Raw genomic sequence first — 288,358 nt, forward strand, 5'->3', positions numbered from 1 at the left:
CATTATGAACAAAACACAAACATCATATTCAGAAGTGGGAAGTCGGGGTCAGAATTTCGGCGAGAATCGATTCTCGGAAATTGCATGGATTAAATAAGTAAATTCTCACAAACTTTTGTAGTTTACACAGAAGTTGATTTACAAGAATCAAATGATCCTGCAAATTTATTCTGCAAGAATCAAGATTGATTCTCGCACTGTGAAACAAAATTCTGACCCTGGATGTGAAAGATTACAAAGGTTTAAAGTGACTTGTGCAATGTGAAAGTTTTGTTTTCCTTCTTAAGTAGTAATGTGTTGGGTCTACCTTCATTCTCAACAAATTCATTGCAACGATTCTGCATTCTGTTGACCAGGTTTCGAAAGCATTGCTGGTCCAGGTGACTCCATGCACGTTGCAGTATTCTCATCAACCATTTCAGTGTTGTGTTGTCATTGACTTTCTTGTTTCCAGCTTGCTTCAGATGGTCTTAGAGATTTCCAATGGGGTTACAGTCTGGGGCTGGTCTTAGAGATGTCCAATGGGGTTACAGTCTGGGGCTTGGCAGTGCACTCCAGTCGTTCAATTCCTTCATGGACTCACCTGGACCAGCAGTGGATTCGAAACCTGGTCAATCACATTCAATTGACAATAATCACTCAGATTAATCATGATCAAAAATTTTGTTGGATAATTTTAAACCATTATGATAGCAATTTCATCAAATTTGTTTTTAACATTTCTTGTCATTAAAGTTGTTTAATAGAAATGCATAGATGTGTGTAGGCCTACTTGATATCCCTACATGTATGTTAAAATGCAGCTTCTTTTTGGCCTCAAATTTCATAAATGGCTGTATTTTCTGATGAAGGACAAAATATTGGACAAAAATGTAATGTGTAACTAATCAGGCTACATTTCACACTTTAAATCAACTTAAGGGGCCTAACAGTTTTGTAGTTATGCCCAAATATGCTTGTGCATATTGCTAAACCAGATATCCATTATGGGCGCCCAGTTTTTTTTGGTTCGTCCACCAGTTGTGCCTGCAGTGTGACATTTACATGGCAGACACTCACCTTACTTGAGAACTCCAGCTTCGAAATTGCACACAATAATTGAGACTAGAGTCCAAAGCTATCGTTTTTCAGCAGATCAGCATTGAGATTGTTTGTAACGCATTCAACATGTTAAATATCCTGTTCATGTTTAAAATTGGATTTTAATGATTTTGTTATCTTGGGCCTTAGCCTCGAATGTGAAGCTATCTGTAAGCAAATTTGAAGCTAGGCTTATCAAGCAACTCACCATTAGCCTGATGATGTGCGACTTCATATCCACATCTCTCTACATGCTTCGTTCTTTTCACAGGTTCTCATAAATCGATGGCAGTTATGACAAAACCGTGGTGGGTGAATGTTGTTATGTGTAATGTCAACATTGCAGTATTGCAACAGTTTTGTATTCCAAGTGATGTTTGGAAACTTATCCACACCCTTACTGTCAAAACTTGTTCCAGGCAACTTTGATCCAGGCCTACGAAAATCTCTGCCACATATCCTACACACCTTTTACAATTTTGCTGATGCTGAAGGAGCCCAGACGTATTTTAGCCTGTAAATGAAGGAAAATAAAATAAAATTACAAATTAAACCCGATTGTTCCAAACACTCACATAAATAATCTGCTTATGCGTCCCGTTTCTTAACACGCAAACAAGCACATATAATCACATTCACCACGTATACATGTATTCACATACTAAGTTTTTTAAGAGCCAATCTTCCTTATTATGTACGGATCTGTGATACAAAAAAAAAATAGAATTTTCTCTAAAAATGATTTTACCAAAAAAATAGAATTTTCTCTAAAAAATGATTTTGGTAAATATTAACAAAAACTCACATACATTCCGTCGTTTTATCTTTTCAGTTTCTGTTTCCGTATCCGTAATAGTTTTTGTAAGTCATTGTTATTCTGAAGTGGTAGTCTCCCAGGTATGACCAATCTTTTATTCTAGCCTTTTGTTAGTTACTGAAAATTTGAAGCTCGTGAATTTCAGTTTTCGTTTTGGTAAGTTATATTGATTTTTTACATAAAACCTTGAGATGTGCGGTTGGGTGCCAATCTAGACAAAAGAAGAGTCTAAATTTTACGGTCCTAAATTCGCGGTAAATTGTACGGCTTCAATTGACTTGTGTTTGGTGTATATGTACTTACGCCTAGTCGTAAAAAAAAAAAAAAAAAAGTCTTGCATTGAAATATATACTAACCATGTTGCCAAGTTATAAGCAATGAGTCTTTCATATTGGCGATGAAACGAAAGCGTCTAAAATAGTCAAATATCTCCCAATGAGGCGCGTACAAGTGGTGATTTGGTAATCATGTTTTATATTGAAATGCAATACAAAAGAATTTGCATTGGAGCAAAGATAATGTATTCTATTCATGGCAAGCTAATCTGATAATTGGTTGGGCCTATATGCAAGACTCGGGTTTATTTTAAATGTTTATTTTTGCAGAGCTTATTTTCAGTCATGGATCATACTGATAAATTTGAGCGAGGGAGGGAGGAGGAGATACTTAAGTTGAGACTGAACAAGCGAGAGTGGGAGGGGGTGAGGAAGAAAGAGAGGTGAGGGAGAGACGGAAAGACTAGAAAGAGAAGAACTGGAGAGGAGAGAGTAGGGACCGGGGGACGGGGAGGGAGTGGGGAGACTGATCACGGGGGAGGAGGAAGCAAAATAGGGAGATAGACATTGATACGAGGGAAGGCGACACTGTGGCCCTGCACAAGTGCAATGGGGCGCGACAGGCTCATAAGCGGACCTTTTGTTATTGAAGGGCTTATTTCCAACGTTTTTACAGAAAAAAGTGGACCTTTTCATTCGGATTGGCATTTTGTCATAATAATGTGAATCAATTTATCACTGTCAAACACGAGAGGGCGCTAGACCATTAAAACAGCGGTCGGACACCGGTGTTCAATACTATTTTATCTCCAGCCTTTATGGGCTTTATTGACACAGGCAATTACCTCTATTGAAATAAGCTGATTGGTACTTCAGAGTTAACAATGAAGTCAGATTACAGTAAACTTACTGAATCCCTTGCGTTTTCGTATCTGAACAATAGAGTTACGGAAACTGAAAAGATAAAAAGACCCATTATACAGTATGAGCGTGCACAGCGCCCTCGTTCAGCTTAAAAAATTCTTGAAATTTCAGCCTCTCTGAGCCGTACTTACAAAGGATAAACTTTGGAGGTGCATAACGCATAACATTGTGAGTCATCCCAACCTGCATTTTGCATTTCTTTGAAGTACCAACTGATTACATCACAAAAACCAAGGGAAAAAAATTGGATCTTTGATTAGTGCAAAAAACCCAGCAAATCCAATGTTTTGATAAAAAGCGCCCTCAAGCAAACTTCTAAGCATCATAACCACGGAGGTCTTTAATTTCAAACTTGTTCAGACTTGGGATAAGTTTAATTTTCCAGCAAAAAGTTTTTGGGATTTTGATGGCGCACATAGATACTGTTAACTGAGGTCAAAGGTCAAAATTTCATATTTTCGCAACTTTTTACTTGCCTAAAGGAAGTTCTCGAACCACGAGTATTGCCTGTTTTCGCGAGCGCCTGCTTTCACGATTACTTTCAGTAGAAATGAACCTGCAACAACCCATGAAGACCCTGAAATGACATTCCAAAAATTTGGCTCTAAATGTTGACTGAATCCACACACTTTCATGCCCATACAATAGTTTTTAGTAATTTGACCTCACCTGACCCCTGGATGACCTTGGGTGACCCCAAAATGACCTTCCAAAGATTTGGCTCTAAATGTTGAATGACAGTCATTTCTTTACATTTTTTCTTTGTCATATTGCGTCCGTCTATTGGGCGCCCCACTTTTATACGCCTTGCTATGCGTCTGTTGAATGTACCCACTTAGTTTCATGCCCATGACAGTTTTTAGTAATTTGACCTCAAATGACCCCTGGGTGACCTTGGATAACCCAAAAATGACCTTTCAAAAATTTGACTATTTAAATGTTGACTGTACCCACCAAGTTTCATGCCCATACAACAGTTATTAGTAATTTGACCTCAGATGACCCCTGGGTGACCCAGGAATCACACAGGATGACCTGAATATCTAATCAGGTAGAAGGCATGTACATTCCAAATTTTTTGTGCGCTCCTCATGCATGATTGTTAAGTATTCATTCAATTATATGTACTCTCAAGCTTCAAATCAACAAAATGTGTGCACACTTACAATTTTGGTGTAACACTGTATGACTCAATGAGTAATAACTTCAAACGGTAATTTTAGCTAATGAGTTAATGACCATAGGTGTAGATCCTGGGGTGGGGGATAAATTCCCACCTAATATTTTGAAATTTGGGGGTGGGGCATACAATCATCCCCCAATGTTGACGCCTGTAGGCCTATATGGGTTTGTGACCAAATTAACCCCATATTTGGGCAATTTGGTCATTTTAACTTAAAAAGTGCCAATTTTTTTTTTTTTTGTACTTCACACTAATTCATTCCAGTTTTGTACCATAGGCCTATACATGTATCGCCAATCTAGCTTTAATATGGCAAAATTTTTCATGCGCTTCGCGCATTTGTACCATGAACTTATTTTGGAAATTGCAACCAAAAGGTGCAATTACAAATGTAGACTTCAAGAAATTTTCTCCAACTCTATCCCCCATGTCAAAAAGAAATCTACGCCACTGTTAATGACATATATTTTTGGTTTCTTTTTTAGGACATGTAGAGGGGATAAAAAAAAATTTAGACCATACATTATGTAAAAAGAGGGGGAAAAAAGGGGCGGAATGAAAAATGTTATACTGCAACAACCCCTTGTCCTATTGAGCTAGATGAGGTCTCATTTTAAAGCTGAAGGATGGGGTAAAAATTTTGGAAAATGTCAATGAAACAGAAGTTTAAACAAAAAAATGGCAGCAGTTTACATAAATTTGAAATTGCAGGGGTGGAGGAGCAGGTGGGTCAGGAGCAGGTGGGTCAGGAGGAGGTTGAGTGTACTGAGTGAATGGGAATATTGTTTTTTGTCATACCCAGACATGTTTTACAAATATATTTTAAACAATATATATTATAAGGAGCTGTTTTAAGTATTTAATTGTGAGTAACACATCAGAGTATTGTTCTGAAACATTTAAACATTTTCAGTATCAGTACTTGTAAAGTGGTATGTTCATTTGCATGGAATGCACTTGTAATTCCTTATGTATTCTATTGTTTTCTAATATCGAATTTGAAGAAACAGCATTTTGCCATAGCACGCTTATTAGTCACCCTACTATGCTAAAAGTATACATTTTCTGGGGTGAAATTTGCTGACAAATTCAAAATTTGCATTCAAAATTGAGTAGGTTGAAGTGTTAGCAACTTGTCCTTAAAAATTCAAAAAATAATTAATTTCATGTACTTTTTACACACCCTGTATCTACGCCTTTTATTGAAAGAGTCATTTATTGACTCCAAGATGTTCTAATCATGTTTGGAACATATTCTGTTACAAAATATTCCAAACACTCTATTTCAATGATGTGCAATGTAAATTGCTCTGATAATAGTCGAAAAGGAGAAAAATGCATTTAAAGTTTCAAATTTACATTGAATCCTGTACATTAATTAGGCGGAAACTGTCTGTTTTCGCAAAAAAGGAACATATTTTTTTCTTCAAAAGTCATGTTGATTAATAAAAAGGGTCATAACCTCCAAAATATCCAAAAATCATTTTTTGGTAAGTTTTTGGCCTGTAATGCAAAATGGACCACCTTCTGACATGCGACCACATACACAATGTACATGTACGTATGACATGTGTGCAAACTCATGTGATATCCCAAATACAGTCATTCCGACATTCGTTTACTATCCTGTATCCAGCTGCATGTCCAGCTAGTACAGGATCTATACAGTGATTTTTTTTATTTTGGGTGGATCACCGTACTCACTGTATAGGCATTTAATTTTTACATTGAAAATACATGTCACCCATGCACCACGCAATTGAATAGCAGAGCGATACTGCACAGGTTCGCTGCACTGCTGGTTACCAGCTGAGTTGCTCTCGTCTATGTCGTCCTCGTCAATCGGGGCCGGAGCCTAAAAAACGTGGCGCACATATCATGACATCGAGAATTGATGCAAATTTTTACGGTAAAAGCAGTCATACCTAGAAAGGATCAAATTCAAATTGAGAAAATATTCTAGGTATGACTTGTTGTACTAATCATGTCCAGCTATCAAAATTACTTCACTTCAATATAAAAAGGTTCTAGATGCATTGCATGCATTAATAACACAGTTAAAGCCATATTACATGTATAACATTTTCATACAAAATAGATCAGCATTTCTTTGCCATAAAATGTTAATTGGAATTTACTACCACTGTACCAGTGCATAGTCGGTATGCTAGGTGAATTCAAATTTGCCATCAAACGGTATCATTTTATATAATTAAAGCCCTTGAGTAAACAAAGCCAAAATCGAAAACCTTTTTTCATAGCACTTTCCGTAGCAAAGTTACATCTTGTCAAAGATTGACTTTCATCAAAAAGATTCAGCTAGCAAAATTCCCCAAAACGGCATTTTGGGGGTGTTTCTAGATCTTAGTCTCATTATGATACCGGTAGCAGCTTTTTTTAATGGAACTGCTATCAAAATCCCTCTAAAATTCCATGTGCAATTGTCTGATCACCATAAAAATCATATATTTGGGTCAAGTGAAGTATAGAAAACATATTTATGTAGGTTTCCTTCTTCGCCAGTTGTTTTAAATTTCAATGTAAATATGCATTGACATTGTCTGCGAATTTGGCTGACTAGCAAATGTGTTAACTAAGGTTTGCCTGGGATACCTACATGTATATGTCGCCAATTGATACGTACCACTCCTTCGGTCATGTTATGGTACGACCCTTTGTTGTGTAGATCACCGTCCGGCGTCCCGCACGCCGTGTACATACTGTGTGTTATGAACATTGTGTACATGTATGGTATGCGCTCGACTAATAATTCCATCGTAATAATAAAACGACGGTTCCATCGTTTTATTCAAAATCTCGGATTTTGACAAAACTACAGCACCTAGAGTCTTGATTTAAGCAGGGTATATTGGTTTAATAAAGTACAATATAATCGTGTAAAAAACGAATTTTAAAAAATCAGTGAGGCGTCCTCCTCAGCAAATGTTATAATATCATGGCTTTAATCGCACTTTGGTCCAAACATGCCAATAACACAATCCCCGGGACCAGTGATCGAATTTAGGAAAAATAAATGGTTGTCCCACGGACAACCAGAATACAATTTCTGGTTGTCCGTCTAAGTTTTTGGTTGTCCGTAGGCCTACAAATATGACTTTTTGCTAGATTTATGGTTGTCCAGCGGACAACCGAATGAGTATTTTGGTTGTCCGGCGACTTAATTAGTTGTCCGGGCAACCGAAAACCAAAATTTCGAACCCTGCCCGGGACACAATCGCAATCTGGACAGATAGTATCAGTTTGTGAATTGAGGACATCGAATAAGTTCCTTGTACTAAGGGGCCGTCCATAATTTTGGCCATTTTTACTTACGTACAAAGCGTACGTAAGAGGGAGGCAGGGGGTAAAAATCCTGGGCATGTGTACGTAAGAAAAATGGCGATTTGTTTGAGCAATAAAAAAATTAAAGTGAAAATTATTATGGTATTTTCCAATATTTTATATAACCAATTGACCTAAAATTGTTCAATTCGTTTTAACAATTTCTTTAACATATGCAAAAAATGATTTTCGCTTTACATGTAATGTTGAGTCTAATATGCAGAAGCAGTGGTCCTATTTTACATTATGCTCAATTTATTTCATACCAAAATACCAAATACCATACACCAAACATGTCAAAGGGATGTCCCCCTGGTTCCCTCTATATATGATTTGATCCCGGAGTTCTATTAAAGTGGAAAAGAGAGTATAGGATGTTCAGCAGATTTTGGAGTGCATTAGTCATTTAGTTAGATTCAGGTTGCATTTTTTAAAGCTATGTTTTAATTTATTGATGGCTTTCGTTTTCATGAATATAAGGTTTAAAAGGAATTCTTTTAGCATTTCTCAACTTATCTGTAAAAATATTAATCATGTTAATCCAGAACTAACTGTCCTCCTGGATCACCGTAACGCGTAATATAACCCTAACCTAAACTCTAACCACAACCCCAAGCCAACCTCTCAATTTTGCTATTAGTAGTCATGGAAATCCTTCGCCATTTTATTTGTACGTAACTCGAGGGAGGGAGGGGGTAAAAAGTTACGTACGCTTTGTACGTAAGTGAAAATGGCGAAAATTATGGACGGCCCCTAAATCTGGTCCCAAAACAAACCTTGGCCATTATGGCCATATATGCACAATTGCACATGTATGCATATACCCCGGTATGTGAATTGTCATGATTGATTGTTGCGTGATCATGCCACTCATGGTGATTCGATTCACAATCACATGCTAACTTTTTTACGCGTCTAAACCTCTACAATTAGCAATCGGTTCTCAATATTATACATGATATGACCTTAGAATATTATTAGTCAACACTCACCGCCAGGCTTGGGTCCTTTAACATGTTTAATACCTTCCAAAAGTGCCCATTTCTGTGGACATGTCGATCGCGATACCGATACTGAGTGTAGGCTGCCATTGTAACAGTATCATGTGCTAGAAGGAGTCAAGGAGAGCCCGTTTTCAAGAGGAGCACCCCTGTCGCAGGTGAAATGGCGTTAGGCCTACATGTCACTCATCTATCATCATTTTATACCAGAAGTGACTCCTAAATTACCTTTGACCCTAAATAAAAAAATACCACATAATACATTGGGTATAACAATTCATGTGTGAACATACCATATCACTCTCCTATGTTTTTCTTACCTAAGAAAATTGTTTGAAGGAATTTCGTTTTATACCGGAAATGACCCCTTAAGGTTAGCTGAGAGTTTTTCATGCGCTTGATTTCAGAGGGCGTAAGTTCATAACAGAAACAGCCATGCAGAAAATGAACAAGCGTACTGGGACGTAGGCCTACTTTACAATAGAATATTGATCCACGGTCAAGACATGAAACTTGGCTTAGCTGTGCCCGGAGCTCGTGAGTCGGGGGCGGGCGGGGGTGTCATGAGGGGCGGCATGCCGGGTCGGATGCCGAGGGAGGGGCACAAGCCGTTTTCGGCAATTTTCATAAGGATTTTATAAATTTTAAATAAATTATAAAATCAACAACAGTATCAAAAAGCAATTATTTGCAAATCGAATTTGGGAAGAATATTCAAAAAGACAGACTTAGCAGGCCTACACATTTCTGATTTATTTAAAGTGAAAAACAATCAATCACGATTCACTGCAGTCAGCGAATCAATCAAATAAAACTAAAAAGAAAGGAGCAAGAAAGAATAAAGAAATAGTGAAAAAGAGAAAGAAAGAGAGAGAGAGAAAGAAAAAGAACGACAAAGAAAGGAAGAAAGAGAGAAAGAAATAAAAAAAAAAGAAAAAAGAAAAAGAGAAAGAAAAGAGGAAAGAAAGAAAGTAAAAATGAGAAAAGAAAAAAGGAAAGAAAATTCAGCCACACGGGGACTCGAACCCACAAAATTGTTCATAACAGATTCCCAGTCCAACGCCCTATCCACTCGACCATACATCAGCTTACGAAATTTCTTGTTCTCGAAGCGGATATGTAACTATTGATGCAATTACTTAATGATTACAATCGCGTCCGCACAATGGCTCTTAGAATAAACACGCATGTCGGCGCTGAAATTTTGAACGAAGTGATGGAGGAAAAACCTCGTTTTTGCAATACTAGCTTCAATTTGGAGTGAAAATCAAATGGGATAGCAATTGGCAGAATGTTGAGAAATAATGTAGGTATTCAGATGTCTAAATTAACGCCCCGTTATCAAGATATCGATAATTTCACAAAACAGTTTTTTCTCAGACAAGATTCTCGAAAATGTTCCCCAAAAACGGGCTTTTTAAATTTAATTGGTACTGTATTTGGTTCTTCCCCATGGCAACATTATTTCTTTAATCGATTTGTAGTACAATACAAAAAAGGAGAAAACAATCACTCGGCGTGGTTTTATACGGAGCGAACATTTGAAAAAAACTGCATGGAACGTGTTTTTGATCTTGTGAACATGGTGCGTAAAAATGATTTAAACGAAGGATTTTCAAACGGATTCTAAATTTTTTTATAAACACACAAAAAAATTGTAAAGATACATCCATGCACCAACATTTGACTCACTGCGATATTTGATTGCTGAGAAAACGCGGTTTTAGAGAACAACTTTATACGTCTTTTATACGTTTTTATACGTTTCTTCGTGTAACCTTAATGAACTTTGATCCCAAATTAAAAAATACCATATAGACATTGAGTAAACACAATTAATGTGTGAACATACCATCACTCTCCTATGTTTTTATTAGGTAATAAATTTTTTTGAAGATATTTCGATTTATAACGGAAGTGACACCTTAATGGCCTTTGACCCCAAATCTGTGTACACCCCATAGACATTGGGTAATAACAATGCATGTGTGTAAGTGGCATCACTGTCCTAAGTAATTTGTGGGAGAAGATGTATTTTAAAGGTATTTCGTTTTATACCGGAAATGACCCCTTAATGACCTTTGACCCCAAATAAAAAAATACCATATATACATTGGGTAAACATAATTCATGTGTGAACATACCAGCACTCTCCTGTGGTTTTCTTAGCAAATGAAGTGTTTTGAAGATATTTCGATTTATACCGGAAGTGACCCCTTAATGACCTTTGACCCAAAACATGTGTACACCACATTGACACTGGGTAATAACAATGCATATGTGCAAGTGGTGTCACTGTCCTACGTAATTTGTGGGAGAAGATGCATTTTAAAGGTATTTCGTTTTATACCGGAAGTGACCCTTAATGACCTTTTGACCCCAAATAAAAAAAATACCACATATACATTGGGTAACTGCAACTCATATGTGAACATACCGTTACTGTCCTATGTTTTCCTTAGCTAATAAAAAAAATTGAAGGTATTCCGTTTTATGCCGGAAGAGACCCCTTAATGACCTTTGACCCCAAATCTGTGCACACCTTACAGACACTGGGTAATTACAATGCATGTGTGTAAGTGGCGTCACTGTCCTACGTAATTTGTAGGAGAATATGCATTTTGAGTTAAATTCACGTTTTTGACCCCTATGACCCCTGCGTGACCTTTGACCCCACGAGTTTCATGTGACATGTAGGGGCATGGTCAATGATCATTGTGACCAAGTTAAGTCAAAATCGATGTAAGCATGTGAGTGCTAGAGCAAATGTAATGGTTGACAGAAAGAAAGAAGAAAGAAGAAGAACTAGACTTAGCTGTGGTCCAAGACCACGAACACAGCCGTGTTGTTACCCCTTAATGACCTTTGACCCCAAAATATATGAAAACCCCATAGACATTGGCTAATGTCAATGTATGTGTGCACGTGGCATCACTTTGCCATGTTATTTGTGGCAGAAGGGGCATTTTGAAGGTTTTCGTCTCAGACCGGAAGTGACCCCTTAATGACATTTGACCCCAAATAAAAAAAATACCACATATGAATTGGGTAACCACAATTCATGTGTGAACATACCGTTACTGTCCTATGTTTTTCTTAGCAAATAAAAATTTTTGAAGGTTTTTCGTTTTATACAAGAAGTAACCCCTAAATGAATTTTGACCCCAAATATGTGTACACCCCATAGACACTGGGTAATAGCAATGCATGTGTGCAAGTGGCGTCACTGTCCTACATAATCTGTGGAAGAAGATGCATTTTAAAGGTATTTCATTTTATACCGGAAGTGACCCCTTAATGAGATTTGACCCAAAACAAAAAAATACCACACATACATTGGGTGACTGCAGATCATGTGTCAACATACCGTTACTGTCCCATGTTTTACTTAGCTAATAAAATTTTTGAAGGTATTTCGTTTTATACCGGAAGTGACCCCTTAATGACCTTTGACCCCAAATCTGTGTACACCCCATATACTCTGGGTGACAACAATGCATGTGTGCAAGTGGTGTCTCTGTCCCACATAATTTGTGGAAGAAGATGCATTTTAAAGGTATTTCTTTTTATACCGGAAGTGACCCCTTAATGAGCTTTGACCCCAAATAAAAAAAATACCACATATACATTGGGTGACTGCAGATCATATGTGAACATACCGTTACTGTGCTATGTTTTACTTAGCTAATAAAAATGTGTGAAGGTTTTTCGTTTTATACCGGAAGTGACCCCTTAATGACCTTTGACCCCAAATCTGTGTACACCACATAGACACTGGGTAATAACAATGCATGTGTGCAAGTGGGGTCACTGTCCAACGTAAGTTGTGGGAGAAGATGCATTTTAGTTGAAATCACGTTTTTGACCCTGTGACCCCTGCATGACCTTTGACCCCACAAGTTTCATGTGACATGTAGGGGCACGGTCAATGATCATTGTGACCAAGTTAGGTCAAAATCGATGTAAGCGTTTGAGTGCTAGAGCAAATGTAATGGTTGACAGAAAGAAAGAAGAAAGAAGAAGAAGAACCTGTAAGAAAAAAGACACAGCCGTGACTAACGTCACGGCTGTGTAACTAGACTTAGCTGTGGTCCAAGACCACGAACACAGCCGTGTTGTTACCCCTTAATGACCTTTGACCCCAAAATATATGAAAACCCCATAGACATTGGCTAATGTCAATGTATGTGTGCACGTGGCATCACTTTGCCATGTTATTTGTGGCAGAAGGGGCATTTTGAAGGTTTTCGTCTCAGACCGGAAGTGACCCCTTAATGACATTTGACCCCAAATAAAAAAAATACCACATATGAATTGGGTAACCACAATTCATGTGTGAACATACCGTTACTGTCCTATGTTTTTCTTAGCAAATAAAAATTTTTGAAGGTTTTTCGTTTTATACCGGAAGTAACCCCTAAATGAACTTTGACCCCAAATATGTGTACACCCCATAGACACTGGGTAATAGCAATGCATGTGTGCAAGTGGCGTCACTGTCCTACATAATCTGTGGAAGAAGATGCATTTTAAAGGTATTTCATTTTATACCGGAAGTGACCCCTTAATGAGATTTGACCCAAAATAAAAAATACCACACATACATTGGGTGACTGCAGATCATGTGTCAACATACCGTTACTGTCCCATGTTTTACTTAGCTAATAAAAATTTTTGAATGTATTTCGTTTTATACCGGAAGTGACCCCTTAATGACCTTTGACCCCAAATCTGTGTACACCCCATATACTCTGGGTGACAACAATGCATGTGTGCAAGTGGTGTCTCTGTCCCACATAATTTGTGGAAGAAGATGCATTTTAAAGGTATTTCTTTTTATACCGGAAGTGACCCCTTAATGAGCTTTGACCCCAAATAAAAAAAATACCACATATACATTGGGTGACTGCAGATCATATGTGAACATACCGTTACTGTGCTATGTTTTACTTAGCTAATAAAAATGTGTGAAGGTTTTTCGTTTTATACCGGAAGTGACCCCTTAATGACCTTTGACCCCAAATCTGTGTACACCACATAGACACTGGGTAATAACAATGCATGTGTGCAAGTGGGGTCACTGTCCAACGTAAGTTGTGGGAGAAGATGCATTTTTAGTTGAAATCACGTTTTTGACCCCTGTGACCCCTGCATGACCTTTGACCCCACAAGTTTCATGTGACATGTAGGGGCACGGTCAATGATCATTGTGACCAAGTTAGGTCAAAATCGATGTAAGCGTTTGAGTGCTAGAGCAAATGTAATGGTTGACAGAAAGAAAGAAGAAAGAAGAAGAACTAGACTTAGCTGTGGTCTAAGACCACGAACACAGCCGTGTGGTGACCCCTTAATCACCTTTGACCCCAACATATATGAAAACCCCATAGACATTGGCTAATGTCAATGCACGTGTCCACGTGGCATCACTTTGCTATGCTTTTGTGGCAGAAGGGGCATTTTGAAGGTATATCGTTTTATACCGGAAGTGACCCCTTACTGACCATTGACCCCAAATGTGTGTACACCATATAGACACTGTGTTATAACAATGCATGTGTGCAAGTGGCGTCACTGTGCTACGTAATTTGTGGAAGAAGAAGCATTTTAAAGGTATTTCGTTTTATACCGGAAGTGACCCCTTAATGACCTTTGACCCCAAATAAAATAATACCACATATAAACTGGGTAACCACAATTCATGTGTGAACATACCGTTACTGTTCTATGTTTTTCTTAGCAAATAAAAATTTTTGAAGGTTTTTCGTTTAATACCGGAAATGACCCTTAATGACCTTTGACCCCAAATCCGTGTACACCCTATAGACACTGGGTAAAAACAATGCATGTGTGCAAGTGGCGTCTCTGTCCTATAGAATCTGTGGAAGAAGATGCATTTTAAAGGTATTTCGTTTTATACCGGAAGTGACCCCTTAATGAGATTTGACCCCAAATAAAAAAATACCACATATACATTGGGTGACAGGAGATCATGTGTGAACATACCGTTACTGTCCCATGTTTTACTTAGCTAATAAAATTTTTGAAGGTATTTCGTTTTATACCGGAAGTGACCCTAAATGACCTTTGACCCCAAATCTGTGTACACCCCATAGACACTGGGTAATAACAATGCATGTGTGCAAGTGGCGTCTCTGTCCCACATAATTTGTGGAAGAAGATGCATTTTAAAGGTATTTCTTTTTATACCGGAAGTGACCCCTTAATGAGCTTTGACCCCAAATAAAAAAAATACCACATATACATTGGGTGACTGCAGATCATATGTGAACATACCATTACTGTGCTATGTTTTACTTAGCTAATAAAATTTTTTGAAGGTTTTTCGTTTTATACCGGAAGTGACCCCTTAATGACCTTTGACCCCAAATCTGTGTACACCACATAGACATTGGGTAATAGCAATACATGTGTGCAATTGGGGTTGCTGTCCTACGTAAGTTGTGGGAGAAGATGCATTTTTAGTTTAAATCACGTTTTTGACCCCTGTGACCCCTGCGTGACTTTTGACCCCGCGAGTTTCATGTGACATGTAGGGGCATGGTCAATGATCATTGTGACCAAGTTAGGTTAAAATCAATGAAAGCATGTGAGTGTTAGAGCAAATGTAATGGTTGACAGAAAGAAGAAGAAGAAAGAACCTGTAAGAAAAAAGACACAGCCGTGACTAACGTCACGGCTGTGTAAGAACCTAAGAAAAAAGACAAGCCTGTAAGTCACGGCTGTGTAAGAACCTGTAAGAAAAAAGACACAGCCGTGACTAACGTCACGGCTGTGTAAAGAACCTGTAAGGGGTCAAAGGGCATTATTTGGGGTCAAAGGGCATTAAGGGGTCACTTCCGGTCTGAGACAAAAAACATTCAAAATGCCGCTCGGCCACAAATAACATGGCAAAGCAATGCCACGTGCACACATGCATTGACATTAGTCAATGTCTATGGCGTTTTCATATATTTTGGGGTCAAAGGTCATTAAGGGGTCACAACACGGCTGTGTTCGTGGTCTTAGCCAATGTCTATGGGGTTTTCATATATTTTGGGGTCAAAGGTCATTAAGGGGTAACAACACGGCTGTGTTCGTGGTCTTGGACCACAGCTAAGTCTAGTTCTTCTTTCTTCTTTCTGTCAACCATTACATTTGCTCTAGCACTCACATGCTTACATCGATTTTGACCTAACTTGGTCACAATGATCATTGACCGTGCCCCTACATGTCACATGAAACTTGTGGGGTCAAAGGTCACGCAGGGGTCATAGGGGTCAAAAACGTGATTTCGACTCAAAATGCATCTTCTCCTACAAATTACGTAGAACAGTGACGCCACTTGCACACATGCATTGTAATTATCCAGTGTCTATAAGGTGTACACAGATTTGGGGTCAAAGGTCATTAAAGGGTCACTTCCGGTATAAAACGGAATACCTTCAAAAAATTTTATTATCTAAGGAAAACATAGGATAATAACGGTATGTTCACATATGAGTGACATTTATCCAATGTATATGTGGTATTTTTTTATTTGGGGTCAAAGGTCATTAAGGGGTCACTTCCGGTATAAAACGAAATACCTTTAAAATGCATCTTCTCCCACAAATTACGTAGGACAGTGACACCACTTGCACATATGCATTGTTATTACCCAGTGTCTATGGGGTGTACACAGATTTGGGGTCAAAGGTCATTAAGGGTCACTTCCGGTATAAAACGAAATACCTTCAAAACATTTTTATTAGCTAAGTAAAACATTGGACAGTAACGGTATGTTCACACATAATCTACAGTCACCCAATGTATATGTGGTATTTTTTTTATTTCGCGTCAAAGGTCATTAAGGGGTCATTTCCGGCATAAAACGAAATACCTTTAAAATGCATCTTCTCCCACAAATTACGTAGGACAGTGATGCCACTCACACACATGCATTGTTATTACCCAGTGTCAATATGGTGTACACAGATTTGGGGTCAAAGGTCATTAAGGGGTCGCTTCCGGTATAAATCGAAATATTTTCAAAATTTTTTATTAGCTAAGAAAAACATAGGAGAGTGATGGCATGTTCACACATGAATTGTGTTTTCCCAATGTATATATGGTATTTTTTTATTTGGGGTCATAGGTCATTAAGGGGTCATATCCGGTTTGACACAAAAAACTTTCAAAATGCCCCTTCTGCCACAAATAACATGGCAAAGTGATGCCACGTACACACATACATTGATATTAGCCAATGTCTATGGGGTTTTCTTATATTTTGTGGTCAAAGGTCATTAAGGGGTAACAACACGGCTGTGTTCGTGGTCTTAGACCACAGCTAAGTCTAGTTACACAGCCGTGACGCTAGAGCAAATGTAATGGTTGACAGAAAGAAGAAAGAAAGAAGAAAGAAGAAGAACCTGTAAGAAAAAAGACACAGCCGTGACTAACGTCACGGCTGTGTAACTAGACTTAGCTGTGGTCTAAGACCACGAACACAGCCGTGTTGTGACCTCTTAATCACCTTTGACCCCAAAATATATGAAAACCCCCATAGACATCGGTTAATGTCAATGCACATGTCCACGTGGCATCACTTTGCTATGCTTTTTGTGGCAGAAGGGTTATTTTGAAGGTATATCGTTTTATACCAGAAGTAACCCCTTACTGACCTTTGACCCCAAATGTATGTACACCATATAGACACTGTGTTATAACAATGCATGTGTGCAAGTGGCGTCACTGTCCAACGTAATTAGTAGAAGAAGAAGAAGCATTTTCAAGATTTTCGTTTTATACCGAAAGTGACCCTTTAATGACCTTTGACCCCAAATCTGTGTACACCCCGTAGACACTGGGTAATGACAATGCATGTGTGCAAGTCGCGTCACTGTCCTACATAATTTGTCGGAGAAGATGCATTTTAAAGGTATTTCGTTTTATACCGGAAGTGACCCTTTAATGACCTTTGACCCAAAATAAAAAGATACCACATATACATTGGGTTACCACAATTCATGTGTGAACATACCGTTACTGTCCTATGTTTTGTTTAGCTAATAAAATTTTTTGAAGGTATTTCGTTTTATACCGGAAGTGACCCCTTAATGACCTTTGACCCCAAATCTGTGTACACCACATAGACACTGGGTAATAACAATGCATGTGTACTAGTGGCGTCGCTGTCCTACGTAAGTTGTGGGAGAAGATGCATTTTAGTTGAAATCACGGTTATGACCCCTGCGTGACCTTTGACCCCACGAGTTTCATGTGACATGTAGGGGCACGATCAATGATCATTATGAATAAGTTAGGTCAAAATCGATGTAAGCATGTGAGTGCTAGAGCAAATGTAAAGGTTGACAGAAAGAAAGAAGAACCTGTAAGAAAAAGGACACAGCCGTGACTAACGTCACGGCTGTGTAAGAAGAAGAAGAAGAAAGAACCTGTAAGAAAAAATACACAGCCGTGACTAACGTCACGGCTGTGTAAGAAGAAAGAAAGAAAGAACCTGTAAGAAAAAAGACACAGCCGTGACTAACGTCACGGCTGTGTAATTGAAATTGAACATAACAAATGTTTTACTTGAGCAAACGGGCCGAATAAATCAAATGCGCGCGGGGAACATGGGGCCAAACTATTATTTTCTTTGACCTTTTGCTCAGCTTCAGTGATTTATACATGAAAAATATAATCAGTTCACATCTTAGGCTACAATCAAATGTACAACTTAACAAAACATAAAAAACTTATCTATTGCACCTTTGATCAGAGATTACATTAATGAAATAAGACCGAAAATCGGCTGTAAAATGAATGTTAAATTTCAATTTTGTTTCTGTTTGCTTCGCAACTCCGAAATTGTAACGCTAGTAGATGCGGGAGTAGATGTAGCCTTATTTCAGCTAAACATAACCATTATATAGAATTGTATTTACTTTGATTTGATGAAATACCCAAAATTGGCGTTTTTCAATTTATAAAAATAAAATTAAAAAAACCACATAACGCATTATATTTCCAACTCCCATGGGACATGAGACAAAACTGTTATTTTGTTTGACCTAACAAAAAAATGTTTCCGCCTGGGCTCGAACCAGGGACCTTGCGCGTGTGAGGCGCACGTGATAACCACTACACTACGGAAACAACTGTACCACATATACTATTTGTTAACATTATATCAACTACAAAATTTATCCCAAAATGCAGTTCTTATTGATTGATTGTGTCCAATACTTAATCCGATAAGTGATCGATGAAGATATGATCGTGGAATTAAACCATTGTGATTTATATGGGTGACTTCATTTTGTTCTTTATGATTACGATTTAAAAGAAAACAATAATAATAAAATACTGATAAGACTACAGCGTATTATGATTTTTTATTAAAGAAAAATATTTTTTCTGTTATAGCTCTAATTAAATGTAAGTTTCTAACATTATTATTATCAATAAATTACAGAATTGCTCTTTCATAAGCTTTCGTAAAATATTAGATTATGGCTATAAAGGTTTTTAACACGACTAACATAAAGTTGAAAATTGTATGATTTATTTTATTATAATCATTGTGATTTATTTTATTGTCAAATCAAATTGCAATATATCTTCATATTTTCTTTTTAAGGAATTTTGTTTTTCTTAACTTGCTTTTGTATTGCACCTCGAACATCTTGTTTTAATGGTATGTGTACGCGTTATAAATCCATTAAGTTAATAACTTAAAAATATATAATATAAACACCAATGTTATTATTATTTTTTAAACATCATAATACAGCATACTTTAGAAAAGCAGAGAGTTATATCAGCTCTGGAGATTATCTGAAAATTTTCAAAAAAATAGAAATAGATCAACAATACAAGAGAAATGCAAATAGATCTCTGATCATAGGTACAATAGATAAGTTTTTTATTTTTTAGTTAAGTTGTACATTTTATTGTAGCCTAAGATGTGAACTGATTATATTTTTCATGCATAAGTCATGGAAGCTGAGAAAAAAGCCAAAGAAAATAATAGTTTTGTTTCATGTTCCCTGCACGCATTTGATTTATGTTGCGCCTTTGCTCAAGCAAAATTGCAGACGTTGAATTTTATTTTGTATTATTTTTTTGACATTTTAACGAAATTTGAACGAAAATCGGCTGTAAATTCAATGTTCAACTTACCATTTTATTTCTATTCGCTTCGCAATTCTGAAATTATAGGGCTAGTAGATTTAGCCTTATTTCAGTTAAACATAACCATTATATAGAATTGTATTTACCTATATTTTGATATTATGAAATTCCAAAATTGGCGTTTTTTCAAACTATCATTTTGTTTGGCCCAAAAAGAAAAAAAAAGTGTTTCCGCCTGGGCTCGAACCAGGGACCTTGCGCGTGTTAGGCGCACGTGATAACCACTACACTACGGAAACCACTGTAACAAGTTTGCTATTTGTTTACATTTCATCAACTACACAACTTTTTATATCCCAAACTGCAGTACATATATTGATTGATTTATAAAGTTTATCTGTATGACATGTAATTATTTAAGTTTTTATCTGCGTTTTAATTGTTTTGCTTCTCACTCTCTTATCTCTCTCCTCCCTCTCTCCCTCTACCCCCTTTTCCCCTCTCCCTCTCCCCCTGCAGCTCTCCTCCCTCTCACCAACCATCATCCCTCTCTCTCTCGCACTTAATTTCTTTCTCACTTAAAAGTTACCAACTTTTCACAAGGTTGCTTCTCAAAATTGCCTAAAGTTGCTGAAAACACGCTCAAAAGTTTGGAAATTGCTGAATATTGCGTTCAGATCACACTACCGAGCGAAATGAATCGGATATCGTCAAAACGCATTTAGTTATTGATAAAAAGAGGTGACACGTTTTTATGTATTTCTATTTTTTGGGGGTCTGTTCATTTTTCTTTCTTCTTTACTTTTTTTTTTCGAACCAGGGAACTTGCGCGTCTTGTACGCGTTATAAATCCATTCAGTTAAGTTAATTAATAACTTGAAAATACATAATATAAACACCAATGTTATTATTATTATTTTAAGATCACAATACGGTACACTTTAGAAAAGCAGAGAGCTGTATCAGCTCTGGAGATCATGTGAAAATTTACACTCAAAAAATATCATAGAAATAGATCAACAATACAAGAGAAATGAAAAAAAATCTCTGATGAAAGGTACAATAGATAAGTTTTTTATTTTTAGTTAAGTTGTACATTTTATTGTAGCCTAACTGATTATATTTTTTATGTGTAAGTCATGGAATTGGAAGCTGAGAAATAGGCCAAAGAAAATAATAGCTTTGTCTCATGTTCCCCGCGCGCATTTGATCAAGCAAAATTGCAGAAGTTGAATTTTATTTTGTATTTCTTTTTAAATTTTAACGATATTTCAATTTTGTTTCTGTTCGCTTCTCAACTCCAAAATTGTAATTGTAGCCTTATTTCAGCTAAACATAGCCATTAGAATTGTATATTTTGATATCATATAAAATGCCCAAAATTGGCGTTTTTCAATTTATAAAAATAAAATAAAAAAACGCATATATACAGCATCAGATTTCAAACTCCCATGGGACATGAGACAAAACTATTATTGTTTGGCATAACAAAAAAAATAATTGTTTCCGCCTGGGCTCGAACCAGGGACCTTGCGCGTGTTAGGCGCACGTGATAACCACTACACTACGGAAACCACTGTATCATTTTTTCTATTTTATTACTTTTTATCAACTACACAACTTTATATTAAGTACTTTCATTGATTGATTGATTTATAAAGTTCATGCAAGCGTACTATTTATACAAGTTTATCTGTATGACGTGTTAGGCCTACTGATTTTAAGTTTTTATCTGCTTCTTAATTGTTTTGCTTCTCCACTCTCTCATCTCTTTCCCTTTATTTTCTTTTACTTTTTTCTCAGCTTTCATGAATTTTTGATGATAAAAAGAGGTGACACGTTTTTATATATTATTTCTGGTGTTTGTTTGTTTGTTTTGCGGGGGGTCTGTTCTTTTTTCCCTTTTTTTCTCTTTTCTTTTTATTATATAAACGACAATATTTTTGGTTTTTATGTATATTGGTGTTCATCATTGTATATCATATGTGACGTGTCATGTCAAAAGGAGACGCTTTTAAGCAGGTTATCAATTATGAGATCTTTACATATCTTAAATATAGAGATATTTTGTTCCACAATGCCGTTTTCCCCAATGAAATCGGACATTCCTAAGCGAAGATATTCGTAAGTTATGGTATCATAAAATTGCCTTATTATTGACAATGTTGAGAGTAGAAATTACCTTGAAAATGTCTCAAAAAATACAAGATGCCGGTTATATTCCGGTCTAAAACTATCAGACAATATTTTAAACATTAATAACATCACAAATTCGCAACAAACCCAAATTGTGAATAAATCACCCGGACAGATTTTTCATTGGCTATTTTTCCATATATGATCCTGCCCAAAAGTGTCTCCTTTGGACATGACACGTCACATATTTTCTTTAAGTTTGTTTTTCTTAACTTGCTTTTGTATTGCGCCTTGAACATCTTGTTTTGATGGTATGTGTACGCGCTATAAACCTTAAAGACCCATTCAGTGATCCCAGCGCAAGTGTAAGAAAATTAAAATTGTTTATAAATTGCTTAAAAGTGAAGGATAAGTCATTCAAATTGTCATTTGATATTTTTGACATGACAAATTGGCACAAAACAAAGAAAACAGCAGTATTGACAAAGTTGAAGCCCCATTCAAATACATGTAGTTAATTTTGATACTGTCAGTATCTAAATTACAGATTCATGTAAAATGTCTTATTTTGTCTTAAATACATGGCTTTCGGCTGAACTTCTCGCAGGCTATGTTAGCACATCTATGACAATGACAAAGGTACCAAAATCTGAATTTTGATGATTTTTACGATCGTCCGGATGAGCAAATCACTGAATGGGCCTTTAAGTTAATTAATAACTTGAAAATACATAATATAAGCACCAATGTTATTATTATTATTTTAAGATCTCAATACAGCTTTCTTTAGAAAAGCAGAGAGCTGTATCAGCTATGGAGATTATGTGAAAATTTACAAAAAAAATAGAAATAGATCAACAATACAAGATGCAAATAGATCTCTGAATAACGGTACAATAGATAAGGTCATGGCGAATAGAAACTAAGTTTTTCAGACCATCTACCAGAAAAGCCCAAAAGATGATTATATAAATAATATAAGAAACGCATCTTAATAATGCTACGCCCTTTGTCACTACATCACCTTGTTTTACCCCGCCCTTGTAAGAAGGTTTTGATTCAGTAATTGCCACAATAGCATGAATAGCGAATGTTTAGTCATCATCAAATGCATTTTAACTTTCAAAGATGCGAAATACTTTGGGCGGGCCGAGAAAAGTACACCTGATGAATCAAGACCGTTTAAAATAATGTTATGTTTATGGTGCACCTGATGTTACACATGATATGAAAACATTTGTATTTTTGTTTTCTTCATCATCCTGCTCAAAAAAATTACAGCTAAGGTGAAAGAGTCTTGTGACGATCGGATAAGTTTGTCCTGTTTAATAGCTTTTAATTTTACAAACTGTTTACAGTTTAGTTGCTACACTTGAGACGATGTGGTCCGGAAACGGAACATTATATTTCGACAGAAAGTGCATTTGCGTGCTACTCATAAGCTGAATATTTTATGCACAGGCCCTGCTCATGTTCCACTAGATGAGTTTCGATTCGATTATCATTATTTTCATCACGATAAGTGCTACACAGTTTTGTAAAGGTCAATACTTTCACTGATTATTATATTTCCGTAACAACTTCCCTAAGTGGACAATACTTCCATTAACTCCACTAACCAACCAATCGCAACAAGCGATAGTAAACTCAATATATTGGTTATTGATTAGTTTACACGCATGCGTGAAACTTTAATAAATGCGGTAGCGGGGTATCCTGACGATGAATTGATGATGATTATGCTTTAGAGATGTTATGGCCCTTACCAACCGTAGCTAAGGGTAAATTGTTTACACCAATGGTAGTAAAAGCATGACCTGGTCTGGACACACCATTGTTATTTCATTGAGTCATACACACACATCGCAGGCCACAACTTCTCTTGTATTATACACATCTTGGGCCAAAAACTTGGAAATATTTCGTTAATTTTATACAATTTTGATGATGATGAAAGTTGATTATGTCTTCCAAAGCTGCTAACATTGCTGAGGTGATTTTATTATCGTAAAATTGTACCAGTGATTTTCTATCTACTCAGGATATTATTTGCGACTCCATTTTAGATTTGTGCAACAACAACTTAGGTAAGTATTAACATTTTCTTGTACAAATTCGTTATTTTTCTTACCGATTTGTACAATAAAATAGATGTGATTGTAAGATTCATTTCCTCGGGTTTCGATGCTAAAATGACGGTAAATTTAACAATTTATCGCGTGTGCCATCAACATGTTTTGGGTATTCCATGGTATCAAATCCTTCCACGAGTCGAACATGTTGTGTCAACTTTTAGTATTATGGTGATATAGGTTTACTGGAGTTTGGTGTTTTTATTCGTTAGTGGTCACTTTTAATATAAGTTTTACTTTCATCCTATATTTTAAACACTTTATTGGCCAAATATACACTTAATTCTACTACTTTTTATACCACATTGTTTCCAAATTCGGTTCCATTTTGGTTGTTATCAAGGTTGGTATCAAACAAGTTTCCAAACAACAGTTACACATAACCAAAAACTACTGAAAACAAACAATATTCAATTTTATATACATGCATTTAAATGTAAAACACATTAAGGGATGTTAAACCTACATACAATGTAGTTATCAAAATTTGCATGGTACCAAAGATCTTTGATGGTACCATGCCCTTCCAAACAAGTTCAAACAACAACCTTAACAACTGAAAACAACAGTATACTATTGCTAAGTAATTGTTTTTTACTGATATTCTTTAAGCAACATCTAACAGATTTCTGAATATTAAAAATAATAAGTCATATGTCATAGCTAATACATGTATACCATATCTACTCGTGAATTGAACTCATCACTTTGTTTATGTGTGTTGTTGACGTATCACTGACATTGAAACCAACTCAACAGACATGGTCACTTCAACATTGGTATCAATACAAATCGATATCAACAATTAACACCATTTGTTGTTATTTTATCAATAAACAAGTTTCTTTGAAGAAATAATTCAAGTGTTAAACTTTCTATTCAAAAGCATAGATTTTACCCAATCATTGACGTTAATTTGAGATACACATGAATTGTATTACGTATGTTACTAGGAATGCCTAATGCCACACCTGGGAAAAATTGATACGGCTTTACTTAGAAGTTGGATCAAGAAAATACAAAATGTGATTTTGAAAGTGATTCTGTCAAAATCTTTCCCAATTACATGAAGTTTTTACTCATATATATTTAACTTGTTTTTTCAATGTGGGATGGTTAACAAATAGGCCCTACATCAGTTTAATGTAACCTTAAAGTTTGAGTGTCTACTCAAAACATATTTCATAAACAGAAATAAATGTTAGGAAGATACTATTAATAACAATAAATAATTTCTCTCTTACTTTTAGTTTTTAAATTTTAAGTTTAACATCTCTCTTAATTTTTATCATATGTTTGTCGCACATATTTCACTTTTTAGCCACGTGTTATCCAGTCTATACAATAACATTGATGTAAATATCCGTAGCTAAGGACTTGTGTATGATTATGTGCTTAAAAGCTTAATGCAAATCTAAGTGCTTGTCGCAGCGGGGAATCCACAAATGTATTGTGTTCCTGCTTTAACAATGCAAAAGTGGAATTCCTATGGTGAATTGTTATTTTATTATTATAGTAGCAAATAAGATCATCTTCTCTGATAGTAGTCATAACAGATTTTCATATTTTTGAGACTATTTGATTAGAACTTTGACTCGTCTCAGATTGACGATGTGCTTTTGTTATTATTTGATTTGGGGTTTATCATGAATGCGCATTTTCTCATATATGTTGAAATATTTTACTTAAATGTTTGTGTTTACCATTTAAATCAAGAAAATAAAAAACAAAGAGCCTACCATATGTCAAAACAAACAGACATACACACCATTTTGGGCGCTTTTGTTTAGGAATTATTAAACAGGCGATCCATCCGAGTTAGTCATAATTTTAATCGATGTAGATAGGCGTATATAAATCACAATTATATAATGTTGTTTCTTAGTGCAATCGTCTTTAATTAACAATGTTGCTACTGAGAATTAGTGTAATATTTGTTCTTAAATTAGGAGTATAATACATGACTCAATTATGCTGCATTGATTAGTTAATTGGGAATATGTACTTATAATGCTCTATTGTTTAACTGTCGGTTTTGTTGTTACGACATGTATACTATAGCATAGTATACTATAGCATAGTATAATATATACTATAGTATAGTATAATCAAATGATTTTAAAACTAAAGCAACATTAAAAGGACAAAATTAGCAAAACCAGTAATTGTAAGGAAAGATCCAAATTTAATTTAACAAAAAAAAAATTAAAAAGTGCAAAATTGAAAATCAGATGGAACAAATACCGGTATATTATAAAAGAAAGCTAATTTAAATAATGACGCACCAGGCATACATGCTGTTTTAACTTCATCGGACATTTTAACCCAAAAAACAAAATTGATCTCGTGTCTCCCACTAAGTTCAAACTATTGTATCATTTACCATGTTGTATACATGTTTGTATAATCACAACGTCAATGTTTAAACCTAAATGATTCAATTTCAATGCCTTTAACGATCGCATTTCAAGCTCAACAATGGAAGGATGCTTCAGGAGCCCCGATCGTGGCTATGTTTTTGAACAAAATAATCAATGCTCATTTTACAAAAGAAGTTAAAATCCGTGACACTTTCCACGTACCGAACCAACATTATTTCTTCATTTTGTATTTTAAAAGCGCATTGAAAACAACAAATTACATTAATTTTTTTTCATCTTATTGCAGATTTTGTCCGACTATTCCCGCAGGAATGGCCTGCAGATTCTTCTATGCCGCTTTCGCGGTTCTTCTTCTTCAAATTATATCAACAACAGGTAAGAATATATTAGAAAGTGTGCTTTTGTTTTTGTGAAAGATCTTGCTAATTTTATTCAATACAAATTATTAGGGCATATTCTTGCAAAAGTGTACTATCTTGGTACATTCAAAAAGTAAATAATTGGATTTTCGTGTTTTTAAGTTTGCCCACGATCATGGCTTTATATGAAACAATTCTGACGAAGAATTGTCCGTCTACTTCTCCTTCCGAATAAGCAAATACGTATTTGACGATTAAGGAAATCTAAAACATGTTTAATCATATCTTTTGTTCTTTGTTTTTCACACAGTTGATGCACAACAACAAGCATTCTCACTCGAACCCTCAGATACCACCGCCACCGAAGGATCCGCCCTAACCCTGTTTTGTACAGTCTCAGACCGCGCCGGTATTGTAACCTGGATTAAAGGTGCCAGTACCCCCATTAGTGTCAATGACCGAATTATTGACACTTCCAATACCCGGTTTAGTATTACTGGTGACCTCACAAGCGAGTTTAATCTTCGTATAACCAATGCTAATTTGACTGATGCTGGAGCGTATACTTGCCAAGTTTCTGCTGCTGGTTCTAGTTCGGAGATTGTATCACAACCTGCAACAGTCACTATATTGAGTAAGTAAAACTAAAGACAACAAACAAACATATATGTTGACCAATTTGAGTCTCTGCTTTCTAGCTCTGGCCCTTCCAAGTCAATAAAAAACATATAAATAAAATGTTAAAAAATCGGACACTCTGCATGCGTTTTAGAATATGAACTACTTAATTCTCGTGACAAATAAGTTAGCAACGCTTGCATAACAGCATTTATCATTTGTTTATTCGTCATCTATAACCACAATATTATTTTATTCCGCTTCCCTCCAGATGTACAGAAGTTCACCAATGAACCCGCAGATACCACAGGCGCAGGTGACAGCACGGTTACTCTCATGTGTCAAGTCAGCAACAAAGAAGGCTTCCTCTCCTGGCGTCGTGACGGCACGGTCATTAGCAACGAGACCAGGATTACCAACAGCAATCCAAGATTCTCCATTGTTGGAGACAGGGCTGCTGGTGAATACAATCTTCAGATCATCGCAGCACAAGAGTCAGATGAAGGGATCTATGAGTGCTTCGTGACGGCCCATGGGTCTAGTAGATACATTGAATCCAGATCTGCATTTCTCAGTGTTATTAGTAAGTATCATTTACATCGATTTGGGAAATTAATGAAGTCTTGGAAGTTTACAATATTGTACCGTAACTTGTAATGAATACTTCTCCAGGAGAGGAACATCGGCTTGAAAAAACTTGAACCACCAACTATAACATAACATACAGCTTTGTATTGATCTTTCAATCTCATAACCATCTTATTTCACCTCTGTCCACTCCAGGTTCAGGAAGCCAACGTCTTACCATTGTGCCATCAGACACGATTGCAACAGAAGGAACAACGACGCAAATGAGATGCAAAGTAGCAGATAAAGCTGGTGTCTTGTCGTGGTTACAGAATGGTCAAGCAATCAGCTTTGATAATGCCGTGTCTCTTGCAGATGAAAGGTAAGTTTGGTATTCTTTGGAGATCTTAATATGTCAAAGGCTTTAACGCTGTCACACGTAATTGTAGCAAGAGGTGTGGAAGAGAAGCTCTTGTGAAGGCTAATGTGTGACCATCTGATAAGAGAGAAGAGGACGAAATGTTCAACTTTGTACGTAGATTGGGGTACTCCAGTTGAAAACCATACTATGGAACAGAGCAGATGATTTCTTCTCATCTTCTTTGCATGGAGTGAAAGAAGGAGGTTTATGGATTTTTATACTTTTGTTATCACATAAAGAAGATATAACAAATGAATAATCACAAATCTCTATGCTGTTTTTTTTCATTACAGATATTCTATCGTAGGCAACAATACAGAAGGGGAATTCTATCTCCAAATTTCCGATTTGGGTGAAGACGATCAGGGCACGTATCATTGCATCGTGAATGCTGAAGGCAATAATGATGCTATTTCTTCCAGTGGAGCCAATCTCATTATAAGACGTAAGTATTAATACATTTATTTTTTTCTTGTGTGTAACAAGTTTTCCAAAACTAGTATAAATGTTAAGCAAAATTTACTGGTCTTGCATATTGGTCTCAGCACATATTATATGATTATATTCTTTTTTTAATGCGTCACCATAAACAAACACAAATTTAAATAACAATAACATCAAAGTGTAAATGATTTAATAAAATCAAAATGAATGCAAAGACAATAACATCTTTATTTATCTTCCTTCTACAGCGGCCGAATCCCCAGATGCCATCTACCCGCAATGCTTCATGACGCCATCAGGAGATCTCCAAGAAGGTGATAACGTCACACTCTCATGTCTCTCCCGTGGCGGGGCACCCCAGCCAGAACTCTTTTGGTTAAAAGACGGTCAAGACTTCACCAGTAACATGGTGCAGTTCTCCTCGTACACCAGGAATGACGTCAACATAGTACTTAACAATGATCTTATTGGTACAGTTTTTGAATGTCAGGCTACGCATCCAGCTTACAGCTCAACTAAAGTGTGCACTTTGGATCCATTAATCTTTGAATGTAAGTGTCCGGAATTTACTTTAAGTGCTAATGATTGTTTTTAGGCGGTTGTTCGGCCAAGAAAACTTTTCTGAAATCACCATAATACAAAAACAGAGAAGAACACTAGATTCATGTGATTACTTTCAATAATTCTTCAATAATAAACAGAATTGACTTGCTGACTTAATTTCGAAGGTAAGAAAATGACCACTATTGTTTGTAAGAAAGTGTTATTTAAAACATATTTGTAAGTAACTTTCTTGTGTTTTCCCTGTTTCAGTGGTTCCAACAATAAATGTGGAATTAGACACAGAAATCCTGAAGATTTTAGAGAAGGAGGCTGGTAGTGTTATTTGTTCTGCTACTGGAGATCCCACCATTCTTGGATATGCTTGGTACTACAATGGTGTCGAGATCATTGACTCTGATCAAAGGTAATTTATCATCATTTATGCATAATAATTATTCGTGTCATCAATGTATAGAGGTTAACTTGCTTTCAAGTTTTCTTTTAAACATGTTTATGTTTGTTGATAAACTTGGTTGTAGAAGTTCAGTCATACCATTTGCTGGGTTTAATCAACTATTAACCCGTTTATATTTATCATTCAACAGGTTTGTGATCGAGACATCAGGTTCATCCCAGTCCACGCTTACCATAACATCAGCATCTCTTAGTATGGACGAGTCCGTCATCTCATGTGAGGCAAGAAACCGTATCGATGCAGCATCTGTGTATACCGTCGTGAGAATAGAAGGTAAGGAATGTTTCCTTCAAACATGTATAATTCGATTTAAAATATTCACTCTGTTTCCATTTTTATTTCAATGTTTCTGAAGTTCAAAATGTAAATAAAGGGCCATTTTGTGAGGTTCAAAAGTAAATCTTCATGCAAGTTTCTCTATGCTCCTTTCTTTTCTCTCTCTCTCTCTCTCTCTTTCTCCCCCACCCCTCCACTCCTCTTTTTTCTCTTTCTCCTTTCTCAGTCCTCTCCCTCTTTCATTTCCATCTCAATTTTCTCTCCCTCACTTAGCATGTGCGTATTTGGTGTTAGTGCTTAAAACGGTTTTGGAAGAATAACAATATTATTTATAGAATGGAGAATATGATATTAATGCTGTTTTTATGTGTTCATTTGATGTTTTACAGAGGATAACCTTTTCACCTATATTCTCGCTGTTCTGGCACTCGTCGGTTTCTTCGTGTTATGTGTGATCATCATCCCGTGTATATTCTACTACTGCTGGAAGAAACAGAACAAGTTAAACAAAAGTAAGTTTACTACTAAAACCACTTATTTAATTAATTAATTAACCTTAATTGGTTAATTATGAGTTTGAATAATTGAAATGGATCTTGATAGCTTTATTTCTATTAAAATAATGAATGGAAAGAAAATCCGTAATGACAAAAGAAGTATGCATTAAGTAAATATCCTTAATAAAAGAGAGATGGACACTCCGATCACTGTTTATACAGGATCGTCTCCTTTACCTTTACCTTAATAAATATTTCGTATTTAAATGACATCCAGCCTAATTTATTATTTGTCTCTCCATTTTCTTTCTACAGTTCGACCGCATGATGATTCCGAATCTGTTTCCAGCGTCAGCAAGCTTGTACAACAAAACTACTTTACCGAGGAAGAGACGCGAGCCATGCCCAACGGCAGCGCTAAGAAGAAGCCCAAAAAAGGATCCACGGTCATCTCTCACGAATCAGAAGGCAAGATGGGTGTTCCCCCAACAGTGGTGCTCCGTGGTGGAAAACGCGGTAGTATACGCAGCTCAAAACCTGGCAGCGCAAGACGGGTGTCTGCTTTCCAGGATCTGTATCCTCCAGAACCGGCTATGTCACCTGTGATGATGAATGGTAAAAAAGCAAGTTATGATGTCACCACTGGAAAGTTAATGCGAAATGGAAGTATTTTGAGCAGTAAAAGTTTGGCGTATGCCAATAACTCTTATGGAAGTAGAAGAACTTCATTTGCGCCCTCAATGGCAAATGGTGCGCCCCCAGGAAAACAAATTGATGAGAGGAAAGCAAGAGAACTTGAAAATATGAGAAGTCTCGCTAATATTAATGCAGGATTTGATATTAATAAGGAAAGAAGGACTAAGAAACATAGATCAAAAGATGAGAAGAAACACAAGCACAAGCATAGAGAGCATAAGCATGATAAGGTGAGTTTCTAAACCATTTCAGTAATGGCTTGTTACAGTTGAAATCCATACATGGAAGACACTGCCTTAACTTCCAACGAGAGAGTGTGAATTTCAAATGGATGTTACCTGAATATGTGACTCCATTTGAAATTTACACCACCTGTGTGGAAGATTAAGGTCATGTCTTCTATGTCAACTGAAATAGCTTTGTAAATAATTATTGTATTGAATCTCTTTTTCACATCTTAGTTCGAAGGCCTTAGCATTCATATCACAACAAATAATTTCTTTGGAGTGAACAGTAGGAAAAGAGGCTCATCTAAAATATATACTAAAATATATACACTTAATTCAACAATGGATGGGACACTTTTATATTTTGGAAGATATTACATGTATTTGGACTGTTTCTAAATCGTCTATAAACATGACAGAACTTTGAAGTAGAAACATGGCAAAAGTTCATTTGCTCAATGACTAAAGTTTAAAACTTTTTAACCAAACACAAGAAACATTTCAGTCTGATGAAAGATGGTAGCCATCAGAAAATTCCGAGGTATATAATAATTTCTTGCGTTTGGATAAAAGTGTTAATAACATCCAAGTGTAGTTTTAACATGACAATAGTAGGTTTTGGCAATTAAATTGCTTCACATTTTTTAATATTCAAAATATGAGATGTCTTTCCATTATACTTAATATTTTCTACTTTTCTATCTTTTATTTTACAGAAATCAAGAGACCACAAAGACAAGAAGAGCAAGCATAGGAAAGACAAGCACTAAATGAGCAACTTGTGGGGATTTTATAAAAGACAATTAGACAAATATTGGATGATGATAAACTTATCTCAAACTCCAAAAGTTGCTGGCGACTTCTGGCTGGAGAGTAGCAAAGGATGGATACTATAGGCTTGGAGCCATTATTCAAATTTGTTGTTAAATTTAAAATAATAATTATACTGTTCACTTTTAAAACAAATAATTTTGTTACAAATTATTGATTGTGGTAACAAATTGTTGTTTAAATATTAAAATAAATTTAACTTTTAAAGCATTTTTAGTCATTGATGCAGTTCCACTTTTAGTGTTTCTGGAACTAAACATGGAAATTTAGGGTGTTTAGAACCATTTTGGCTTGCGAAGAGTTTCCATTCAATTGCACTATAGTTCTGAGAAAGTTTTTCATATCCAAATTTGTCTTTAAATCGCAGTTATTTTGTTTTTTGTGCTCACTCGATTTTATACAACTCTTGTACATCTAAAAAGTTGAATTTTACAGTAAAATACTCGACTGTAATGTGAAACTCATTATGCATATTATTGTTTGTTGCCATGGTAACAAAGGAGTCTTCCTGTGTGAAATGTGTGATAAAATTTAGGTTCCATCATTTCATCTATTTTCATTTCATTGACAATTTTGGGCTAGTATACATACACATGAATACCATTTAGAAGGTCACGTGAGCGAAATATCGTTTAGTGATTGGTTGATAGTTTAGGATTGTTGCATAAAAGTAATTAACAGTAATGAATATTCATTAATGAAAGCACAACACGCATACAGCTAGATTTCATACCAAAGATTTGATCATTTATACATTTTTAAAAGAATTGTTCAGGTAGATTCAAAATGAGTTTATAAGTAGTGCTTCAGTTCTGATATTTAAGACTACAATGTGCTCTTCCAGTTTAAATCCATACACCCCTATGGAAGACATGACCTTATTCTCCCACACAAGGGGTGTAGATTTCAAATGGAGTCACTCATTCTGATAACCCATTTGAAATTCACACTCCCTGTGTGGAAGATTAAGGTCATGTCTTTTATAGGGAGTGCATGGATGTCAACTGGAATAGCATTTTAGTCGTTTATAAAATTACGTTATACGTTCATTCATTTGTACATTATCAGTTCATGAGAAAGTTAAGTAGTTTTTTTTAGATGTTTGGGTTTAAGGTATTTGGTGTTAAATTTCAAGCGTCTTCCAAATTTACAAAAGTTGTTTTGGTTTTATTCAAGCGATAAACATTTTTGTGACTGTTATTTTGGCAATCAGGGGTTATATTTCACACATTTTGGGGGGATGTTTTAAGCAATGTACAATCAAATCTTAAAAGATGAGTTTCGATATATAAAGTTTTACAAATGTTGCCCAAATACCAAGTATTATAGTGGTATAACATTGTCACGCAGTAAAAAGTGTATCTGCAAGTATATGATATTGTAGATACATCTCTTTTACTTCACAATTCACATGCAACTGGCTATTGCATTTAAAATTCACACTACCTCTGTGGAAGATTTTGGAAATATCTTTCACAGGGGGAGTATGAATTTCAAATAGAATGAACTTATTAGGCAGCTTTATTTGAATTTCATACACCCTCTGAGAAAGATTCAACATGATTCTTTCATACAGAGGGCGGGGGAGTTTCAAATGGAACTGACTAATGTGTCCATTCCATTTGAAGTTCATACGCCCTCTGTGGAAGATATTAATACCAAAATCTTCCAAAGGGGTAGTCTGAATTTTAAATGGAATAGCCCAATGTTGATGATCTGACATTTTTGCTTAAGCAATGTTATCAATATGTTTGTATGTTTACTTGGTTTTGTTTAAGGGGGTACACCCCTCGATAAATTTGTGTCTATTTTTGCGTTTTTCTCAAAAACTAATAACACAGTGGTAAAAAAAGTTATGTATAATTATTATAGGGGCAAGGAATCCAATTACTACACTGTAATTTCAGTGACCCAAGACAAGCAGTTCGCTATTTATGATACGAAATAAGGTACCGATAGGATGTACCTCATTTCTTATCATATATACTGAGCCGCTTGTCTTGAATCACTGAAATTACAGTGAAGTAATTGGATTCCTTGCGCCAATAATATACAAAACTTTTGTTACCAGTGTGTTATTATTTGTTGAGAAAAATGCAAAAATAGTCACAAATTTACCACAGGGGTGTAGTACCCCTTAACAAACTTGATTCTAAGTTATGGAAACTCAGTCGTGTACGCAATGTTTTTGTATTAATTGCATGAATTATTATTTATCTTTATTATTTTGTATTATGTATATTTTGTACACACAAAAGAACACTCTTGAAGATGAATTAAAATGATAATTATGACTACAGAATATTGTCGTATAATTGATTAAGTTTTTATTCAAAGTTTTACTATATAAGGTTGTATTTTTGACCCAGAGCCTTAAGGGAAGGGGTATGAACGTTTTTACAGTATTTATTGTGGGACATTAGAGCACGTCAGACATCGAATTGCATTCTGAATACGAAGAATTGCCTTCTGATATCAAATAATTTTGATTTTTTGAAATTCGCAATGTAATACACATTTTATGGCAAATCATTAAAATTTATATTTTTGATATTTAACAGTACTCGAAGTAAACTTTATAAATCTGATGATTTCTACCTAAAGTGTATGTAGGTGGGATGAAAAGCCGACGATTAATTGAAAATTTTGACCTTTCGTATTGAAGATATGGATTTTTTCCCCAAACACCAAAAAAAATTAGGTCTTTTGGGGAAAAATCCATATCTTCAATATGAAAGGTCAAAATGTTCAATTGATCGTCGGCTTTTGGGCTTTTCCTCCCAGCTACATACACTTTAAGACTATATCATTAAATTTATAAAAATTTACTTCGAGGACTGTTATATCTCCAAAATGTGAAAAATATCAAATTTTAATAATTGGTCATAAAATTTGTATTATATCGTGAATTTCAAACAATGAGATTTATTTGATAGCAGAATGACATTCTTCGTATTCAGGATGCGAGTCGATATGTCTGATGTGCTCTCATGTCCCACAAAAAATGCTGTCGAAACGCTCAAAACGCTCATTCCAGTTCCCTTAAAATGTTATCCCCTTTTGCTATGTCCCAATCCCGGACATATATCCCCGTACCACCATTGTCAAAAAATACCCTGTTCCCAGAGACTATTTTTACGAGCCCACTTTTCTATATCCATGTCCCCAGAATTGTGTTCCCTATAGCTTATTCAGTGACTTGTTCATCCGGAGGATTGTTAAATTCATCAAAATTCAGATTTTGACACCTTTATTAGCGTCATAGATGCGCTAACATAGCATTCTAGTGGTTAAGCCAAAAGCAGTGTCTTAAAGACAAAATAAGACATTTTACGTGATATAAGACAATCTTCACTCTAATAGGCAATTTATAAACAATTTCAATTTTTTACACCTTCGCTGGGAGGCTGATTTATGCCTTTAATCTGCAAAAATGTCCGTGGCCTTTTTAGCTGCACATAGCTGTAGATGTAGTAATTTTGAAAAGATAGCGGTAGGCCTATCTTGACCCTTTCGCCGGAATGGAAAGCTCTCATTCTCATCAATGATCTTCAGTTCTCTTAGAAAATAAATTACTTTTTAGTTTCAACGTTGCAACCTTGCCCGATTTGAATAGTTAGGCTATTATATGAAAGCCGATTATAAATGAGACATTATGATTGATTTATTTAGGTATAGACATAAATACAATTAAACACATACCAGTTTCTTATTATTCATAATCAATCAATAAATCTATTTTTGCCATTAGACCGGCATTAGACAGCAGTCAAAATGCATACCTTCTTTGTTTAAACACATGAAAAATGAACAACATAAAACACAATGTTATGAGAGTCCGCCCTCACATTATTTAATGAATCGATTACCAAAGCATGAGGCCTGCAACTCCTAACAACGGCGAAAGTTGGTAACTAAGGAAAATAAGGCTGGTGGCGCAGTACAATACTATTTATCGATAACTCAGAACTGTCACATTATGAGAAGGGACATTTATGTTGACAGGGGAAACAAATAATAATAGTGGACAAACATTTTAAATTGATATAAATAAATAAGATTTTTACGAGTTACGTAAATATCATTTATTTGATTGATAGATATTAAATGAAGTATTTAATAGCGAAATCAAAATAACATGCGAAATGATTTTTAAGGCAGGAATATGGAATTAAGAGACTGCACTATTTCTAAAGTGTGTAATTGTATGTGCATGTAGTAAAAGTGTCATAACTTATTCACGCATGACACAGAAAAATTACATTTTTGGAAAGGCAAAGAGTCAAGGATTCTAAATACAAGCACATAATTATAGTTTTTGTCACTGACAACAATATTTGGATAAAATCACGAAAAACGCATTTGTACCTTTGTTGTTGTTGTTTTGTGACAGCATTAAAATAAATTACTGGTTCAAAAGTGGGATTTCATTGGCACTCCATCATGAGCATGCACACACAATTTATTTTTAAAGAAATCGTAATTTTATCAAATCTTTGCAATATATGCCTATCTTTAACCTAGGACCACTAAAGTGATGTATACACGTGCGCGTGACCAAAAACTTGTAGGGGTCAGTGTTTTAGTTGGGCGCGTGAAGCGGCAAGGGGCTAAAAAGTTGCAATATGTACGCCCATATGTGAGTGATACCAGGATCTATAACAGACACAAAATTAAACCAAGGTCTAATCTTGAAAATGTACTCAGAAGAGTAAAAAGAAGTAATCATAATTATTGGTGAGACGATACATTTTTTACTCGAAGTTTAGTGACCTTTGGGCTCGTGTGAGACAGTTAAACATGTGAAATGCCCAAGCACGACAGGATCCCGAACCATGAATTAACTTGCTATTACTATAGTGTCATTGCTCCCTTTTGCTCCCTAAAAGTGGTAGTTCATTTGACAAACATATATGCAAATGTGTCTTTTTGTCTTGCAAATTAACATGAAACATGACGCCTCAGTATTTTAATAGCTAAAAGAACTCGTGTAGCAAAATGGACATAAGTTGCAACTCTTCAAGAGACTTTATTCTTTTCGTCGCACGCGACACGCACGAGCCTGAAACAATTAGTTGAAACCGACGCTTTTTAAAGTGGTCAGCAATTGTTGGAGCAATTCAGATTTAAACTGCAGTAAACTATTCTGAACTTGAATATTTGTACACCCCTGTTTGTAAATACGTTCAAACGAGGACCTCGACTTTAGAAGGATCTAACCGAGGACTTACACACCCGTTTTTAATCGACACACCGTGGACCTCACGCAAACACACCAGGCAACTTACTATCCAACTGAGACCCGTCCTATACCCGCTATGGGGGACCTATCTTATATGCTATCTTATATGCATACTTGCATCATTTACGTCATCCTGGGCATAGTTTCAAAACGAGGACGTCCTCGTTTGGAGGTGTGTCCTCGTTTGGAGGTGTGTCCTCGTTTTACGGTGTGTATCCATATGTAGGTCCTCGTTAGACGGCATTTACAAACGCTTGAAAACTTGATGTGGCTACACACAACCCCACACCCCACACACACACCCCACACACCCCCCACCCCCGCGGTACCCCCACCCCACTCTAGAAAAAGTAGAACAACATCAATGATTGTTAATATATGGTAACTGTTACAGTCCTACCGTTCCTATCTTTACATATTTCAGATACAGGACAATATTGTTATAATCTCTGTGCATCACACACACCCCTATTGGTAGTATACAAAATAATTCTTACAGCACACACGCACCCCACCATATACTTACACCCCTACACACCCCACGCACCCCCCGGCACACACCCAATAATGCATGCACCCAACTATCAACTGATGTCTAACCCGTATAGGCCTACACTGTTTGTTAACAATGCACAAAGAATTATACGCTTGTTACATACATTGAACAATCTCCATCAAAGTTAATGCAATTCCAGGAAAGACAACATTACTATAGACTTTGCCCAGTGTTCCATACACCGGGTACAGACATAATGGTTTATCGCAGTGCAAATTCACAGTATAGGGGTCATGCAATTTTCGCGTCGTTGGGCAGATGTTTCAAGTAGACAAATCATCAAATGTTCAGAAGAGTCATGAGAATCTTAATTTTCTGCCATGTTGGCAAACTTGTTCCATTCTGTTTCCATGGCAACGGTTACGCTCTTTAAGTATTTTTTGTAATTTTTTACCCAAAATGTCACATTTTAACTAGCTTCTTTCAAACTAAAGGGGGTAGAAACTTCATATTTGGTGTTCAGAACACATGACTATGTTTTTAAATATTAAAATATCTATGAACAAAATCATCACTTAATTCAATACATTTGATTGATGGGTAAAAATGTCAAAAGTAATTTTACGTGGGAAATTATTTGAAAAAATTACTTATGCGTCGTATATCAATAAAAAATTCAGTCACAATCAAACCTATGGCTTTGAACCCAGTGACCTCTTGAAAGTCATAAGTAGGCATAAAGTGCCTGTCTTTAGTGATTTTGGTAGTTTGAATTAACTTCCCGTGATATTTTAAGCCGAAAACATGAAATGATCTCCCACCAAGTTCAAACTATTGTCACCATTTCCATATTGTATGTTTGTATATAATCACAACCATGACAACGTTAGTGTTTAAACCTAAATGATTCAATGCCTTAAGGTGCTAGGTGGTTCTACAGCCCTTGATAAATAATATTGTGACTATTTTTGCATTTTTCTCAAAAAAATAATAATAGACTGGTAACAAAAGTTATGTATATCATCATAATTATAGGGGCAAGGAATCCAGTTACTACACTGGAATTTCAGTGACTCAAGACAAGCGGTGCATTATTTATGATAAGAAAAGAGGTACCGCTACAATGTACCTCATTTCTTATATAAATGAATCACTTGTCTTGAATCACTGAAATTTCAGTGAAGTAATTGGATTCCTCGCTTCTATAATATACTTAACTTTTGTTACCAGTGTGTAATTATTTTTGAGAAAAATGTAAAATTAGTCACAACATTTATCAGGGGGTATAGTACCACCTTAACGACCACATTCAAAGTTAAACAATGCAAGAGGACATTTCATGAGCCCGATAGTGGTTGTGAACCAATAATCAATACTCATTTTGCAATAGAAGTTCAATTCCGTGACTCTTTCCTTCTATCAATCCGACATTACTTTTGCATTTTGTATTTCAAAAGCGTATTGTAAACAAGACTGTTTCCGCGGGAATGGCCTGTCGTTTCTTCTACGCCGCTTTCGCGGTTCTTCTCCTTCAGTTTATTTTAACAGGTAAGACTTTAGAATATAACTGAGATCGTGTCAATTTTATTTCAATGAAAATTCAAATTAAGAGAGCCTGTTCAAAAGATTACTATTTTGATACATCAAAAAATGAATTGACTTTCCATGTTGTTTAATTCAAATTGATAGGGCCTGTTCAAAGATTACTATTTTGATACATCAAAAAATTAATTGACTTTCCATGTTGTTTTAATTTTGCCATTGATCATGACTTTATATGAAATACGGTAGCTATGAAGAATTTTGCGTCAACTTCTTCTTACAAATATATACCGTATGGATGTTACGACATAGATATAATAACATGCAGAGGATGATTTAAGGAAGCCCCATCATGCACTGTAAAGTGTTATCACTAGAGTTTCAACTGCCACTTTACTTTTCAAATCCCATTGAATTTTGTGCAAAAGATGTTGTTTTAGAATTGTGTGTGTGTGTCATTACTTTTCAGATCTAAAGTGATGTATGCATGAAGGATAATTCACACCTTCTGTACACTCAGAGAAATATTTACAAAACATTATGTAAGTATAGAACCTCATAATAATTAAGTAAAATTTACCTCAGAACTATGTAATATTTCCCGAATTATGTAAAATTTTAATTAATTTGGGTAAAATTAATTAAAATTTTACATAATTTTGGTAATTATTACATAGTTCTGAGGTAAATTTTACTTAATTATTATGAGGTTCTATACTTACATAATGTTTTGTAAATATTTCTCTGAGTGTAGATAACATAAAATGTGAAATCGACCAGCTTTTTGAAGGTGTTTTTATTGTAAATATATCTGTCCAAATTCAAATTTAACCATGCACGTCTATGCAGTGGGCGGGCAGTGGTGTCATGTTCACTCACAGCTGTGCTAACCGCAAGACTTGCTGGGTAGTGCTTAAATCATCCTCTGAATAACATGTTTAATCATCTTTCTTTCTTTTCCCCTACAGTCGATGCGCAACAACAAGCATTCTCCCTCGAACCCGCAGATACCACAGGCGCAGGTGACAGCACGGTCACTCTCATGTGTCAAGTCAGCAACAAAGAAGGTTTCCTCTCCTGGCGTCGTGACGGCACGGTCATTAGCAACGAGACCAGGATTACCAACAGCAATCCAAGATTCTCCATTGTTGGAGACAGAGCTGCAGGAGAATACAATCTTCAGATCATCGCGGCGCAAGAGTCAGATGAAGGGATCTACGAGTGCTTCGTGACGGCCCATGGGTCTAGTAGATACATTGAATCCAGATCTGCTTTTCTTAGTGTTATTAGTAAGTAGGCTATCATTTACAACGATTTGGGAAATGATAAAAGTCTTGAAAATTTACAATAGTAACTTGCAATGAACATGATGAATAGGTTTACTATGAATGGAATCATCAATATATCAATTACAACATAACGTCATACAGCTTTGTATTGACCTTCCAATTATTAACATCTTGTTTGACCTCTCTGACATCTCCAGGTTCAGGAAGCCAACGTCTTATCATTGTGCCATCAGATACAATAATTGCAACAGAAGGAACAACGACGCAAATGAGATGCAAAGTAGCAGATAAAGCTGGTGTCTTATCGTGGTTACAGAATGGTCGAGCAATCAGCTTTGATAGTGCAGTGTCTCTTGCAGATGAAAGGTAAGTTTGGTATTCGTTGGATATCTCAATATGTCAAATGCTTCAATGCTACCACAAATAATAATGGTAAGAGGTTATTGTGGAAGAGAGGCTCTTGTGAAAGCTATGTCAGTGAATGTGTGGCTATATCTGACAAGAGATAGCGTGGAAAATATTTAAGTGTGTACTTTAATTGGCCTAATCCAGTTGAAATCCATACCGGTACATATCCCCGTGGAAGACATGGCCTTAATCTCCCACACAGGGATTGTGAATTTCAAATGGAGTTACCTATTCAGGCAACCCCATTTGAAATTCACACTCCCTGTGTGGGAGATTAAGGCAGTGTCTTCCATATGAGGTTTATGGTTTCAATTGCAAGCTAATTGCAGGATACACTTTCTTATAACTTATGCTTTATTATCACATAAAGAAGATACGTGCATACAAATGTGATTAAATTATCCAAAATCTCTACTTAATTTTCATCACAAACATGACAGATATTCAATTGTAGGCGACAATACAGAAGGGGAATTCTATCTCCAAATTTCCGATCTGGGTGAAAATGACCAAGGCACGTACCATTGCATAGTGAATGCTGAAGGCAATAATGATGCTATTTCTTCCAGTGGAGCCAAGCTCATTATAAGACGTAAGTATTAATGTATTTTTTCTTATGTGTTACAAGGTTTAAAATGGTTCTTTCCAAAACTTGTAGAAATGTTAAGCACAATTTACTGGTCTTACATACTGGTCTCAGCACATATGATTACATTCTTTTTATGCGTCACCAAAAACAAGACCAAAATTAAATAACAATTTGATCAAAGTGTGAAATGATTATATAAAATCATAATGAATGCAAACACGATAAATATCTTTATTTTTCTTCCTCCTACAGCGGCCGAATCCCCAGGAGCCATCTACCCCCACTGCTTCATGACGCCATCAGGAGATCTTCAAGTAGGTGATAACGTCACCCTCTCATGTCTCTCCCGTGGCGGGGAACCCCAGCCAGAACTCTTTTGGTTGAAAGACGGGCATGACTTCATCATAGACCCTGGAAATATTTCCAGGGTCTATGACTTCACCAATAACATGGAACAGTTCTCCTCATACACCAGGATCAACATAGTACTTAACAATGATCTTATTGGGACAGTTTTTGAATGTCATGCTACGCATCCAGCTTACAGCTCAACTAAAGTGTGCACTTTGGATCCATTAATCTTTGAATGTAAGTTTTATTATTGGCCTTTAAGGGGTCGGTCACCCATCTTTGCAAAAGTATTTCTGTGGGACATGAGAGCACATCCGACATATCGAATTGTATTCTGAATACGAAGAATATCCTTCTGATTATTTGAAATTCGCGATATAATTTTATGGCAAAATATTAAAAATTGATATTTTTGATATTTAACAGTCCTCGAAGAAAAATTTATAAATCTAATGATATTTATTTAAAGTGAATGTAGCTAGGAGGAAAAGCCGACGATCATTTTAAAATTTTGACTTTCGTATTAAAGATAATGCATTTTTTTTCCAAAAAGACCGTAATAATTTAGGTCTTTGGGGGATTAGGTCTTTTTGGGAAAGTATATCTTCAATATGAAACGTCAAAATTCTCAAATGATCGTCGGCTTTTCCTCCCAACTGCATACACTTTAAGTCCATATCAGTATATTTTATAAATCTTACTTCGAGGACTGTAAAATAAAATAAAACATCAATTTTTATTGATAGAGAGAGAGAGCGAGGGGGGGGCAAGAAGTGTGGGAGACGAGCAAGGCATAGGGACATACATGTATTATCACAATAATATCATAGGCCTTAACAACCCCCACACAAATTATCTCACCCCTATACCCGGGATTGACCGGCAACATACGTAAATGTGTTAATTGTTGACACATGTCAACCCCCACCCAACCCCCAATCATCACACCCCACACCCCTACCCCAGCAACGTACTTAAAACTTCAACCGCATATCCTGCATCTTTTCACCGCATTGCGCCATGTTATCAGCTGAAAATCGTTTGCAAATTTTTGTCTGTCAAAACATGCATGGTGCAAGTACGCAAGCTCATATTATAATGTACTTCAGATGATTTTTACTTTGTAATCTAAATCTAATCGCTTTTCAAAAGAATATGTTAAAATAAAGCATATTTAGACAATATTTTGCATTGAAATAGTGCAAAAATTATGCACCAAATGGCTTCAATTTGACCTTCATTTGACAAAAATTCCGAGGAGGGAAAACTTGTTCACGAAAGGCTTCATAGACCGTCATTTCACAAGTTTTCGGCTTTTCGAAACTAAAATTTTACACACTAATACTGCCAAAATGGTCCACCAAGTCGCTTCAATTAGGTCTTCATTTTGCAAAAGTTTCTTGCTTCTGAGGGGGGCACATCCACCCTCAGACACCCCCTGCATAGTGGATAAACAAGTGGCCATTTTTGCTTATGCTTTCGACATTTACCAATTTGTGTTAAACACAATTTATAGGTCTACAATTAAAGGGAAAACTTGTTCACGAAAGGCATCATGGACGGTCATTTCACAAATTTTCGGCTTTTTCAGTCTAAAATTTTGCACATTAATAGTGCCAAAATGGTCCACCAAATCACTTCAATTATTTCATTTTTACAAAAGTTTCTTACTTACTTACTTTTTTATCATCACACCCTTGAAAAATTCCTGCGTACTCTACTGTATGAATAATACAAACAAAAGATTTGAGTGGTGCTGCCAAGTGAATATAATATTTTTACCCTTCAACATGTTTAATGATAAAAATAATTAATTTTAAAAGATACAAAGTGCTCTATATCGTTTCGTTTGTAATTTTTTATCATAAGTGTAAGTAACTTTCTTTTCGTTGTTTCAGTGGTCTCAACAATAAATGTGGAATTAGACACAGAAATCCTGAAGATTATAGAGAAGGAGGCTGGTAGTGTCAACTGTTCTGCTACTGGAGACCCTACCATTCTTGGATATACCTGGTACTACAATGGTGTCGAGATCGTTGAATCTGATCCAAGGTAAGCTTATGCATAATAATTATTCATGTCATTAAAGTATTAATAGAGGTTAACTTGCTTTCATTGTTACTTTTAAACATGTTTGTATAGTCTATAAACTTGGTTTAGGAAGTTTATTCATACCATTTGCTATGTTTAATCAACTATTAACCCGTTTATATTTATCGCTCAACAGGTTTGTGATCGACACATGTTCATCCCATCACTCTGTGCTTACCATAACCTTAGCATCTCTTGGTATGGACGACTCCGTCATCTCATGTGAGGCAAGAAACCGTATCGATGCGGCATCTGTGTATACCGTTGTGAGAATAGAAGGTAAGAAATGTTTTCTAAATATTCGCCCTGTTCAATATTTCTGAAGTTCAAAATGTAAATAAATGGTCATATGGAAAGGTCACTTCCTTCAAGTGTTTTTTTCTCTGATCCTTTCTGTTTTTGCACTCTCTTTTCCCTTTCACCATTCTTAGTCCTCTAGCTCTTGTACTTGTCTATCTTATTTCCCCCTCTTTCTCTCCTCTATTTGGCATACGTAAGTATTTGAAGTGAATCTAATTTCATCGTTCCTATAGGTTAAAAGGTATTGCTTCGATCAAGCATTAGCGCCAATCCGGCTTAAAATATGGGGTGGGGGCATCCGGTCAAAATTGTTAAAAGTGGCTGAAAAGAACAAAAAATGGGTCAATTTGCCAAAAGGTGGTCCCCCTGCACCCCCCACCCCGATTGACGCCCATGGCTTCAAGCACATACTAAAATGCCATTTTGGACTGTTTATTTTTGATGACCCAAGGCATGTCAGGGAGCTCAAATATGAAAAAAATGTTTATCCTGAGTATTAGCAATCAGGACAACATCTTAAAAACATTTAATGCAGATTATCCAAAGCTACAGTACGATGCTAACTAAACTGCTAGCTTCAGTTTTTAACCGTTTCCGACGTACCAAATCTGTATTTACGTTAACCAACATATTTTTAAACAACCAAAAATCACATTTTCATCAAGTAACTTTTATTTTGTAGCTTATATATAAGATTATAAGCATGGGTAATGATGATGATGGAGGTAGAACTTTTTGATTGACACTCGTATGTGTTCCTTTTATGTGCTAGCAGATGATAACATAACCACCTATATACTGCTCGCTATCTTGGGACAGCTCGTTTTCTTAATGTTAAGTGTGAACATCGTACAATGTATTCGAAGAAGCAGAACAGGTTAAATAAAAGTAAGTTGAATAATTAACCACTAATTAACCTTAATTAGTTAATTAGTTAGTTACGAGTACTAAGAATTGTATTACTGAGTATTGAGAATTGATGCAGATCTTTACAGACGTTTCCATAATGATAATATAAAAAGTATGCAGAATGGATCACATTACCAGGCTTGGATTTAATGTCATATTTTAATTGACTATTGGCTTAAGGGGGTACACCCTACCCCTGGCCAATTTTGTGCCTATTTTTGCATTTTTCTCAAAAATTATAGCGCATTGGTGACAAGTAAGATATGTATATTATAGGGGCAAGGGCTACAACTACTGCACTGAATATTCAGCAACTCAAGCCAAGTAGTTATTGATTTATTGATCAAATAGGCGTATTGGTTTTCCCTCATTTTTGATTGTAACTCCACAACTGTTGTCTGTGCTGAAATAAAATTCCCAGTGCAGTAGTTGTAGTCATTACCCCTATAATATACATATCTTACTTGTCACCAATGCGCTATAATTTTTGAGAAAATGCAAAAATAGGCACAAATTGGGCAGGGGTGTAGTACCTCCTTAAATCCTAAGTAAATATGAATGTTTTTTTGGTACAAAACAATAGCAAAATCAAGAAAAAATATCACGCGATGTTACTCTTGGCAACATTCCCATCTGCAATTGTAAATGACATCCAGCCTAATTTATGTGTTTATCCCATTTTCTTCTACAGTTAAACCACACGATGATTCCGAATCTGTTTCCAGCGTTAGCAAGCTTGTACCACAAAACTTCTTTACCGCGTTCAGTTTTTGTTTTCTCAACTAATGGAATACGCACAAAATTGACCAAACGCCGCGGCTCGATCGCTGTATTCGTTGTAGATGTGGCGTAATAATCAGATTAACTACCATAGTAATAGATGAATACAATTTTTGACTAAATCGCCCTGCACTACAACGTTCACGCGGTACCTATCCATTGATGAACCACATCATGCTGATCACTCGCACCTGTAATATCTATATATAATACTATAGAACTACCAGCTAGTCCGACCATGTTTTCATATCAGGACAAAATTAGGATGTATGCTATTATGTAACATGAAAGTACTGAACTTTTTTGTCGTGGCTTCACGTGGATTTTAAAATAATCGAAGAAATAACGCATTATTCTGATTTGCTTTTTGAGATAAGAGCTAATATTTGTGCAGCTTTGGCTGAAAACCGTTTGAGTGCTGGAATTGCTTGTAAATTGCCACTTTTACCGAAGTTTGTTGTGATTTTTCTTTTCCATGAAAGTTGTATCAGAAAATGGTGAAAATATTACATTTTGGGCTAGTTAAATTTAATAATGTAATTCAGGCTATATTGTAGCTTCGACTTTAAAGTAAAGATATACATGTATGATGGTTGATGGGACATGTCATATTTTTGAGCGGATCTCTAGGCAGATCATCACAACAAATTCACATAAAAATATCCACTTGTTGTGAGAGTCCGCCCTCAACATGTTTAATGGATCGATTGCTATTAGCATGGGTCTCCTACACATCATACACATGTATAACGGCGAAAGTTGATAACCACGGAAAATACGGCACGTATAGACAATGACAATTATCTATAAGTGTCTCGGTATCAGAGAAGGGAAATTAACGTTGACAGGGGGTAACAACTTATAATAAAGAATAACGAACAAACAATTCAATTTAAATTTATATAAAAAAAAGATTTTGCACGATTAGCGTATACGCTTCAGGTGGATTTCCGATAGAAAGATGGAATAGAAGTGCATGGGTAGTCAAATATTGATCTCATTCATTTGATTAGTAGTCTATGGGCAATTCCATTAAAAATCCACACTACCCCTGCACAGATTTGCGAAAGTATGACTTTTAAATGGAATGAACACATTGGGCAGCTCCATTTTAATTTCATACACCCTCTGAGAGAGATTCAACCTGAATCTTCCATAGTGGGAAGGTGAAATTCAAATGGAGCTGCAAATAATGTGTTTATTCCATTTGAAATTCATACTCCCTCTGTGAAAGATATTTGCTAAATCTTCCACTAGGGGTAGTGTGGGTTTTAAATGGAATAGCCCAATGATATATTAGCGAAATCAAAATAACATGCCCAAGAATTTGTAAATAATAATTTGTTTTTACTTTTAAGGGCTCGGATAGCGACGTCTTCACGTATTTTTTACAAATGTTAAGGAGAGTTTGATATTTTTAACATTTAACAGTCCTCGAAGTAAACTTTAAAAATCTAATGACATGTACTTTATTTATATGAGAAGTTGTGAATTTGAGTTTTGAAATTTCTTAGTGAGCGCTGATATTTTAGTGCACACAATAAAACAAGTTAAGTTCAAGATTTTCAAATGCCTCATATAATATCATTGACGATATTTAAAAAAAAGAAAGAAAATGTTTCAAATTAAAATCTACTCTTTTGATATTGAAGAGTATGCTTGACGTTAAACATGATTAAGGGGTATTGACTTGTCTTAGAATTAGTTGTCAAATTTATCGCTCTATACAAACGCTCTCGTCACTGTCAGCTACGCTCAATTTACTCTGTCAAAGACGAGCCACGATCCGAAACTATTGACTCCGACCGCAAGCTGCATAAACTACCAAATTAGGAGACCATTAATAATTTATATTTTTGTGTAAAAAAGGTAAAGCTAGTTCTTCAACTGTTGGCTTCTTGTTTACCTCGTCAATTGTCGTCATATCATACCCAATTAAATTCCCATTCATCTTTTGCTGACCGAGGTTGCTTAATTAAGCATATTTGAAGAGTGTGAGTTTTTAATTGTTGGCGATACGCAGGGCGCGCGACTGCGGCGTGCAACAGGCATGTCTTTGTTCAATACCGCATGTCGTTACTTTTTCAGGGAAAAATAGGGGGAGAGTCAGGCCTCTTCCACAATGAGACAAAAATAAAGCACACATCAAATTTAAAAACGAAATATGATTTATTTACAATCATTCTTGAAAATACATTCAGAAGAACACGAATAAACAGAAGATTGTATTGGTTGTTCTGAAGACATTTTGCGGATTTTTCCCATTTTTGTTGCTAAATATTATATACTTTGGGCAATTTTTAAGGAGCAATTAACACACATCGCGTGCACGTCATGTGGCACCAGAACATTACAGAAGGCTTATACAGTGGCGTAGCTGCCGGTGGGGGGGGGGGGGCATGCCAGGGCGCTAAAATTGAACGTTATTATATCAAAATGAAGTTGTTATCCCTTGTATTCCTTGAAATTTCATTAATTAAGTTAAAACAATCTAAATTTGGTGCAATGGTAAGAAATAAAGCTATATCTTTTAACGGAAAGTAAGAAAAAAAACCCAGAATATTTTTGTGAGGCGATAAGTTTTTTACTCGAACTTTTGTGACCTTTGGGCGCGTGCGAGACAGTTAAATGCCCGAGCACGACAGGATCACAAATCACCCATGAATTACCTTGTTATTACAGCTAGTATCATTCACCTTTGTTCCTCCTTAATGGTGGTTCATTTGACAAACATGCATGCAAATGTGTCTTTTTGTTTTGCAAATTAACATGAAACATGACGCCTCATTGTGTTTTAATAGCTAAAAGAACTCGTGTAGGTAAATGGGCATAATTTGCAACTCTTCAGGAGACTTTGTAATTTTGGTTTTATTATTTCCGCCGCACACGAGGGACCACGCGACACGCACGAGCCTGCAACAATTAGTTGAAACCGACACCTTTTTTTTTTAATTGGTCGGCAATTGTTGGAGGAATTCAGAATTAAACTGCAGTAAATTATTCTGAATTTATATATCTGTATTATAGGCCTACTTGGTACCCGATGTGGCTACACACATACACCCCTCACATAAACCCACACACCCCTGTTTGTAAATACCTTCAAACGAGGACCTCGACTTTAGGAGGATCTAACCGAGGACACCCCCACACACCCTACATCCGACATCCCCACCCATAGAACAGCATCCACTGTTGTTAATTTCTGGCACATTTCTACACCGTTCCTTTGCAAGCATATATATTTCAGATGCAGGACAATATTATAACCTAATGTCCTCATCAGTGCCCCCCCACCCCATCTCACGGCACGCACCCCAACTTGTACACCCCACACACACCCCACACACCCACCCCACACCCCCATACCCACAAACACACCCCCACAGTTTGCACAAAGAATATTGACAAATCTTCGTCAAAGTTAATGCAAAAACAGGAAAGATAACATTGCTATTGACTTTGCCCAGTGTACCATACACCAGGTACTGACATAATGGTTTATCGCAATGTACCCTATAAACATTTGGGAGATAAAGTAGAACGAACGCATCTGTGTGGTATATAACATCATCCGAATGTGCAACTTTCTGGCAACAATAATATACCTTTCCTGATTATATTTATCCAAACAAATATATTAGCCACACACCACGTAAATAATATAATAATTTTTACACATCATTCTGTTCGATGTAACAAATTAGTCACACTTCGACTTCGACACACTTTTGCAAACTAAAGATTTCAGCTTCAGATTTGTCCAGCCAATCAACTGAATAAAATAAACACTCTTGCAAACTAAAGATTTGACTGCAGTTTTGTTTTCTGTAAAACACCTTTCGAATACCATCTGCTCTTGCACAGCGGCGAGTCAAAAACTTTGACAATAAAATGTATTACAGTAAAATAACCAGGTGAAACTGTATTCGATCAAAGGTAGATACAATCTTTGTTAGTTGGTGATGAACCTTATAAATGGTTCCTACAAAATGTACTGACAAAGATATAGACGTGATAGTTGCACAATCTCACACATTTCTTTTTGTCAAATTAATTGTTGTCTTTTTTTAGATACGAGTGACTGATGATGTTTCTTTTGGCAAACACACATACTGGGTTTGAAATGGACCGTGTTATTTGTCGAAGTTGAGCTGCGTTTATTTGTTTAATGCCTGACGTACATCTATAAGTTCAGCAACATTACATTGTTTTTATAACCATCCATATAAGCAATTATTTAAGTATAAGACAACTTGGAGAAGTCTCAAGAAATTGAGATATGTTGAGATATGTGAATTTATCTTTTTAAAGACTCGTTCAACCTACGTTCTTTTTTCATGCATGACACATTTTACTCAGTGGAATATCTTTTCCAGAAATGCTATCTCTTCACAAAAAATTTCACTCTCAAAATGCGTTGTTTCGTAAAATCATACACTCTAAAATTTCAAGGATTTAAAATAAATCCCTAGGAATTGTGATTACCAATCAAGTATTCGATTTAAAATTAAATTTTACATATTTAAAATTAGATCTTAAAGATTTAAAATTCAAATCTGTAAGATTAATTTTAAATCTAAAATTGATTGGTCCCTAATTACAACCTTAAGAATTTATTTTTAAATCTTTGTAATATTTAGAGTGTACGCGGTACTTACTGCATTGTATTACTAGTATTTCGTCATGTATAATATACGTTCACTTTGAATATTTCTGAGCAGAATAAAACTTGTCACCCTATAGGCCGAAATGAAGTAATTATACAGCATTGAACGGGCTAACGAAATCTGGGAACGAAATGCGATACCGTGAGTTATCTCGGTGACAAAATGCACCCTATAATTTTGGTTTCGGGTTATGCACGCGTGTGCTTGCGCGAAATAGACACACGTCAATAATAAATTACATAAGGATGTATGGGCCCTTAGGTGTTTGTTTGAAAAATGCAATGTAAACAAACCAGAGACAGGCAATTTCCTTGTCCAAAGACAATATCACTTATATTTTGTGACAACGCCAAAAAGATCGACGTAGATTTAACTTGTTATGTAGGAAATATATAGTATAAGTTTAGATAAAAAGAACATTTTTATAAAAGATGGTACAATAAATGTCCTTCGATGTTATTTGACTCATTTTTTTCTATCTATATCTGTGTAGTTTGTTTTATATCACTCTATAGCATGTATAGTAAAGGTCACAAAACGCTTTCACAAAAAAGGTTTCAGAAAACGTTATTCAAAATGTTATTTGAAAGTTGGCAAAACATTTTTTACGATTAAATGTTTGGTAGAAAAATATAATATTTATAACAACATTGTTGTTTGATCAAAGTTATTTTAAAATGTTTTTCTAATCTTTCCTAAACTCAATATTTTATATCAGTAAAACGTTATAAAACTTTTTGGGGAAATTTTTCATCATGTTTTACTCACGTTTGTGTAGGAACTCCATGTATTCAGATTAAAATCTCTGCTTGTATTTGAATGGAATTTCGTTCCTTATATATAGAGGTTTTCTTCTTAATTCTGGGCTTGATTTCTTGGTTACCTGTGTTTGGGGTTGGTTTCCAACTTGTTGTTTGACTCCCCGTGTCTATAGTCTACAATATTTTCAAGTTTTCGTGTTTTCATCAATCATTCAGCACGTCCCACTTCAACCTGAAGATGTGACTTGTAAACGACCATAGCTTTTGATCACAGGGTTTGTCACATAAAACAGAATGCAAATGCATGGGTGTTGAAAAATAGCTCATTTACTACTGCATTGTGGGATACCATAAAATCGACCTGATGGCAACGACCAGTCATGGATCAGTATGATCTACGAGGCATGTCGTTCACACATGAACGAACGCAAAGCCAAGTTCATTTTAACACTGTTCGAAGTTAAGGAGAGCGCCCGCATATCGCCGTTCCTGAATAACGTTCATATATCGCCAAATGCTCATATGGCACTGAAGGTTCGGACTAAGCAGTTCGTGATAACATTGCTCTCTGTACATAGCAATGTATATTATCTTTACTGAACTTGGATTATTCATAAATGCGTATAGCTAGCCTTTACTAATGGATTAAAAACAAAGTCATATATTTCTAACTTGGAGTAAGTTCATTTTGCATTCAATTAAAATTGGATGGAATGCATGGATGGAAATGTACGCAACTAGTGATCTATACAACACATTGGATGATACGCAGGTTTATATTATTGGAGAATGATTCTTCGCTTGCGGGAATATTATCTCACTTCATCGCGAAATAGCTGTTAAACCTCTTGGATGAAAACGATACGAAACCTGTATTTTGTATCGCATCAATTTGGCATCTTAAAAGCCTTATCTAAATGGAGTATGTCACTTCATTAAGTTAACACAAGGCTTTCATAGGATCGCTGTAAGGTCTAGTATGAGACTGAAGTTTATGGTCAGTGGATTTAAGATTTGACATTTTACATCTGGAACAGTACTGGAAATGTTTGTACTTATGTGAATACATTTGTGATGATAAAGAATGATTTGCTGATACAAAATGCTAATTCGGCAATTTGCGAAACAACCTTAATTACATTTTAATCGTCTGAACAGAATCTGCACTACATTCCCGGAATATTTCAAAAAGGCTGTTTTAAGACCAAGACTACTTATGTTTGTACTCGTCGTTGCATCTGTTGATGCTGAAGAAGCAAATTTTTCCGATAAAAATGTCAACTTGTGAAATATTTTGAAAACTTTTATAAAAATTTGAACCTAGAGTTGTCGTCTGCAGCTTATCGACACCCTTAGAGTTAAGAGGGTATAAAGCGTTTTACCCTTCTTATCTAAGAAGGTCAGACTGTCGTGTGCCTAAAGGGAAGCTAATTTAACTCCTTCAAGACGCAGATGATAGGGTCATAATGGAGGTGCTCTTACCAGAGAAACAACTAATATTACTGGCACTTTACCTGCAAGGTAAGCACGTCTAACTGTTTATTAAAGAGAACTTGATGTCTCAAAATCCTCAGGAGTAGAAGTTGTATAACAATAATTGTGCATTCCAAGGAGGAGTATTTTTTTACCAATGGGGTGACACCACAATTTTTCTGGGGAAAGAGGAGGGGGCGAAATCTGTAAATGTGCCTATAATTTGCCACTTTTTGGCCAAAAGTGGAAATTTCCTTATAAGCAAAATTTAACGATAAAAATGTCAAATTCTGCAATTGTATGAAAATTTTATAAAAATTTGAACCCTGAGGTGTCGTCTGCAAAATATCGACACCCTTAGAGTTAAGAGGGTATAAAGCGTTTTACCCTTCTTATCTAAGAAGGTCTAACTGTTTATTAAAGAGAACTTGATGTCTCATAAACCCTCAGGTATAGAAAGATGTATAGTATATGGAAATTCCCGAGAGGAGGAAAGTCAAATTTAAGAGGGGAAGAAGGCTATGTTTTAAAGTTGGATTCTTACAGGTATCGGTACCAGAATGTTTGCTTTATGGGGGAGAGGAGGACAAGGGGGAAGTGAATGGGGTGGGGGGGCCGGGCGCAAAAACCCAAAAAAATTAAAAATGTGAAATTTCCCAATTTCTTATATTGACTGGATGGGAGCCCAAGATTGAAGGATGTCCATGCCTCTTGGTAGCTTCACTGGAATATTTAATGAATATACGTAAGAAGGAATACACTTTGTAGGAGCAGGGATAGGTATTTGCTCAAATACCTAGGATAGGAGCATGTTGTTTGCCAATTTGATATCCTTAAATAAAAGGAGTCTACTGATCTGTTCCCTTGAGGGAAGGGGCATTTAAGGGGGAGTGAGTTTATAAGAGGAGGGAGGTTGCTATCACCAGTGAACGTGAGAGATGGTGCGATGTTGGCTATTCCACTTGAAATACATACACCCCCTGTGGAAGACATGACCTTAATCTCCCACACAGTGGGTGTAGATTTTAAATGTAATCACCCATTCAGGTAACCCCATTTGATATTCACACTCCCTGTGTGGAAGATAAAAGGCATGTCTTCCATAGGGGTGTATGGATTTCAACTGGAATAGTCCATTGGTGGCCAACTCCTGCATGATTAGCACGTCTCCACATACCTTTACAGGAAATAATAACTAGTTTTTACTTTCAATTACAATAATATTCAGTGTCGTCATTCCTGTTCCCTGGGCGGTATAAGGGGGAGGAATAAGGGGCTGCGAATTATTCTCAACGTGGAGAGGGGTTCCAACACTGGTATAAAAATAATTGCTGGCTCTGTATATTCCCTAAAGGCGTAATTTGGCTGTGCATTTTGTCATGCATATTCGTATTATAATACGTCATACATATTGTTTAAACGTCGTCTTGAAATAATAGATTCTTGGGTTTTTGATACTATTTGTTAGACACCGTGATTTTAACAGTGTAATGGTTACAAGTCCTGAAAGAGTTTAAATTGAACATGCTGAAAGGAAGGGGGAGCATTAATGCCCTATAATGGAAATACTTGGGTTTATATATTGCCATCTCCACTTCAGACAATCTATTACATTTTTAGCCTCCAAGGCAACCCAAATATTTCTGAACAATTTCTAGACATGATACAGAGCTAGAGGTTTATGTGTGCATTATACAGAAATCAGTGTTCCATGTTCCAACAAATGATGCAGCTTTCACATATACATGCCATGTATTTATACGTGGAGAAAATTATTTACTGATCCTATGTAAAAGACATAACGCCCCTTTAAGGGATCTGGAATGAGCGTTTTGAGCGTTTCGACAGCATTTTTGTGGGACATGAGAGCACATCAGACCTATCGAATTGCATTCTGAATACGAAGAATGTCTTTCTGATATCAAATAATTTTCATTTTATGAAATTCACGATATAATACAAATTTTATGACAAATTATTAAAATTTTATATTTTTCACATTTTTGGAGTAAATTTTATAAATTTAATGATAATAGTCTTAAAGTGTATGTAGCTGGGAGGAAAAGCCGACGATCAATTGAAAATTTTGACCTTTCATATTGAAGATATGGATTTTTTCCCAAAAAGACCTATTTTTTTTGTGTTTTGGGAAAAAAATCCATATCTTCAATACGAAAGGTCAACATTTTCAATTGATCGTCGGCTTTTCATCCCACCTACATACACTTTAAGTATAAATCATCAGATTTATAAAGTTTACTTCAAGTACTGTTAAATATCAAAAATATCAATTTTTAATGATTTGCCATAAAATGTGTATTACATTGCGAATTTCAAAAATCTAAATTATTTGATATCAGAAGGACATTCTTCGTATTCAGAATGCAATTCGATATGTCTGATGTGCTCTAATGTCCCACAATAAATACTGTCCAAACGTTCATACCCCATCCCTTAATAAACATGCGAAATTTACACACGTCATTGTGCAGAATAAGAAATCATTTATTTTACACAAATCTGTAGTAACATTTTTATGTAACGATTATATGGAGATACTTCACAATTTGACATAATTATAAAGACATTGATTCAAAGGTACTTAGTATGCCTAGATCCCAAGTAAATAAACAGTATATGCTTTGGTATTTGATTGTAGATACTACAATTTGACGTAATTCGGAACATATTGATTAAATAAATAAATAAATAAATAAATAAATAAATAAATAAATAAATAAATAAATAAATGAATGAATGAATGAATGAATGAATGAATGAATGAATGAATGAATGAATGAATGAATGAATGAATGAATGAATGAATAAATAAATAAATAAATAAATAAATAAATAAATAGTAAGAAATTATAGTGAAACCATCACTAGATACAGTGCTCAACTATAAAATATAGGAGCGAAATATATTTCGCTCCTATATATATAAATAAATAAATAAATAAATAAATAAATAAATAAATAAATAAATAAATAAATAAATAAATAAATAAATAAATAAATAAATAAATAAATAAATAAATAAAAGTATTTACTTGTATTCAACAATTTTACATATAAATTAGGAGCACACTGATTCAAACATATCCGCGTGCCAAGTAACGACACAACATCTGCTTTGGAAGTTTATCACATTGAGTCAAAAGTATCTACCTCTCACTTTAAATACATTAGCTTACATTATCTGCCTTGGTATTTAATTGTAGATAATTTGACGTATAATTAGGAGCACATTGATTCTGTAACATATCTGCGTGCCAAGTAATGACACGGTATCTACTTGGAATTGACTTGCAGACACTAAAGCTTACATTATTTAGAAGCACATTGATTTAAAACTATCTGCAGCATATGTTTCGGTATTTACTTGTAGATATTCTACAATTTGGCGTAATGGGCTATTCCATTTGAAATTCACACTACCCCTGTAAATATCTTTCACAGAGGGAGTATCAATTTCAAATGGAATAAACACATTAGCAGCTCCATTTGTAACTCATCCTCCCTCAGTGGAAGATTCAAGTTGAATCTTTCTCAGAGGATGTATGAAATTGAAAAGGAGCTACCTAATGTCACAATGTGTTCATTCTATTTGAAATTCTTACTCCCCCTGTGGAAGATATTTCCAAAATCTTCCACAGGGGTAGTGTGTATTTTAAACGGAATAGCCCAATAGGACTGCAAATAGATTAAAAGGTATCTGCCTGTCTCCCATGTAAAAGACAGTATCAGTTTCAGTATCTCATTGCAGATTCTGCATTTTTACTTGGGATGGTATTAGTAAATATATTTCACGGGCAATTAGTGATTACTGTATCTATTTCACTCTGCATATATATATCGACTGCCCAGTACCAGAAGTGGGTAAGTGCAATAGCTGCCATATGAACATTTGCCAATTTACACACAGTATATTGTACTCATCTACACATGGCAGCTACACATGGCAGCTATTTCACTTACCCACTTCTGGCACTGAGCAGTCGATATGTTTTAGAGCTTCTTAGAGCAAGAATCTATTTCCACTCTGTTTGCTTTTTAGAGGAAGAACTTATTTCCACTGTGTTTACAACATAATCTTTTACGATTTAAAACAGATCACATTTCACCATTAAAAATACGATTTTGTGTAATTTCTTGTGTTCTCGCAATCAAGAAATTAGGCTATTCCGGTTGAAATCCATACACCCCTGTGGAAGATACGACATTGATCGCCCACACAGGGGTGTAGATTTCAAATTGAGTCACCCATTCTGGTATAAACCCCATTTGAAATTAAACTCCCTGTGTGGAAGATTAAGGTTATGTCCTCCATAGGGGGTGTATGGATTTCAACTGGAATAGCCCATTGCAATTTGACAAATTAATTTTTTTTTCTACAATTTTTGTTGCAATTTTTTAGGGTCAAACCGTATATTCCCCCGTCTATAAATGACGGTAATTGTAAGAATGGCTTTGTGCACAGTCCATGTATCCAATACTCGTCCTACTATATATACAACACAAAATAGTATTTTTGAGACAATCACGTATATCTCCTTTTGAATATTAAAAGAATACTATCTAATTATTAAATGTCATTATTTGTTTAAGAATTCTTCTTTCAAGTACACGTATAATATCTTGTGATAAATTCTGAACTTTGCGCAGCTTAGTTTGCTTAAGTAGAAATTGCATTCGCTTGCATGTGTATCTATAACCTAAGCAATTTTACGAAAAAGATATTTTAATATCTTTATGTTACTCCTGACAATGCAATAGCCGTTTTATTTTGGGATTCCGCTGCAAAAGTTTTTAACCCTTAACACACACACTCAGTATTTAGCAACATATTTTCTATGCAAGTATAGAATCTAAAGTTATGTGTCGTGTTTAGCGATTGAATATAGCTTATATTGAGGAATGATTGAAAGATGTGACACATTGTTTCAAAGATGTTGCAATTTTTGATTGCTAAATTTTTTGTTTCAGTCTGGTTCTGTTGATTTAATTATGTTTGGTACTTTCTTATTCAAATGAGCGGTCGCAATATAAATATCGAGGTTAAGAACCAGAAAGCCTTAACTCATAAGAAAAACATTGTGAGTTAAGGCTTTCTGGGTATCAATCCTCAAATTATTATACTAGTCCTCAGACATCTCTGTAAGATAAATAAAGAAGTGACTAAATTTGTTAAGCAGAAATCGTACACATGCTACAAATGCTCACGTGACTTTCCATGAAGTATACCTGAACATAAAAGTTGTCACAGACAACATTATATATTCGGTTCATAATTGTATTTTTCAATTTAATCAAAAACATTGTTTACGTTACAGAATCGTCAATAAAGCCACTCCAAATATGCATCACCATGATCAGGATAGACAATTTCATAAGATGAAATAAGATCGTATAAGCTGTATAGCAAATGGCTACGACAAAGTTCCCTCGCATAATGTCAGCGTTCATGATCACTTTGAATTGCATTAATGGGCTCTTCCAATTGAAATCCCCTGTGGAAGATTTTGGAAATATCTTCCACAGGGGGAGTATGTTTTTCAAATGTAATTAGTCAGAGGTAATCATTTTGAAACCCATACTCCCCCTGTATTAAGTCTTTACCTATATCTTCCACAACTGGAGTGCGTTTTTCAAATGGAAGTTACCATATTGTCTATTGCGTTAAAAACTCATACTCCCTCTGTGGAAGATTTTAACTAAATCTTCCACTGGGGTAGTGTGGATTTTAAATGGAATAGCCCAATGTGATGAACATCAAGTGGGAGGTTAATTTAAATCCGCTTCAAGATTCCCACGATGACAAATACTAGTAATTATAACCTATGATTGAAACAGCATATATCAGATGCTCCAAGTACAATCCATAAATCCTTGTTGCTCCTTATACATACTTCACAGTCCCCATCCACACATGATATCAACGTCACTCGTATCCAATCCTTCAAATGTCATGCATGTTGCCAGCGCACGCTTCATCTTATATCTTGACTATCATCCCGTATTCCACTTTATGATTTGATCTATGCCAAATAAAATCATCATCAATGCTTCACATCCGCCTTCCGTCACTATAAATATAGGTTGAAAGTAAAGCTTTGCCATAGGATTCAAAATAAAAATCCGCCATATTTGTCGATCTTTCTCAAGATTTTAAGCTGATCTTAAGAATTGCTTAACTAATACTGAACTAATACTAGGCTTGTTTGTACTCATTTGAACGCATTTTTCACGGAGATTTTGAATATGACCATGAAAATTAAAAATATTGAAATTTTTTTAAAAGTTTGTAATTTTTTGCATGTCTATAGATTCAATATCAGCATAGAGATGTTTAAAGTACCTTAGCAGGGCGAGAACTCCTTGAAATGTTCCTACTGATGACGCCTCTGTAGAGACATTTGAGGCACATTGTATCAGTCATATTGACTTTTTATGTGTCTTGGGGTATAGACAAGTATTGCTACTGGCAAAAATGTTTGTTTGATTGTTTGTGTGCCTGGGTTTTGTCTCCCGTGTGTGTGTTGTGAGTGTGTCTTTGCCCTGTATTTTATGCCGGGGTTTATCTTTGATTTGTTAACTTTGTGCCCTGTTAGCGTGAACTACATCATAATGTTGTCCTATCCGTTCTGGAGATAGCTTTAATGAAGATTGCTTGTATTACGTTTTGTGTGTAGACGAGTAGAGTTAGATGTTGGTGAAGGGGTGTGTGGGGTGGGGTGTATTTGTAAATTCAATGGACTTGTGTCATGCATGGCCTGTAAAGTCATGTGGTGCAATTTTGCAAGGTGAGCCAAAGTATGGAAAGTCGACATTAGTATCATACTTGTATAGGCCTAAGCATGTCAAATGTTGGTATGTGTCGGTGGGAATATGCCGGGCGGGTGTGGTGGATGTGGGGTGTGGGTAATGTGTTGTCATCGTGTTTTGTATCTTTGTACATGTAGTGTATTACTATATCTGTAAGGTGAACCAATCTATGGAAAGTCTACATTGGTATCATATTTATAAGCATGTGCAATTTTGCAAAGTGACCCAAAGTATAGAAAGTCGACATTACTACCATACTTGTATAAGCTGACTTGTCATGTTATTAAGTGTCGCCGGTGGGTGTGTGAGTGGTGGTGTGGTGGGTGTGGGATGTGGGCATGTCATCATGTTTTGTTACATGTAGTGTATTTCTGCGAGGCGCGCGAGGTGAGCCGAAATATGGAAAGTCTACATTTAGTATCATATTTAGCATTTGGTGGAATTTTGCAAGGTGATCCAACGTATGGAAAGTCGACATTAATTAGTGTCATACTTGTATAAGTATGTCATGTTGATATGTGGGGGGTTGGTGTGGGGGTCATCAAAGTTCACCGTATGAAATATTTAGATCAATCTTGTCTTTATATGTTGTATGGGTTTTCAGACGGGTAAAGGCTAAGCAAACAATATATTCAATGTTGTAAGAAAAATGAAAAAAAAAACCAACTTTTGTTCTTTTTATGGGAAAATATCTTACAATCACATTCATGTAACACGAACATGACGAAGTGCTCTATGTTATCTTTCCTCTGATTTTAAGTTCAAGTAATTTGTTCATTAGCAGAAGAAATATACCACGACAATGCTCATCATTTCCACACATAGACACTTCAAATCGGCTGACAGGCAATAGCAGTTGGATCGTGTTATCATGGTTATGACATTTGTACAATACTCAAGGCACAGATACAGTGTAATTCGCTCCAGTTATGATTGACACAATGCTTACAATTGCTAACCAGTTTATGCATAAAATCTGAAAATGTTTTTAGATGAATGTCATCAAATATTATGACGATCTCAAAAACCACTGAACCAATACTAGGGATCTTTGTACTAATTTGAATGTATTTTTCATGCTGATTTCAAAAATGAACACGAACATATCAAATTTTGTCAAAATTATTCGCTTTTTAAAGCAGACAAAATCGGCACATAGTTAAAAAGTGTTAAGCATGCAGTTTACGGAACATAAAACCAGCCGTGCTCATATAAAGAAACCTACGAATATCTATACTACTCGCTCGGGGTTTCTATAACTGTTGTAAAGGTATTTTCTTATAACTGACTTTATTTTCAAATCTGAGTGAGATTTTGCCGACAGGAAATAAAAATGTTTTGTCTTTATTTGATATCGCTTTTTATATTACGTCATAGCTTACAGGTAAAAATTTGAGGATAACGTCGTTATCATTATCGCAATGGGCTATTCCATTTAAAATCCACACTACCCCTGTGAAAGATTTAGATAAAGTCTTCAACAGAGGGATTATGAGTTTTAAGTAGACTAGACAATTGGGTAACTTCCATTTGAAATACATATTCCAGTTGTGGAAGATATAGGTTAAGCCATAATACAGGGGGAGTATGAGTTTTTGAAAAACATACCCCATGTGGAAGATATTTCCAAAATCTTCCACAGTGGTAGTGTGGATTTTAAATGGAATAGCCCTAATATAGACTGTCACAATACTCGGCAACCACCAGGAGTATTTATACTACCAGTTAAGGATTTTCTGTGTCTTGTATTTTCAACCGAAACCGGTATTATAATGTTCTACTTGATTTCAAATTACGAGATATTTTACTCGATTAAATATTGCTGATACAAGATGCCTTACTTCTTTCAAAAGGTATACTTTAAGGTTTCTTTAGCAATTATTCAACATGTTCAAGATTATTATTGTAGGCATAAATTACAAAGATGAAATTGCCTGGTATGACGAAGTAATTGATTTAGTCTTTTGATTTAATTTTGCGCCTTAAAATCGTAATTAATACACTAGGGAAGGACTGAGGGAATGAAAATATATGTTATAAACTGTAAGACAATTAGCCTATAAGGTACCAATTAGCATCTGCCATTAAGAGAAACAAAAGATGCAGAAATTGAGAGGTGAACATGGTTACAAGTGCAGAATATATACGTTATCAACACAATTATTATTAAATAATTATAACGACTTGTTACCCCATTTATAAACGCTGCGAGTTATGCTTGACATTTTAGGGATCTCTACCGATTTAAATTTTTTGACTTTATGAACTGAGGCTCAGGCAAATTGACTTATAATAAATTGAGATAGTGAAAAAAGACGGGAATTCGAAGCCCGGGCATTACGATTTATACCGGTCGAAATTTTACCACGCACTTCTGTCTGACAACAAGGGGGGGGGGTCCGAAATTATGCGGACGCGCGCGAGGGGAAACGCGAAATTTTGTGTCGATTGTTTTATAGCATAGATATTAACCGGTCACTTTGCGTGAATACATTGGTGTGTGATGAGAGTCATCGCACAATTCAGGTGCCTCAAATTTTCAACAACAACAAATCCTACATTTCGATATATTATTATCATGTTCAGCACGCTTTCGTGATAACCATTATGTACATCCTGTCACAATGTGCAACTCGCTTTGACATCTTTATCACAAGATATAAGTTAAATGCAAAAAAACTTTTTCACCTTTTCGGCATACTTTTCAAATGCATGTAATAGGCATTTCTTGTGTTTGTTCTTATGTCTAGGCATATACTTAGCGATGTTTAAATGATCATGTTAAGTAGAATATCCACAAGTCAACATATAGACCTTATAACCCATCAACTCCATGCAGAGTGAAGTCCAATACTACCATCAGCACGAAAATATACAAGCATTGCAATACTGCAAACCATCTAACACTAGACCACAATGGCCTCATCCCAATGGCATAGTTCAATAACCCCAATTAAACAATCAAGTGCAAAATTTGACCTCAAGTTGCAGAGTATGAGTTTTAGTACCCAAATATTCAAAGGTCATTCAATGAATGTACAAATGTGTTGGGGTTAAGGAACTGTGCCCCTGATAGATGAGCATGTTGTGGATGTAAGTTGTCAAGACGTCTATTATTGGCTATGGCCTTTAAGCTGTCCTCCGCGGCTATGTAGATCACTAAAACCCAGCTTAATATATATTGCTACACTATACTTTCAATATACTAAAGTATATTTTAAAAGCTATGAAACAATACTAGGCATGTTTATACTCGTTTTAATGCATTTTTGATGTAGATTCCATATTATGTTCATAAATCTATAAAATTAACCCCAAAGCAATGCATTGTTTAAATTTTGATCAGTTATTTAGCGATGTTAAATATGAAGTAGAGAAAGGGTTAAAACGATATTCTCCGCGTGACTTAAAGAGCTTTTCACCATTTACCTCAGTTTATCTAAATACATCTCTTCTCGATTGCGTGGATCTCGAGATCTAGGTCGCTTCCTATACATAAGCTATGTGTTTAAACAATAAGCCAGAATATAGAACATTTGTCGGCTTTTAGAATATCGAAAAATTATCTATATAACTGCATGTGGACTAGTATACAAAGCTTGTGTTCTTTCAATTTTTACATTTTACATTTAATATGTTAATTTCGTAATTTCACAATAGCTAACTACTTTGATTTGTCTATATACAAAACAATTTTTAAAAAGGAGGCAATTTTGTCGATTTTTAGCATGCATTTGGTACATTGTCATCACAATAGAGGCATACATGCTGCTCCTTCAACATCATGTTCAGGAGCATAATACGATCTATTGCAGGGTTAGTAGATGTGTTATTAGGGGCGTGACATGAATTTGAAACGATGAAGTTTAAAAATAGTAAAAAGGGCAAATCTGCAGTATCAAACTGTTTACAACAATAAGAAAACCATTGTGAGTTAAGGCTTTCTGGTTCTCAATCAATTGTTATGTAAATGTTAGTCCTCATACATCTCAGTAAGATTAATAAGCGACTAAATTTGTTAAGCAGAAATTGTATACATGCAAACATACTGCTACAAATAAACAGTTTCTTGAAATATACCTGAATATAAAAGTTGTCACAGACAACGTTATATTCGGTACATAATTGTATTTTTCAATTTAATCAAAAACATTGTTTACGTTACAGAATCGTCAATAAAGCCACTCCAAATATGCATCACCATGATCAGAATAGACAATTTCATAAGATGAAATAAGATCGTATAAAGCTACATAGCAAATGGCTACGACAAAGTTCCCTCGCATAATGTCAGCGTTCATGATAACTTTGAATCGCATTAATGGGCTATTCCAATTAAAATCCACACTACCTCTGTGGAAGATTTTGGAAATATCTCCCACAGAGGGAGTATGTTTTTTAAATATAATTAGTCAGAGGTAATCATTTTGAAACCCATACTCCCCCTGTATTAAGTCTTTACCTATATCTTCCACAACTGGAGTGCGTTTTTCAAATGGAAGTTACCCTATTGTCTATTGCGTTAAAAACTCATACTCCCTCTGTGGAAGACTTTAACTAAATCTTCCACAGGGGTAATGTGGATTTTAAATGGAATAACCCACTGTAATGAACATCAAGTGGGAGGTTAATTCAAAGCCGCTTCAAGATTCCCACGATGACAAATACTAGTAATTATAACCTATGATTGAAACAGCATATATCAGAAGCTCCAAGTACAATCCATAAATCCTTGTTGCTCCTTATACATACTTCACAGTCCCCATACACACATGATATCAACGTCACTCGTATCCAATCCTTCAAATGTCATGCATGTTGCCAGTACACGCTTCATCTTATATCTTGACTATCATCCCGTATTCCACTTTATGATTTGATCTATGCCAAATAAAATCATCATCATGGCTTCACATCCGCCTTCCGTCACTATAAATATAGGTTGAAAGTAGGCTTTGCCATAGGATTCAAAATAAAAATCCGCCATCTTTCTCAAGATTTTAAAAGCTGATCTCAAATAATTATTTAACTGATACTGAACCAATACTAGGCTTGTTTGTACTCATTTAAATGCATTTTTCATGGAGATTTTGAATATGAAAGTGAAAATTAAAAATAGTGAAATTTTTGAAAAAGTTTGTAATTTTTTGCATGTCTATAGATTCAATATCCGCATAGAGATGTTTAAAGTGCCTTAGCAGGGCAAGAACTCCTTGAAATGTTCCTACTGATGACGCCTCTGTAGAGACATTTGAGGCACATTGTATCAGTCATATTGACTTTTTATGTGTCTTGGGGTATAGACAAGTATTGCTACTGGCAAAAATGTTTGTTTGATTGTTTGTGTGCCTGGGTTTTGTCTCCCGTGTGTTTGTTGTGAGTGCGTCTTTGCCCTGTATTTTATGCCGGGGTTTATCTTTGATTTGTTAACTTGGTGCCTGTTAGTGTGAACTACATTGTAATGTTGTCCTATATCCGTTCTGGAGATGACTTTGATGAAGATTTGTTGTAGTTCGTTTTGTGTGTAGACGAGTGGAGTTTAGATGTTGGTGTGGGGTGCGTGGGGTTGGGTGTATTTGTAAATTCAATGGACTTGTGTCATGATGGATTGTAAAGTCATGTGGTGCAATTGTGCAAGGTGACCCAAAGTATGGAAAGTCGACATTAATATCATACTTGTATAAGTATGTCAAATGTTGGTATGTGTCGACTGGAAATGCCGGGCGTGGTGTGGTAGATGTGGTGTGGGTAGTAATGTATTGTCACCATGTTTTGTATCTTTGTACATGTATGTAGTGTATTTTTGCGAGGTGAGCCAAAATATGGAAAGTCTACATTAGAATCATATTTAGCATGTGGTACAATTTTGCAAGGTGATCCAATGTATGGAAAGTCGACATTAGTGTCATACTTGTATAAGTATGTCATGTTGATATGTGTCGGTGTGGGGGGGGGGGTATGGTTTGTGGGTCATTCACCGTATGAAATTATTTAGATCAATCTTGTCTTTATATTTTGTATGGGTTTTCAGACGGGTGAAGACTAAGCAAACAATATATTGTTGTAAGAAAAATGAAATAAGGAACTTCTGTTCTTTTCACGGGAAAATATCTCTTATACGATCACATTCATGTAGCACGAACATGACGAAGAAATCTTGAAAACGCTATGTTATCTTTCCTCTGACTTTAAGTTCAAGTATTTTGTTCATTAGCAGAAGAAAGATACCACGACAAGGCTTATCTTTTCCACACATAGACACTTCAAATCGGCTGACAGGCAATAGCAGTTGGATCGTGTTATCATGGTTATGACATTTGTACGACACTCAAGGCACAGATACAATGCAATTCACTCCAGTTATGATTGACACAATACATACAATTGCTAACCAGTTTACCATACAAAATCTGAAACTATTTTTAGTTGTATGTCATCAAATATTATAACGATCTCAAGAACCACTGAACCAATACTAGGGATCTTTTTACTCATTTGAAAGCACTTTTCATGCTGATTTCAAAAATGAACACGAACATATCACATTTTGTCAAAATTATTCGCTTTAAGCAGACAAAATCGGCACATAGTTATAAAGTGTTAAGCATGCAGTTTACGGAACATAAAACCAGCCGTGCTCATATAAAGAAACCTACGAATATCTATACTACTCGCTCGGGGTTTCCATAACTGTTGTAAAGGTATTTTCTTATAACTGACTTTATTTTCAAATCTGAGTGAGATTTTGCCGACAGGAAATAAAAATGTTTTGTCTTTATTTGATATCGCTTTTTATATTACGTCATAGCTTACAGGTAAAAATTCGAGGATAACATCGTTATCATTAAGGGATGGGGTATGAACGTTTGGACAGTATTTATTGTGGGACATTAGAGCACATCAGACATATCGAATTGCATTCTGAATACGAAGAATGTCCTTCTGATATCAAATAATTTAGATTTTTGAAATTCGCAATGTAATATGTAATACACATTTTATGGCAAATGAATAAAAATTGATATTTTTGATATTTAACAGTACTCGAAGTAAACTTTATAAATCTGATGATTTATACTTAAAGTGTATGTAGGTGGGATGAAAAGCCGACGATCAATTAAAAATTTTGACCTTTCGTATTGAAGATATGGATTGTTTTTCCCAAAACACCCAAAAAATAGGTCTTTTGGGGAAAAAATCCATATCTTCAATACGAAAGGTCAAAATTTTCAATTGATCGTCGGCTTTTCCTCCCAGCTACATACACTTTAAGAATATATCATTAGATTTATAAAATTTACTTCGAGGACTGTTAGGCTATAATTATATCAAAAATGTGAAAAATATCAAATTTTAATAATTTGTCATAAAATTTGTATTATATCGTGAATTTCAAAAAATGAAAAATTTTTGATATCAGAAAGACATTCTTCGTATTCAGAATGCAATTCGATATGTCTGATGTGCTCTCATGTCCCACAAAAAAGACTGTCGAAACGCTCAAAACCTCATTCCAGATCCCTTAACGCAATGTAGACTGTCACATATTCGGCAACCACAAGTATTTGTACTACCAGTTAAGGATTTTCTGCGTCTTGTAATTTCAACCGAAACCGGTATTATAATGTTCTACTTGATTTCAAATTACAAGATATTTTACTCGATTAAATATTGCTGATACAAGATGCCTTACTTCTTTCAAAAAGTATACTTTAAGGTTTCTTTAACATGCATGTTCAAGATTATTATTTTAGGCATAAATTACAAAGATGAAATTGCCTGGTAGGAAAGTATGACGAAGTAATTGATTTAGTCTTTTGATTTGATTTTGCGCCTTAAAATCGTAATTAATACACTAGGGAAGGACTGAGGGAATGAAAATATATGTTATAAACTGTAAGACAATTAGCCTATAAGGTGCCAATTATCATCTGGCATTAAGAGAAACAAAAGACGCAGAAATTGAGAGGTGAACATGGTTACACATGCAGAATGTGTTATCAACACAATTATTATTAATCCTGTAATAATTATAACGACTTGTTACCCTATTTATAAACGCTACGAGTTATGCTTGACATTTTAGGGATCTCTTCCGATTTCTATGATATAAATTTTTGACTTGCTCGGGCAAACTGATATGAATTTGAGAGAGTGAACAAATCATGAATATAGGCGGAGATTGAAACTCGGGCATCACGAATACCGGTCTAGAGTTTTACAATGGTCTTTTTGTCCGGTGCATTAATATTTTAACATTAACAAATTCTACGTTTCCATATGTTATTATCACATTAAGCACACATTTCATGATAACCGTTATGTACAAAAGTCCTGCCACAATGTGCATGATCTTTATCCCAATAAATAAGTTAAAATGCAAGAAACTTTTTCACCTTTTCGGCATACTTTTCAAATGCATGTAATAGGTATTTCACGTGTTTGTTCTTATGTCTAGGCATATACTTAGCGATGTTTAAATGATCATGTTAAGTAGAATATCCACAAGTCAACATATAGACCCTATAACCCATCAACTCCATGCCGGGTGAACTCCCAATACTACCATCAGCACGAAAACATACAAGCATTGCAATACTGCAAACCATCTAACACTAGACCACAATGGCCTCATCCCAATGGCATAGTTCAATAACCCCAATTAAACAATCAAGTGCAAAATTTGACCTCAAGTTGCAGAGTATGAGTTTTAGTACCCAAATATTCAAAGGTCATTCAATGAATGTACAAATGTATTGGGGTTAAAGAACTGTGCCCCTGATAGATGAGCATGCTGTGGATCCTAGTGATAAGTTGTCAAGAAGATGTCTATTATTGGCTATGGCCTTTAAGCTGTCCTCCGCGGCTATGTAGATCACTAAAAACCCAACTCATATGTTGATACACTGATACTTTCAATATACTAAAGTATATCTTAAAAGCTATGAAACAATAACTATAGGCATGTTTGTACTCGTTTTAAAGCATTTTTCATGTAGATTCCATATATGTTCATAAATCTATAAAATCAAACCACAAAAACAATGCATTGTTTAAATTTTGATTATGCATTTAGCGATGTTAAATATGAAGTAGAGAAAGGGTTAAAACTATATTCTCCGCGTGACTTAAAGAGCTTTTCACCATTTACCTCAGTTTATCTAAATACATCTCTTCTCGATTGCGTGGATCTCGAGATCTAGGTCGCTTCCTATACATAAGCTATGTGTTTAAACAATAAGCCAGAATATAGAACATTTGTCGGCTTTAAAACAAATAGAATATCGAAAATTATCTATATAACTGTGGACCACTAATCAAAGTCTGTGTTCTTTCAAATTTTACACTTTATATTTAATTTTGTAATTTCACAATAGCTAACTGCTTTGATTTGTATATATACAAAACAATTTTAAAAAAAGGGGCAATTTTGTCGATTTTTAGCATGCATTTGGTACACTGCCATCACAATAGAGGCATACGCGCTGCTCCTTCAACATCATGTTCAGGAGCATAATACGATCTATTGCAGGGTTAGTAGGTGTGTTATTAGGGGCGTGACATGAATTTGAAACGATGAAGTTTAAAAATAATAAAATGGGCAAATCTGCAGTATCGGACTGTTCAAAACAATAAGAAAACCATTGTGAGTTAATGCTTTCTGGTTCTCAATCAATTGTTATGCTATTTGTTAAGCAGAAATTGTACACATGCAAACCATATTGCTACAAAAAACAGTTTCATGAAGTATACCTGAACATAAAAGTTGTCACAGACAACATATATATTCGGTACATAATTGTATTTTTCAATTTAATCAAAAATATTGTTTACGTTATAAGAATCGTCAATAAAGCCACTCTAAATATGCATCGCCATGATCAGAATAGACAATTTCAGAAGATGAAATAAGATCGTATAAAGCTGTATAGCAAATGGCTACGACAAAGTTCCCTCGCATATTATATGTCAGCCTTCATGATAACTTTGAATTGCAATAATTGGCTATTCAGTTGAAATCCACACTACCCCTGTGGAAGATTTTGGAAATAGCTCCCACAGAGGGAGTATGTTTTTCAAATGTAATTAGTCAGAGGTAATCATTTGAAACCCATACTCCCCCTGTATTAAGTCTTTACCTATATCTTCCACAACTGGAGTGCGTTTTTCAAATGGAAGTCTATTGCGTTAAAAACTCATACTCCCTCTGTGGAAGACTTTAACTAAATCTTCCACAGGGGTAGTGTGGATTTTAAATGGGACAGCCCAATGTAATGAACATCAAGTGGGAGGTTAATTCAAAGCCGCTTCAAGATTCCCACGATGACAAATACTGGTAATTATAACCTATGATTGAGACAGCATATATCAGAAGCTCCAAGTACAATCCATAAATCCTTGTTGCTCCTTATGCATACTTCACAGTCCCCATACACGCATGATATCAACGTCACTCGTATCCAATCCTTCAAATGTCATGCATGTTGCCAGCACACGCTCCATCTTATATCTTAACTTTCATCCTGTATTCCACTTTATGATTTGATCTATGCCAAATAAAATCATCATCATGGCTTCACATCCGCCTTCCGTCACTATAAATATAGGTTGAAAGTAAAGCTTTGCCATTGGATTCAAAATAAAAATCCGCCATATTTGTCGATCTTTCTCAAGATTTTAAGCTGATCTCAAGAATTACTTAACTAATATTGAACCAATACTAGGCTTGTTTGTACTCATTTAAATGCATTTTTCATGGAGATTTTGAATATGTCCATGAAAAAACCAATTTTTTTGCATGTCTATTGATTCAATATCCGCATAGAGATGTTTAAAGTTCCTTAGCTTAGCAGTGCGAGAACTCCTTGAAATGTTCCTACTGATGACGCCTCTGTAGAGACATTTGAGGCACATTGTATCAGTCATATTGACTTTTTATGTGTCTTGGGGTATAGACAAGTATTGCTACTGGCAAAAATGTTTGTTTGAATGTTTGTGTGCCTGGGTTTTGTCTCCCGTGTGTTTGTTGTGAGTGCGTCTTTGCCCTGATATTTTATGCCGGGGTTTATCTTTGATTTGTTAACTTCGTGCCTATTAGCGTGAACTACATCATAATGTTGTCCTATCCGTTTTGGAGACGACTTTGATGAAGATTGCTTGTAGACGAGTGGAGTTAGATGTTGGGGTGGGGGTTTGTGTGGGAGTTGGGTGTTTAAATTCAATGGACTTGTGTCATGTATGGCTTGTACGGGGCTTGTAAAGTCATGTGGTGCAATTTTGCAAGGTGAGCCAAAGGATGGAAAGTCGACATTAATATCATACTTGTATAAGCATGTCAAATGTTGGTATGTGTCGGTTGGAATATGCCGGGCGAGGTGTGGTGGATGTGTGGTGTGGGTAATGTGTTGTCATCATGTTTTTGAACATGTAGTGTATTTCTGCGAGGTGAACCAAAATATGAAAAGTCTACATTGGTATCATATTTATAAGCACGTGGTGCAATTTTGCAAGGTTATCCAAAGTATGGAAAGTCGACATCAATAGCATACTTGTCAAATATTGGTATGTGTCAGTTGGAATATTCCGGGCGGGGTGTGGTGGATGTGGGGTGTGGGTAATGTATTGCCATCATGTTTTGTATCTTTGAACATGTTGTGTATTTCTGTGAGGTGAATCAAAATATGAAAAGTCTACACTGATATCATATTTATAAGCATGTGGTGCAATTTTGCAAGGTGAGCCAAAGTATGGAAAGTCGACATTACTACCATACTTGAATAAATATGTCATGTTATTATGTGACGGTGGGAATGTGTGTGGGGTGGTGTGGTGTGGTGGGTGTGGGGCGTGGGTATTGTCATCATATTTTGTACATCCATGCAGGAATTTTTGAACCAAACTTTGGAAAATCTACATTGGTATCATATTTTAAAGCATGCATGTGGTGCCATTTTGCAAGGTTATCCAAAGGAATGAAAGTCGACATTAGTATCATACTTGCATAAGCATGTCATGTTGATAAGTGTCGGCGGGAAGAGGTGAGTGTGGGGTGTGTGTATGATGGGTGGGTGTGGGGTGTGGGTATTGTTGTGTACTGTGTATAGTATATTTTGTGATGATGATAGTGTATTTTTGCATGGTGAACCAAATATGGAAAGTCTAAGATATTGATAAATGCTGATTGTGGGGTATGGGATGTGTGGGGGTGAGCACGGGTAAATATTTAAACGTGCGTAAGTAATAGGGCACAATACCAATGTCCTTTTTCCTGTTTCTGGTTAACTTTTCGAAAACAATCCAGAAATTTCATTCGCCGTATAAAATCAATCTTTTCTTCATATTTTGTAGGGATTTTCAGGCGGATAAAGGCTAAGCATTAACAATATATTGTTGTATGTGCTGTACAATAAAATGAAATAAAAAACACGTGTTCTTTTTACGAGAAAATATATCTTACGATCACATTCATGTAGCACGAAGAGTTCTTGAAAACTCTCCTCTGACTTTAAGTTCAAGTAATTTGTTCATTAGCAAAAGAAAGATACCACGACAAGGCTCATCTTTTCACACATATAGACACTTCAAATCGGCTGACAGGCAATAGCAGTTGGATCGTGTTATCATTCATGGTTATGACATTTGTACGACACTCAAGGCACAGATACAATGCAATTCGCTCCAGTTTATATGATTGACACAGTGCTTACCATTGCTAACCAGTTTACCATACAAAATCTGAAAATATTTTTAGTTGTATGTCACCAAATATTATGACGATCTCAAGAACCACTGAACCAATACTAGGGATCTTTGTACTCATTTAAATGCATTTTTCATGCTGATTTCAAAAATGAACACGAACGTATCAAATTTTGTCAAAATTATTCGCTTTAAGCAGACAAAATCGGCACATAGTTATAAAGTGTTAAGCATGCAGTTTACGGAACATAAAACCAGCCGTGCTCATATAAAGAAACCTACGAATATCTATACTGCTCGCTCGGGGTTTCCATAACTGTTGTAAAAGTATTTTCTTATAACTGACTTTATTTTCAAATCTGAGTGAGATTTTGCCGACAGGAAATAAAAATGTTTTGTCTTTATTTGATATCGCTTTTTATATTACGTCATAGCTTACAGGTAAAAATTCGAGGATAACGTCGTTATCATTATCGCAATGGGCTATTCCATTTAAGATCCACACTACCCCTGTGGAAGATTTAGCTAAAGTCTTCAACAGAGGGATTATGAGTTTTAAGTAGAATAGACAATTGGGTAACTTCCATTTGAAATCATATTCCAGTTGTGGAAGATATAGGTTAAGTCATAATACAGGGGGAGTATGGGTTTCAAAATAATTACCCCTGACCAGTTACATTTGAAAAACATATCCCCCTGTGGAAGATATTTCCAAAATCTTCAACAGGGGTAGTGTGGATTTTAAATGGAATAGCCTAGCCTATCACAATACTCGGCAACCACCAGGAGTATTTGTAATACCAGTTAAGGATTTTCTGCGTCTTGTATTTTCAACCGAACTGGTATTATAATGTTCTACTTGATTTCAAATTACAAGATATTTTACTCGATTAAATGTTGCTGATACAAGATGCCTTACTTCTTTCAAAAGGTATACTTTAAGGTTTCTTTAACATTACATGTTCAAGATTATTATTTTAGGCATAAATTATAGAGATTAAATTGCCTAGTAGAAAAGTATGACGAAGTAATTGATTTTAGTCTTTTGATTTGATTTTGCGCCTTAAAATCGTAATTAATACACTAGGGAAGGACTGAGGGAATGAAAATATATGTTATAAACTGTAAGACAATTAGCCTATAAGGTACCAATTAGCATCTGCCATTAAGAGAAACAAAAGACGCAGAAATTGAGAGGTGAACATGGTTTACACGTGTAGAATACGTTATCAACACAATTATTATTAAATAATTATAACGACTTGTTACCCCATTTATAAACGCTGCTTGACATTTTAGGGATCTCTACCGATTTAAATTTTTTGACTTTAAGAACTGAGGCTCGGGCAAATTGCCTTATAATGAATTGAGATAGTGAAAAAAGGCGGGAATTCGAAGCCCGGGCTTTACGAGTTATACCGGTCGAAATTTTACCACGCACTTCTGTCTGACAACAAGGGGGGGGGAGGGTCCGAAATTATGCGGACGCGCGCGAGGGGAAACACGAAATTTGGTGTCGATTGTTTTATAGCATAGAAATTAATCGGTCACTTCGCGTGGATACATTGGTGTGTGATGAGAGCTAGTCATCGCACAATTCAGGTGCCTCAAATTTTCAACAACAACAAATCCTATATTATTATCATGTTAAGCACGCTTTCATGATAACCATTATGTACATCCTGTCACAATGTGCAACTCGCTTTGACATCTTTATCACAAGATATAAGTTAAAATGCAAAAAACTTTTTCACCTTTTCGGCATACTTTTCAAATGCATGTAATAGGCATTTCATGTGTTTGTTCTTATGTCTAGGCATATACTTAGCGATGTTTAAATGATCATGTTAAGTAGAATATCCACAACATATAGACCTTATAACCCATCAACTCCATGCCGAGTGAACTCCAATACTACCATCAGCACGAAAATATACAAGCATTGCAATACTGCAAACCATCTTACACATGAACCACAATGGCCTCATCCCAATGGCATAGTTCAATAACCTCAATTAAACAATCATAGTGCAAAATTTGACCTCAAGTTGCAGAGTATGAGCTTTAGTACCCAACTATTCAAAGGTCATTCAATGAATGTACAAATGTATTGGGGTTAAAGAACTGTGCCCCTGATAGATGAGCATGTTGTGGATGTAAGTTGTCAAGAAGATGTCTATAATTGGCTATGGCCTTTAAGCTGTCCTCCGCGGCTATATGTAGATCACTAAAACCCAGTTTATTATGTTGATACACTAATACTTTCAATATACTAGAGTATATCTTAAAAGCTATGAAACAATACTAGGCATGTTTGTACTCGTTTTAATGCATTTTTCATGTAGATTCCATATATGTTCATAAATCTATAAAATTAACCCCAAAACAATGTTTTGTTTAAATTTTGATTATGCACTTAACGATGTTAAATATGAAGCAGAGAAAGGGTTAAAACTATATTCTCCGCGTGACTTAAAGAGCTTTTCACCATTTACCTCAGTTTATCTAAATACATCTCTTCTCGATTGCGTGGATCTCGAGATCTAGGTCGCTTCCTATACATAAGCTATGTGTTTAAACAATAAGCCAGAATATAGAACATTTGTCGGCTTTAAAACAAATAGAATATCGAAAAATCATCTATAACTGTGGACCAGTATACAAAGCTTGTGTTCTTTCAAATTTTACATTTTACATCTAATAAGTTAATTTCGTAATCTCATAACAGCTAATTGCTTTGATTTGTATACAAAACAATTTTTTTAAAAGGGGCAATTTTGTCAATATTTAGCATGCATTTGGTGCATTGTCATCACAATAGAGAGAGGCATACATGCTGCTCCTTCAACATCATGTTCAGAAATATAATACGATCTATTGCAGGGTTAGTAGGTGTGTTATTAGGGGCGTGACATGAATTTGAAACAATTAAGTTTAAAAATAGTAAAAAGGGTAAATCTGCAGTATCTTGCTTTGTTACCGATGTTCCTCATGATAACGACTTTGTTTTCAATGTCTTTCCGTGCGGAGATCGGCTATTAACTATACTTTTTTTTTCTATCTTCATGTTTTTATTTGCAAAATTTTACAATCACAAAACAATTGGAATCACATATCAATGTTAATTGGAATCACAAACAAAATAATATAGAAAAAGCAGCATAATATATACAAAGTCATGCAGTTGTACAAAGTAGAATTATATTCAGCACAAGAAATACACACATCAGTACATATGTCTAAACATAATAATTAAAAGACATCAATATCAATCAAAATCAAATCTGAATTTCTTATAATGATAATTGAGTTTACCTTTGGCCTTAGCAATATAAAATTCTGGTTATCTTTGTAGCTTTAAAAAAGCTCTAAGGCTACCATAATCAGGATTTATTTTCTGAAACTTACAACGATAGATATAAAATTTTGTGCAAAGGACAGTGTCAGCCAGAAAGGTGTTATTTTGATAGTCAAATGTTTACAAAAATTAGTTACGGATAATGATTCATCAACTTTTCTTTGAAACAGGATTTCAATTTCATCCCAAGTTGGGGCTAAACTATATACTTGTATTACTAGCCATATTGAAATATAGATAAATATAGATATACTATATATCAAAATGCAGCTAGTATTCGTGGCATTTGCCTTTCCATGATTAATGAAAGTTTAAATAATGGGGAGATTTGGCCAGGTGTCAGGGCCTGTATGAGGATAAAAATTGATTGACCAAAAAATAAACGAACTAGAAGATTCTTTATTATAACAACAATAGTATAATAACAATGCCACTCTGCTCACAATGGGATGGGAAAGACATAAATTAAATGCATGTCAAAATGATGGATTAGATAACTATAAAACAAAGCAGATATAAAACATGATTTATCTGTTATTTTAGTACCTATATTATGGTAATGATTACAATTAAACAAATTCACGAGACAAAACAATGTATACGTAGTCATGCATAATATGAAATATTCCATGCTTTCGCTTTGTATGTATCTGCCCGTCTACATCTATATAAAATCTAACGATTGATATTAAGTATAGACTAAGCAACCAAAAAAAAATCGATTTTCATTATCTAAATCAATATATAATTGAAAAATAACACTTTGATGTTTTTACAAAAGTTCATTCTACAAATCATATACTTTGAAAACTTGCTTGATTTATTGTTGTTAATGTGTTATGTATATATACGTTTTACGAAAGTGTTGTTGTTTTAGCACTCTGTATAACATAATTCAAGAACCACGGGACCTACAAAAGTATATCTGTAAAAGTTGAATTTTTCTACACACTCACTATGAAATGATCAATGCAATTTTTGCCAAAGCTCACTACCATTCGCAAGATACTGTGAACTACCAAATCGCAACAGTTTAAAATAGTTGCAACCTTAACGCAGTCAAATGTCTCTTTCTCTGTTTTTTTGTATAGCAGGCTCATGCCCATGTAAAAAAAAGTTAAAAAGCAACTAACATTAAGGAAACAAAGGAAGAAACAACAAATCATTAAAAAAACCTGATTATTACGCATTCCTCTCTTCCCTACTGTAAAAACCACATAATATGTAACCATGTTATATAATTTTCTCAGTAGGCTACATACAACAAACGTATTTCTCATTTTCAAAAATCTATATAAGAACCTAGCCTTCGATGTCCACAAGAAACATGAGAGTTGTTGTGTCGATATATATTATTATTTTCTTGGTTAGCTATTGTCAATGTCTCTTTGCTATCATGTTACAACATATCATGCTCGCTACAGACATCTGTGACCCGATCAAGCCAAATAAGAACAAAGTCGCCAAAGTTGCTTTTGTGTTATAAAGCTGATATACTATTCAAAACTGTATGTTCTATGCGTGCTAGCCATAGGCTTCAACATAAAAAGTCCAAGTTTGAGATATTTCCTCAAAATATCAAGAGCTATCTTAAGAACCACCGAACCAATTCTAGGCTTGTTTGTACTCATTTTAATGCATTTTTCATGCTGATTCCAAATATGGCCATGAAAATGTGCAACTCTGAAAATTTTGAATTTTTAGAATTTTTTTGAACTTGTCGTCTACAATCGACATCCGCGCGAAGAGAATTAAATGCCAAATGTTTTCAACTATATATAACTTCGTCTTCTTTCCTCAAAATATCAAGAGCTATCTTAAGAACCACCGAACCAATTCTAGGCTTGTTTGTACTCATTTTAATGCATTTTTCATGCTGATTCCAAATATGGCCATGAAAATGTGCAACTCTGAAAATTTTGAATTTTTAGAATTTTTTTGAACTTGTCGTCTACAATCGACATCCGCGCGAAGAGAATTAAATGCCAAATGTTTTCAACTATATATAACTTCGTCTTCTTACGACATATTTGGATAGAATTTACATCAAATAAAATCTGATAATACATTCGTCATCTTGGTTGCAAAACGACAAATTCACGACATGTTCCTCAATTGACTTCATCGGGTCACATTTTTTTTCGTTTGGGGATATCATTGTGTAAGACCTTTGAAGCTATCACATCACAATCTTCAGTGGACTCAGTTCTTTAACCCTAACATGGTTTTACATTCACAAAATGACCTTTGAATGAATTGGGGACAAAAAATCATACACGACATTGTATAAGGTCATTTTTCAACTACTCGTGTCGCATGGAGGTTTACGAACTATACCATCGGTATGCGAACATTTTTTGCTAATGGCAATTTGCTCTACGAATTTCATTTTCCCCAGAATTACACATTTTTTTGCAATCTGCACGAAAACTTCACTTTGAGCACAATTACAAACATACCTAGTTTGGTCCAGTTTTTTGTTTTTATTTGACTTGTTTGATTTAGTATCTACGAATTTTGTAATTATTATCTAGAGAGGAAGCTATATAGTCGTGTGTGAGGAAAGGAAGCACTTTACTATATTACATGACATTGACCGTGTTGAATACATGAATTCGTTACTCGCAGTTCAGTGTCCAGAGGAATTTTATAGTCACGTCACTAAATGATAATATGGACAAAAAATAACTGGAGTTGAAATGAAATGCTATTGAATTAGAAGTAAAATCCTCATTATCAGAATACCAATAGTAATAATAATAATGATGATAATGATGACGATAATGATAATGATGATGATATGACGATCATGATGATATTTGATATTAATTGTAACAAAGATGTATTAATAAACTCTCAGGTAAAAAATAAATTTGAATTGTTTTATCATTGTTTATTGGAATATTAAATTTCTTGACTGTCTTTCTTATTCAAATATTTAATTCAAATGTAGAGTTGAATGCAGAGATTTGTCACGTTATCAATTAAAAAATAACAACGTTGAATTATTTAAACAATATACTAAATCGATGACACTCTTAATGTTACCTTTTGCAGCTACAAAGGCATGAAAATAATGCTTAAAGCACTTTAGCTTTGAAATTTTAAAATAAATTATCGTTAATTCTCAATAATCAATGTTACTTTACATACACATTTATAGAAACGTTTTCAGAAGCATCCAAATTTATGATACGAAAACCTCCGATTCAATCAGTTAAATTCTACTCCATGCATGAGTAATTCGTAAAATTCCAACTTCAAATTGGACACTTCTTTTAAGTGGAAATTTCAACAACCGCTTGCCTTTGATACATGAACCAAAGCGTTCAGCAAATCGAGAATTCACACAAGTTGAAATTGAATCGTGTTTGATTGTAATGAGAGTTGTCCTTTGATCATGTAAATAATAGCAGGCTCTATTTACCTACACTATAACCCTATTGTATTATTGTTTACTGGTAGAATAGGAACAATAGTGTATCTTTTCAAAGTTTGCATTCTTTGGTTTCTGGTAGGACAAAAGTGGTTTAACCTCCAAATATGGTGTGTTATTTCAAGGTATGTCACTATAGGATCCACAACATACTCATCTATCAGGACACAGTTCTTTAACCCCAATACAGTTGCATATTCATTGAATGACCTTTGAAAAGTTGGGTACAAAAACTCATACTCTGCAACTTGAGGTCAATTTTTTTTCTATGATTGTTTAATTGAGGTTATTGAACTATGGCATTGGGATGAGGCCATTGTGGTCCATAGTGTGTGGTATACGTAAGGACTTTTGTTGTGATTATATTATGAATCAATATCATTCATATATTTGACTTCATATAAATAATGACAAATATTGTTACAATCAAAATTGACTTTTGATAAAATCTGAAATGTCAAATGTAATTTACCAAGCCAAAAGTTTTGACAAATATTACATTGTTTTATAAAATAACTTACTGCTGACAAATATTACATGGATCCAATAATGACAAATATAGGTTTGGCTGATTTGATCTTGAGTGCAATATTTTGAATCAATTTTACCTTAATTACAATAGTGACAAATTTTATTCAAACTACAAAAGCAAAGGTATGAAAAATATTTGGTAAGAAAATTCACGTTTGATATATCAAACTTTATCAAACTTCAAAAGTGTATTTGATAATCACTTAATTTTGTTTATTACATCATGGAGTTTTTGAATTTTGAAATAATTCTATTCTGGACGATCTAACTTCCATAATATTTTACTGATTAGAGATTGTTATTAATTTAGAAAGAACATGCAATGTAACTATTGTAATATACTTCCTTCCCAACCAAACTTGATCATAAGAAGAAAATAATTATTTGTTTTCCCGGGTTGTTTTCATGTGCACGTCTAGCTAGCATGAGTAATCCTTAGTTTTGACCTCACGACTTAAAAGTACATACAAATTAGTAACATTTTAAATCTTGAAATAGTTCTAAAACTCCTAGTTCGTAACTCCGCATGAATTTACCATGTACTGTGTCAAGTAATTTCACGACAATTTCCTATTTGAAAGCGTCTTACCGTCGTCAACCACGTATGTGCATTGTTCCCTTTTGACACCTCAGCACCACCTATAACAGTATCCATACCTTGCAGCTCGATATCTGATAACCCTCAAAACTCACCCTTAAGACAAAAATGTTAAAGATTATCATGCTTGTGTTTGTTTGCGGCGCGTGCCAGAGGAATATGAGGATTAAAAATTGATATTAATCGCAGGCAATACCAGGTGCGACCGATTAAAGATGATAGCAACTTATAAAGTAGGTATGACGCGTATGCCAACATAGGTTTCGTTCAATCATATCAAAGCATACCAAACCTTAAGACAATATATCAAGAACCACTTCACCAATACTAGGCTTGTTTGTACTCATTTTAATACATTTTTCATTCTGATTTTAAATATGGTCATGAATTTTCACAATTTTACAAAAAAAGAACAAAATATCAAATTTTGGGCAAAGCTGTGCTTCCATCATATCAGCAATTGTTGGCTTAATTGATGCATATGTATACCGTACTTTAAAAGAGAGGTACTCTGGCTAGTCAAGCCATTTTTCTTTACTGTCGGGGTTTTATGATAGTTTAATTAAGCGTTTCATAAATACACCTACAATGGAGATTAGATTTGTTTGATATGATTTTATTTCAGATTTGACGCTAGTTTAAGTGTAAAATACAAGTATTTAACAAATTAAGCTGCATAGAAAAGGGTCATTTGTTAATACTTTGTTTTAATGCTACCTTTGTTGTATGCTTGAATGAATGCCCTTTTGTTAATATTTTGTTTTACCTTTGTATAAAAATTACTAGTAATATAATATTTAGTGTTCAAAGAGTTAAAAATATACACAAAATGTTCTTTTGTTAATCCATGAATATATACTTCCGTACAGCCAAAATGACATCATTTCTAGTGGCATTCGATAAACCCTTTTTAACCATTGCTCAAAATTCGACCTCAAGTTGGAGAGTATACGAGTTTTTGTACACCAAGAAATGCATAGGTCATTTTGTGATTATGTACAAACATATGGGATTAAATAACTATGTCCTTTCAGATGAGCATATTTGCGATATTAGTGAATGTTTAACAAGTATTGTCTTTAAAAAAGACAACGCCACAGAACGCCAATGAAAACGACCGGAATTACAGTTGCCAATATTACTAGAAAAAGCTTGGAAATTCAATAAAATGTATTAAAATATCACGCAATTGTCCGAAATGAGCTTCTGAAATTTAAGAATTTCGATTGTGAACTATTTTTTGCTGGATTTGTTTCGTATTTAGACACTTTGACAGTCTGGATTTCCAACAATTGTAAGTGGTCAAAAAGTCTGGAAATCGGGTGTACATTTATTTTCTGTATTTTCAATGCTTCTGTTGCAATTATGGTGTTAAGTCAGTGTTTTACATAACTTGACTACTGTACATCTAGTATAGACTGCATCTATATTCATCTATTATAGAAAAATTGAAGTTGTGTACCAGAATCTTGCATATATATCCCTCTTATTAAAGATGTGATATCACATTTCAATCAAATTTACATATTGTTAATATTCCAACATCACTCCTCATATTTACTCTGAAAATAAATGCTATTAAGATAATCAAAGAAAGTTCTGTGCATCAGCTTTTGCAATCGTTGATATATCTTACAGCCATTATTTTGAAGAAGTTATCAAAACAGTATTCCTTTGCTTGATACTCTTGATCAAGATACAAAATACACGTAAGTTTGGGCAGGTGCGTAGTCCCACGTGCCCTGAAACAGAAACGCCTCAGAGGTATTATACGATCCGATCAGGCGAAATGAGGTTAAAGGCGCAAAAAGTACATTTTCAGATTTTTACATCACAGTAAAGAACTTTTAATCAGTTTTGATTTGATGTAAATTTCATCAAAATGTGACGTAAGTAGACTAAGTTATAAGTGAAGACATTGTGTATTTAAACAATAAAGAACATAAAGTTTTGAATAGTAATCGACTCATAACTTAAAAACAACTTCGGCGACTTTGTACTCATTTTGATTGATTGGGTCACATATGCGATCTTGAGCATCACAACGAGGCATTTCACAGCTGAACTTACATTGACGTATTATTTGTGTCTTAATTTAGCGACATTTTAATTAAAATTGATACCTAATTGTCAAATTTCTTGTGCAAATGTTCTAAAAACAGAATTATAAAACAAGAATTAGTCTACTTTTCTTCGTTTTTCAATTAAAAAACAAAATCTAAGTCAGATAAACTATTATCTTATTATTTCAGACGTGTATTCTTAATTCTTCTGTATAGTTACTTGGTTGTTGCAGCTTTCATTGTTTTTATTCAATTTTAAAAGCTTTATCAGGAAAAGCAACATATTGAAATTTAAAGAGACATTGTATTTTAATGAAAACAACATAATCTGATAATTCGGCAATGGTGTGATCTTGGAGTTTCTTCTTACAACGATTTATCCATTAAAGTTCTCAAATAGCTTTACAATATAAAGTCGCATAGTTGAATCGTGGATCATTTTAAGTATGCGCATCTATACATTAATTAAAGCATATTCTTCTGACGATAAAACCGTCTAATGACATGGAAATAAATGATGAAGTAAGCTTCAGCCTGAATCTATTTGCATGTCGATAATCAGTGATAATGCACTATTTTAAAGTAGGCTACTCCGCTGCTGTTAGTCAGTTTCTGCATATAGTACTTCATTAACTAAAGCTCCTAATTGAACTTTGACTTTTAAAAATGCAAATTATACATAAGTTTGTCTCTTTCATCAGATTTTTTGAAACCTCATAAAGGAAATATACTGCTTGTAACACGAACTGAGTGCGAGAAACATAAACGGACTTCACTGTCGCCGCTTCATTAATGGCGTGCGACAAAACGGTCTTAATGTTTCAACGGTAATAATAATTAACTTGATTAATGAAGAAACAGTCGCAAAGAACTGCTGACCGAAATGTAGGCTCGCTTGTACGCAATTTGATTGGCCAGAAAACAAATTTATATAGCTCATTTTATGTACGGCTACTAAAATGTAAAAATATGGAAAAATTAGAATATTTCTTAAACTTTATTCAGTCAAATTCCGCATGGTTGCTGAGTAAATGGGACGCAGCGGGCATATCAAAACCCAAAGCTTTTAGTGTGGTCTGACGTGAGGACAATGTACCGACTGTAATTTGAGATAGGATGACAAAATGAAACTGTATCGTACATTTAATAGAAGTGATGTTAATACAGGCTAATTGCTTTGACAATAGCTCTGTTGTTTTTACTTTCATGGACAATGGTGTGGCCATATAACTTAAAGGGTGTTTCATTGACTCATGTAAGAGTCATATCTCAGCTATTTTATGCGGTATGGCTTAAAATATTGTATTAATTAATATGTAATATTTCAGACAATGTTAAGCTTGTGTCCCTTATCATTACCCTCTGGATTTTATACACTGAAATACACGATAAGCAAGCAAAAATTGTGAACCTCCAAAAAGAACCGATTGCCACCGGTGGCCGGGATTGGTGGCAAGAATTTTTGCATAGTACGTTATACGTTCACTTTTAAAGGCGAACTGTAGTTATGATGACATAAACGACTGGTAAGAAAGTCTACCGTACCAAATGACTTCAAATGAAAAGTCGTCTGTGAAAATATAAAAAAATCGTTAAATGGCTAAAGAATGGTCACCCTTTCGAGCCAAAATACAGCTTTTAGCAATGTCAACATGGGCATGATGCAGAGCTAGGCATGATGGGGTCTTCAGGTAAAATATTTTCATAACATATTGGACTAACACCACAGCTATGACACTTCATAACAGTAATAATTTATAAAGAAGAGTGCAAATGTTCGTCAATTTTCGGCACAATGAATAATTTTGACAAAAATGACGTCATACACGGATGTAAACATCAATCTCCAAGTTTGCACATGCCAGTCCAAATCCCTGGTTCGTGATTGGTCTACGTCTAGGTCATGTATACCGTATGTGATATGTCTATGTCATAAAGGTAAGCTTGGGCGTATGCCGATTAGCTCCGGCTGGTGTGGATTGGTGTTGAGTGTTTCCTGCAAGTATTTATAGCACTTCCGGAAGAGTAACATTAAAGTAAGACGGTTGTCTTCAACTTATCTGCAAGTGAAATGCATGTATCTGAAAAGATAAATCCCGGAACAATAAACCTAACTAGAATACACCATAATTATACGATTTATATTATTTTGTTTAAAAACCATAGTCGTTGGTAATGCTCGACTTTCACAAGTTTCCACGTTTGCGCGCGTATGCCAAATATTAACAAATGTATAGAAGTATGATATAAAATTAAAGTGATGGATGTGAATGTTCAGATCTCAGATCTGTAGGCTTTTATGCATAAGGTGGTATTCATACACACATGCATTCAATATTTGTAATAAAGATGACATTTTTATCTGCACGAAAATCAGGAAAACTAAACTTGAACGAGGAGAAGATATTTAATTCAATATTAAACCTCTGCCACAACTAATTCCACACAAATAAAATAACCTCTGTAGCCCCATATGTACCTATATTATATTCTCTATATTTCCCTTATCTTGCTTACCTCCTTACTTAACATTTTTCGCTCTCTCCAAACTGAATGAAATTATCCCCAAAGTCACTACGGGTCAACACCATTGGCATAGTTATTGATTAACTTCCATTTCATGTCCTGATCACATGTATCAATTTACAACAGTAACTATTTGTTGCTATTCATTCAAATTCAATGTCAACCCTCTAACTTTGCCGTAAGCCTTCCTTTTTCCAATTTTAGCTAACAAAGTACGAGTGATGGTGTTATTTTATTTTACAATGGACTAACACAAGTCATAGCATTGTAATACACGTAGTGTGAGCTGTACATTGTGTGGAATTAAAAAGAATGTCTAGCTATGGAGTTGTAGCGTAAATTAACTTCACGATTGAATCACCGGTTTCTGTGAATACATTCCGTTGACTAATTCCTTGTGTGTCGCAAATACACTGCGCACGAAAAGTATCCGAACACTTAAGCAAAAGCAGTATATTGAAGACACAAAACCTAAATTACCAAAGAAAGTAATCAATCCCCGGGGGCACTTCCATGACAGATATGCCTCATGTGCCTCGGGATACACCCCCTTTTTCAAACCGGCTTGTACCCAACGACCCCCTTTTTTGTGTTATGGTCCTACCTATTACCCAATGACCCCCTTTAAAAAAATTCATGTACTCAATGACCCCTTTTTCTATTTCCCGCTATACCCAATGACTCCCCTTTTAATTCCCAAATTTAGGTGGTATTTATGTTCTCCTCCAGAAATAATGAGATTTTTCACATTTCCAAGGTGGCCAAGTTGTTTTTACGCATTTATGTGTACTTAATGATACTCTTTTGGCAATCCTGTACTCAATGACTCCCATTTTACTTTTTGTTACCCCAATGACCATCCTTTTTTCAAAGTTTCATACCGAATGACCCCATTTTTATTCAGTTGTGTACTGAATGACCCCATATTTTTGTAATTGTACATTTGACCTGAATGCCCCCTACTTTTAACATGGCCGAGGCACATCCCTGCCATTTCAGATAGGGAGTGCCCCCCCCCCGGAATCAATCGATGGATAATTTTCTTATTTTGATACCTCATTCGGCACGATGCGACTTTGTTTACCCAAGTCATATCAATTTGAATGCATGAATACAAAACCCACCCAAGTCCATGAAAAGTGATTTTGAGAAAACTATAAAAAAAAGTATCATTTTAATTCCTTCAGTTATATTTACCTGGTGAGTAGGGCAAGTTTTACATGCAAATGAGTGTGATGGGTTAAACTGTATTAAGTATGCCGATTAGCATTTCGGGGGCTTTGTGGGTGGAGGTCATTCTGTATGCCGGACTTTTTGTATAAGCGTTTTTGAATCACATAGTTAGTGTATCCTTACCCTTTGCTCTCAGTCCTTTTTTTTGTAGTTTGTGTCAAGAAACAATATACCACTACTGGGTGTGTTTGTACTCACTTGATTGCAATCATCATGTAGATTTCAAATACAAAGTAGAATAGTCATTATATTTGCCAATTTTGTAATTTTTGTAAAAGTTCGTTATTATAAAGATTATACACGGAGTATCTGCTATGCCAATGCCAATGAAATGGAACAGACGCTTCCTTTTGTGCAAATAAAACAACAATATTCTTCAGTATTCTTTTCGCCTTTTGAGCATCATATTTAATCATTTCTATTATTTACCGGTTCATCTTTTTTCCACCTAGACATTAGTCAAAATTTCAAAGTAGAAAAGATTGATACAATACGAATAATGGTGAATAAGTTAATGCATGTCTGTACGTGTGACACACGAACTAGGACAATGTTTAACTTTTTTTGTATGGAAGAAAAATGCGTGATTGATTAACATTTTATATGGTTGTCATTTTTATGTTTTGTGGTGTCATAAGCATGACATATTTCAATTCAAAGAATAATATTGCGACTATGTATAACTTTTCAATTGTTACATTTCAAGCAAAGGCAACAGTCAATTGGCACTGTTTCATGCATTGTCTCTTGTATTCCGGTCGTTTGCGGATTGCGAACAAAAGATAAAGTATGTATGTATCTGCAACCAAAAAGACCCCAACTATTAGGATTGCAGTATAATATTCATTATACGTTTTAAAACTGAATTTCGGATATTCCCTATCTATAGTTGTCAAGTAAGTCCAAGCATCAAAATGCCATGTCTTTGGTATAGATGCCAAATAACATCTCTCTTGAAGACGTGAATTTTATAGCTTAAATTTTTGTTGTTGAAATTGTTGACATTTTTATAGCTTAAATTTTAAATATTGTCGACAATGGACCTATAATTACATCAGATTGGGTCACATATTATGCCTTTCAAGCCCAATTCCCTTTCTTTTCTTTGATTATGCACAATATCTGCCCTGCAACTTGCCCTTGTTTAAAGTGTAATCAATCTATCTTTAAGGTTATTAATTATTTTCAACTGTTGTGATTTGGTAGTTCACAGCATCTTACGAATGGTAGTGAGCTTTGGCAAAAACTGCATTGCTCAATTCATAGCGAGCGTGTAGAAGAATTAAAATATCACAAATATACTTTTATAGGTGCTGCGGTTCTTGAGTTACGTTGTAAAGAGGGCTGAAACAACAACACTTTTGTAAAACGTACGTAACTCATTAACAGCGATAAATTAAGCAAGTTTGCAAAGTATACGATTTGTAGAATGAACTTTTGCAAAACATCAAGGTGTTAATTTTCAATAATATATTAATCTATATAATGAAAATGGATTTTTAGGTTGCTTCGACCAACAATACCTCGTCTACCCTTAAGACTGTAAATAGTGCTAATAGATTCATTTATGCGTGTTGGGGTGTCAGTGCGTGAAACAGGTATAGCAGAATAAACCTGAACCGTACCATTTTGATGGAAAGCTGGTGAAATTGTTTCGAATAAGTGTTTTAAACATATCTTTGTTTAATGATAAATTACTTAATCTTTATTGTTTTATTTACAGAACAAAGTGCAATTACATATAAATAATGCGCATTTCAAATATACGTTAGGTAATTAATATCATTCTAAGTTAATGAGCCTTTCAATCTTACTATATGCATAGGCTACTATAGGGTAACTACGCGTCTTTTGCCCTGAAGATGAGGTCAAGTTTTTGGTTTTCTTGATGGAATTAATGACTGGAAATATAAGCCCAAATAAACACTTGATCAGATCCACTTATAGAATTCAAGTGACAAAGTCATGGTCACTAACACATAGAACACGGCGTGGTTCAAGTTGGAGTTACCGTTGTTGTAGCTATACAGTATTTTGTGACTTTAAAGTCCCATTCAGTGATTCCAGCGCAAGTGTCAAAAAATTAAAATTGTTTATAAATTGCTTAAAATTATTGAAGGATAAGTCATTCAAATTATCATTTGGTATTTTTGAAGTGAAAAATTTGGCATAAAACGAAGAAAACAGCATAATGACGAAATTGAAGCACCGGTAGATAACTTATATACTGTCAGTATATAAATTAGAGATTCATCTAAATACCTTTATTTTTTCTTAAATACACGGCTTTCGGCTGAATCACTAGCAGGCTATGTTCGCACATCAATGACAATGACAAAGGTACTAAAATCTGAATTTTGATGATTTTTGCGATCGTCCGGATGAGCAAATCACTAAATGGACCTTTATAATTATATAGATAATTAGGTGTTGTTCTTTTTAGTTTGAGTTGAGCATTTTGCTTGAGTCAGGTCCCATCAGGACCAAGTTTGTCTCGACACGCAGCGACCGTTTTAACAAACTAAATTGAACTGAAATAAAAATAAATTTATATAACTCTATAAATGCTATATTTACCCGCACCTTTTCACATGTAGGTGTCTGGGTTTTCATCACTTTTTATGTAATCTAATTACAGCTGTAAATGTCAGCGAGGCTGTGCTATTTGAGTAGTAGGCCTAATCAATAATAATGTTGTTTTTCCTATTTCTGCAATTACTTTCATGAAGACTGTCAAACTAGTTTTTCTTACAGCGAGTCCTCCAGTTTTGTTTGTTTATTTATATGTTTATTCGTGTGTTTCAGGACGTTATGTGTATTTTATGCGGGGTATGCGGCACGCGGGTGGTGTTGGTGCGTGCTACCAAGGGGTGGGGGTGTGTGTGTAATGGGGTGGGTGGATAGGGTGTATGCATATGCCCGGGGTGTGTGGGTGCGCAGTTGGTGGGGTGGGGGTGTATAGTTCAGGGTGGGGATGTGGTGGATGTGGGCGTTTGTAAATGCCGTCAAACGAGGACCTACATATGGATACACACCTCCAAACGAGGACGTCCTCGGTTTGAAACTATGCCCAGGATGACGTAAATGATGCAAATATGCATATAAGATAGCATATAAGATAGGTCCCCCATAGCGGGTATAGGACGGGTCTCAGTTGGATAGTAAGTTGTCTGGTGTGTTTGCGTAAGGTCCACGGTGTGTCGATTAAAAACGGGTGTGTAAGTCCTCGGTTAGATCCTCCTAAAGTCGAGGTCCTCGTTTGAACGTATTTACAAACAGGCGTGCGTGTGTGATGTGTTGGGTGGATAGGGTGTATGCATATGGCCGGGGTGTGTGGGTGCGCAGTTGGTGGGGTGGGGGTGTATAGTTCAGGGTGGGGATGTGGTGGATGTGGGCGTGTGTGATGTGTAGGATGGGTAGGGGTGTGCATATGGGGTGTGTGGGTGCAAGAGTTGGCGGGTGTATGGTGTGTGCCTGGTTGTGAGAAGGCCTATTATGTATGGGTGCGGGTTGTGTTGGTGTGGGTTTGGGGGTTCATGCCATTTATTCGAATCAGTACAGTTTTCTTTAAAATTCAACGGGATCCAAGACGTTTATTTATATTCGATCAATCTGTGGCTGCCCTCTTTTCATGCTCTAGTTTCCCCACCCATCAAATAAATAATTTTATAAATATCAGCGGAGAAATTGAATATATTTCTATTCTGAATCCCGCAGACAGTCTGTCAATATGTTTGTAATAGACAGAGTTGAGAGGATGCACTATGGCCTCATCCAAATGGCATAGTTCAATAACCTCAATAAACACTTATTGTGCAAAATTTGACCTCAAGTTGCAGAGTATGAGTTTTTGTACCCAAATGTTATAAGGTCATCCAATGAATGTACAAATGTATTGGGGTTAAAGAACTGTGCCCTGATAGATGAACATCTTGTGGATCCTAGTGATGAGCTTCTCCAAGACATCCCTCCATCTACAAACACACCGTGCTAAAAACAGCTCGACCTTTCGTGAAGATAGCTGAGATATAAGATCTATGGAGCACGAAGGAGGAGGAGGAGGCCCGTACTCTTGACATAGCCGATGATGATTGTATACCAATCAATTCCTTTTTCTATTTATGATATTCATGAAAGCTAGAAAATTTCCGGAATAATTCGGGAGTGGGAAACCATCATATGATCGATATTGATGCGTAGATGTGGGTCGCTGGGGTCAACAGGAATTCGATGCAGAGAAGTAATATGTTTCTTGCTTTTGCTGTTTATACATGGTATAAGAAACAAGTCAAGATCATTGGCAGAAAATGAAATACAAAATAATTTTAAAAGTCACTATACCAATGTCAGTCTTGTTTGTATTTATGTGCATTTTCATAGTATAGGTCTATTTAGATGCCAGATTAAAATATTGTTGAAGATTAAAAAGAAATCGACTGCTCAGTGCCAGATGTGGGTAAGTACAATAGCTGTCATGTGTTGCTGCCATGTGTAGGGGTGAGTGTGTGTAAATTGCCAAATGTTCACAGGGCATCTATTGCACTTACCCACTTCTGGTACTGAGCAGTCGAAATGTGTAGAATTATGCTCACTCTCAGAACATTGGTTAAAAATTTTAACCAACTTGGTTAAAATTTTAACCAACCATGTATTTACAGGTGAACAGCCCAACAGTTGGTTATATTGTTAACCAACCTGGGTTGGTTAACAATATAACCACAGGTTGGTTAAAAACATTGACCAACTACTGGTTAACATTACGGTAACCAACCAGTTGGGTAAAGCATGTTGGGCAAAATGGGCAAAATATAACCAATAGTTGGTTAAACACTATGAATGGGAAGTTCATTTCATTGTTCATATTTTAACCAATTGGAGACATTTGAAGGTAGGAAATTATATTATAAACATTTTATCGGGTATAACACTTAGTTTAAGTGTGTGCGAGGCCAGACTGTGAGCAAGACTTACGATGCTTTATCGACGACAGCTATACCACCACAACTGGTAAGCTTAAGCTTACTTAAGCTTACCGGTTGTGGTGGTAGTTGTCGTCGATAAAGCATCGTAAGTCTTGCTCACAGTCTCGGCCTCGCACATACTTAAACTAAGTGTTATACCCGATAAAATGATATACTTTATAATATAATTTCCTACCTTCAAATGTCTCCAACAGATCTTGAAGACCCGATCCACAGCTTTGCAGCAAGCCACTCATATCGGCCATCTTGTTTTCTGAAATGCATTTTTGCCCAACACAATGACCAATCACAGTTCGCAAAGGAACACCATGTGACCATGGTTGGGCAAAACCATACTTTGCCCAACTTTATTGGCGGGAAAAGGATGTTTTTTTACCCGAGGTTGGTTAACTTTTAACCAACATTGTGTAAATACCATATTGACAGGTTTGACCAACCATGTATTAAACTGTATTTTGCCCAACTTCAAGAATCTTAACCATTGTTGGGCATTTTTTAACCAACTGTTTTCTGCCCATTCATTTTTTATCCAATGTTCTGAGAGTGTAATGCTTTGTACTATGATAATAGGTTCAGAGCAATACACCTTGATCCATGTTGATGCATATTTTACCTATCCAAATGAGATATTGAGAACTATTTACATATTTTATGACAATTCAAAGAAGCATTGCATTTTTATTCCAGTTGAAATCCATACATTCCCTTAATCCTCCACACAGGGAATGTTAATTTTAAATGAGGTTTATACCTGAATGGGTGACTCCATTTGAAATACACACCCCTGTGTGGGAGATTCAGGTGATGTCTTCCACAGGGTGTATGGATTTCAACTGGAATAGCCCAATACCGAACACCTTCTACTATTTTTTAAATATCGAAGCTATCAACTTTGACTTTCGAAAAAAGAATACTCATAATTTTTTATAGTTGATGAAATGTGAAAAGAAAAACGGAATTTTCATTCACTTTGTTAATGATAAATAGAATTATTTCATTATAATTCGCAGGTCACAGCATTGTGTATCTTAATTCCCCACCTTTGTCTCCTCATGCGTGATAAGATCAATTTCTGATTGAATTCAAAGTCGTAGCAAGTTAGTTCAAGGCGAATAGACAACTATGTCAAAACGTCTAAGTTTCAAATTATTTAATCCAAAAGTTGACACAAATCTCAAGTCAACATTTTTATACAGTAATATGCTTTAATAATATAAGGATTTAAGATACCTTTCATATATTGCGTTATAGTTGCCATTAAATATTGGTCTTTATTTTAAGTAATGAAAGTATTGAACAAATGTGATATTTTGACGTTCAATGTAGGTTTGTCTTAATGAGGTAAGATGGTCAAACTAAATTATGCTGCAACTTTCATTGTTATTCTACTGAAACTACTTATACCATTTTCTCAGATTAAACTCTAAAACTGACTACCATTTCTCAGATTAAAAAAGATCAAATCGGCAACATCAAAACAATAATGACACTTTTATTTCAAATAAAATTATTTCTGACAAAACAAAATATGACTTTACGACAATTCATAATAATAATCTTGATCTGCGCAATTTTCATAATATAGGTATATGCCTAATGATTGTCGGTAGTTTTGTTTCATTATTCCATGTCCTTGCAATAGTATGGTTACAATAGACCATAATGTATAGGCTACATATCAAAATTATCAACGTTCTGGCTGTGTTTTTTTTTATCATCGCGACACACTCGCAAGTTGCATTAAACTATTATATAGCAGTGTCTGATTATTGTTACAGTACGGTAACGCAGTGACGGAATCTTTAAGTAAATCTATAATCTTATGTGAAAGTTAGTTTACATTTTTTTCAAATGAGGTAAGAGGGTCAAATCAAAACCGGTGAGTTTCCTATATATTTTACATTAGTAAGAGCACAAAGATACATATACTGTTTGGCTTTCTTATCATTCTTAATTCACCGCAATCTATATAATGAATTTTTAAGTAATATCCAATTTCAACTTTCAACTCTTTTTATGCTAGATCCTTTTTTAAAGATATATAAACCTAACAATAAGTAAAAAGTCGTTAGTTAAGGTCTATCAACAGGAACATGCAGAAAGCTTATCACATCTATTAGATTTACGGTGCGTCAAATTGTCTACAATCAATACAATAACGAATTGTAATAGGAAAGTGATAAAATACATGAAGCAAAAACGTAAATAATTGTAGCCCTAAAGCTATATATATATAACTATAGTCAAAGCTAAACAATGACGGTTCATGCGCAAAAGTTGTGATGCTTATGCTAACTTACTTTTGCTATACGTTTTGTATCACTTAAAGTATGTGAAACCTTCATGTTCATAGTAACAATTTTTAAGTTGTACAACTTTGGACAAAATTCCCGATGAAAAGCAAGAGAAGATCTATATTGTGGAAGTGGAGGAGCTTCATTGCATTCAACTGATATCGAGATTTGGCTTCTATAATGCCTTACGCCTTTAGGCCGTGTAAAATTAATATTTTGGTTCTCGTCCCCTCCCTCCTCAATTTCTGGGATTTGTCAGGTTTTTTTTTTTTTTTTAGATTTTTCAATTTTTTTAGACTTTGGAATGATTTATGAAATCTTCATACATATAAATAAGTTTATTAGAGAACAAGCATCACTTCCAAGTCTTTTGTGGTACTCTAGGGGTTTATCCTCAGAATCTCACATTTGAAAAAAAAAAAAAAAAAAAAAGGGCCTCATCGTTTCCTCGAGCACTGTTGGAGAAGACCGAAAACTACTGACAATGCTAATTTTACATTGGGAAAAAAAAAAAAAACCACCTCCCTCCCTCATCAATTCATGAAAATCCTCTGGACGAGAACCAAAACATTAATTTTATACGGCCTTAAGTTGATTTGGGGGACGGACGTTTTTGGCACCTCTCAATTAACCGCTGTTAAATGGGGTTTTACCAGTTCAAGTGGGGTCATTCGGTAGTTTGCCGCTTCTTTTACGAAAAAAAGTCATGTATATCGTCACCATACGGAGATGCGCAACGATTTGGGGGATTACATTTTCAACGATTTCGGTATATATCGAATGGGTTTTCACCCGGGGTTTTCAGTGGTGACCAGCGCGTCAAATATTGGGCGCATTTAATTTTGAGCAAAAATGCCCCCGAATGGGCAAAGGTGGGTGCTGTTGTGAATAATTGGTATACTGAAGGGTTGCAAAAACAGCCGAAATGAAACGCATGGCTGATTGTAAAACGCCAATTTTCTGGTAATTGGTGGATTTAAAAGACAGAAATAAAACGTTGTGTGTAGTCTAAATCTGCAAAATTATATTCTACATCAGTTTGAAATTTCCAAATCCCGTGTCTCTCAGCTCACCTTTCTCTCCTCTGACTCTCTCTCCTCCTCCCCGTCTGACGGCCTCTCTCTTTCCCTTTTCCGTCGTTTAGATAGGGCTATTCTAGTTGCAATCCATACACCCTGTGGAAAACATGACCTTAATCTCCCACATAGGGAGTGTGAATTTCAAATGTGGTTACCTGAATAGGTAATCCCATATGAAATCTACACCCAGATTGTGTGCCAGATTTTAAAAGATCATCGTGTCTTTCATAAGGGGTAATGAATTTCTACTGGAATGGCCCATTCTTCTCTATAGTTTCCTATAGTTGAAAATCAATTAGATATCAAAATCGTCACAGCAATCAGTTGAATTGTAGCGTATCTATAATTGTGTATTTGACACGACTGTTTGACAGCTTCCAATTCCGACTTCTTGATTAGTATTTGATTATTGCAAACACCGAAGTCAACAGTAACAATAAATGATTTTGTAAAGTTAGTGTGTACCACAAACAATACAAAGAAATCTGACATGTTTTGAAATGAATTACAAGTTCAAATTAAACATGTCAAATGCGATTCCACCATAGCTGTCAAAATTGCCCGATAGTCATTGACATACCAAAAGGATGAACTTTCATCCAAAATTACAAACATGCATGGTAATTATGCAACATTACATTGCGTTTAATACAATTGTAGAAATGTACAAAATGAAATGAATATGGTCGCTATTTGCTTGATGGCATAACATATTCTTAGGGAAACTTTGACAAACTAAGAAATATACCTATATAATAGTGTACACTATTATGTTCATGTGTCTTTGTCTGCTGAGAAAACAAATCCCTTGTCATAAGTGCTATACCCTCAAGAATTATTTTAATGCTTAAAAGCATCAAATACATGCAACTTTCTTGAAGAAAATGAATAAGTCATTTTAATATAGATAAGCCATCAACGTTAAGCAACCACCTGACTTTCAGTACCTGAAAATGTGTGTTTTTCTTTCTTCTGTCAAATGTTTCCATAAAACATCTGCGGTGTATTATAGTACAAAGGTGTAATATGTAAAATATATAAATGGCACTAATGCAAAAGCTTTTCGTCTCTACGTGCTAGCCATAGGCTTCAACATAAAAAGTCAAAGTTTTCAGATATTTCTAAAAATATCAAGAGCTATTTTAAGAACCACTGAACCAATACAAGGCTTGTTTGTACTCATTGTAATCCATTTTTCATGCTGATTCCAAATATGGTCATGAAAATTTACAATTCTGAAATTTTTAAATTTTCAAAATTTGTTTGAAACTTGTCGTCTGCAGTCGACACCCGTGCGGATAGTGTTAAGAAGCCTCAAGGACCGACAGAATACTTATGTAAATGGAGACAAGACATATCCCACGAGTCGTGAGACTTTCTTAAATCGTACCCATTAACGCAAAATACTTTTGGAATAGGAAATAATCGGTTGTTCACCGTTTACAAGTTTATAAACTTTGTCGCTTTCCTCGATTGAATACATGTAACACTAGTTGATAAAAATGACCCATTTCGTTCTGTACTTTGACAATTATTTATTCTCTCCTCGGGTTCTATTTTGTGGCACTGAGTGACTGTATCTCTATTAACTTGGAATAGTACATTGTATAAGTTTAGTGTGGACCTTATGCCCTGAAGTAACCTCTATATCATTGCCAAAAGCATAAAGGTAACCGTGGCTTTGTTGAACAAAATAGTGCGTTTTGATTTGGACAACCCTGGTATTTTGCTTCTTTCTGCAATTTTTAACAGCATATAAACTTGAGTGTAAAAACCAATTGGTTATACACTCAAATAGTACATTTAACTTTACTTTATATTCGCTTAAATGATCGCGGCATATGCCCAAGCTTATTCTATGTATTATTGTGAAAAATGTCTTTTTTTACATTAAAGGAATATCTAATTATTTTATATTGCAATGGTATTATATGTGTAATTAATAATTAAAATATGACAATGTAATAAACTTTACGAAAAGAAAATATAATTATAATTATATTGCATAATTTGCTTATTATAGGCAATTACGAAAACAAACAAAAAACTGTTCTACGGGTTCGACCAATCCAGATTTAAGAAATTGGGAACAAAGTTTTTCCTGTACAAAATGACTGCTGGCCCAAATTTCGAAAATTTCAGATTTATTAAAAATTGTCTTTATTTCAAAATATTGCGAAATATTTACAGATTTCGGTCATTTGCAAAGAAAGGTCTTTCCACCAGTAGAACAACACACATTTTTCCTTATAAACTAGGAAAATCTACACTCTTTTTTAACTGAATCTGGAAGTCAATTTTTACAAATTTACACTCGAGTAATGTAATTTTGTTTGATCGTATATGGCATATCCTTGCAATAGTGGAAATATATTTTGACAAGTGAAAAAACAGAATATAAAAGATACAATAATTTCACCTGCAACAATGAAAATTGGCTTATATATATTTTGTTTATGCAGAGTAATTATTGTAATGCTTGTGTATAATTGTTGCTGAAACTATAAATACTTTGACTTTGTTTGACTGTAAAAGAATGACCTTGGTAATAAAACATTAACAGCAAAATAGTAAAAAAAGTTACAATCATTACAATGTTTATTTCAACAATGCAAAATATTCATTCTTCTGAAAGTAATCTGTAAATGCACTTGGTTCAGTATGGAATGTAATATTGCCTATTCATGTTTTCATCTTTCAAATCCAATCTATATTTCACTCAGAGCGTTGCCATGGTAACGATGCAACAAATAAACTTTTTGCCGACATAACGTATACCTTTCTAGATTAAAAGTGTAAAAGACAAATTTCATGGCACCAAATAGGAAAAGGATCGCGTTATTATGAATGAAAGGAAACGAAAACACACAATAGTTCTATTGTCAAAATTTTATTAGGCGCAATCATTTACCTTTTGATTGGAAAGTGACCTCTGTTTCTTTTTAGGATATTTCATATATAGAAAACTAATATACAAGAGAGATTTACCAAAAATTGTATTGCCTTAAGGGGGTACTACACCCCTGCCAAATTTTGTGCCTATTTTTGCATTTTTCTCAAAAATTATAGCGCATTGGTGACAAGTAAGATATGTATATTATAGGGGCAAGGACTACAACTACTGCACTGGAAATTGTATTTCAACACAGACAACAGTTGTGGAGTTACAGTCAAAAAAGAGGGAAAACCAATATTTGATCAATAAATCAATAACTACTTGCCGTGAGTTGCTGAATTTTCAGTGCAGTAGTTGTAGTCCTTGCCCCTATAATATACATATCTTACTTGTAACCATGCGCTATAATTGTTGAGAAAAAATCAAAAATAGGCACAAAATTGGCCAGGGGTGTAGTACCACCTTAAACGCAAGCGATGGGTGATTTCCTCCAAACAAGTAAAACTCCTAGTCGATTTGATTAGATTTCTGGTGAAATAAGAGTCAGGCTATTCCATTTAAAATCCACACTACCCCTGCGGAAGATTTTACCAAAGTCTTCCACAGAGGGAGTATGAGTTTAAAATAGCATAGACAGTTGGGTAACTTCCATTTGAAAATACTCACTCCAGTTGTGGAAGATATAGGTAAAGCCATGAACACAGAGGGAGTATGGGTTTCAAAATTATTAACCTAACCAATTACATTTGAAAACCATACTCCACCTGTGGAAGATATTTCCAAAATCTTCCACAGGGGTAGTGTGGGTTTTAAATGGAATAGCCCAATAAGATCTCATTTTTGGGTAAAATATGTCCCGATTCTAGAAATGATTGGGGTTAAATTTGACTTTGAAAATCTAGCGAAATCTTATTTCACTATAGAAATTTAGTCATATCTAATCGTTTTAATAGTGAAGACCTATTAGTTTTCAATTTTGTACATTCGGTGATAGAATTCCATAAAAAAAGCCTCGTCTTTCAATGGTAGCCAGTATTGTTGAACTATAAGTTCAAATTGACTTTGGCCCTGTCCAGAGCGCTGGGCCCTGTCGTTCACTTCAAATTTTGACACTCTTTCACCAATAAAGACCATTATAGGCTTAGGTAATCTATTCATAACGCCCTTACGATATACATAATATTCCATAGAGAATGGAAATACCTAACACCTCTTGAGCCAGGTAATTCATCATCCTAGATCTAGTATCTGACAGAAGAAGCTTTATACCTGAAGAGCAACGGTTTCAGGTTTTACACTGTCGTTCCCAAACTGTTAAAGACATGTATACAACACTGACCAGTGGTCGCCATTATGATCGCCATGAGACGTTTGATATTGTACCATGAACTCTAACGTTTAATGTAAATTAGAAAGAAAGAAAAAAAAAACAGAAAAAACAGTAAGAGAAAAGTAACTGCTATAAGTATAAAGCCATTTTTCCTGCATACAAGTTCAGTTGAAAATAATGCTTATAACAAATAGCAAAATAAATTGATGCTTTATATAAACTTTGCCTTTGAAGTCGAGTCTGTGGCTCTTAAAGGAGTGTTTCGTGATCCTAGCATCCTCTTTTTATGACATTTTTCAGTAGATATCCACGAAAAAAGCCTATTCCCAAAATTGCAGTTGATTCCGATTTTGCGTTTGCGAGTTATGCATGATTAGGCCTATGTGTACACTGCTCCATAGACAATGTGTTGTAATTTCGTTCTGGTGCACCAGAACGAAATTCAAATTTCACGATATCTTTGCAAAACGAATTAATCTGCAAGAAATATTTTGTACATAAACATTATGTAGCCAGAGATTTCCAGTGATATAAAAATCTCAACTTTTTTTGAGAAAAATGGGGGGATGAGGCTGTGGATCACGAAATGCCCCTTTAATGTTGCCATTGTTTCTTCCATTGTCCTTCCAAGACAACACTTGTCGCTGATTCTTACGTTATGAAACAAATGCAAGTGTGACATAACATTCAATTTAGCAAAAACCACATAAGGTAGGCCTAATCCACAACCTGACGATACTCTTGATGCCTCATATACTTGGATATTGTGTTACATTAAGGGATGGGGTATGAACGTTTGGACAGTATTTATTGTGGGACATTAGAGCACACCAGACATATCGAATTGCATTCTGAATACGAAGAATGTCCTTCTGATATCCAATTATTTTGATTTTTTGAAATTCGCAATGTAATACACATTTTATGGCAAATGATTAAAAATTGATATTTTTGATATTTAACAGTACTCGAAGTAAACTGTATAAATCTGATGATTTATACTTAAAGTGTATGTAGGTTGGATGAAAAGCCGACGATCAATTGAAAATTTTGACCTTTCGTATTGCAGATATGGATTTTTTCCCAAAACACCAAAAAAAAAAAAAAAATAGGTCTTTTTGGGAAAAAATCCATATCTTCGATATGAAAGGTAAAAATTTTCAATTGATCGTCGGCTTTTCTTCCCAGCTACATACACTTTAAGAATATGTCATTAGATTTATAAAATTTACTTCGAGAACTGTTATATATCAAAAATGTGAAAAATATCAAATTTTAATAATTTGTCATATCGTGAATTTCAAAAAATGAAAATTATTTGATATCAGAAAGACATTCTTCGTATTCAGAATGCAATTCGATATGTCTGATGTGCTCTCATGTCCCACCAAAAATACTGTCGAAACGCTCAAAACGCTCATTCCAGATCCTTAATGTTTTACAACTGCTTTGTCCCTATTTTTATTATTATTATAGCGTGACACGTATTCTCCTTTTGAATCCGTCACTTGGTTCCCTTCGTTCCAATTGGAACACATTTTTATATAACCAACTCTTAAAAATGGACATTTAAGGTCAAGAGAATATAATTTGCTGATATATCTCAGAACTTTGCATTTGATATTTGTATGAAGTAAACGTTTTAAATGTGTATTGTTATTGAAATAGGAAACTAGGAATACAATTTTTTACAATAAACATGATAAGGCGAATGGTGAATTAGGTATTCAAATATGTAAACTATAGTCAGACGTAGTGGTTCGTCTTTCTGTTAACGACGGAACACTTTCATTTGTATTATTCCATTTTGATATGAAATTGTAGTTTTCACACTTTTTAACATTTTGAATAAATACAAGATGTGTAGCAAGAGAGTATACAAGAGACACAAAAATTGATAATAATTTATTTTGAAAGCGAGTTATCAACATGGATGGGTAGCCGATGTGAGTACATGATAGCACACGTGGTAAAATCATGAAAATGCTGAAACATGTTTCTACCACCTTATAATAAAATGTTCCATTAAATTTGATAAATCGTTGCTGTCATTTACCATTACAGATGCTTATGGAATGTCATTTATTCGTTTGCAGAGATTGGAAACCTTCGATATCATGGATATGCATGTGTAAACGCAAGATGCACTAATGCATGCACTCTGTCCATGCATGTTGAATGTCATAGGTTGTACTGAAATCGGGTCTGATAGTTTAGCCGTTCTGGTAAAAAATAATATCACCCTAACTTGCTGGCTTAATTAGTGAAGGACAAATGCAATTAACTAATTGATGAAGTACTTTGCTTTAGAAATATGTATGAGTTCTGAAGTGCACTATATTAGTACCCACCAGATTACTTGAAGAAACACGTAAAGAGAGACTCGGATCTTTTACATCTTCAATTATTCTCTTCGGATGACGTTTGCATTATCTTATGACAATGAAAATAAGATGATGAAATTAGACATAAAACCTTTTACCATAATTATGTATGTAATGATGACACAGAAATTTTAAACATCCATTAATTAGGAAGAGCAGATTATGTAATAATAATGGTCTAGTTTATAGAACAGCTGATCATGTGCTGATTTCAGTTGCCCTATCATGATTATTGCCCAACTGTTTTCCCGTCTCCGAGTATCGCCATGTCTGTCCTATTCTTTATTTTAAGACAATTTGCACACTTTTGCCCTTTCCAACGTATTGATTTTGAAGGTAAACGTTCTCAAAGGACCTTCCCATTCAGTTAAGAAGATGAGCTAAGTCAAAGTAAGACGATGAAGTCACGCGTCCAACAAATATTGAATCTAGTGAGCATTTGTTTTCAGACTCAAAATACACATAGATGATGTCCCAATATGTAAAATACTATAAAGGACCAACATATTGGTGGCCTGTCTTTTAATACATTCTGTGTAAAACCCTGTTTTTATTAACTTCTATATTCAAAGTTGCAACTAACGCGGAATAGATTACCAAAACGGCTTGTAGATAAAAAAAAATGCGATTTTGTTTCTTTCACCATCTTAAGAGGAAAGTTATTTACGTTCATTATGTTTATACCGAATCAACAGTTTATAGAAAAACATCAATTTGAGGTTCAAAAGGTTACCCTTTCAGCAGACTTAAGCTTTCTATGGGAAATTTTACAGTAACACACAAGAAAGAAAACCAACTTGGTTTTTCTTGACCTTCCACCTTATAATACATCGCTGCTCAAAATGTTGTTCTTTAAATCTGATTTGCGATAACTTGTTGTTAAACTGCATTCCATTCTTCACGAAGCAGACATGTTTTTACCGTGAGCAATAATGCTTTTCAAAGGAACAATAAATACCCCACATAAGGGGACATTTTAACAAGACATAGGTATGCGCCCATACATAGAAATATACCGGGGCATGGGATCTCTTGGCCCAATTGCTAAGAGCAAAAATTGTTTATTGATTGTTAGGAGCCTTTTCTTTCCTCTATTTTAAGCTATTATTTTTTAAAACTAAATAATAGGCCATCAGATTTTGTTTGTAGGCTTTTCTAGCCAGGTTTTTGTATTTTACTTGAGTCTGTGTGGTTTTTGGATATTCCATGGACAATTAACCGCGTGTCCTTATTATATGATATACGGACCGACTGATAACGAAACAAACAAGTCAATATTATTTATCTTTTTTAGTATGTTTGAGCGGGTTCGCCGTCGGATATAGAATTGTCAAGCTTTCGCCAGGAGTAGCTCAGACTTCTTCAGGACACAGTACCTAAGAATGAGACATATAGGCCGCCCCTTGCAGTGATGGCTCTGAAAAGAGCCGTTCACTGAAGACTGTCCCTTGTCAACAGAGAACAAGCAGACCTCTCCTATCAGGTTAATGTACATATGTAAAAACTAAAAGGTTTGGTGGTTCTGAAAAGAGCCATTCACTGAAGACTGTCTATTCAGAGCCACCAAACTTTTTACATATAGGCGAGGTCTGTTTGTTCTCTGTTGACAAGGGGCAGTCTTCAGTGAACGGTTCTTTTCAGAGCCATCTTTCCTTCATTTGGCCATATCTCAAAATCAATATTCCTGACAACCAGCTCATTTTGCTTAATCACATCACCATTGTGGCTGTTGCACAGCCTGGAATTGAGCAGTATAGTTTAGTGATGGGGGTCTCGTGCAGGTAATAAGGTAACAGACACATTAATCGCAATTATGCCACAAATTTGTTCATTTCACCAAGTTGCGATAAATGACGCTAAAATACACTGTAAACAGCAATACCAGCATATACTTATATATATTCCACTTCATTTGTGATAAATAACAACAAAACATACATTGAAACCATTGTGTCATGTACGCAGGTGCTAACTGACTCTTGTTGAATCTTTCACTATGATAAGTTAGTTTAGTGAAATAAAGTGTAAAATTCATTGTCAAATTATGCCATTAACACTCATGTATACAGTGTCAACCTTGTCAGCAAGGTGTCCCGATACGGCAGGTGACGTATTCTGTTGTTAAACGACTGGGCCACAACGTTTGTGTAAATAATTATACACCTTTCTGATTTCTGTCTTTGGACTTCTGTTAGTTTTGTGCCGACCAATTTCAAGATCACTCTGCATTGTGTATTCCTTTGTCATGTTTTGACAATGTATGCACCCTTTGTACGTGAGGTATTTTTTTTGTATAAAGAGCAGCAAGTTGCGTTCCTTTCTCAAGTTGTTAATTTGTAATATGTGTGTTTGCAGTCATAAACACATTGCTTACTTGCTTAAGATGAGCGGTGTCCTCGAACTACAACAGCACGCCAAGTCCTTCTGTCCTGCATGGCCGTTCCCAAATCCATAACATCCAGTCCAGTGTCCTGTTTCAATACATCCATGCACCCAGATACTTGAAGTCGCTCACCTCTTCTAGTTTGGATAAACACTGGATAAATTAGGCTATTCCATTTAAAATCACACTACCCCTGTGGAAGATTTAGCTAAAGTCTTCCACAGAGGGAGTATGAGTTTTGATTAGAATAGACAATTGGGTAACTTCCATTTGGAATATTCCTCCAGATAAAGCCATAAGACAGGGGAGTATGGGTTTCAAAATGATTAACCCTGCCCAATTACATTTGAAAAACATACTCCCGCTGTGGAAGATATTTCCAAAATCTTCCACAGGGGTAGTGTGGATTTTAAATGGAATATATAGCCCATTCCTTATCTGGTATATGTTGAGGTTTGTAGGCAATATACGACGTCGGAATTCTCCTTGACAATGTAACAAAGGCCGTCACATTGACATTATGTTTTATGCTTACCTAATGCACCATATCCTAAGGGAAGAAGAGGCTGAATAAAAGTATACTAATCAACAAAATCAAAGGATCTGAAATTCTAAATCTGATAATCCTAATTTCTTTTCCATTCTCATGGTACTCTCCAAAGTGTTTTTGAGTATCATGGGACTTCAGTACTCGGCAGTACAAGTGTTGAATGAAATTATCTGATTTGCAATGTTATGGGATCGGATAGCAACGTTTGAACAGTATTTTCTGTGGGACCTGAGAGCACAAGGACCTACAATTTTTAGGGCTTTTGGGAAAAAATGTATATCGTTAATACAAAAAATTTCAAATGATGGTCGCCTTTCCTCCCTTTACATACACTTTAAGTATACATATCATTCGATTTATAAAGTTTACTTTGAGGACTGCAAAAATTTGTAATAATTTGCCATACAATTTGTATTATAGGGTACCTGCAGGTAATATGGGACCATTAAGGACGTTTAGCTTATTTGCATAAAAACTAAAGAAGATATGCCCACAAGAGATTGTTATGATGAACAACCTGTCCTTTAAGATTAATAAAACAGGCAATGTTACCTTGTTTTTATGTTTGTTTGACGCTATGACGTCAAAATGACGTCATCGTCAAGTGTCCCATATTACCTGCATGTGCAGGTAATATGGGACACTGTGTTATCTCTATGGTGAAAATCAAAAAGTTCAGAAAATCACTCTTTTGTTCTAAAAACATTTTTGTTACATGATTTTGAATGTTAAATGCAAATTTCTACAAGAAAATTCAATTTTCTAAATAGTTTTGCTCTATCGCATTGACAATGCACACAATTTCCTATGTGTCCCATATTACCTGCACCCATTCAGTTGAAAATCAGAGAAAATAATCATTTATAAAAGGAAAGTGCCACTTGTCAGTGGAATTTTACCTGCTGATAAGCTTAACCCATCACCTAAAGATCATAAAAAATGACAAATGCCCCCTCAGTACCAGAGTTTTTGGATACACAATCATAAAATGTGACGTCATTGATTTTATATCAGGCCAAAAAAACGACATAATTGTTTGGGCAATTTCACTCTTTTTGACATTGATTTCCAAGAGTTTGATACACAGACTCCAAAACTGCATTTCTAGAAGCACAATTGATGTCTCTAAACACTTAACAAATCAACTTAAAGTGTTTACCTTCTCTAAGCTACTTTTTGTTAAAATGAAAACAGGTGTCCCATATTACCTGCTGTCCCATATTACCTGCACCTACCCTATCATGACTTTAAAAAGAAAATATTATTTGATATCAGGACATTCCTCGCATTTAGAATGGCAATTTGGTGTGTCTGATGTGCACTAAGATCCCACAAAAAATTATGCGCAAACGTTGCTATCCGATCCCTTAATGCTGTTTTTGAAAAATGCTAATAATTGTATGATCTTTCAATTTGTTTTTGAGTAGTATAAGCTTTATCAGTCAGGTTGACTAAATTGACTTAACTTAACAGTCAGCATCTGCTAAACTATTGCAAAAATTTGTTTCAGTCTGGTCTGTCTGCAGTCTGTCAGCAGTTGGTAACTGTAGCAGCTGTAGAACCTTTTAGGTTCCAGAACTACAACTCATTCAGATTGTATGGTTCTACTTGGAACTTTTTAGGTTCTAGTTGGAACCTTTTTAGGTTCTACTTGGAACTTTTTAGGTTCTAGTTGGAACCTTTTTAGGTTCTAGTTGGAACCTTTTAGGTTTTACTTGGAACCTTTTAGGTTCTACTTGGAACCTTTTAGGTTCTACTTGGAACTTTTTAGGTTCTAGTTGGAACCTTTTTAGGTTCTAGTTGGAACCTTTTAGGTTTTACTTGGAACCTTTTTAGGTTCTACTTGGAACCTTTTTAGGTTCTACTTGGAACTTTTTAGGTTCTAGTTGGAACCTTTTTAGGTTCTAGTTGGAACCTTTTTAGGTTTTACTTGGAACCTTTTTAGGTTCTACTTGGAACCTTTTAAGGTTCTACTTGGAACTTTTTAGGTTCTAGTTGGAACCTTTTTAGGTTCTAGTTGGAACCTTTTTAGGTTCTAGTTGGAACCTTTTTAGGTTCTAGTTGGAACCTTTTTAGGTTCTAGTTGGAACCTTTTTAGGTTCTAGTTGGAACCTTTTTAGGTTCTAGTTGGAACCTTTGGCATTGTCCTCTAAAAAGCCCGTATAAAATAAAGACCCCCTAGCTTACTGAAAATATACGCGTATTGTACGGCGCACTCAAAGCAAAGGTCGCGCTACGACGCGCCCTGCACAGCACACCGCGCAGCGTGAATAAAAATGATTTAATAAATGATTAAATAAATAATTAAATAAATAAATAAATAAATAAATAAATAAATAAATAAATAAATAAATAATTAAATAAATAAATAATAGGCCTAAATAAATAATAGGCCTAAATAAATAAAATAATTTAATAAATAATTAAAAATAATAAAATAAAATAGCTAAATAAATGATTTAATTGTTTTAAATTCATTTAATATAATAATAAATTGCTTAATAAATTAATTAATAATTTAAAACAAGATTTGATAAATATTTTGATAAATACATCTAATAAATAAATAAATAATGAAATAAATATATAAATAATTTTAATAAATTCATAAATAAATAAATAAATATTTTAATAAATAAATAAACGATTTAATAAATATTTTAATCAATACATTTCATAAATTTTATTTATTTAATTAATATTTTAAATAAATAAAAAATAAACTAAGTAAATATGTTTTTAAATAATTTAATAAATAAATATATGAACATGGCATTTATTCCGTTGACATATGAAACAATAATGACCATTTTCAATAACTAGCGCTTTCCAATTTAAACGGAATAAATAGCATGATTATATAAAAATTATAATTTGTCCTATAAGTATAGCATTTATTCCGTAGAATTAATAAGGACATAATTATCATAATTAGGCCTACTTCTAAGCTCAGACCTTTCCAATTCAAACGGAATAAATAGCATGATTATATAAAAATTATAATTTGTCCTATAAGTATAGCATTTATTCCGTAGAATTAATAAGGACATAATTATCATAATTAGGCCTACTTCTAAGCTCAGACCTTTCAATTCAAACGGAATAAATAGCATTATTATATAAAAATTATAATTTGTCCTATAAGTATAGCATTTATTCCGTAGAATTAATAAGGACATAATTCTCATAATTAGGCCTACTTCTAAGCTCAGACCTTTCAATTTCAAACGGAATAAATAGCATTATTATATAAAAATTATAATTTGTCCTATAAGTATAGCATTTATTCCGTAGAATTAATAAGGACATAATTATCATAATTAGGCCTACTTCTAAGCTCAGACCTTTCAATTTCAAACGGAATAAATAGCATTATTATATAAAAATTATAATTTGTCCTATAAGTATAGCATTTATTCCGTAGAATTAATAAGGACATAATTATCATAATTAGGCCTACTTCTAAGCTCAGACCTTTCAATTTCAAACGGAATAAATAGCACGATTACACATTTTTTTATCCTATGAACATAGCATTTATTCCGTAGGCCTATTCCATAGGACCGTAATAATTAATTATGAAATAACATTTGATTTATTGTAGGCTTGTCCACTTCCAATTTAAATAAGTCCGTCAGAACAAATAAGTCCCCCTGGAACAAATAGGCCCGTCTGAAACAAATAGATCCGTAACCACTTCTTGCTTAACCTTCTTCCCCCAAAACTATCCTAGCCCCTCTTTGCTGGAAAATATATCCCCAAAAGAAATCCTTTTCTCGTCCCTCCGGGACCCGGTATTAATATAAACTTGTTTGCTATTGTATTATTTTTATTATGGTCAGACGCTATATATTAGTCCCTTAATAAGCCCGTATTGGTACTTTTTACGTGTTGAAACTCCATAGGACGGGCCTATTAAGGGACTAATATAAAGCTTGACGATATCCAACACACTTATATTAGTCCCTTAATAAGCCCGTATTGGTGATTTTAACGTGTTGAAGCTCCATAGGACGGGCCTATTAATGGACTAATATAAAGCTTGACGATATCCAACACACTTATATTAGTCCCTTAATAAGCCCGTATTGGTGATTTTAACGTGTTGAAGCTCCATAGGACGGGCCTATTAAGGGACTAATATAAAGCTTGACGATATCCAACACACTTATATTAGTCCCTTAATAAGCCCGTATTGGTGATTTTTACGTGTTGAAGCTCCATAGGACGGGCCTATTAAGGGGCTAATATATAGCGTCCGACCAAAATAAAAATAGCAAACAAGCTTAAATTAACACCCGCCCCGGAGGGGTGAGAAAAGGGGATTTCTTTTTGGGGATTTTATGACCAGCAAAAAGAGGGGCTAGGATAGTTTTGGGGGGAAGAAGGTTAAGAAAGAAGTGGTTACGGATCTATTTGTTTTAGACGGACCTATTTGTTCCAGGGGGGCTTGTTTATACAGACGAGAAAATCGCAAACTTTTGTGTAGCGAACGTAGGCTCGGGTATGCTTGAACAGCTCTGCACTCACTCGCACTGCTTGTCATGCCTATGCAAAATACGTACACAACATACACGACCGTAGACCGTACATGTTATTAGAGCTCAATTCACAGCATTGCACTCTTGAACGTTGGCTCGGGTATGCTTGAAGTTGTACTACACAGCCATGACAGCTCTGCACTCAACAGCATGTGTGTACGTGCACTCATTGCTTGAGCAGTGCAGAAACATATTTTCACCGTAACACGTATATTAGACATGCATGCATGGTAGAGTTGCTGAATGTTCTTGTACTCAACAACAAGCTGCGTGTTTGTAGGCCCTACCATACATGTAATACCCCTTCGTGTTGATGCAGTGGCCCCGATGCATGAATGTATTGTATATTACCCGGATATTATATTGAAGTCCATGAGTCCACAAGCATCATATGCCTAGGCATATAACAGTAAGTGACCTATTTAATGTGATCTTCATATTTGTGTTTGTTTCAACGGAATAAATAGCATTTATTATCATTAGGGCATAAATTAGACAATAGAGGGTAAGGCCTAGTGGCCTAGTATAATGATCATTTAGGCTACCGAGTACCGTATACAAATGCAATTTATTCCGTGTAAATTAAGATTTAGGCCTTTCGATCATTATTATTTGTGTTTTCTAACGGAATAAATAGAATGTTATGAACATTTAATGACAAATAGGGCCTACTATTTATTCCGTCTATATTTTATAAGCCCAATAAAAGTTTAAGAACCAATTGTGACAAATATTTAAAAAATTAGGCCTAGGGTACCTGCAGGTAATATGGGACCATTAAGGACGTTTAGCTTATGTGCATAAAAACTATAGAAGATATGCCCAAAATAGATTGTTATGATGAACAACCTGTCCTTTAAGATTAATAAAACAGGCAATGTTATCTTGTTTTTATGTTTGTTTGGACGCTATGACGTCAAAATGACGTCATCGTCAAGTGTCCCATATTACCTGCATGTGCAGGTAATATGGGACACTGTGTTATCTCTATGGTGAAAATCAAAATGTTCAGAAAATCACTCTTTTGTTCTAAAAACATTTTTGTTACATGATTTTGAATGTTAAATGCAAATTTCAACAAGAAAATTCAATTTTCTAAATAGTTTTGCTTTTCGCATTGACAATGCACACAGTTTCCTATGTGTCCCATATTACCTGCACCCATTCAGTTGAAAATCAGAGAAAATAATCATTTATAAAAGGAAAGTGCCACTTGTCAGTGGAATTTTACCTGCTGATAAGCTTAACCCATCACCTAAAGATCATAAAAAGTGACAAATGCACCCTCAGTACCAGAGTATTTGGATACACAATCATAAAATGTGGCGTCATTGATTTTATATCAGGCCAAAAAAACGACGTAAATTTTTGGGCAATTTCACTCTTTTTGGCATTGATTTGCAAGAGTTTGATACACATACTCCAAAACTGCATTTCTAGAAGCACAATTGATGTCTCTAAACACTTAATAAATCAACTTAAAGTGTGTACCTTCTCTAAGCTACTTTTTGTTAAAATGAAAACAGGTGTCCCATATTACCTTCTGTCCCATATTACCTGCACCTACCCTATATATAATAATTCTCATTTGCTTAGTCCTTTCCAATTTAGACGGAATAAATAGCATGATTTAATACATGTTAGGAAATTATGTTTGTCCTAAAAATATGGCATTTATTCCGTAGACTGTATTAGAAATTAATTAACTAAGCGTCTTAGCCTAGGCCCATTCATTATTTTTGTTTAACGGAATTTAGGCATATAGGTCTAGACCTAGGCCTACGGTTTCATAATTTGATTTTACTTATATTTTATAACTAGGCCTGCTTTTATTTATAGGTCAAGACCAATTTCTTTTTTTACTTTTGTTTATTGTCAAATAAAATAAAAATAAATTTAGGCCTAAATAAATTTAAATAAAATAAAAATAAAATTTCATAGGCCTATTCATATACGGCGCTCGCCCGCCCGGCATTCAACCGTTCAAATTTTAACGTCATCACGTCCAGCACCCTCTGCATGAACTCGCGTACTTTTTTTCAGTAAGCTAGGGAGTGCCGCCATTTTACGGGCCTATTAAGGGACAATGCCGAACCTTTTTAGGTTTTACTTGGAACCTTTTTAGGTTCTACTTGGAACCTTTTTAGGTTCTACTTGGAACTTTTTAGGTTCTAGTTGGAACCTTTTAGGTTCTAGTTGGAACCTTTTAGGTTTTACTTGGAACCTTTTTAGGTTCTACTTGGAACCTTTTTAGGTTCTACTTGGAACTTTTTAGGTTCTAGTTGGAACCTTTTTAGGTTTTACTTGGAACCTTTTTAGGTTCTAGTTGGAACCCTTTTTAGGTTCTAGTTGGAACCTTTTTAGGTTTTACTTGGAACCTTTTTAGGTTCTACTTGGAACCTTTTTAGGTTCTACTTGGAACTTTTTAGGTTCTAGTTGGAACCTTTTTAGGTTCTAGTTGGAACCTTTTTAGGTTTTACTTGGAACCTTTTTAGGTTCTACTTGGAACCTTTTTAGGTTCTACTTGGAACTTTTTAGGTTCTAGTTGGAACCTTTTTAGGTTTTACTTGGAACCTTTTTAGGTTCTACTTGGAACCTTTTTAGGTTCTACTTGGAACCATTTTAGGTTCTATTTGGAACTTTTTTAAGCTTTTAGACTCGGGAGAACAGCCATGAATTGCTTATTTAATCTCACTAATGTTGTACACCCTTGCTAACACATATGACGTCAAAATAATTTGATTTACTCTGTTCGTATAGCATGATCTTGCAAACGCGGGAAACCTCTACATGTACAGCATACACACGTCACTTCAATCTGAATGAGTTGTAGTTCTGGAATTCTGTTGGGAATAAGAAACACATAAGTAAATCGATTTATAAAACGTCACAACAATACTATGCCACAGGTATACGAGAAAACAGATTTGCAAGCCAATGTACTTTACATTTCTACTTCGAGGCATTTTGTTTAATAGTAAATTAATTGTGATTATCTAGTGATTTTCGAAATAGGGTATGAACAAAATGTGAGAAATATACGGCTGCATCAGTGGCGTACCGTGGCCGCTCCTACCCCGGGGGCTGAAGGAAATTCAATTTTACCGCCTTTAAAAAAAGGATTATATAGCGCCCTAAAAGCAACACATTTTCATGAATAGTACAATTTTTTCAAAATTTTTTATACTTATCAAAAATTTTCCGCCCTTTTTTCTTTACTAATTCTTTTTGCCGCCCCTTCGTTTGCCGCCCCTTCTTCTTCCGCCGCCCCTTCGTTTTGGCCACCCCCTGCGTTTACCCCGGGGGGCTGGTGCCCCCAAAGCCACCCCTCCCCAAATACGCGCATGTGCATGGGCTTATTTTGGACCCCAAACAGGCAAGAAGTTCTACAAAACCTACTGATTAAAGGTTGAGAATTTACCACTGTTGTTTCAGTCAAATGAATGTGCCTTCATTTGTGTACACTACATTTTTGGAAAAATGAATGAGAAAAAATTAAAAGAAGTGACTCTATATCAGTTCGAGGCGCCTTGCATTCACAGACTCCTCTGAATTCAGTGGACCCGGTCTGTGAAATCACATACCCGGGTCTGTGCTTTCACATACTTTTCACTTGTTTCAATTTTGGCAGCAATAGAACACTTATGCAGTCTGTTGGGTACATTAGAGAGTTAATGAGTTTATTCGCTTCAAATTCATCTGTGAAAATTAAAATTCTATCTGTGCAATTTATTTTAAGCCGAGCAAATTGACGCAATAAAGCCGAAATATCCGAAAAACTTGCAGCATAACTTTGTTCACTGTTTTTTAAAGATGTTATGTTGTTGTAGCACATAGAAAATGTTTAAATCATAACAACATAAACAACAGCATAATTATAAGCTCCTTGAAACAAAACTAGCTAAAATACATGCAGTAATAAGTTAACACAGACGGTCTGTGAATTCAGAGGAGTCTTTGATTTCACAGCGCCCCGAACTGATATATCAGTTTTGCGCCACCTTAAACCAGTCTCATCACCTACCGTCACCCCGTCACACATATAGGTGTCACAACGTTAGTCTTAATTATTCACCAATTGGTTCTAATATCCTGTGACATGCCAGACGGGCTTCTCCCATCCCTTAACCTGGTTGCTTAATTGCTCCCTTAGTATTAATGTATTTTGCAGAAACCAATTATTGCCCTTAACTCAGACTAGATTATTTTTGTCTAAAAAATGACCGCTATTTAAAAAAAAGTCTAACTTTAGTATTTTTATTTAAACCAGTGGTAAAAATGCCGATCAAAATTGGGTTATGAATATTGTTCTTTCTTATAGTTAATACGAAATTTTTATGGGTATTGATGAAGTATATGTCTGCTACTGATATGAATATTGATGAAGTAGCTATCTACTACTGATATGGACATTGATGAAGTAGCTATCTATACTACTGATATGAATATTGATGAAGTAGCTATCTACTACTGATATGGACATTGATGAAGTAGCTATCTACTACTGATATGGACATTGATGAAGTAGCTATCTACTACTGATATGGACATTGATGAAGTAGCTATCTACTACTGATATGGATATTGATGAAGTAGCTATCAACTTCTAATGATAGGGGTATTTAAGAAGTAGCTATCTACTACTGATATGGGCATTAATACGAGTAAAATATCTACTGCACTGCTGATATGGGCATTGATGAAGTAGCCGTCTACTATATTGATATGGGCATTGATGAAGTATCTACCGTTGTTGTGACGTTACTATATATACGAGCCCCATTCCCTCAAATTGTCTAGATTTCAAGCAAATTAAAGAACACAAGATAATGTTATTCTACTATATTGTAACAAAGTCATGTATGATATTATCACGTGTGCCTCTCTTTAAGACGCATTCTTTAAACTTCATTATGGCTTGATCAGCCTTCTATCCTCAAGTCGTCGTATACATTTCAAACGTATCAACTCACTGGTGTTATTTCTGTCGCAAAGAAGGTATCGATAAAAGCCATCATTACACCTCTTCATTTTGTTTGTTTATATACTCCTATAAATGCCAGGTTAAACCACCATCTAAAGTAGCCATAGTAGCCATGTTGAAGAAAATTGAAACGAAATCTTGTTCATATTGATACAAGGATCAATGATCCCTTTAAATTAGCTCCCTTTATTTCCGTAATTAAAGGGATGATTTATTTGTTGCAATTAATGCCCTGCTTGTTAGCTGATAGTTATGCTTCAACATAAAAAGTCTAAATTTTGAGATATTTTCTCAAAATATCAAGAGCTATCTTAAGAGCCACTGAACCAATACTATAAGCTTCTTTGTACTCATTTTAATACATTTTTCATGCTGATTCCAAATATGGTCATGACAATATACAATACTGAAATATTTTAAACAAAAAATTTAAACTTGTCGTCTGCAGTAGATTATACACCTGCGCGGAGAGGATTAAAGGAACACTATATACATTGCACTAAATCATCTCAAACCTCGCTATCCGTCACGGCACATTTCCATAACCCCAATATGCTTCCACATTAATAGAATGATCTTTGGATGAGTTGGCTACCAAAACTCATAGTCCATAACTTGAGGTCAAATCCTGAGCTAAACTTGTCACATGGTGCTATTGAACTATGCCACCGGACATTAGACTATTTAGACTTATAGTTTTAACTGGACTTGTTTTGAACGATGCCAAGCAAATCAAATTTGTTTTCCAGACGCAAAAATAAGAAACAAACCTGCAGGCGTATGATCCTATAGGTTGATGTTTAGCTATTGTAGACAACATTTCTAAGCGGTCCATGTTGTTTCCGTCCGATAGCAAGCGACAGATTTAAAGATATACACTGCATAATGTTTTTCTCCGTATCTTATTTTGAAATAACTTCCCTTGGTCATATTCCCCATTTGGAATCAGAAGAAAACGGTGACTTTTGTTCGTGCTATCTACTGAAGATAGCAATGCAGTGACCCTCTTTGATTTTAAGATAGTATTGTCACATTGTATTGTGTGTGGCTTATTTGTTGTTTAAAAATAGGTATTTCGTGATCCACAGCCTCATCCCCCCACTTTTCTCAAAAAAAGTTGAGATTTTTATACACTGGAAACCTCTGGCTACATAATGTTTATGTACAAAATATTTCTTGCAGATTAATGCGTTTAGCAATAATATCGTCAAATTTGAATTACGTTCTGGTATACCAGAACGAAATTACATCAGTGGCCTATGGAGCAGTATAACACACATCATTCATAACTTGCAAACGCAAAATCGGAATCAACTGAAATTTTGGGAATATGCTTTTTTCGCAGATATCTACTGAAAAAATGTCACAAGAAGAGGATGCTATGATCACAAAATACTCATTTAATGCCTTTGTGTATGCATGTGCATATATATATATGTAGGGATGCATATTTCGGGGTTGGGTCGAGGGTGCGCATAATGGGCTATGTGTGCATGTGAGGGTTAGGGTGCGGGTGCTATTTATGTGAATGTTTGTTTGTTTGTTTGTTTGTTTCTATAGGGTGTTTTTGTTGGTAGTCGGACATGGAATTATAGAGTGTGTCTAGATGCTTATAAATGGTCGAAATAACCTGACTGCATGCAATGTTTAATGATTCAACCTTTAAAGTTGAACACTGCGTTTAACATTCATCATCCATAGTGAAATCAAACTTACATTGACTCCTATAACCACACATATTTGACTTTATACCATACACGTATAGATACGATCGGCAGATATATATACCTTTTAACCAAATCCTTTAAGAATGAGACTAAAACCTTCTTCCATTACTGTGAAAAGAACCCTGTGTTATTCTATTTACAGTGAGTTCCGCACGTAGAATACCCAAGCACCTATACGACTCACCCTAGAGTAAAGGCGTATAAGCTTTTGCGCGCTAAAGTTACCAGACGACAAGAATTCAAATTTGCAATAAAACAATGAAAATGTGTAAATTTTTAAAACCATTTCTAAAAACAACATATATAATTCGTTTAAAGGCGTACAAACATTCCTAGTGATGGATATTTAGTCCTAGAAATATTTCCAAAAGGTTATTTTTAAAACGTTTGCGATAATTCTTATAATTAAGTGGCAGGGTTAGTCCACAGCGGAGTGCTTATGACTAACCCCAAATCCTCTTAGCGCACGAATGCCGATGTTAAGAGACAGGTCCAATTTTTGAACAAAATTGTCAAACTTTGTCAAAATTTTTTGATTTTTACAATTTCATCTTCATATTTGAAATATATGTGAACAATGCATTCAAATTAGTACAAACATGCCTAGTATTGGTTCAGTGGTTCTTTAATTTGTCCTTGAACTTGGTGAACAAAACTTTCATATAGGTGTTTTTCATACCACGAACGGCCGCTTGAAGCATTATTCTCAAACTGTTACTACCCATCTGCGTTAAAACCCGGCGGTATTGCACATTGAAATAGTAACCAGGTGTTTCCGACAAGAACGGCATACTAATTATACCCTTACATACATGTAGTTTAAATGTTGCTGCCTTTTCCTGAGTTCTTTGTGTGTGAAGGTTGAAGAGGTAGTTAGCTTTTTGAAATGCTTGTAGTCTAACTCTCTGCAAGCGGTACTACAGACGGCAAGTTTCAATTAAAAAAAAAAAAAATTCAAATATTTTAGAATTGTACATTTTCATGATCATATTTGGAATCAGCATAAAAATGCATAGAGTACAAACAAGCCTAGTATTGGTTCAGTGGTTTTTGAGATAGCTCTTGATAATTTTGAGAAAATATCTCAAAACTATAGGCTTTTTATGTTGAAGCCTGTGGGTAGCAGGCAAAGCATTATTGTACAATATGAATCGTTCAGTTTTATGTATGGAGCTGATCTTACTATCTACCGTAGAAAGCAATTTTATATAACATGGAAAACAGTGACATGAGTTGTTTATAAGCAATTTTATACTTCCAAATAGCGTATGCATCTGTTCTCTTTCTTTAGTAATCTACAATCATTTATTTCTTAAGAAATAAGAGGTAAAATGAACACATTCTTAATGTTTCCGCTACTTTGGTATCTTTGAAGAACAACAACATACGCTATCTACCGTAGATAGCAACTTCTTCAATCAAGGCCGTTACTATATTCGAGGTAGCATTACCGCAGCTGTTGCTACGCATCATGGCCTAGGATTAAACAATAATATATGATTTCAATCAAATTTTAAGTTTGTTAATTTTTGCACAAATTATGAAATAACATTTGTACGTAACAACTGTCAATAAGGTTTTCGGGTTTTATATACTAAGCATGGTATAGGTATCACAAGATCTTATCAATGTGATAGCTTATTTTGCATGTGTGATATCATTATTGGTAAAATGGGATAAACTGTCACACAGGTCAAATGTTCAATTTCAAACAATTTTCCATTATCTAGAGTCAGTCAAATTTGGATTTACTAATTCGATATACATGGGAAAGAAGAACACGAACACAATTTGACATGAAAATGGAAACATAACATGCATATATAGACAGATAAACTAGTTTGGTTATGTCAGCTGCTATATGTATATGTTTCAAAACGTCAAAGCGTCATTCAAGTTAAATATCCAATAAGAACGTTCTGTATTTGCTATCTACTGTAGATAGCAATATTTAGTTGCACAATACAACATATTATTTTTGGATATAGAAATTTCAGTAAATAATGTTTGGAGCTTTTGGACCTATAGCTGGGCTGTTATGGCCTAAGTATCAAATTTTAGGCATGTCTCGTGCTGTCTTTCTTGCCTATATAATCACATAGTCCGGAATTATGGCATTTATGAAATCAATTTGCTGACAGCTAGCATGGCTAGGTAGGCAGTCAATGATCGCAATATTTATGAACCATGTCCTTGTGCTAAATATATTATTCGAACCACCAGCCAACGTCATAGGGCAACGCCCTTGGCCATAGAGTGGAATAGATATGCTCAATGATGGTTTTGTCATAACAAAAATTATATCACTTCATAAGATCAGATGTGTTTCGTATTCAAAAACATAATCCACTAATATATACTATTCGCACCGTTCTGTACTGCTGTTTAACTTTTTTCTAAGCGTGTATCTTACTTTTACGCAGATAATGGGCATTTCAAAGAAATATATCTGAAAACACCACAACTATATTGCCTTAGGTCAAGTTTTAAGGCTATAGCCCCATACCACAAATTACTGATCGCAATAATGACACTTCATCTTGTGCACAAATTGGTTATTGTTTTGGGCACGTGTGGACGTATTGTTTTTTCAAATTTCAAATTAACCACATACGCCTAGTCTGTCGGTTTTGTAGAGCGAACTAAAACATTTAGCTGACCAAATCAACTGTGATATAAATAGGGTCAAAGTACTCCACAACCAAATACGATATTGGGATATTATTTTATATTATAATCTCTCATGATATGTCGAAAGTTAATAAGGCGAAAAATTGAACTTCTATTGACTTCTCGGGCGAATATGATTTTCTTTAGTGGAGGTATTTTTTTCTGTTCTGATCAGTTATGTTATTTTTTTTAAACTTATACATAAATGTATTAACTAATGTTCAACTCTATAGTTATTTGTTCTTGCAGTGGTAATGATATTTGCCTTCTCTTTTTCTCATTAAGATTAATTATCTTTTTAATGATTAAAGGTTAGTTATTGTCTTACGTATGCAGTTATTGGTAAGAAGAATTTGATTGCATGCAGTCAACTCCTTTCCGCAATAAAGCAATAATATATAATGCACCAAAATCTTTTAGCCCCGGATATCGACGACAAAGAAAGACACAGAACAACCTTTTGTGCGGAATGACCACGGAATAATTTTATGGCTCAATAATACTGAATAAGAAGAAAAACATATACTTTCAACATGTACTTACACAATGTTTATGCTGTCGCCATACTACACGGACGACTAAATGTAACAATTACCAACTGTCACCGTGATACACAGGCGAACAAAGAAAAACATATACTTTCAACATGTACTTACACAATGTTTATGCTGTCGCCATACTACACGGACGACTGAGTATAACAATTTGTAGCAAATCACAATAGTCCCTAAAAGCTTAGTTTTTTCCCAACCCCTATTTGTTCCCGAAGGCGCGTCCCCACCAACGCTAATAATCTGAAAAACTCGTTCGGGCTCCAAAAAGTAAGCCCTCCCCACCCCTTTAAAAAATAAAAAACGAAACGAGGGCGGGTAGGGTGGGTTTTCATTTGAAAGAATGGCCATCAAAATTATTCCGAAGTCAAATTGTGACGTCCACGGCCAGTGCAGACCCTCATCGTCGATACCGGGACTAACACCAATTAACTCAAACAAGTTTCGCTAATTGTACTTAGCCCCGGATATCGACGACAAAGAAAGACACAGAACAACCTTTTGTGCGGAATGACCACGGAATAATTTTATGGCTCAATAATACTGAATAAGAAGAAAAACATATACTTTCAACATGTACTTACACAATGTTTATGCTGTCGCCATACTACACGGACGACTAAATGTAACAATTACCAACTGTCACCGTGATACACAGGCGAACAAAGAAAAACATATACTTTCAACATGTACTTACACAATGTTTATGCTGTCGCCATACTACACGGACGACTGAGTATAACAATTTGTAGCAAATCACAATAGTCCCTAAAAGCTTAGTTTTTTCCCAACCCCTATTTGTTCCCGAAGGGGCCAACCGAGGATTCGAGGTGCGCGAATCCGGATTCGTGCAACTAGAATCCGCGGCCACCAACCCGCAAGGGCCGGAACCATGAAAACTAATAAAAGAAAGCCTCTGAACTAGCAAAAAGAAATCGTTCGCCCTCCTTATGGTGAATATAAACTGCGTATAGTCCAATATTGCTCAAATGGAGGCAATCCCATACGTAAAGTCAAATAACAAGACCCCTGTTGCATTGCTCACTCTTGGCGCATACAATGGTACCTGATATCCTGAGTGCGGTATGTCCTGATTTCATGCATGTTTGATAGATGTGTCAAAAACGGCATAGGATCATTGCTGCATTCTCCCCTATTGAACGCAAAACATGGGAGATCAGTCTGCTGTGGGAGAAGTGCCTGATCAGCCCTAAACCCGGGCAGTTGCGGGCCGCTTTCAGTCCAAGTACTTCCCCCAGTACTATATACCACTCCTAGCTCACCAGGCAAGGACGACGCCTGCCCTGTGATTTCTGGTGGATTTGTGTTATAGCATTTGGTGGTGGGTTATTAACTGCGCCGCTAACGCCATTAAAGCGGGCGCTTGCTGCTGTCTTTCTTTGCTGAACTTCCTTGTTTGCGTCTTTCTTTGCTGAACTTCCTTGTTTGCGTTTCGGCATGACATTATCTGTTGAAAAGAAAAAGAAAATTAGCTATTGTTCTAATAGGTATGAATGTGTATTATAAAAAGTGGGAGGCGGTTTCATCCCCCAATTTATCGGACCAAAATTCAAATTAGTGAATCGAGTGCAAGATCGCACCTCTCCCACCAACGCACCGAAGTTTGGTGTTCCCAACCAGTACCACAGGAAGCAACATCCGGAAACACGCCGATCCGGAAACCCCAACGAGAAAAATAGGGTTCCCATCTGATAACAATGTCAAACATGAACCCGGACATCATAATAAAAATAAATATGGATGTCCATCGTCAAACATGAACATCATTATAAATATAAATAGGGATATCCACTGTCAAACATGAACATGGACATCATTACAAATATAAATAGGGATGTCCACTGTCAACACATTTGCTGCTAGAGCACAGTACATGCTGTGGCCCAGTTTAGGCATAAAACAAACAAGAGTTTCATGAAATCCCTCATGTCACACCAGAGAACAATAACCAAATCTTTCCTGATTAATATGTTAATAGAAAAGACCGTTCTTTATCAGGGGTTCAACTTGAAGACTGTTTACGCCTACCAAAAATTCGTCTCAAATTATGCACCATTTCAGATATGATACCCAGCGGGGCTTCCATGCTGTAGCATGCACACACAGTCTATTGCTCAGTGTAGTAAAGTTAACCGCTTTGAATTGGAGCAAATTCCTCAAAATGGATAGTGATTAATGTTACCAGACTGATGTCATGATGAAGATGAAATGTGCCGATCTTAAAATCTTGAACAATGTTTAAGACTACCACTAGTGATTTAAAATAACGCACTTATTTTTCAGCTGTGAGCTATCTTGGCCGTGATGGCCTCAGTTGATAAATGGTGCACAAAAAGTCTTTAAAAAATGACGAATTTTATGTATTTTTAAGCATATTTTGATGTCTGTTGTGAAATTATCTGAGATGTCAGATTTTTTTTTTTTTTTTTTTCCCCAATTCCCATGCTATGAGGTAAATATTGGAAGTAAAATAGTGTTAATCAGAATGGCATGTGTGGTATACCATAAATTGGAGATGAGGGTATTTACTTTTTTGTTCATAAATAAAAATGTGAGATGTGGTTGTTATTAATTAAATAGTGATTTTTTTTTTTTTTTTTTTTTTGAGTGTGTGTAATTATTAATAGTTTGATTATTTGTTTATTTATTTATTTATTTATTTTTTGTTGTGTTATTGCTGTTTTATTATTATTATTATTATTATTATTACTTTTTTGTTCATAACATGTAAATGGAATATATTTCAGGCTTATAATTCACCGGGATTGTGAGAAAAACATGAGCTTTATTCAGAATTCAGATGCCAAAACCTTTATTTTGATATGTCCAAGAGGGATGATGTCGAGAAGGTCACCCATCTTTTTCCCTTTTTTTTTTTTTTTTTTCTTTTTTTTTTTAAATGTATTTGTTTATTTATTTTTCTTTCTTTTTTTTTTTCTTTTTTATTTATTTATTTATTTATTTATTTATTTATTTATTTATTTATTTATTTATTTTTTTAAACTTGTTAAATAGTGTGATGTAGATTTGGCTGTTGTTGTTGTTTTTATTTATTTTATGGTTGTCTCTATCTTTGTTTATTTATTACTATTATTAATTAGTATTATTAATTATAATGATAATAATTATGTGATAATAATAATAATAGGAATGGATTGATTGCTTTTCCCATGGTTTAAAGTGTTTCTTGTTATTATCACTGCTTTGCTTTTTTTTTTTTTTTTTTTTTTTTTTTTTTTTGTGTGCTTAATACTTTGGGGTGCATGTCACTTTTTTCTTGTACTTTTTAAGATTCATCTTTGTAAATTTTCCTTGCGTAATTTGTGTTTATGTAAAGCGCCTATAGGCCTTTTTGGCATTGGGCCTTATCATTATTATTGATAGATTGATTTTATTTTAATAAAATTGATTACTTTATTTTCATTATTTGCTACTTTTTTTTCTATTAATTGACTTTATTTTAATTTAATTTTATTTATTTATTTATTTATTTATTTATTTATTTACTTTTTTATTTTTTTTTTTTTTATTATTATTATTTACAAGACATTTTTTTTTTTTTTTTTTGTATTTATTTATTTAATCTTTTTTTTTTTTTCTTTGGTAACTTTTATGTATACTAAATTATTTACATATCTATATATCAATTAATTAATCAATTAATCAATCAATCAATTAATCAATCAACCATGGTATGGTGAGTAATCAATCAACCAATCAATCAATCACTCAATCGATCAACCAACCAACCAATCAATCAATCAATCAATCAATCAACCGACCAATCAATTAATCAATTAATGTTATTATTTATTATTATTTAAAGCTTTGCTTCGTAAAATTGGAATTGCGTCTTACAGCATATGTACTTGTTGACAAATACTTATCTTTTTTGCCTTTGAATATTCCGCTGATTCTGGTCTTTTTCTCCGTTTTAGCATGGTGAAACTGGTCCGCTTCAGTTGTACGCTATACGTGTTTCACTGCATGCCGCCATGGCCGTCTGAACCGTATGGTACAAGACCGCAATGTGTATCAGTACATGTATAATAGCAGCACTCGGTTCAGCGTATAGCATGCGTGCGTATGTCCACTGTATGCAGTATGATCAAATGAGTACTGCACGATGACCATTTACACCGTTATATAGTTCATTTCGACCACTGTCCAGTCTGTTATTGTGCCTGTTTATTCCATGGACACTTAACTTTCTTCTGTTGAACAAAGTTCTTGCTAATACTCCCTAAGAAGTGGTTATTTAGACAAAATATCTTTTTCATTTGAAAGAATGGCCATCAAAATTATTCCGAAGTCAAATTGTGACGTCCACGGCCAGTGCAGACGCCCTCATCGTCGATACCGGGACTAACACCAATTAACTCAAACAAGTTTCGCTAATTGTACATAGCTGCTATCTACAGTAGACAGCATTCCCTCCCTTGATAAAATTAAATCTATGATGCTATCTATATACAGTAGATAGCATTCCCTTTCTAAAATTAAATCTATGATGCTATCTACAGTAGATAGCATTCCCTTTCTTAAATTAAATCTATGATGCTATCTACAGTAGATAGCATTCCCTTTCTTAAATTCAATCTATGATGCTATCTACAGTAGATAGCATTCCCTTGCTAAAATTCAATCTATGATGCTATCTACAGTAGATAGCATTCCCTTGCTAAAATTCAATCTATGATGCTATCTACAGTAGATAGCATTCCCTTTCTTAAATTCAATCTATGATGCTATCTACAGTAGATAGCATTCCCTTTCTTAAATTCAATCTATGATGCTATCTACAGTAGATAGCATTCCCTTGCTAAAATTCAATCTATGATGCTATCTACAGTAGATAGCATTCCCTTGCTAAAATTCAATCTATGATGCTATCTACAGTAGATAGCATTCCCTTTCTTAAATTCAATCTATGATGCTATCTACAGTAGATAGCATTCCCTTGCTAAAATTCAATCTATGATGCTATCTACAGTAGATAGCATTCCCTTGCTAAAATTCAATCTATGATGCTATCTACAGTAGATAGCATTCCCTTGCTAAAATTCAATCTATGATGCTATCTACAGGAGATAGCATTCCCTTTCTTAAATTCAATCTATGATGCTATCTACAGTAGATAGCATTCCCTTGCTAAAATTCAATCTATGATGCTATCTACAGGAGATAGCATTCCCTTTCTTAAATTCAATCTATGATGCTATCTACAGGAGATAGCATTCCCTTGCTAAAATTCAATCTATGATGCTATCTACAGTAGATAGCTTTGGTTCACTACCAAATCAAAATCATTTTATAAACTAGTAATAACTGCTATATACAGTAGACATCATTCACTTGTTAAAAAATTCAGTCTATGATGCTATCTACAGTACCTAAAATGCAAATAGATAATGCCCTGAAAAGATCAAAATTGAAGAAAATTTTGATCGCATATTTTGCTCTTAAAACCTGTGATATGGTTTTCGGACGAACGAATTTGATCGCACATTTTGCTCTTCGGTTCAAATTATTATCATTCTATATATTTGATTATACGTTTCGAATTTGAATCGCCCCTGAACGGATCTTTATCCAAAGCCTCCAGGACAGGAAACTTTACATTTCACCAAATTCTGTCATGTTTATTTACCGATATTCAATATGATTTGAGATAATTTGGAAGGGTTTATCTTGGTGCTAAGTCTTGCCTATAGATTCAGGTATTTGACTCAAATGACACGGAAGACAAAATTGGATAAAATGTCATGGTCACACTATGAATTTACATGGTAATATACGCAGTTACGCACTACCATACCAATATTGGCTCATTGGATTTAGAAATACCTATTTTTTAAGAAAAAATAATCTACAAAATGTGGTGATTAACCTATGAGAATGGGCCTTCCAGTTAAAATCCATACACCCCCTGTGGAATACATGACATTAATCTTCCACTCAGGGAGTGTGAATTTCAAATGGGGTTACTTGAATGGGTGATTCCATTTGAAATCTACACCCCCTGTGTGGGATATTAAGGTTATGTCTTTCATATGGGATATATGGATTTCAATTGGAATAGCCCGACACAGCTCATTCTGAGGTGGTGACCCATCATAAAAATAATCAAGCTCAATTTCAGATAATCCTGTTAAAATTCAGTGGGCTTCAAATCAGCTCTTTTTTCTTCAATCAAATTTGATTTTACTCTCTATATAAATCCTTTGCGGTTGAATCAAATTAGGCGAAAATTTTCAATTAACACATCGAATTCAATCAATGAACCCATCGAAAAATATTTGAGATTGTACCGGTTAACTGCATACACTGGTTTACTAAATCTTTTATTCGTAAACGCCTTTCTAAATAATTATACCTGAACGGTTTTTAATAAATGCGAATAGAATCAGGGGTGCGACATTGTGGTATAGCCGGGATGTTAACTTTCCTCATGATAGTAAGGTTGTATTATTTTGATGTGACTGTCTTGCCAATAATCAAGGGATTCAACTGACGGTACCCTCTGTGACGGTACTAATAATTGTTGGGTATTATTTTAAATATTTACTTGAATATTGGCTGATCACACAAATAGAAAAACGAACAAGCACACCTAAATAATACCAACAACAATAAAAGTAATGCAAAGCAAAGCAAAGCAAAGCAAAGCAAAGCAAAGCAAAGCAAAGCAAAGCAAAGCAAAGCAAAACAAAACAAAAACAAGCAAATAAGCAAGCTAAACAAATAAAAACCAATAACAACAACAACAACAACAAAATATTACCAAGAGCAAAAGCAAACCACAACAACATAAAAAGGCAAAGAAACAAAAAGCAACCAAACTAACAACAACAAACAAAGATGAACAAAAATCGCACAAACGACAACAACAACATCCAACACCAGAAAGCAAACAAACACTATCATCATCAAGAAAACCATTTCGTATCTACACAGAAGACAGCATTTTGAGAAACGATAAGAAATAAACATCTTAATAAACCCTGCACAGGGAATCCTGCACCCTAAAATCACCACAATTCTAAAACCAGTGACGGTATAATAATACCCTCATACTATTTTTGTATTGGAATTTGTCTACCATGTGCCCTACATTCTCACACGTGAGCAGCGAAACTGACAAATTTCATCTGTCAGGTTGAGATAAAATCGTATAATAATAAATGAAAATGTCATCTAAATACCAGACTGCTATAGCATGACATACATACATACACCTATGAATGCAGGTCGGATAATGCTTATTTGAAAACACCGATAAATAAATAATATTTCTAAGTAAACATGACAAAACACAATATTATTGTGTTGGTATTTTTATCTTTGCGGACAAGTCCACTCGTCATCTATTAAAGTCTGAATTTATTAATGTTTGTGTATGAAAGGACGTTGACCCCTTCGCCAATAAAGCTTTACAAACGGATTTTGCAACGGCTAACATTGTTTTTATGTATTGCTTATAGCACTAGAATTTGTGCTCTTCTTGGGAATTTGTTCCACTTTTGCACCATATTATTATTAGCTTTACCCAACCCTCTTATGGACAACCCTTTTGTTGGATGAAATATTACTATTTTTTGGGGTAATATTAACTACCGGTATTGCAGCTTATTATTGTGTAAAGATTACCAAAGAATACAGGTAAGCTAAAATAGTTAATACCCAACAAAGAAGTGATATTTTACCTACAAAAGAGTTGATCATGTTGTACCTAGGGTTGGGTAAATGTTTATTGAAGCGAATGGAAATATGGCGTAAAAGTAAATCAAATTCGCGCGAAAAGTGCAAAATTTGGGGCTTTTTAGGCTGAAATGGTTAAATAATATGAGGTTAAAGTGGTCCACCCATAACCTTATCAAAATATGGGGAGAGGGAGCATCCCCATCCCACGGGATTTATGCTGGTTTCATACTACCCTGCCGCTTGCCGCTGAGCGGCGTGGCGCACGCGTATTGCAGACAAACGGACACAATCAAGGCTTGTCATTGGTTGAAACGCCCTGCCGCTTGCCGCAGCGGCAAGCGGCAGGAAAGTATGATGGAGGCTTTACGCTTGTGATTAAGAGTTTTAAATAATAGGTTTAAAATTCTTTGGGAAACCCTTGGCCTATATAGCCCGTGTGGAACTTTGTAACAATAGATTTATATCAACTGTTTTATGAAAGTGTCGATCGTGGTTGATCGTATTGTGATTGAGATAATGATAAAAATATCAACGCTGGTTTCATAAACGGTTATGTTTATGAAATTGTAGAAACAATGTATACATTAACACATTGGAAAACAAACAGTATAAAATGTAACCCTTTCGGTGCTGGTGTTTGGCGTATTAGTTTTAAAAAAAATCGTTAGACAATTTTGTTCTTCAAAAATGCTTTTTTTGTATTTCCACAGGCGAATTTGAAATCTTTATAAAATGCATTACACGAGTACATAATGTTTGTTGGTTCGGTGGTTTTTGATTATATGAATAGAAGAAGAAATTTATAGTTTTAATGTGGCAAAATTTAAACCTGCTTGCATTCACTCCTGTAGTCTTTCTTCATTCATCATTATAATCTCCGTACTAACAGCAGTAACACTACGGATATTACACTGTCGCTTTTTATTCACCGTTCCAGCTCTTGTTGCATCGGTGGTAATAGCCTCAGGCAATGCGGTATTATTTGTTGATTTAGATGGGTATTTTATTTATTTTATACATGATGAGAGTCTACATAATCGTGTCATACAAGCTTTGCTTACATGGACTCTATTTCACTTCTTCTCGGCTTATAAACTGACAATTATTATCAAACTGATACAGGGTGTATCAAAATGATTGGTACCTATCAATATCCAGTGAGCATGACCAAGACTGCCACATCAAAATACAGCATAATATCCACTATATATGTGTAGCTTTATGTATATAATAAAAAAAAATCAAGTCATTTCAAGGGGATATAGAAGAAGTGGGGGTTTCATTAGACAACAAAGTTGATAGGTACCAATCATTTTGATACACCCTGTATGATTAGGCGGAAGTTACTCCAACAGTAACTTCTCTCTGTACCATCAAATCGTTACATAGTAGTAGATTATAATAAACACTTTAATTATAATATATCGATATTGGTATCAGCTACTGTTATATGGTGTTGATGAACTTAACTGGCATTTATCTTTGCGCTACTGATGTATTGGTATTGATGAAACGGCTTTTTTCTATACTGCTAATATTGGTACTCATTACGTCATTGTGATTAAGTATAGGCCTACTGTTGGATGAAGTAGCTTTGTCTTTTTATTTTTGATACGGTACATATATGCTTGCTAAAATTATTATTTATGAAGCTTTTTATTGCTTACATAGGTATTGGAAAAGTAGTTGGTTATTGCTGATATAGGTACAAATGAATTAGCTAAAAACTACCAGTATTGATGAAGTATATCTATCTGCTACTGTTAACATCTGTATTGATGAAATTGTTAGCTACTGCTGATACCAGCATTGATGAAGTAGCTATATCTACTGCTGATATTGGTATTGATGAAGTAGCTATATCTACTGCTGATATTGGTATTGATGAAGTAGCTATATCTACTGCTGATATTGGTATTGATGAAGTAGCTATATCTACTGCTGATATTGGTATTGATAAAGTAGCTATATCTACTGCTGATATTGGTATTGATCAAGTAGCTATATCTACTGCTGATATTGGTATTGATGAAGTAGCTATATCTACTACTGCTGATATTGGTATTGATGAAGTAGCTATATATATGCCCTACTGCTGATACCAGCGTTGATAAAGTAGCTATATCTACTGCTGATATTGGTATTGATCAAGTAGCTATAATCTACTGCTGATACCAACATTGATGAAGTAGCTATATCTACTGCTGATATTGGTGTTGATGAAGTAGCTATATATATGCCCTACTGCTGATACCAGCGTTGATAAAGTAGCTATATTTCCTGCTGATATTGGTATTGATGAAGTAGCTATATCTACTGCTGATACCAGCATTGATGAAGTAGCTATATCTACTGCTGATACCAGCGTTGATGAAGTAGCTATATCTACTGCTGATACTGGTATTGATGAAGTAGCTATATCTACTGCTGATACCAGCATTGATGAAGTAGCTATATCTACTGCTGATACCAGCATTGATGAAGTAGCTATATCTACTGCTGATATTGGTATTGATGAAGTAGCTATATCTACTGCTGATACCAGCATTGATGAAGTAGCTATATCTACTGCTGATATCAGCGTTGATGAAGTAGCTATATCTACTGCTGATACTGGTATTGATGAAGTAGCTATATCTACTGCTGATACCAGCATTAATAAAGTAGCTATGTCTACTGCTGATATTGGTATTGATGAAGTAGCTATATCTACTGCTGATACCAGCATTGATGAAGTAGCTATATCTACTGCTGATACCAGCATTGATGAAGTAGCTATATCTACCGCTAATATTGGTATTGACGAAGTAGCTACATCTACTGCTGATATTGGTATTGACGAAGTAGCTATACCTACTGCTGATATCAGCGTTGATGAAGTAGCTATATCAACTGCTGATATTGGTATTGATGAAGTAGCTATATCTACTGCTGATACCAGCATTGATGAAGTAGCTATATCTACTGCTGATACCAGCGTTGATGAAGTAGCTATATCTACTGCTGATACTGGTATTGATGAAGTAGCTATATCTACTGCGGATACCAGCATTGATGAAGTAGCTATATCTACTGCTGATACCAGCATTGATGAAGTAGCTATATCTACTGCTGATATTGGTATTGATGAAGTAGCTATATCTACTGCTGATACCAGCATTGATGAAGTAGCTATATCTACTGCTGATACCAGCGTTGATGAAGTAGCTATATCTACTGCTGATACTGGTATTGATGAAGTAGCTATATTCACTGCTGATACCAGCATTGATAAAGTAGCTATGTCTACTGCTGATATTGGTATTGATGAAGTAGCTATATCTACTGCTGATATTGGTATTGATGAAGTAGCTATATCTACTGCTGATACCAGCATTGATGAAGTAGCTATATCTACTGCTGATATTGGTATTGACGAAGAAGCTATATTTACTGCTGATACCAGCATTGATGAAGTAGCTATATCTACTGATGCTATTGGTATTGATGAAGTAGCTATGTCTACTGCTGATATTGGTATTGATGAAGTAGCTATATCTACTGCTGATATTGGTATTGATGAAGTAGCTATATCTACTGCTGATATTGGTATTGATGAAGTAGCTACATCTACTGCTGATATTGATATTAATGAAGTAGCTATATCTCCTGCTGATACCAGCATTGATGAAGTAACTATATATCTACTGTTGATATTTGCATTGAAGAAGTAGCTTTATCTACTGCTGATACCAGCATTGATGAAGTAGCTATATCTACTGCTGATATTGGTATTGATGAAATAGCTATATCTACTGCTGATACCAGCATTGATGAAGTAGCTATATCTACTGCTGATATTGGTATTGATGAAGTATAGCTATATCTATACTGTTGATACCAGCATTGATGAACAAATATAAAGCTATAATGATGATTATGATAAATTGTGACGCTCCTTATGCAAAAATTCACCAATATGAATGTATTTGGAAAGTGGCAATTCTGACACATATATTTCCCTTCGGGTTTCTAGAATTTACATCACGTAACAAAATGAAATATGTGCACAGTTTATATTACCGGGGTATGGTGAAATTAAATCCACTAAAAATAAAATATTATAATTCCCAGTTTGTGTAAGGAAAGTAGATCTTTCAACCATGGAGCTACTTTATAATGCATTTCATTTACATTTGCGGTGTAAAACTGTAAGGAATCTAGAAATTATTGGAATTTGAGAACAATTTTAAAAACATAAGTCAGGGTTGACATATTTCACACCCTTGCATATTTTATAATCATTCCAAAATAAAGACTATAATATACCTTCATGAAAATGCACTAGTAACAAATTTCAGTCGCATGGAATGTTACAATATAATTTTATGTCGTATAAAATATTATAATATTTCTATTCCATAACTGGAATATGCAATAGGTTTATCTCCATAACCGTGTATAGATTCTAGATCCACATATCCATCTTTTTGAGTGAAGAGTTACAGATTTTACACCTACGTGCAGAGGCAAGCATTATGCATTTCGCCTTGGTGTTGAAAGATACCAAATTCTTGATCAGTTTTTATAATATGTTTCTCTAAAATTTCAGAAATGTAAATATTCGTTCCCATATTTGAATTCTTCATAAGAAATGCAATAAAATGAGTACAAACAAGCCTAGTATTGGTCCAACGGTTCTTCAGAACGCATTTTCATGGAGTAAGAACTTATATATATATGTGGTGATTTGCTGCAAGGGAACTGCTCAGCGATGTCGCTTCGTGGAAAGCATTAATGCTCTGGGTGCTTGCCACAGGCTTCAACATAAAAAAAGTTTTGATATATCTTCTCAAAAGCGTTATCTTAAGAACCACTGAACCAATACTTGGCTTGTTTGTATTCATTTTAATGCATTGGCATGCTGATTCCAAATATGGTAATGAAAAATTACAATTCTGAAATTTTGATTTGAGTGTAAAAATACAGTATGTCAATAAATAAGTAAGCAAATACTGTCTTTTAACTTGGGTCAATGTTCGAATCACTATTTCGCAAGTAAAAATGCAATATCTACAAGAAAATAGCATTTTGGGTTATTGCATTTAAAATCCATACTACACCTGTGGAAGATTTTGGAAATATTTTCCACAGGGGGAGTATGTTTTTTAAATGTATTTAGTCAGGGTTAGTTAATCATTTTGAAACCCATACTCCCCCTATATTATGGTTTTACCTATATCTTCCACAACTGGAATGAGTATTTCAAATGGAAGTTACCCAACTGTCTATTAGATTTGAAACTCATACTCCTTCTGTGGAAGATACTTCGAAATCTTCCACAGGGGTAGTGGGGAATTTAAATGGAATAGCTCATTTTAAAATCAGTCTGCTTACAAAGTAAAATGCAACATCTACCAAATTCTAGTGAGCACTGTATTTTTCTCTGAATCGGGTAGCAGTTCAGACAAACAGACGAAACACTTAGGCTACTTGAAATTGAAGCGCTTTGATTTATAAACAGATAAATTTGATGACGTCATTTTTGCTGATGACGTATGCAATTATGAGGCGGAAATGGGTTTCGAATAAGGGGAGTATTGTTTTAATCAGGTAATATGTATTGATGGAGGATTGTGTGCGGCCCTATTATTATATGGTAAAGCGTATATCTTCTAGTTATGTCACTAATAAGTTACTGGGTTGTGTTTTTGCTCTGTGTGCTATAGCCATAGGATTCAACATAAAAAGTCAAAAGTTTTGAAAAATGTTCTCAAAATATCAAGAGCTATGTTAAAAACTACTGAAACAATACTAGGCTTGTTTGTACGAATTTTAATGCATGTTTCATGCTGATTCAAAATATTGTCATGAATTAAAAAAATTGAAACTTGTCGTCTGCAGTCGACACCCGCGTGGAGAGTTAACTGTATGGCACATATCATAACAAAAGAAAGTAGCTTCCCCTTATTGTCTGTACAAGTTACAACATTTTACCATGCGAGGGTCATTAAAAAGGTGACTGAAGCTATGGCAAACGAAAGTGACATGTTCGTGAAGAAGTGTAAGTTACACTCTTTTAGTATAATGAGGTGAAACAGTTTTGGTTTGTGCAGATCCAAACTAGGTGAAGTCACAGATAGACTGCTCAGTGCCAGAAGTGTGTAGGTACAATAGCTGCCCTGTGAACATTTGGCAATTTACACACAGTATATTTTACTCTTCTACACATGGCAGCTATTGCACTTACCCACTTCTGGCATGAGCAGTCGAGATGCGTGGTTTCAATTGTGAATATTCCAAATTGTTAATTAGAAGAAAATCAGCAGTTTTATGGAGTTGGCAATACTGCTACGTTCTACTTAAAAGCTGCAATAAATTACACAACATATGGACCATTATTAAAATGGGACACTTTCTGAACAATAAAATTGGCTTTTCCTCAAATTCGTGCTAGTATAGTTCAGATCGCTAACTACAAAACGTTACGACCAATCAGCCTTTTAATTTATCATGTAATCAGCAGTAAATTGCGCGAAATCGCAAATGGAAGTGGGGTTCTATCACGACACAGATGTGAGGTGTGATGAGATGAGATCGTAGATTAACGATGATGCTCGCTTTGCGTGATAATGCAGTATTTTATCAAATTTTTCGTGGGCAAAGGGTATAGGCCTACACATCATTGAATGTGTATACCCTTTGCCCACGGACATGAAACGAGCTGATAAATATCTAACAACATATTATCATAAACGTACAAAGACACCACCATTGCAACCACTTTACCGACCGCCACCAGAACCAGGCGTCGTACGCAGGGTGTGCGAGGGAGGGGGGGTGTGGACACACACACACCCCATATGCAGAAGTATTTAAAAAATCCCACCAAATCGCAATTTGCAAGCGTAGCAGTAGATACTTACTTCATTAATACCGTCATCAGCAGTAGATACTTACTTCATCAATACCGTCATCAGCAGTAGATAGTTAAGTTACTGCAACAGGGTTTTTTTTGTGCTTTTTGATCAAAAAATGTCCAAATTGAGGGAAGAAGAACCACTTTATACCAAATTGTTCTCCCACTTGAAAAATTCCTGTGTACGGGCCTGACCAGAACCACTACTTAATTCCATCACCTCCGCAACCACCTGCTGCTCTCAACCACCAACATCACTGACAGCACAGCACCCCACCAACACTAACATCACCAACAATACTGTGTAATAATTTTACCGCATTCAGAAGATGTTAACTTATTAACCACTAAAATGCTATTGAAAGCACGAAAGCTGTGAAAATACGTTTTCTGACACCTTTCCGTTCTGAAAATGTGTACATAAATAATGTTAATATAAATAAACAACCAACACCAACAAGGCAAAACTATACCACCACCACAACAACATCACTAAAGGTAACACCACCACGAACACCACTAACACTATACTCACACGTCACTGCCAATACTAAGGCGTCAGAATTTTGATCGTACTCAAATGTTTCAACTTCAACTATGCATGTTATTTTTGAAAGTACAAAATGTGTGGATTTTACAGGCCCTTGTCCTAATAACTCCTTTTAAACATTTTTTGCAAATTTCATATACATCAATAACGTAAAATATATCAAAGAATGAAGTGTTTATTTGTCTTTATCAAGTACACGCCTCATTCGTATTTTTAGGCTATTCAAGTTGAAATCCATACACCCCCTATGGAAGACGTAACCTTAATCTCCCACACAGGGAGTGTGAATTTCAAATAGAGCCACTCATTCAGGTGACTCCATTTGAAATTTACACTCCCTGTGTGGGAGATTAAGGTCACGTCTTCCACAGGGGGTGTAATGATTCTAACCGGAGTAGCCCATTTCATGTTTTATTACCCGCTTCCAATATTCTTCTTGTTAAATGTATACTTCTAAAGCATATAGAGCTGAGTGTTTACTACATCTGTGGTAATTTGAACATGAGAAAAATATTTGACTTGCATGAAGTCTATCAAATAGTTCTCAAATTCTCAAGTAAGGAAAGAATGCCGAAGGTTTAAAGTATGTTAAAGTGCTAACTAGACTAAGTTACCAAGTGTGTTAGAGTATACATCAGTAGAAACTTGATTGATCTATTTATTTCGATGTACAGTTTCCGCAGATGAGTATCCAACTAGCAAAGAAAAAGAAGAAAAATAACACCTAAACATTAACATTATACAAAGAAACAAACAAACAAATACATGTACATGTATGGCTCTCTGTACACAGGTCCGACCGATTAACGTCCCATCTGAGTTTTGAGATCTTTTCTCAAAACATCAAGAGCTATCGCAAGAACCATTGAACCAATACTAAGCTTGTTTGTACTCATTTTTATGCATTTTTCATGCTGATTCCAAATATGTTCATGAAAATGCACAATTCTGAAATTTTTGAATTAAAAAAAAATTGTCATCTGAGTTGACACCCGCGTGGAGAGTATTAAAGTTATTACCTCTTCCAAATACATTATTATTTAACATGTTATGCTTTGCTACTAAAGTAAATGACGTTTTTGCAACTTTCTTGAATGTAGTATGTAATCTGTTGCTACGTAGGTAAAATATACGTTTTACATTACTGAGCAATAATTTCACCAAAAGTGCAAATATTATGTTAAATATAACGCCACTCCTATAGACTTTGTACTCTATCTTTTGTATTTCTCATCAAAAGAGCTAGTGTCAAAATTCACGCACTACAAACGAGACTAGCCAAGCTCAACGAAGTCTTCTCTGTATTTACAATTGTATTTCAATTGTCCTGAGAAAATATGAATATAACGTTAAGTAAGTGTGAAATGCGAAACACCCATAAATTTTAATGATCCTTTTCTGGTATTTAATTGAACAGTTATATTGTTGTTATTTACTAATGTCTACTAATTAAAATGCCATGAAATTTGTTTATTTCTGCATGTGTGAGATTGTGTTTAACAAGTACAACTGTGGGTGAACTTTTAAAAGTACAACACAGTAAACACGATTGATGGTGTATTTTTATGGGTGGCTACGATTTGTGCCTAATCGTTTGGCTCACGATTTTAACTAAATTTAAATTGACTTCTGCTTCAGAAAGGAATCGATTATATATAATTCAGCAAACAGTTAAACAAACAAACAAGCAACAATTAATTTTGGTATCAATCATTATCGCTACAGGTTGGAATGGCTATACCTCTAATATCCGCGGTAATAAAGTGTAACTATCTTCTGCTGATGATTATATTAATAAAACACCCACCATGGAGTTTTTATTCAAACGAAATCATAAAGAAGGTCCATTATTTCATCAACATTTGAAGCATTGAAGTTCTAGAGAACGTTATAAGACGAGCGCGATGGTAGAAACATAATATTATTATGTGTACAGTTTTTAACTATTTAACTAAAACTGATATGTGTATTGATGAAGTTACTATCTACCTCTGATATGGGTATTGATGCAATTACTCTCTACTGCTGATATGGGCATTGATGAAGTAACTATCTACTGTTGATATGGGTATTGATGAAGTAACTATCTACTTCTGATATCGGTATTGATGAAGAAGTAACTATCTACTGCTGATATGGGTATTGATGAAGTAAATATCTACTTCTGATATCGGTATTGATGAAGAAGTAACTATCTACTGCTGATATGGGTATTGATGAAGTAACTATCTACTTCTGATATCGGTATTGATGAAGAAGTAACTATCTACTGCTGATATGGGTATTGATGAAGTAAATATCTACTTCTGATATTGGTATTGATGAAGAAGTAACTATCTACTGCTGATATGGGTATTGATGAAGTAAATATCTACTTCTGATATCGGTATTGATGAAGAAGTAACTATCTACTGCTGATATGGGTATTGATGAAGTAAATATCTACTTCTGATATCGGTATTGATGAAGAAGTAACTATCTACTGCTGATATGGGTATTGATGAAGTAAATATCTACTTCTGATATCGGTATTGATGAAGAAGTAACTATCTACTGCTGATATTCGCATTGATGAAGTAACTATCTACTTTTAATATGGGTATTGACGAAGTAACTATACAGTTGATATGGGTATTAATGAAGTAACTATCTACTGCCGATATCAGTATTGATGAAGTAACTCTATCTACTGCTGATATTGGTATTAACGGAAGTAACTATCTACTTCTGATATGGGTATTGATGAAGTAACTGTCTACTGCTGATATGGGTATTGATGAAGTAACTATCTACTGCTGATATGGACATTGATGAAGTAACTGTCTACTGCTGATATGGGTATTGATGAAGTAACTATCTACTGCTGATATGGGTATTGATGCAATTACTATCTACTGCTGATATGGAAATTGATGAAATAACTATCTACTGCTGATATGGGTATTGATGAAGTAACTATCTACTGCTGATATGGACATTGACGAAGTAAATATCTACTTCTGATATGGGTATTGATGAAGTAACTATCTACTGCTGATATGGGTATTGATGCAATTACTATCTACTGCTGATATGGACATTGATGAAGTAACTATCTACTGCTGATATGGGTATTGATGAAGTAACTATCTACTGCTGATATGGGTATTGATGAAGAAGCTATCTACTGCTGATATGGGTATTGATGAAGAAGCTATCTACTGCTGATATGGGTATTGATGAAGAAGCTATCTACTGCTGATATGGGTATTGATGAAGAAGCTATCTACTGCTGATAACGGTGTTGATAAATTGTTTATTCACTGCTGATAGGGGTTTTGATTATGTAACTATCTACTGACGATATGGGTATTGATGAAGTAACTATCTACAGCTGATATTGGTATTGATGGAATACTGCTGATAACGGTATTGATCAAGAAGCTATATACTGCTGATAACGGTGTTGATAAATTGTCTATCCACTGTTGATATGGTGTTGATTAAGTAATTATCTACTGCTGATATGGGTATTGATGAAGTAACTATCTACAGCTGATATTGGTATTGATGGAAGTAAATATCTACTGTTGATATGGATATTGATGAAGTAAATATCTACTGCTGATATGGGTACTGATGAAGTAACTATCTACTGCTGATATGGGTATTGATGAAGTAACTATCTACTGCTGATATGGGTATTGATGAAGTAACTATCTACTGCTGATATGGACATTGATGAAGTAACTATCTACTGCTGATATGGGTATTGATGAAGTAACTATCTACTGCTGATATGGGTATTGATCAAGAAGCTATATACTGCTGATAACGGTGTTGATAAATTGTCTATCCACTGTTGATATGGTGTTGATTAAGTAATTATCTGCTGTTGATATGGGTATTGATGAAGTAACTATCTACAGCTGATATTGGTATCAATGAAGTACGGTAGCTATCTACTGCTGATAACGCTATTGGACCAATCACGTGAAGTTTTCAAGGATTTACCAAAATCACCATAGTTTGCAAATATGCATCTGCAAATCCGAATGCCACCTATAACAAAATACCAAGCTTATTTTCTCTTTGCTACGTAGCTACGAAATTAATATGATGCTATCGCGAGATTATCCCAATTGAAGTCAAGATTAATTCATACTTATGTCGCGAGTAACTACCAATGGATTCTAACCAATAAGCGCGGGAATACGTTCTCGCGCGACATAGTACAAGCCATTTTATTGGCTAATAATCAATCGTCAAAACTAATTAGCAGTGAAGTAAGTTATATCATAGACGGCTTCATTGGAAATCAAATGACTCGTAACCAACTGAAGAAAAAAGAGGAGGAAAAATAATGTAGGGTTACCTAAGCATATCCCATAACCTATTAACTCGTGCATGGGTGGTTCATATTGCTATACATATTAAAAATCTGTCGATTGGACTAGTAAAAGTATGACTTTTCCAATGTAGTTTTGGCATACTATAGCAGAAGATTTAATTTGTCCGCACAAAGTGATAAAAGATTTTATTCATCTAATCATAGAGATAAGAAATTCATTATAAGATTAATCTTGTTTTGTGGGGAACAAGATCTCTATTATATTAGCGCAGCCTTTAGACCAACACTAACTGTTAAGCGTATCTTATATCAGCCAGAACGCTCCAAGAAATAGTACATTAGGGGCCTACTACATGCGGTTGACCTTTTATCAAGGAAGGGGCTATTTTAGTTGAAATCCATACACCCCCTATGGAAGACATAACCTTAATCTTCCACAGGGAGTGTGAATTTCAAATGAACCCACCCATCCAGGTAACCTTATTTGAAATTCACACTCCATGTGTGGAAGGTTAAGGTCATGTTTTCCACAGGGATATGGATTTCAACTGGAACAGCCCAATGTCAATTATAAGTGAATTAGGTTAACACATGTAATAAGTTCCATTTTCTTGAGAAAATTAACAATGAACTTATTATAATCAACTATTATCTTTTGAGCTCAATAACTTATTCCTTATTTTCTACTGCGAAGGGCACACATTATTAATTTGGATCCATAATGCGCAAGTCACAAGTAGAAAGAAACGGTAACTTTGCAAAAAATTATTCAATTTTGTGGAACTAAAAAGATCTTTAGCTTTGTTCAAAATGTGTTTATCGCACGTAATTGAAACAACAAATTTACGTTTCATTAATTATAATACAAAAGTCAGCAAGTCATAACGGAAACCAAATAAATATTTAACAAGTCATGGTTGGTTAGCTTATATCTGTATATTGAAGTAATTCTCACTATATGGACCACAATGGCCTCATCCCAAAGGCACAGTTCAATAACCTCAATTAAACACTCATAGTGCAAAATTTGACCTCAAGTTGCAGAGTATGAGTTTTTGTACCCACATTTTCTACGGTCATTCAATGAACGCACAATTTTATTGGGGTTAAAGAACTGTGCCCTGATAGATGGACATGTTGTGGATCCTAGTGTCTAGCATCTACAGGTGTACAGGTGTTCTTTCTTCGTTGCTTTTTCTTACAAATTATTCGCTTCGTCTACATTCTTAAACATATTTGACATCTATCAAGTTTATCGACATGAATGCCTTCGAAGTACAAAACATGAGAAGAAAATAATTTGCCTGCTCTATTTTGTGAATAATTGAACATGAAATAGTATTGGCTTTTCGTTACCTACACATGTGTATGCATGACCGTATCAAATTCTGTTAGAAAATTAGATTTTCCTTCTTAATTTGCCTTTCCTCATGTAATGTATTCTCATGATGTTGGTTAAATGCGCATGCTTCGGAAACAAAACACGAGGCTTTTTAAAATGCTTAACACTCTATTTTTTCATGGGAAAATGCATACCGACAAGTAAATAACATAACATTAACAAATGCTGTCTTTTTTCATGGTATCACATGGAGTGTGCAGTCAAATATAAATGTAATTTCCCATTTTGTTAAGCGTACAACTGTACAACGTTAAGAAGTATTACCTCAACACGAACAACTATTATATCACGATATTTAGTTTGCTAAAATAAGATTCGTAAATTAGAAATACATGGTTCGAATCCTGCTTTGGTAGTAATATTGTTTCCTATTGGTCATCGTATGCTGTGTTATACGAAAATTAAGAACCTAGTTATTCTGTGAAGTTACACCACCACTTTCTTATTTAAAGATTTGATCAAAGACCCATATCACCTCTTTTCTATAAACCATGGTTCCGCGTATCCCGCTGCATGCTGTGACTGACATATTGCCCTATTTTTTATACCATTTATCATGTTTATAAGTTCTACATTTGGTTTGTCAACATAATATCAGTAAGAGAGGTGCATGGTTCGAATCCTACTTAGGTAACAAGTAATATTGTTTCCTATTGGCCATCGTGTTGTGTTAAGAAAATTAAGATCCCGGTATTATGTCGTTTCACCCATGTCAGTTTTTTTAGTCCTGAGTCTCCCTGACTGTACTGCAATTGCCATTTGAAAGTCACACCTTCAACATTTCCGATGGGTTATCCCACTTGAAATCAATACACCCCCTATGAAAGACATGACCTTTTAAAATCTCCCACACAGGGGGTGTAGATTTCAAATGGAGCCACCAATTCAGGTAACCCCATTTGAAATCCACACACTCCCTTTGTGAGAGATTAAGATCATGTCTTCCGTACTGGGTGTATGGATTTCAACTGGAATAGCCCTGTATGTCTTCATCTGCTTGATCTGGTTGTCCTGTTTAACTTTAAAAGCCTGCACTATTCGCTTGTTTACCAATTTTCCTTCGAATGGCTAACCGTATTTTCTACATTTATTTTAGTAAACTAGATATTAAATCGTACCGCGCGTCTGAAACGGACCGAAATAACAACAGGATTGAGTCGATATAACATTAACCTGCTTGCGCGCTGTTGCATTTCACACAAATGTAAAACAACACTACTCCGGTACTTAATGATATCAAATTCTACACAACATTTCTCTTCGTTACCAATTTTGACGCTTATAGCTGTCATATTTCTAGGTTTTCTGTAAGCAAACTCGGTAATAATATATACCGCGTCTGGACAGACGGCGAGTTGAATAGTCGATAGCGTTTTTGCCCCTCTGCTTTGGTCATTTTATTACAACGACGATGATTTGAAAAGCGTAACTTGATTGTCAAATTACTTCACTTGTTTACCATTATTGCTTGCCCCTAATGGCTAACCGTATTTCCAGGTTTTCTAGGTAAACTTGGTAATCTTATATACAGCGTCTGAGATGAGGCATTGGCGACGAGGGTGGAACAATCGAAGTATAGACATTTGGCGGAGCATGTGCGTAGTTCTTATTTTCTCCTTTATATGGGGAACACATCTTTGGGAGAGTAAATATATAAGAAACTGCCAATTTATTTATTTCGAAAATGGCTGCTGATGTGATGTTGTTGTTGTTAATGATGATGATGATGACGATGATGATGATGATGATGATGATGATGATGACGATGATGATGATGATGATGATGATGATGATGATGATGATGATGATGTGGATGTGGATGATGATGATGTGGATGATGATGATGATGATGATATGGATGATGTGGATGATGATGGGTGATGTGGATGTTGATGTTTATGTTGATGATGTTGTTGTTGATGATGAAGATGATGACGATGACGATGATGACGAAGACGATGATGATACTGATGTTCATACTGACGACGATGACGACTACGACGAGGAGGAGGATGACGATGACACCAAACATGATTTTAAAATATTTGTTTACACCAATATTTTGTTTACACATTGTTTTCAAATATATTCGACTCATTTTTAATATAGCAATATCGACACATTTTGACCAACATTTTGACAAAACATGGGATTCTAAGTAAGGAAGCGAAACATTTGGTTCCTGGTTGGTAGAATGCCCATGATGTGTTAATAAACAGCTCATTCCTTACTTTTTATTTGGTTTTGCAGGCTTTTAATGCGGTTGATTTCATGAACACATTTAATGTTCGATAAAGCTAATGGAAAACCTGATAAAGAAAACACTTTAGAATGTGCCTTATATACCTGATTTTATTTATTAGGCTACCAAAATAAGTAAAACTGGGCATGTTAAAAGATCAAGGTCCTTCACAAAATGTAATTTTGGTTTTTACTGCACAATTGGAACGTGGAGGTTGATTATTAGCATTCTGCATGATTTTAATTACCAGATCGGGATGACGAGAAATATAACGTAAAGCTTATTTCCAAAATCTTTTTTCCCAGACCATTCATATCAAAATACGATAATTTTGCAGAAAACATCATTGCAAAAAAACCCTTTAAAAGTCACTTTCTTGAAATTGCACCTGTTTCCAATATGGGTCTCATAAAATAGAAAACCCAAATTCATTTATTTCACCTTATACGTACGTGGTTCAGCATTTAAATGGCTAATTAACACACCGGTTGGCCCTGCGGTAGCATGCATCAATTTTATCAGAATTTGAGTTGAAATATGGTTTGTTGGAATTTGAATATTACACATATACCAGGTTTACTGCATCTTTATAATATAGGTCTCATAAATCATGTAGATGCGTATCAACTTGGTAAGCCTATCATCTAAAAGATCATCATCCCTAAAGTCGCAGTTCATGACCCTCAATATGTTTATACACTGATTGAATGACTTTGAATGTTTGGTACTGAAACTCATTATCCACAATTTGAAGTCAAATTTTGAGCTATTATTAGTAAAAGGGGTTATTGAACTTAGCCATTGGAATTGAGGCCATTTTGGCCTCATTTGCAATGGCATACCGTAGTTCAGTGACATCCATTCAACAATCACAGCTCAAAAGTTGACCTCAAGTTGTGAAGTATGAGTTTTTGGACCCAGCACATCCAAAGGTCATCTGTGAGTGTAGAAGTATATTGGGGTTCATGAACTGTGTCGTGATGGATTGTCATGTTTGAGATCTTAGTGCTGGTCGGAGATGGTAACAGCAGGGTTTATAGCGAAATAAGAAATCTTAGTGAAGTAAAAGACAAAATATGAAATCCGAACAGATAATGGAATAAATGTGTTAACTGCGGGGTTATCTGTTCTGAAAATAATAGAAAGGAATATATTTTGCTATCATGTTGATGGCGGTGCTTGGTACCGTTTAGGTATAACGATCTATAGATTCTGAACTATACTTCTGATATTTGTGTTGATGAAATACCTATTACTACTGATATTGATGAAATAATTACCGCCGATATTTGCACTGATTAAATACCGATATTGATGAACTGGTTAAGTTTAGGGTTAAAGTGCTACAGTGTATTGTTGATGATTCGGATATGAATTTATACACTCTTAGAAAAGAAAGTTCCAAATGAACTTTTTGTCCGCTTAGGAGAACCTTTTAAGGTTCTTAGGAAGAACCATGCAAAAAAGGAGCTTAGGACACTCTGAAGAACCTTTTGTTACTCTAAGAGTCACTTAGATCTTTTTTGGTTCTTCAAAATATTCAAAAATGTAAGAATCTTAAGGTTTGAATATTGAGATTCCCCTTAGAACCTTCAAATTCAAAAAGGTTCGTGAAAATTTAAGAACCTTTTGTAGAACCAATAATTCTACGTGAGTAAATGTACCTTAAGATATGATGCTGTCTAAGAACCATCAGGAGTTCTCCAGAGAGGACAAGAAAGTTCCTTGTGGAACCTTCTTTTATAAGAGTGTTAGGGTATGGGTAAAAATAATAGAATCTTATTATTTTACACACATTTTTACACTATTTTCTTCTTTCTGTTTCTTCATTTCTTGCAGTTGTTCTATGCTTCACACAGCCAAATGAGGATGATCGAATAGGACCGCAATTTATATCAGTTCCGCCTTCCAGAGTGGATTTTGCAAACACAAAAAGGAGGGAAACTTATATGTGGGGCACATGGCAACCCTACCCCTACCATCGAATGGTTAGACTCTTACGGAAGACCAGTACAGACTATACCACGCCTTAGAATTGTAGATTCAAATGGGACCTTGATTTTCCCGCCTTTTTCTTCCGATAATTATCACAAGGATATTCATGCTGGTGTGTATAGATGTGTTGCCAGGAATCGTGTGGGTGCCGTTTTAAGCCCAATAATACGGGCAAATGCTGGTAAGTGAACTTATCTGTTATTTGAAATTAATTTCAGCTTTTTTTTTTAAGTAGAGAACAAAAACATTACTCACATTAGTATGGTATACTACAGGGGTTTGAAAAAGTTCAATCAAAATATTTCATTTATTTTTTTTACCTTCATGCAAGACCTTCTAATGAATAAAGAAACGAATTCTAATATAAGCATCTCAAAACAGTAACTAATCCCTTAAATAATGGCCATTATTCAAAAAGGGCTATTGTATTACAAATCTGTAAAATGCGTTGGAAGCAGAATTTAGTTCTGCGCATTTTGACACCTCATTTGATACGATAGCCCAGAAAACAATAAAACAGCGGTCAATTTAATGTAGTGAGGTCCAGATTTGAAAGTTGCACTTACATATAAATTTTTACAATACAAAAACACTCAGATATCATAAACACAGATTTCCTTCCATTACACTGAATGCAAAATCAATAGAATTTACTGCAACTTTCAAATCTTGGGCTACATTGATTTAAATGTACGCTTTAAATGACGTCAATATTTAGTCAATTGCCACAAATGAGGTGTCAAAATGTGCAGAAATATATTCTGCTTCCAACGCATTTTACAGATTTGTAATACAACCACCCGTTTTTGAATAATGGTCATTATTTAAGGCGGGGTAGTTACTTTTTTTGAGATGTTTATTACAATACACGACCAGTAGCCCTTACTTTGTTAGCCCACTTCCTTGCTATGCTCAATAAACTCGAAAACCACGGACGCCGTGTTCAAACACCCAGACACGCGACAATTGACACAGAGGTCATTAATTAGTTAAGTAGTTTAATTAAGACGCGTGCCAATAAACCACATAATAGAGTGATCACCATCCAGAAGAACAAACATTGTGTGGTACATTATACGAAAAGAATGAATTAATATAAAAGCTTAAAACAACCCAATAAACCATGTTAATATAAGTGGAAATGTAATACCAGCTACCAATATAAAGATGACAAATCGTTTGTTCATTAACGCCCTTTGTTTTAACATACGGAAAACGCCCCGAAAACAGCTGTATGTTAATATTTATGCATAATTAGTATTAACCATTCTAACCATACGGCTTCTAAACTACTCCCCGATAGTCGTCATATTTACTTCCGTAATTATAAAACCATAATTGTTTCATAATCACGAGAGCCAAAAACCAATCCAAATAAGTTTACTGAATGTTAAGGTATGATATGAATAACTAAGGAGTCGATGGTTTTTGAGGCGCCTAGTTTTACAAATTATTCAGCCTTCCATGTAAATCAAATGTTACAGTTGGCTATTCCAACAGAAATCCATACACCCCTATGGAAGACATAACCATAATCTTCCACACAGGGAGTGTAGATTTTAAAGGGAGTCGCCCATTCACCCATTCAGATATAGTCCCATTTGAAAGTCACATTCCCTATGTGGGAGATTAAGCTCATGTCTTCCATAGGGGGTGTATGTATTTCAACTGGAACCGCCAAATGTCCTCTCTTTGTCGTTATTAGACATGACGACTTCATTTTATAGCTAAAATACAACTTCAGCTATAGAATTGAGTATCACCCCCTTGAGTGTGATCCTAGCATTGGCTTTATTGTACCCCATACGCTACAACATGCTATCTACTGAAGATAGCATCATTATGCATGCATTTATTGAAAGTGGCTATAAGCGAGTTTGTAGATCTATATAAATTCGCTTCTAACATTTTAACTTACACTTACAGATACTATAAAAAACAAGAATGAAAATAATATGAATTTGAATTATGTAAAAATGCTCATCGTTAAACATTAAAATTAACTATCAGAAAATACTTTTATGGAATCTAGAAAGTAGTTGATAATGTAGACCGATTTTTTTGTTTATTATGATAAGATGTGCACGTGCTGTGTTTAGTAAAGACATAAAGAAGAACATTTATATGATATACCACAGAACAAATAATATATCTTCACTACAAATGAAATTATAGAAAAACTTGACAGGTTAAATTTACGGCATATACGTGAAAATACAACCATACATATAAACAATTTGCTTTATATGCCAAATTGACACACATTTTACATCCTAAACGTATTTGACTTTTTGATGCTACATGATTATTTTGATTTAGTTAAACTGACTTGATATAACTGTCGCGTGCTAACAAGATATACAACCCGCAATGTCAATATTTCATCGCGTGTCTTTTATTGATGAAATTATAGAACATGTGCTGAAACATTTTATGCTTGGTTAAAACTTTATAAATAAGATTTTAAAGATGCAGTTAGGCTTGTTAAAATATCCTGATAACCTGCGCCGCACGCTTATATTTTCGTTTGATTAGGGAAGAACACAGGGTGATATTTTATGCTTTAATGATTCTATCTTGTACCTGAATTTAACAATAATTGTTTTGTTGTATAGGTGTCACTTCGGGGGCTCCGTAGTAAGTTGCACATGCAGCGTAATTTTATAGCCATATACCTTTTTTGTATTTTTTCTTATTATAACAAAACTGTCAGGGTGTTTTGAAAGTCTTGAATCTGACTTGAAAATTTTGATAAGAAAAAATATTATGATTTTTTTTATGCTTTACCATGTTGTTTTGCAAGCAAAACAAACGTCTGAATTAATTAATTTAATTTAATCTGAATTAATTAATTTATTTCAAATATTTTGTCTTGACATCCATGAAAATCTGAGTATTCACGACTTAAACTTTCGTCATCAGGGCTGATGGCTCGATTACAAGTGACTTCTTGTTGACATTTACCGTTTTTTTAAAAACAAAAACATCATCACTTCCGGAAAATGTCAACAAGAAGTTTACCGGGACCATAGACTCTGAAGAGTCTATGCCGGGACAAACAGTGGACCAAGTCACTTGTGATCGAGCTATCAGCTCTAATGACGAAAGTTAAAGTCGTGAGTACTCATTGAATGTATTTGTCAAACAAAAATATTTGATTTATTTTAACCACAATCCTACAAATGCATATATTTTCTGAAGTAAATTATCTTTATGTGTGTTGGGTACTGATTGTGAATATAAACACGATTTTACCTATTATTTTAAAGAACTTACAAAAGTTACTTAAGCAAAATAATTCAATAGTATTGCAAGATAACACGAAGGAAGAGTTTTCTGCTTAAGTGACTCATAACCTGTGTTGGCATCTAAGTGCATCAAGTTATCTTGATTGAATTTAACGTGTTATTTCAGGTTGCTTCGATCGTTTTATAGATACACTTATCGCGTGACATGTCACGGGCTAGAGCAGAGTCAGATCACAAAGTTTATCATGCGACGCAGTCAATGAAATGAGTAACTTGTCGGTGAAATCAATGTAATTTTCATGGTGCTAAAATCACCAAAATTAAATACCTAAATAAATATAACATTATTTTGGTTGCATCGCACAATTACGTTAGCGACAAACAACTGGTTTTGCTTTTTGATCAAATCACATTTTAATTGAATATAATGTATAAACCTGCTACATGCGAATGTCATATTATGTTCTAAAAATTTCCAAATTTTTTATAGCAGTCTTCAAAATTTTTGGAATTTTCAATTTCTATGACAATATTCCAAATCCATGAAAAATGCTTTCAAATGAGTACAAACACGCCTTGTATAAACCCAGTGGTTCTTCTGAGAACTATCATAATTTCGAGTAAAATCTGGATTTTTATACTGAAAAAAAACCCCTCTAATTTATAAATAACAGAAAACACCTGCTGAATATATTATTAGATGATTGGTTGATAAACCAGCCGCTACAAGTGACTAATTACAACACATATTTTTCTACATGGCTCATTTCAATGAAACGCCTTTATTCGTGGCTCATTTCAATGAAACGCCTTTATTCATTAACAGGAATTGAACAATGGTTTGTTATCAAAAAGTGGTGACTTGGTTTTATAGTGAGCGGAATTTCATATTACACGGAGTCTTGAACTTGAAGTGAGGGGTTATTGATTTGTTAAAAGAATGGAATTGAGAGTAATGACCGTAAATATGCGCGCAACAGTTATATCATAATGGAAAGATTGATTTTTTATAATTAGGGTGAAAAGTTTGTTTATATATTATGAAGTAGTCGGGAGGAAATTATATATATAGATAACCAGTTACATGGTATCGTAGGAAAGCAATAATTAGCTTCGAGACATTTTATCCGCAGAGCATCTCCGAATTATTATAAGATCTTTTGTTTTCTTATTACCAAAATTGAAGGAAAGTGGGTATAACAGGAAAAAATGGGCTGATAAACTGAAAATGTTTTGTTCATATCTGTTTTTATTTGAAATATTTGGGTAGTCAAAATCAAATGTATATAGGCCGTTACAAATTAAAACAAAACAATGAGTTCCAACAAACAAAATAATAAAAAGCTAAATAGAATAAAACAAATCGTCTTTGGGTGTATCAGGTGCCTTGAATTTGAAATGTACATAAAGAATTAATGAAAATTAGTAAAAATATGCATTGTAGTGGTCTATACATACATACATACATACATACAACAAGGCTTTTATAACCCGCCATTTCATAAAGACCACAGCGGGTGTGATGATACAGCAAAACAATATTAAATCAACAAGCATAAAAAAAAATAATGACAGAGCAAACAAATATAAATGCAACAATTACAAACTCATTTTGGAAAGAGATAAGATTTTAAATTTTTCTTGAAGATATTAAGCGATTTGGCAGTGCGCAGAGCAATTGGGAGTTTGTTCCATAATCTTGGTGCATAGTAATAAAAAAGATCTATCAGCTGCAGATTGGAGATTCCGTGGATGAATTTTGTGTTCCATAAGCCGGGTAGTATCTGTAGACGAGCGCAAGCCACTACGAGATGATGTGTAAGCAGTCAAGTTTGAAGCAAGATATGGCGGAGCAATGTTATAAATACACTTAAAAACAAGAACCAGAATTTTGAATTGGATACGTTCCTGTACAGGCAACCAATGTAACTGTCTCAGGTATGGTGTGGCATGATCACGTTTGTTGGCACAGTGAATGAGTTTAACAGCCCAGTTTTGTAAACGTTGAAGTTTGGCAAGGTCCACCTGGTTTGATCCCAAAATGAGTGCATTTCCGTAATCTAAACGAGAGAGTACAAGAGCTCTAATGATGTGATGACAAGAATCTGTGTCTAGAAACCGACGTATGCGTGAGATATTGCGGAGTTGAAAAGTGATTGATTTGCAGAGTCCGGAAATATGAGGAGACATAGACATGTGAGTGTCAAACAAAATGCCCAGATTGCGAACAGTATCTGAAGGGTGGACACTTTCAGTACCAAGTTGGAGATGAACTGGCGGCATCTTGCGTTTGTTATTATGTGACACTGCTACAAAGAACTCAGTCTTGGTGTCATTCAACATGAGCATATTGTCCGTCATCCAGAGTTTTATTTCAGTGATACATGCAGAGAGTTTTGAAAGAGAGTTTTGAATTGAAGTAGCATCTGACGGATTGAAGTCAAGATAGAGTTGAATATCATCTGCATACATGTGATAAGAGATGTGATGTTTTCTGATGATGCGACCGATAGGAATAGTGTAAATCTTGAATGACGCAGGTCCAACAATTGAGCCCTGTGGGAGACCGTAATCCATGTGGCGAGGTTCTGAAAAAGCACTATTGATAACAATTTTGGTTTCCCTTCCAGTAAAATAAGACTTATACCACATAAGTGCAGTTCCTGACAGGCCAATCTCATTTGCTATTCTGCTCACAAGTATAGTATGCTCAACCGTGTCAAACGCGGCAGAAAGGTCCAACAGGACCAGGAACACACCTTGTTGGTTATGGATGTAATTCATTATGTCAGATTTTACTTGGAGGAGAGCCGTTTCAGTACTATGAGCTGACCGATAGGCGGACTGCAGCTCCTCACCTAACCTGTGCTCTTCCATATGGACATTTATGCAATTAAAAACATGTTTTTCAATCAGTTTAGACAAGAAAGGTATATTAGCAACTGGCCGGTAGTTTTTCAGATCATTTGGATTAAGAGACTGTTTTTTGATGATTGGATTTATTATGGCTTGTTTGAGAATGTCGGAAAAATACCTGTGGATAATGACATATTCATCATATGTGTTATAACAGGAGCAAAAATAGAAATGTTTTCTTTCAAGTACCATGTGGGTACAGGGTCAAGCCAACAACTTTTGGCATTAGAATTATTTACAAGATCAACAACATCTTTTTCACTCAGAACATTGAATTCAGAGAGTTTACATGTAACAGATTGATCATATGAGACACTGATATTCTTAATTGTACTACTTATGTTACTCTTAATTGTACTATCTACACTACTCTTACTTGTACATTGTTCAGATTTCAATTTACTATGAATGCTTGACACTTTATCTGCGAAAAAGAAGCAAATTCTTCAGCAAGTTTCTTTTCAGAGTTACACTCTGGCAAGATCTTCTTGTTGCTGTTCAATAATGAATTCACAATCTTAAATGTAGCTTTAGTGTCTGCATTTGCAAGTTGGGTTTTATAGTGAGCTTGCTTTGAGTTATTAATCATAGAGTTAACCACTTTATTTTGATCAATATAAAGTTGATGATATACTTCAGATTTTGATTTCCTCCATTTCTTTTCAAGCTTCCTACGTTTTCGGCGAGCAACATGTATGTCCTGGTTGTACCATGGTTGTCGCTTCCTGGCACTGCAAGTTCTTGTAGTAATTGGGGCATGTTTGTCAAGACTTTTGACAACAGTGTCATTATATTGAACAGTTAGTGTATCAATATCAACAGCTGAAGTTATGTTTAAGTCAAAAGACTTAATAAGTTCACTGTGAAGTGAAGCCTGGTCAATGTTTTTAAAATTGCGCGAGGAACTATACACTGCAAAAAATATTTTACTCAACATTGAACATTGAATAAAAAGGTCACAACTTAACAGTTGAGTAAAAAATACTTAACATTGAGCTCATATAGGTCACAACTCAACAAATGAGTAAAAAATTACTCAACATTGAGCTCATGTTGAGTAATTTTTTACTCATTTGTTGAGTTGTGGTCTATATGAGCTCAATGTTGAGTAATTTTTTACTCAAATTTTTTACTCAACTATTGAGTTGTGACCTTTTTACTCAAATTTTTGTTGCGTATATATGACCTCTCGAGATAGCTCCGGTGCATCTGCGAAAGGTGCATCTGCGAAAGGTGGCAATGAGTTCATTAGCAAGATAGAAAATGTGCGGAACCTTTTAAACCTTTCATTAATATGTCAACAATTTAAATATACGGTCAAAATATATACCAGTATAAATTGCATGGGATAACCTTATATTTTGAGAACCTTTCTCTTTGGAATAGTTGGTATTTTAGCCTGAGTTTGCCAATGTTGGAACAGCTGGTTTAGATCAACTATATGGAAATGGTTTGTACGTGAAGACGTGTTAATTGTCGCAGTATTATGCGACGAATGAAACGTTTGAGTTACTGGTATATGCATGGGGTGTACAGGGAGGAATTAGGATACTATCCGCTAGCTATCATAACCTGGTTGCTATTTTATTTCGATTGATCAAGAATAAGAAAAAAATATTTTGACATCTTTGCGTGCATTTCTTGCATTCCAATGATTAGTTTGGGCCAAGCTTCATGCATGAAAAGAATTTTGTTTTCAGATTTGTCACAAACGTAAGATAAAGCTCGAGGCCTCTGTTTTTGAACGCATTGAAGCACATTGGACTGTTCCAGAAAATAATCACCCCCCCCCACCATAGAGGGCACTGGAATTCCATACTCTATTTTGCCTTAACAGATGTGACATTTTATTGACAAATGTGTTTTTTCATGTAGTGATCAAAATTTGTAGTTGAAACAATACATCAGTATTAATAGAACTGTAACCGAACCAAAACTCCTATACACAGCAAAAAATAAAAGCTCAATATTGAGTAAAATATTACTCATCACGATAGTAAAAAGGGAGCTAGTCGAATTTTGAGTAATTTTTACTCAGCTTTGGTTGATTAATTATTTACTCAGCACATGTTGATTAAACTTTACTCAATATTGAGTAGCTCCCTTTTTTACTCAAAGATGAGAGTAAAATTTACTCTTTCACTTGGAGTAATATTTGCTCAACTTTTGTTGAGTAAAATTTACTCAATATTGAGTAGCTCCTTTTTACTCAAAGATGAGAGTAAATTTTACTCATTGACTATGGAGTAATATTTGCTCAACGTTTGTTGATTAAATTTTACCCAATATTGAGTAGCTCCCTTTTTTGCTCTGAAACAAGGAAACATTTACTCGTTTAACCTTGAGTAAAGGTTTACGCAAGTGTTGATTAAAACGATTACTCATTATTTGAGTAAAACTTAAGTGAAAAGATTTGCAAAATGATGAATAGTAAAGTGTTACTCAACATTTTGAGCAACATGAAACGTATTTTACTCAACAAATATTAAGCAAAAAACACTTTCGAGTTGTATTGTGGCTCCATCTGCAGCTGGAACAAAGCAGTATTTTAAACTAAAAGAATGAAAAGAATACAAAATTAAATATAATATTCTGCATTTTTCCTGGTTTTATTTTCAAAATAGGTATCAAATAAATCACAATATAGCATGTCTATTGTCTCATTACCCAATGTGAGCAAACATAGAATAGAAGCCGGTCACCTCTCCCAAAACTTTTGATGTGAAAAAGTCATTTGAAAATTAATGTTATAGATGCTGAGTGTTTTAAATGGGACAGAAATTAAGTCTTCACTTCATTATGTTTTAACACTCAAGAATTGTCTAATGTTACCAGGTTCTTTAGTAGCTGATATAGTGTCCAGGAACTGCCAAATAGCAGTGATCAGCCTGTACTGGATATGCTAAGTCATTGTATGTGAAGGATTTGGTATATCTTGTCCACAAGTTCTACAACTTTCATCACTGTTGCGCATTGAAAAAGCTTGCCTATCCATTTATATAAAAACACAGTTCTGGATTCAACTTGCTTCACAAGTATATAAATGGCAGCGTGCGTCCAGTAAAGTTGGCGAGGAACCAGTCCAAAGCTGTGCCTTCCTGAAACATGTAAAATAAAAGAAAATGTAATAAAGGACATTAATTTCATGGATTGGGACTATTCAAGTGAAATAAAGCTGCCTTAAAATAGAAAATCCACCACCTTTTCATTGTATCAACCATAAATCAAAATTTGTTTGGTACTCGAAAGTGATGAAGCAGATGGAAGGTTTAAAACACAAATAACTAAATTTATGCATGTCTTATTTTTAAACTGTCTATAATTGGTCAGATGGTATATAACCAAAAATGAAAACTCTTGCTGAAATTCTTGAAATATTAAAGCAAATATGACATATTTACATGTAATTTACATTGTAATCACCCATTGCATTGGCATTTCTACTTTCATGCGATTTTGCAAATATTTAAAATATCTTTATAATTATTATATTATTATTCCTGTGATAGCGGGCAATGCTATTTTCAAGGGGACACACACTTTAGGAGACAAGAATTTACAGAAATGGCAAACAAGATAATTATAAGATTCGCGGTTGATTATTCAAAGTTCACGATAGCCAACACCTGTCGGTGAGGATAAGGGGTTATATAGGGGGGTTTCCCCTTGGCATTTGAGGTTTCATGAACTACACATTCAATGAACTACATGTATTCTGAAATGCACAAAGAAATTGGCAAGTTAAATGCAACATTATTGATAGAAATTTACCTGTTGACTGACGTTCGTGCATCTTTCTTCAATACCTTTCCTGGAAAGAGGTAGGGCAGCACAAAAATCCCAAAGTCACATCTGATCTGTAAGTAAAATATAGATCAATATTATAAATGCACTGAAAAAGAAAACTGCCTAAAAAAAAAAAATGTCAAGTGATATTTTGCAATGGTTTCACTCTCCTACTACATATAACTGCAAAAAAAGTTATGTGGCACGAGTCAACATCAGGATCAGGGACGTAGCAATAGCTTTGGGGCATATGGACAAGGAGTAGTGTGAGGCCTTCTAAACATCTCCTTTATCAGCCCTGATCCCTATCCACTTCATTTTCGCTTTTGCTCGGGGCCCATGGACTTTGTCCACCCTATCCGCTTGCTACATGTACGCCCCTGGTCCCCGGGCCTGGTCCACATCAGCGTAATGTACTTCGAGGTTGCTCAGACTAGTACATTAGTTACGATCGCAAATACACAGCTAGCATGGTGAGCCGATGACAATTACTGATAAGCTTAACTAACTTAAAAACCTGTCTATATCCGGTTCAAATCATACAATAAGATTTCTAAATTGTGTAACAGGTATATGGACATAAAGTTATGAATAATAGTAATGAAATTAGTACCTTCAAACATTGGTTGTACTGCTGACAAACTCCATTCCACCAGCAGACACTGCACCCGCATCCCGGATAGCTTTTATACGCCATGATGACATGAATTTTAATACGTCGTCGAATTAAACTTACTCCGCGTGTTGAATTTACTACGCGATTTGAGTAAAATACAATGTGGCGATTAAAATATTTTACTTCTTTCCATTGACCATTTTTTACTCTGGCAAAGAGTTGTGTCAAATATCGTCTTTTACTCGTTGATGAGTAAATAATTGGTCTATTTTTTAATCAACATACTTTAGTCGGTAGCACTTTACTCCTTATTTTTTGCTGTGTATCTTCAACATATAATAACACTAACCCAAACCCGTGCTCTATACCCGCAATCCTAACAGCTTGAAAAACTCAATATTCATTTGGAGTTCTAATTGCACAAAAGAAAGTCTGATTTCTGTAATTATTATTGTCATGTGTTTCACCTGATCATACTTACTGTTTTGCCAGTCATTTTGTAATCTCAACAAGGTATTGACGTGACCTCCATTACACATTACAGCCACGCACAGGTTCGTTAATATGGCCGTGCTATCTTCTGAAGATAGCTTGTTGCTATATCAAAGTTTGTTTTATTTTCCGGTCATTAATAGAGTCAGCTGTTTTTAAAATGCAATGACTGGCGCTGCTAATTTATGCATCATTAAATTGTTACAAAACATTCATTAATTGACGGTAATAAGCTGCATCAATATTATTGGTTGATTAAGTTATGAAAAACAACACACAATAGCGCCATCATCATGATCATTATTTGTGACGTTAGATGGTAAAAGTCAGATTATGTTCGTTCGTTTATTTAATATGTTGGTATTTCAGCTTCAAAGTTTGTATTAGTGTAAAACTAAACAACAAATATGCTTCTAACTTAACAAGATGTTAAAGAAGCTCACTATTACACTTGCAATGGTACTAATTCTCTTCTTTTACTTCTTAAAGCTCTATAAGAAACAATATCTTTTGGCCCTTTTTGAGAAATAGCTACGGGAAAAATTATATACATTTAAAATATACTTGGTGGTTTCTGCTTTTGGTAAAAACAAAATCGTATTTCAATTTAAAAAAAGGTACCTGAAATCGTATAGCAAAAATGTATTTTTAAACTTCTTATGTGCTAGTTCACCATGTGTGTATATTCAAATAATAATGTCGCCAATCAGTTACAAGTGAACCCATCACATGCTTAAGAACAAAAGGGTGACCTTAATTATTTAATGTCACCAACCAGTGAGTAAACTGTCCCCTTAAGATCAATAGGGTTATAATGGCTTTCTTGTCGCCCCATAAGTTGAGCGTAACCTTAAGAGCCAAATGGCATCTTAATGGCTCGTTGATACAGGCAAGTGACAAATAGACTTGAACTCATCTTTTATTGACGGCTACTTATACACTGAACTATGAGAACAAACAGCTGATGGTGACAACATTACAACAAGAAAAAATGCCTAGCCTCTCATCGTCGCAAGTCCAATTTAAACCTTTTGTATGTTTTGATGAATATTGGATCCAAAACATAATAATAAAATTTGATGCTTTACGCCCAATATTTATTGGTATCGCTATTACGCTCGTCCAATATGATAAAACTCATAGTTCGACCAATAAATATGGGCGCTATCGATCCAAATTTAGGCCTATATCAAAATTCTCAGAATTGTAAATGTAACATATTGAAACATCCAACAAAAATATATTCAAATGGGAACAAAAAATGCCTTGCATTGGTTTAGTGGTGTTTGAGATAGATTCTCATTTGAATCGGGGAATTTGTAGCATGAACATATTTTTGAGGGTTTCTGGCAAGAAGGTCTTATCTGCTATATCTACCGGTTCTGCCCTATAGACATTTGGACAATTTCTGCATTCTACATTGTATCAATATACACCTGGCAGCTATTGCAGATAGGACATTCTGGTCCTAACCCCCCGATTTATTATGCAACGTTCGTCTTTGAAATGCGCACAAAATTGTGTCAGAGAACCTAGACTAGACATAATGCGATATCGCCGGAATACATCGACTGTTACCGAATGGAACAGAAAATTGACGTGCTCCATATAGGATTCTATTAATGTATTACTGAAGTTAGTAAAATATAATTCACATCTTACCAGAAATGGCAAAAAATTCGGCTGAGAGCTCGCTAGAATTCAGTAAAAGAGAGCTAACAAGGAAGAAAATGAACAAATTAACGAATGAATGAATGTATGTATGACTGACTGACTGACTGACTGACTGACTGACGGGCTGACTGGCTGGCTGGCTGACTGACTGACTGACTGACTGACTGGCTGACTGACTGACTGACTGACTGACTGACTGACTGACTGACTGACTGACTGACTGACTGACTGACTGACTGACTGACTGACTGACTGACTGACTGACTGACTGACTGACTGACTGACTGACTGACTGGCTGACTGACTGACTGACTGACTGACTGACTGACTGGCTGACTGACTGACTGGCTGGCTGACTGACTGACTGACTGACTGACTGACTGACTGACTGACTGACTGACTGGCTGACTGACTGACTGACTGACTGACTGACTGACTGACTGACTGACTGACTGACTGACTGACTGACTGGCTGGCTGGCTGGCTGGCTGACTGACTGACTGACTGACTGACTGACTGACTGACTGACTGAAATAAAATATGACCGAATGAGTGAATTAATTAATAAAAGATGAAGTACTGAAAGAATGAATGAATGACAAATAGTCTCAAAACAACAAATGAACGAATGAAAGACTATGAACAAAACTTATCGAACTTTAAAGTTTTTGATAAAATCTAACAAAGTCTTATAGCAATAATAATTATAATCAAAAGTTAAGAGATCAAAATGATAAATTAAATGGCTTTCAGTAATCGTAACCGATGCCATCTGACAGATTTGACCATTTGTTTCAACTAATTAAATTTGTATGCATGATTAATTCAAATAGTTAATTAATGCAAAATGAATAATTATATCAACCGCTAAGCTGATCGGTCTTCTTGATAATCATACTATAGTACCTAATCGTTTTTCTAAGACTTTATATGATGATATCTTTTAAAACGTTTTGTTTTAATTAATTATATGAATATTCATGGAATTTGGTTTTATCTGGCGGTTATTAAGTTTTATATCAAAGTCAGAACTTGTGATAAACGTTAAATATAAAGTCATCTGTCAGCTAAGAAAGCGGATCAAAGTTTCATATAATAATGCAAAAACAATGATGCCACTATACCATCTGTAACCGCTACATCATGGTTTACGTATTAATAATTATTATAATTTACAATCAAAATGAATGAATTCTCGCAAAGAGGAAAACCGTAGATTTATATTGATACCTAACCCAGTTTTCTTGTTAAAGTTAAAGCCAAATATGACAGATCTAATCACATATTCAAGAAAAAGATTTTCATGTCAAATGGGATAAACCGAAAGTACCTCCAATAAATGACACTTCTTTTCATTGAAGAAGACAAATGCTGTCAAGTTTGGTATCAGAATAATTTTATAAGTTTGCTCTTTTTACACAAGTACTTTACCCTTGCGAGAGATATGAGACTGAATTTGAGTAAAGAGACTTCTTGGAGAGACTTCAACCTACGGTATCTATATAGATTATAGACTGTAAAAGTAGATCTTAAAATGTGTCATATGACCTGGTAAAGTATCCAAGTTCGATAGTGGGAGGATAAGTGGCTCAATCACGGGCAATTTTATGCAGGTGTAAGTTGGTAGGCCTATAGAACCAGAGTGAAAGTGAAACACGGAATACCAGTATGTCAATGAAGACGAGTGATGAGTCGCATGATGTGAGTAAGACTATCCCATAATAGCAGTCTCAGGTATCGTGGAATTGAAAAGAACAGGTTCTTCACAGCTTAGCTCATTTGCCGGGCTAAAATAAGCCTTTTCCTGTCGAGTGCCTTTATCAACTCTGAAAAAAAAAGTTAAAATTTTTAAAATTAGAATTTGATATTTTTATGATTATTTTTGAAATCAGCATGAAAAATGCATTGAAATGAGTACAAACAAGCCTAGTATTGGTTCAACGGTTCTTGAAGAAAATTAAATCTGAAAATTAAGCTGTTCAATTTCTGAAACCGTTTTCAACGGGTTACAGCGCTTTTAGCTGTCAAAGCTATCTACTAGAGATAACAGGCACACACAGCTTTGATCATCCGTTGATTGAGATCTAACAAGAAAATACTATGGAGTCCACGAGCCGCTGATGAAAGTCAGAAACCAACAGGATTAAAGCTGATCGGTAATTTACAACAAAGGCGGTAACACATCACTAATTTAAGAACAAAGGCGGTAACGCCTTGCTAATTAGGATCAAAGGCGGTGTATATCGCACTGAAGTTACTATAGAACTTCGTAACCCAAACTAGTCTCATATCTTTGTATATTGTAAAGATTGCGTTTATCTATTGGGCAAAGGTAGGCCTACCCACCTTTCACACTTAAGATAAGGAATCATAAAGCATAACATGTTGTGTTGATGAACCCAATTAATATCACATCCACACCCCCCATACACACCCCACCCCAAAATACAAACGCATATACCCTACACGCACGCACACCCCTTCCCATCAACCACCCACCCAATCCTATAATATCGTCTACCCATCCCTACCACCCCACATATGGCACAATATTACATGTATGTACAATTGCATAATACGCACGTAAACAGATGCAAAGAACCGAAGTAATGCTGTCTTACCACTTACTGCAAAACCTTTGATTATACCACTCTTCTATTATTTGCTGGAAAGTGCAATATCGAATTGATAAGCGATTGAAATATTCAAACATAAACATCGACACGCACATCCCCACCAAATAACACAACTTCAAACACTGCAAGCAGTAGAGTTTAAAATTTTAATACGAAACAGTAATACGGTCATGTCAACATTCAAGTCAAACTTGAAGGCAACACAAGTTTACGAGCAATGTAGTTTTACCACTTTCTGCAATACCAATGAATATCCGCTTTATCATTATACGATTAAGGAGATTTGACATGAGTGTACAGGGATTGGGGCCAGAGGATGATTTAAGGAAGCCCCATCATGCACTGTAAATGTGTTATCACTAGAGTTTCAACTGCCACTTTACTTTTCAAATCCCATTGAACTCTGTGCAAAAGATGTTGTTTTAGAATTGCCCGTGTGTCGTCATTATTTGGTCGATTTCAGATCTAAAGTGATGTATGCATGAATGATAATTCACACCTTCTGTAGATAACATAAAATGTGAAATCGACCAACTTTTTGAAGGTGTATTTATTGTAAATATATCTGTCCAAATTCAAATTTAACCATGCACGTGTGTATGCAGTGGGCGGGCAGTGGTGTCATGTTTACGCACACAGCTGTGCTAACCGCAAGACTTGCTGGGAAGTGCTTAAATCATCCTCTGGATTGGGGCTGAAGCTCCCTAAAATTACACCCTGCGCATGCCACAGGAATTCGTTTTCGAGGTAACCTATGCAAGAGTTATTGGTGCTCATTTACATTCAAAACTATCTTAAACATACTTCAGATACCAAAAAAAAATTGAAAATTAAATTCAAGAAACTTTCTTAATCTGAATGAGCATAGATTGCTGTTCGTAAGCGTAGACTGTCTAGACCGATGTCGTTTGCTGTTTTTGTATTTGCATCCCCATGAGCATATTGATGAGCGACCAAACTCGACGCTTTATTTGTTCATAGTGCAACAGACGACAGCTTCGCGAAAATGGATTATAAAATGTTCGAATTTCGACATGTTTGACATCAAATTTCGTCAAATAATACTCATAAAGTAATCTGAGCTTTATTGTGATTATGTAGTATAACATTTTGTGAAATTAATAGGCCAAGCTACATGGTAAGCGCAGCGATTTGATGATGGAGCTCACGCGATGAGCGATGTTGCATGCTCGAAATGTTATGTTTTTCAACTTAAAATCGCTCTTAATGTTGATGCTCCTAGGTGTAAAAAGGAAGTACACGTACTATCGCTTTTAACATTGCGACGAAAGTATAAAGTCAGACTTCAAAATGACAGAAGGTCTAACACTATATCCGTGTTGTAGACGACGACGACAAATCTGGTCGAGTTTATTACGATGGCTTCCACATTGACCCATCGCCTTCCGTAAAGGTTATAACTATCACAATCAATTAAGGTATAGTATTGTCAAATAAACTATTGCTATCTACGACGATAATACAGGAGTCTTTTGGAACTGATCAAGATTATTAGTTAGGGACACGTACTATCCTATCTATAGATGCAATCCATGTAAAATATCTTTTATTGATATTGTTACAGAGATATTTGAAACTAAAAAAATGATTTTTAGCCTTTATAGCTTGATACGCTTCTGTGTTGATCATTGCTTGCCTTTAAAACTTTTATATTGTGGTCACATATTGCGATATTGATAATGATGACATTGAGAGCGCACAAACAAGGTTATGGAATTTAAGATGCGTGCTATGATGACATTACGTTTCCGGCTGCAAGGCACGTGCTATGATGACATGTATATCCGGCTGGATATCTTTAAAATGGTTGAGAAGAATAACACCAACCGTGGTACTATAAACTGGTAGTTGACCATGGCATCTTAGCATCATGTGACTTTTTTGTTGGCTTCATGTGTCTGTTGGCCTGCCTGATAAAGATGACATTTCCATACGGTAACGTATTTTGGTAATAGTATATTCAGCAGTTTTAGGTTTGAAATTTTGAAACTTCAGAGAACTGAGAAGGGTATGTACCAAGCACCAAACACGCTTTACTACAAAAAAAAATTCAGTAAGGATTTGGTTTATATAATATTCAAACATTTTTTGGGTATGTGCGGGGGTATGGGTGTGGGTGCCAAATGTGCAGCATTGATATATTATAAGCAAATTAGATGAAGAGATCAACCAACGTGTCCTTAAGCTTCACAGATACCAATATTTTTGAAATTGATTTATTAGTTCGGGTAGTGATGTTCATATTGAAGAGTACAGTTACATTGTATTACAAGGCTTCCCATTATATTATATCTCCTTAATTAATTTAATCATTGGGGTAGGATTGCGTCAATATGTCATCTACGCTATAAATTATTATTTGATTGTCTTTACTCATTATATCAATGATGTATCTTGGTCGAGAATAACGATATCAGAATATGATTTATGAAGATATGTATAGAGTTGGATTAATACAAGCTCGTACGTGCACTTAGGTCAGTAAGTGGAAAGATATATAGCCTTTATAGCTTTACTTGAAAAGTTATTAATCTAGAGAAAAATCAAAATAACAAAACTCTCAGGTTTAATTTAATTGGTAAATTGATTATACGGGTACTTGTATTAATATAGATTTCATAATTTTACTGGGAAATGTTACGCATAAAGCATCGTTCGTAGAAATTTAAATTGATAACAAATATGAAGGCATGACGGCGAAAAAAATTGACAATTTTTTTTTTTAATACGTTGATTTTGTGAGGGTAACCAGCAACCGGAAAGCTTACCTTATCGTCTACTTTGCTCTTTGGTGACAAGTGATATATATAACGATGGCAAACATGATAATAATGGCGATGATGATGAATGGCAAAAATGATGCAATGGTGATGTTGTTGATGATGATGTTGATGTTGTTGTTGATGGTGATGATGATGATGTGGAGGAGGAGGACGATGATGACAATGATGATGTTGATGATGATGAAGATGATGATACAATGACGAATATTCAAATCATGTTACCATGAGGGTAATGATGAGGTTGAGGAGGAGGAGAAGGAAGAGGAAGAGGAGGAGAAAGACGATGATGACAATGATGATGATGTTGACGACGACGACGACAACGATTACGAAAATGATGACGATACAATGACGATCACATTTATTATATTTAACACCACGATTACGCGCAAAAAAAGGAATACCCGATGGAATACAAATGAATGTTCTATTTTCAATTTGTTAACTTAAATGCAATATGTTTTTGTCCTATTTGACTTGCATGAAAGCCATGTTACACAAAAACATGAAAATGCTAAAACTATAACACCAATGGATTTGGACAAACCAGTTGTGAAATCCAAAATGCATGGGGATAGATTAAGGAGTGTGCATGCAGTGTATATGATATGGCAACTACCATCATGAGCCGAAATGCTTGCATTCCAAATGCATAGTTCAATGACCTCAATGCAACAATCATAGCATCACCATTGACCTCAAGTAGTTGGGTATGAGGTTTAATACCCAACATATTCAAAGTCATACTGTGAATGTACACATACATTGAGGTCAACGAACTATGTCGCGACGCATTGGAATGTTTTAGAGAGAGAAAACCAGAAGACAAAATAGAACACTGATCCCGATATACGCGATCCAGACATGTATGATTTGCATCAATATCTAGGTATTATATCATAGCAACATCACCTGGAATATTTAACAGGATCAGCTAAGTACAAGATGAACTGAATAACATATACAGAGTTGAATATCTTGGGGGAGAACGATCGAGTCATCCGGGTAAGGGGGGTACACGAGGTAGCATTGTAATATGATAGGGGGAAATGGCCTCAATTTTTAACTAAGGCGACATTTCTTTCTTTTCAGGGCATCAGTGTGAACACATGATGCCATGTACATGATGTATGCGGAAGGTTGTTTTAACAAAATGGTGTCAATTATGAGCGTTTGAAGAAGTGTTTTCAGGTAACCGTGGCAACCAGGTTCGATCGAAAGTTGTTGGGAAATATTTATTACCAGATAAGAAATTTATTTCAAATGTGAATTAAACATACAATTGAACGCAATTTTTCAACCGATATGTTTCAACTTCTGCACGTACTACCTCCTGTACGATTTGTGATCATATTGGAAACAAGAGAAGATTTTTTCACTTTGTGTCGAAATTTTCATTTTCTCAATTTGATATCGTAAAGAGCACTGTAACTGTAATTTGATCTTAAGCCCTATAAGTGATTTGGTATAGTACCATAAAATCGAGAAAAAAATCATTAAGGAAAAACAAAAATCAGATTTTTGTATAAAAAAATTATTATGTACCCTGCAAATAATGACCAATGCTTTTTTCGTACGGACACCTGTAGCTATATGCAACACCGTCGTTTTCTTCCGCAATGCTAATTTTTGTCCGGAGAAAAAGTACATATAATGACAATTTTATTAATAATTGATTTATCCTTCACGTTTAAGGGCCCCGATAGCGACATTTTCACGTATTTTTTTGTGGGACCTGAGACCATATCAGACATATCGAATTGCATTTTGAAAACGAGGAATGTCTTTCTGATATCAAAGAATTTTGATTTTTTTTTAATTCGCGATATAACACACATTTTATGGCAAATGATTAAAAATTGATATTTTGAAATTCAACTGTCCTTCTCGAAGAATAAATCTAATAATTTTTTGTTTGTATTATATCGCGAATTAAAAAAAAAAAAAAATCAAAATTATTTGATACCAGAAGGATATTCCTCGTATTCAGAATGCAATTTGATATGTCTGATGTGCTCTCAAGGCCCCACAAAAATACTGTGCAAACGTTGCTATCCGATTCCTTAAGTCAATACTACAATTTTGTTTAACATTTTCGCTGAGATCACTTATACATTAAGAGAGGAGTATAGTAAAAGCGTCCGGAAATCTCCAAAATGGGTGCTTTTTATGCGATGAATACCAGTTAAAGGAGTGTTTCGTGATCCGAGCATCCTCTTTTTATGACATTTTTCAGTACATATCCACGAAAAAAGCCTATTCCCAAAATGTCAGTTGATTCCGATTTTGCGTTTGCGAGTTATGCATGATTATGTGTATTACACTGCTCCATAGACAATGCGTTGTAATTTCGTTCTGGTGCACCAGAACGAAATTCAAATTTCACTATATCTTTGCAAAACGAATTAATCTGCAAGAAATATTTTGTACATAAACATTATGTAGCCAGAGGTTTCCAGTGATATCAAAATCTCAACTTTTTTGAGAAAAGTGGGGGGATGAGGCTGTGGATCACGAAATGCCCCTTTAACCGTGGGCAAATATTCATTACGGTTTTGCGTTAAGTAGAGTACGGATGTATATGTACGTACGGAAGCCGTTACGCGGTTATTTGGTTAGCGTCAGAAATAGATTGTGGTCAGGGTAACTGAATCCTGTGTTGCAATCACATATGAATTGATCATAGGCACAGATGCGACCTTTCTCATGCAGCGATGGTTATATAACATGTATAAAATGTATTACAATTTGTGGCTACCCATGGGCTACCTTAGTGGCGATATATAACCTAATCAATAACTTAAATTTTCATCTTTGAATTTCTTATTCATGTTTCGCAGCTCTTCCCCCATCTCCTCCTTCTTTCTCTCCCCCACTCTCTCTCTTCCCTCTACTTTTCTCTCACTCTCTATCCCCCTCTCCTCATTTCCTTTAAAAACAACAAAATAATGTGCTCTTTGCTAATAATAATATTATATGCATGTCTTCATATTCTTACTATATAATTCTTTCTTCTCTTCCCCACGAATCATTATTTTCGCCTCGTCCGCCACTTTTCTCCTTCCCAAAAACTCTTTCCCCTTCTCTTTCCTTCCTCAATCTCTCGTTTCCTTGTAGTGTGACCTGCTTTAAATCTCACCAAGACGCTTTATATCATTATTATGTTGCAATTCAATTCACCAAAGAGTAGCTGATAAAGAGTTATCTCATCTTCAACTCACAGAAAATGGAAACTGATATGTACTATGACATTACGTCACGATGCACCAATGTAGTCTGAAACAATAGCCGCTTACACACACTGTTTGCAGTAAGTCGTTTCTTAAAATAAGATCGTCTTACTTTAGTCTTACGTCAACGTATGTGAGTAAGCAATACGGCACAAGTTGTTTTAACTATTCTGACTGAAGAATCGGCGACCTTCAAATTTGATTAAGTGGACAGACAACCGCGATTCAACTAACACTTTTAAAATAAATAGCTAAATTTTCTCATCTTACTTACTATACACCCGCGGTTATGTCTAGTAGAAATGTTGCGATTTTTTTGCGAAGTGTATATCAGAAAATGTCAGAAAATGTCATTAAAACCGTTTCATTTTAGCATTTACTTTGATAGAAGAAAGAACTCAAATGAACACTGAAAAAAAGCACAAAATTACTACATTTAAAAAGGTTTCCACGACATGTACTTACTTATATTGAAATAATTTAACCAAAAGAGTCCTATCTATAGAATCAGATATGTCGTATTCAAAATATACCTTACCATAATCGTCATAATTATAATACATTTTCATTCAGTATAAAAGTGCTCGTATCTAACTGGGGTCAAAGGTGACACCAGTGTAGCTCTAATCATCAAAGCGCCTCGGGCGCTCTTTTTGCATGCGATGTATAGACGCTTGCGCTCAGCGAAATTATTGGGTTGTCATTGAGCTGTAGATGGGAAACCAACCAATTTGTATCATGAAATCAATGCTTGTTTATTTGACCAAACTGCTGTAAAAACACCACGGATTCCTAGCAGTTTTTATAATTGACACGTGCTTTTGCACCTTTTTGTCATTTTGTTGAAAGTTTATTTTGTTTAGATACTAAAACTCTCTCCACGCGGATGTCGACTGACGTCAAGTTTCAAATTTTCTTTAAAAATTCAAATATTTCAGAATTGTACATTTTATGACCATATTTGGAATAGCATGAAAAATGCATTATAAAAAGTACAAACAAGCCTAGTATTGGTTCGGTGGTTCTTGAGATAGCTCTTGATATTTTGAAAAATCTCAAAACTTTTTTTTTTTTATGTTGCAGCCTATAGGCAGCAAGCAAAGCATTAAGTAAGAATTTGTGAGAGGGATTAAAAGTTTGACCAATTATATTACAGTTCAGTTAGCACTTAAGCGTTAAATGCACTTTTATAAAGTACTATAAAAACGATAAATGGTTAAAACAATAAATATTGACATATTCGCGACAAGAGTTAGGAAAAAAATCAATTGTACGTTTGTAGAAAGACTGATCAAGTGTATTTTGAAAGTACTACTTCATTCCAAATGTGTTTAACATCGTATATGACGCGGAAGTGGGTGTGCTATCTACTGCTGATAGCAGCAATTATTTTTCTTAGCACATCACAACACACAGATAACACTTTGAACTCTTTAGTCTTTACCAGTACATGACACTGGGAAGCATTTTAGATATATGTTATTTTATGAGTTACTGTCAAAACTATTATTATTAAAACTATAATGATGTTTTTCCCATTACAGTTGCAGTAGTTATTCATATAGTACTTGTACTAAATGTACTTTTTATATAACTTTTTTAGCAATAATTGCTAAAAATAATAATTGATATAATTCGCGACAAGAGTAACATAAGAAATCAATTTTATACGTTTGTAGAAGGACTGCTCAAATACATCTTGAAACGTCTATACTTCATTCTATTCCAAAATTATTTACTAACGCATTTGACGCGGAAGTGGATGTGCTATCTACTGCTGATAGCAGCAATTATTTTTCTTACCACATCAACGCAGATAACACTTTGGACTTATACCAGTACATGACATTGGGATGTATTTTAGATCTATGTTATTTTAAGAGTTGAAAACAATACTATGATGTTTGTGCATATTTCAGTTACAGTTATACGGATATAGTGATTCAGTTAGTACTTCAATAAATATATTTATTATAGTACGTTTTTGAGCAACAAATGGTTAAAAAAACTAACTCAAGAGTAGGGAAGAAATAATCAATTGTACGACAAGAATGCCTGTTCAATTACATCTTGAAACTTCTACTTCATTTCAAATTTCTTAACGTACATATGTGACATGAAATAGATGTACATCTACTGCTGATAGCAGCAGTTATTTAACTCAGATAACACTGTGTACTTCGTTGGGATGTATTTTTCAATATTATGTTGTGTTTAGAGTTACAAGTTACAATCAATGCTAGGTTCTTGTGCCCATTACAGTTGCAGTTATACAAATAGAGTACAATTCATAGAACCTCACTAAAGATACGTTTTTGAGCATAAAAAATAATAATTGACATTATTCGCGACCATATCAACTTTACGTTTGTTGGTAGACTGCTCCTTAAAGATTGCACATATGACGTGGAAGTGGATGCGCTATCTACTGCTGATAGCAGCAATTATTTCTCTTACCACATCAACACAGATAACACAATTTTTGGACTTCACCAGTATATGACATTGGGATGTATTCCAAATCTATGTTATTTTTAGAGTTACAACCAGTGCTAAGGATGTTTTCCCATTTCAGTTACAGTCATAAGAATATACGATACAATCTATAGTTAGTACTTCACTAAAATGTTCCTTTTTATAGTACGTTTTTGAGCAACAAATGGTTAAAGATACTAACTGACATTATTCAAACAAGAGTTAACAATCAATATTATTGCACGACAAGAATGCCTGTTCAATTACATCTTGAAACTTCTACTTCATTCCAAATTTCTTTACGAACATATGTGACGAGAAATAGATCTACTGCTGATACCGGCAATTATTTAATAAATGAACTCAATAACAGTGCGTACTTCGATGAGATGTAGTTTTGATGTATATGTTATGCTAAGAGTTATATATTTAACCAATGTTATAGGGTCCTTGCGCCCATTACAGTTGCAGTTATACAAATTAATTCATAGAACTTGCACTAAATGCACTTTTTTTATTATGTTTTGGGTAATAATTGTTAAAAAAATAATAAATGACATATTCGCGACAAGAGTTAGGAATTGTTAGAATACCTGCTCATATACATCTTGAAACTTCTACTTCTTTCCAAATTTCTTTACCAAAGCATATGACGCGGAAGTGGATGTGCTATCTACTGCTGATAGCAGCAATTGTTTTTCTTAACACATCAACCATATCAACGCAGATAACACTTCATGCATGACTCTGGATGGTTTCTCTAAGAGTTTCTGGAGAATGCTAAACATATTTGTACCTAAGCATGTAGTAAATATATATTTTTTTGCAAGCAATAAAATTATTTCTTTTAATATAAAAACGAAAACAAAAAACACTTGGGTCATATGTTATAGAGAAAGTGGAAAGTTCGATGACTTATCCAACTTTTATCTCAGATACATTTACGTAGAAGCTAATCAAAAGACAATAAATACGAAATGTAAAAACAAAACATGAACCATTTATTGCATATAAATGACATTATACATACTTGCAATAGCGTGACAACAAAGAATAACATATAGAGGTTTGATAGTAATGCATCGAGGACAAAGCTGCAGGGTTCCACCATATTTAGTTTCTTCCACTGAGATTAATTATTCATATTCGTATTGATTTCAGTGAAAATGTTACTAAAATATTAATTAGCTTTCATCATTTATTTCTGTTGCGGAAAACATAACAAGCAGGACCCAGATATCCTGTTTTTGATTGACGAAATATTTTATTCAATAAGATGATTTTAACTTTAAAAAGTAGACTTAGTGGACGTGAACCAATTGTGTTAAAACAACTTGTAAAACAACATGAATGTACACTTCCCTAAATATTAAAAAAATTGGTAAATCCTTTGATAAAAAATGAAATAAACTAAAATTATGTTCCACTGTCAGTTTGATGAATATCAATGTTCGTAATGGTTAGCTAGCCTATATTATTAATTGCATCACGTCAATCAAAAGTGATCGATTTTAAAAAGAAAGATATAAATTCAAAAATTGCCTGATGATCGCCATGTAAAAGCGTTCGTGAAACCGATGGTTGCAAAATAAACTAAAATTCTATGTTGTAATAAGCTCTGCAAATGATGCATTGAGCACTTTTGCTGCAACTAATATCACTCTTGTGTTATTAAATTAAAAAAATATGTATATAGGCGAAGGGGGGGGGGGGTAAAACTGAGGATGAAAACGATTTGAATTAATACCAAACAAATGTATTTTCTTATATTATGGTATTCTCATTTCGACATGCATATTTAAAACCGCTTTTAACGTCAACATTTTGAAAATAGTGCGGTCAAGTGAAGTGAGTAAATAAGAATAATTCTGCTGTAATTGATTAAGATCTTTTCCATATTTTCAACTTTTCCTTTTTCATTTATATTATTTTGTTGAAAATTAAAAGTGCTTCTGGTATATAGTAACCCTACATACAGTTTAAATCGCATTACGTGACTTATTTTGGAGAACGAGTTCCCGTTTTAAAATAAATCACTTAATTTTGATGACCCAATGAAATCAATTAACAACATCCGTTTCTGTACATCAATGGCTCATCGATCTAACTTTGACCTGTTCTTTGACCTAACATTTCATCGAAATTACATCATAACTGCATCTAATCAATGCGAATAGGTTTTTAGACCAAGAATGTTGTGTCATTATCAGATTTATTCCATCGATCAGTTTGATTTGGGTTGCCATTAAAATAGGACAGCTGATGGAAATCGAAATATGATATTGATATGCTGACGTATACGAAAACAAAGTCAACGAACATTTGCTAGCCCTGAGGGTTATGAAAAGCGACGTTATGTTTTTGCTTAACATTATGTAACTTGAAAGAATTTAACATGATGTGGTTAGGATGATGATCATATTGGTGGTGGTGGTAGTGATGATGATGATAAAGAAAATGATGATGATGATGATGAAGAAGAAGATGATGATGATGATGATGAAGATGAAGATGATGATGATGATGATGATGATGATGATGATGAAGATGGAGAAGATGGTGAAGATAAGAATGGAGATGGAAAAGATGATGATAAGGACATTGATGGAGAAGGTGATGATGATGATGATGATTACGATGATGATGATCATCATCATTATGATGATGATGATGATGCAGATGATGATAATGATTATAATCATTATGATGATAATGACAATGACTACGACGGCGATGATGGTAACGATGACGATGTCAATGAGGAGTACGGCTACTGTATAGTGACTGATGATGATGATGATGATGATGATGATGATGATGATGATGATGATGATGATGATGATGATGATGATGATGATGATGATGATGATGATGATGATGATGAGGAGGAGGAGGAGGATGAGGAGGAGGAGAAGGAAAGGGTGGTGGAGGAGGAGGGGAGGAGGAGGAGGAGGGATATTGCACGAAATTACTGCGATTGGGCGATTCCATTTAAAACCTATGTACCCCAATGGAGGACATGACCTTAATCTCCCACACAGGGTGTGTAGATTTCAAATGGAGTCCATTTGAAATTCACACTCTCTGTGTGGTAAACTAAGGTCAGGTCTTCCACGTATGAATTTCAAGAGCAACTCATTGTGTGAAATAAAGTAGACTTTCCCTCTCACGGATCTCCTCGCAAAAGATTTTTCGGTTTAAAAAATGCGCTGTTGCTGCTAATGGTACTGCTGCTGATTATAATGATTCTGCTATTGAATGAAAAAATGGAAAAGAAGATGTATAGCTAGCCTACGACGGCGATGATGCAAATTATTAATAATCAAAATAATGCACTTTTGTTTTCAATTATTTAGACATATCTTTTACTTTCAATTTAGACATATCCCACCACTCTCACGTTCTTTCACCACACGATGGCGCAATTAAGGGGCTACCCTTATACGCCTCATAAAATCTTCAACCGCAACCTGGCATCAATTGTCCATATCGTAATACACGTCCAGTCAACATCCCCCGGGCTAGATCATTTCCCTTTAATCACCCAGCAACCAGGAATACCAATCAGCCAATAAAACCATGTGGAATGCATAAGACTCGACTACAAAATTATTAACTCTTGGTGTCATGAGAATTAAAGAACTTGGGTTGAGGCTAAACATTGTGTATTAAGGTGGCACTAATTGTGGTTGAAAGTTAAGGGAAAGGCAATTTATGTCACAAATTTGTAAAAATAAAAAACAACAACGACAAAAAAACCAAAACAAAAAAACAAAACAAAACAAAAAAAACCCCAAAAAACCCCAAAAACCAAAAAACCAAACAAACCCCAAACAACAACAAAAAACAAAAACAAACAAGGACATAGACAGACACATAACAAGGAAAGAAACGAACAGACGAAGAAACAAACAAACAAATAGACAAGACCAGTAAATAAGCAAGCAAACAATGTAAAACAAAACAGATAAAAAGTAAAGAAAACAATAAAACCTTTGGTTTGCAAGTTATTGCAATAACAATTGAAAATAACATATTTCACTAAAATCTTGTGTCCTTCTATGTAAACACTTGTTTATACGAATTTCAAGATTTCTTTAAAGCAGCTTTACTTCTCCATCACATGTTTATGCACTAAGTATCTTATATTTTATAACAAACCCATAATATTTGTAAAATAAAAACAGAAGTAATCAAAATAGACAGGAAAAATTCACAAACACGTCAATATCATGATATATACGGTACAGGCGAGGACGAAGAACGATAACAGTAGGACTTGGAATAAGACTACACGCCCGAGCATGGAATTGCGTACAATAAGCAAATAAACAGCACATGCTATCTACTGAAGACGAGACCACACTGGGGACAACTTCGCCATCTGAGATTCAATTTAAAGTCATGAACATACCTTGAATTGAAATTGAATTGTTTAAGAAACACCTGTTTGCTTTTGATATTACTTTAATATCAATATGTTGTTTTAAGCTTCAGGCTTTGTGACAGTCTGTCCTTAAAATAGCCCTTAATATTTTGCTTGCCAGCTAAAGGCTTCAACATAAAAAGTCAAAATTTTAAGATATTTTTTGAAAATTTCAAGCGCTATTGCAAGAACCACTGAACCAATAATGGGCTTGTTTGTACTCATTGTAATGCATTTTTCATGCTCATTCCAAATATGGTCATGAAAATGTACAATTCCGAAATTTTTGGAATTAAAAAAAAATTGAAGCTTGTCGTCTGCAGTCGACACGCGTGGAGGGGGTTCAATCACTGTCTTGCTGAGTTTATATTCTTCAAACTTTAAATGTGGGGGAATTATCTACATCCGATTTTCTAAATAAAAACGCCACAATTATATGTATTTTTGTTTTGGTATCAAATTATGTTTATATTAACGTGTATCATGATGAGCTTAAACTGTATTTAAATGTATTGTTAATCTGCAAAATTATAAATATATTCCTCAAAAGAAATGACTCGTGAATTTGCTCGGTAAACTATAAGCTATACATTCAAACGATTATACATTGAAATAAACAGCAAGAGTTCAACAGCTTTCACCCGAATGCAAAATTACAAATCGCCTCTCACATTTCTCGCTCATTTGTTTAACTGCAAAACAACAGGTAAATTGTAGCCGACATCTAGCTTAAAACAGGCCATTCCAGTTGAAATCCATACACCCCCTATGGAAGACATGACCTTAATCTTCCACACAGGGAATGTGAATTTCAAATGGGGTTACCTGAAGGGATGACTCTATTTGAAATCTACACCCCTGAGTGGGAGATTAAGATCATGTGTTCCATAGGTGGTGTATGGATTTCAACTGGAATAGCCCAATGCTTCTTCCTCTAGTTTCCTCAATGTCAATGCCCATCCAAGGTTGTCGCTCAACTCAGGCGATGTCTGAGTGGGCAAATTGTTCAGAATAAATCTATAATCAGAGAAGATTATATAACCAATAAAACAAATAGATAAACTTCGTTGACCACGTTTGTGAGAGGCTCTGACATGCAGGAAGGATAGGACTAAGTATAATATTTTAAAGGAAATCATTCTCACCATAAAATCCCGGGATAAAATCCTACCCTATAAATGTGACCCCAAACCTTATTTTTGACACTGGACCTTTAAATGAGAAACCTTTACTGCAGCAACCAGCAATCATACAAAGGGTCCGTTTCATACAATTTGATCGATTTCACGTTTAATTTATTGTACATATTACATAAATCGTTTGGGTAAAACTGGATCAAATATTTGTGAAACTGGCCCTGTGTGCCATAACCATCGTCATCATTATCCTTCGGCTGCGGAGCAGGTAACTACAAAAATTTCTCCTTGCAAACTGGGCGATATTTGGCAGGTGCAGCTATCTATTCTGCTTGCACACATATCATACTCGTAGGTGCCAGCAGAGTTCAAAATTGCATAATTGAAGGGTCTTGGATCATGCATATTTTAGGCGTATGGAGCTCGATGCCAATTTTGTCGTGCTTCAGAATACATTTGTCTGGATGGTCAAATACTGTGAGCTAATATGGTCAGTCTCATTGCCAATGCCACCGTTCATCATTAACTTCCAGTCAACAAGTCATCATAGCTCCAAAATTTACCTCAAACATGTCAAATTGCATGCCGGCTATGAGTTATAATTCTGGTATACGATACCCTGAGCTATACCCTGCACATTCACAGGCCATTCTGGTGACTCTGTAAACATGTTGGAAATCAGATCTATGCGCATGTTTGAGATCTATGTGATAGTACAGATTTCAATTATCTCTGTGGACTATTCCAGTTGAAATCCATACACCCCATATGGAAAACATGACCTTAATCTCCCACACAGGGGGTGTAAATCTCAAATGGAGTCACCTATTCAGGCAACCCATTTGAAATTCACACTCCCTGCGTGGGAGATTAAGGTCATGTCTTCCATAGGGGGTGTATGGATTTCAAACGGAATAGCCCAGGAGAAGATGCTGTTTAGCACAATAAGAACGATCAGTGACTTGGAGAATGTATTTTCTTGACCTTGATGGAGATGCACAAGTCCCGAGGCGAAAGATGTGAAGATCGGTTCGTTGATAAGTTAAAACATAGAATGTTTATTTCTATAGTCTATGAACATGATGAAAAGTGCTTGGTTCTTCAAATTAAAGGTAATGTTGCACTTCAAACGTACGTTATTGTCGGCATTTCTATTTAATTTGGTCAATAAATATGTCTGGTAAACATGATATAATGTTTGATGTAATGAAAAATATTTGCCATCCGTTAAAAAAAATATAACAGAGAGGTTGCGATTTCCAAACGTACGAATCTTACGCCCGTGCAAATTTTCAAAATCACTCTCCTGTGACTGGATTTTGAGTCGATGCAAAGGCGTATGATACGCACGTTTGGAAATCGCTATCTCTATTTTTTGTGTCTTTTTGGACCACGAGCCATAACATTTGAAATTGGAATTGACATTAAATAAGGAAATAATCTAAATCATTTTATGACGACACAATTGCAAACTTTTCTGACTTGGTAGTTTAAGCCGTATATAAAAGTTCCGAATGCTTTTCTTTGCTCGCCTTTGAAAACATAAAAAGGGTAGCTTCGTCTTGCGGCTGTGTTTTAGTCTATACAAATGAGTCTTTATGACGTCGTTCCATTATAGCTTTCTAACTATTGGACTATTCCAGTTGAAATCCATACACCCCCTGTGGAAGACTTTACATTAATCTTCCACGCAGGGAGTGTAAACTTCAAATAGGGTTACCTGTATCGGTGACTCCATTTGAAATCGACACCCCTGTGTGGAAGATTAAGGTCTTATCTTCCATAGGGGGTGTGTGGATTTCAACCGGAATAGCCAAATGAAAGCCTGTAATCCGGTCCCAAGAGGTTTCCATTCATTTCTTGTCCCGTGTATTTTGAACAAAGTAATCAAAAACTAAAATAACTATATTGAATGTTAATAATTTGCAGCAGAAAATATATATAATTGATATCACCTTTTATTCAGCATGTTCAGGAAGAATTTCCGATAATGGTACCTTTAGGCAAGATATCATTAATCTATATATCCAAGAATTATAGCACAATTGTTTTTCTTCTTTTTTAAAAGTTAGTCCGTATGAAAACGCTGTCCAACCTGTAGTCTACAAGCTTATTTTAAACGCATGGTTGTGGTTTTTAAAGTCTGGCTGTTATATTCTCTAATTCTAAATTATCAACTTCATATTAACACAAACAGACAAACGAACAAACAAACAAACAAACAAAAACAAGATTAAAAAATAGGATACGATAATATCTGTTCACCAAATTCTGATGTGATGTAATTTTCTACTTAAATTGGAATATATTTTGGATTGTGCATAATGCCTAATAAAAGTTTTCTATAAACCACCCGGGCCTGTCATTGGCTATGCACAATAAAAATCGATAACGTCGCCCTCTGTAATATATAATATATTTCAAAAGGACGGTTTATAGTTGAACTCTATTCGTCAATACGCGGCAATCGCGATGATACAAAGTAACTCGATGTGTTAAGTAATATGTTTCTATAATTTATTGAAAAACTGCTGCAGGTATATATTTTTACAAAGTATTAAGGGATCCAAAATGAGCGTTTATTGCGTTTCGACAGTATTTTTTGTGGGACATGAGAGCACCTCAGACCTATCGAATTGCATTCTGAATACGAAGCATGTCTTTCTGATATCAAATAATTTTCATTTTTTTAAAATCACAATATAATACAAATTTTATGACAAATTATAAAAATTTGATATTTTTCAAATTTTTGATATATAACAGTCCTCGAAGTAAATTATATAAATCTAATGATATATTCTTAAAGTGTATGTAGTAGGGAGGAAAAAGCCGACGGTCAATTGAAAATTTTGACCTTTCATATTGAAGATATGGATTTTTTCCCAAAAAGACCTAATTTTTTTTTTGGTGTTTTGGGAAAAAAATCCATATCTTCAATACGAAAGGTCACAATTTTCAATTGATCGTCGACTTTTCATCCCACCTACATACACTTTAAGTATAAATCATCAGATTTATAAAATTTACTTCGAGTACTATTAAATATCAAAAATATCAATTTTTAATGATTTGCCATAAAATGTGTATTAAATTGCGAATTTCAAAAAATCAAAATTATTTGATATCAGAATGACATTCTTCATATTCAGAATGCAATTCGATATGTCTGATGTGCTCTAATGTTCCAAAATAAATACTGTCCAAACGTTCATACCCCAGCCCTTAATATTACAAATTTATGAGTGTTTTTAAAAAGAATTTCATTTCAAAGTATGAAAGATTTCGTGCTTTGAAGTTAATATCATTTTTTATTTGAATTATCTGATTTTGTAGAATAATAGTTCTATTGAAAGAGGATATGGACTCAAATCGCACCGGTTCCATTAGCAGATCTATCTTGCGTCAGTTAGTATGTTCAAGGAACGAGCTTATGTAACATTTAAAAATACTTCTAGCTATTTTGAAAATATTATTGCAGTATTTTGTCAGTCTATACGACAATCATCTTTTCAGCTTCAATAGCTGCTTAAAATATATGGAATCAGGTAAAAGTTGTAATTTAAATAAACAATCCGTCTGTCGGATAGGATATCTAACACCCCCTTCCGCTAACACCTTCACTCACTCACCATCTCTCCCTCCCTCCCTCCTTTCTTCCCGGCACTGATTTCCTCCTTCCTTCCTCCTCCTCCCTCCCTCCCTCCCTCCCTCCTCCCTCCCTCCCTCCCTCCCTCCCCCCCCTCACTCCCTCCCTCCCTCCCTCACTCACTCACTCACTCACTCACCTACTCACTCACTCACTCACTCACTCACTCACTCACTCACTCACTCACTCCACTCACTCACTCACTCACTCACTCCCCTCACCCACCCACCCACTCACTCACTCACTCACTCACTCACTCACTCACTCCCCCCCCACTCACACACACCCCCACTCACTCACTCACTCACTCACTCACTCACTCACTCGATAACAAAGATAAGATAACAAAGCGAGCTAAACATTTTCGCTCCATGCTTTTGACGAGTCGACACAATTCTTCGCTTGTCTCGCTATGACATATTATTTTATAAACAGCAATCGGAAAATGTTCTCTTACATTTCAAAACTGTGTCAACCCCTTTAATTCTTAACCTATATAAAACAAGTCTCACTTTTGCCTGCAACCTAAAACCATTTATTGTTTTCATTAATCACAGAAAACGTCAATCAGTTATAACAGATAACTACATAGACTCTTCATTAAAATGGTGAAGTAATAAAATTCTAAAATATTATTAATAACAATTTGTATTTTTATCTTCGATCTAAATTTGTAATGTTTTTACACGATTCTGTATTGAATAGATATATCGCGTTACGGTTTACCCTCAAGTTACGTAATCATGGCGGGCACATAAAATGAATAAGTTGATTAAGTTGAAGCATTTAAGGGTTCTGTAACCCACCTTTGCACAGTATTTTTTGTGGAACCTGAGAGTACATAAGACACATCAAATTGCATTCTAAATACGAGGAATGTCCTTCTGATATCAAATAAGTTTTTGATTTTTTGAAATTCGCGATATAATACATAGTTGATGACAAATTATTAAAAAATGATATTGTTAACATTTAACAGTTCTCGAAGTAAACTTTATAAATCTAATGATATGTACTTAAAGTGTATGTAGCTGGGAGGAAAAGCCGTCCATCATATGAAAATTTTGACCTTTCGTATTGAAGATATATATTTTCTCCCAAAAGACCTAAAGATTTGGTGTAAAACTTTACACAACCTCTTTTGTTGGGTAATATTAAATATTTTCAATCTTGGGTAAAGTTTACCCAAGAATAAGTTTAAATATTTAATATTACCCAACAAAAGAGCGATGTTGACCCAACAAATGGGTTGTTCATATGGCACCCAGTTTTGGGTAAAGTTTTACCCAATAGTTCTAACAGTGCAGATAGGAACGCGACGATATCGTACGTCGAACTGAAACGTCATCCTTTCATATTGTTTTAAGAGGAAAACCTGCTGTATCCTCATATAACGTATAAACACTGCTTCTAACTATATACGACGACCCTTGTATCATACCTTCTTTTGCCTTTGGTCTATTTTGAGAAGAAATACATTGTGTATCACGAGACTTGCTTCATGTGGAATAGACAGAATAATGGGGATGACGGGGAAGAAGTGAATTCTAAATCTGGTAACATTTTGAAAAACGAATTGAACAAAATTAACATCATTTACTTGCGTTTTGTATCTTATTTTGTTGAATAATATCAATATAAGAATTAACCAAATGTTGGCAACATTGATTTGATTTGATTTAAATGAACAATGCAAAGAGGAATGGTCCGTCAGTTCTTTAAGTCATTTTTTAGCTTAAAAATTGTCATCTATTTTCAATTTCGTTTTCCCATGCAAGGAAAACAGCTCTACGTTCACTGGGACTCAGGTTTTCATGTTAGAGTAATTCAAGCCAAATTTTAATACGTGGCTAAAGCGTTTATATCTGATTAACTAATTAATCCATCAGATAATCTTATATTAGTTACACGGAATCAGTTTGTCGGAAGTTATATAAACATCTTAGCAACTCTATGCCGTATGGCGATATCAGAAAGCCAGATTGGGCGATGATTAGCAACAACACGCGACAGGCAATACAAATTAGGGTCAGTTCTCGGGTGATGACCAATATTGACCAGTGATGACCACAAAACGGCGTTTTTAATTAAAGGCCTCCAACTTTCAATCAACAAAATAGTTGAATTGGATTTGGTGGATAATAATGTCTTTCAAGAAACGCTCTTCACCATTTGCTCTATTGAGATGTTTCTTGGTGGAATGCTTTTGCTTAAAAAACCTTAAATGTCTAACGCTTTCAGAATTATTTCGTATTATTTGCCGAGTTAGCAATGAACGAAATTGTTTGATTGCAAGGGGTGATAAAAAAAGGTCGTGAAATATAGGTATCGCATTGGTCGATTTATGCCAAACCGCATATCGAGACCCATTTTCTGCGCAGTGGCATGCAGCGCCAGAGTGAACATGCATCTTGAACTTTGTTCCCACTTCCCTCAGTCATAAGACATTGATTATTTCAAGTTTTTAGGCCTGAATTCAGGTTTTCGACTAACTATCTGACCCCCTTTCAGTTTCACATTCTCTTCTCCAATCCCCCCCAACAATCTTGGAGTGTCGACGATGTTCATGCAATGGAGCATGGCATGTGCAATTGACATGTAGATATAAATACGGAATATGTTTGACATGTATTTTAGTTGCGCATCTAATTTTCCACTTAGCTCAATTCAAACGTGACCTATATGTATAATATTGTTAAAATACATAGTTTGAAAAGTATATAAGTGTCTCTTTAACCCAAAATTGACGATTTAATAGAACTATCGCCCTATCCACGAATATGGCGAGATAAATCCAGATTTTGTCAAATTGATTTTCCCATCATCCACGAATGTAATCCTATTTGTTTCTTAATTGTCTTAATCTTTGCCGGTGGCCCTCATTTCCTTCCATATTTTATGCAATATTGGTTTTTGTGGGTTTTTGTGGGTTTTTATTTTTTGGCATTATGCAAGTATAATCTGAAAATATTCATTAAAATCACCTTTTCATCATTTACAGCAGATGACGGTTCAGAGTAAATAATCTTGCTAATATCATTTTTATGCTAGACCATTTTTGAATGATCGGTTATTCTAGTTAAAATCCACACACCCCCTATGGAAGACATTTTAATGTTAAAACTCTTAATTTCCAACGCAGGGGGTGTTGATTTCAAATGGAGTCACCCATTCAGGTAACCCCGTTTGAAATTCACACTCCCTGTGTGGAAGATTAAGGTCATGTCTTCCATAAGGGGTGTGTGGATTTCAACGGGAATAGCCCAATAATCAGCCAATCTCTTGTGCAATTATGGTCATATCCTCGATGAAATTCAGCACCAATATTTTGACTATATATTTCATGTATATTTTAATGTATATGAGACTTCAGTTTTATAATGTTTTCTTCAGTCACTGATGATCGGGTTAATCCATTTAAAATCCACACTACCTCTGTGGAAGATTTTGGAAATATCTTCCACATGGGGAGTATGAATTTCAAATAGAATGAACATATTAGGCAGTTCCATTTGAATTTCATCATCCTCTGAGAAAGATTTAACCTGAATCTGTCACAGAAGGAGTTTGAGTTCCAAAAAGAATCGGTTAATGTGCTAATTCCATTTGAAATTCATACTCCCCCTGTGGAAGATATTTCCAAAATCTTCCACAGGGGTAGTGTGGATTTTAAATGGAATAGCCAATTTTGCATGGTTTGAAGATAACTTTCACATTCCCTCATATTAGCGTTATGTATTTTAATACTTTTAAACGAAATTTAAAAATAAAAGTAGGTATAGATTAAACCAAAAATAAAATTAATTAACTTGTTCTTCCCAAGCTAATGTGGAGCCATTTGGACCATAACGACTTCATGACATCACGGATTCCTCCCCTTTCTGTTGTAAAGTCACGTTCTCCTCATTGAGACAGTTATATTAATCAAGAACTATATTAACACATCACAAAAAAATTATTTACCCCATATTTATGCCACATTTACAATAACTCAAAATCTACGCATTAAATTTTAAAACTGAAATAGCAAAGAGGAAAAAGCCATACAATAAATTTAAGTTTTGATACCTCAATTTTTATCTTTTTGACATGCTAACTATTTAAATGAAAAGATGCCGATTTAAAACTTGCACTTAAAAATCACTGAAAATGCTGCTTTTGTTGATACAGAGTGCCTGGTCATCACTGGTCATCCTAGCTAGTTGACCAGTCTGGTAGAGAATGTATGTTGTACTGGCTCAGTGGTGTTTCAGTGCAACTTTGGAATCTGCATCGTTTTCATTTAAAAAGGCCACAATAGCAAAAATATTTGGGCTATTTCGATGAATCAAAATTTACTAAAATAATGAAGAAAAGTTTGTCACATTTACAGAGCATATTAGGATTCTTTCGCTTATTTTTAAACTTTGATGCATAGATTTGAATATCTCGTAAATAAAGTGGATAATTACATTTTGTGAAGTGTTTTAACAAGTTCATCTGTCATCTTATTTCAACGGAATAAAGTCCCACAATATTAGAGCACGAGAAAACGAGCGGGACCTCGGGTCATTCATGCATGGCATTCTGACATAAAATTAATAAGAGAAAATTTACTTTAGGGCCATACAGACTCTGAGTATGCGACGTTAATTTGTTTTTGTCTTTAGAAATGGATAAAAATCAATAAACATTGAAAAAAAAAAAAAAAAAAGAAAAAGAAAAGAAAAAGAAAGAAGAAGAAGGAAAAAGAAAGAAAAAATATTCGATGTAACATGTTTTCGTTAATTAATCTATAATTCCCATTCTATTTCTAGAAATGTTTTCTAACGAATGTTCGATGACGTAAAATCGTATATTTTTTGTCAAATGCCGGTGGTAGAAATATATTTTACTTCATCAATGTTTCGTTAGAAGGTAAACAGTGCTGGAAATAGAATTGGAATAGATTAACAAAGACATGTTACATCGAATATTCTTGGAGTCTGTAGCGGGCTTTATATCATTAGATTGAGATGTCATGTTGTCATGCTTGAACAATGATTACGCCCGTGAGATTTGTAAGGAGGTTTTCAGATCTGCGATAAATATATCTGCTAGCTATAATGTCTAATAATTTCACTTTTGTACTTTTACAAAATGTCAATTTAAGTCAATAGACCCGCTGAACCCAAGTTTGTTATCGTAGGAGTGCCATTTTTATGCAGAATTCATTATGTTCGTGAAATATCAAATATATTGGTTTGAATTTTATCTTTTGGTTATTTTACCAACTTTAGAACTTCGTATATGCAGACACATTGAAATTAATTTGAAGTAAATTTATTCATATGTTTTGATAAGTGTGAAATTTAAAACCGGCATTCAAGTGATTGTTAATTGGTATACCTAATTTTAATTATGAAATAAAAATTATGCCTCATGAAAATATGAATAGAGGAACTTTGGACAACGTTGAATGGTTTTCCAGACATCATATTTTATTTTCCATATAACGTTGATAAGGTTGGATTGATTGAGAATCTTAAAGTCATGTTATTAACTTATTATGTATTGATAAACGGAATCATGAATTTTTGTTTTTTGATCCAGTGTTTGAAGAACGATGAAAAGATGAAAGCAGTGTAGAACGAAAGCAAAATAAAGAAAACGAAGAAAGTAAAAGAGAGAAGGATTGTTTTCTTAAATGAATAAATAAGAAATGAAAGAAAATGCAAAAAAAGGAAGAAACAACGAAGCAAAAAAGCAAAATACAAGAAAGAAACAACGTCGAACACGACGCGCACATGTAGTCCTTGTTCTCGATTGTGCATAAATCGAAGTCGTATTAATATTTGTTCTGAAACTGATAAAACAAAAACATTAGCAACGCAATCAAGATGCACAAACAAACAAAAAATGCAAACATAAGCCAACAAACAAACAATAATTAAAACACTTTCACATACATGCTGGTAGTGAGAAACATTGATTGCGAGCCTGAAAACATAGAAAACTTTCACTATCCATAAAAATCATCGCGCCGCTGCTTCAGTATGTCATTCCGTAGATTATTATCGATTTTAGTATGCATTTATACCAAAAATGATTAAATTTCATGCACGGTTGTAAACTTGGGAAATTCACCCGAAACTAAAATCATTGAAAATTTGCTTTATTTTGTGAAATTTTAACTACTCTTTGAGATCGATTTCTGTCTGCCCTGCAGGTATACATAGACGATGATGAACGCTATATTTCAAAAGTTTGAACTTTGATCATTTCCTTCCCTTTCCCCAAAAAAATCTCAAATCTGAATTCATTTTTGATGAGATATATTTTATAGTAAGCGTTTTAAGTTGCGACCAACCCCTCAGCAATAACCCTTTTAACACGGCAATATGTGAATATTATCAAGCTCATTAAACTATTGAACATAACTTCTCTCAAGAACCACTGTACCAACACTAGGCGTGTTTGTACTCATTTGAAAGCATTTTTCATGTTGATTTCATATATGGTCTTGAAAATTTAAATTTCCGAAATTTATGATTTTTCAGGATAAAATGTTGAACTTGACAATAGGCTCGGCTTGAGGTTAACTACATGAGTAATGTCAGTATAAAAATATGTATTTTATAGATGTAGTAAATTGAACGTATCGGCAGGTGTAGCCTGGTTTGTAGATAAGCCAATATCAAGATCTGTCTACAGAATATTTATTTCCTCAAGATTTGGAATCAGAACAGAAATATATAGATGTAAATATTGATTATTTTCTTGTCATATCTTTTATTGTAAGACTCAAGCATCACCTGTCACAATATACTCGAGGGATTTAGTTTTTCCTTTCTGAGCAAAACAGGAATGAAAAGCAAAAGTAATGTTATGTCACGTCGAATTTCACTGTATTATGGATATAACACTTTTGGATATGTATTATGGTCTTGTATGAAATAGCAATGTGGAAAACGAGCTTTTTGTTAAAAGTTATTATTTGCTTTCGGTGAATGTTTATACACATTTGAGACATGTTGAAGAATGTATCTATTTGAAACGCTAAGAGCGTATACAAATAAGAATTCTTGCGCCCTTCCTTAAGGTGGTACTACAACCCTTGATAAATTTGTGACTATTTTTGCATTTTTAAAAAGAAAATAATAACACACTGGTAACAAAGGTTTTGTATATTATAGGGGCAAGGAATCCAGTTACTATACACTGGAATTTCAGTGGTTCAAGACAAGCGGTACGCATGTCTTAACATATATAAACTGAGCTCAAAAAGAAACTTATAATTTTTCACAAGGTCATATCTTGAAATCCTGTCTATCAAATTGAACCAAAATTACACACAGGTTTACTTCAATACTCTACTCTTAACACATGTCAGTAACAAAGCAGTTATCCAACTGACACAACAGCAAAATGCACTGACATGGAACAGCTTCCTGGACCACATTCACAGCCCAGCCCTGTGTCATGAAAAAAGTGTATGAAAAGCAGAAAGCAGCACCGTTTTATCATCTGTGCAAGGATCTTGTGTGCATTCTCACAATTTTTTTGTGCTGGGTGCCAAATGTTGGGCTGTGAAAGTGGAGGAAGTCAGGAAGCTGTCCCATGACAGTGCATTTTGCTGTTATCAGTTGGATAACTGCTTGGTTACTGACATGTGATTTGATAGAGTATTAAGGTAATCCTGTGTGTAATTTTGGTTCATTTTGATTGACAGTATTTTAAGATATGACCTTGTGATTCACAAGCTGTAAAAATTATAAGTTTCTTTTTGAGCTCAGTGTATATATAATGAACCACTTGTCTTGAATCACCAAAATTTCAGTGAAATAATTGGATTCCTTGCCCCTATAAATATACATAAGTTGTGTTACCAGTGTGTAGTTATTTTTTGAGAAAAATGAAAAATTGGTCACGAATTTTGTCAGGGGGACTGTAGTACCACCTTAACATAATTTATATAAATTACGAGTAACTTGAAATGTCTATTTTACACTACTTTTCGTTTTCTTTGTGTTTTCTTTTTCAGTGTTAATACAAAACTATATTGTACAGGTTCACGATAACCAGGTGATGAGAGGGAACACCGCTGTATTCAAATGCCAAGTGCCTAGATTTGTAAAAGATTACGTCATAGTGACGTCATGGGGAAGAACCAATGAAATTCTTACTACGGGTAAGCTATCTTTATTATATTTAATACGTACATATTAACAGTATTAACATATTGAAATCGAATAATATAAAATGTAGAATACATAAATGTCTGATTTTTAAATTGTGCTATCTACTGAAGATAGCATGATGCACATTTGGTTCGCAGACGAATCGTAGGAGGTAAAAAACGTGCTTTCTGAATTTTATTTTTGATACATACTGAATAGCATGATTAACATTAAACAAACCAAAAGACATACGATCAAAAATACGTATTGCAGCAATTTTAGTATAGAACTTATATAACTTCTAATTCATGTTTTTGCTATCTTCTGAAGATAGCTCGAATCATATAAGAAGAACCCTGAAATATGGTTGCTGAAAACCCATGGCTAATCCCGGTTCATATATGTAATGGGTGTTTAAGTTTTTAGAATCACATTTTTTAAAATGAGCAATACTTTATAAAATGCATATTTAAATATTTAAATTTAATCATAAACATTTAAGTTTTGCAAGCTTGGAAGTTTGTAATGTAAGTTAGTTACTGTGTGAATAAAATACTAAGTTGGTTAAATATAACATTTTACGAATTCTATTATATATAGCACATCATCAACGCGGATACGTCGTTTTTACTTGAAAGGGCAGAAATAATCAAGCTAAATAACTCGTATTGTCACAAATGTTGATTTTGAGATATATAGCTAATAAGCTAATAATATTATTCAACTTCTTTTTGTATTTTATTGTTTTGAGCAACACTTTAATGACCATAACTTTAGAACCCTAACTCCAATTGGGATGGAATTTTCATTGAAATAAAGCTCTGCGAATATCACATACAATGAAATTCAAAACTAAATTCCGATTTTGCCCAACAAACGACTCATTTGGCTTGTTCGCAATTATTATTAAAATTAAATTTATCTGAATTATAACAGGTGGTGATTTAAGTATTTTGCCTTCGGGGGAGCTACACATACGGAACACACGGGAACGAGATACTAACTATTATTATAGGTGCTATACAAAAAATACTTTAACGGGTGAAACAAAAGCGAGTGACGCAGCCAGGCTATCTTTAGCAGGTGAGTTTAAATTTTGAAAAGTTTTTGTAAGGGAGTGTAGACCCCGGGACTGAAATTAGGTTGTATTATAATATGAGTTGGGTGTGAATATTCTTCATTTGAGGTATTTGGATGCTCACGTTTGTGATAAGTTATGAAAATAATAAACCTATTAATATTTTTGACAAATTATTTGATTATCAAATTTGCGTATCAATTTAAAAGGAAAACGCTTTACATTCAAGAGGAAGCACCACCAGAGCAGTTCTTCTGGGGTGAAACAAACCTGCCTGGTTATCAAATTAATCAGTGACAATTTACATGTGACTTAGCTAATTCCTATGTTTATAACACGGCAGGGTCATTTGTTTGGCAACATTTTCTTAACATTATCAAGGACATTTCAATCCCTTGAAGTTTGATTCAGCCCAGAAGAACTGCTCTGTTGGTGCTTCCTCTTTAAAAATGGGTAGTATGGTTACAATTTTAACGGGAAACATGTTTTAAAGATCAACAATAAAATGGGTAAAAATGAACATATATAATTAAGCCTGGGTTTTTCTTCTGAAGCTGAAAATATTTTCTGATGTTTCTACGTGTTTCTTTTATGAAACAAACCAATCCTCTCTTCTTAATAAATTCTGCACCCCATATCGATTTCAAAACTTTGTGAATATATAATTATTTTTGATATCTTTTATCTATTTATAATTTCTTGATTTTCAGAGCCCGTCAACACCGCACCAGAAATCATCGATACAACCACAGACTATGATTCACTGATAGTCGGTGATACCCTTGAGCTTCCGTGTGTCGCCAGTGGCTCCCCACGTCCAATGTACACATGGACGAAAGACGGTTTCCCTATAATTATTACTCCCAATGGGAGATTTGAGTTACGTGGTGGTAACCTGGTTATATATTCTATGCAAATTGAGGACGGTGGACATTATGTGTGTGAAGCTAAAAATGAACTGAGGACAGTTACAGCTAGTCGCTATGTCAATGTCAGACGTAAGTAATTTTAACTGGTCCGATACGTGCAATAATATCCCTAAACCCGACCTAACATAACCTTGTCAATTAGGCTAACTCAACTTAACATAACCTAATGATTATTAACTTAAATGTAACTTCAGGCTAACCTTTATAACCGTACAAAACTTAACCTAATCTAGCATTTTTATAACCAGCATACCCAATTCAATCTGGGCTTATACCTAGCCAAATCTAACACAAATTGATCTAACTTATAACCTTTGTACCCAACTTAATCTTGCTGGGCTACACTAACTTGCCTCCCGAAACTAACTGAACCTCAAACCTTAGCTTAGTTAAGCTAAGCCAAGGAATAGTATGTATCTTGTTCTAGTGCATAACCATAATGCTAACCAGCATTTAGGGACCTGACAACATTGTCCTTATTCCTTACACAACTCGGGAAATGTTAAGTAACTATTTAGTTATGGATATCTTGCTATGGTCTTGCAAGTGAGACGAAGTGGTTAAATCAAAAAAGAGTTTGTACAACGATAGTATTGGGTGCTCTGGAGAGGTAGGTGCTTACATGCAGTTGTTTATATTGTTGTGGTTTAAACATCCCGTATATAACAACACAATATCTTTAAAAAAAAACAGTGAACAAAGTTTTTCGGATATTTCAGCTTTATTGCGTCACTTTGATCTGCTATGCTTTAAAAAATTGCACAGATAGAATTTTAATTCGCACAGATGAATTTGAAGCAAACAAGCTCAATAACTACCTAATGCTGCCAAAATTGAAACAAGTGAAAAGTATGTGAAATCACAGACCCGTGTACGGTTTATGAATTCAGAGGATTCTGTAATTCACAGCGAACTCGAACTGATTTGTCGCAACTCAAAATTATTAAGAACTCAGTATCATTGTTCTATATCTGTCATTTTTTCCTTTGCAGAACCTCTCTCCGTGTATTTTTATCCACAAAAACGTACCGTGGACGTGGGCGCATTCGCCACATTCAACTGTTCCGTTGAAGGCTCCCCAATCGAATCGGTCCGGTGGTACAAAGACGCCATGCCATTAGACAAAGACAATCGTGTAACCGTTTACCCGAATGGTACCATGGTGGTAGCGGGTATGAGACGAGATGATAAAGGGATGTATCAGTGCGTGGCCAGTAACGCATGGGACACGCAAGAAGCGACGATGCAACTCTCACTCGGAGGTAAGCTGATGTGTCCCCTTTTTTGTTTATGTTTCGTGTAAAACTGCACAGAATCAGAAATGTATTGGAAGATAATTAGACAGAAGTTGTTTAATTCCCCAAAGGAGTCTAACTCAATATTTTGCACGAAGGAAATACCCTTTTCATTACCATTTAAGACCAAAGAACACTAGCATTTAAAGTATTCAAAAGCAGGCTGCTCTTGAATATATAAATTGTTTTTAAGTAAGTTGTCCTTGATCTTGTTCATTGCTATCTACTGAAGATAGCACATTTTATTGTTTTGGAAGTACCCGCTTTCTACTGTAGATATTAAATATTGCTATATTCAACTGAGGGTACTTTTTACTATAGCTCATTTAAATGTTGATACAACGTCTATCATTTATTTCAGAAGATATTTTTCTGTGTTTTGTTAAGAAATCCTGCTCATAAAAAAAATTATTTGCTTTCAAAGAAGCCACAAAGTAATTTGGTTAATTAAAAATTTTTGCTATCTACTGAAGATAGCAAATTGTATTGTTTTGAAGCAGTTAAGCTCTTAGTAAGAAATTACAAATAACAACAGTTCAGTTCTTCTGGAGATGACACATGTTGTATTCAACAAAGGCTGAGTTCTAATAGAGGAAGCCTCATTATTGATAACATCTGCTATCTACTGAAGATAGCATATTTAATTGATTTCATATTACCGTTTATTATAAAAGACAATGTGATGGGGTAAAATCTGTGTTATGATAGTGTTGATGTTTAAAACAATAATATTTAAAATAGCATAATTTGTATATAATAATGTAAATTTTATAAAAAATAAATAAAAATGATACTGATTATCTTCTGAGAATGTCATTATATCTCAAAAAACAGCTGAAAACTTTTCGTTGTTCTTTTTCAAGAATATCAAGATTCTGCAAAAATGTTTGTGACCCTTCTGCTAGAATGGTTTTCAACGATTGAATAAACTTGACGAAGATGTTAGTAATATTTCCGAGACGCGCAGATTTTAAAAGTGCTGCAAAGAGGACTGTAATTTATGTAAATATAGCTAGGGGTCATCGCTCTCTTACTACTTGTAAATCAATGAGACCAACTCGGACAACAGTGTCAACATTATATATCATATTACTCAAAGACTTGTAATTTGAATTGATTTCAGCTTATTTTTTTTAAAGTGTTACTTGCTTGTCACGTTCAATCGTGTTTTTGGGAAACCGTGTTGACCTCACACCCCGCGCGAGCCTGTTACGCACTAATTAGCGGTAGCAACATAGGTACTCAATCCATACAAGATGACGTAAGAGGCTATTTGGTTTCCACATGGAGACATTACCGAGTTAAGGTACTAGTCTCTTCCGCAGTCTTCAAGATTATATTACTTGAATTGATAGTTTAAGATGGTTTCGGGTATCAGTCGTTGTCAGTTAACAATACAGTTGATTGAAATGTATGAGCCAATTGATGACAGGAACCGACCGGAAAACAAAAACTTGGATGTAGCGGGAATCTTTAGATGTAATGTATAATTCAATTATCTCGTCATTTGGTGTACCATTCACAGTTTTAAGGTATACTAAGAAGTGGCAGTGAATCCTGCAAATTTCTCACATTTCACGTTTTATTTTGGTAAAATTTCAAACAGTTGAGACCTTTTATGCTTTCTTCTTTTTTCTTTCAACACGTGTTATTGTGTTATAATGCCGTAGTCTGTCAGATACCTGTCTGTGGTAGCTTGATATGATCAGTTAACATAGAACACATTAAGGAAGAAGTTTAACAAATCGACATATCTTAGCCCTAAGGAAAACTTGAGAAAGACACACTTAATGAAACGTTTCAGGGAAAAGAAAAACCCTTATCAGCTCTTTCGAAAACAAAGTCACCTTAATTGTTAAATTCGCGACAGTGATAATAGTATAACATTATTTTAGAATGTTTTAGGAAACTAAATTCCTTTTAGTATATCTTTTAAATTGTTTATACTATTCTCGTTCATGACTAGAATGTACTTCTAACAGCGGAACAACAAAAACATTACGAAGGTTTTAAAGCTTCATGTTTGATCAACTTCATATATAGCACCAACCCCAAGTTGTTAAATGTTTCAGGCGAATGGGATGGCAGGAACCATAGTTTCCAGTTTTACATAACCATTTATATATATAATAATATAATATAATAATAATAATAATAATAATAATAATATCTTTATTTATTCACGGTAAAACATGTTCAATATAAAAGTCATTGTTCTTCCACATGTCCGTGGCATATACACATTAAAGTAACAGAATTATAAATTAGTACGTACAATTATTAAAACATTATTAAAACAATAGTCAGTATATTACAAAATTATGAAAGCATAAGAACATATAATATTTTTAAAATTTTTAAAACCCAGTAAAACTCATTTCAGTATGACATCAAAATCTAAGAAAATAGGCAAGAAGATAAATATAATCACCAGAATAAAATAAAAGTTGTAGACCTTATATTGCAACATATATCTGACTACCACTTACACATTCACCAAGTTCACACTCGCACTACAAACGCCTATACACACCCCAAGTACACCCCAACTCCAGCACACCCATAAATACCACACACCCACATAACCACACACCCCTTGCACCCACATCTTACTCCCATAGCGCACCTTCATCCTAAATCCACAAGCATGCATCCATAACACAATGACACGGTTTTTAAAATATAAAATAGGTTATAAGCTATATTATAATGTACAAAATATTAATTAAAAGAAGAGCACCAGCAATATAGGAAAATTAAACCACATTGACAAAAGTCTACATCAAATTCAGAATTAAGGCGATTTTACAAATTGCACTAAACTAATACACATTTAAGGAACATCATATTGTACAGGAGCAAGAAGTCTAGATTGAATTTCTATGACACATAAATAAAGAACATTCATATAATACTATCAACATGGTTAAAGCAGTATTTAAGATGTTTAACATTACGGGCATCTTTTAGATGGTCATCTAGCGCATTCCAAGACACAGCACCCCGGTAACTTAGACTTCTCTTCTTAAAATTTGTGTTAGGTTTAGGAATGCTTAGCGCCCGATAGCCACGAAGGTTATATCTCTCATTATTTCTCAGATTAAAACGATCACTTAGATAGGGTGCCGTGTCGTTATTCATAATTTTGAACATTGTAACAACATCATGATAATCACACCTTTGCTTAATACAATCCCAACCTAGAACTGACAGTGCGTTTGAACTAGAATCAGACCATTTAGCGCCAGTGATAATTTTGGCAGCTCTATTCTGGAGTTTTTGAACAATATCCATATCATTAACATTACAAGTAGACCATATTACATCACAGTAGTCTATGTGAGGTGCAATAACCATTTTAAAAATGAGAGACATTGTTTCTGATGGTAATACATTCTTACATTTTCTGAGCATGTATAGACCTGAAAGAACTTTCTTCCTGATGTTGTTTACCTGATCATGCCAGGTCATACTATCATCTACAATGACACCAAGATGTTTACAGTTGTGTACCTGACGAAGTTTAACACCATTTATGTTGACATTGATGTCGTGGTCTTTGACTACAGCAAGACGTTGTCTTGACCCCATTAACATGAATTCTGTTTTCGACACATTCAAACTTAATTTATTACATGCAAGCCAATCACTGACATTTACTAAGTCTTTATTAATAATGTCAACTAAGTCATCAATATTGTTACTAACAGCATACAATGCAGTGTCGTCAGCGTACATACTAACATTAACATGTGAAGTACAAAGAGGTAGATCATTGATATACATAATGAACAACATTGGTCCCAAAATGGAACCTTGAGGTATGCCACAAACACTATTTGCTGGCTCAGACATATTACCATTAATTACAGTGTTATGACTTCTTCCAGTCAGATAACTATTAAACCAATTTATGCTTGTCTCGTGAACATTAAAAGCTTTCAACTTCTGGAGTAATATTCCATGATTAACCGTATCGAAAGCCTTTTTTAAATCAATCATGACAAGGCCAACATATTTACCTTTGTCAATGGCTTCATACCAGTCCTCAGTAATATTAATTAAGGCAGACTAAGCAACTTCAGTGTACCTCTTAATATTAATACATTGATCTTATAGGATATGAGCCAAAGTAAACCAATACATTTTTCATAGGTCATGTGGTTCTTGAGTTAAGGCCAATAATATAATTATCAGAACAAAGGTTTTGTTCGTGTTACCCCTCCCTAGAAAGGTCATGTACTTGGGGTGAAAATGACACCCCTTATCAAGCATTTGGATCTCCTTTATAGAACCCATACTATTCCTTTTGTGTGTCAACTTTATTTGTCTCAATATGTGAATGCAACGTTGCTAAATCATGCTCACCTCTAACCCGCCTTAAACACAGCACGACAACAATACATACCGATTATACATGTTCAGTCATGTAATATAGCAAATGTAAGGAAACTTAGTACAGAACAGTGAGAACATGAAAAAAAAAACACTAAGCAATGAAATGCAAATAATACAATACAATGAATTGACTCTCTTCATGCGGGTACGACGGCAGACGACAACTTTTAAAAATTCATGTCAGAATTGTACATTTTCATGACTATATTTGGAATCAGAATGAAAAATGCATTAAAATGAGTACAAAAAAGCCTAGTATTGGTTCAGTGGTTCTTAAAGGTAGCTCTTAATATTTTGAGAAAATATCTCAGAACTTGGGACTTTTTCTGTTGAAGCCGATGGCTCGCGCGTTGAGCATTAAGGAGTAAATAATGTAGCTTTACCACATCGAATAACACATTGATCTTTTTTAGCGATGTAGAATAAATAACTGTAGTTTAAAATCAACTGGATGTAAATGTGCATGAGACAGTCCTGTTCTTACAACGCATAGGTTCAGGCAAATTGATATTTCGTCGAAGTTATTGATTGATGTATTGTTTTAAATGTGAGCAGGCAAGAAGTCAGACAGCATAATGTAAAACGTTTCTCGAAAATCTTGCTTTCCCAAGTATAGCTGCAAATATACAACTTGCACAAAGCAAATTCTGCCTTTTGACTTTAGGTTTATATTGCCAGTCTTCTCAAAATACATTCCAGAAAAATACAGCACTAATTTTTTGAGATAAAAAAAAATATTACCCTGTTTTGCCAAATGAAACATCCTAATCCTTTAGTAAATTCTTACTGGCAATGAAGGTCAAATTTTAATTTCTGGTCAATTTTGGGAAATAAGGGCGTTTTTCGTATGTTGTGAAAACTAAGCCTAAAGATTAATTTTGTACACATAATAATTTCAAGTTATACATTCTAATTTTTGGAAAACATATTTTCTAATCTTTGTCATAACCAACTATCGAAAATAACATAAAAATTATGGGCTAACTCGTAGCCTATACTCAAGATTTTGAATGGATAGACTGGTGCCACGTCTTAGAATATTATGACTACAATTGTAAAAAAACATAAAAAAAATTGCATGTGTTTGGATCATTTCCCCTCAAATTGCACAATTTGCATGTGAGGATTAGGATTTAGCTATACGTTTCATTTGGCAAAAGGTACTATTTTTTTTAATTCCAAAAAATTAGTGATGTATTTTTCTAGAATCATTAGGACAATAAACATGATAAACAACACGACATATACTACATTTAGTCTTTCCTGCTCCAAAGCAAAAGAGAGTATCGCCTGGTAGTAAAAAAAGCAGTTACTACGTTGTTACGTGCGAGGCCAGAAATCATCACTCCGTTATTACGTCAATATGAGAGTGCTCGCTCTCAGAAAGATACCTGCCGTGTGTGCAAAGAACCTACTTAGTGGTGACGAATTATAAACCTGGTTATAACCAGGGATGGATTCGATGTATTCCCAGAATTCATAGCGCCCAAATACTTTATTACATAATAGACGTAGGTACATGCATAAGCTATGCTATTTTATCTTATCTGTTCACAATGCGATGACACCTCTTTCACCCTCAAAGAGGTATTAGAGTGGTTTGATGAGACAGGTGCCCTGTTCAATTCTAAGCAAATGGCATCACGAACACATCATGATACATATGTGTTCCCTAAATCCATGTGTTTTAAAATAAGCTTAAGGTTAGCAACTATTTTAAACTGTTGCGATTTGGTAGTTCACAGCATCTAGTGAGCTTTTTGGTTCTTGAGTTATGGCTGTTTAGACCAACAATACCTAGTCTACCCTTCAGTGATAATTGTTTACAGAAAGAGATTGAAATCATCAACATTCTTACATGCCTCTCTATCTATCATGTCTATACGTACAAAATAACTACTGTGTAATAGAATCAATCCATTTACATTAGAACAGCACGCACAGTTGATAGAATGATCTTGAATTGTTGACTGATATATTGTTTGACTGTTAACTCGCTTAGTGACGATATTTCAATCAGATATAATTCCAAACTTGAATAAGATATAACTAGTGAACTCCTTTCTCAGATTGGTCAGATTTTGTTTAGAATCCTAAATTTAGCAATAGTGAAAACCATTCATGTCTATATTGCTTGTGTGACTTTTGACTTTCTAAATCTAAGTGAAATCAGAACATGGTTTATGTTGAAATACGGAATGGCAAAATATAACCGTAAAACCACCCTGATGGGTATACGAAGTAGTCAGGGATGTAGGCTACACGTAAGAAAAATAAGCAAAAATCTATCAATTTAAATATTGGAAAAGAAGTTTCTAATGTAACTCGCGAGGCTATGTTGCAAGGCTCTTAACCAGGAGACTAACATGGGTACTATACTGAAGCAATGTTATCGAATAGTTTAGGGCGCGCCAAACCATGTTATGTGCCATTCAATGGATTGGAAAGGAAAGAGCTATTGATCGTTTTAATGAACTTACCTAAGGGTACTAGCAATGCAATGTGATGTAACATTTGCACATGGTATAGACGGTCTATTAGACCTTTTGGAATTTAGAACTTTATACAAGAAAGTACGTATGTTTTATAGGTTTTGCATAACGTATAAATTGAAGTATGAATGAGTATGTGTTATATTTTAGATTCGAATTTAAGAACTTGCAAGTGTATTTACACAATGAGGGGAAATGTGTCAAAAACTGTCAACGGCAACGTCTTTTTACCATATCACAAACCAACTTGCATGCCTTGATGAACATGTTATATAATCAGAAGAATAAAAACTTGAAATATGAGACGAAAGAACAGAAGAAGAAGAAGAAGAAGAAGAAGAGGAGGAGGAGGAGGAAGGGGGGGGGGAGGGGAGAGAAGAAGATCATAGATTGTATATGATAATGATAAAAGGAAAAGAAAAAGAGAAGAAAAATAAGAAGAAAGAAGAAGCAGGAGACGAAGGACAAGAAGGAGAAAGAGAAGCAGCAGGAGGAGAAGAATAAGTACAAGAAAAAGCAGGAGAAAAAGACGAAGAAGAAGAAGAAGAAGAGCAGAAGGAGAAAGAAGAAGGATGGGAAGAAGGAGAAGAAGAAGAAGAAGGAGAAGAAGAAGAAGACAGAAGAAGAAGAAAACAGAAGAAGAAGAAGAAGAAGAAGAAGACAGAAGAAGAAGAAGAAAACAGAAGAAGAAGAAAACAGAAGAAGAAGAAAACAGAAGAAGAAGAAAACAGAAGAAGAAAGAAACAGAAGAAGGAGCAGGGGAACGACAAGAAGCAAAACAAAGAGAAAGAAGTACAAAAAGGAAAAGAAAAAGGACAAGAAGATGATGAAGAAGAAGAAGATGAGTAGATGAGGATGAATAGGCCTAAAATAGGAAGTTGCTGATAATGACTAATACACTTATAAATTGATTTTCTCATTACCTACAAAACAGATGTTTAAAAATTAATATCATATCAGTCAAGCCGTACCCAATTCCCAAACACTAAATCAAGTTCACGTAAACCACAAATAATCAAATTATTCCATTATGAAAATGCAAATGCTCGTCCCAACTTTGATGTTCACCAAATAATCAATCTGGACATACACTCAAATTACACAGGTCATGACCAGAGTGTACAAGTCAGTCAATAAATGTGATTGAGCGATGCATTATTACCCTAATACAAGCAGGTGGTAACACGGGATAGTTTCTCATTTATCGATAATATTGATCACATTGGCAGTTGCACTCTGTGAATCTCAAAACTGACTCCTGTCCTGTATTAAATCAGCGTTTGGTATCACACCCGGCTGCATGTAAAATGAAAAACTATAAGCATATGAGAAGTTCGCAGAGTTAACCCCATGAGAACTACCTGCCGATTGGCCAAAATGAATACTGTGTCCAATTATGAACCAATCAAAGAAGCTATTTTAATAAGATCATTAAAATAAGATCATTTGCAAATGCAAGTTTGACCATAATTGGCTATTGAAATGAGCATATCAAGATATCAACCAATCATAAATGCTGAAAAATGTTCCATAGCGTTGATCAAAAACCTCATTTATTTATCATTTCTTCATTTATTCTAATTGCTTTCATTAACTTCAAGCAATTAACCGAGAAAGGACATAAATATTGTGGAGAGAAATGTTAGATGACCATCATAATGCCAAGAAAAAGAACTTGTTAAACCTTGAAACAAAATGTACATGTAGTCTAGTCACAAAATAAAAAACAAAATAAAAAGGCATACTTTTTCAAATGACCATGATGACAAGAAGCAAAAAGACGAGACAAGGGAATTATTAATATCATTCATTAGTAACAGTATTTGGACAATTATCTCAAGAAAAAGCTAAATATTGCATAGAATCTCATTACCACTGTAAAACGTAGAACTGACATGCTTAACATCAAATCCTGATTTCGCGATATTCACGATATTCTGGTTTTCAATCATGCAAAATAGTCACGATTAGGTTAAAGGAACTTGTGCTTTATTTCTTGATCTTTCGACACGTACGCCCAATTGGTTAGGATCGTTTACGCATTAGTTAAGTTACGTCAAATTTGTGTAGGGAAATATCAACCGTATAAACAGACGGACCAAAAACAGAAACGATCTAAAATCCAAGAAATGTAATCGAAGTGTAACATGCCTGTCAATGACTTTGCTGCTCAAATGTGCTTAAATTTGTTGCAAAAGTACAAATAATGGCATTGACTGGAATATTTGGTAGTGATTGACGTTATGTGGAAGTATAGGAACTGTCTACTGTAATACAAACGTATGCCATTTTCTACCCGTCGCCTTGGGCGGCTTGACTTACTTTTTGGGTGCAATAATCCAATAACAATTGGTGAAATGTTACCTATGATTTATAAATAACTCTATTACAATTACTTCAAGTCGTTGATTTCAGAAAAATGGTATTTGTGTGGAAAATGTGTCAATATACTTAAAAATAATTATTTCAAATTGTTATTTTAAACCTAGAAGTCTTAATACTATTTTTATGTCTATTTCAAAAGCTCAGGGCTTTTAATTAACACCTTCTATGCGAGCATAGATTGAAATACTGCAATTGCTCTTGCTTACTTTAGTGGTGTCCTCGAACTACAATTGCAAAATGTATTTTAATGAAAAGTAGCATTAAACGTCTACTAGATTTGATCATTCTTTCGGAAATCGAGTATGAAATTGGATCTTCATAACCTGCAACAAGATCAACATAATATGTAATGGAGTAAGCTTTTCATCAACTGCTTTTGATTGTAAAAATGAGCTAATCCATTCGAAATCCATATGCCCCTTATAGAAGGCATGACCTTGATCTTCCACACAGGGAGTGTGAATTTCAAATGGGTGTACCTGAATGCGTGACTCAATTTGAAATATACACCCCTGTATAGGAGATTAAGGTCACGTCTTACATGGGGGGGGGGGGAAGGATTTCAACTGGAATACTAGTATCCCAATGATTCTTCTGCTCTCATTACGCATTCTGAATTAACAGCTACTATAAGTGCAATTGGACTTTGGAAGGTTGCATTTTGCTTATCGTGTTTGTCACACAGCTTGGCCGAATGGCTAGTTCTGAAGCCATTAGCCATTTGTACTTCACTACAACACACAAAACTTACTGAGGATTGCCTAATGCTTTTTGCACAGAAATATTTATTTATTGATCCGTTCTAAATGGATGTCAATAAAAACAAACAAAATAACAACAACAAATAAACAAACAAAAGAACCTTCTAAAAATGTTATAGAATTATTACCATTTTCATGTATGGAATACTTTGAAATATATGAAAACTTGCCTAGTGTCGACTGATGTTTTTTCTTGTGATAGTCATCATAGTCTTCACATTATCAAAAAATGAGTTCACATTTGTGTGGTGACAAAATTTACCCGTGCGTTGAAAATTAAAGGTGAGTTGGGCTATTCCAGTTGAAATCCATACACCCCCTATGTAAGACATGACCTTAATCTCACACACAGGGTGTGTAGATTTCAAATGGAGTCACCCATTCTGGTAACCCCATTTGAAATTCACATTCCCTGTGTGGAAGATTAAGGTCATGTCTTCCATTGGGGGTGTATGGATTTTAACTGGAGTAGCCCGTTGAATCCTTCTGCGTGTTTATATAAGCTACAGGCTAACTGGTCTACATATGCCATGATAAACTTCTTAAAAATCTATTTATAAACAAACCCTAGGGTTTTGAAAATTTCTATCCAACCAAGGAAGAATTATTACGAGATCGTCCCTTTAGGCTAGGTCCAATATAAGGTCGTCCCTAGAGGACGTATTGACATTAGGGAAAGAAAGAGAGCGCCAGGGGAGAGTTTAGAGAGGAGGACTTGGATCGAACAAATTTAAGCTGGTCCGTTCCATACATTGCTAAACCAATTTGCGATAACTAGCTCAAAATCCTTAACCATTGGGCATGGGTTGATGTTTAATATCTGCGAAAAGGGGCCAAATTGTCGATAAATATAGGCAAATGTTAGACGAGACTTGAATTTTACATTATCGTTACTACATATTTGGCTAGAAAATTAATAATACTATTATACCAAAATAACAGTAGAAAATAATATTTCGAGTTTGTGAGAGTAACGACCGCATTATACAGAAAGCTTCCTATGCGCGGTGGCAGGTCGAATCAAGAAATGGGACTAGTCGATCGGTGACTTTAGAAATATCAATGGAATATATTGAAAATATCTAGGGAAGGGGGTTAGCAGGTAATTGCCGGAGCATCAACTTTCATAATGTACTTTTGAAATGCTTGTATTACCGTATTTCTTGACATTCTGGGAGCTTAAGGCACTTTTCTTCTTATAGTGGACAGATGCAAAATAGTAAAAATAACACAATTTGTTACATGAAGCCATTAAGGATAAAATCCTGATAAATTTCGACAAAATAAGAATTGAATGGGAACATTTATCCATTTTAAACATAAACACAAATTTTAACATGTTGTTTTTGACGGCGATGCCAATTTACCCTGTACAACAGGCGCAATGAACTGTGACAAAAATATGGCTATAACTTGAAGACACTAATAATTATTAAAAGAAATAATGTCGTGATGCACGAAAACGTAATAATCTGATAGCTAAGACCAGATGGTCAGAAATTCGTATAAAGTAGATTTATACAGTTAAGGCACTTTATTTTGTTACTGCAATATAATACCTATATAATTGCAAATCTCGTAACAATAGTCCAATTAAAACATTGTTTTATATTAATGAAACGTTCTGACCCATTGTCATGTTTATAAAGAAAACTATCCCAATTTGACCCTTTATTTAAATCTTAACCTGTTTTTCTCGATATCGGGTTACTTATTGTTTTCTTGTGGGCACCTTTTGAAGTAAGAATTTAAATGGAAATATACTCTATGGCTTGGATGTTTGTACCCTACTTTTGACTTCCTCTTAAGTCCATTAGCTGCTCCTCACCACAAGACTTGGCCAGAAGATCATTCAAAAGCATTACTGAGTTCTTGATTTACTTATATTCTCTGAAATGGCCGCAAACATTCATGTAGAATGTCTAAAAATTCATGAGAAACACTGACGGTCTGCCACTAGAAAGCAAAGACCTTTTGAAGGCACGTGTAAGGCGTTAACAAAATAGACGATGAAGTTTCGCATTTTTAGCCAGAGGCGAAACTAACATGAAACGTTTAATTGGATTGGGTAGATATTAATCCTATCTAGTGTTAGGATTAGCAACCGACAAATGAAATTGCCCGATATGTTGAGCCTTTTGGGTGGTTATTGAATTTTCTGCCCCGTCAATCACTGGTTTAGCGGCAAGTTAAGGGCTGGTGTAAAAAGCTGTGCTTAATTATGGGATCAATAGTTAGATATTGGCAATGTTGTTATTCTATTGCATTAAGTGTTGGGCTTTAGACCAGAGCAGATGCACACCAGGTTGCATCCACATTTTGCCAAATAAGGGGATGATAAACATTACGGAATGAGCTTTTGAAGGATAATATCGGTGATATAGGAGCTGGATTTTTAAGAGGATATTTTTATTTGCTTGGATTGAAAATATTACCGCAGATCCTCCAATATAGCACCAATGGAATAGATATCAGTGATTTAATGGTGAATTTCCGACGGAAGTGATAATTTATCTTAGTCTTATCTTGGAGATATGTGGTATTAACGAAGAGCAACTGAAAGATATCAAAGAATAAAGCTACCCCTTTTGGTGAAATCCTTCGTGCAATTGTGCAACTTTGGAGTGCAGAAATATTAATTCAATGTGTGGCAGTACATAATGGTATATAGTCCATTTACATATGGAAGAACTTTAATTTTGCTGGATTATTGAGGATGCGATATATCATCTTATCTTTGGAGAGTGCAAATACCTTGTTAAGGAAACATGAAGTTATTCAACTTGTGTATAGTTATTCTGTTCTATGTTATGGATGATGCATCTTGTTCTCATAGTACAACACCACCGTTGCATTTATACTATGGAATGCCAGGTATTGAGTTGCTTACTGCTTAAACTAATGTAGCTTGTAATAATAATGGAATGAGTCCATATGCATATAATATAGATTCCAATTTCACATATTTCTATATCAATGGCAGACATTGCTGGGTTCCATCTCACCTGAAATGATGCGGCCTTGGCGGGGATTTTAAACTGCATTCCACCACCCATGATACACGTAGCCAACAGAATGATACCATAAAAGATCAATTTTTAAGCGTCTTTTATTCACCCAATTGGGCAGTCACAACACCAGTTTGGTGCGGATGGGACCCAGTAATGGCTCAATATAATTATTCTGACCATCACTTGGCTCGTTGGATTCGTCTATACCCTATATTTATCACAGTGCAATTCTTCATTTTTATTGGATAAAATCGCAGAATGATTTGGGCAAGATATTCGGTCTGAAATCCCAATACCCGGTTGCATAGACCTCATAAAACATGTATTGACGTCTAAGGCATACTTTAAACGACATTCACAGAGTATTAATGGAGTGCTCATCTTAAAATGGGTCAAATTTATACAGGCTCCCGTAATAACTGTGCAAATAATTAATAAGTTGTTTTTGTAATTACCGTTGACACTTCTGGGTTTTACACATGCAATATTCAGCCAGTGAAGTTGCGCGTAGAACATGCAGGTGAACATGGGATTTTGTTGAGAAACACGGGAGAATGATAGAATATTCTCCTGAATAGAATATCCTCATAACGGAATAAACAACATTGTTAACAGGGGAGGCTATACTCCAGAGGACAGAATAACCGGCAGAATAACAGCATGTCATAACAACAGTACCACTCACTGTATGTACTAGTTATGCAAATAGTTAAAATACTTGTCAAGATTGTTATTTTATTGTTGTTCAACAATACAATTAAAGACTAATTACATAACACACCAATACTTATTTTATCAATAGAAAGCACATTAACAAGCTCATTTAGTTAGTCGAGTGCAGGATGGTCGTAAAGGCTTTTTTTTATTACTACGCACTGCCTCCTTGCACTAAGTTGCCAACTTCTTGTTTTTAGGATTCAAGAATTGAAAATGTTCTCTATCGAAAATATTCTCTATCGAACTACAAACTAAATCTTGGATGCCTTTATAAACATGATTACTGATTGTGTAATCGAGTAGCTAGCCTGTTTGTATTGTTTCGTTGAGAAACAGCAGTGTTTCTATTCCAAATTACTTTTGATAGCATCAATGTTCAAGTATAATAGTAACAACTGTAATATCGTAAAAGTATGTACAATCTGTTTACTAGCGATACCAAGAATGAATTCTTCTGATTAATGTATCGCTTCTGGATATAACATACCTACTGACTAGACGAGACTATCATTCAGTACCTTACCTTTCTAAAGGCATTTCAATCTGTATACAGAACCATTTCTTAATGGAATGTACTTGGACATAGTTTCTACAAGTGCATCAGATAAGTCCAATGTAGTCATTTAATCGTACCTATTCGAATGATAATGGACAAAATGTGCTACAAAAGTAACCCGTTTTATTACTTTAGATGATAAGGATCAGACAGGCAACCTGTCATTGCTTTTACCTAAAAGATTGTGCAGTAATAAGTACATGTAATGCAAAAATGTTCTCTTTGAATGGCGATGACGTTGAGTATATAAGTTATCTTTAGGGCATGATAAAATATCTTAAGTGGGTCGAGCTTCTATCTACTGCAAGCAATATTATTGTATCGTGTATTGAGTATACGTCATTATAAATGTACCTTAGTATTAAGCTGTATGAAAATGATTATTGCCTGTAAGTTTCTGGGAAATAAATACAAGATTCTACATATAATTTATAAAATGTAATACGATATGCACTTATAATTGTTGAAATTGAGCTGCTGAACTTACGTTTCTAATGAAAAGTTACAAGATTCAACATTCAAAATGTAATACGATATGCACCTAATTGTTGAAACTGAGCTGTTGAGCTGATGTATTTAAGTGATTTCTTTGGAAAGCAACAGAGCTTCCCAGAAATTTCCTACCAATTTTATTGCATAACATGACAAAAGCATGTCGAGAAGTGTAGGGACTATATATTTATCAGTAATACCAATGATGTATTCTTGTTCAGATTCTGATAATGTATCGCTTCTGGATATAACATACCTACTGACAAGGCAAGACTATCATTCAATACCTTACCGTTCTAAAGGCAATTCAATCTTTCTTAATGGAATGTACTGGACATAGTTTCTACAAGTCCAATGTAGTCATTTAATCGTATCTATTCGAATGATAATGGACACAGTGTGCTATATACGTAACTCGTTGCATTACTTTAGATGATAAGGATCAGACAGGCAACCTGTCATTGCTTATACCTAAAGGATTGTCCAGTAATAAGTACATGCAATGCAAAAATGTTCTTTTTTGAATGGCGATGACGTTGAGTATATACGTTATCTTCAGGGCATGATAAAATGTCTTAAGTGGGTCGAACTTCTATCTGTTCCAAGCAATATTATTGTATCGTGTATTGAGTATACGTCATTGTAAATGTACTTTAGTATCGAGCTGTATGAAAATGATTAGTGTCTGTAAGTCAAGACTTCAACATATCAAATGTAATACTTTAATAGTGTTCACTTAATTCAATTTGTAGCTCGTTGTAAGATTGGTAATAAAAAATTCACAGATCTTAACGTCCAGTTAGAAGATGCAGACTTTCGAATAAACTGACGGATACTAATCATTTTGAACCAAGATGTAGAGAGGTCTCACCTCTTCCAGTATTTGATTTATTTTCAAACTGATATTTGAACTATACTGGACAAATAATCTACACCAAAGATAGACTTAGATATTGTAATGATTGCCACAATGTGCATTTGTTCTTAAAGTTCTTACAGAAATACTTCCATGTTACTTTACGATCACAAACAGTACGAAAGGATTTAGAATACAATACAGGGTGTATCAAAATGTTTGGTACCCATCAGATTTGGTGTTTATTGACAATATGTAACATTTTATTCTCTTGAAATGACAATGATTTATAGTTTGATGACCTTTCATCACATTCATCTACAAATAAAGAAGCTCCTGATTTACGTTTTGTTGTGGTAGTCTTGTCTATAATCACTGGACACTGATGGGTACCAATCATTTTGATACACCCTGTATAAAAGGACTACTTATATAATAGTTGCCAGTTAAACATAAAATGACCGCAGTCATTAAAGAATCCTCAACTCAAAGTAAAGGCTACAATCACATGTTCATTGACGGTGCTTCATACAATTGTTGTACCTGCCATGTCACGTTACAAATTGTGGTCGTTAGAGTCTTGCTCAAGTTTCCCAAATACACAACACAAAATGATTTTCTTTTGTATTAAATATATAATAAATTATCGTTTGTTTTTCTCTCTTCCAGCTGCTCAACCGATCATCTTATCTCATTTCACCAACAACACCCTACAACCAGGACCCACAATCCACCTCTCCTGTGTAGTAGCTGGCAACCCACTGCCTACTGTAGAATGGTATCGCGATGGTATACTCATTCATCCAATGAAACGATACGTAACGAATGACGTCATCAATGAAGATGGTGACGTAGTGAGTTATTTGAATATTAGCGGGTTAAGGACTTTGGATGGCGGTGTATTCAGATGTGAAGCTTCTAGTTTAATTGGGAGTGCTTTTCATGAAGATAAAATTAATGTAATTGGTAAGTTTATACAAAGGAATATTTTGCTATTATGCTGTTGTAGGTTAAATATCACACATTAGAGCTGGGCAGTACTCGAAGGAAGAGAGGGACTATTTTCTTTCATGGCATCTGAAAAAGGTCCTTTAAAGTCACTGACAAATACCAAGCTATATGGCCAAAAATATGAAATGCAGAAATAAAACGTTTTCTATCATTATTTTACAATTTTGATAAAAAGTTTTCACTGCAAATTTCCCCACAATGATAAACTATAAATAAGCTATACGACTGATCAGTGCCAGAAGTGGGCAAATACAATAGTTGCCATATGTAACTGTCATGTGCATGAGTACAATATACTGTGTGTAAATTACCAAATGTTCACATGGCAGCTATTGCACTTACCCGCTTCTGGCACCGAGTATAGTCGATTAGAGCAATAACTTCTACTGATATTTCGTTTTATTTTCACACTCTTTTTGGAATACAATGTTTACGACGCATTCTATATATATAGCTAAATATAAATGTCAGAGCAGAGCAGATGTTGATACAAAGTGTGCTATTCCTGTTAAAATACATACACCCCATATGGAAAACATGACCTTAACCTTGCACACAGCCGTGTGAATATCGAATATGGTTACCTGAATGGGTGATACATTTGAAATCTAGGCCACCACGTGTGGGAGATTAAGGCCCTGTCTTTCATAGGGAGTATGGATTTCAACTAGAATAGCCCAATGCCTTCGTCAAAGTTGTAGTAAGAAATCAAGCAGACAACAGTGTTGTAAATACATTGGCATCGACCTGTTTACGCCTAGTAGCATTTATTTCCAAAAAAGTAGTATATGGGCGAAGTAGGCAAATCACGATGTTGCAAATAGCTCGCTTCCCTCCATGTGATCAAATATTATACAATGTTATAGCAGTAGTTTCATTTGATTATTTTTGCCCTCAGAAGTAAAAATGTAGTATTTGCTAATTATGAACAGAGCAGATCATGTATAATTATTTGATAACTAGGCTGCCCCTTGCCTTCTGATATTTCGAACTTTCTTTCTGATATATTTTAAGGAGTGAACTTCTTGTTTTGAGGTGATGTTTTCACGGTGAATTATCCTCTTTGAAGTACATAATGTATCATCGTGTTCTCGTTAGACTTCTCCGTAGTCCACTTGCCATTGTGCATATTCAGAATTACCTTTGCATTTTTAAAAACTCCGATTGTGTGCACAATTGATAGATTTTCCTGATCTATTCAGTCACCGTACGCCCTCTGTTAGCTTGATACCCAAGTGTATTTTTCGTGAGTGAGCAATTCTCCAAAATAAAACAGACTGCTAGAAAATCACTGGTAGGCATGAAGGGAGCAAAAATAAAAAAAATATTAAAAAACAAAAGTAAGGCAGGACACAAATGATCACTTAGAATGCCTACATCTAGGGCAACTAGATTTGTTTATAGACTATTTATTACATTATAATATCGAGATTGATAACATAGGCCTATTTCTAAATTTCTCAAAATTCGACTATGGCATAGTCTATGTTCTCGTAGGAGAAGAAAGAAAAGAAAGTAGGGCAAATATGTGTTTCAAGATTATACAATTATTGTATAATATATTTAAAGTGAAAAACGTAAACGGGTAATTGAGGTCAGGTTCCATCAAGCACGTTACACCTTGCAACCAAGAACAGGCAATCCTCTTTTACGAAAAAAAGAACATATTATCAGAAGCAAACGGGGTGTTATTGTAAGGGAAGCACCCACATCTGTATCGATTGACGAATTGTTGATGTTATCTAAGGTATGATAATTCAGCCGGTTGCTGCTAAGGCTACGCTTACACTTTTAAGGAATATGACATCATTCTTACGACATAGTTCATCTACCTCCTTTAAACATTCATATCTGAACATTTTGACCTCATGTTTTGAAGTATGAGTTTTTTTACCCACTACATTAAACGCCATTCTGACAATGCATAATTATTAGGTGAAAGAATAGCGTCGTCAAAGATGATAGTGGTGTGATCTAATTTAGATATAGTGGTGTGGTCTAATTTAGATACAGCTGTGTACGTTAACTCAGACACGTGGGTTCTTTTATCTTACGGCTTTTAGTGCTGCCAAATAGGTTTTAACAGTATTGCATTATGTAAGCATTGAGTTGGTGTATAATGTTGTGTTGTTTATTACAGGGTTATCTGTAATAGAGGTCTTTGCCATTAACAACCTTACAAAAGCCAATGTTTCTGAACCCGAATGGAATAAATTCGTATTCGGTTTAAGTCCTATACAGATTAAAGTGACATGCATTTACAAATACATGTCATGTAATCAGTCTCGTTTCTTTAAGACAATAACAAAAACAAACAAACAAACAAACAAATATAAAAACAATACAAAACTTCAAAAATTATAAAAAAAGAGGGAAATACGCGTAATGAGGTCAATTTTGACGGGCTCAAATGTATCACGCTCTATGACATCATAAAAAGTGAAGCAATTCCCAATTACACTAATGTACTGAGTAATGACTCCTATGTAGTAATTTGTCACGGCCATGTTTGTGTGTAAATTAGGAAATCAAAATGCATTGTGGAAAGCTATTATCCGTCCTCCCTGACCCATTCCACGACCGTGGATTCTTTTTGGAAAAATGAGTATTTCACCAACCAGCTTTAGGTAACTGAAAATTATGTGATACCAACCTGCAACAATAATTTGTTATATTATAAATGTAAATTAGAATTCTTACCCAATTTTTTTCTTCCATTTTATTTTTTCTTATTTGCTTTCGCAGAAAGAAATTTGTGGGGAAATCTCTTTATAACATCGTCGTCGATTGCCTTTAGGTCTTTATAAACTGAGCTCAAAAAGAAACTTATAATTTTTCACAAGGTCATATCTTGAAATCCTGTCTATCAAATTCTACCAAAATTACACACAGGTTTACTTCAATACTCTACTCTTAACACATGTCAGTAACCACGCAGTTATCCAACTGACACAACAGCAAAATGCACTGACATGGAACAGCTTCCTGGAACACATTCACAGCCCAGCCCGGTTTCATGAAAAAAGTGTATGAAAAGCAGAAAGCAGCACCGTTTTATCATCTGTGCAAGGATCTTGTGTGCATTCTCACAGATTTTTTGTGCTGGGTGCCAAGTATTGGGCTGTGAAAGTGGCGGATGTCCAGGAAGCTGTCCCATGTCAGTGCATTTTGCTGTTGTGTCAGTTGGACAACTGCTTGGTTACTGACATGTGTTTTGAGTAGAGTATTAAAGTAATCCTGTGTGTAATTTTGGTTCATTTTGATTGACAGTATTTTAAGATATGACCTTATGATTCACGCGTTGTAAAAAATTATAAGTTTCTTTTTGAGCTCAGTTTAGAATAGAGTCGTGGATTTAGTTCAATAGGCTACCACATGCCTTCACTTTATATTATATTTACGTTTACAGGTGTTGATGGGAAGTGACAGAGCCTTTTCAAAAATGACCTCCTGAAAGCCCCATTTCATTACTTACGAGAGCTTAGTGTAGCGTCTTTAAACTGGACATACGCTTTTTTCATTTTCTACATAATACTCTATCTTCCTTTCTGTTTAGGATTCAGAATAGAATCGTCTCGTTTAACAACCACGGGGGAAAATTGAGTATTGCAGTCTCGTAACCTATCAAATCAAAACATTAGATTCTAAAGATTTGTGACTTGCTACAACGAAAGGAGTATAAAGTCGCCAACCGGTAGTTTCGAGACACCCTGGCTGATTGAGTTGATGTTCTTTGTTTGCCGCGCACCTGTACAAGCCAGTAGTATGTCCTTCGTGGATGGCCCATTGTTCCTCCATTCACAAAGGACATACAGACATACTTCTGGCTTGAACAGGTGCGTGTGAAACAAAGACACCAACGCAGTAGCCAGGGCGTCTCGAAACTGATAGCTCATTTCGTGGGAGCACGTCACATTTTGTCAGTAAGATTGATAAAGCATCGTAATGAATGCGACTTTACACTTTAATATAGCGAGCAAGAGGTCCAAACATAAATTTTTATGAAGAAGTAATGATTATTTGAGATATCCAGTTGTAAAGTATATTAGAAGTAAAACAGTTTCATCTATTTTGTTTGTCGTAGAAAGCAGAATACGGTAATTATATTTGATGCAAACTTTTAATTATAAAGGACAACGCTTGGAAAATTTAAATTATATCCTCTTTTTAGCAAGGATCATGTGGAGGTTTAAAATATGTAGAGTATATTTTGTTACTAAATTTGATATATCAGTTGGACAGGTGAAAATAATGAAAGAACAATTTAGGTAATTAAATGCATTGCAGGAGATTCACCACTTATGTTTTCATTTTTATGCAGGTCCTCCATTTGTACGTCCACTAGCCAACATCACCGCCATTGCCGAGACCACTCTCTATATCGACTGCCACGTGGTCGGTTACCCTATTCAAACAATCACGTGGTATAAGGGCGCCAATCCACTGCCATCTAATATACGACAAGCTGTACATAGCAATGGAACGTTGTCAATACGTAGTGTTGAGTCGGGGAGAGACGAGGGCGAGTATAAGTGCGTGGCGTCGAATAGACAAGGGCAGAGTTCATTACAGAGCATGTATTTGGCTGTACGAAGTGAGTATGAACGTAATAATGAGATTGATTAAAAAATAATGAAACCGGATGTGCAACGATTAAGATGAAGCGTGGCAATATATAAACAGGACGGCTATAAATGATCGACACAGCAAGAGGAACACTATATTGTATTGTACATTTTGACATATGTGACGGATGTATTCAAGTTTTGATCTTCGAAAGTCACCTATCTTGGGTAAAAAGTCACTTTTAGTAACGTCAAAAATCACAAAAGTGTTTTTGTTCTTCTGAAGCCATAAAACCTTCAAAATGTATAGTAATGTTAGCTTTCCATAAACAGTGTGTCCTTTCAGAAAAAACAGAGGTAAAGTTAAATCTTACTTTAAATTTTAAAACCCATACGTCAAATAGAACTGAAAGATTTTGGATTAGATTCCCTAAAATTGATACGTGGACCTGGTTCTTCGTTTTCAAAACATGAAAGAAATATAACGAGGTATCGCATTCAGATTAGGTTTCTTATCAAAGAGGCAGCATTTGAAACTTTGTTTCTCGTCTGGAAATACAACCCGCCGAGTATTGTCTTAAAGTCTTGTGACCCATATATTTAAATCCAGTTGTTCTCTTAGCTATTTTCCATATTTATACCATTATCCAAAAGGCACCAAATGTCGAACAATATACGGTATACTTGTATCAAGGGTTTACCATATAGGCTAGACGCTCTTGGTTTTGAAATTTGAGTTTCCATGATAACTGCATAATGCCAGAAGTGGGTAACTGAAATAGCTGCCATGTGTAGCCTCTATTAATTAGATGAGTACAATATATTGTGTGTGAATTGACAATTTTTCACAGGGCAGCTATTTGCATTTACCAACTTCTATTATGCACTAAGCAGTCGTTTTGTTCTATACTTACTGCTTAGCTAAAATAAATCAGTATAGTCGTTTGAATGAAAGCATATCACGGAAATTCGATCTTAACATCTTGTCTGATCATCGTCACATTCAGTAGGTAATAGGCCTATGGATAAAATCGCCGCGCCGTGATTTATTCATACCGACGTATATTTTACTATAAACCGTCATAATATTACTTACACAGTACCTTACGCGATTCGCCGAGCGCGAGAAGCCACCTTGGCAAAAAAGGTATTCGTTGAAAATATATACGACAAAGTCGCCCTCTATAGTCATTAAAATACAAAGGGCGGTTTATAGTTATCTACGATTCGCCACTATGCGATAACCATAACGATATTTTCAGAAACGTGTACCAGCAAAGAGGCCTAGTTTTTAGAAGCATTAAACCAAGTACATCCATGAAAAAATAAAACACGGTGATATAGGAAATCGAATCTACCACATTCATTTGCTTGAAAGGTTTTGTTCAGGAAAGGAAACTAAAAGAATTTGGGTCGTCATACAATTGCTATATGTATGTCGAGTTTTAACCTTGTTTTGCGAGGCACAAGTGTTTGGCAACATAACCCCGAATGTCATCCTCGAAAATTGGGCAAATCGCATGGTGCATTCCAACTGAGACTGAGAGTATGTGAAGCACAGAGATCTAAAACGAAACGGAAGTGAGGAGCAGTAAACCTCGATGCACCGTCTACATTGTTTTCCCTAATGTATAGACGCAGGGTGATTTGTCTTTTGTTCTAACTAAAAGACATTTCCTCGTTTAAACCTTTCAGTTTGAAAATAAATTTCCAAAACAATAGTGCGAATTGACGTTATTTATTTGAAACATTGAACACAGTGGCAGTACTTGTTATGTGTATATTTGTTTTACCCAAGGAGAAAAATCTATAGGGTACAATCAATGAAAAACCATAACAAATTCAATACAGCTAGATGTATTCATATTGAAATTTAAAGGAGAATTATTGGCAGGTGTGTCGTGTATGGATAAAACGGATGGTTTTCCTCTACCAGGAGTTCCAAAGAGAAGGAATCTTAAAGTACGAAAGATGAAGATAAAGATGAAGATGAAGATGATGAAGAAGAAGATGAAGATGATGATGAAGAAGACGAAGAAAAAGAAACTGATCACGAATAAGATGAAGATGAAGATGAAGATGAAGATGAAGATGAAGATGAATATAAAGATGGAGATGAAGATGAAGATGAAGATGAAGATGAAGATGAAGATGAAGATGAAGATGAAGATGAAGATGAAGATGAAGATGAAGATGAAGATGAAGATGAAGATGAAGATGAAGATGAAGATGAAGATGAAGATGAAGATAAAGATAAAGATAAAGATAAAGATAAAGATAAAGATAAAGATAAAGATAAAGATAAAGATAAAGATAAAGATAAAGATGAAGATGATGATGATAGATTGCATAGAAATAATAATGATAGTTGTAGTTAAACCTATATAAAATTTAACGGATATGGCTCCACCAAATAGTATCATGTTTGATACATTTGCTTTTGCATACGCCTGCTTCCGTTTAACCTTAATGGAAAAATCAAGCATTTATTGATTACAAATTAATTATTTCTCTTGATCAATATCCATACTGGCATGATGGACAAACAATGGCACTTTTAACCTTCGGGTAATTAATTATTCAATCTCTCTGAACCATTTTCAAAATATGTACCACTAAAATATATTTGTAAAAGAAGTTAATTATTTTAATGTTAAACCAAATTATTCGTCTCTGTTGCTCAAATTAAATGTGTGTTGTTTTTAAATTTCAGTACCACCTGAAATCCAACCAATTTCATCTCGGGAGCTTCGTCAAGGAGAACGCACACACCTTCTATGTATCGTATCACGGGGGGACCTACCTTTAACCATTACATGGCTAAAGGATGGGCAACCATTACCCGAAGATTCAGGAATAACTGTACATGGACTAGCGGATTTTAGTAGCTCGTTGTCAATAATGAATGCATCCCCGATGCATGATGGTAGTTATACTTGTGAGGCCAGCAATCAGGTGGCTACGGTGAATATGACAACTAACTTAGTCGTGCTAGGTAAGTAAAAAACGGTGACACAAAGCACCAAATATAATTTAACAGATTTTACAATATTTGTATATTTTCACCTTAAAAATAGTCAATAAATAGGCGAAACATTTTAATTTGGCCCATGTGTCTAAACCTGTGAAGTGAACCATCTACTTTGGTATAGTTGCATGATAAACATCTCAAAAAAAAGTAACTAACCCCCCTTAAATAATGGCCATTATTCAAAAAGGGGCTATTGTATTACAAATCTGCAAAATGCGTTGGAAGCAGAATTTATTTCTGCGTATTTTGACACCTCATTTGATACGATAGCACAGAAAACAATAAAACACCGGTCAATTTAATGTAGTGAGGTCCAGATTTGAAAGTTGCACTTACATGCAAATTTTTACAATACAAAAGCACCCAGATATCATTACACAGATTTCCTTCCATTACACTGAATGCAAAATCAATACAATTTACTGCAACTTTCAAATCTTGGGTTACATTGATTTAAATGTACTCTGTGATGTCAATATTTAGTCAATTGCTGCAAATGAGGTGTCAAAATGTGCAGAAATAAATTCAGCTTCCAACGCATTTTACAGATTTGTAATACAATCACCCGTTTTTGAATAGTGGTTATTATTTAAGGGGGGGGGGCAGTTACTTTTTTGGAGATGTTTATGTTTACTTTGATCAGGTCGTAATCGGCGGGCATTGTTATACTTCTGCCACTACGCCGAAAAGTATGTAACCGACGTTAAGAGTGATATTTTTCATATTGACTTAAGATCTAAGGTAGCATAATGTTATCTTTATCTATATACACGCAAAACTTACCACAAACAACAATTTAAACCACGTTGAGATAGGAAACACGATGTCAACAATGGCAAAATATGTAATGAAAGGTATTGCAGGAACTGGTAATTTGAGATTGTTATTTACAATTGCCAAATATGTAATGAAAGGCATTGCATGAACTGGCAAGTCAAGATAGTTGTCAACAATTGCCAAAATAGTAATGAAAGGTATTACAGGAACGGGTAAGTCAAGGTAGTTGTCAACAACTTCCAAATATTGTTTAAGGTATTACAGGAACTGACGAGTCAAGTTTGTACCTCTACTTTAAACTTATTTTTAATGAAATAATACCTGATCCCATCACCCAACGTTTTGGGTGGTTTATACCCTCGTACGATACATACGTGGTAATGCATGTGGACTATATAATTATACCCACCTTTACCAGACACAAGATATTGTGTATCAGTAACACGTATATGGCATTATTAACCGGGTTAAGGAACACCATTACACGGGGGCACTTAGAATATGCTGTAATTAACCGCGTTTCAGAAAACACATTTTAAGGGTAACTTGGGTTTATTACATTTTAAGTTAGTTTGAAGGCCCATTTAATGATCCCAGCGAAAGCGTAAAAACAGAATCGTGTATAAATTGCTTAAAAGTGAAGGATAAGTCATTTAAATGAAACATTTGAAAAATAAAATAAAAAACAAACAAACAAACAAAAACCAAAAACAGAACAACAACATCCCCCAGAAAAATGTTGAAGCCCCATTCAAATATTATATATTTTGTCTTTAATACACGAGTCCGCCATGTTAGCACATCTAGGCTACTAACAAAAGAGTAAAAAACTGAATTTTAATGATTTTTACGATTTTCCGAATAAACAAATCGCTAAATAGGGCTTAAAGTTCAGAGAAGCATCAAAACAGGTAACAAATAAATTTAAAAAGTATCATCAATTTCATACTCCCTTGTAGAAGGTATTTCCAAAATCTTCCACAAGGGTAGTGTGGTTTTTAAATGGAATAGCCCATTTTATGCCATACCCAACTCTCAAAACGGCTTTATGATCAATTTGAATAATCCTTGCTCTACGGGTTTAATCATCTTCTATCCAAAAAATGGGCAATTCCTGTTGAATTTCATACACCCCATGTGGAAGACATGACCTAAATCTCCCACGTAGCGGGTGTAGATTTCAATGGAGTCACCCATTCAGGTAACCCTGTTTGAAATTCACAATCCCTGAGAGGAAGATCAAGATCATATCTTCCATATGGGGTGTACGGATTTAAACTGGAAAAGCCAAATGTATGTCACATCCCTTATCTCAAGCATTCATTAAAATACTTTTTTTTTCTTCAACTTACACTTACAGTGCCTCCCAGCTTCTTAGTGCCCCCAGAAGACACGACAGTGGTTATGAACCAAAGTGTACAGATACCATGCCTTGCAGACGGCAGACCTCAACCCTACGTGTTCTGGAAGAAAGCTACAGGGCCGGGGGCGTCCAACTACCAGGATCTTCCGCTTGATCAGCGATTTCAGGTTGGTCTACATAGGAAATAGTGACATCATTTTGAACTCACGTTAGCTTGTTGTGATTTGAGTACGTTAACTCTCTTCACACGGGTGTCGATTGCAGACGACATGTTTCAAAATTTTTTTAAAAATTCAAAAATTTCAGAAATTTAAATTTTTATGACCATATTTGGAATCAGCATGAAAATTGCAAGAAAATGAGTACAAACAAGCCTAGTATTGGTTCAGTGCTTCTTTAGATAGCTCTTAATATTTTGAGAAAATATCTCAATTTTTTATGTTGAAGGCTATGGCTAGCACGCAGAGCATTAAAGGTATACAGGATGCCATTATGAAAATCATGGAATGTTGATTTCACTTAAGGGATCTAAAATGAGCGTTTATTGCGTTTCGACAGTATTTTTGTGGGACATGAGAGCACCTCGGACCTATCGAATTGCATTCTGAATACGAAGCATGTCTTTCTGATATCAAATAATTTTCATTTTTGAAAATCACAATATAATACAAATTTTATGACAAATTATAAAAATTTGATATTTTTCAACTTTTTGATATATATCAGTCCTCGAAGTAAATTATATAAATCTAATGATATATTCTTAAAGTGTATGTAGCAGGGAGGAAAAGCCGATGGTCAATTGAAAATTTTGACCTTTCATATTGAAGATATGGATTTTTTTCCCAAAAAGACCTAATTTTAAGCTTATGTTGCGTTATCTGATATTTCACTAATTACATCGTGACGATAGGCCAGGTAGTTATACTTCCTTTATGAATTAAAAATACTAACATCATTTTAGTAATTCTAATTACAAAATAACATGGAATTATACAGGATTTCTTCAAAGTAAAATATTTGCAATTGTGTGCACATTATTAATTTATATCTATTATAAATAATATGTGACGACTCGAATTGTTTTAAATACCAACGTTATAATAATTGAACATTTATATGATTGAAGTTAGCATTCAAGCGACAGTTTTGTTTTAATATCTGGCTATAACTTTTCTTTGTTCGATATTGTTGGTTGTCTTTAGGTAACAAAAGCATTTTATGTATTGATGTTAAAAGTTAAAATAACGTACTTCACTTCAATTAAAATAATAACAGGTGCAACCAAATGGGTCCCTTCGAATCTCCGAAGCAGAGAAGAAGGATGAAGGTTTTTATCTCTGCCAAATAGGCAACGATGTCGGGTCCGATAGTAAAACGGCCAAATTAACAGTCTTTAGTAAGTATTGTTTCCTTGCTTTCATCCATAATTATGAGGTTGAATGAAAATAACGTGTAATTAGGTACGTCCTGACCTTATATATATATATGTCAAAGGTCAGATATTGTCTTTTAGATTTAATTGGTATACACCATTTGAAATCCATACACTACATATGACAGACATGACCTTAATCTCCAGATTTCAAATGGTGTCATCCATTCTATTCTGGTAACCCTATTTGCAATAGCTTGAAATACACACTCGCTGTGTGGAAAATTAAGGTCATGTCTTGCACAGGGGTGTATTGATTTCAACTGGATGGAATACTCGTAGAGCACATTGCTCACACATTTATTTGCATGGTTGATAAGAGCACTCGGGTTTTGGTTTCCCCCCTTCAAGATGGCTCTTATCTGAAATATTGATGACATTTAGTTTTATATTCTGTTAAAGTAAATCGCTGTCTGGTTTTCGAATGTGTTAAAAAGAACCTCTAAACATTGCACGTTTCAGCTCAAAACAATCTATCTAAAACATAGTTCGGGCTTAATTTGCCTTTTTATGAAGTTTGACCGGAAGTTTGTAGTCTTACAAAATCTAAGGAAAACTGTAGGAATGATGAGGGAAGTATAGGTAGTAAATCCGGATATTATAAAACAAAGACAATGAGGTCAGTGTGGTAGAGAGAGCTTATGGCAAATTACCAGCACGCACTAAACGAAAGGAAACAAGAAAATTGATTATTTTGTGCAAAAACATGTTCCTTCCTGAATACCAGGTCCTTTCCAGACAGGTCGATCCTAGGGGAACTGCCCAGTCGTTAAAGAAACATTTCCTGATTCTTATGAAAGGACGGTTGACTAAATTTTGAAGGACGCCATTATGTTGACAGTCTGATGTTGCTCACCCTTAAAATCAAGACAATTCGTAACAACAAATATATTCATTTTGGGGTGGTAATTAGGTTGAGACAGGGTTGGGATGTTTAATGTTTTTGTGTATAAAGTAAAGTGTTGTTATTACCTTATTTGGATCAACATTCTTTCTAAAAGTATCAAAATACCAGTTTATGTACGATGTATAACATGGATGGTGGTGAATGTGATGCAGATAATATACGACACTCTATATTCTCAACTGAGTTTATGAAATAATGTTTTAAACATCGTACCTTTTCGTCTAAAACAAAGGCGTGAAAACACAATTTTGAAGTCACCGAGTGGCCTTTCGATTGGGGCTAATTTCAACGATGAATTTGTGACATTGGGGTGACACGCGAGTGTGACAACAAATTTCAAATTTTCTTCGGAATTGTATATATTTCCATGACCATATTCGGAATCAGCATGAAAAATGCATTTAAATAAGTATTAACAAGACCAGTATTGGTTCAGTGGTTTTTAAGATAGCTCTTGATAATTGGTAAAAATATTTTAAAACTGGGAATTTTTATGTTGACGTGTATATATGGCTATCACGCAGACATAAGCCAATTCAGTATTGCTGTCATGGTTCCCCCCATAGACATTCCTCAACCCGGCATTTTCTTCATCATTACGTTGATTGTGATTGTGAAGGGTCGCACCAGTGTTTTTATGATGTTATCCAGTACTATGTTGATGTATGAATCAAGGTTTGGTCTCGTGTTAGTAAAAATAATTTTATTATTTGAATCATTCTTACAGTTCCCGCCAGATTTCAGACACATGATCAAAATGTCACCGTCATAGCTGAAAACCAAGTAATCCTTACATGTGCAGCTACAGGACATCATCCACTGGAAATCCAATGGAGTAAAAACAGCGCCCTCTATACTCGGTTAGAAACCTCCGGGAAATTCCTGATTGAATCGGAGATCATAGAGGGTGTGGTGAAGTCAACGCTGACGTTGTTTAGTACCACTCGTGATGATTCGGCTGTGTATAATTGTCATGCTAGGAACGAACATGGAGAGGATGATAAAGTTATTCATTTGTTTGTACAAGGTAAATTAGTCCTCTACTATTTTAAAGGAATTTTTGTGAACTTTTACTGATATACGTATGCTATACATAGGCCTACCTTGTTTCTTGGTCTCGGAGTCTGCATACCTTTTATTAATGACAAGTGCCAACATTTGAAACAGATGTTGTTAAGATTTTTGTTTGATTAAGTGGTTGAATCACAAAATGCATAGCCCCTTAAGTTAATGTTTGTCGTTTATATACGTACCTCTTACAAGCACATAAGTGCAAAAGTGCAAGCAACGTAAACTTTCCTGTTCCCGGATGACCTCGTGAAGGTGTTCAACGTGTTGGGGAGCCCTCGTGAAAGATGTTCAACGTGTTGGGAAGCCCTCGCAAAAGATGTTCAACGTGTTGGGAAGCCCTCGTAAATGATGTTCAACGTGTTGGGGAGCCCTCGTAAAGGGTGCAGTGTTCAACGTGTTGGGGAGAAATTTTCCGTTGCTTGCATCTGAAATTAAAAAAAAACAAAAACAAAAAGCTCATAGATATTACATAACGCATGCCATCATTACAGCATTCTAACTATATCTTTTCCCGTCACAGAACCTCCTGAACCACCACTTAATCTGACTGTGTTGTCTATAACAAGTCGTTCTGTCACACTTGGTTGGCGTCCTGGATTTGATGGCAATAGCCCATTGACTGGGTACACTCTGGAATACAAGAATGATACGGGTAAGACTGGGTTTTGTAGATTGTCGTTTGTCTATATGTAATAGATACAATACATCGTACTGTAAATAATGTAATTATCTTCGATTTGGCTACATTATATTAATAAATATGAATTTGCACCTGTCACGGGAAACCTAAACGTTTGGTATATGTATTACGTATTTTGAAAGGAGATCCGAAATATGGAAAGTCTACATTAGTTTCATAATTGTGAACAAGTCAATGTAAATATATAAATGGTTCGCGGGCGTGTGTATGGGTATATGTGTGGAGTAGGTGTGGGGGTTTTTGGTGGATATTACTTGCGTGGTTAGATAAATGTCGCACTTATGTTTTTTACATTTTTTATGTATTGGTTTTGCAAGAAGATCCAAAGTATGGAAAGTCTACTTTAGTACCAAATTTGTTTTAACAAATGTTAACACATTTAGTATCAAATTTGTTTAAAAAAATGTATCCTTATTTACGCCGCGGGTGTGTGTGGGGATGTGGGCGAGTTGAATTGGAAATTAAATACCTGTCTTTAATGTATTTTACGAGGCGATCCATAGCATGGAAAGTCTACATTAGTATCAAATTTTTAACAGGTCATATGTAGCATATGCTCCTGATAATAAACTTTTATTCAATACTTTGCATTATCTATCATTGTTCTGCAGATCCATGGCAAGGCGGTATCCCCCGTGCTCAGGTCCAAGGAAACACATCACCCCATCAACATACCATTACCAAACTGCATCCATATTTCACCTATCACGTTCGTATCTATGCATATAACGCTATTGGCGTAAGTCTACCCAGTAGGGAGGTGTTATTCACGACTGATGAAGAAGGTAAGTGGTTGCTGCGAAACGTTCGAAAGTTTACAGGCATTAGGGTGGATTGTAATAAATTAAGGTGGTTTTCCTTCTGTCAGCTACTTTCGATTATAAATACGCACGTGACCCATGGGTACGACATACCAAAACCAGCTAGCGTGACCAAATCCTCATACCATTGAAATGGATAGGAACTCTTTAGATAAATATCATTAAATTTAAGTATTAATTGAATAGCAAAATTATTACACATGGGGGAATTCCGAATTTGTTATCAAAGACAACATTTGAAAGTATATGCCGATGGACAAAATATTTATCGACGGAAACGTTTACAATACATTCATAAAGTTGAACAAAATAGACAATTTTGCTGCACAGTCTCGCGTTATTTACCGCCTTTGCACTCAAATGTACAGGAAGACCACCCGCTATATAGAAGGTCACTTCAAGACTTATTTTCTTCAAGCTGTTATGGCAGCGCGGAGGTGGTCACGTGCGTATTTATAAATACATATTTATAAATCTAGTCGAAGCATACTGTCTGTTATGAAAGGTTATATCATTTTTTTCAACCTCATAATAATTTTACAATTGCTGCTCTATATCATATGACATTTCATACCAATATACATATATAAAACATTAACATATTACTTGGTGTCTTAGCCTTACCATTTACGTTGTCACCCTTTTCCAACAATACAGCACCATCTGGGATACCACTTAACATTGAAATAGAAGTACTGAGTTCTCAAGATATTCAAGTGACATGGCGTGTAAGTATTTAACATTTTGCCCCAATTTCTAACCCTAGAGTGCTGGAATTTATAGTACTCTCTGTTAAATCAAAAAGCGCTGTTGTTAATTGTGGATAGCATCAGGCACGCAGCGTCAATCCGTCTTGAAAAGTGTGGGAACATTTGGCCTAAATTGTAAAAAACTGGCTGAAAAGAACAAAAGATGGGTATTTTTCCCAAAAGTGTGGTCACATGTCCACAAGTCATCCTCCTAGATTGACGCCCATGTCATTAGGATCAGTTCATATCCGTCATGTGCACAGTCTTGACGTTTATCATTTCTATACTTAGACTGTAAACATCGCGGCGACGGATTGGTATATATATATAGTATACAAACAGATGGTGTGCAAACCTTAGAAAAGAAGTTCATTAAAGAAACATATACCAAGATAAAAACACATGTCATATTTTAAGTCCCTTAAAATACAATTATATCTTCATACCATATTATACTAATACCATACTCTTATGTCACTCCAAATTTCCAGCAACCAAGAGCCGACCTTCAGAATGGGATACTTCTTGGCTACCAAATACAGTACCGCGATGAGGCCTCTCCATTCCAGCCAATATCCATTCCAGTAGAGACAGGGTACATTGAGACCTATACATTACAGCACCTCAAGAAATTCACTAAATATACTATTCAGATGTTGGCGTATAATCGAGTTGGTACTGGTCCGTGGTCTGCGGAATATGAGGCACAAACATTCGAAGATGGTAAGACAGTTATAGTTATTGAAGTTCTAAGACTTAAATGATGTATTCATAATTGTGACCTGTCACGGCGAATGAGCCGTAAATTCCTCCCCCGGTCAAAATTGTTTTATTTTGTGTTTAGAAAATATACATCATAAGCTTTAAAATGCTATATTATTTGACTTCAAACGATATCCAGTAGCGGGGTTATGGTTTGTTGAACTTTGCTCCTTCAACAAAATGGTAGCTTTTTTCGTTTCTACGTGTGTCTCTTTTTCCACATTGCTGGCAATAAATATCAAACAGTCATAATTGGTGGTCATATCAAATCATCCCCAAGTCAACGAGGTTCAAGAAAGTTCTCTCATTGTTAATTGTTGGTTATACATACCTGTACAAAATACAATGCCTGGTAACCCACCACTTGAACAGGATTTAGCCAAAGCAAACAAAGACTAGACCAGAGCTATTACAAATTATATTGCCATCTAAGGTAGAAGCTTATTATCCTCTTCAATAATATAATTGATTGGTGTTTGACTATCAAAATGAGATAGATGTCGCGCCAGCTAGAGATGCCGATGAATACGACCTGCATACACATTTTACACGGCAACTCAGAATACAATTTAGGGAATTTACGGCTCATTCGAGCTGTACGGTCACATTTGTTTAATGCTTTGTGTGCTAGCCATAGGTTTCAACATCAAAAGTTTTGAGATATTTTCTCAAAATATCAAGAGCTAACTCTTGATATTTTCTCAAAATGTGATCATTTATTAAGTTGTTCAATTCTGGACCTGAATAATACAAACAGCTATTCTGGACCTGAATAATACAAACAGCTATCACACTAATAAATAATATGCACATATAGTTGGCAGCAAAGTTAAACATAGATTCACGTTTCTATATCAAATTTATTCATCTTTTTCTGCTTTTTTATGGTAAATTCAATTCTATAAACTGTACATTTGTGTGTAAATTGAGGGCGCTTTTTATATATATTTTAAATTTACATTAGCCAATTAATATGAGTTATACATAACATCTCATAATAAAACGTCATTATTTTGTTTGCGGATGTTCTAATCCAATTTACAAGTGTCTACCTCTTGTAAAGATGCAAACAAGATTTAAGATAAATAGCGCCATCATTGTTCAACTTTTCTTAAAAATGACTCAGTTTTACATGCCATCAAACAACCGTGGCATCATTATATTAAACACTATGATATCTGTTCAAATCATTCGATTTGGGCGCTGCCATTCGAGTAAATAAACTTTCTTTATTGGTATTTACAAAGCAAATTTGATCAATGTCGTTGAAAAAAAGAACAATATTTTTAAAAGTACAATGTCCCCGCACAGGCAGGTATATCCAGAGATTTTTCCTCTAGTTTATCTGCCCATATGCATGTTATGTTTCAATTGTAATTCCATGTAAAATTGTGCTAGTGTGCGATGCGTGGTTATTTTCCCCTGCACAATATTTTGTTAGCAAGTTAAACATTAGGTTACACTTCTTCGTAACTTACACCTATATAACTGTCACCTTTATCTATAATTCATAATCCAATGCTATCGATACCAACCAACATCATAATGTCATTATTTACCTCACTATGCTCACAGTACCAGGTGAAGCCCCGCAATCTGTCAGTGTACGGCCCATTGGGTCCACCGGAATAGCCGTGGCCTGGTCACCGCCTTCCCCCGAGTCACTCAACGGGATACTTAAAGGGTATAGACTCTATTACAAAGTCATCAGAGAAAACGAAGGTGAGGTTTTGAATTATTGAGGACATTGGATCTGCATTGATGCGCATCTCCCGAATCAAGATTAATTTGGATTGTTGTAGTATGCAGGCTTGTTAAGATCAGTACAGGAGAGTACCAGATATGGAATACGAGTATTACTTAATAACACCCTCCTAGTCCTAGTACAATGGCCGCACTGTATTTATCTCATTATCTTCATATGTGGTTAGTCATGTGTTCAGTATACGCTATATCATTTACTATGGGAGATAACCATCTATCTGACATGTTTCATTTGAAAAGGCAACCGCAGATATTCTAAAGCTTTATCCAAATCCAAAAGTAGAACAAACTCTAGTCATGTGGATACTGGCTGTTGCAATTCTAATAGAAGTGTGATTTCTAATGTGTACAATTCCCCATTTATACCTGCACATGTACCTGTACAGTTAAGGTCAAAGGGCATACTTTCCACATTGGCGTTGTGTCTAGGACTGTGGATCCAGTTATAACCTTAGTTGCAAAGCAGACCACATCATCTCGCATCAATGCGTATTTGTTTGAATCTGGTGTGCCGTGTGGATAACCCACCAAAATTACCCGCCATAATGACGAACATGAAATATATTGCGTTAGTAGTTCTTACAAGTTTTATTAAGAAAAGTTCTTTACTATTCTTTTGAAGAGTCTTCTTATATACTTTTAATACTCTCACTATCAAAATATCACGGGCGATTTCGTTTATTATAAAATCATAAAGGAAACCCGGGGGATAGAATTTGAAGTGAGATATTGTTTAAAGATTCATGATATTTCGTCAAGTAAAGGTGTGAGATAATGGCTAAAGTGTGGGCATTAATTACACCCATAAGCGATGTAGAAAAATACTGTATGGTGCTCTCACATCAAATTGGTTACATGTAACATTTAAAATGTACACATCTTCGCAAGATAATAGGTATTGAAGTTCTTGTAAACACCGAACTAAAAAGTAAGATTAGGACTTAGGTACTATACATCTATTGAAATTTTGATATAAAAACTGATTTTTTATAATTATGATTGTTTCTATGGATTAACCTATTACAGTTGAAGATGAAGCCCAAGTGTTAGCAACCACAGATCTGTCAGCAAGACTCCACAACCTGCAGAAATATACTAATTATAGCGTCTCAGTTGTTGCGTACACGCGAGTTGGAGAGGGTGTGAGAAGCCAAGATATCTATATCAGAACAGAACAAGATGGTAAGAATACTAAGACTGCACTCTCAAGTAAGAATGCAGTATCAATTAATATGTTACAAAACAGATACTGCCTTCTTTTTGACATGCAATAACACAGCCAGTTTTCCTGATTGTACCAATATTTGTTTTGCAAATTTCCTTTGCATTCCTTTCTATCCTCTTTGTGGATTAACATGCAATGCCTAATACAGCATCAGGAACAACCAGGACAAAAATCATGACAAATAAGGAAATCAGTTTTTAGAGCCCTTTTATTGCCAAACATGGTTTTCCTTGTTATACCTGGTTGAGGATTTGTGATTTAATGCCAATTGAGGTAGCTGAAATACGAATACCAATTATTGGCTATGAAAAGGAAATCTCAATATGCTTTATATGCAAACGCTACTAAGTATTTGATCGGTACTAACACGAAGGATGCATTATAGTTTTGACCATTCATGCTTAAAGTTAAGTAAAACCAATTACCACTAATGCTATATTACAATAGAACATTTTACAACTCAATGTAATCCTCGTTAATAGCCACTCATCTTGTAATCATTTAAAGGAAGTTTCAGGAATTATCAGGAGTGGTGAATGTGTGTTCGGCATTATTGTTTTTCTGATAATACTGAATCAGGAACCATCAGGAATAACAATGAACAAAGGCAAACTACCATGTCCTCCCATTCAAATCATGGAATAACATTGGTACAATCAGGAATCTGCTTGCGCTAGTGATGCAGGTGTTTTTGAATCAGTCTGTTCACGAAGTCAAAATGATGTATCTACATGTAGAGAACATAGCAGATACTGTACTTTGATTTGGGAGGCAGATATTTTGAATATGTCTGTCCCAAATTAAAAGGCACTATCCTTTAGCACTAAGAATAACATATAGTGCATTATTGCTTGTGATGGCAGAGGATATCAACCATGACAGTCTCAGCTAGGACACCGTTTGTTACACCTCAATATACCTTGTACACTCATAAAATGACCTTTGCATGCATTGAATAAAAAAGTCATACCATACCACACGAGGTCAACTTTTGTTAATGGTATCCCAGACCTACTAGAAACTTTGACATTCCCTCATTTCAAATCATTAGTTTTGGTTTCTCTTTTGTTCAGAAACCAAAAATCAAGGGATTAAAAAGTGGAGATGAACTGGTCTCCAATCATAACACTATTGTGCTGGGAGGACACAAGAGGGTATATATAATCAAAAGTATAATGGCCTATAATCATACGTATATAATAGCCTATTGTGCTAACATTTTCATTATCGATATCTATCAACGCGGGCGACAGTTGATGCTCTCTGCCGTAGGTGGCACACTTCCATGACACCTTATAACACCCAAGTTCTATATACGAGGCCTACATGTAGAAATCATGTGCATATATTGAGAGGGGGGGGTGTTTTGTTTATTTGTCTGAAATATAAACGATGCATGATGATGTAGATGATTTGATTATGAATTAGATTATTCCCGGAAAGCACAACCCATACCTCTTACCTATGTTCCCTCCGCCACCTATATATAACCTCCTCCCTCCCCTCCCCACACTCGATATCGACTCTTCCCTATTATTCCACTCCACTCTTGAGCTCCCCTCTCCCCCTCCTTCCCTTCCCACTTCCAATGCTCTCTCCCCTCTGTTTCTCTTTCTCCCTTACCCTTCCCCCCAAACACACACACCTTATTTCCCTGGCGATCTCTTCTCTCTCTCTCTTCTCCAATAAATAAATTGAATAAAAAAGTCAGTTTAAACCAGCTTTCTATGATATTGATCTTCCGTCATGCGACATGCACATAAATAGAGTTGTGTATAATAGTGTTTATATCACTGAAAACATAATCTGTCACGTGTCTATTGTAATGTCTGTGGAAATATTTCGATGGTCTATATATTTTCACAGTGAAATCAGCTTAGGCTATTTCGTAGTCTCAAGTCAATGCTTTCAAACTAAATCAATGCTTTCAAATGTAGACTGCTTTGTTCGACTTCTCTGCTCGTGAATATTGCACTGCGAAATTTAAACATTTCTTTGTATACTTAGATCAGGTAACTCGAAAATCCTGTACTTTTATTCGTCACACCACTTATAAGAAACTGAAACCAAAACCGAAACTACCTGTCACAAATGTTTAGTTTTAAACAAAAGGTAGAAACAAAGAGTTCGATATCTTGTGATTCAAGTGGTTAGGCAGGACAATAGGAAACCACGTGACCAAAACCAAAACCAAAACTAAAACTAAATATTTGAAATGAGGCATTGGAAATTATACCATTTTGGCAGTTAAAATCCTCGATCACTAACTCGTTATTTAAATATACTTTATAAATATTGAAATCTCTATACAATTATTATTATTAACCCTATATGTATCATAGTGTATTATAAAGATAACAAAAAGCTCATGTATATTCTTTATGTAGTTCCCAGTTCGCCATCAAACATCAAAGCTTATGCAGCCGCACCCTCAAGCATCATGGTGTCATGGCGACCGCCATTGGCTGCGAATGGTATCCTTACCAACTATTTCCTGTATACACAATACAGAGACTCGGGGAATGAGGTAAGTTTGATCATTGTTAGGCATTTTATGCTTATGGTAGAATAAAACTCGAGAAAACACGAGAAATTAAGTTATAGCGCCAACTTTCAGACGGATTTTATCATCTTAGATTTAACATATAGAGACTATTTAGACCATCAAACAATGGGTTATTCCAATTAAAATCCACACTACCCCTGTGAAATATTTAGCTAATGTCTTCCACAGAGGGCGTATGTGGTTTGAATACAATATAAAATTTGGGCAACTTCCACTTGAAATACTCACACCAGTTGTGGAAGATATAGGTAAAGCCATAATGCAGGGGGAGTATGGGTTTTAAATGACCAGTTACATTTGAAAACATACTCCCCCTGTGGAAGATATTTCCAAAATGTTCCACAGGGGTAGTGTGGATTTTAAATGGAATAGCCCAATGAAACTGAACGGATGAAAAATAAATGGGAACAATCAGGGATTTTCTATTCCTTAGATTTAAAATGGACATAAAGAAATAAAAGAAAAAGTCCTTAGGGCGCCAAAATAACGTTTTGGCTTTGTGCCAACCATTCAATGTTGTTATTTGTCATAGTTTTTTTTTTTATCATACTTGCTTAAGCTTAAATAAAATCAACATCCCAATTTGCTGAAAACATACTTACATTGTACTGATTTTGTAGGTAACACACGAGGTGCAAGTGTCACCGGATATGACGTCTCACTTACTGGAGGAACTACACACAAACTACGAATATAACTTCTGGGTTCGTGCAGCCACTGTGATAGGCAAGGGTGATAGAAGTCGAACTGTAACTGAAATACCGACAATAAGAGGTGTGTAGAGAAGAACAAATATGCTTCGGAATCTATTTTGTATTTTTTAAATGATATCTGGAGTAGATTTTAAGTACGGTACCATGTATACGTCTTGCATATCAACATAATTCATACGTCTTGCAGATCAACATAATTCAACTGCAATGACGAAAATTAAGATTCTTTGTATCTCCCATTTATGTCTATAAGCTGCCCTAGAAGATTTGATTAATTAGAAAGATTAAAATTGTATGATAAATAATAAAATAGCATTTTTAGCCTTAAACTATCATAGTGTTTTCTTACGATATCGCTTAAGGTTCCTTAGCAATAATTAACTACTCCTGTTCTCTATCGCAGTTCCCGCCAGAATTCTGTCTTTTTCTCAAACATTGGTTGCTACGTGGAAGGATGACGTCATCGTTGATTGCTTGTCGGTCGGCACACCTGAACCAAAAGTAGAGTGGAGGAGAGATGGGTAAGCAACAACAAACAATCGAATTAATCAAGTTCTATGTTGTTGTATGTGCGCTGAGACGAAAAATTAACACCATACGGTATTCAATACAAAAATACCCTAAATACCTCGTACAATCAATTAAATTCTCAATAATCAAGAGAGTATGTACATATTTTTGTTTGTGTAACCTTTTTTCAGGTCATCCGAAATATTAGAATCACAGGGCGATATACGCATCCTACCAAATGGTTCTCTGGTTATAAGAAACTTGGAGCCATCAGACGCCGGGAATTACTCATGTCGTGCAATCAATACCTGGGGATCACCAGATGAGATTACCATAACACTCCACGTACTTGGTAAGCATAGTGGTCATTTACAATAAAAATAGGTAAACAAACCATACATTGCAACAACAATACTCGTTATTGTAAATTTGTGAAATGCAGTTTATTTCGCCATTTGGAAGATTATGAAAACCTATACGTGACCGTACACCACGAATGAGCCGTAAATGTCCTCAATTGTATTCTGAGTTACAGTGTAAAATGGGCATGAAGGTCGTATTCATAGGTACCTCAATTTGGTGCTACATGTACCTCATTTAATAAGATACACGTAGCACCAAATTGAAATACCTATGAATATGACCTTCATGCCCATTTTACAGTGTAACTCAGAATACAATTGAGGACATTTACGGCTCATTCGTGGTGTACGGTCACATACAATGAATGAACAATGACTGAAGTGCCAAACAAATTTAGAACAATATTTCGGTGACTACCTACAATCTTGGAAAAAATCGCGGAACACTTTCATGTAAAGAACGGAAAACTACAACTCCCTCTCCCCGTTCAATGTTGAGAAATGCCAATATCTTCAGCAGTTTTCCAATGTGTTCCAACATTGATTGATGGTTAGAGGGGAATGGTAAATCATTGTTGTAGATGCCATGTTTGTCCAAACCACAATATACGTCATTTCCATCGGCATAATAAAATTTGAACGGAATTTTGACAAAGTGTGCCAAGTGTTCCAAGTACTTTTGTCCAAGATTGTAGGTATATACTTACACAGTACGTCGATGAAGGGCACGCAATGACAAAGTAGTTCCATAATCCGCCTTGGTATCAATAAGGAATTGATGCTGATCATAGATAAATGATTTTCATACAACTTCATGAACATTAATGGTTTATTGCTTATCACCAAAGTCACCTAAAATGTACTGTAGCGACCTGCATTGGTAGTAAATTATCAATACGAATTTTACGTGAACTTACATGTTTCTCTATAAACAATGTACTTGCATGCAAAATCGAGTAATTGTTTATGGTAATTTCCCATTTATTTGCATCATTCATCGACCAGTTAATCGTCTAAATGGTTGTAAGTACATATATCAGCAACGATGTTGTCAAGAAAGAAGCTGTTTTTGTTGTATTATGTGTGATTTGACTCTCGTCTGCTTCAAGTCGTTCAGCCTACCTTTAAGAACTCCATTTCCTCTGACTCGTCATTGTTCGGACCACGAATCTTCAATATACGTGTCCAAATAGCCTTTCTTCTGCTTACGTGTCTAACTAGCGTTTCTTTTGTCTTGAAAGTCAGTTTGACTGGTCTAAACGAAAGAAACGCTAGTAGTTGGTATTCATATCTCTTCGAATCGACAGGTTGTGTAGAACAACCTGTTATAGAAATGACAAAATCCAATGACTAAAGTAAAATGCATTCTCTATGTACTCTCACTTAGCTAGAGACCTGACTATGTCAGCTTTTGTGCAGCAGTTGTGTTATTACTTGTTTTGCCCCATAAACATCTTAGTATTTGGCTATTTCAGATTTTCTTGCTAACCTTATCTTCTGCGATGTTCTCTACGTTTCCGTGCTAAATTTTGTTGCAGCTGCAATTTAAGATACTTTTAAATAACAATCTCTACTATTGACACGGGTCGAGCGTTTTAAACGCGATGCATCGTCTTATATTCAATTATGCCTAGTCAATACATGATCATCGTTTGTGATAGCGACCAAGTGAGATACCATGTTTTGTATTTTTTTCAACAATGTTGTTACCTTTTACTAAAATGACAATTGTGTTTTGTTGCAGCACCTCCATACCCGCCATTGGTAAGCATATCTTCTACAACCAAAGATGCCATACAGCTCACTTGGAGATCGGCAGGGAATGGCGGCAGTTCAATCCTGGGTAAGTTTTATAGTAAAATACTTAACAAACCTTTCATTAAAATACTTCTTAAACCGAAGAACACTTTTATAACATCTCTTCTCCCGTTTCAGTCTTTTACCCTGTCTTTATATAACTATTTCAATATACCAAAGTTGTTTAAAAAAATGTGTTGTGGCTCCGAAAAGAGCTGATCGACTACTGATCATTGTGCGGTCGATTCATAAGAATGCACACTAGCGGTGATACACTAAACGTAATCGCGCCCACTGGGCGATTATTATAAATTTGAAATAATTAAGGAAAATATATGAATACATTTTGAAGATCTTTATATTCATTTTTAACCAAGTCATGTATGTTTGTTTTTTACCAATTAACAATTTCTAATAATTTTGGTCTTATCATTATTTATATAGGCTACGAAATTTCATACAAGCGAGAACATGAAGAAGATTGGACGCGTGTAAAGCTAAACTCGACGGTACGCAGCTATCGCATCACAGATTTGCTGTGTGGAACACCATATAGAATCTATGTCAACGCACGGAATAGAATGGGGATAGGCAAACCCAGTGAACAAATTGCGACGGGAACCAGCGGAGAAGGTGAGTAGGGCAAAAGAAAAATACGATTTTATTTTGATTAAAACATTGATTTATTATTGTTGTTCACTCGTTTTATGACTTAGCCATTTTGTTCGTGTTCTTCTGTGTAAATATTCAAAGTAGGCCTAAAATAAATAGCGCCCTCAACATTCTAATTAAGTTAATAATCATACACATTTCTACATTGTATTGCAGTACCCATAACACCATCAACGGATACAATTGTGCCTTATACCAACATATCTAGTGTTACCCTGGTGTTATCCAGCTGGGATCCTGCCGGCTGCCCTATTGAATCTTACAGCGTACAATACAAAAATTTTGGCGCCAACCAGTGGCTATCGTCTGCGCATAATATACCGGGAAAGAGTAACCTATATACTGTGGAAAGATTGCACCCTCTGTCTTGGTATGTGTTTCGGGTGACAGCTGTGAATAGTGCAGGGCCAAGTTGGTACGAGTTTCAGGTGTCTACAACAGCTTATGATGGAGGTATGAAAAATATGTTATACTTTGACTATTAATTTAACTAAAACAACATAGAAATTAAATTTTAAAATTATTTTATTAATTATAATTAATGTAACTAATATAATAATTTCATTAATTCACTCCAGCCAGTGAAAAAATGTGTTTATTCTAACATTACAATGTCTACATAAAGTGTTTTTACTATCGTTATTGCTCACAGGAACAGCGCCACCACTGATGGTTGACAATGGTGAACAACGTGGTCAGATGAGTGCGCCATTTTACCAAGATCCGCGGGTCTTTGGCCCAGCTCTTGGTTTTATTACTCTCATGGTTATCCTACTATTCCTAGCTCTGTTTGTACATAGCAGCAGGAAAGAACGGAAAGTGGTCTTGAAAAAGTCTATCGGGTTGACAAATGGACAAGTCATTGAAAATAACAACTTTCCAACAAAGTAAGTAGCCACCTATCACTACAATTCATAATGTTCTCAGCCTGGATGGCACAGGCCATTAACCTCCAATGCACCAATCAGATCTGTAAAATTGAACTCGAGTTGTGGGGAATGAGTTTTTGTACCCAACACGTTCAGAGGTCATTCTTTAAATTCACATCATATTGGGGTTAAAGAACCGTGTCCTTTTTGATGAGCATGTTTGATATCTTAGTGAATAAATAACATTTTAGCAGAAAATAATACTTATAATCAAAGACAGAATTAAAAAGAGTAGTTTGCGTCTGACGTCATCTGTCAATCAAACTCGGGCGCGGTTTGTTACAAGTGTCTTCCTGAACGCGGCGGTAAAACAGGGCACCATAACTTTGCACATTTAAATATACAGACCGTCTTAAAAGTTAGGTTTTCATTGTAGGAAATTTCTTTTGCCTTGTAAAGTATGTAATTTTCGCCATTTTTTGCGATTTCTCCGGTCGGTATCAGATGAATCGACCTTCTTTTTTACGCGCTATTAACTAATCAAGGGTCGTAGGGAGTTTGATGAACAGTGGCGTCAGACGCAAACTAGTATGTTTAATTCTGTCTTTGATTATGTATGATGTGAAAATAAAGTTTTTGCTATATTTAAAACGTGCTTTTTTCTAAATGTTGGCTGCATGATTTATCTCCCCTCTTCTTGTAGCCATCATAGACCATTACCAACCATTGGAGGTACAAGTATGGAGCGAGAACCATTTCTACGAGCCATTAATCAACCTCGCCTTAACAATGCTAATGGTGCTGCACCAGGTCATAGACCTTGGATGTTTAACCAGAACGAAGCAGGTTGGTATAGTATGAATTTGGTCATGAGTCATATTAATTCTTGTCCTTCGGAGTGGGTATTGACATATGGATGCAATGTTGTCCGGGTGTCACAGGTGAAACTATTACAATTATCCCTGGTATGCACCATAGCACTAAATCGATCTGAATACCGGTCATGTATATATCAGAATTACGATACATTCTTTTTGGGTATGAGCTGCTATGGATGGAATGTTATCCAGGTGCAACAGGTGAAACTATTGTATCCCTGGTATGTTTCATGGCGCCATTTCGACTGAATACTATATGTCATAATTACATTACATTCTATTGGGTATGAACTGCTATGGAATGTTATCCAGGTACAACATGAGCACCCATTGTATTTATGGTATGCACACCTTAGCTCTAAATCGATTTGAATATCAGAATTACAATACATCCACCTAGGTATGAGCTGCTCTGTAAGGAATGTTATCCCGGTGCCACTGGTGAAACTCTTCTATGTACTGTAGCGCTAAATCGACATGAATACCTGAATTACAATACATCCACCATGGTATGAGCTGCTATGGATGGAATGCTGTCCAGGTGCAATAGAAATAGATGCACCCACTGCATTCATGGTATAATCGATCTGAATATCATAATTACTTGGGTATGACCTGTTATGGATGAAATATTGTCCAGGTGAGACAAGAGCAACCACATTTTGCTCTTTAAGTAAAACGTAATTGTTGAATATAAATAAAAACAATGGCTAAAAACATATTGACCTAATATACATTTCTCATATTGCAGAAACTGACTTGCTTACCGGGGCCATTGGAGGTTCTTCAGGATATTCCACAGTTCACGATGCTTTAGAGCCAGAACCAGCTGTAATGAGTTCATTCCGATCAGGTGTGGAGGGAGGCGGTGCTATAGGTAGAATGGATACTGCCAGAGCTGGGCAGGGCAGAAGAAGGTTTTATGATCTACCACCTCAAGATAGTACCAGTACTCTTAATCCTGGTAGGTGTGGACTTGTAATAAACCCTTACAATGGTATAGGTTAAATTAGCTATAGGTTTCAAGAAATCTGAACTGGCAGTGATGTTACTCATCATTGTTTTGATAGAAAATCGACCGTTTATGGAATTGAATATCCTTAAAGATCTTGAGGTACAGATAGAGAATTGTATGGTATTTGTTGCTGCGATCCAGAAAGACCGGCAGCTGACAATTCATTTGATAACGCAAGGATGTAGAATTAATATACTGGTCTATAATTTAAATAAAGGAAATGAATTAATTATTGAAATACAGGATGACTGGACAATGCTCTTATTGGACAATGCTCTTGTACTTGTTCAAGATCAAGAGTACTTGTGCAAGAGCATTGATGTATTTTGTATAATTTATGTACATAATACATGAATCAAAGATTGCATCATATCACAACAGGTTATCACAATCTTTATGTAGTGGATACTTAACACAAAGTTTTTGTTTCTGATCAGCTTCGTTAAATATATCCCAAACGGCTCTTAGTAAAATCCAACTGGCATATCCGTTGGGTACAAAATACTTGTACATATGACAATCTCAAAAAGCGGCGTTACTTGCACTAATCAAGAAATACATCTTAAGAAACACTGTCCACTCAGTTCTATTTACATTGACGCAAACTAGTCTTTTTAATTCGGTCTTCAATTATAAATCCTCTTTTTGGAAAGAATGCGCACTTTTGGCGTAAATATCCTTCGTTTAGTGGCCGAACTAGGAGCACCTTATTTACGCAACACAATTATCTGGTTTGCATGTGCTCTTCTGTGAAAGCAATAAGCTGCAATCACATTATAGAGCACAACACACATAGTACAATCTTAGTACAATCTGCCGTCTTGATTATTCTTTGACTCAAGCATTTTATAGTAAGTCCAATCAGGGTTTTTCTCTTCTAATATTAATGCAGATTCTTCTTATACATTCAGTCATACCTGGAGTTCTATTATGTTGTCATGCACAAATTTCATGCTGATATCTGTGGAATCTCAGCATGTTGTAATAATAAATCAGGGGGTGCATTGTAAGCACACTCATACATGAGTGTTTTGGAGTTTCCCTTATAACACGATAAGGATTATACAGGGTACACCACAGTATACATAAGTATGCCCTGTTAACCACTTTCTAAGTTATGATAATAAAAATGCTATCCCTTTGGCATGTCACTCTAATATTCCGTCGTCATTAGATATAATTGTTGAACTTTGATTTTAGAATATAATAATATTTAGAAGTTACAGTTTATTAGTTTGAAATACAACTTTTATATTAAATCATTATTATCATCATTTCAATTTCATTTCATTTCTAGAACGATGGGATAATCACGACTACGCATGCCTAGAAGACTTCCGCGTCCCACCACGTGATGTACCACCAAGTCCAGCCCGACCACCAATGAACAATTACGTGTCTGGAGCGGCAGCATCCTCACCTTATAAATTCAAGTCATTGCCTCATCAAGGTAAGAACACTCACATGTACGTAGGGGCACATTCATACCCTACCCACCCCACATACATATGGGATACCTAAATATGGGATGGGGTGTGTTAATGTGTGTAAGTAACAGACACCCCTTCTGCACACCTCCTTGCGGGTTCCTGAAATCTCCTTGTGGGGTCCTAATATACAGTAGTGTCATTGTGGGGACAGAGACATCCTTGCACACCCCAACACAGCCCTTAATACATACTCTCATAAATTATACACCATACACCTAACCACCCATTAAATGTTTTGATCAACAATGCTACCACAATACTCGTAAAACGTATTACAAGAACATATTTTCTTTCTGTAACCTAATATCCAATTTAAAGCATCCACACGTGTACAAGCAACATATCCGCATAACAATTCCTTAGAAAATCTAATTGTATAATAAAATATTATAACGCTAAAATGCCTGTTATTGTCTATACTAAATATCGATGTCTTTCTTTACATGGTACATATTTTCTTTGTACATTGATATCACCAGGTTGGAAGAGAACTAGTGTAGCCTCAGTATGTACTGACGAAGAACTCGCCCACGCCTATGAAAACGCCCGACGTAGAGCTGGCGCCACACCTCGTCGGGTTGCCAGTTTCCAAGATTCACTACAATACTCCGGATCTGATGATTACCGTAAATACTCTGCGTCTGATGAATACCGTAGTACCAGTGATTTGGAGGCTGGGATACAACGGTTTACTGCTTCACCGCCGATGCCTACTGTACATGAAAGCAGTGCTGATAATTTAATGCAGATATCGGGCACTCAAACATTCCCCAAACAAGGTATGGAGATTTGAATTTGGCATTCCATCATGTCGACCGGTGGTTGTATTTTGAAGCCACCCCAGATAATTATCGCTCTTTTGAAGTTAAAACTGTACTGTTCTTTGTCCATTTCAGTTATATAATCAGCAAGACTCCATAATGTTCCTTAAATTGCTACATGGATATAAAGAAACTAAATGTGTGTGTTTCAATATGGTGATGTACTTCCCTTTTTGTATCCGCAGGGGCTCGACCAAGGCTTCCAGCACAAAAACCCAATCCAGGACTACAACACGCACACATCATGAGTGCAAAAAGTCAGCCGTCGCTAGAGAACGACGGGGACTATAGCATCACATTAGAACGTGAGCAGGAACTTATGGGAGTTAAACAGATGCATCAACCATCTACTAATCCAAGAGTTAAACCAGTCCGGAGGGGCCCGAGGAAGGGGTATATAGGAGGGAAACCTGTTGTCAGAGCTGCTAGAGGCCCTAAAAGGAGACTACGAACGTAAGTCGGTGGCTTATTTCTAGAATATAGCTCATATCCCTCAGCTCTTCTGGATAATGTTATTCATAAGCACAATTGCATTTATACCGCCATACAAATGGAGGTGGGTCTTTGATGCGCTGAGTCATCGAGGTGCCTGGTAGGCTTTACGTGGATGATACCTTTTCGTTTCCAATGTACGTTTTGTTGTACATTATAAAACATCTGGAATATCAAGATAGCTGTAGAATATTAACGTTTGATGTATTCCTTCCATTAGAATCTTCTATGTGATTTCCATTTAAAAGCAGCAACTTGGTACATGTAACACCACTCTCAAATAAAAACCTGAAAGATTTTGACAATAGTTACAAGGACATTCACAGAGATCCCTCACAATTACATGATTATAACCACATTGTCAAAGACAATACGGGGACTGTAAGATCTATAATGTAACACACGAGCGGCATGTAAATTGTAGTAATTTTAAAGACAAATTGAACAATGATGGCGCTATTTATCTCTTGTTTGCATCTTAAGAAGGGGCAAACACTTGGCATTAGAACATCAGAATAAAGACAAACAAGTGTCAAGGAAATTTGTGGCAAGTGGCAAGCCAAGACGAAACTTATTGAACAATACAGAAGTCCCGGGTTCAAACTTCTCCAAATTCAACCCACTGATGGGTCTTTCAAACTCTTGTACTTCCATCACGTCCTTACCTAAACCACGGACGCAAATCAGTCCACTTCGTAAATAATGAATACTATATTGCCTAATCAAAACCTTTCATCTGAATAAGGCATCTGGAGTTACAATAAAGATCGAATATTTCAAATCAAATTTTGTAATCGGTTCTTCTTGTTACAGTTACGATCCCAGAAGCCGAAGTTCACCGGATCATAGCGACGGTGAAGACTATGCTGAGACTTATTCACGTCATCCAACCACGAGTGCCTCGGAAGGATATCTGTCACTCCCCTATAATGGACATAGAGGTGGAACACAAAGTTGTTACACAGACACTGATGAACCAATGTATAATTATGACTACGGGAAAAGTCGTGCTACGAAAGGTAAAAGTCCTCCCTTCACCGATATCCTAAAATGAATAACGCTTTATACCCAAAATGCTAAAACAAAAATGAGCAAGCATCCTTTGTGGTAGTGGTTTCTAGATTAATTGGATAGTCATAATGGAAAGATAATACAAGTTATAACGAATTGAAATCGTACAATATCCCCTGCATATTACCATTTTCTGGTGGTGGCTTAGAAAAGAGCTGTTTATGGAGTGTAGCAAGTGGGGTGCACATTGTACATGGTCATGTTGCAGCTGTTGTTGGCAATATAGGATTTATCACAACATCACAAGATAAAAGCTCAAGGAGTGAAATGTACCATATTAAATTATAGTAATTTTTTGTTCTCCTCCACAGGTTCAGTGAGTGAATCGGAAGCCAATCACATCTATCGACCACTTCAACATCGACAAGCTAAGTCGCCAGTACTAAACTTACATCCAGTTTCTATCTCATCAAACTCGCTACCACGCCAAGCCGATTATACCCGCTATCACCCCGATGATATAATGCCACCATCATACCCAGCAACGCCTCCACCGCCACCACCACCTCCCCCTCCACCGCCCCGCAGCCGGACAGATCCAGACGGGGAGAAGGGTATCGAGTATAGCAGCACAAGTAGTGATGAAATAGAAATTCAGATACTTATGGACCAGAACACAAATCCCATCAAGATATATCGGCACCAGGATTTTACTATTGTATAGGCAAATCAAGAACTAATTAATCTGTTTGGCTGTAGTCTTTTCTCACCAATACCGCGTTAATGTAAACATTGTTAGGAGACAGGAGTGGTGCTAAAATTAGTCCAAACACACATAATAAATAAGTAAATGTTGCGACTTAATATCCACCAAGTGCATGAACCGGCTAAGGTGGGACAGGAGTGCACGAAGAAAACAGGAGTAATCGGGGAAAACTGCGAGAACGATCACATAATCGACGAACATGCTATCTTACGGAACTGCAGGGAATCGAGCCCGGCCCGTAGTGGTGAGTGGCGAGTGCACTGACCACTATACCAACCCGTCCTTCAGACAGCGACATCATGCACCTATTGTAGTACTACGCCATTTGCCTTATTTGTGGATCGTGATCTGGTCTTTAAATGTTCACTACACGGATTACGTTATATAACTTTATTTTACAGTGAGGAGGTTTGCTTCCTTAAAGTATGGTCATGATAATATCAAGGTTTTGCGCGGGTATCTATGCGCTAAATATGTGCGCACGTTCATGTAGTGATTTTTCCATAGTGACGAATTGAGGAATGTGAGATATTACGTTCTAGAAAGTGATACAGCCTGTGACCTACTGTTTATGTGTTATTTTCAAGTTGTTTTAATTCTGTTTAGGCTAAAGAATGTGATTTTGTTTTGTAATGTGCAGGTACTCTTTGTTTATCTTTTACATATTTACTCGTACAGACAAAGAACGGCTAAATTTTGGCTGCAGCTATCACAAAGTCACAAGTTGGTAGCTTTGAAACCGTTGGCTGTTAAATTGATATTCTTTGTTTGACGCGCATTCGAACTATACCAGAAGTATGTCTTTTGGGAATGGGGGATTCTGCATGCCAGTTGTAGGCTCTTTATAATGGGCCACAAAATGCACAATAATGCATTTACAAAGGACATAATACTGGCTTGTACTATGTGGGCATCAAACAAAGAACATCAACTCAGCAGCCAGGAGACAAAATGGTATAAAAGGCATAAAAACTAAAAATATTAGGGCGGCCAGCATCCCATAGGGAAAAGACATCTCACAGGGGTACGTACCTGCTCCCTTGCCACCTCTCTTCCCCTGGCTACGCCACTGGGTCACCGTCTCATGGTACCATGGCATTGCGTATATAATACTCTACGGGGTAGTAATTATTACTAATTGGTATGCTGCGCTAGGGAAAATCAACGATGCTCTACCTTCTTATGATCACCCTTACGATAATTTGCCTAAATCATCTGTCATAATTTTATTCACCAATCTTTTGACAAGAACAAATGATAATGAAACAAATGAAAAGGAATGATCAGAAACGATTAAGATGATTACATAACATATGCATGTGACTTTCAGTGACTTTGGCCTGTGACTTAGGCAAAAATCAGAGTAAAATCTTCAGACAAACAAAGACATAAATTCTGGTGTTAAACTGCATTAGTCACTAATATTTGTCACCATTTGTATAAATTGCCTAACTCACCCCAAAATCTCCATTATGATTAGTCCCTGTCAATGGCATTATTACAGCAGGTGTCCATGGTAATAGAGACACGATTTAGGCAAAAAGCTCAATCGGCTTAAAAGTGAGTTAGGCAGTTATCGTAGCAGGGGAACGATATGTAACAATTAGCCTAATTAGCATACCAAATAACCCAACAATCAAGCAATGTAGTTTAATACTGTCCAATGTGTCTACTTTTCTTTAGAGCATTTTGTACATTTTTGTAACTTTCTAATTTTGTGTTTATGTATATTTATTGTGTAGTTAACTCCCAATATGAATAGAATGACAGATTTTGTCGCTGCAGAATCTTAGGCACCACGTATATTTTGGTCCCATAGCGTTATCGGTATCCCGTTACAGGGACCGGTGGCTCCTTCTATCGTACCCGGGAGTTGTAATAAATACTACCGAGCTTAATAATGAACAAATTACAATCATGTTTTCAAAACGATAGCGCAATTCAAATGTTCACGTTAATATAGAAAGAGTCATCGGTACCTATCGTTTCACTCAGGGTACAGTAGAAAGAGCCGTTGCGACGGTGACCTACCAGGACACTCTGGGTACGATAGTCAGAGTCATTGGTACCTATGGGGGATTCAGAGTACGGTAGAAAGAGCCTTTAGTACATATGTCGGGACATAAGGGTACGATTGAAAGAGCCGTTGGTGACCTATTAGGACACTCTGGGTACAATAGAATGAGACATTGGGGCACTCAGGTTACCAGGGCACTTTGGGTACGATAGAGACATTGGTACTTTTATGAAGGCACTCAGAGTATGGTTTAAAGAAGTTTGAAGTAGAAAATCCATCGGTACCTCAGGACACTCGGGGTACAATATAATGAGCCATTGGTACCTATCGGGGCAAAAATAAACGTGATGCCTTACCTATAAATCTGCACTCCCAGATAAAACGCAGTGTTTGCACAGTAGATTACATAACAGAAAAACAGGTGCAGCATGTACAAGTATATAAACACAAAAAAAAAAAGAAATTATCCCACCAGACAATCAAAATATAAGTATCAAAATATAAACTTAAAAAGACACACACTTGTGTCCTGCAAAATTTGATGCCTATTTTGTCCCAATATGTATTGACCTTAGATTAAGGGCTGGGGTATGAACGTTTGGACAGTATTTATTTTGGGACAATAGAGCACATCAGACATATCGAATTGCATTCTGAATACGAAGAATGTCATTCTGATATCAAATAATTTTGGTTTTTGAAATTCGCAATTTAATACACATTTTATGGCAAATCATTAAAAATTGATATTTTTGATATTTAACAGTACTCGAAGTAAACTTTATAAATCTGATGATTTATACTTAACGTGTATGTAGGTGGGATGAAATGCCGACGATCAATTGAAAATTTTGACCTTTCGTATTAAGATATGGATTTTTTTTCCCAAAACACCAAACAAAATTAGGTCTTTTGGGAAAAAATCTATATCTTCAATATGAAAGGTCAAAATTTTCAATTGACCGTCGGCTTTTCCTCCTACTACATACACTTTAAGAATATATCATTAGATTTATATAATTTACTTCGAGGACTGTTTTATATCAAAAATTTGAAAAATATCAAATTTTTATAATTTGTCATAAAATTTGTATTATATTGTGATTTTCAAAAATGAAAATTATTTGATATCAGAAAGACATGCTTCGTATTCAGAATGCAATTCGATAGGTCTGAGGTGCTCTCATGTCCCACAAAAAATACTGTCGAAACCCAATAAACGCTCATTTTAGATCCCTTAATAAAACACAGATTGGAATTTTCCATGCCTGTGCCCTCTAAGCGTATTCGAATTCAGCCGACGCCGCCGGTACAGCGTTCAGACCTGGCGGTATCGTTATTCATACGCGCGAAGTTTCTTATGTGTACGTTCGCGCTATTTTTTAGTTTGCTCACGCGGTTTGTAGCAGATACGGTTGATTTATTTTGAAGGTAAATATCGTGTATCAGCCTGCTCCAAAAGTTAGGAATGTAAAAGGCTGTATGTACTATTACTTAACCCCATGAGAACTACCTGCCGATTGGCCAAGAAGAAGTTTTCATTTTCAATTGGACCAATCAGCAACATTGTTAGAATAATCTCATCACGCAAAAAATAGGTGTGAATTATTTGCAGACCTCCATTCTGATTGGTGATTTAAGTAAAGATACCATGTAATTGACCAATCAGAGGCAATGTTAGATCGGCAGGTAGTGCTCAGGGGGTTTAACGAAGCAAATGCTGTGTTTTTACTCAGGGGGGAAAGATTTCTTGTTTCATTTAAACATTACTTGGGCAAAGTGCAATAAATGTTTCTTTTAAATCCGATAATGCCTGATTATTATCATTTGTATTATTTGATACGAAAAAGGCTGCACTTTATCAGTGAAAAATGAGCAGATTAAACTGGGCTGTAAATGTATAGTCATAATTGTTATAAATTGTTTGTGAATAATGTAAATGAAATGTAAATAACTATAACATAACGTTGATATTTTGCTATGGCATATTGAAATGTATTCAAACATAATGCAATAAAGGACACCACAGAGAATAACAAACTAGTCGATTTGGTTATTATTGGTGACCGTCCACGGCGAATGAGCCGTAAATTCCTCCCCGGTCAATTTTGTTTTATTTCGTGTTTAAAAATAAACATCATAAACTTAAAAATGGTATATCATTTGACTTCAAACGATATCCAGAAGCGGAGTTATGGTTAGTTAAACTTTGCTCCTTCAACAAAATTATAGCTGTTTTTGTTTCTATGTGTGCCTCTTATTCCACATTGCTGGCAATAAATATCAAACAGTCATAATTGGCGGTCATTTCAAATCATCCCCAAGTCAAACGAGGTTTAAGAAGGTTCTCTCATTGTTAATTGTTGGTTATGCATACCTATACAAAATACAATGCCTGGTAACCCACCACTTGAAAAGGATTTAGCAAAAGCAAACAAAGACCAGAGCTATTAAAAGTTCTATAGCCATCTAAGGTAGAAGCTTATTATCCACTTCAATAATAGGATTATTGATTGGTGTTGTGACTATCAAAATAAGACATATGTCGCGCCAGCTTAAGTGACCGATGAATACGACCTTCGTACACATTTTACACCATAACTCAGAATACAATTTAGGGAATTTACGGCTCGTTTGTGCTGCCGGGTCACATTTGTATCTATTTGTTTGAATCATTAGCACAATAATGAAAAGTAGCCTAAAATATAGAATTATTCAAGTTGAAATTGAGATATTAGTGGCATTCAAAGTTTTCTTCCTCATGGAATTATTGTTCAATTGTCACCAGCAAAACTTTCACATTTTGATCAGAACTGAACAGTACCCTAGTAATTTAATGCCGTATAAATGAAATTGATTGAAGTTGAACGGAATCAATTTTCTATATTTGTGTTTTAAAATGACAATTATTGTAAACATAATGATATGAATTCCACTAGCCATTTATTTGGTTTTAGAAATCATACAAGATACATGGCCACTGAATCTCAAAGTTTCACGGGGAATAACTCGCTGCATACACGAAGTGAAATGGACAGAAGACATGTGACTTCACAATATATTATTTAATTCCACATTTCAAATATCAACAAAGTATCACAACATAGATCATTGATTGTGTTCGCTCAGTGCGGTGTTTCTCCTATAGTAGCTGGCGAAGTTACGTAATAAATCCGATTAACTACCATAGCAATAGGTGAAAACAATTTTGAACATATCGCGCTGCACTACAAGCAGATTGAACTAATCACCTGTGTATGTCTGCAATCATAGATTGAACACAATACTGGTCTTTTCAAAGATACTAATCTTAAGCGCGCTTCAGACTCCATATTGTACGTACAATATTGTATGTACAATACTTTTCGTGACGTCAAAAAGTATTGCACGTGCAATAAATAGTATGTACCGGGAAAATATATATTGTGCTACAATCGTTGGTTGATTAATTGATACGTAGTTGCCAAATTTCTAAGAGTGGTAAATTTAGTGAGTGTTCGTACACGGAATGATGAACATCTTTTTAGGTCTTTTTGTATTCAACTGTACTTAATATTAAAAGGCCTATTAATGCTAACGATATTAATAATATTAAAATTGTAATAATAATATAAATGGCGCATTCAGTTCTTATTTATTTAGGCCTATTTGTTTATTTATTTATTTGTTTATTTATTTATTGATTGATTGGTTGATTGATTGATATTAATATTAAAAGGCCTATTAATACTAACGATATTAATAATATTAAAATTGTAATAATAATATAAATGGCGCATTCAGTTCTTATTTATTTATTTATAGATTTATTTATTTAGGCCTATTTGTTTATTTATTTATTTGTTTATTTATTTATTGATTGATTGGTTGATTGATTGATATTAATATTAAAAGGCCTATTAATACTAACGATATTAATAATATTAAAATTGTAATAATAATATAAATGGCACATTCATTTCTTATTTATTTATTTATAGATTTATTTATTTAGGCCTATTTGTTTATTTATTTGTTTATTTATTTGTTTATTTATTGATTGATTGATTACTGATTGATTAATTGATTTAGCGATTCATTTATACTGACATTTAGTCATATATTGATTTAGTCAGTTTCTTAAGTATTATTTGTAGGCCTATGTATTTATTCTGGTTTTGATTTGATTGATACTGATATTTTTATTGTTTTTTAAAGTTTTGGCATATAACATTATACATTATAACACGTTGTGTTATGAATTTGCAACATCTTTTTACATGTTGATATCGTTGAGGCATGTTATGATGATGGTGTATGTTATAGACCTACTTATGATCATCCCAATACATCCATAAACGTGTTAATGTGAAACGAGATTACTTGAAATATATATTTCAGAGTTGGAAGAGTTTCATCTACGAACATAATTCTGAAATATGTCTCTCTGATTGGTTGATTGTCAAGAGGATTACGGCATCCTCAAAGCCTCTTGCTGTAATTCTCTAATCGATATCTATTATAGGACCGATCTTTTGAAATCCATACAACCGTGTCAAATGAAATAGTCTCGGATCATAGTTTGTGGACGATACAACATTGATACGTCAGATTTCGGAATTGTATTAAAAATAGGCACAAATCACATTGAAAACAGGTTGAATGCTGGCAAAAGTAGATAAAATAACTATGGGTCGAATTTACATTAATCAGTGTCCTGGGCCAGGATAACATTTAGGACTCCTTCGCATTCTAAAACAATACTTTGAACACCAAATGTCCTTGCTTTCATTTTCTCATTTAATTTGTTTTAATTGTAATTAATTTCTTTGTCCACTGGCTCTGTGGTAAATCCGGTATTGCCAAATATTTATCGCCCATTACCCGTGTTAATCTGTTTATTTATTAAAATGCACCATCTATCAAATTCCTGTAATACAATGTATAGGCCTAGTGTATTTGATAACAAATGTGTTTTTATTTTTTATTGGAATTTGGGTGCCATTACACGATTTCATATATATAAAATATGTTTGGGCATGGCGGAATTAGTATATGATTAAAGATAGACATACTCTTAGGCCCCCTTTTTTTAATGTTTGTACATTATTAATATTAATATTTATGTACAAAATGCAAACGAATGTATATATATTTGATTGTTTTGTAAACATTAAATTTGATGTTTACTCATAATTATGCCTGGAAAGTCAGGGAAAAACTAAGCAGCATCGGTATTTAGTTTCCTGGGAAAGTGGATCAGATGAGCAGTGAGTAAAAGCATTCGCCCTAAATCTTTATTTTATTTTTATTTTTTTATTATTTGGTTAGGCCTACTGGTAAAGTGCAGAAAAAACCTCAAAACGCACTCTAGGATTTTTCATCAGCAGCAGTAGAAATTTATCTTGCATAGATTTTCTGGTGTCCTCGCTTGGATTTAGCAAACAATGAACCGTCAGGGTTATAGCGCGGGATTTAATCTGATTCAACTAGTCGTGGCACGTATATTTATTGCACGTGTAATACTTTTTGACGTCACGAAAAGTATTGTACATACAATATTGTACGTACAATGCGGAGTCTGAAGCTAGCCTTACAGGTGCAAGTGATCAGCATGATATGGTTCAATGCAGAGGTACCGCGTGAAAGTATCAGTGCAGCGCGGTATATTCAAAAATTGTTTTCACCTATTGCTATGGTATTTAATCCGATTATTACGTAACTTCGCCAGCGTATAGTAGCTGATCGCCAAATACAAGGATTAATATTGAGCACGGATCAATGAGAGAAAAACCCGCGGAGCGATATAAATAATTGATTAATCGAAATGAAATAGCGCAATAACAATAACAACCATTGTTTCAGGTCAGATTAATTATTAAAGACATGAGATATTACTTTATAAAGACATAATTTTAACAACCAATTATAACAAGTTGCCGAAATTGTAGGTAAATTTCGCAATACATTTTTGGGCGCTACTGCTAATGACTGACTGAATGTATCAAAAATATTCTAAGTTACACCTAATACTTTTTAAAATAAGTTGACAAATATTTAACGAAATGTAAAAATGTAAAAAGGTATGCATAGCCCTATTTGTTTTATCCCTGTGAACCAATTTATAGTGTCACACATCATTGCGTTCAGCCACAGTGGTTAATTGTTTAAGAAAAGAGGCCGTTTTAAAAGTTGCACCTGAAACCATAGCACATAAATAGACCTTACACAGTGTCAACACCCTGTATTATAAATATTTTTTCCATACAGCTCCATTCTCCGTTGAAATCAATATTCCATTATTGACACAGATAAAGAAAGTTTACATATGCATTGTGTTATAGGACTTGCACCTGGAACTTAACTGAATGGGCTAAACGTGTTCCATTATACTAAGTATAATTGTAATTCTCAAAATTAAACATATCACAATTTTTACTTTGGATTTCAAAGTCTTGACTTATAAAATGCAGTAAAAGATATCCACAGCAAGCTGCAAGGCCCCGCTAATTAGTGTATTGCTTTTCGAGTTAGTGTACTGGAAACAAAACCCTGGTTTTACCTGAAAACAAATCGATTTTTCTTATAGTAGAAACATCATATGGGGTACTAGAGCATGCACAAATCGTAATAATGTGTAGAATATAGAAACTCTGTGGTATCTCATATGATAGTCATGGTATGCTTAGCCTGAGTCGCTCGGCCTATCTCGAACAAAATCGCCATGCGTAGCTGTTGAAAAACGAGAGGATTCGCTGTACTATCACGGCAATTTTGACACGAAGATATAGGGATGATGACGATGTGCCTGACCTACTGTCTGGTTTGAGAGTCGACTCCTATGGACTCAAATATAACATTTAACACTATTTAGAACGGTATTATTTTCTTTACACAATGAACCATTGTGACTGAACATACGGAACGCAATGACGTGTGACGTGTGAATTTAGTTCATATGCGTGAAACAAATAAGGCTACACATATCTTTTCACACGTTTGCTTGTTGTAAAATATTTTTCGATTTATTTTTAAAAGCATTAAAGGGGGAACTTATAAGTTGTGGACCCTGTATGACGCAAGGAATTGGGTGAATGTAAAATTTAAGGATAAAATAAATAGCATGTAAAAAAATTAAAATCTTAAAGGCACAAAACCTAAAATACAAAATAAAATAGTCAATAGATGGAGGAGCATTATGTTATGCGTATTTTGATACCTCATTCGGTACGATGCCATTTTATTTTACCAATTTATACAAATTTGGTATGAATAGATAGAGAATTAAAAAATGACAACGATTTTTAAAAACAGTCTGTTTTATCGAAACACGCTAATAATTAGTAAAGCGAGTGAGAGTTGATCTATCACGCTGTAATGTGCCCGTAACAAAGGCCGGTGGGAATCACGTGAGGAAATAAAGTCGCATCGTACCGAATACCAAAATACGCCGGACAAATATATACATCTATTGATTTTTGTTAATTTAGGTTTAGTGTATTTAAGATATTCATAAATTGCTTTTATTCTTTATGCGCAGTATAGACCACTTGACCTCATTGTTTATCAACAAAGGTGAGGGACTAGTCTATCGATATGCTTGAACGAACCGCTACACTGTTCAGTAACTTTCTTGTACTATATAAATTTGGTGGGCGATTTAAAATGCACGTGCGATGAGCAAGCTACGATGCGTACGCACACTGCAGGGCAAAGGACAATGGAAATTGCCATAATTCGCATACTGCCAGGCAATGACGTCACATGTCAAATGGTCTATACTTGTTCTAGGTATTTAGTTGATCGATAAATTACCTCTTGTGCAAGTGGAAGTAAACTTCCTGTGCGCATTATATGTGGGTCTAACTAAATATACTATCCTGTTGTCTTCGTGTCAACTTCTAAAGTGGATGACTAAAAGAGCATTATGAAGTTGAACTCCTTAAATTTAATGTGGACATAATCCGTGGCGTAGCCAGGATTTCGGAACCGGAGGGGCACAACTTGTAAATGTACCGACGGAAATATTTTTTACCGACGGATGTTTAGAATTGTAGACCCAATTTTTTTTCGATGGTTTTAAAAAGTGAAGAGCAAAAAAAAAAAAAGAAAAAAAAAAAGGATTATAGGTACTACGAACCTAAAACCAATGAACAATTTAAATTTTTTTTTACAATTTTGCAATTTTTTCTTTCAAGCACGGTGAAAAAATAGTCAATTAGTCAATAGTTCACCCAAAATGTTCTAAACCAAAGCCTTCCATCTACCGACGGCCTTACATGAACCGACGGCGACTATGAGCGTGGGGGGGGGGCACCAGCCCCCTGGCCCCGCACTGGCTACGCCACTGGATATAATATGATAACTACAAATAGACGAAGAAACAGTTATGATGCTTTTGCTACCAACCCCTTCTGAATCCCCTTTGGTGAGACGATAAATATGTAATAGGAACTTAATAGGGCATGGCGCTATTCAGTGCGAGTTGGCGCTGCGGTTGTTCCCTCGCCATGCACCACTGAGGTCCTGGGTTCAAGCCCCGGCGCGGCCCAAGGATCGTGTGCACTTGGTTTATCCCGATTCCATGCTCGCTCTCGTCCGGTTTTCTCCGGGATCTCCGGTTTCTTCCTGCTTTCAAGAAATCGGTGATTAGTTGTATGGTTATCAAAACTTCCCTCATCGGAATGGAATTTGGGGATTTGCACAGATAATTGGTGGATGTTACATTCTAAGTGCGGATAGGTTTGCGCCAGTCCGGCTGCACAATACCTACATGATGCGATCTGATTGTAATAAAAGATACCATGGCAGCGAAATTACAGTGCTTTGAACCCACCGAGATCTGGGAAAAGACGCTATATAAAAGCCGAAATTTGTTCTTGATATTTATTGGGAGATTTTATAATTAGCATCTAGCTTTTCTTCATTTTTCTATGCCTCCTACACGTCCCACGAAGGGTCAAAGGTCATAATAAGGCCAAAATTTAAAATTTCTACCGTGTTGTAATACCTGAAATAGTTCCTGACATTGCTAGGAATCAAAAAGTCAATTGTCATATTGCACTAGGGTGCTTGTTCAGGAGTAAAAAGTCAAATATTTCATGCGCAGAAGCCACATTTTCAAAATGAACCGATTCAATCGAAATTAGTGTTTAATTACTCCTCTCTGCAGACCAAATAAGAAAATAATTTACTTGAGAAATGTTTAACCTAGGAATCGTTTGACATCATGGGTCAAATGTACATGTTTTTATTGGAGTTTGGCTGAATAAACTCTGAAGGGGGACATTAATATAAAATTAATATAAAATTTGAGATTTGTTACGTTAAGGGGAGTAATCGGAGACCAATTTCGATTAAATCGGACAATTTCTAAATTTGACCTCTGAGTTGTGTATGAAATTGTTGATATTTGACCTATTCGACCTTATTACTCCCGAACTAAGCACTGTAGAAAAATATGAGAATTTGCTTTTTTTTATTTCCTTTGATGTAAGGAACAATTTGAGATACCTTACAACATGATGGAATTATTTTTAAGTTTTGGCCCAAGTGTGACTTTCGACCGCTTGTGGCAACAACAGTACTGTACAGGAGGCATAGAAAAATAGAACCAATCAAATTTGTATCATTTCAAGTTTAAGGATGCAAAAAAAAATATAAAAAATAGGAAAATAAAATCCCAAACCCATAGCGCCATGCACTATAACTTTAGCCAGTCTGGCATATAATGTGATGCGACCAAGCAAAATCAGTCGGAACTCAGAAATATTAAATTTTCAGTTTCTTATAGGATAGTAACAAACATCTACAAAGCCGGATTGTGCAGAAAACCCCATTTCAATTGAACAACCAGTTCCAAAGATATGAGCAATTAAAGAGTTTCCAAAACAATAGAAAACAGAAGGAAATGTTTCCTTTGTTTGACTATATCTCAAAATCAATATTTCCGAGTTCCGACTGATTTTGCTTGATCGCATCACATATGGTGTCTTAACATATGTACCAGACAAGCATAAAATTAGTGATACAAGAAACAATCAAAATGTGGCAGTCATGATCATCGATATCAGCAGTAGTAGAATCAGTGGCAGAGTGGTATCAGCAGTAGTAGCAGCATCAGTGGTATCCTCACCACTGGTATCATCAACAGTTGTAATTGATACTGTGGTTGGAGCCAAAGTCGTGGTGCCTTCCCCGTTGCACAGATTTTCATCGCAACAAGTTACATTTAAGCTTTCGCCTCTTGCTGTTACCGAACTAGTGTAGGAGTAAGAGTTACTGGTACTGTAATCGCTAGAAGCACATTGAGAAGAAGCATCCTCGTCACAACCTCTGATTATAGGGCTCCACTTCGGTGTCCCCGATGTCTAAAACAGATGTAAAGAAGTGAAAATAATATGAATGAAGAACATCAAGAGAATAATAGATTAATTAAAGTAGAAAGTATGATGCAACACAACAAATAAACAATAAAAATAGACAAAACTGCTTATAACGTGGTTTATAATATAGCCAATAAAACTGATTAAAGACCCATTCAGTGATTTGCTCATCCGAATGATCGTAAAATCATCAGAATTCAGATTTTGTCATTGTCATTATGTGCTAACATAGCCTGCTAGTGGTTCAGCCGAAAGCCATATATTTCAAACAAAACCAGGCATTTTACATGAATCTGTAATATATATACTGACAGTCTATAGATTAGCTACATGTACTTGAATGGGGCTTCGACTTCGTCAATACTGCTCTTTTCTTCGTTTTTTGCCAAAATGACAATTTGAATAAATTATTCTTCACTTTTAAGCAATTTATAAACAATTTTTTAATGAAGGTATAATTATTATGTACATACAAAACACATTCCATCGCAGGTATGACGTTGAACTGACTCAGCGTTCGGGTCAAATCCTTCCACTGAACATGCGTCATTAGACACGTTTTGCATGCAATTATAGCAGAAATCCAGCCCTGTACATGCAAAGACAAAGAATAATACCAATAATTTAATATAGCGGCTTCTATAAAATTGGTGTATCTAGGTAGTTTGCCAGCATTTTCGACATCATTCGCAAAAGATTAGACAAGGTTGCCAGAAAACGTTTAAATGTCGAGTTATATAGAGAGTATAAAACGTTTTCATACCATTCAAAAAACGTTTTTTGATAACTTACTACAAATATTCTAATATAATGTTATTTAAGTGTTAACAAAATATTTGGCAAAAAATGTTTTGCAAAATATTTTACAATAACATTTTGAAATTAAAAACAAAAAATTGTTGTAGTGTGTTTTCATTCAAAACATTTGTTTTCATGACCTTTATATAACCCGACATTTAATGTTATTAAAATGTTTTTAACAACACCAAAACCCAAAATATAACACATTTAAAACGTTTTTAAAACGTTTTGTGTTTGCGGGGTTACACCATGAAAGGGCCTTGAAACACTAATACAACGATTACCGAAGAGATATAGAAACACAACAAAAATATGGCAACACCAAACCTGAAAATTCTGTATTGAGACATAGCTTATAAGTGCGCACTGCGCAGTAACAGAGGCAGAGCCTTAATTATGTTAGCTATTCCAGATGTGTGCAGCTGTGAGCCAAACGATCTATCATCATTGAACAATGGATATACCCAGCAAACACAAAAACGTTTTTAAAACGTTTTAACTAAGTTATATTTTGGGTTTTGGTTTAGGGTAAAACGTTTTAATAACATTAAAATGCCGGGTTATATAAAGGTTATGAAATCGTTTTAAACGTTTTGTATGAAAACACACTACAAAAATATTTTTAAAATGTTTTCGAAATGTCATTGTAAACTATTTTTGCAAACATTTTTGGCCAAATATTTTGTCAACACTTCAATAACATTATGTTAAAATATTTGCACCCAGCAAACACAGAAATGCTCTTAAAATGTTTTATACAAAACGTTTTAATAACATTTAAATGTCTGGTTATATAAAGGTCGTGAAAATATTTTAAAAACGTTATTGTAAATATTTTGCTCAAACATTTTTTGCAAAATATTTTTCAACCCCAAAATAACATTCTATTTAGAATGATTTGTACCAAGTTTTCAAAAATGTTTTTGGAATGTTATTAAAACGTTTTTATACCTTTTATATAACCCGACATTTAAATGTTTTCTATAAAACATTTGTGTTTACTGTGCAGTAAATTACCAACAAATGTTATTTAATGTTATGAAAACGTTTTATACCATGTACCCTTTATATAACCCGACATTTAAACGTTTTCTGACAACATTTTCTAACCTTTTGCGAATGATGTCGAAAACGTTTTGTGTTTGCTGGGTACGTGCTTTTTAATACGTGTTTTAAATTGGCGGCTAGATGACCATCTCAAAATTCTTTCGATAGTCCAGAGGGTTATTAACCCGAAAACCTAATGGTTTTGCAAAGCCCAGTCCTTTCCCTGAACTCTAAACTAAACTTAAGCCGAAGCTAAACCTAACCCTAAACCTAGGCCTCTAATCCTAACTCCGGCTCTATCTTAATTTTGACCGTAATTAATTTTGGACTGTAACAGGCAAAACGAGAAGAAGCACAACGCAGATTTTGGTAAATTAAAAAAAAAGCTTTTCCACAGTCCCCGGGGACCGTCGTGTACCGACCACTTGGGGTGTACAGGAGGTCCATGGTTTGTTGGTGTGTGTGTGTGTGTGTGGGGGGGGGTGGGGTGTGTGTGTGTGGAGGGTGGCGGGAGGGAGAGGACACTGGCTAAGCCACTTTCAAAGTCTGTTCAAATGGGCTGTTCCCAAGATAATATTTACCGGATGCAACTGGACGAGCTCAGACACATAAGGTGGTGACATGCAGTGGAAAGCGAAAACAGAATATAAGTTATAACTAGCACAGTGATGGAAGTGGCAGCAGTGGTATCGCCCAAAGGAAAGAAGATGAACAACTCAGTGAAATGGTGAAGAGGACATGCATGGTGATTTATGTCATGGAAAAAAGATAGAGCTGACATTTGACCTTAATTGCCAGTTATAACTAACTGAAGGATTACGATTTAGCTATGTTTAATTTGGCAAAACAGGATAATATTTTTTCAATTCAAAAATTATGTTGCATTCAATCATGGAAGAACGAGAATTGAGTTTGGTTAATGTCCTCTGTGAATGACATGTCATTTTGATGAGTCATTTTGAATATAAATCTGTTCATTTTGAATTGAAATTTGCGATTCCTCCATCGGAAGAGTCTGCCTTGTTAAAGGCAGGTGATCAGATTTTTTTCGTTTGCGTTTTTTTTACCTCACGTTGAGGTCTGTACCAAAATAATTCCAATTCCCAAGTTTTGAGGTAAATTGCGAGACACTGCACGATTTAGGAAATGGAAAAAGTGCTGTATTTCTAAACACAGCACGAAAACACAGCAGAATACTAGATAACACAGCCCTATAACAGAAAACATAAGATTAAAAAAAAATCAATTCTGTATTTCCAAACACAGCACGCAAACACAGAACTATAATAGAAAACTTAAGAATAAAAAAATCCATGCTGTATTTCTAAACACATCACACAAAAACAGCACAATAATATAAAACATAAGAATTAAAAAATTCATGCTATATTTCCAAACACATCATGCAAACACAGCACTATAATAGAAAACATTATTTTTTTAATAAAATCCACAGCACTATAATATGAAACATAAAATTAAAATTCAAGATGTATTTCCAAACACAGCACTATAATAGAAAACATACGAATGGTAAATAATGTATGCTGTATTTCTAAACACAAATCCATGCCTGATTTCAAAACATATCGCCAAAACGCAGCACTATAATAGAAAATTAACACAGCACTAAGAAAAAAAATCCAAGATGTATTTCCACAGCACGAAAACACAGCATTATAATAGAAAGCATAAGAATTAAAAATCCATGCTGTATTTCAAAACACAGCACCAAAATACAGCACTATAATAGAAAACATAAAAAATGTAAAAAACAGTCGATGCTGTATTTCCAAACACAGCACGAATACACAGCACTATAATAGTACAGAGTGTCCCCCCAAAAGAGAACCCTAGTATGTAAAGAAACCTTTAATCGTTAGCTTTAATAAACCAAAACAATAATTATTTCAATCGGCTCACAACTTTTGAAGATATGCCCTTTTAAAGAAAAGTACCCGTGTTTCACTCTGTCCGCCCATAGCAAACAGAGTGGTTGGGATGGGTCATGCTGTGGAGTGGCCTGCACGATCACCAGCAATCACACAACTTGATTTCTTCCTTTGTGGCAAAATCCAAGATCTTTGCAAACATATTAATGCCGCATTCGCAAGTATTCGGGGCTCAAGGTTGGTACGCAGCGCAATTGATGCAATGAGGACCAGAGCTGAAACCTGTATTCGCCAAGGAGGCAACCAGGTAGAGGGCAGAGCAGCACAGTAAACTCACTCCAGAAGAACCAAAGACAAACCAAACAGGCTGCCTTTTATCCTAAAAAGATAAAGGGCTTATGTTGTACTTTAAAAGAAAGCAAGAAACAACAAAGTAAGAAAGTAAGAAACATAATAAAACAAAAAGGCATAAATAACCAAGAAAAAAAGTAATTGCAAGTGGAGTAAAAGAAATCCCATCCCACATTTTTACCCACAAATTAATGACACTTAAAACAATCTGTAGCCCATCACCGGTAAATACCAGTTATCATTGAGGAATGTTTGATATTTATGCATGGTACGTGTACTCATTTTCAATCTTGAAGTAGCCAAACCTCCTCCGCGGACAGAGTGAAAAACGGGTTAAAAGAGCATATCTTCAAAAGTTGTGAGCCGATTGAAATAACTGTTTTGGTTTATTAAAGCTAACAATTGAAGGTTTCTTTACATACCAAAATATATTTGATCAACTGTTCAAAAATAGGAGAAAAAAAGGGCGCAATGAGGGTTTTCTTTCTATTGGGAGACCCTGTATAAAAACATAATAATTATCAATTCCATGCTGTATTTCCAAACACTGCAAACACAGCACTATACAGCATGAATATTTGTTGATTCTTATGTTTTATACGATAGTGCTGTGATTTTGTGATGTGTTTAGAAATACTGCATAGATTTTTAAAAATCCGTATGTTTTCTAGTATAGTGCTGTGTTTTCAGCATTTTCCCGCGTTTTATAAAAATCAACGCCTTATTTTCCAAACACAGCACCAAAACACAGCACTATATTAGGAAACATATTAAGAATTACAAAAACCATGCTGTATTGCCAAACACAACATCAAAACACAGCACTATAATAGAAAACATAAGAATTAAAAAAAGAAATCCATGCCTTATTTCAAAACATAGTATCAAAACACAGCGCAATAATAGAAAACATTAAAATGAGAAAAATCTATTCTGCATTTCCAAACACACCACCAAAACACAGCACTTTAATAGAAAACATAAGAATGAAAAATTCATTGCTGTATTTCCAAACACAGCACCAAAACACAGCACTTTAATAGAAAACATAAGAATGAACAATTCAGTGCTGTATTTCCAAACACAGCACTATAATAGAAAACATAAGAATAAAAAAGAAAATTCAAGCCTTATTTCAAAACACAGCACCAAAACACAGCGCTATAATAGAAAACATTAAAATTAGCAAAATCTATTCTGCATTTCCAAACACAGCACCAAAATACAGCACTTTAATAGAAAACATTTTTGTTTCATAAAATCCATGTTGTATTTCCAAATCCAGCATGATTTTTAAAAATTCTTATGTTTTATTTCCAAACACAGCACCAAAACACAGCACTATAATAGGAAACATAATAGAAAACATAAGAATGAAAAATTCATTGCTGTATTTCCAAACACAGCACCAAAACACAGCACTTTAATAGAAAACATAAGATATTGTATATATTGTATATTTTATTAGAAATCAAATAGCAGCCAACGGCGGAATTGCATGACATTTACATTAAAAATAGCATTATGAAAAATACATACATTTATAATTAAAACACTCAAAATTAAAAAAAAAAAACCATACAAATAAATAAGAACACATTATAATTGCACTTGACTGGATTTGGAACAATATAAAAAATGACTGGCAAGAAAAAACAAACTACATTGCTTTTAGGATGTTGGTGAGAAATGGTAGGGGACTATTTTGAAATCTGTTGGTCCTACATCTAAAAGAGTCAAATTTTGGTTGTCTTCTGAGAGTCATGTGGGAGTGATACTTACTAGGTGGAAACCAGGGTGAGAACCTCACAGACGTGCTTGCTTTCAGGGCAAATTCCTTGCAGATGTTTTGTCTCCTTTCAGACAACGAATGAAGTTCAAGGGTAGCTAAGGAATCTGCATAGGTAGTGTACTTTCTACCAAGGATGTATTTGCAAACACGTCTCTGAATTTTCTCAAGCTGGGCCACCTGATTATGAGTAAGACCAAGATAAGAATGAAAAATTCAATGCTGTATTTCCAAACACAGCACTATAATAGAAAACATAAGAATAAAAAAGGAAATTCAAGCCTTATTTCAAAACACAGCACCAAAACACAGCGCTATAATAGAAAACATTAAAATTAGCAAAATCTATTCTGCATTTCCAAACACAGCACCAAAATACAGCACTTTAATAGAAAACATTTTTGTTTTATAAAATCCATGTTGTATTTCCAGCATGATTTTTAAAAAATTCTTATGTTTTATTTCCAAACACAACACCAAAACACAGCACTATAATAGGAAACATAAGAATTAATAAATCCATGCTGTATTTCCAAAACACAGCACTATAATTATATAGGCATATCACCTCAAAAATAGCGCAGCAGAAACACAATATTTATTATTTCCACATGAATGAGCTTTATTAAAGCATCAAAAATAAAAAAACGGAATTGAAATCGATGTAGTGGCAATTTAAAGATGCTCGTAAATGCAATGAAAACCTGCCACAAATGGCTGATATGACAAAATTGGCACATTTCGAGATTTTGAAGGTTTATTTGGACGCTTGATTGAAAAAGCAGCGTTAATTGGAGGATCACAAGTTAAATGCCTATCTTTCCTAACTTCGTTAGAGAAAATAAAATTAAAAAATCTATCATTGAATAATTATAATAAATTAACCAAATATACTATTTTAGCAGACAAATTAAAGCTGAAAAAAGTACACAACTAAAACACAGCACTATAACATCAGCTGATTAATATGCAAAATTGATGCCAACAGAAAACCGTACATGTATGATATCAGGGTGCGGGTTTTTGCACACATATGTATACAAAGTTCTTTCAATTGATAACAGAAAATACACAAAAAGTAATTAATTATGCAAATTAGCAAATTACAGCTAATTTTGTATTCATGATATTATTATGTAAATTAGGCATGAGTATTTTTTTTTCAATATTTAATGAAAGTCTATTCACTCATCATAAAATATTTTGTCAAGAATGAACCTGTTATGATGTTGAATAAAGAAACTGCAGTTAATTACTTAAATATAATACAAAAAATATAAAAGTTTGACATCTGGAATAGAATTTAAATTTTCTGTAAACATGGTATGTGTCACCATTACTCAAAGCCAAATCCGAAAATTAAAAATGAAAATTCATTTGCAATGCGACTTTAACATTTTGTTATCCGGATTTAATAACATGGGAGGACAAATGTGACGTGCCGTATCAAAAGGAGACACTTTTGGGCAGGATCGTAAATGGAGAAATAGCCAAAAATCTGCCCGGGGTGATTTTTTTCACAATTTGGGTTTGTTGCGAATTTGTGATGTTATTAATGTTTAAAATATTGTCTGATAGTTTCAGACCAGAATAAAACTGGCATCTTGTATTTTTTGAAACATTTTTCAAGGTAATTCCTACTCTCAACATTGTCAATAACATTTTTAAAGGCCGATATCTCAATTTCCAATTTTATAATACCATAACGTACGAACTCAATATCTTTGCTTGGGAATATCCCGATTTCATTGGGGGAAACGGTTTTGTGGAGCAAAATATCTCTATATTTAAGATATGTAAAAACCTCAAAATTATTAACCTGCCCAAAAGTGTCTCCTTTTGACATGACACGTCACAAATGGTAAAATGAACCGCCATTACACTGTACCACGTATACAAAAATAGTGTGGCCTTGGACACACACAATTGCTTACAGCTATTGTGGTTTGGAAAACTACTTCCTACACAAATGTTATGTTTCAACTAGTTTTCTCAAGTGTCTCATTTGTTGTTGACCGAAATAATTTACATGCCAAGATTAGTATTTCAGCTAGATGGTGGTTATTTACATAGGCTTATATTTGCTGATTTATGAGCGATCGTCAAAAATCCAGTAGCAGTAGCTCTTAAACAAAGTAATATTTAATTTTTACGGACCTGATGGTAGCCCCGGAAAGGCGTCACACACCATATATTAAAAATTCAAACAATTGGCAGGGATAAATGGAATATATGAAGAAATTCATATTTCGACGTGGATGTTTTCTAGAATTGGCCAACTTTGAAGCGTGCGCTTTTCAATTGTTATGCTTGTATGCACAGTGTGGCAGAATTATTGTGCAGCCACTGCGACATTCCTACTACAGCCAAAGAAGTAAGGTACCAGTTATGTTCACCCCCTGCATATCCTAAACAAAGACAGATATGTCACATTTGGAACCAGCAACCAATAGATGCACCTTTGAGCTCGAATTTAAGACCTCATTTGTTGCAATTGTTCAAGAAATAAACACACGACGATCTAAAAACTCAAGGAAGTTGTCCGATTTAAAAGTTGCAGTTTGCTCTATTGCATGCCCTATTGATTTGTACACAACGCATTCGCTAACAAGAGAACTAGCGCCGTGCTTCCATTGATTAGCACGTTTAAAGTAGCTTCGTGTTTTCATTGATTAGAACACTTTTGATTTAGTTTCTTCAGGTTTTAGATCACCGTTTCTTTAATTCTCAACCAATTTCAACAAATAAGGTCTTAAATCAGAGCTAAAGAGTACTGGTTTTGGCGGCTTGTTTTTAATCTTACATATTTGTGTTTATCTAGGATATACAGGGGTGAACACAACTGATACCTTAATTTTTTGACTTACTGTAAAAAACCAAAAAACATAACCCGATATTTGCTGTGTTTTTAGTGTTTTTCTGTCCATAAATCGTGCAGCACACCGGGGGGGGGGGTACTTCCATGACAGTTATGCATCATGTGCCTCGGGATAGACCCACTTTTTCAAACCGGCTTGTACCCAATGACCCCCTTTTTGTGTTATGGTCCTACCTATAACCCAATGACCTCCTTTAAACCAATTCATGTACTGACCCCCTTTTTCTATTTCCTGCTATACCCAAATGACCCCCCTTTTAATTCCCAAATTTAGGCGGTATTTGTGTTCTCCTCCAGAAATAATGAGATTTTTCACATTTCCAAGGTGGCCAAGTTGTTTTTACGCAGTTTGGCACTTATTTATGTGTACTTAATGATACTCTTTTGGCAATCCTGTACTCAATGACTCCCATTTTACTTTTTGTTACCCCAATGACCATCCTTTTTCAAAGTTTCATACCGAATGACCCCATTTTTATTCAGGTTGTGTACTGAATGACCCCATATTTTTGTAATTGTACATTTGACCTGAATGTCCCCTACTTTTAACATGGCCGAGGCACATCCCTGCCATTTCAGATAGGGAGTGCCTCCCCGGGGCAGCACATGCATATTGCACTGGCCGTTTTGATATTACAAGTAAAAACGTGTTTCACAATGGCGCATAGAAGGTATATGTGGTATATCACGGGCTACCACTTTTTCGTTCATAATATCTAAAAAGAGTCTATTTCAGGCCTAAAATTTCACTTGGATATGAGAAAAATATGAGCTTTCTTCTGATGCCAAACTCTCTATTTTGATAGGAAGAAGTGGGGGGGGGGATGAGTCTAGTAGAAAGAAAAAGGTGCTTCTCTGACAAAAAATGAAAGAGAAAATCTGGAGGGCAACGGAAAAGTAAAGGGGCAAGGAGCCCCCTTTCCACCAAAATTCACCCTGATCATGGGCAAAAATAGTGCAAAATACAAAATTGTTGCGCGCTTCGCGGGCACACCATCTCTCTTGAAAACAATACCGGTATATGTATTGTATGATGCAACTGCAATTTATTTCGTCCGTGCCCCGAAATAATTTTATTCCCCTCCCCTGACTAAGAAAGCTGGCTACTAATTAGTCACCCATCTTTAATTTGAGAAGTTTCTATTCAAAAATGAGTACATCATGAAAGAGTGTGCCATGTACATTTTTACTTAATTTCATATACATGATATAAGAATATAATGAATGTATTACCTACCTTCATCAGCTCTTACATTAACGCGACTAATAATAAACACAATGATTAAATATGGGGATAGCTCCATGTCGATTACGTAATGGTGATGATAGCCCAACCCTGTAAAATAGTCAAGGGCAACATAAATCAGTTGGTCAATTTGATTCATCAGGTATATTAATTAATCAGTTTATTTAGAATTCATTTGTCAAGACCAAATAAAAACCAAAACACCCGATCAAAGAAAGGTTTCCTCTCATAGGGGATGGTTAAATAACAACATTAACGCTTTGAAAAAGTCCGAATGTATCTGTCGAAACTGTCAGTAGAAAACCGTATTGTTTTCATTTGGGCTTGACAAATGAAGTCATTAGCAGTTGTTAGTCAATTGCAATATCACCATCACCACCACACCACCATCTCCAACTCCACACCACCACGGCCACGGCCACGGCCACGGCCACCGCCACCGCCACCGCCACCGCCACCACCACCACCACCACCACCACCACCACCACCACCACCACCACCACCACCACCACCACCACCACCACCACCACCACCACCACCACCACCACCACCACCACCACCACCACCACCACCACCACCACCACCACCACCACCACCACCGTCTTTAGCAGCAACTAAACACAAAACATTATTATAGTTATCTTTATCGTGTTTATCTTACCTACAAATAGATATAATCCTTCTAGCTCGGTATAACGGTAGCCAAGACGATTTTAATCTAACTCGGCTGGTATATGCTTCTAGATATTAATGCTTTTCAAGTAATTTGTCTATTACTGCTCAAAATCAAAATCAATACAACTAGAGACGCTGTGATCACAGATCACGAAAAAGGCTGTGCCTTGCCACTTTTGACGCCTCACACTGACTATTAGTGTCACTAGTGCAAGTTGCGTCACTGTCCTTTGTTAAAGCCATATTATAACATTTGCTGAGGAGGACGCCCTCACTGATTTTTTAAATTCACTTTTTTACACGATTATATTGTACTTTATTCAACCAATATACCCTGCAAAATTCAAGACTCTAGGTGCTGTAGTTTTGTCAAAATCCGAGCGTTTTGAATAAAGCGTGAACCGGCGTCTTATTATTACGATGGAATTATTAGTCGAACGCATACACGATGTTCATAACACACAGTACACACGGCGTGCAGGACGGAGATCTACACAACAAAGGGTCGTACCATAACATGACCGAAGGAGTGGTACGTATTGGCGACATACGTGCTGGTAGTAAATTCCAATTTTCTTTGCTTTGCCGTAGTTGTTCGACTCAAAAATAAAAGGGGATATATCTGACAGTAAAAACTAACATTTTATGTCAAAGAATTGCTAATCTATTTTGTATGATAATGTTATAATATTGCTTTAAGTTTGGTATAACTGTAAAAGGCATTTTGGAGGTATTTCGTCTCAGACCAGATGTGACCCCTTAAAACATTTCAGTCAAATCTATGAACAACCCATAAGCTCCAACGTAAATGAAGCGTAAGTAATTTAGAAGAGACATTAAAGGTAGTCCAACCCAGATTATACTGTCTAACGTATGCATGGGTGCAAGTTTTATTAAGTCTACTATTGCGGTAGAAGAGACATTTTAAAGGTATTTTTGTCTCCGACCTGAAGAAGCTCATTATTGACAATTGACCCCAAAATTTGGCAAAACATTAAAGTAACGTCATTGTGCTATGATCATGCTCTTGATCTCTGTGATCCTGTGAGACAATTGACCCCACGATTGTCACTTCATAAGTGTGGTCTTGCTCGGTGGTGCTTGTGACCAAGTATGGTCAAAATTGATGACATCATCTGAGTGCTACAGAAAATACCACGATTAACAGAAGAAAGAAGAAATGGCTAGAAAACAAAAGATAACCCCGGAGACAGACGTGCCTACTGCACGTCAGTAAGAAAAAAGATCAGCAAGAAAAAACCCTGCATTGTGTTACATAATAAGCTCCACATACTAAATAACATTTGTTAAAATATGTAATCTTTCCCCCTATGGTGTCGCAGAAAAACGGGCCCTAACGAATGTGGTGATATTTGTGAATGCGTTTTCTGCAAACATTCATTGTTTACCTAATATGAAAGTCACATCTTTTGGCTATCATTTTCATAAAAGAACCAGAGCTCATTAGATGAGGCTTTTAATTCGAGATTATATTGTTAAAACTGTTTTATTAAGTGAACTCCCATTTTTGTGGCTGTAAACATTGTGGTATTTAAATATGCACAATAATAATAATAATAATAATAATAATAATAATAATAATAATAATAATAATAATAATAATAATAATAATAGTAATAGTAAGAATAATAATAATAATAATAATAATAATAATAATAATAATAATAATAATAATAATAATAATAATAATATCAAAGCGCTTTACATTTATTCCGCTGTCGTTAGATTATGTCAGCTGCTATACAATGCCCAAAGTATGCTATGTAGCTCAATGGACAATATTCATAACAGCTCTCCATTTCACCACTGGGTAGAGAGAAAAGTGAGGTAAAGTGCCTTGCTCAAGTGCACAACACGATGGCACCACCGGGGCTCGAACTCACAATTCTGCGATTCCGACGTAGAGCCCGTACCGCTGCGCCAACGCCCCCTAAATGACGGTTTAAGACACATTTTTAATAGAATATTATTACAAAATTATGTCGGGGTCCATTTTTTGGGACACCATGTAAACCTGTAGTTAAAATAACTTTCTGAGCAAGCTAGTCTAGCTGAGCATAAACGCTGAATCACAACAGGTAGTTAGCTATTTTGAAACAAATATTAACATGCGCAATAGCTTTTGATTTATATTTTGAGTGTCCTTTAATTTATGCATTGTTTTCGATGTGTTATTTTTGGAACCCAAGTTTTTAAAGGGGTTTTGACAGTCCTTGGTACTAATCCTTTATCAAAATCACAATTTGGTTATCTTCATAACCGTTAATTTACATAGTACATTTTTAGGTTTTATTTTATATATTTTTTAAGCTACTTTTGAAATTAAATTGATTTTCCCTCTTTCTTTCCTTTCTTCCTTCCTCCATTCTGTCCATCCACATTTCCTTTTCTTTCTTTCCTTCTTTCTTTCTTTCTTTCTTTCTTTCTTTCTTTCTTTCTTTCCTTCTTTCTTTCTTTCTTTTTTTCTTTCTCTCTCTTTCTTTCTTTCTCTTTCTTTCTTTCTTTCTTTCTCTTTCTTTCTTTCCTTTTTTTTCTTTCTTTCTTTCTTTCTTTCTTTCTTTCTTTCTCTCTCTCTTTCTTCAAGTACAGACGGTACGCTCAACTATTTTCATATGTGATGCGATCAAGCAAATAATAAATTTTCAGTTTCTTATAGGATAGTAACAAACATTTGCAAAGTTGCATTTTGCAGAAAACTCCATTGCAATTGAACAATCAATTCCAAAGATATGAGCAATTAATGAGTTTCCAAAACAATAGAAAGGCTATATCTCAATATTTCCGAGTTCCTACTGATTTTGCTTGATCGCATCACATATTTATCATAACGTAAATTTACTACCTAAAACAAGGCTTAAAATACAGATTAAATTATGCATTGAATATTGCGATGCACTAAACAGACAATACGTTAAGTTATTACTCAGCTATCACTCAAATAATCATATTTAGATATATATATATATCGTGTTCCGATCAATATCATTTCGCTTTTTATCTTCTTCATATATATCGCACTTAACTCAACGGTGCAGTTTTTACAGAGCACAAGATGTCGTTTAATTCAAATTACTCACCTGTCACTCTAAGATAATATCACGTGTCATCTGCCCAAAGTTACCCACAACCTGTGTTTCTGCTGTATAATAAAAATCAACTTATATGCACAATAAAAACATAAAATTGGGTAAGCCGTAAATAAGTACATTGCGATTGCCAGTAAATATAATTTGCAAACGTTCTTGTAAACAAATCCAAAGAAATATTGGAACGTTAAACACAACGGGCTGCAGCATTTATTCATCTATTGTTCTGGTTAGAGCGCTGACATAATTGGAAAATGTTGCCGATCAATAAACACAATTCTTGAATTGTGTTTATTTATATAATTCCCGTCGATCATGCCACTGTTTTTCCTTGCCACTCAATATTCATGAGAGTGTGCATTCAACGTCCAGTTTTCGAAATTGGGTGACTTGTATTTGGCAGGTGTGAAATATATCTGACTGGGTGTTTTAATTACATAACATAACATAACATAATAGGCATTTATTGAGCGCCCACAAAGAACGGAGCGCTTTACAAAAGAATATATACAGCTACATGAACCATAAACTAATACAAAAACAATATAAAGCATCATATATGGCAAGACAATTGGATAAGAGCATGATAAAAAACTAAGTTCCATGTCACGAGGTTGCATTCCTCCGGGGATGGTGATGTTTTCAGATTTGCTTCGAAAAGCTGAAGTGTACCAGCTTCCCTGATGTCACGATGTTTGGTGTTCCATATCCAAGTGCAGCATGATTCAAATGAATGATCACCGGTACGTGTCTTGGTTTTTGTTTGGTATAAGCAGATGTTTTAACCGAGATCAGTTCTTGAAGATATGATGGAGATTGTGAATGGAGGCATTTGAACACGTAGACCAGTAGTTTAAACTTGATACGTTCGCGAATTGGTAGCCAATGAAGGAGACGTAGTAAAGGAGCACTGGGATGGTCTCGAGCCAACAAGCATAATTAATCTGGCGGCAGAAATTTCACATTCTGAAGGCTAGAGACCAAACGCGTTAAATCTAGTCATTGACACCTAGAGCAAAGCATTACCATAGTCAATCCGAAGAAAATGAGCAATGACACAGCGGAAGTTCAGAAGCAAACACAAGTTAAGCACAACAGGCGATTGCATAACGGCAAATGTTGCTGACAAATTCCGGACTTCAAGATAGCTTAACACATTTAATGATGGAAGAAATTTGGACTTTCATTCAACGGAGGGTCGGACTACGATGCAATTCTTTCACCAAAGACTTAGTAGGTGTTAATGTTAATTTGTAAATGAAAATTTCAGATGATGTCAATTGTAGTCGGAGAGTTAGCAAACCCTGAAGAAACAGCAACAAAGAACTCGGTTTTAGTAACATCCAATATGCAATATAATGATCTGCTGTTTGACTGTCTAAACTTCAAGTAGTCAGCGAATCCAATTGAATTTGTCTTTCAAAACTTTGACACGGTGTAGGTCAGTTGCTGATGTCAGTGAGATTATCACAAAGTCTCCTTGTCCAGTCTTCTGGATCCCCCTAGATCTGGTTTGTAAACAATTGGCATAACTGGCTTCCCTGTTAATTACGTTCTCAGAACAGTTCCTTCGTGGTTGGTTGGTAGGCAACATCGGTCTTACCATCACATCATGGAAGCAATTTAATTATCCATTGTTGGTAATGGTCATTAATGGAAGGTTTTGTTCACAGCTTCCTGAAAGCTGCAATCATAGAACCCACTATATCAAAGAAAAGAAAGTTTGGACCTTATACTCAAAAAACATTCCTGTTCAGTCCAACCAGACAAGTCAAAAACTTGGGTATGTTTGAACCAGCGGTATGACCTTGAGAAAAATGCTCAAGTCCACAGGGATTGTCAAACATTTCCAAAGCTGCCAAACCAACTCAACCGATATTTCGAGCCGCAAATGCTCACTTCACTCAGGGACAAACAACTAAACTATCCATACACTTGCAAAGAATTGAATCTAAAGCATAACAATAATTAAATTAGCAATTGGCTTGTTAACACGTCTTCAGAGCAAAATTCAACGCACAGAGCCATTAGTTATGATCTCATCACCTCCGACCTAAAGAGCATTGGCTTGCATTACCATCGGTTGTTTTTCCATCAACGTTTGTTTAAAGTCCCGTTCTGGTTTTAAATTTACTGCCAGTAAACCCCTGAATACATGATCCTGCTATGCTCAAGTTGCTAACGATGGTTCCATTAATGGCTCCGTTCCACATCCAATTAATCTGCCTCAATTTGTTCAACTTCGCACTCAACACTCAACTTTTAAGCCATACAATTGTCATTTCATGCCACGCTCTAAGGATCGCATTTGAACAACTGCCAGATCGCATCAAACTTGCTGAAGGCTCTTTGGATATATTCAAAAAACTCTTGAAACGTCTTTCTTTTCACATTACATACTGCACCATGACATTTTTTGCTTTTAATAATTATATTGTTGTTCCCACAGTAGTATATTGGCATTGCTTGTATTGAGCATCAACAATGTATAATCATTATTAAAATTCCATAAGAACTGCTTTTAGTAAATCCAATTATATGCGCACTTAGTGCAAATCCAGCTGTTAACATGTCTGTCCTGAATTATAGGCAATGCAAACTCTGAGCTCTATGTCACATCATGAGTGATTGATTGATTGACAAATCGTTGGACAACTTCAGCTGTCAGAAATAGACCAGGTGCAGCAACTGGTGGAGTTGGCATCGTTCTCAGTTCTGGTACAAAACGCTCAAGCTAGCGTGACACAACACACAGACCATATCCTGGCTGCCAACTTTCAGGGTGCAACCCAGCAACAACAGTAATAGTCACCTATTGTCCAATGTTTTAACGTGGATCAATGACAGATAACATTGAAGCAACTATGACAACTTAATAATAAGCCATTGATTCCATACCAGCTCACAATGTCCTTGTAATCACCAGGAGACTTCAATGAATATTTTTGAGTTGGAACTGGAGATGCCAATTACCTTGCTAACATTTCAAAGCTACTTTCAATGGTCCAGAGTTGGAACTAGGAGACACAAACCAACATGCACAACCAATTGAAAAGTATATATTGTAGATTTGGCAATTGAGAAAAACCTCATTATTGCTAATGATTACTTCCGAAAGAGGAATGGATTCCAAGCCGTGGACGTACATAGTTGCATTGGCTTAAGGAACATTGTTATATGTTCTGATTTCTGAAAAAGTGGAAGAACAGCTTGCTGAACATGAAGCTTATAGCAGTTTTTTTCCAGCATAGAATCTGATCAATTATCATCAGCAAGAATCAGACTAAGTCTAAGAAGAGCAAGGCTTTATCAAAGACGCTCCTCGCAAGAAACACAGACGACTGGAGGGTACTGTGTTCAAACAACAAGTTACAGCAGCAATACACAATTGAACCATTTAGGTACGCAACAGATTCCAGCTCTAGAAGACATCAATGATAAAGGTCCAGATATCATACAATGTATAATGCGAGCGATATGAGAGATAGTAGCGAATAAGCGCCACTGCTTTGGAAGCAACGTCCATGGAAATTCATCATCGATTGAATTGAAACTCAGGAACTGGCGAGCTTCTCAAACCAAATTAATCTGGCGGCCCTGTTCTGAAGGTCATCCCTGTTAAACGCGTATCCATTAGTCACCATAATTGGCACAGATATGAGAAAGCTATATATGAGATAGTCAATCCGGGAGAAAATGCTCAGCGACTGAATTGCAAGTTTACAAGCATCTTGTGTTAACATGTCATTAATGGAAGGTTTGGATTCCATGAGCCCTGAAAGCTGCAATCATAACCCACTGCTCAAGAAAAATCTGGTAAATTTGGACCTTAACACTTGTTATGAAAAAAAGTCCCCATTCCTGTTCAGTCCAACCATGTCAGAAACCTTTGGGTCATGTTTGATCGCGGTATGACCCCATGAGTGCTCAAGTCTAACATTTCCAAAGCTGCCAATTACCAACTCATTAATATTGGTCGAGTCCGCAAAATGCTCACCACCGAGGCCGCTAAACTCTTGTCCATACCCTTGTTACATCTCACCAACATTTGGATTATTGTAACAGCTTACTAATTGGCATAACTGGCTCTCTGTTAACATCGTCTTCAGAACATTCAACACCTTATGAGATTTATTACCGCCACTGCAGAAAAATAATCGAAAAATGATTCATCACCTTAAACCTCAATCACTTGCATTGGCTTCACTATCAGACAACGTATTGACTTTAAAGTCCTCGTTCTGGTTTTAAATCAATCTGCCAGCAAACCCTGAATACATCTGAATGCGTTGCAAACGCATTGTTCCAGACGGCTCCGTTCCACATCTGCCTCTTTGTTACATTCTGCGGGAAGCAATTTCCGTTCAACTGTCATTTCTCAAGCTATTTGATTTGAAAAAGTTCAATCATGGCCACCCCCTGAGCATTCTGTATAGCACCAAGTTTGCTGTTAACATCAATCTAATCAAGGTTTTGAAAAGCTTTACAACTAATCATATTGGATATAAGTAAAACTCTTAGACATCATCTTTCAATATTGCTTACAAACCATGACATTTTGCTTTTAATAATATATTGTTGTTATAGTAGTATATGTTTGCTTGTAACAGGTATCATTGTATAATCCATTTATTCCTTGCTTTTGTGCCTAATTAAGCGCCAGTGTAAATCTCTTTTTGGTTTTGGCGTTCCATAAATGTCAGTGATTGATTGATTGATAATTAGTCAACTTCAACATGTCAGAAATAGAGCAGGTGCAGCAACTGATGGAGTTGGCATACGTTCTCATTGTTCTTACAAAAGATCATTGCTGGTGACACAATAAAGACCATTTGCCAATTGACAGCAACATCACAGTAACAGTTACCTATTGTCATTAAACTAACGTGGAACAATTAAGATAACGATTTTGAAGCACACAGACAACAGTAAGAGTACATTGATTCCTATTCTGGGGCTCCAGCTCACAATGTAGTCAGTTAATAGTAATGTTAGTACTTCAATGGATTCAATTGAAGTATGAACTTGAAGCAATTATGACAATCATCCGCAAAAAGAAATCGACTGTTTGAATTATATGGTAGAATTGACAATTGAATGTATATGTTATACAAAACCCACCAAGTCCATACTGTTGCCAAATTGAGTTCCAATGCTATATGGAACTGGAGATAATATTATACCTCAATTTGCATCTAATGCCATGAAACCTGCTTTGAAGTGAAATCATATGTGATTAAAATAGCATTGAACATCTTGATACAAAAAACCCAATTTCCATCATGGCAAAATTGAGTTAACTTGTAGCACCTTTTTATGATGTAGAATGTATAAACATTGAACCGCTTGCATTTTAACCACTTCATCTGCTTTGAGTGACTTTTGACAAAAAAAATGAAGTTTATGTGATAGAAAAATAACCCAAGTTGTGGATTTATATAAGCACAAGGCATGGTAAAGGTGCTTAGCCAACATTAACTATAATATTAGTACAGTTATCATTGACTATTGAGAGTGACTTTTACAAACCTGTTTAATAAATATATTTTTATATACAAATAGATAGCACTTTGGCTTGTATCTAAAGGTAATTTCAAATATTGTTTCTTTGTATTATTCAAAAACCACCCAAGTCCAAAATTTAGTGGAAAATGGATTTTTGTTTACGAAGTCCCTGAAATACTAATCATTGATACTTAATATAGTTTAACCTTCTAAAACTCATTTGCACGTAAAACTGGCAAAAAAACATATTGACCAGGTAAATATAACTGAAGGAAGTTTGGAAAATGACACCATGGTTTTCTCAAAAATCACTTGGATGGACTTTTGGTTCAGTAATTCATCATATGATTGAGTTCTCTATTGTTTCTCAAACACTCACTTTGGAAAAAGAATTTAAAGCCTGTTGATAGGAATTACATGGAGCCACGGGGCTGAGAATATCAATCTATATTCAAATAGAGGTCAAGGATTCTATAGTGGAATAATGAAACTTGCAGACACTCTAATAGTATCAACGGAGTCCCCTTTTGAGCAAAACTCTTCTATCAAATTGGACTATCATAGTCAGTACCTAAGTCAAGAAATGGAATAAGGCATTGTCAAAAAAGAAATACTATGAATTCTTAATATGCTGTGTTCCATTTTTCCAGCAGCTAGGGTTCAATGTCCAATGTATAGTTTCAGAGATTCCAGACTAAGTCTAAGAAATGCCCAAGGCTTTGAATAGCAAAATTCATACCTAGCGCCTGGAGCAACTTCAAAGAAAAGTTCATCCTGTTAAGGAAATTGAGATTTCTAATAATGATTCCAGCCATGAAGAATACATCAACCACGTGTTTCCATATTGAGTGAAGCCAAATATTCATAAGTATAGCCAGTTGGAAGCATCAACATTTAGAAGCATCATTCAGTATTTGTGTTTAGAAATCTCCTGAAATCAGGAAGGCAGTGCTATCCTGCAAGACCATTCATGTAAAGTTGGAGCCAGAATACATCTTCCATGTTAGTACCAAGGTTAGCAATTTGTTTTAACACTCAACTGTTTTCATTTTTGAGTCCTTGCATTTGAAGAACTAACCCAGAGTCCAACCCCATATGTAGCACCAGTTTACTGTTTTGCTGGATCTTATTATTAAAGATATTGACTGGACAACATACAGACTCAAATTGTTCTGAGGTACAAAATTACATTTTATTGATTTGAATAAAAACCTGAAAAAGTTGCCTATTTTGCGGGATGGTAAATGGTAGAATGTACCTTCTAGGGGGCTTTAGTCATACCTGTGTGATTATCTTGTTGTAGTATTATGGGTCTTACTAGCCATGAGCCAATGTACAATTCTTTTTCAGGATAAATAACACATCATAAAATGTATGATTGCGCTTTGAAATATTATTGAAAATGACCAAATCCATCAAAGTTCTGCAGTTTACTTACCAAAATTTAGAACCGGTCTTCTCACCAAGCTTTGATCAGTACAGAAGTGATAACTGTTCCATTATAACTGATGTGAACTGATTCGTCCATGGTTAAAGGCCCTTAACGGAGTTTGAGTAATTGGTTATCATTGATTCCACTAAGTGGACAATAAAACAGTTTATCACTTTGACATTGCTCAGTAACATAACCTCTGATATTGAACCCAATTCTTGGATACTTTAATTTTGCCGACTTCAAGCCTTTGGAATCAGATGTCAAATTCATACCATCATGGCCAACTTTTGTGGCTTTTGCCCATATCTCAGTTTTTTTTAGATGTTACTTTAGCCTGATTGGATCAAAACCTCATCGTTGCAAATACCTACTTCCGAAAGAGGACTTTATGTAAAGTATTATGTGTACATGAGCTAAAACACGGGAGGTGCAAATATAAATGGACATTATGTTCTTTTCGGTCTAAAGTGGAAGAAACACTTTTAAGCTGAAGCTGATGAAATTTTATTTTGCATATGATTCTGATACTACAAATAGATAATCAGTCAGGATCAGACTTTCCTAAGAAAGAAATTTACTTTATGTCAAAAAGAAACACTACGACTGGAGGGTCACTGATCATGTTGAAAACAATTTTCAACATAAGTTACAGCAGCAATACACAATTGAGGGTACGCAACAGATTCCAATCTAGAAGACATCAATGAAAATGCAACCGAGCGATATGAGATTTCATAAGCGCCATTGCAGAATGCAACAGAAGCCTCTGTTGGGTTTAGAAAATGAAGGAAATTGTGTTTAGAAAAGTGTTTAATTTCTAAATACGTGTGGCTGTTAGTCATCTTTGATATCTTGATACTTCCTAGTACAAGGCAAGGTGCAAAAATTTATCGGCATCTCTAGTTTGAGTTTAAATGAAACTGTAAGGCATGAATTGTGTTTAGAAAATGTTGTGTATTAATTTCTAAATACTGAGACATGACAAAATACAGACACAAATTTTCTAAAGGTAATAGGAACTTAATTATAGTCTGGCATATTTCACTGAATTTTAGCCAGACTAGAGTCAAAAGTTGAGTCTATATAGTGGAATAATTTAGCACAGTACTTTCGGGTCACCTGAGTCATGACTGAGTGATTGATTCTAAAATGTTCAAGTCATGAGAATTGAGTCGACGGAGTCAAGAAATTTCACTCTTCAAATGTCATCATGAAATGCGTTTGATCTTGACACCATTAAAATGTATATTGAAAACATTCCTAATGGATGGTGTCAAAGTTACCGCAGTTTATCCTGTCGTCTGACGATCGCCTAAATGGCGTGAACTCAAAAGTAAAGTCTTCGTCCATTCTGGTAATATATACTTGTTTTGTGTTATTTCCGATAAACTGTGAGTCAGATCTGATGATGGAGTCAAAGGGTGATTTTCTATTAAATGAGTACATACACCTACTGATCAAAATGTGTTGAACCTCTAGAAATTGCCCATATCTCATTCCAGCCACTTTAGCTGATGGATCTATGTCTACAAATGACTCTTGTTTAATATGGGGTCAAATTTTTGTTGTATTATGAGTCATCTAAAACATTGAGGTGACTCATTATCTCTCGGACGTCGGAAAATTTGGAGACTGAAAGGTCACCATTTTAAGTTTGACTAAGTGAAATTTACGTGCATACATTTTGATACTACAAATAGATAACAGTCATGATCATACTTTTATGATACTAAGAAGGTTGTTACTGCAAAAGTTAGACCTTTTATATGTCCAATTCTTATATGTTTTCTTGTTTTTCCGGAAAACCTCATATTTTTGGCCCATATGTCAGTTTCTTTATTGAACTTTACCTGATTGGATCAGATCTGTAAGAACACAAATTGAGGTGTTTATAAATTCATTTTCCTCGCGTTTTCGTGTCGACTTCTAGAAAAGTGGATGACTAAATACATTTTTAAGTTTTGCTTGTGAAATTTATTGTGCATATATTTTGATACTACATAGTCGGGCATATTATGTCTTACACATAAGCACAAGACAAGGTGCAAGAAGCAATTAAAACGTATGGCGGTCATAATCATTGGTATCAGCGCTAGCAGAATCAGTGGTAGAGTGGAATCAGCAGTAGGAGCAGCATCATTTAAATCATCAGCAGTGGTACGAGGAGCAGCTGTAGTAGAACCGGTGGTATCAGCAGCAGTGATATCAGTAGCAGAAGTGGTAACTGATGCTGTGGTTGGAGCACCGAAAAGCGTGGCATTGTCTCCGTTACACAGATCTCCATGACACCAAGTTACATTTAAGTTTTCGCTTCCCGTTATTACAGAACTACTGTCGGAGCAGTAAGAGGAATTGCTGGAACTGTTGAGACATTGAAAGAAACTCCCTCGTCACAACCCCCTGATTACAGAGCTCGGTTTCCCCAATGTCTAAATCGATCAAATAGAAGTAAATAAGGGAATGGAATAAAAGGAAAACATAAAACACATCAAAAACAATAAAATAAATAAATAAAATGCCACTACTCAATTAAAGTAATTAAAAGATTAAACAACAGAAATAAGGGAATAAGTTTCAGTGATGATATGCATTTAATAGGATTAGTATTGATGGTAAATTGAAGTTATGTAAGGCAAGTGAAAAATACTAAACCATGAGCAAATGAAGGAGTTTACATTTTGAAGCAATGCACTTTGTGGTATATGATCCATGATATAAGCATGCAACGGCAGCCATTGGACCGGGCGTGATAAAATTAAATTATGAAAGAAAATGGCGGTCTCAGATTCTTGAGTTTTGTTACTATTTTAAATCTGCATTTAGTATTGAATTTCGATATGTGCAACCAAAACATATACGTACAAAACACGTTCCATTACAGATATGATGCTGAACTGATTCGGAATCCGGGTTAAAATCCTTCCACTGAGCATGCGTCATTCGACGTATTTTGAACGCAACTATAGCAGAGATTCATCCTTGTACATGCGCAGTATTCCCATCTCACTTGAGGATTTTGTGTGAAGCACCACGGCCCATGAGGTTTTCCATCAGGATTCCTGCAGAATGCGCCATCATCTAGACCACTCAGTGTATAATTGCCAAGTGTGAAATTGTGTGTATGAGGAATTTGATTGACCAATCCTGGCAGTTGTTACCATTCGCTGTTATCGGTAGTGAACCACGATAGTCCTCACCCGTGATATATACACGCCTGTCAAATATATGAATATCACTTTAAAATGTATAGTAACATCGCGCATATAAATAACCCGCGCTTGCGTATCGTAACGCGCAAACAAGCACGCGTAACTAACGCCAGTATTAAGCCCACGTACATGACGTACTTGTTGCTTGCGTATTAACAGCGTATTAAAACAGTGGACGCAAGATACATCAACAAAAAAAAAAAAAAAAACTTGTGTTATTTCCATGAAACAAATTTGTAAAATGGCGCTAATGATTGACAATAATAACCTATCTGTTTTACAATCATTGCATGAAATCGCTGAGGGTTTATGTTGGGCCGCGGTATATTTCCTCGGGCTCGCGCTCCCGCTAAAAATTACCGAAGATTTCAACCTGGAGGTTAGTTGAAATCATGTTGAAATTTCACGTTGAATTTTCAACATGATTTCAACCAACGTTCAATGCAAAAATTAAGAAGTTTGAAATCAGGGTGAAGTCCGGACGTCAAAATTTCAACCTGATTTCAGCGTTATTTTAACGTCAGGTGTGTCCACTGGGAAAATGGTAAAAACTGGTTTGTGCTGCAAAAGAAAGTCTTGTCAGACTCTATAGTCATTAAAATACATAAGGGCATGTTTATGTTTATCTGGGATTCATTAGATAGTGTGTAGTATGATATCAACGAAATGTTGAGCAAAATATTTACAAGATTCTTTTGTAAACCTTAACCTCGCATAGGGCAAAGGCTGGCTCCCTGCTTTTCCGGATGCTGAGATATCTCCCACACACTGTTGTATCACATTCAACCATCAGTATAGGGTTTGACTCCGTCTCAGATTCCGTAATTGGACTCTTCCTGCAGACTGGATTCAACGTTCCATTTGCGTTATTACCAATATGAACCAAACTACCATTTATTCTGTCAGCTGAAAAGAAGTGGAAGATTAAAATTAGCAACAGTACTACTAGCGAAATACATGTATGTGCATGTTTCTTAACGCGCTTTTTCGCAGCCATGAAAGGGAAAAGAGGGTGGACGGCTGTTTTGGTGGACAAAGATAAGACTTCACGTGTAACAAACGTGTTGAGGGGAAATTGTGTCGAGTAGTAAGAGGATCCATTTATTCTTCTAACCTCTTTTTTGTAATCCGGAAAGTGTCTATACTGTCTCAAGTTAATGTCTCACGTTATCCAGTGCGCTTCAATGAAAAATTTCAAGTTTTGAAATATTTTCTCAAAATATCAAGAGCTATCTTAAGAACTACTGAATCAATACTAGGCTTGTTTGTACTCATATTTAATGCGATATTTTTCTGATTCAAATATGGTCATGAAAATTTACATTTTGCAATGCCAGCGTGCGGATACGCCCTTGTAAATTATTTCCATGCGCCGTGATCATACGCCCGTCTAACTATCAAAATCATGTTCCTGTGACAAAATTTGTCCGTCTTTATAATACATAAATTGACATTCAAGGATATTAAACATTGAAGGTAAGTCTAACTGTTGATTGAAATCCTTATAATAAAGCAACAGTGAGGTGTAAAAATTTTACTTCATTCACACGTGCGGTTCATAATGTACAATTTTCATATGAAATCGGGATTGAAATGCACGTACAGCCGTATAAAAAGAGGTTCTGATGGGTATCTTGGATACAAACGGCCGACGGAGTTGCATTCTGTGGACGTTGGGCGGTTTATTCCCCCACAAAAAGGTGTCATTTTGAAAATAAAGGTATGATATACTGCATGTGCTGAATTCGATAAGAAGGGTACTACACTCAAGAATCTGTAGTATAGATTATTTTGCTAGATTTTTTCAAATAACACTTGTAACAAAATTATTAGGCTGTGAGGTGATAAAGAAATTGACTAAGTCACAAGCGGTTCCAGTATATATGATACCGAAATGAGGAGATCGTAATATCGGTACCTTTACTATCATAAGCGTTAATGCCGTTTCAGTCTGCTGACACAAGTCTAAATTGGTCATATGTTATAGTAATTCGAATTCCTTGCCCTATAATATCCAAAGTTTTGTTACCACTGTGTTATTAGTTTTGAAAAAATGCTAAAATAGATCATAAATAAGTGTGGAGGTGTAGTATCTCCTTAATATTGTTTTCCACACTGCTAAGAAATCTGTTATAGGCGCCTCCGGTGATCAAATTTTAGTCACAAGCAATGCATTGCGAGTGGTACCAGTTCAGCCGTATCAGAAAGTTTTCGAATATCTTTTTCAAGAATTGGGTGTATACTTTTGGTGATTAGACTAAGCGGGACGTTCTGCCTTGGGTGTCAGAGATGACGCAATTCGAAGCTAATCTCTTTTCTTTGTCCGACATTTGGTCCGCTACTCTTTAAAGTTTTTTGTATATGACCAGTCATCGAATTGATGGGGTCCTCGGAAGCTTCCACATGGAAAACAAATTTAGAGGTCGCTCAATCCGAAGAGTCCAAATATTGAATAAGGGTTAGGGTTAGTGTTAGGGTTGAAGTTAGGGTTGTAAGCGAGCCTTATTCAATTCGGATCTAGCGAGCCTGCTACAGAACCCACGTACCCCCTGGACTTGAAGGTATTTGTTCAGAATTCAGGACTAGAATTCTCGGTGTAACACCAGGTACTAGCGAACCTTCGACTAAAGAGTATTTCGGACTAGGGAATCTTGGGACTATCAAAGAGTTGTCAATATTCAAACTACCAACGTAATAGTGCTTACACATGGCGTTACTCACATCAAGAACCGACTTAGTACACACTATAGTAAATGTATTTCTTATATTCATGGTTCCCCTATATTCCCACCATGAAATATTGTCCGATAGAAGTCTTGAGTTATAATATCCCCCATTGGTTTATACAGGATCAAAAAATATCTTCAGTTCGATTTCATTCAAAGCGTATCAAATTATTTTGTGCGGTACGACCTGCTTGAATGGAGTTATAATGGGTACCAGGTAGTCTGTCGAAGGTCAATTTGTTGTACTGGGACCTGGTTGCAGGTTGTTATCGTAGTACATTTTTTCGTTAAACATGGAAGACAAATTGTTTTGTTTGTCTAGCATTTACTCAGTGAGGCAAAGAATAGTTTGCTATATAATATACTGGTTACTATGCGAAAATAGGAAATCAAGACAGCTGTATAGCGTTTAAAATTTTAGAATTTTAGGCATGAGTGTTTTCCACGTTTTATCTTTTTAAATTGGGTCAAAAACGTAATGAGACAATATCTGGGCATTTCACCTTTTTATTTATTTTGGTGACAAGTTATATCTTGAGGATTTATTGAAACTAGCATCTTTTGACGCGATCTAATCGCCTCCAAGTGATGTAATAATCACGGTAACTACCATAGCAATAGGTAAATGAACAATTTGTTGAATATATCGCGCTGCACTACAAGCCAGGTTGCACTCATCCCCTGTTATGTTCAACTACAGATTGAATACAATACCGCTCTTTTCACCGTGATACTAATTTTACAGTTACATGTGAGGGGAGTGATCAGCGATGATGTGGTTCAATGCAGTTTCTGTACTAGTGTAGCGCGGTACCCTAATTGTTTTCATCTATTGCTATGGTGAGATAATCTGATTATTAGATGTTAAAACATTACGTCGTCAAAACACGATCAATTTGATTGATCAACATCAAAAAACCCTAGATACAAGAGTGGATACAGATCTGCCATTGTGCACTGCTTGGGTCCCAATGTTGAATAATTTCTTTTAGCCGTTTATTTAGTTTCATTTCTTTACCACATCTGATGACTACTGGAGTAGGGTGCAAACCTGTAAGGGTATGCAAACTAAAAAAACCTTTGGTTATCATAAGATACCAAGGCTCTTGAAAAGAGTTCAAAATATGTGGTACAAATCGACGTTGTGGTTAAGCTCACGTTGGATACTCGAATTTTCATACTATGAGATATGCGTGGTTGAAAAGAGCCGTTCAAAATGTATCAAATCTTTAGAAATTCCAATGTTAACATGTTTTTAGCGTAGAGCATGTTTAGCTCTTGATGACTAGGCGTGAGTAGAGCGTGTAAACTATGGTTGCAAATAAAAACCTTTTTCGTATGATATAGCAAGGCTCGATTGAAGAGTTGTGTGTGGTGATACGCCTGCTGGATATCGTTAACCATGGATTGTTGAAAGTGTAGGCAACTGACAATGTATAGCGCTGTGCCTCTAACATTTTGTGGCTAAAGCTGTGATTTTAGGATCCTTTGGCGGGCTTTTTGCCTGATTGGACATCTTTAGCTTTGCTCTGATTGGTCCGTTTTTAGGATCCTTGGGCGGGCTTTTGTCTGATTGGCTGTTGATCCTTGACGTATAATGGTTTATTGTTGGAAATCTGTCCCTGCTTGTACTTAGCCAAAAATCTTGTTATTTCTTCATATTTTCTTTATCGGTAAAAGAAGAAAAATAGAATAAAATTCTATTAAAAAACCTGTAGGTTTTGTGGGTTTTTGAGAAACCAATTCGTTGACTATAATTATGTCCTAATTTGTAATTAGGGAAAGATGGATATAAAGTGAAGGGAGTTTCTCTGTGAAACTTATCCTCCTTTATATTATTTAAGATACTATATCCTGTGGAGTATCATGTTAAAATCGTGGGTCTATACGTCAGCCACATCACAACATGTTAAAATATCTTAAAATAAGCGGTCTATGGATTTGAAATTCTATTACTATGTTATGTCCGTGGACATTTCTTTCTTAGCTCATTCTTTATTTGAAAATACTTATATGTATTATATGGTTTGCTGTGTCCATGGTCATTAGACATGTTTGACAGACATCATCTTTTTTGAAGTCGGGGTGGCTCTGTCAAAAAGAGCCGTTGGGTTTGGAAATATAAGGTGTTTAACGGCGGTCATGTGCCGTTGTCCAGCCTGCAGATTTGTAATCACCTCTCTGTGTCTCCGTTTCTGGAGTGTGGTCTGTGTCTCGGGTTGTTGTGTTGTCTCTCGGTCTGGAGTCTCGTTGCGCTGGGGGTTGGCTCCGTGGTTGTAATCGGGGGCCAAATTGGATCTTCTCTTGTGCAGCAGCATCGTGGAACGCTGTGCCGTCTTCATAATCTTCTTCTCTCTCTCTTCTTCTTGTCTACTTCTCGTGTCAAACAAGAAGACTAAGGGCCATCTCGCCTTGGCCCCCTCCCATATCTCAAATCTTTGATTAGGCCTCTTCAACAGAGATTGAATCTTTTGTCTCGGAATAGCGTTGTAGAAATGTCTTTGTTGAGGGTATAAATACCTGATCGAATGGTGCCTGCATCTGATCCTATCTCCATCTTAGTTAAAAAAGAATATTGGATGGGCCGTCAGGGAGTATTTGGGGCACATGTTGCTCCTCGATGAAGCTGTCCTGAAGCTGACCCGAGGTAGCAGGGATTTCAGATTTGTACAGAAAGAGAGCATTATACGGACTGTGTATGCAGCAAAATTGAGCTATCGTTGACACGTAGTGCTCCATCTCTGTATAAAAGAACTTTGATAACTGCAGACTAGGTATCAAAGTACGCCAAGCGAAATTAACCATATATAGACTACTTAATTTTGCAATTTAGTATTTTTAAGATATGGCTTTTGTCTTATGTGTTCGGATACTTTTTTGTAGGTAGTATAATAGTTAGCTATGTTCTTACAGCAACAATCATTGCGATTGAAAATTTCCACCTTGCAGACGCATACAGACTCCCCAAAATCCACCATCCACCACGCATCGTCGAATCCATATACTATTGGATGTAAAATAAAAATCACATAATTAGGATTTCGTTGTACGTTGCTGCGCGGGAATTAAGAATTAAGACCGAGAAATATCATGCACATCCGGGGCGGAAATGACACCCGATATATCAATCCTCGGTTAATTCCCTAAACACTATACACCCTGTCTCGAAAAAAAAACACCCTGTGCAAGTGCAAAACATCCTCTTTGGCAATTAGAAAATTCCGTTGTGACATGATGCTTACATCAACGTCAAGGGCGCAGTCGTAGCTCTCAAATGCCGTTTGTTCTGTTCAATTTGCTTGTTTTAATCTCAAGAATGTTTATTTAACAACAAAAGGCGAAATCACATTTGTGCCACTTTTTACTAGGGAAGAAGGCTAGGCTCATGCTGTAATGTAAATCACTGATAGCTGATGTTGATGCATCTAATGCACCCCTTCGAGGCTCGTGCATCAACATCAGCGCGTGTGCATTATTTTGTCTAATTTCTCTCCCAACACGTAATATACGCGTTCATATAAGTGTACAATACTTAAGTTTGTCTTTGAACATGTCTTGAGCGACAAAGTGAACAGTATTAACATGATAAAATCATTGACATGCACATGTATTTAATTTTACAGCAGAATGTGAAATATTTATTTATCTTTTCATCTGTTTTAAGTAGAAAAAGAGAATCATTATACCTGTATCACGATAAAACAGTAAAACAGTAAAAACAATTATTTTTGTGTAATTTATGCATGCTTTTGATTTCACGAAGTAACTCTTGATAAACTTGATGCTATCATTTATTTACATTTACATGTCAGTACTAACAGCCCTCTTCCCTAGTAAAAGTGGTACAATTGTGATTTTACCCTTTCGTTGTTAACTAAACATATCTCAAGATTAAAAACAAGCAAATTGACAGAACAAACGGCATTTGTGAGCTAAGACTACGTCCGTGACGTTGATGTAAGCATCATGTCACAACTGTATTTTATAATTGCCACAGAGGGCGCTATTCACTTGCACAATTGTTTTTTATTTTTTTTGTAGTTGTGATAGAAGTTAAATTCACTTCGTCTTTCCCAATTTACGACGATTCGTTGATAAAGGCGGGACCAGTAGCAATATATGAATGAACGTTAGGATAAAAAATCCGCTTAGCTTAACTTTTAAGCAGTCTATAAGATGCATTTTAGTCGTATGTGACCCATTCCTATACGCCTATTAAAATTGTATATTAACAAACATTGTAGACCAAGGACCAAATAGCATTATTTTTACAATATAAAATAACATATAAAATTATTACTTACAAACTAAATTATAATTTTCGCAAAAACACTCATTGTAAAAAGTAAATGATACATGATTCAGAATACATTGGTGAAAGGATTGATCCCTATACGCTGAGCGAAGTTACGTAATAATCGGATTAACTACCATAGCAATAGGTGAAAACAATTTTTGTATATACAGCGCTGCAATGATACGTTAACGCGGTACCTCTGCATTGAACCATATCATGCAGATCACTTGCACCTGTAAGATTAGTATCTTTGAAAAGGCCAGTATTGTGTTCAATCTATGATTGCAGACATACACAGGTGATTAGTTCAACCTGATTGTAGTGCAGCGCGATATGTTCAAAATTGTTTTCACCTATTGCTATGGTAGTTAATCTGATTAATTACGTAACTTCGCCAGCGTATATCCAGTACGACGGCAACTACTGACCTCTTTTGTTCGACTGATAATTATTACAGGTTGGTGAGCACGGTTACGTAACACACAATGTTGAAAGTTTAGCTGGCATATGTTTTTAGCCAAATAGCTCCTGAAATGGAAGACTCTGGTCGTTTTCTGCTTAAATTACGTACCATGACCACGGATAAAATATTGAACATTCGTGTAAAAACAACAAATAACGTGTAAAAGTTGAATTATATGGGAAATAACGAAGCTTGAACATGTTCATAGTACTAGCAGGAAAAATGAGAAAAAATGCGTGTCATACGAACAAAAAGTTCATATCTATCAAGCAAGAAAAAGCGCGGGCGTCAAAACGGATTTGATGTTAGATAATAACTAAAGTTTGTTTGCCTGAAAAATTCATGAAATTTGGTAGCTGTATATGCCTAGTCGTATATTGAAGATGTTGAAATATTGGCTTTCAGAGTATCTCTGTGCGTGACTATAGTCACGCGGTGTGTTACACGGCTAATAATGTTTTCCCTATAAACAAATTTTCGTTGTTAATTGTCCATTGTTGGTTATCTAGCTTAATAAATAAACATCACTAGACAATTATTAATCGATATATGGACAGGCCAACTGCTAATTTTAGCTAAATTTCCTGGTGACATAATAATGCCAATGGTCACGCATGATTACGACACGAGGTCTCTTTAAAAGCAACTTTTCAACCTACAACTCGATTATTACAGCAATCATATTCGCTGAAAATTTAATACAAGGTGAAATTAGTTAATGTCTATCATTACAGAAAAGTGTTTTGTCCGCGTTTTATATAGTTGTATGTAACCATTTTAGTGATCATGACATGCTTTTTTCTCATTTTTTAAGCTACTTCGCGCACCATAAACATTAATCTTTTCCGCAATAGTTCAACCTTTATAAGTTATTGTTTGCTTTATACTCATGTTCAAATCTTATCCATGGGCTTAATACGAAAATTAATCGAGAAATGACTCGCGTATTCCATTTTGTGAGTGTTTTCCAAAAATTTGCTGGCTTATTTTCACCATTTTGTTACGTAACAGCAGAGGTCACGCCGGTAAAAATTACCGGAAGTGAGTTAAGTTGCCGTCGTACTGTCCACACCCATTCATATATCTCACGATCTCACCTAAAGAACATTAAACCAGTTAACCGCACCGACCCACCATGTAATAAAAACACAGTTCACCGGGGAATTTTGAATCATGGGAAGGGCGACTGGACATTAGGAAACGAATTTGGAGAAAACCTTCTGTTAATAAATACTATACTGAGCCACCAGCCTGGGCGGCTCACGCTCCAGTAATTTCAGATGATCGAGCTCAGTAATACATCAAAGAATGTCTTCCAATTCATGAAAACAAATAGATAATCAGCTTATCGGATTAAAAGCTTAGAGGAAAGGTCTTGCTGCTCAGCGAGTGTTTGTAATTGTCAGAAGGTTTCCACTAATTCATTCTCTAATGACGTCGCGATTTAAGAATGCCCCATGTCCAGCTCATAGCGATGTGTATCCATACAAAAATCAGCACCGCTGAAAGTTGGATTTCATGACTAATATTCGCTTACTACCAGACGTGTCGGAAAGTCAGTTCCTTTTATTCGATATCGATGTTATTGATTAGACGATTCAGAGCAGTTGATGTTGCTATTGCATAGCAAGTGGTGCCATTGATTTTTGTCAGTTATCAGATCGTCCATAAAACTGACAGAAAATCAACTGGCAACTTTGTTGCTAAGTAGCACAACATCAGCTATATACAGATCGTCATTACAACAATAGTATCGATAAAGGAACGAAACGTCTGCAAGTAAGTGGATATTTTATTGACTCAGTTGTATGAAATCACAACTAACAATTCTTCTATGAATAGTTATCGTACATAAGATCCTTGAACAAATTCATCAGGACTGCAAGGATCTTTTACCACGATCTTGACGTTCTTGATTTGAAACGTTTTAAATGACTTTTTATTTGTATATTCTAGCGTTTCCTGATCTTTTACCAATTTACTTCAGTCAAACACATTGGGTGGCAATGGGTATACAATACATGTTTATTGACCTGATATTTACCGGCCAACACTGAAACAATCACGATAATTATGTCCTCTGAAATATATTTCAAAATTCCAAGCTGTCTAAATGTTGCAAAGAATTTGAATTTTAAGAACAGGCATCGGAACATTGGAATTAAGTAAAATTATTACAATGTTCTAAATTATCAAGAACCTTTTCTTTTTCCTTCAAAAATAATGTTGAGAGATAATTAGTATAAGATTTTTAAATGTCCAAAGCGAAATAACATTAAATTTTCATTGAAATTTGTTACATGAATGCTTATCATTTCACGGCATGGGGCTAAATCTAAATCTAAATCATTCAAGCTCATTTATGTCAATGCATGTGAACATAGTATCACATTATTTGTGACAGAAGGAGTGATTTTGAATGTTTTCGTCTTAGAAAGAATAACCCCTAATGGCCTTTGACCCCAAAAGAGAAGGAAAAGAAAGGTAAACATAATTCATTTGCACATACCGTCATCCTCCTATGTTTTTCTTAGCTTATAACATTCTTTTAAGGAATTTGGTTTTATACCGGAAGTGACCCCTTAATGACCTTTGACCTCAAATCTGTGTATGATTCATAGACCGGGTAATAGCAATGCATGTGTGCAAGTTGTGTCCCTGTCCTACGTGAGTTGTGGGAGAAGCTGCCTTTTTAAAGGTATTTCGTTTTATACCGGAAGTGACCCCTCTAATGACCTTTGACCCCAAATAAAAAAATACCACAAATACATTAGGTTAACATAATTTCACTATAGTTTTAAATATTGATTCGACTACGTCTCGTCCAATATTTTAAACTCATAGCTCGACCAATAAATATGGGTCAATCGATCCAATTTTATCGATCTATCGGTGTAAGCATGTCAGTGTTAGAGCAAATGTAATGGTCGACAGAAGAAAGAAAGAAGAAGATCCTGTTGAATTTTCAGCCGTGACTAACGTCAACGGCTGTGTAACATTTAGATATTTTTTCTGAAATCAAAGTCAAGGTCGTTTGATACTTCCAAACTCTTATCATTCTTTAGAAAAAGGAAACATACAAAATCCAAATTTTGGATAAATCATGAGGTTTAAGCAGCATCAACATCAGCTATATACAGATCATCATTACAATAATAGCATCGATAAAGGAAAACGAAACGTCCAAATTTTGGATAAGTCACAAGAGGATATTTTAAAAGATAGTTATATGAAAAAAGAGCCATATAATGTCCATTTAGCAGGGGAGGGTATGAGTCCACATGTTATCGAAGCATCTAAATTACAAGCTGCCCATCCAGTAAATTATCTTCCTTGTTTTGACTGGCAAAGATAAATTAAATTACTTTAGGGAAAATATGCGGGTGTATTTCAAACTAACGTATGAGTGACATTTTCCATTTGTAAATTTGATTTGCAGCAAATGTTAAATACAGTTTATCAGCTCAAATGAGGACATTCAGTCCTGGCTAGCTACCCAGACAGCGATAGTAAATGCGCCTCAAATAATAGTGACATAGTGGGTATCACTGAAATGGCCATTTTGACGATAATTGCATCTGAAGTATTTTGCAAAATTCTAATTGCTCGATTAAATGTCCCTTTCTTGAATGAATTTGAAAATAATATTTAAGAAATCAATTGAGGCATCGGAACATTGGAATTAAATGAAGGGGCAAATTATTACAACAAGTATGCTTTCTAAATTATCAAAGAACCTTTTATTTGGTATCGGTATTAGCTTCCTAAAAGCCAAATGTTACATCACTGATGATAATTAGTTAAGATTCAACGGATTTCGTTAAAATTTTGGATACGTGTCTAACACATTAGCGAAATAATGTTGAATTTTGTAAAATGGGAATTGTTACCTGATTTCTTTTATGACTTTATGAACTTGCGTACTTCAAACTATTAAAAACGGAATGGGGTTAAAATGCTTCTAAATCAATGTCAAGCTATATTTTGAACCATTGAACTTGCAACACTATGTCACTGAAACTTATCATTGCTTTAGGTAACAGGTTACCAAACACATACACAGCAATGTTGAAAAAGATTGTATTTTTGTCACCTATACCACCATATTAGGTCCAGTTTCCTTGTAAGCTTCATTTTTGTGATTTTGATAACTATTTTATATTTATTTGCCCAATCCAACTCAACTAGGCAATCTAAATTGTACTCACCATTTACATCCGAAGGTATTTTAGTATATTCTTAATTCCTTTTTATCCAGTAAAGAAAATTCAAAACAACTGGTTGCCATATGATATCACAGACTATCACCATGTATTCAAAATTGATCTTCCTTGAATTTGAGGGCAAAAATAAATTCAAAAATTGACTTTAGAATGTATGATAAAACTATGCGGGTGTATTTCAAACTTACGTATGATGAACCATATTTTCCGTATAAACCTTTGATTTGCGAAAGTGTTAAATCTTTATCTAACTCATATTATGAAGATACATACAGTGTAGTATAAATTGTCTATGTGGAAGAGTTATAGTATTTAATTTAGTTCAGTGTTATAATCAGTGAGTATATTATAGATAGTATAACAAAGGATTAATGTATTCTATTCATGTATTCTACTTGGACATGTTCAATAGAATAAATTGCATCTGAAGTTTGTTTGAAACACACATCTTAACCGCCAGTCATAGTATACAAAAAAAATATTAGGCCTAAAATGATTTTTAAAATGGTTTAAAACCACTTTTATGTGAAGTTCAGGATTTGAAACTATGAAATATTTATATACTTTATAATGTAAAATATAGATGGGTTGTGAAATTCAGGGTATTATTCTAATTAGTTACATTTAAACTTATACGTCAGTATGTCAAATTTTTGAAAAAATTATTCCCCATTCAAAATTGACACAGAACACGTGATACGCCAGTATGTCGAATAATAGTTGAATTCATATCCATATTGGTCACACAGCCACAATATACCAAAATAGTGGTGTATGTCACATATATACGCATAGTGGCGTATGTCACTGATACGCCACTATGTCGTCCAAAACACGGAGAATGTTGTATACAATTATTCCATTGAGTGAGATACGCCAATCCTAATTAGTGATAATACTTAATTAATTAATGACATGCATGTTTGTCAGAATGTAAAGCTTTATACATAGATTATGAAACCTTATCTCGTTTTGTCAAAAATGACTGATACATCGGTATGTCGTCCAAGCCACGATATGCCTACAGAACTATAGAACGGAGAATATGCGAGGGTATTTCAAACTTACTAGTATGGGTGCAACTTTCAACTTCCCATTTTTGATTCGTGTCACCATCGATGGCCCGTGAAGCTATTCCACCATGTGCTGTTGAGCTTTGGTCAGTTACTTTACCAAAGAGAGGATACGGTATTGTACACTGATGAGTTATAAGATCTGTTTGATATAAAATGAATAAGAAGTAAATATCATGTACTTCATTTTTTTACAAATGCCAGGATTTGTCTTTTATCGGGCAAATTTAAGCATTTTCAGCAGAAAAGAGCTAAATGACATATGAGCAAGCAACGTGGATTTTGACAATCTACACCCAAAGCCCTTTCGACCTATTATTTGACTTTTGTCAACTATATATATATGGTAATTAGCTGGGGGTCAAAACTCCATATGATCATCGTGTTGTCAACGCTTTGCTTAGGTATCTATCATGATCTATGCGATCTGTTTGGGCACACGTTGATAATTTTGTCATAGTGACGAATTGAGGAATGTGAGAAATTACATTCTAGTAATGGTTAAGTGATACAACCTGTGCAGTACACTTTATGTATTATTGTAAGTTGTTTTACATTCTGTTTTAGAATAAAGAATGCGATTGAAAAAAACGTACACGGGCTCTTTGTACATCTTTCGCATGCATTTACTCTATTTAAATACTGGCAAGATAATTCGAACATTAGGCTATTCCAGTTGAAATAGCCTATCACAGTTGAAATGACCTTAATCTCCACACAGGGGTGCAGAAATGGAGATGCTTATTTTAGGTAACTCAATTTAGAATTAACACTGCCCGTGTGGAAGATTAAACGTTATTTATTGTTTTTGCGTACAGTGTAAAGGGCCGGGCGAATCTCTCTTTATCATAATACAAATCTAATTAAAGCCACCTCTACACCCCCACAAAAA

General features: G+C 35.2%; 4 protein-coding genes, 2 long non-coding RNA genes and 3 other non-coding genes across 9 annotated transcripts in view; 3 read left to right on the plus strand and 6 right to left on the minus strand.

Annotated features, from left to right (window-relative positions):
• The window catches only part of LOC140169964 (uncharacterized), a 9,161-nt gene extending 449 nt beyond the window's left edge, over positions 1-8,712 (minus strand). Inside the window, exons 1-2 of the long non-coding RNA XR_011861445.1 lie at positions 8,614-8,712; positions 1,289-1,594 (exon numbers count right to left, since the gene is read on the minus strand). This is a non-coding gene — a long non-coding RNA (uncharacterized lncRNA). The remainder of the gene's footprint in view (positions 1-1,288; positions 1,595-8,613) is intronic.
• Positions 8,713-18,689: 9,977 nt separating this feature from the next.
• Positions 18,690-18,762, minus strand: Trnav-cac (transfer RNA valine (anticodon CAC)). The gene has a single exon. It is a non-coding gene; the product is annotated as a tRNA-Val (tRNA).
• A 1,204-nt stretch (positions 18,763-19,966) lies between these two features.
• On the minus strand, positions 19,967-20,039 carry Trnav-aac (transfer RNA valine (anticodon AAC)). The gene has a single exon. It is a non-coding gene; the product is annotated as a tRNA-Val (tRNA).
• Positions 20,040-21,241: 1,202 nt separating this feature from the next.
• Trnav-aac (transfer RNA valine (anticodon AAC)) lies at positions 21,242-21,314 on the minus strand. Its single transcript has one exon. It is a non-coding gene; the product is annotated as a tRNA-Val (tRNA).
• Positions 21,315-26,923: 5,609 nt separating this feature from the next.
• Positions 26,924-32,449, plus strand: LOC140169360 (roundabout homolog 2-like). Its single transcript, XM_072192617.1, has 11 exons — positions 26,924-26,957; positions 27,059-27,382; positions 27,638-27,949; positions 28,150-28,315; positions 28,648-28,799; positions 29,047-29,349; positions 29,612-29,765; positions 29,947-30,089; positions 30,482-30,604; positions 30,905-31,515; positions 32,229-32,449. The coding sequence occupies exons 1-11, from the start codon at positions 26,924-26,926 to the stop codon at positions 32,280-32,282; spliced, it is 2,376 nt and encodes a 791-aa protein (XP_072048718.1). The 3' UTR covers positions 32,283-32,449.
• Positions 32,450-39,568: 7,119 nt separating this feature from the next.
• On the plus strand, positions 39,569-45,533 carry LOC140169361 (nephrin-like). Its single transcript, XM_072192618.1, has 8 exons — positions 39,569-39,629; positions 40,592-40,912; positions 41,110-41,278; positions 41,761-41,912; positions 42,162-42,497; positions 44,159-44,312; positions 44,488-44,630; positions 45,427-45,533. Exons 1-8 carry the CDS (start codon positions 39,569-39,571, stop codon positions 45,531-45,533), a joined length of 1,443 nt encoding a protein of 480 aa, XP_072048719.1.
• Positions 45,534-53,237: 7,704 nt separating this feature from the next.
• LOC140169362 (cell adhesion molecule DSCAM-like) lies at positions 53,238-239,468 on the plus strand. Its single transcript, XM_072192619.1, is given in 34 exon segments — positions 53,238-53,292; positions 143,874-143,962; positions 143,964-144,210; positions 185,120-185,266; positions 186,192-186,338; positions 187,044-187,331; positions 188,255-188,524; positions 204,895-205,191; positions 209,558-209,830; positions 212,515-212,796; positions 214,970-215,139; positions 216,251-216,371; positions 218,042-218,341; positions 218,906-219,037; positions 219,697-219,870; positions 220,564-220,634; positions 221,147-221,378; positions 222,993-223,139; positions 224,208-224,363; positions 226,794-226,933; positions 227,593-227,746; positions 228,089-228,206; positions 228,387-228,547; positions 230,302-230,400; positions 230,799-230,987; positions 231,183-231,479; positions 231,679-231,913; positions 232,599-232,741; positions 233,525-233,737; positions 235,086-235,238; positions 235,758-236,057; positions 236,285-236,552; positions 237,405-237,610; positions 237,974-239,468. Coding segments are annotated over 34 exon segments (6,627 nt in total). The 3' UTR covers positions 238,327-239,468.
• LOC140169966 (uncharacterized) lies at positions 152,797-154,658 on the minus strand. Its single transcript, XR_011861446.1, has 3 exons — positions 154,593-154,658; positions 153,965-154,050; positions 152,797-153,291 (listed from the first exon to the last, which is right to left on the minus strand). It is a non-coding gene; the product is annotated as an uncharacterized lncRNA (long non-coding RNA).
• A 35,898-nt stretch (positions 239,469-275,366) lies between the features above and the next one.
• The window catches only part of LOC140169363 (fucolectin-like), a 15,253-nt gene continuing 2,261 nt past the window's right edge, over positions 275,367-288,358 (minus strand). The window contains exons 2-4 of the mRNA XM_072192620.1: positions 287,462-287,608; positions 280,322-280,414; positions 275,367-275,590 (exon numbers count right to left, since the gene is read on the minus strand). Coding sequence (XP_072048721.1) covers positions 275,367-275,590; positions 280,322-280,414; positions 287,462-287,608 — 464 coding nt within the window. The remainder of the gene's footprint in view (positions 275,591-280,321; positions 280,415-287,461; positions 287,609-288,358) is intronic.

Source organism: Amphiura filiformis, chromosome 14 (assembly GCF_039555335.1).
Source record: "Amphiura filiformis chromosome 14, Afil_fr2py, whole genome shotgun sequence".
In the NCBI taxonomy this organism is placed as follows: domain Eukaryota; kingdom Metazoa; phylum Echinodermata; class Ophiuroidea; order Amphilepidida; family Amphiuridae; genus Amphiura; species Amphiura filiformis.

Bases quoted from the DNA above. Each gene is read 5' to 3' on its own strand.
- LOC140169360 (XM_072192617.1), top strand. From the start codon at position 26,924: ATGGCTTTATATGAAACAATTCTGACGAAGAATT. The intron at 29,766-29,946 runs GTAATTTATCAT...ATCATTCAACAG, and splicing joins ATCATTGACTCTGATCAAAG to GTTTGTGATCGAGACATCAG. The intron at 30,090-30,481 runs GTAAGGAATGTT...GATGTTTTACAG, and splicing joins TACCGTCGTGAGAATAGAAG to AGGATAACCTTTTCACCTAT.
- LOC140169361 (XM_072192618.1), top strand. From the start codon at position 39,569: ATGGCCTGTCGTTTCTTCTACGCCGCTTTCGCGGTTCTTCTCCTTCAG. The intron at 39,630-40,591 runs GTAAGACTTTAG...TTTCCCCTACAG, and splicing joins CCTTCAGTTTATTTTAACAG to TCGATGCGCAACAACAAGCA. The intron at 41,913-42,161 runs GTAAGTATTAAT...TTCCTCCTACAG, and splicing joins AGCCAAGCTCATTATAAGAC to CGGCCGAATCCCCAGGAGCC.